Here is a 261,816-nt window from a genome sequence, read left to right on the forward strand (position 1 = left end):
CTGGTCTCAGGCAGGTTGACAATAGGAACAATACACTGGGCTCTGGGTTCCCATTCTTAATTACTTATTCAGTGACTCCTACTGAAAAGTGGAAATCTGTGGAGCTGAGAGTTCATTAAGTTTGAAAGTGATGTAGTTCAATCCGAAACTAGGGTCTTAAATCCAAACAAAGGAAACTATGAGACACAAGTTGGCTATGGTTGATTGGGGAACTACATTAAAAGGTATGATGGTAGACAGGCAATGGCTAGCATTTAAAGAATTATACATAATTTGCAACAAATATATATTTCTTTAAGGCACAAAAACCCAACAGGAAAAGTGGTCTAACTGTGACTAACAAGAGAAATTAAAGATAGTATTAAATCAAAGAGGCATATAAAGTTGCCAGAAAATGCAGTAAGCCTGAGGATTGGGAGCATTTTGGAATTCAGCAAAGGAGGACCAAGAAATTGATAAAGAAAGGGATAACAGAATATGAGAGTAAACTAGCGAGAAACATAAAAACGGACTGTAAAAGCTTCTATAGGTATGTAAAAAGGAAAAGACTGGCGAAGGCAAATGTGGATCCCTTACAGAGATGGGAGAATTTATAATGGGGAATAAGGAAATGGCAGAGAAATTAAACAAATACTTTGTGTCTGGCTTTACGGAAGAAGACACAAAAAACCTCCCAGAAATATTAGAGAACCAAGGGTCTGGCAAAAATGAGGAACTGAAGGAAATTAGTATTCATAAAAAAATAATACTAGAGAAATTAATGGGACTGAAAGTCGATAAATCTTAAGGGCCTTATAATCTGCATCCCAGGGTTTTGAAAGTGGTGGCTATGGAGATAGTGGATGCATTGGTTGTTATCTTCCAAAATTCTACAGATTCTGGAACGGTTCCTGCAGATTGGAAGGTAGCAAATGTAACCCCACTATCTAAGAAAGGAGGGAGAGAGAAAACAGGGAACGCAGACCTGTTAGCCTGACATCGGTAGTAGGGAAAATGCTAGAATCTATTATAAAGGATCTGATAACAGGACACTTAGAAAATAATAATAGGATTTGGCAGAGTCAACATGGATTTATGAAAGGAAAATCATGTTTGACAAACCTATTGAAGTTCTTTGAGGATGTAACTAGTAGAATAGATATGGGGGAGCCAGTGAATGTGGTGTATTTAGATTTTCAGAAGGCTTTCGATAAGGTCCCACACAGGTTGGTTACCAAAGTTAGAGCACTTGGAATTGGGAATAATATACTGGCATGGAATGAGAATTGGTTAACAGACAGAAAACAGAGAGTAGGAATAAACAGGTCTTTTTCAGGTTGGCAGACTGACTAGTGGGGTACCATGGGGATCGGTGTTTGGGCCCCAGTTATTCACAATGTATATCAATGATTTGGATGAGGGGACTAAATGTAATATTTCCAAGTTTGCTGATGACACAAAACTAGGTGGGAATGTGAGTTGTGAGGAGGATGCAAAGAGGCTTCAAGGGTATATAGACAGGCTAAGTGAGTGGGCAAGAACATGGCAGATAGAATATAATGTGGAAAAATGTGAAGTTATCCACTTTGGTGGGAAAAACAGAAATGCAGAGTTTTTTTAAATGGTAAGAGAATGGGAAATGTTGATGTTCAAAGGGACCTGGGTGTCCTTGTACATGAGTCATTGAAAGTTAACATGCAGGTGCAGCAAGCAGTTAGGAAGGCAAATGGTATGTTGGCTTTATTACAAGAGGATTTGAGTACAGGAGTAAAGATGTCTTACTGCAATTATATAGGGCCTTGGTGAGACGTCACCTGGAGCATTGTATACAATTTTGGCCTCCTTACCTAAGAAAGGATAAATTTGCCATAGAGGGAGTGCAATGAAGGTCCACCAGACTGATTCCTGGAATGGCGGGATTATCGTATGAGGAAAGATTGAGTAGACTAGGCCTGTATTCTCTAGAGTTTAGAAGAATGAGACATACAAAATTCTTACAGGCCTTGACAGGGTAGATGCAAGGAGGATGTTTCCCCTGGCTGAGGAATCTAGAACCAGGGGTCACAGTCTCAGAACAAAGGATAGGCCATTCAGGACTGAGATGAGGAGAAATTTCTTCACTCAGAGGGTGGTGAATCTTTGGAATTCTCTACCCCAGAGGGCGGTGGAAGCTCAGTCATTGAGTACATTCAAAGCAGAGATCGATAGATTTCTAGATAGTAAAGGCATCAAGGGATATGGAGATGGTGCAGGAAAATGGCGTTGAGGGAGAAGATCAGCCATGATCTTGTTGAATGGCGGAGTAGGCTTGAAGGGCCGGATAGCCTACTCCTGCTCCTATTTCTTATGTGCTTATTGCCTGCGATTGCCTCGCAGTTAAACAACCTGCTGACACTCAATGTCTAGGCTCCCACGTTAAAAATGACACACAAAAAAGATTTCAGAGGACTTCCTGCCTTGTGTGGAACAATGTCTCGGCAAGAGCTGGCACCTTCAGGAGAGGAGGCAGAAGTTTGTTTTAAAAAAACATACCCTTTCAGTACCAATGCTGGATTCCCTCCTCCAAAACAAGACATGGGCGAGTAAAACCTGCAGAGGGCGCTGGTAGCGACACCACCGATCCAACCCTGTCATTCATCGTTTCCTCCCCTTTCCTCCTGGGGAGTCATCCGGAGGAATTCTCAGCTATCCCGGCAATCCGCACGAGGGGGCGGTTGGGTCGGGAACGAGGCTGGGAAAAGGGTGAAAGGTCAGTGGTGTTGAGCTCTGGCTGGAAACAAGGTTTAAAGAGGAAAATTGAAAGTAACGGAGGCGGCCGGAAGGGAAGTGAATACAGTAAACAGCCCGGTAAAGGTCGGTTTATAATCCTTCTCCGCACCGGGGAAATAAATCATTTTAGAAGAGTTTTAAAAGACAAACACTGGGGGAGTGTGCGGCACTTGGGCTGTTAGCCTCAGACATCGCGTCTCCCCGGGAGTAGAAGCGGAGGCTGTGGTCGGGCGGGGGAGGAATATCAGCCTCAGCGCTAACTTCGTAAATAACTTCTATTATTTTGTTCCAATTTACTTTCTAGCTTAATAGTGAAACTTAACAACAGATTAAGTTTAATTTCTAATGGACTAATACTCTGCATGTTACATATTTTAGACGCATTCGTGATTCCATCTTCCTATTGAAGTCTTACAAAAAGTGCTAGTCTTATGCGTTACATTTTTTTGTTTCATATGCTTTTCCTCCCCATTAATGTTGCTGCTTCCCCCTCTTACAATAAAACGTAGAAAGGATCACTTGTGTCTGGGTCTAATACTCATTACATCCGATCTGGATTGCTATGGGTTAGTTTTCGTTTGTTGATAATTTAATCTAATTTTATCCTTCATTAATTTCTTCATTTGGGGAAGTATAGTTCCAGTTTCTTTCTCAAAAGGGAGGAAAAATTTGGTTGTGTTAGGCTTTAACTATAAACTACAAATGGATATCTAATTGTTCACCTGGATTATTGTTTTCAATAGTACGTTCTGTTATGGTTTTGTTTACTGTTTGTGTTTGGTGTCATTTGACAGTACAGGATATGAACTGTGTGCTTATCTTGATTGTGACTTCTGCACAGGGACCTGCAAATTTAATTGCAGAATCAAAATGGTGGTGTTTATCTTCAAATGATTGAACTTGAGTAAACAACAGTATCATTTTAGAAACCGTTTTTGATTGCCCAGTATACAATGTTTTAGTGAACATCCACAATTTACAATTTAGAAGGAGAATTGTCTGCTTATTCCAGTAGATATTTGGTACGTTCAGTAATCTGATGTTTAGACATATATGGTATGGTGTAATTCGTCAGTCCATTGTGTTGTATTAGGTCTCAGTACCAGTGTTGTAAGAATACTTTAAAAGCACATATGTATTCAAAATTACGAAACTAATTTACATTCAGATTAAATACTTTTATTTTTAATCATCCACACACTAAAAGAACATTAATGAAAAATTAAAGAGGGAATTCTGGGAATGCCATTTTCAGGTCAGTCAGTAGTTGCCTGAACCTGTAGATAACTTGTCTTTGACCTTTGGTTTTGTATTTTTCTGACCAAAAACATTTTAACTCTAGCTATTTTGGAACTGAATGAAATAAATTTATGACCTGCTTATTTTGTTAGTTCACTCCAACCTGTCATCAGTGCTAGCTGTTTAAGCAAAATGTGGCAAAAGCAGCAGGAATAAAGATAATCAAAGGGATTATGAAGTTGATATTTTTCATTAAGGGGTAGGAGGTATGATGTTGTCTTTTAAGGTCATCCTGGAACATAAGAATATGAATAGGAGCAGGAGAAGACATACGGCCCCTTGAGCCTGCTCTGCCATTCAATAAGATCATGGCTGATCTACCTCAACTCCACTTTCTCGCCATATCCCCATATCCCTTGATTCCCTTAGAATCCAGATATCCATCGATCTCAGTCTTGAATATACTCGATGACTGAACATTCACAGCCCTCTGGGGTAGAGAATTCCAAAGATTCACAACCCTCTGAAGGAAGAAATTTTTCCTCATCTGTCATAAATGGCCGATTCCTTATCTTGAGACTATGACTCCCTAGTTCTAGCCTCTCCAATGGGGGTAAACAGCCTCTCAGCAGCTAGCCTGTCAAGCCCTCAAGAATTTTATATGTTTCAATGCGATCACCTCCCATTCTTCTAAACTCCAGAGAATATAGGCCCATTCTACTCAATCTCTTCTTATTGGACAACTTTTTTATCCCAAGAATCAATCTAGTGACCCTTCGTTGCACCCCTTCTAAGGCAAGTATATCATTCCTTGCGTAAGGAGACTAAAACTGCACACAGTACTCCAGGTGTGGTCTCACCAGAGCCTATATAATTGCAGCAAGACCTCCTTATTCTTACAATCCAACCCCCTTGCAATAAAGGCTAACATACCATTTGCCTTCCTCATTGCTTGCTGTATCTGCACATTAACTTTCAGCGATTCGTGTACAAGGAAACCCAAATCCCTTTGACTACCAACATTTCTTAGTCTCACCTTTTTAAAAAATATTCTACTTTTCTATTTTTCCTACCAAAGTGGATAATTTCCTCACATTATACTCCATCTGCCACCTTCTCGCCCACTCACTTAACCTGTCTATATCCCTTTGCAGCCTCTTTGCGTCCTCCTCACAGCTTACTTTCCCACCTAGCTTTGTATCGTCAGCAAAGTTGGATACATTACACTTTGTCCCTTCATCTAAGTCATTGATATATATTGTAAACAGCTGAGGCCCAAGCACTGATCCTTGTGGCACCCCACTAGTTACAACCTGCCAACCAGAAACTGACCCATTTATTCCTCCTCTGTTTTCTGTCCATTAACCAATCCTCAATCCATGCTAATATATTACCCCCAATCTTGTGTAACAACCTCTTATGTGGCATCTTATCGAATGCCTTTTGAAAATCCAAATATACTACATCCACTGGTTTCCCCCTTTTCTACCCTGTTAGTTACACCCTCAAAAAATTCTAATAGATTTGTCAAACACAATTTCCCATTCATAAAACCATGTTGACTCTGCCTAATCATTTAATGATTTTCTAAATGCCCTGTTACTACATCCTTAATAATAGATTCTAGCATTTTCCCTACTACTTATGTCAGGCTAACTGGCCTATAGTTCCCTCTTTTCTCTCTCCTCCTTTCTTGAATACTGGGGTTACATTTGCTACCTTCCAATCCACAGGGACCATTCTAGAATCTATGGAATTCTGGAAGATCAAAACCAATGCATCCACTATCTCTGCAGCCACCTCTTTTAAAACCCTAGGATGTAAGCCATCAAGATCGGGGGATTTGTCGGCTTTTAGTCCCATTAATTTCTCCAGTACTTTTTCTTTACTAATCTGAATTACTTTAAGTTCCTCCCTTTAATTAGACCCTTGGTTTCCACTATTTCCAGTATGTTTTATGTCTTCTACTGTGAAGATAGTTATAAAATATTTGTTTAACGTCTCTACCATTTCCTGATTCCCCATTATAATTTCTCCTGTCTCTGCCTCTAGGGGACTCATGTTTACTTTTGCTAATCTCTTCCTTTTTATATGCTTGCAGAAGCTCTTACAATCTGTTTTTATATTTCTTGCTAGTTTACTCTCATACTTCATTTTCTCCCTCTTTAACAATATCTTGGTCATCTTTTGCTGATTTCTAAAACACTCCCAATCCTCAAGCATACTACTCTTTTTGGCATAATTGTAAGCATTTTCTTTTAATTGAATACTATCCTTAACTTCTCTACTTAGCCATGGTTGGATCACTTTTCCTATGGAGCTTTTATTCCTCAAGGGAATGTATAGTCATTGAGAATTATGAATTTATTCTTTAAATGCTCGCCATTGCTTATCTACCGTCATATCTTTTAATCTAATTTCCCAATCTACCTTATCCAACTCGCCCCTCAAACCTACGTAATTGGCTTTATTTAAATTAAAATGCAAGGATGGTGCTGTAATGTGAGTCATGACAGACGTTGTAATAATATTTATTAAAATTAACAAGTTGGTTGCAAAATTACATTTGAAAATGCCTTTGGGTTGGGTGTTGCCTGCATGCATGCATGATGTCTCACACTCCTGGCTTCCAACCTTTCCTCTTAGCATAAGAACAGTGGAATCCCCTCAGGGAAATCCATTATTTCACTATACTGAGCTCCTTTTTAAATTATCTACAAGATTCAGCAATTACCATTTAAATCATCAGATACTGCAGCTTTTTAAGTGTTGGATGTGACTTCCAGCGAAAACAGTTACAGTATTGCTACCCTGTGAAATCTTTGACTTTCTCAATATTTTCTGTCTCTTGGGTACCATACTGGCCAGTATCACCACCATTCTTGCGGCAGTGATTTGTAGGTGGTAAGTGGGCAAAAATGTAGGGAAATTCCAGGGAGGACTGAGCAATGCTCCCTTCATCTACATGTGTTGAGGTAGGCTTCTGGTGGTGCCTCAGGTAATTGCTTAGTCACCGGAGAGAAATTGTAGCGCTCAGTTTTTGGGTGCAGTTTCAGTAGAAAGCCTCTCTGCCCTTTTTACTTTTCAGACCACCTATGTTGTCTAAAAAGAGGCAATTTTTGCCAGGAAAATCCGGTCTCAGTAGTGTAGTTGAAAATGCTTTTAACTTAATAGTTATAAATTAAGGTTTATGAATGATATTCCAAACTTGCAGAAGTAACTGCTGCAACATACTTGTTCTAGCCATGAACCTCGATCTTTGAAAACAGCCGTCACCAAACGTGTCCTTTCAGTGCCATGGGCCCTAATGTAAACAGCACTCATCGATCAAACCTTGTACCAACATGCTGCTTGCTCTGTCCTGTTGTTGGAGAACCCATTATATACATTGGCACATTGAAATGCCGGTCCGAGCCTTTGTTGTCCCTGCTCTCTTTCCCCTTGTTACAAGTTTAGGATTCTGCTGTAGATATTTGTTTGGGTATAGTGGTACTAGCCATTCCTGTAAGTGGCCTGAACATCTTTTGTTCAGGGGTGTGCCCAGACTGCCAAATATTTAACTAAATCATAGCGTAACGTGGGGTACAACAATAGTATCTCCTTGTGATCTCTTTGAAGTGTCATGAACAGGTGCAGAAAATAATCAATAAGGCTAATGGAATGCTGGCCTTTATATCGAGAGGACTAGAGTACAAGGGGGCAGAAGTTATGCTGCAGCTATACAAAACCCTGTTTAGACCGCACCTGGAGTACTGTGAGCAGTTCTGGGCACCGCACCTTCGGAAGGACATATTGGCCTTGGAGGGAGTGCAGCGTAGGTTTACTGGAATGGTACCCGGACTTCAAGGGTTAAGTTACGAGGAGAGATTACACAAATTGGGGTTGTAGTCTCCAGAGTTTAGAAGGTTAAGGGATGATCTGATCGAAGTTTATAAGATATTAAGGGGAAGAGATAGGGTGAGTATAGAGAAACTATGTCCGCTGATTGGGGATTCTAGGAGTGGGGGGCACGGTCTAAAAATTAGAGCCAGATCTTTCAGGAGTGAGATTAGAAAACATTTCTACACACAAGGGTGGTCGAAGTTTGGAACTCTCTTCCGCAAACGGCAATTGATACTAGCTCAATTGCTAAATTTAAATCTGAGATGGATAGCTTTTTGGCAATCAAAGGTAGTAAGGGATATGGGCCAAAGGCAGGTATATGGAGTTATATCACAGATCAGCCATGATCTTATCAAATGGTGGAGCAGGCTTGAGGGGCTGAATGGCCTACTCCTGTTCCTATGTTCCTATGATCTGAACTGGATATTCGCGCCTTTCGCACATGGCCCCATTTGTCCTCCATAACGTTTACGAAGGTGGCCAGAGAAAGCACTTGATCAGACAAGGCCATATATGAATTGTTACGCTGCTTTATTTCACAACAAGTGAATATACAGATCAACAATTATAATCGGACTTGCTTAGTTCAATAAGTACTTGTCTTTATGTAAAAATATAAAATAATAAACGCGGCATGCTTCCCCACATCAGGTCATCTTGATTGACTTACACAAAATAAATTATAAGTAGCATCCTAACCAGGAGCTTGTGAAAGCATGCTCTTGCAGCCTTCTGTTTTAAAGACTTGGCTGAGCATGTGCATCTCAGATTTTTTTTATAAGAAAGACAGTGTTCACACCCCTTGGGGAGGGCCTATGCCAGACAATGCCTGCTGAGCACCTGGGACTAGAGACCTTTCAACACAGTTGGGGGTCAGGTGTTTGTCAATTACTGAGCCAGGCTAACAAATTGCTTATTGTTTACAGTCTTTGGGGAAATAACTTTAAAACCTAGCTCATTAACACTTTAACCACCTTTCTTTCGTCATAGTCTGTTGCTGAAACCCTCATCCATGCTTTTGTTACCTCCAGACTCGACTATTCCAATACTCTGCTGGCCGGCCTCATTCTTCCACCCTCCGTAAAATTGACCCCATCCGAAACTCTGTTGCCTGCACCACGTACTGCTCGCCCATCACCCTGTGCTGGCCAATGTACGTTGGCTCTTGGTCCACCAAGGCCTCAAATTTAAAATTCTCATCTTTTTGTTCAAATCCCTTTGTGGCCACTTTGAGGTACTTTAACCCCAAAAATAACCCACTTGTCTTGGGGGATAGTCAGTAGTTAGTAATTAACAAACTGAAAAACAGGTTCGTGGCCTCGCCCCTCCCTATCACTGTAACCTTCTGACACTAACTCTGTGTTCCTCCAACTCTGGCCTTTTGCACATTTTGACTCGCTGTTCCTTTTTCTATAGGTCTCCTTTCTGCTGTCTCTTCTATATGTGTCTCAGCTTCAGGGAAAGAGTGCTCTGGCCTACACTTGCTCAGAACCCTGGAAGGGAGCTCAGCCTCAAAGTGGGCACATCACTTTTTACGTAAACTGCTCACGGGACCTGCATTAAACAGTTGATGAGCATGTCTCTTACATGGCATTAGACTGAGATACCTAGAACTTATTGCAAGCTGTCCTGAATAAGTCCCTCCCGTAAGGAAACTGGGACTTCAGATGACAGCTGCTGGAGGATTGTGCTACCTGCAAGCTGGGTATGAAAGCATATGCAAGTATAATCAAAATTTGATGCTTACCATGATTGAGTTTGAGAGAGGCAAGCTGCTGAAGTTCTGTACCGCCACCTAATGGAATCATCATTTGATGGAGTATTATGATATGTGCCTATGCTGAGATTAGGAGGTTAACGGAAGTGCAGTCACACATTTTATAGTGAGTTATGCTGCTAAATGTGCCATTAGTGAGTATTTCATGGTACTTGCTGTATGCACCTGAGGGCTCAAACCTGTGTTTTTCAATTTGTTAATTACTAACTACTGACTATCCTCCAAGGTAAGTGGGTTATTTTTGGGGTTGAAAGGCTCCAAGATGGCACTTGATAATGGAAGATTGGAACTACGTCAGCGCTCTGTGGCAGATTTAGTAATATGATGATGAAATAATGATTGACTAGCCAGTGTGGTTCATTAATCGGACCTGGAGAAGTATACCTGTTACTGGGAACTGGGGTTCTTCTTATTCGGCTCCAGATTATCCTGTATGCCAATGCAGTAATTGGTAGGGGCGGTCCTAGTTGGGCAAGCAGGGGAAGCTTACTACTAGTTCCCTATGCTGATGAGCTATGTTGTTTTAGCTGGTTAAATTCCAGCAGTACCCCTGTGCATACTTAAGGTGGGTGGGTGGGGTGCTCTTGACAACCTGCACTTAAACCCTGTATTTAAGTAAACGTGGTGTGTCCTGAAGGAAATAGTGTATGTGCTCTGTATTGGGCAAACAGAAACTACCCATCTGGATTTCTTAGTAGCTCCTTTGGAGACTCTTGAGCATGATGATTGATTTCTGTGTCTGTTGGACACCCAGGGTTGATCAAAAAAATGAATCCTACTCCTTGTGTATGCCTCTCTCGTATGCATCTTTACTGAATTACTCAATTTGAATCTTTTTTTAAAAAAAAAGTCCATGATATGCAGCAAGATGGGGAGTGGGCTGGTGTGCATCTCCACCCTGAGCTGAATGCCCTTGTCATTGTTATGGTGGATGCGGAGATGCGGCCCTCGTTGGTACTGGCAAGTCCGAGAGCTGCTGCAACACGTGAGGATGCGAGAAATTGGGGCAAGGGAAGGGAGAGGGGATTACCAAACAAGTGTAGAGTTGTAAACAATTTTACAACACCAAGTTATAGTCCAGCAATTTTATTTTAAATTCACAAGCTTTCGGAGATTTCCTCCTTCCTCAGGTAAATGAGGAAGGAGGAAATCTCCGAAAGCTTGTGAATTTAAAATAAAATTGCTGGACTATAACTTGGTGTTGTAAAATTGTTTATAATTGTCAACCCCAGTCCATCACCGGCATCTCCACATCAAGTGTAGAGTTGGTAGAGAAACAGGATTGTTACTGTAATTTGAAGTGATCCTCCTTTATTTAAAAAAAATAAAATTGATAATAGTAATTCCCGCAGTGAGCTGTGGGATGAGGCCACAACCAATTCCCCTCTTGCTACTGTGGTTAGGAAAGTTGATGGGGGTGGGGGGGAGATTTTGTCTTCAGACTGTTGCGTTAATTTTAATGATTGAATTAAATTGTTTAATTTTTACTTTTTTTTGAAGAAAAATTAATTTTTAAAACTTTTTTCCACTGCGTTCAAAGCTAGGAGGCACCTTTGGGCTAAGTAAGGCTGTAGAATTGAGGGAGCAGAGCACGGTGGACACGATGAGGCACTAGGGCAGGCCTTGGTAGCTCCCGCTGTACTGCACAGCCAGGGGTGCCTGATGTGTTGGATGTTACATCGGATTGTTTTCTGCTAACTGAGAGGGACTGATGAGAGGAGGCAATCACATGGCTCCTACAATCCGGTTTGGCAGTGCCTCAATTTTAAAATTCTCATCCTTGTATTCAAATTACTCCATGGCCTTGCCCCTTCCTATCTCTGTAACCTCCTCCAGGCCTACAAGCCTTCGGGTGCTCCTCCAATTCTGCCTTCTTGCGCATTCCTGATTTCCTTCGCCCCACCTTTGGCGGCTCTGCCTTCAGCTGTCCAGGGCCTAAGCTCTGGAATTTCCTCTCTAGATATCTTTCTCTAATTTCTCTCCCATCTCCCCTCATGCCTTCTCTGAGCTTATCTTGACCGTGAGACCGACCCCCTGCTCCCTCGACCCTATTCCCACCAAACTGCTGACCACCCAACTTCCCTTCCTGGCCTCCATGTTAGCTGGTATAGTTAACTGTTCCTTCTCCTCAGGTACTGTCCACCTCCCCTTCAAATCTGCCGTCATCACCCCCCCGACCCCCCCCCCCCCCCCAAAAAAAAAACCACCCTTGAACCCTCTTTCCTTGCCAACTACAGCCCCAGCTCAAACCTCCCTTTCCTCGCCAAAGTCTTTGAACGTGTTGTCACCTCCCAAATCCATGCCCATCTTTCCCGCAACTCCATGTTTGAATCCCTCCAATCAGGTTTCCGCCCCGTCACAGTACTGAAACAGCCCTTATCCAAGTCACAATTGACATCCAATGTGATTGTAACTATGGTAAACTATCCCTTCTCATCCTTCTCTACTTCTCTGCAGCCTTTAATATAGTTGACCATACCATCTTCCTCCAAAACCTCTCCTTTGTCGTCCAGCTGGGTGGGACTGCACTCGCCTGGTTCCATTTTTATCCATCCATTCATAGCCAGAGAATCACCCGCAATGGCTTCTCTTCCTGCTCCTGCACCATTACTTCTGGAGTCCCCCAAGGATCTATCCTTGGCCCACTCCCATTTCTCATCTACACGCTGCCCCTCGGCGACATCATCCAAAAACATAACGTCCGGTTCCACACGTACGCTGATGACACCCGGCCCTACGTCACCACCACCTCTCTTGACCCTCCACTGTCTTTTATTTGTCACACTGCTTGTCCGAGTACTGGATGAGCAAAAATTTCCTCCAAATCGAAGACAAAGCCATTGTCTTCGATTCCCCGCTGCAAACTCCGTTCCCTAGCTCCATCTCTCTCCCTGGCCACTGTCTGAGGCTGATCAAGACTGTTTGCAACCTTGGTGTCCTATTTGACCCTGAGCTGAGCTTCTGACCTCGTTTCCGCTCCCATCACCAAGACCGCCTATTTCCACCTCTAACATCGCCCATCTTCGTCTCTGCCTTAGCTCATCTGCTGATGAAACCCTCATCTGTGCCTTTGTTACCTTTAGAATTAACTATTCCAATGCTCTCCTGTCCGGCCTCCCACCTTCCACCATCCATAAACTTGAGATCATCCAAAACTCTGCTGCCCATATCCTAACTCGCACCAAGGCCCATTCACCCATTGACCTACATTGGCTCATGGTCCGGCAACGCCTCGATTTTAAAAAAATTCTCATCCTTGTTTTCAAATCCCTCCATGGCCTCGCCCCTCCCTATCTCTGTAACCTCCTCCAGCCCAACAACCCTCCAAGATCTCTGCACTCTTCCAATTCTTGCCCCTTGCCCATCTACGATTTTCATCGCTTCACCATTGGCAGCCGTACCTTCGGCTGCCTAGAACCTAGGTTCTGGAATTCCCTCCCTAAACCTCACCGCTTCTTCACCTCTCCTACTTTAAGTCACTCCTTAAAACCTGCCTCTTTGACCAAGCCGTTAGTCACCTGTCCTAATATCTCCTTCTGTGGCGTGGTGTCAAATTTTGTCTGATTACACTCCTGTGAAGCACCTTGGGACTTTTTTTTATTCGTTCATGGGATGTGAGCATTGCTGGCAAGGCCAGCATTTATTGCCCATCCCTAATTGCCCTTGAGAAGGTGGTGATGAGCTGCCTTCTTGAACCGCTGCAATCCGTGTGGTGAAGGTTCTCCCTCGGTGCTGTTAGGTAGGGAGTTCCAGGGTTTTGACCCAGCGACGATGAAGGAACGGCGATATATTTCCAAGTCGGAATGGCGCGTGACTTGGAGGGGAACGTGCAGGTGGGGGTTCTCATGTGCCTGCTGCCCTTGTCCTTCTAGGTGGTAGAGGTCGCGGGTTTGGGAGGTGCTGTCGAAGAAGCCTTGGCGCGTTGCTGCATTGCATCCTGTGGATGGTACACACTGCAGCCACGGTGCGCCAGTGGTAATGGGAGTGAATGTTTAGGGTGGTGGATGGGGTGCCAATCAAGCAGGCTGCTTTGTTCTGGATGGTGTTGAGCTTCTCGAGTGGTGTTGGAGCTGCACTCATCCAGGCAGGTGGAGAGTATTCCATCACACTTCTGACTTGTGCCTTGTTGGTGGAAAGGCTTTAGGGAGTCAGTTGGTGAGTCACTCGCTGCAGAATACCCAGCCTCTGACCTGCTCTTGTAGCCACAGTGTTTATATGGCTGGTCCGGTTTAGTTTCTGGTCAATAGTGACCGCCAGGATGTTGATGGTGGGTTTGGTGATTGTAATGCCGTTGAATGTCAAGGGGAGGTGGTTAGACTCTCTCCTTATTGGAGATGGTCATTCTTGGCACTTGTCTGGCGCAAATGTTACTTGCCACTTATCAGCCCAAGCCTGGATATTGTCCAGGTCTTGCTGCATGCAGGCATGGACTGCTTCATTATTTGAGGGGTTGCGAATGGAACTGAACACTGTGCAATCATCAGCAAACATCCCCATTTCTGACCTCATGATGGAGGGAAGGTCATTGATGAAGCAGCTGAAGATGGCTGGGCCAAGGATACTGCCCTGAGGAACTCCTGCAGCAATGTCCTGGGGCTGAGATGATTGTCCTCCAACAACCACTACCATCTTCCTTTGTACTAGGTATGACTCCAGCCACTAGAGAGTTTTCCCCCTGATTCCCATTGACTTCAATTTTACTAGGGCTCTTTGGTGCCACACTCGGTCAGATGTTGCCTTTGATGTCAAGGGCAGTCACTCTCACCTCGTTAAGGGCGCTATATAATGCAGGCTGTTGTTGAACCAATCACATCTCGAAGGATGAACAGTGACAGAGGATAGATTTTTTTAAATTCTATATAATTTAATCAAATTCTTAGCTTGTGTAGGTAGTGTATACCGTACGCTCCTGTATTTACTGACTTGGTTAAAATATGTTGCGAGACACTTTACCAGACAGCAGTGCTCTGTGCGTATGTGATGTGTTTGTGCCCAGAGAGAATCACTTAATAATTGTGTAATACAGATGATCTTGGGGTGATTGACAATGGACTGCTGAGTAGTATTGTGATGAATAGGGATTTCACCACAATTTAAATCATAAAGTCTATATTTTCTTTTAATTTCTATTTGATGGGGGGATGGTCACTTCAAATTTATCTTGCTGCAATTGCTAGTCTAGTTGGTTATACAAAACCACCAAGAAACTCACAACTGACTCTCACGAGATGGGATGCTTGGTATTTTGTGTTAATTACATCCTTGTTTACTTGTTTGTTCTGTGAATTATCAATTGAGTCTGAAGGCCTTAATATGTTAATACATTTTCATTGCAAAGCCTTCGTTGTTGACCAAAGCGTTCCTTGGTAACCTCCTGCTTAGCTAGCAGTCTATAGATAGGTTCTTCTGGAAATCTCTCCTTCAGAGTAGCTGTGGTCAAATGTGTGACATTTATCTATGAATCATCCTCTGGTCTGTTGTGATCAAAGGGTGCAGGCAGGGTTGGAATCGTAAACTGAGTCCTTGCTCACCAGTTCTTGTATCACTGTACTCCAGTTGTGAAGATGGTCTTGTGGAGCTCCATGGGCCATTATGAATCCTGATGTGCAAGAACTGTAGTATGGATACTAGTCTTGGTTCAGTAGTATAAGTAGTTAGTGAACTGTTGCATCTTTTTGTTACTTTTGTGACAAATTTTAAAAGTTTTCTAAAAAAAATAGCTTTTGCTGCTGTACTGTCTCATGCTATTGATTAACTCTTTTACTTTTAATAGACCTGTTCTGTAGTTTATAGCCTAAATTATGATCTGATGTTCTTCCACTATCAGAAGTCTAGGAGATTGAGAGTGGGCTTGTATCGTATCCAGTACCCCATCCACCACCCTAAACATTCACTCCCTTCACCACCGGCGCACTGTGGCTGCAGTGTGCACCATCCACAGGATGCACTGCAGCAACTCGCCAAGGCTTCTTCGACAGCACCTCCCAAACCCGCAACCTCTACCACCTAGAAGGACAAGAGCAGCAGGCGCATGGGAACAACACCACCTGCACGTTCCCCTCCAAGTCACACACCATCCCGACTTGGAAATATATCGCCGTTCCTTCATTGTCGCTGGGTCAAAATCCTGGAACTCCCTTCCTAACAGCACTGTGGGAGAACCGTCACCACACGGACTGCAGCGGTTCAAGAAGGCGGCTCACCACCACCTTCTCGAGGGCAACTAGGGATGGGCAATAAATGCTGGCCTCGCCAGCGACGCCCACATCCCGTGAACGAATAAAAAAAAAACTAAGTACAGTAACCATAGTTTTTGTTTGATCCCTGAACAACACTAAAGTACCAGGTATTGTGTGTGTTTGGTCACACTTCAGTTTGTAGGGAACGATGGCTCACTTACAGGAGTGGTTCTGGATGCTGAGCACGAGAAAAACACAGTGAGTACGAGAAAAATATATGGTAAAGCCTAAAAACACAACACCTTTGTACTACTGATAATGATCTTGGGGTGCTTGACAACTTGGGCATGAGCTAGTGTTTTAGTTAGTTTTCAATACTTGACCCATTTAGCGTGATTTCCTTTCTTTTCTAAACTACACTTGTAATGTAAACAATTTTACAACACCAAGTTATAGTCCAGCAATTTTATTTTAAATTCACAAGCTTTCGGAGGCTTCCTCCTTCGTCAGGTGAACGATGTGACCTGACGAAGGAGGAAGCCTCCGAAAGCTTGTGAATTTAAAATAAAATTGCTGGACTATAACTTGGTGTTGTAAAATTGTTTACAATTGTCAACCCCAGTCCATCACCGGCATCTCCACATCACACTTGTAATGCATTACGGTAATGTGAAATTGCTTCATTGTGTAGTACCAAGATGTTCTAACAAAACGTTTTAGCATATTTTGTCAGTCATTGTTTGTTTTGAGCTATTAGAGTGGAAGGTTCTCAATATACTGACCATAGTCTCTGAAATGTTGTATTTGGAAAATATATCCATGATTTGAGGAAAAGAATATTTATTTATGCAGTGTCAAGAACAGTATTCCAGATGTACCTTCCTTGAAATGCTTTAATTTCCATTATGATTACTGTCTGCTGTCCCAAGTTGAGAACTTGTATCTCATTTTGATTTGCATATCCTTGCTTATCACCTACCTTATTTTTGGCATGCATCTGCTGCCCCAAGGTGAGAAACAGTCAGTGTCGTTACAGTGGTTGCTTGCAGTATGTTAACATGGCAAAGTAGATCGAAACAACTCTTTTATAATTTATCTTGACCGTTTTTGTGATGAAGTGGGCTGATGAGGGTGATCAGCCATCCAGGATGTGTTGGAGAGCTTGCTTATGTTATAGTTCGAAAACTAGGGGCAACATTTTTAAAATTAGGAGTAAATTTTCCACCACAAAGGATCCTTTCTCCCAGTCGATAATGGGAATTGTTAAATAATAAGAGAATCCACAAATGCATGGTACAATAATATCCTAGTAGGTATTTTACAAACCTCAGAACTCTGTGTTGCTCCTCTTCTGCATCCCCCAATCCCTTCACCTCGTCGTTAGCAGCTGTACCATTACAACATAAAGCTGCAAATTATAGCTACCTGTCCCAGAGCACATTGCCCATTCCCACCCTCATTGTTCTGTGCTTACCTGGATGATTTTTTTGACTGTCGCATTTGATTTCCTGGCATGTTCTGTGATCAGGATTGTTCTGGTCTACTGGACTATGCTCTACTCTTCAACTGACTCTGCACTTCCATTTAATTCTCCAAGTTTAAGGTAACCTGCTCCTGCTCACCCTTTGTACTCTGGCAGTAGATCAATAATCACGACCCCCCTCCTCATCTCCCTCCAGAATGTCCGTTCGCTCGTGAACAAGGCCCTTGCCAGCCTCGACCATATTGTGGATGATTGCATTGCCAATATGGCCTTGACGGAAACTTGGCTCACGTGTGACGACACCTTCATCCTTACTGAAGCCTCCGGCCTGGCTATGCTTTCTACCACCTGCCTCACAGTTGTGGTGTGGCCCTTATCACCAAATCGCACCTTGATCTCCTCCTACTCCTCTAGCACCTTCTCCTTTGAACATCTCACCTTGTTTCACCCCTCTTATCTCTCCTTTTAAAATCCTTGTTCTCAGCCGCCCTGCCCCAAATTTCTCGGGGATTTCCTCATTCCTTTCCTCCAGCCTGTGTGCTGTGTGACTTCTCATCCTCTGTGATTTCAAATCTCCATCTCAACTTGCCTTACCCTCTCTTCTCTGAGTTCATTGTCCCCCTGTCCTCCCTTAACCCCTCAACCTTGCCATCTCACACCTTACAAGCCTCAGAAATCTGCATTGCTCCAACTCTGGCCTCTTCTCCCTTCACCCCGCCATTAGCAGCTGTGCCATCAGCGCCTAGGCCCTAAGCTCTGGAATTCTTCCCCGAAAGCCCTCTCTCTCTCTCTCCACCGCTCCTTTAAGATGCTCCTTAAAACCCATCTCTTTGACCAAGCTTTTTGTCACCTCTCCGAATATCCTTCTTTGGCTAGATGTCAATTTTTTTTTGACGCATTACACTTCTATGAAGCACCTTGGGACGTTTTCCTACGTTATAGGTGTTATATAAATGCAAGTTGTTGTTGACTACAGTGTGCGTCATACACCTTGTACTGTCTGGATGCCTCTCCTGAAATTCACTGCTCCCCTTTCTCTTGCACACAAGCTTTTTGTTGGCCAGGACACTGGGAGAGCACCCTTGCTGCTCTTCAAATAATGCCATGGGATCTTTTATGTCCACTTGAGAGGGCAGATGGGGCCTTGGTTTAATGACTCATCTGAAAGACTGCACTTCCAACAATACAGTGCACCTTCAGTACTGCACTAAAATGACAGCCTAGATTATGTAGACAAATTGATAGTGGAACTTGAACCTAGGACTTTCTGACTTGGAGGCAAGATTATGCTCGCTAAAAAAAACTGATGCTGTTTTTATGTAAAATTTTTTTAAAAATTGTATGTACTTTTATTCCCTCGCAAAGGCCTACTTAAATTAATTGTAAACAATTTTACAACACCAAGTTATAGTCCAGCAATTTTATTTTAAATTCACAAGCTTTCGGAGGCTACCTCCTTCCTCAGGTGAACGATGTGGAAATGAAGTCCTCGAAATGAAGTCGCATTTATAATTCACAGAACAATGCTGGTGATAACAGACAGTTTTTTCAACTGCCCGTTGCCAAGGCAATCAGTGTGCAGACAGACAGGTGTTACCTGCCAGGTCTCAGAATATACAAATCACCAAAAAAAACAACAAACAAAAAAAAAACAGAGATTAAGTTTACTGCTAACTTTTGAGAATACCTGAATGTAGGCTAGTAAATGATGTTACAATATCTGATTGTTCTATGCGGAAGGAGAAGTAAGGGAAATGGATATCATACTATTTCTATATGCTGGCTTTACGTAACAGCCTGCTTTATTCTATGTGCATGTGAGGTCTGGCTCAGCTCTACTGGAGATTTCAATTAAGACGACCATAAATGCTTTGGGGCGTGTGCTACTTGTTGATTCTGTTGCTAGTGGGCCTGAATTAGACTCAACATCTGGAAGCTGATAGCATTCATTTATCTTTGGGCAGCCAGTGTTGTGGAATCAAGAGTGGATTTGATTTGTAAAGGAAGCATGCTTTGGAAAACATATATTTGAATAAGAAGAGTGTGCTTCATGGGATCCAATACGCTGCATTTCCACAGTTATAACTGAGTACAATTTAAAGGGGTTTTGAACAGTTTCTAAAAGGATATTATCCAAGAGAGCTCACTGCAGGATGACATTGAGTACAGTGTATTTGTGTTGTACTGCATGCGTTTGTGCTAAACTTGCAAAGGAACTACAAACGCCAATATAGCAATTTCACAGGCTTCATCTTTTGTCTGTCTTTTGCTTCACTTTTTTATCAACTTTTTTTTCTTTTTTATCTCTCCTAAATAAGGGGTTTGTACAGTCCCTTTCCTTATTGTAGTATAGTGTTTATTTGTTCTATATTATACTTGTATACAGAAGATTGAATGCACTACAATGACAAACTGATTTCTCTGGATGTTAAATCCAAATATACCATGTAAAGTTATGACTTCCAATAAACTGTACTTCATACATAGCTTTTAAAAACAAAAATCATGAATTAAATTATTGTTTTTTAGATTGACTTGATTGCAGAAGGAATTTGGCCTTTGATCTCGAAACAAAGGTCTTGCTGTACAGTATGTACACTATGTCTTATCCAGCTGATTCTTATTGACGCTATTGCACACAATTCCGTTAGGGTGTCAGAAGCAAACTGACGCATGAGCTGACATTACCGATTTAATACTGACATTTGGATGAAACGGTTGGCTTCAAAAGTTTTTTTTAGTTGAAAGCGGTGAAAGGTCTGCTATTTTGAAATATATGAATTATTTGTTCACTTACAGAAGTATGTTGGATATTATTTGAAACTGCACTGACTTTTTGTCAGTTATTTGATTAAATAATATGTTTTTCAGTGTCTAATGCATCATTTGTAAATTTTAAACCTTTACAGTTGAGGGTTCTGGATTATTACTGCATTATGAGCAGATAAGTAATTGTTCAATGTAGGCACTGTAGATGCATGGATTGCCATAGTATAGATGCTACAAATACGGTGAAATCGTGTTCGAATTTATGCAGTCGGACAACATGGAGAAAAATTATCTCTGACTACACTTAAAAATACTGAAATTTAATAGAATTGGTTCACCTATGCTGTTTGCTGCTGATGATGAATTGGAACTTGAACATTTTGCTTATACCTGGAATACCCCATTATATTGGCATTCTTGTGTTTCATATTTTCATAAATATATTGGTTTGTTTTAGCCTGAAAAACTCCCAAGTCAGGTAGTTGGCTTGGATCAGGTGAACCCAGAAGATTACTTTAAGATCAGTTCGGCACTTAGAAAAAGAGGTTTTAAATTTTCTGAGGAGCAAAAAAAAATCTCGAGGGAAAGAACTTCTTCACTCAAAGCATGATAAATGTTTGGAATGAGCTGCCAGATAAGATAGTGGAATCAATGATATCAGGGTGTTCCATTATGGTGAGTGAGTTGAGATATTACATGGGCCAAATGGCCTTTTCGTGTCTGAGTGAGGCGGAGGAGAGAGAGGCTGATCCATTGAGCCTGTCCCCACAATCATGTTGCAAGCGACAATCCCCTCTTTTTTTCCTTCCCTCCCCCACCCCCCCCCCCCCCCCCCCCAACCAAGATTTCTCCTACCCACCAACAGCTATTCTCCTGGGAGAGCTGAGGGAAAAAAAATATTTTTTTAAAAACTGGACCAATTCAGTGAAAATGAATTCTGGGAAATTCCTCTCTGTCCCATGAAATCTCAGTTATGCAATCACATTGCACCACCTCAAGGACTCTGTCGTGGTAGCAATGTTGTCAGGCTACTAGCATGAGGAGTGTTTGGGCAACTTCACCCTATACTAGATCTTGAGGATGCTGAAGAGGCTGCTCTGGGACGATAGTTGCCAACCACCACAGCGTTCCAGCAACAGCTCATTAATTAGTCCTTCACATCCTGACCGTGCTAGCACTCTTGCATTAACAGTCCTGCCAACCATGCTCCCAGTCTCTGCTAAAATGTGCCCAAAAAATATCACAAGCAACACTTCACAAACAAACCATTCATCTCACCTCATATTCCAAATTATGATGCCATTTCAGAAGCATTGTCTGCACACAATGAAAATCAAGTGCCACCATATTTTATTCTTCCTTTTGCTTGTTTATTTGTCATCCCTGTGTTTACTCTTGGTGCTAACTGTAATGCTCTAGTACCTAATCTCCTGCTTCTATGACGTGCGCTCCCAGTGGCTGAAGCATGGGTGCTCCTGGGATACAGAAACAGGAGTAGGACATTCAGCCCCTGGAGCCTGTTCCGCCATTCAATTAAATCTTGGCTGATCTGAAATTTTATCTTTACCCACCTCTGTTCCCTATCCCTTGATACCCTTGCACAACAAAAACTATCGATCTGTGTCTAGGAAAATTTCAATTGACCCAGTATCCACAGCCTTTTGGAGGAGAAAGTTCCAGACTTCCACTACCCTTTGTGTGAAAGAAATGCTGCCTGATTTCACTCCTAAATGGCTTAGCTCTAATTGTAAGATTATGCCTCTTTTCTGGATTCCCCCACCAGAGGAACTAGTTTCTCTATCTACCCTATCGAATCCCTTTTATCATTTGAAGCACCTCAATTAGATCACCACTCAACCTTCTAAACTCAAGGGAATAAAAGACAATTTTATGCATCCTGTCCTCATAATTTAACCCTTTAAACCCTGGTAATATTCTGGTGAATCTGCACTGTACAACATCCAAGATCAATATATATCCTGAGGTTTGGTATCCAAAATTGAACACTACTCCAGATGGCTCTGTACAACTGAAGCATCACTTCCTCACTTAAATTCCAACCCCCTTGAGATAAAGACCAACATTCCATTAGGTTTTTTGATTACTTTTGTGCCTGTGCACAAGATTTTAGTGATTTGCGTACATGGACACCTAAATCCCTTTGCTCCTCCACAGCTCCTAGTCTCTCACGATGAAGAAAATATTCCTATTTATCTTTTAGTTCGAAAGTGGATGACCTCACACATCCCCACATTGAACTCCATCTGCCATAGTTTTGCCCACTCACTTAGTCTATCTATGTCCTGCCCTCATCTACACAACTTACTATGCCTCCTAACTTGGTGTCCTCTGCAAACTTGGATGTACAACTTTCTATTCCTTCATCCAAGTCAGTATGGTGAAAAGCTGAGGCCCCAGTACAGTTCCCTGGGGTAGTCCACTTGTCAGATCCTGACAATCAGAGAACGTTCCCTTTATTCCAATGCTGTCTCCTACCTCCAAACCATGTCATAAAGTTACTTGCAATTCATTTTTGCGAATCTATTGTGCGGAACGCCAGTCAAAGGATCCTGAGATGGTAGTGTTTGTCGACCTTGAGTATGAACCTGAGAGGGCCTGGTTGCGGGTTACTGCACTTCCGCAGCTGCCAGGATGGTTTGGGCCTTCATGCTCTCTGAATTGGTGGGGGAGGATACAAGGGTACAGAGATGTCCTCCAGAGAGACAGCAACCTCATCTATGCCCATTGCACATCTGCTCCTTCTATAAAGTTCTGCCTCAACATAACATTCACTGATCTGCAGGAGAACAGACTTGACAAGCCTTGAACTGATTGAAGCCCCCATTCATTCAATCTCTGAGACTGTCCATGGTGCAGGAGGTAATACAGCCTAGCGCCTGCATGGCTACACTGTAAGCATCTGAGTCCTGATGTTACTTGAGTTGCAGACTCTGACATGGGGGGTGTGGGAGGGGAAGTTCTGATGTAGATGGCCATAACCACATCCTCCATTGTAGACTGCAGACTTTTAATTTAATGTATCAGAATCATTCACTTGTGGACGATGGAATACTCCACAGTAGCTGCTATATGGTGAAAGCTCCTAGGCACAATGTCCAGTGCCTTCAGCAATGTATCATAGTCTGAAAGCATCCTTTTAAAAGCTGGGCAGCTGAGGTCCACATCCATATGCTGTTCAGCAGAGAAAGGAAATGAACTGGCTCTGTGGACAGCTAATTCATTTTCTTTTCCATAGCTGCTTGCTCCTGTTCATTGTGCCCTGTGCATCAGGCAGTACATTTTCCTTCATGTCACCTTTTAAATCATGTAAGTTACGTTATTTGTGAGCTGGTGCTTTGTAGGGTAAAAATGCATGACCTTGCATCTTCAGGAAGGCTATTCACATTCCTCTTCCTGAACCCCAAAAACATAGGGAAAGAAAGCAGACAAGCATTAAAATGTTACATGGATAGCATAGATGTGTCAGGACACTTTGCGCTATGTTCACTACTCCTAATAACTCCTTCTTTGGTTATTGTCTGATTACGTTTCTGTGAAGCACCTTGGGATGTAGGCATTAAAGCTGCTATATAAATGCAAGTTGTTGTTATGCGAGATAAGGTTTTGATCACTTTCTGATGTGGCTGTATTGGGTCAAGAAGTGGGGAATGATTTTTTTTAAATGTATGAAAGTTGGCTGCTCACTCTTATCTGGCACCAGCCCTCCAGCTTCCCCATGTCCTGCTTTCTTCATATTGTCCTGACCTATGGACTTCTTGCTCAGCTTCTTAAGTGAAACACTGAGATGTGGGTGGGGTTTTCTACTTTATCATACCTGGTAGGTCATTGAAATTCTTTCTGCACTACAGCCTTGTCCTGGGGTATATGCTGCTGGCAACTTGCCAAATATCTTTTCCAACTTTTCACAGGACGTAGCACCCCTCCAAGGAAAGCAGGGTGTCCTTTCTTTCCTGAAGTTGTTCCACCAAGATCTCCCCTGCTCCAAATGGAGAAATGACGCACCTTACCACACCTTCGCTACTCATTAACATCATGGTGAATCTGAAGAAAGTTGTTGCTGCCCCTATGCCAGGAACAGTGCAATGTCCCTTTTTTAGGGGGAGAAGTCACCGCCCTCAATGGGTGAGCTGCCAATCCTAGGCGCTATTTGCACCTGCAGCTCACCCACAATACGTAATTGAAGCAGAACCTGGAAACTCGGCGGTGATCAATGGTACGCTGGATGCTAATATCACTGTTCTAAACGGGCAGATTAAAATTGACTCTGATGACTGTTACATCATGTTCTCTCAACCTCATTGGTGGATACCTTGATTAGTTTCATGTTTATAACATAGAATAGGAAAAGTTTGTGCAGTAGTGTTCTGCATTATCAGTCCTATTTCGTGATATCCAGCAGGTTAAGGATCATTCCACCCATCCACATCTGCTTCCTAGGTCTCTCTCACTCAAATTTCAGTTGATAGCAATTTAACTGCAACCTGTGCCAGTGCCTTTTAGACGATTGGCTTTGACATGTGGTATAGTTACTATGCAGCGATTCACGCTCCTAAATTTGTACTCCTTTTTATGTGCTCCTACAGTGTATGGAGGATGCAGAATGAAGAAGAAAGATTATTTTCCTGGTAAGTTTTTTTTTGTTCTCCAATGATGTTCACTCTCCATGTACCACTATCACAGTCAACCACCCCTCCAGGGATGTTGTTTTGGCAGGGTTAGTGTTAAGTGGTTGGTTAGTCTCATTTTAGCTTCAATTCAAACAGAACTGGTGTAACCTGCAAAGAAAGAGAGAACTTGCATTTATATAGTGCATTTCACATCCCAAAGTGCTTTACAGCCAATGAAGTACTTTTGAAGTGTAGTCATTGTTGCAATGCAGGGACATGTGGCAGCCATTTTAGTGATGTTGATTGAGGAATAAATATGAGCCAGGGCACCTGGAGCAGTCCCTTGCCCTTTGAATAGTGCTATGGCTTTTTTATGTCCACCTGAGAGGGCAGACGGGGCCTCGGTTTAACAGCACATCTGATAATCTAGACTGACACTTCAGTGCTGCACTATGTGCTGAAGTGTCTGGAGTGAGACTTGAATCCACAACCTTCTGACTCGGGCGAGAGTGCTACCATTGAGTAGGAACTTCATACAGTGCGGGAGTAGGAGACCGTGTGGTTTGCCTATCTGCAACGTCAAATGGCATTTTCAAATGTGTGCTCACACTGTGGTTTCCCCAGAAGCTGACAAGTTGAGGTTGTGTGTAGTGGATGGGTATTTGAAGAATGGAGAACATTCTACCAGGTCGGTAATATAATTTAACTGAAACGTTATGGGATAAAAATTCGGTAAGGCCTATTATTGGGCACGGGTAGTGTGATCCGCTATTAACCCGCGCCCTGTGGCCCCTGCGCAGGCAGGACGAGACTTTCGTGAGGCCTGAGGACTTGTCAATGCTGATTTCCAACGCTGCTTGCAGGCATGAGGATTCAATGCAATTCGCACTTTCCACCAGCAGGGGGAGCCCCAATCTCTTAAAGGGAGGCTGTCTCAAAATCTCTTAAAGGTAGTTAGAACCTGTTATTTACTAAAAATAACAGTCTGCATGAAGTCTGAACGGAGATCAGACATCGCACATGTAAAACACAGATGCAGGTCTCGTCCCTATGTTTACACACTGATGAGCCTGTTCAATGAGATCGTGGTTGGTCTGTGACCTAACTCCGTAAACCCGCCTTAGCCCCATAGCTCTTAATACACTTGGTTCACAGAAATCTATCAATCTCAGATTTAGAATTCACAATTGAGCTAGCATCAGCTGCCATTTGCAGAAGAGCGTTCCAAGCTTCTCCCACCCTTTGTGTGTAGCAGCGTTTCCTAACTTCACTCTTGCATGTACTGGCTCTAAATGTTAGGCTATGTCCCCTAGTCCTAGTAGTCAAGTATAGGAGACCTCCAAAAACAGTTACAAATGTATCGACAGCCAGAAGCAATAATCCAGCCATTAACCTGTAAATCCTGCATGGTCCTTTTTAAATGGCGCTGGTGGGGGTCCTCTGGGCACTCTGAGACCACGTTCAGATGGCCGTGGTTAAGACTGTGCGTTGAGTTGAGCGTTAGACACCATTTTGGAACTTATCACTTCAAATCAGTGTTGCACACTGATTGTATCCACCTTGTCCTTACTTTACATGCAGTCGGCGCTCGGTATTTGCGCATGTGCTAGTACATAAGAACATAAGAAATAGGAGCAGGAGTAGGCCATACAGCCCCTTGAGCCTGCTCTGCCATTTATTCAGATCATGGCTGATCTTCGACCTCAGCTCCGCTTTCCCGCCCGATCCCCATATCACTTGATTCCTCGAGAGTCCAAAAATCTATCCATCTCAGCCTTGAATATATTCAATGACTCAGCATCCACAGCCTTCTGGGGTAGAGAATTCCAAAGATTCACAACCCCCTGCATGAAGAATTCCTCCTCATCTCTGTCTTGAGTGGCCGCCCCCTTATCCTGTGACTATGCCCCCTCCAGCCAGGGGAAACAATCTCTCAGCATCTACCGTGTCAAGCCCCCTCATAATCTTATTTGTTTCAATGAGATCACCTCTCATTCTACTCAATCTCTCTTCATAGGACAACCCTCTCATCCCAGGAATTAATCTAGTGAACCTTCGTTGCACTGCCTCCAAGGCAAGTATATCCTTCCTTAGATAAGGAGACCAAAACTGTACGCAGTACTCCAGGTGAGGTCTCACTAAAGCCCTGTACAACTGTAGTAAGACTTCCTTATTCTTTGCAATTAAGGCCAACATGCCATTTGCTTTCCTAATTGCCTGCTGTATCTGCATACTAACTTTTTGTGTTTTTTATATGAGGACACCCAAGCCTCTCTCAACACCAACATTTAAGTTTCTCACTATTTAAAATATATTCTGTTTTTCTATTCTTCCTACCAAAGTGAATACCCTCACGTTTCCCCATTATACTCCATCTGCCATCTCCTTGCCCACTCACTTAATCTGTCTGTATCCCTTTGCAGACTCTTTGTGTCCTCCTCACAGCTTACTTTCTCACCTAGCTTTGCATCATCAGCAAACTTGGATACATTACACTTGGTCCTTTCATTTAAGTCATTAATATAGATTGTAAATAGCTGAGGCCCAAGCACCGATCTTTGCGGCACCCCATTTGTTACAGCCGGCCAACCTGAAAATGACCCGTTTATCCATACTTTCTGTTTTCTGTCCTTTAACCAATCCTCTATCCATGTTAATATGTTACCCCCAACCCCATGAGCCCTTACCTTGTGTAACAACCTTTTATGTGGCACCTCATCGAACGTCTTTTGAAAATCCAAATATACTACATCCACTGGTTTTCCTTTATCTACTCTGCTAGTCACAGCCTCAAAAAAAACCAATAAATTTGTCAAACATGATTTCCCTTTCATAAAACCATGTTGACTCTGCCTAATCATATTATGATTTTCTAAGTGCCCTGTTACCACTTCCTTAATAATGGATTTCAGCAATTTCCCGATGACCGATGTCCGGCTAACTGGCCTGTAGTTCCCTGTTTTCTTTCTCCCTCCCTTCTTGAATAAGGGATAACATTTCCTACCTTCCAGTCCACTGGGACTGTTCCAGAATCTAGAGAATTTCGGAAGATTATAATCAATGCATCCACTACCTCTGCAGCTACCTCTTTTAGAACCGTAGGATGTAGGCCGTCAGGTCCAGGGGATTTGTCGGCTTTTAGTCCTATTAGTTTGTCCAGTACTTTTTCTCTAGTGATATTAATCATAGGTTACAGCATGGAAGGAGGCCATTCGGCCAATCGAGTCTGCGCCGGCTCTATGCAAGAGCAATCCAGCTAGTCCCACTCCCCTGCCCCATCTCCATAGCGCTGTAGATTTTTTTCTTTTCAAGTACTTATCCAGTTTCCTTTTGAAGGCCATGATTGAATCTGCCTCCATCACCCCCTCAGGCAATGCATTGTGTTGTGTGGCACTACCACCGTGCTAAATGGGATAGATTCAGAACAGATCGAGCAGCTCAAAACTGGGCATCCATGAGGCATTGTGGGCCATCAGCAGCAGCAGAATTGTATTCCACCACAATCTGTAACCTCATGGCCCGGCATATTCCTCACTCTACCATTACCAACAAGCCAGGAGATCAACCCTGGTTCAATGAGGAGTGTAGAAGAGCATTCCAGAAGCAGCACCAGGCGTACCTAAAAATGAGGTGCCAACCTGGTGAAGCTACAACTCAGGACTACATGCGTGCTAAACAGCGGAAGCAACGTGGAATCGCTTAGACAGAGCTAAGCGATTCCACAACCAACGGATCAGATCAAAGCTCCGCAGTCCTGCCACATCCAGTCGTGAATGGTGGTGGACAATTAAACAACTAACGGGAAGAGGAGGCTCTGCAAACATCCCCATCCTCAATGATGGCGGAGTCCAGCACGTGAGTGCAAAAGACAAGGCTGAAGCGTTTGCAACCATCTTCAGCCAGAAGTGCCGAGTGGATGATCCATCTCGGCCTCCTCCCGATATCCCCACCATCACAGAAGCCAGTCTTCAGCCAATTCGATTCACTCCACGTGATATCAAGAAACGGCTGAGTGCACTGGATACAGCAAAGGCTATGGGCCCCGACAGCATCCCAGCTGTAGTGCTGAAGACTTGTGCTCCAGAACTAGCTGTGCCTCCAGCCAAGCTATTCCAGTACAATGTGGAAAATTGCCCAGGTATGTCCTGTCCACAAAAAGCAGGACAAATCCAATCCGGCCTATTACCGCCCCATCAGTCTACTCTCAGTCATCAGCAAAGTGATGGAAGGTGTCGTCGACAGTGCTATCAAGCGGCACTTACTCACCAATAACCTGCTCACCGATGCTCAGTTTGGGTTCTGCCAGGACCACTCGGCTCCAGACCTCATTACAGCCTTGGTCCAAACATGGACAAAAGAGCTGAATTCCAGAGGTGAGGTGAGAATGACTGCCCTTGACATCAAGGCAGCATTTGACCGAGTGTGGCACCAAGGAGCCCTAGTAAAATTGAAATCAATGGGAATCGGGGGGAAAACTCTCCAGTGGCTGGAATCATACCTAGCACAAAGGAAGATGGTAGTGGTTGTTGCAGGCCAATCATCTCAGCCCCAAGACATTGCTGCAGGAGTTCCTCAAGGCAGTGTCCTAGGCCCAACCATCTTCAGCTGCTTCATCAATGACCTTCCCTCCATCATAAGGTCAGAAATGGGGATGTTCGCTGATGATTCCACAGTGTTCAGTTCCATTCGCAACCCCTCAAATAATGAAGCAGTCCAAGCCCGCATGCAGCAAGACCTGGACAACATCCAGGCTTGGGCTGATAAGTGGCAAGTAACATTCGCGCCAGATAAGTGCCAGACAATGACCATCTCCAACAAGAGAGAGTCTAACCACCTCGCCTTGACATTCAACGGCATTACCATCACCGAATCCCCCACCATCAACATCCTGGGGGTCACCATTGAACAGAAACTTAACTGGACCAGCCATATAAATACTGTGGCTACGAGAGCAGGTCAGAGGCTGGGTATTCTGCGGCGAGTGACTCACCTCCTGACTCCCCAGAGCCTTTCCACCATCTACAAGGCACAAGTCAGGAGTGTGAAGGAATAATCTCCACTTGCTTGGATGAGTGCAGCTCCAACAACACTCAAGAAGCTCGACACCATTCAAGATAAAGCAGCCTGCTTGATTGGCACCCCATCCACCACCCTAAACATTCACTCCCTTCACCACCAGCGCACAGTGGCTGCAGTGTGTACCATCCACAGGATGCACTGCATCAACTCGCCAAGGCTTCTTCAACAGCACCTCCCAAACCCGCGACCTCTACCACCTAGAAGGACAAGGGCAGCAGGCACATGGGAACAACACCACCTGCACGTTCCCCTCCAAGTCACACACCATCCCGACTTGGAAATATATCGCCGTTCCTTCATCGTCGCTGGGTCAAAATCCTGGAACTCCCTTCCTAACAGGACTGTGGGAGCACCTTCACCACACAGACTGCAGCGGTTCAAGAAGGCGGATCACCACCACCTTCTCAAGGGCAATTAGGGATGGGCAATAAATATTGGCCTCGCCAGCGACGCCCACATCCCATGAACGAATAAAAAAAAAAATTCCAGATCCTAACCACTTGCTGTGTAGAATGGTTTTTCCTCATGTCACCTTTTGGTTCTTTTGCCAATCACCTTAAATCTATGTCCTTTGGTTCTTGATCCTTCCTCCAATGGGAACAGTTTCTCTCTATCTACTCTGACTAGACCCTTCATGATTTTGAAAACCTCTATCAAATCTCCTCGCAACTGTGTCTGTTCCCAGGAGAACAACCCCTTCTTCTCCATTCTGTCCACGTAATTAAAGTCCCTCATCCCTGGAATCATTCTAGTGAATCTCTTTTGCACCCTCTCTAAGGCCTTCATCTTTCCTAAAGTGCGGTGCCCAGAACTGGACACAATACTCGAGTTGTGGCTGAACCAGTGTTTTATAAAGGTTCTTCATGACTTCCATACTTTTGTACTCTATGCCTCTATTTATAAAGCCCAGGATCCGGTATGCTTTTTTAACCACATTCTCAACCTGCCCTGCCCCCTTCAACGATTTGTGCACATGTACCCCCAGATCTCTCTGTTCCTGTACCCCTTTTAGAGTTGTGCCCTCTAGTTTATATTGCCTCTCCTCGATCTTCCTACTGAACGCATTTTTCTGCGTTAAATTTCATCTGCTATGTGTCCGTACGTCTGTCTATATCCTCTTGAAGTCTATCACCATCCTCCTCACTGTTTACTACCCTTCCAAGTATTGTCATTTGAAAATTTTGAAATTATGCCCTGTACACCCAAGTCATTAATATATATCAAGAAAAGCAGTGGTCCCAGCACCGACCCCTAGGGAACACCTCTGTATACCTCCCTCAAGCCCAAAAACAACCGTTCACCGCTACTCTCTGTTTGCTGTCTCTTAGCCAATTCTGTATCCATGTTGCTACTGCCCCCTTTATTTCATGGGCCACAATCTTGATGATAAGCCTACCATGCAGCACTTTATCAAACGCTGTTTGAAAGTCCATATCCACCACATCAACTGCATTGCCCTGTTATCTCATCAAAAAACTCTCGGGTTAGTTAAACACGATTTGCCTTCAACAAATCCGTGCTGGCTTTCCCTCATCAACCCACCCTCGTCCAAGTGACTGTTAATTTTGTTCCGGATTATTGTTTCTAAAAGTTTCCCCACCACTGAGGTTAAACTGACTGGCCTGTAGTTGCTGGGTTTATCCTTACACCTTTTTTTGATCAAGCGTGTAACATTTGCAATTTTCCAGTCCTTTGGCACCACCCCCATATCTATGGATGTTTGGAAGATTATGGCTAGTACCTCTGCAATTTCCACCCTTACTTCCCTCAGCAACCTAGGATGTATCCCATCCGGACCGGGTGACTTATCTACTTTAAGTACAGCTAGCCTTTCTAGTACCTCTTCTTCATCAATTTTTAGCCCATCCTGTATCTTAACTATATCTTCCTTTACTGAGACTGTGACAGCATCTTCTTCCTTGGTAAAGACAGATGGAAAGCACTCATTTATACCTCGGCCATGCCCTCTGCCTCCATGAGTAGATCTCCTTTTATGATCCCTAATCGGCCCCACACCTCCTCTTACTCCCCGTTTACTGTTTACAAGACTTTTGGATTCCCTTTTCTGTTGGCCGCCAGTCTGTTCTCATGCTCTCTCTTTGCCCCTCTTATTTCCTTTTTCACTTCACTTCTGAACTTTCTATGTTCTGCTTCGTTCTCACTTGTGTTATCAGCCTGACATCTGTCATATGTCCCTTTTTTCCATTTCATCTTACTCACTATCTCTTTTGTCATCCAGGGAGCTCTGGCTTTAGTTGCCCTACCTTTCTGTTTCGTGGGAATGTGCCTAGACTGTACCCGAACCATCTCTTCTTTAAAGGCTGCCCACTGTTCAATTACAGTTTTGAATCCATTTAACCCGGGCCAGATCTGTTCTCATCCCATTGAAATTGGCCTTCCTCCAATTGAGTATTTTATAATTGTTTTAAGTTGCTCACTCTCATTTACTCCTTGGTTCCCCACTATTTTTGGTATGCTTTTTGTGTCTTCTATTGTGAAGGCAGATACAAAATATTTGTTTAACGCATCTGCCGTTTCCTGATTTTCCCCATTATAATTTCTCCTGTCTCAGCCTCTAAGGGACCAATGTTTACTTTTGGTACTCTCTTCCTTTTTACACACTTGTAGAAGCTCGTACAATCCATTTTTATATTTCTTGCTAGTTTACTTTCATATTCTATTTTCTCCCTTTTTTATCAATTTTTTGGTCGCCCTTTGGTTTCTAAAACTCTCCCAATCCCCAGGCTTATTACTGTTCTTGGCAACGTTATAGGCCGCCTCTTTCAATCTAATGCTCTCCTTAACTTCTTTAGTTAGCCACGGGTGGATCACTTTTCCCATGGAGTTTTTATTTCTCAGTGGAATGTATATTTGTTGAGAATATTGAAATATTTCTTTAAATGTTTGCCATTGCTTTTCAACTGTCAAACCCTTTCATTTAATTTCGTAATCTACCTTTGACAACTCGCCCCTCATACCTATATAATTGGCTTTATTTAAGTTTAAGACTCTTGTTTCTGACTTAAGTGCGTTACTTTCAAACTCAATGTGAAATTCATCATATTATGATCACTCTTCCCCAGAGGTTCTTTTACTGTAAGATTACTAATTAACCCTATCTCATTACATAATACAAGAACTAAGGTAGCCTGTTCCCTGGTTGGTTCCATGACTTGTTGCACTAGGAAACCATCTCAAATGCATTTCATGAACTCGTCTTCCAAACTACCTTTGCCAATTTGATTTGTCCAGTCTACTTGTAGATTAAAGTCCCCCAAGGTGACTGCATTTCCCTTGTTACAAGCTCCCGTTATTTCATGATTAATACTCTGACCAACGGTATTGCTACTGCTAGGGGGCCTATAAACTACACCCACCAGTGTTTTCTGGGTCTTGTCTCTAAGTTCCACCCATATTGATTCTACCTCCTGATCTTCCGAGCCAAGATCCTTTCTCACCACTGTCCTTATGTCATCCTTTATTATTAGGGCTACACCCCCTCCATTTCCATTCTGCCTGCCTTTTCTAAACGTCATGTACCCTGGAATATTTAGTTCCTAACCTTGGTCATTTTGCAACCATGTCTCTGTAGTGGCTATTAGATCAAACCCATTTATCTCTATTTGTGCAATTAATTCAACTATCTTGTTGCGAATGCTCTGTGCATTCAGATAAAGAGACTTTAAATTTTGCCTTTTTACCATTTTTTTCCAGCTTTGACCTTAATTGTTGTTGCACTATTATTGGTAAACATGCTGTCCCTTCCTGCCACACTCTGCTTATCTTTACCCAAGTTACTACACTGTTTTATTGTCTTAACTTTTCTCATTAGATTTCTAAATTTCCCCTCCCCCCTCCCTCTTGTAGTTTAAAGCCCTATCTACAGCTCCAGTTATTCGATTCGCCAGGACACTGGTCTCAGCCCAGTTTAAGTGGAGCCCGCCCCAATGGAACAGCTCCCTCTTTCCACAGTACTGGTGCCAGTGCCCCATGAATCGAAACCCCTTCCTCCCACACCACTCTTTGAGCCACGCATTTAACTCTCTGATCTGTTTACCTGTACCGAGATGGTATCGGGCACACGTCACACTGGAAACATGCGTGCGCAGCTAAGATGCCATCTTGGATCTCTGGGAGGCCGCGTAGCGCCGAAACAACGGGCGCTAGATGGCTCAATTTAGTGCCTTATGGGTCAAATATTTGGCAGGTGCTCCAATTTAATATCTAAATCGCACAGGTTAAAGTGGATCAGAATTTTGCTGATCCTTCATTCTTAAAAAAAAATTTAGGATATTTTATATTTTGTCTTGTACTGAATCTGTGTCACTGCAATTCTACTAATAAAGGGAGCTGTGCTAATCCAGAGAACGGATTTCAACCTAGTTGCCTGATTCTTGATTGAAAAAACTTTTATCACTTACCAGGTTGGCACCGGTTTGGACCTAAATCTGTAACCAACACCACTGCTATAATGAGGTTTGAGATACAGGGCATTTTGAATATTGGACACAGACACAGTTTGAATATCGTTGAAATCTTTATTGAACTGTGAATTTTTAATGTTTAATTTTAAATATCAAGCTGGTTGTTTTTAATATTTCCCTGTAAATAGATGTTAAATTATGAATCAGCATTCTCAGTTTTCAGAAATTGTACTGTACTTGGAGTACATTATTGCACTCATTGCAGCTAATTATTTTTCTAGTTTTGTAATTTAACCATTGTTAAGATTCTGAAAATAGTTTGCAGATCGCTTTCACAGAATAGTTTAGGGTGTATCGGCCAAACTCCGTCTCCATTCCAGTCATTATTACAATGTCAGTAATCTTTTCAGTTCAGCAAGTTGAAGTAGAGGAAACAGTTCAAGCTTCAACTAATTTTGAAGTCACTGTGACTTTCATTGTCAAACTATTTCTATTTCTGATGAACAAGTTGTTTTGCATTCATTGAGATTTTTATCTTTTTAATCTATTAACCATTCAAGATTTATTTCCTTGGTTTATCACTTTCAGTGAAAAATTGAGGACACTGTAAGGTTGGGGGGGGGGTCATGCTTTAGTGTTCTCATGTCGTACTTGTTGTTTTTCCATTTTTTTTTATTTGGCACTTACAAGTAATTTACATGTTGGGTCAAGTTTACTGTAAATAACAATTTTTGTGTATTTTTGTGGGCCAATAAGTGATTTATTCTTTTTTGCCCAACTGAGCAAAAACATTTTTGTTTTGGTATAAATAAGTGTGTGTGTGTCAAACACTTCTTTAATTCTGGTGAGGATGCTGGAAGCTCGCATGTTCTACATGTAAATGTTACCTTAAACTAAACTTTGAAACTGTGTACCTAGGATCGAGAAGGCTCTGCTTATTCGCCCAAAGGAACTGGTACATTACTTAAAAATTGTAGAGGCAGCTTTTCAAAAAGGGTGTATTAATCCCTTGTGCAGTGATTACAGTTCTTTCATAAAAGGATAATGCTGTATAGTATTTTACCAATGTATATTTGATGTATATAGTTATATTTGTAAATAAATCTGGTACAGTAGCTTAGCCTGAAGTAGTTTAATGGTGCGATATTCTTAATTGTCCAGATTAATAGGAGTTATAGTGTACATCCTATACCAGTAAGCAATGCGCTATGACTTGGGTTAATCGTTCACCCTGGGCTACACTAACTAACTTAAATACAGTAGTGAATGAAGATTTCATTTCATGGGAGACCTCAGACTGGGTTTTTGGAAACTATTGTCCAGTCATTTATGCAAACACATGTGGGGGGAGGAAGCCTAAATGGTAGCAATCTATGCATTTTTTTATGATGACCTCAGTAATAGTTTTAACTCTACTTTTCTTGTAATTTACATTTTTTCAGACTTCTGAGGCACACTCATAGAATAGAAACAAGCTTTTAGTCAGTTCCCTTTAAGACTGCCTGCTGCAGGTGAGTGATTTTTATTTTACTTTTTCCCCTTTACATACTAACCATTACAAGTGGAATTATTTAAGTGTACGTAACTTAGCTCACATGCTGTACCTTCTGTGTTTTCTCATTAGATTCCAGGAGAATTTGTTGTTATTGGAGCTGCTTGATATAGATTTAGTTCAAAGGTGCATATCAGAAGACCTATCTGAATATAGTCCTATCTTTAACTCTGGCTCAACTCCAGTTAAAGTAGTAATAGAAGCACTGGTTCTAAGTTTAAAAAGCTCTTCTGGAATCTCTGCAACCATTCTGGCTTGCCAAAAATTTCCAAATTTAACCTTCCTGTTGAGATTTTGTGGTATGCTGCCTTGCAGTAAAATTGCATTGGATGGTAAGCTGTGTCTAAATTAAACCCTAGGAACATTCTGTGATCACTCTTGAGCTATTGGGTTGTCTTCACTGTGAATGAAGTGGAGTACCTTTCACTAATGAATCCACACTAAGGTATCTGCTGCAGAACATGCTGATAAGGGATTTGACTTATGGATGTTGTGATGTTGATTGCTCATCAAACTACACAATCTAGGCAGCTATTCTATTTTCAGTTGAAGAACTTTTCTGACCTTTTATCCAGTTGCTGTACAAGTGTGCTCTTTTGCATTGACCAAATTGGTCAGGCAGGCATGTGTCCTTGCATTTGCATGTATGGATTTTATAGCATTGATTTCAGTCGTTCAGCAGCACAACTGCAGAATTCATGATCTCGTGCCAAATCCAAATATTGGTTTTGTAAGGCAATTCTGTCTCCTGTAGATATGCGTAGATAACTGAACTTTTGATTTGACAGTCTTCCTTTGAAGTATCAAAAGTGATGTCTTGTTTATACTGAAATCTGGTGCTGCAGTCTGTGTTTAGTATATGAATTTACAAATGTGTATTTATACAGCTGTGTCTTCTGGCTGTCTTGTCTATACATGCATGGTGTACTTGTATGTGAGTATAATATCTGATATATGTGCAAGGGAATTACTTTTCTTGTGCTGCAAATAAAAACAGAAATCAGGTGGGGGATGACAATGTAATGGAGAATTTGAATTTGCTTTCAATTTTTTAATTGCTGGGCGTCTGAATTGAACAAACCGGCATTGATTCGGCATATATAATTTGGCCTTTTTTCATTGTGATGTAAGTCATTTTTGTTTGAGTTTCAAACCCATGCTTACTGTTAGATATCCTAAGACCAAGAAGCCCTGCATTTTATGGAACCGATCAATGTGACTAGTTCACTTGGTAAGATTTTAACGTTGGTCAATAAAGCTGATAAAATCCTAGTTTAGAACTTAAATGTATTTTATAAACATTTATTTTTAAAAAAATGCTATGCATACTGTAGCAGTACATCACTGATCACGGTCAGGAATGCATGTGCCTCATGCTAAAATCAAAGGTGTTCTTCAGAAAATATTTGTCATCTTAAAAATATTATCTACTGAACACTGCAGTCTTGTAAGGAAAGACCAGAATAGAGTTGCATTGTGTGCACTGATTGCTACCTCTCCCTGGTGGATAACTGTTGAATTACTCCTCTGTATAAAACATTTTTTTAACTGGGAACAGAAAATATACTGTAAAGCTTTGTGTTTATAATATGAAATACAGGACAGATTGATCCTTTGCTCGATTTCTTTCATTGGCTTCATTAAGGGCTAATAATAAAAAAAATTGCTTCCAGTGAAAATCCTTATGTAGGTAGAACTTTAGTCAAGAATTCTGGAGATGAGAAAATACTTTTCATTTCTCAGTAAGTTATTTCAATGTGTGCTTCTGGTAATCGGTTAGCATAATATCTATTCAATGCTCACTCTCTAAGGAAGTGCATCACCAGATAAATATCACTTTTCTCAACGGTAAGATGCACTTCACTGTCTTTGTGTAAACAAATGCTGAGCTCTCTTAATAGAAGATCTTGTTAAAGTGTTCAACCTCCCATAATGTGATACATAGCTATAAAAATAATATTCCATTGTAAAGTTACATATTGTATTTTAGTATTGCAAAAGTAATCTTCAAATTTGACCAGCTTGGAATATTTCTGCTCAGTCATACAAGATTAGGTCTGTTTAGCCATGCAAAACCTAACAATACCGTGATATATTCAGGTTAAAGAAATGCTGTAGGATAGTTCTCAAAAATCATGCTTGGGAGCTTTTCTCAAGTATCTGGTATGTCATTAAATTAAAAAGTTAAATTTATGTATGATTTGTATTATTTTTATTCCTCAACTGACTATCCCAGGTATAGTTTATTTCAAGTGAATGGAAACAAAAAACTGACTACGATAATTGCCAGATTTTGTGGAGTGTCTTGGGCAAAATCCCAAGCAGAAAAATATTGGAGCTCCCAGCATTATATAATCATGGAATTTTACAGCATAGAAGGAAGCCATTTTCCCATCGCACCTGTGCCAGCTGTTTGAGAACTATCAGCTTAGTCCTTTTTGCTATATTTTTCAAATATTTATCCACTCCTCTTTTAACAGCTGTTACGGAATCTGCTTCCACTACTGTTTCTGGTAGCTGATTCCAAGTCTTAACAATCCTTTGCATAAAAAATTCTCTGAACCTCTCCCTTCATTGTTTTGGAATGATCTAAATTTATGCCTTCTAGTTACTCACTGAGTAGTAGAAATAGTTTTTCCCTGTATACCTGATCAAAACTCTTAAGTTCAAACCCCTCTGATGGATCTCTTGTTAACCACTTATGTTCTAATGAAAAGAGCCCAAGTTTCTGTGTTAGGGACGCCAGTCATTGGGAGCTCACTATTTTGAGGGGTAGGATTTAAAGCCTTGCAGTAGCTTGAACAGGACTCTACATTAAAGAATGTTTTGCATACACACAATTTAAATAATGTTTTAGAGATCTGCAGGAAGGTACGGAGGACCCAGGTTCACTGATGAAAGTGTTAACGTGTTTCTGCATGAAGTCGGGCAGAGGAGGGAGGCACTGTTTGGCATGGAGCAATACAGGCTCGCAAGGAGAGCAGCACTGCATCAGTGGCAGGAAGTGGCCAAGATAGTCATTGACACTTCAATCACTCACACATAACAGCTCCATGCTGGAAAAAGTTCAATGACCTTACCAGGTTAGGCAAGGTAAGAGGAGCCAGCTGCACATTTTAATAATGCACTGTACTGAGCATGTTGGCCACTCACAGTAACTTCCTCCCTCACATTGTTTGACAACAAGCAATTCAAATATTTTAAATGCCCAGTAGGCAGCACCATGCCCTTTATATCCTCATCCTTCACCTGTTCCATCACTCACAGACGTACATGCAATTAACCGCACTAAAAGCCTCACGTGGAATCTTAATTGCTTGATGCATGCACCTGCAATTACACTCCTTACAAGACTGCTTAGTGAAAGCTAGATTTCACTATATTTCGTATTAACCAAAAGCAATTCTCACTTCTGCATTCTTTTATGCAGAAGACAGCCCATGATAGCAGAAAGAGAACAGCAACGTGGTGGACCCGAATTCTCTACCCTCTCATTCCCTAAGAGAAGGAAGCTGTACAAATCTTGGGGAGGGAGGCCAAATAGAATGTTGGTGATGGAGAAGTAGGAGGGCGGCTAGCGGTGCAGGTTTATGACATTCGCATCTCTCCTCATCCTACTGTACCCCGCGTTACCTGTCAGCTAACCATATCATGAAAGCCCATATCACTCCTACTGAAAATTACATTTGAACTCTGCTCCACAGAAACCCATTCTAAGCTCTCTTAATCCTGTGGATGTAGAAGAAGAACAACTTCACCCAACTGCATTTAGCACACACCACCACTCAATCTATCCCTCTCGAGCACCAGCTCAGAGACTTCTGTCCCACAGGAATTAGAAACTGAGCCAGAGGGCAGTGCACTGGGTGATGTACAGAGCATGAACGAACAGGAGCAACTGGGGTTGAAACATGAGTTGTTACTGCTTGGCTGAGACTCTGGGGAACCAGATCTCTTGGGTGTTGCTTTTAAAAGGAGGACATTTGTACAGCATTCAAATGTATGTCCAAGCACCAGAAAACGTGTCAGTCATTGTGCTGCAGATAACAAATCAAGTGGAGGGGTCCAGCATCTGTATGTGTGGTATCATGGTGGATAGATTCGCAGCATGCAACCCACCTTGGAGCATATGACGTTTTCAAAAGCTATCTGGAACAGAAGCCTCCATGACAGAGGACCTATGGCAGTCTATGCTTCCTTGGACGCTCAGACTGCTTCCATTGAGGCCTTGGGGGGCCACATTGGAGAGAATAATCTTTCAGCCTGCAAGTGATAGTTGCTGAGGTACGGTAAAGTATCTTTCAGGACTTCACTGATCTCTTACCAGGTCTGCTTTCCTGCAGAGAGGTGGCCAGATAGAAATGGGTGCACATATTGCTGTTGTGTCTCAGGGTTCCAGCACATGCATTTAATCCAAATTAAAGTAATTGTGTTTTCTTTAGTAAACTTGTTTCAAGTTCTGTTTGAATCAGAGTAGTTATCAACTAATATTTCTGTACACATTACCTCATTCAGTCAACAATATTTTGAAATTGAAACTGTTATGATCCAATTTCCCCACACAAACTCAAATGAAGATGTAAAAATTAGGGCGGTCAAGTGATGTTAAAATTTTTAATTGTGAGATTAATTTTTTTCCTCAGTTAATTTTAATCACATTTAATTGATACAATTACTGCATCTATCGCTTCCAAATTTATTAGACACATTTTTAAAAGTTTGAACAGAACCCCTTTAAATTTATGCAGTATTACTACAAACTGTTAATATATGAAGAAATGACTGGGGAAAAAAAAGTCTCCTTTTAATTAAAAATTAAAAACCTGCTAAATTCTAACACTGCCTCAGCCTGACACACTGAACTGAGCCACTGTGAAAAAGGCATCTTATCCCTTGCTGCTTGCTATAGGTTACATCACGTCAGCAAGTTTTTAAAATAAAATCATTTAATTAAACCTCAATCTTTACATTCAGAAGCTGTATAACCCATGCACCGTGGGCTTGAGTCATTCTGGGAATATGTTCGTTGCATAAACAATGTATTAAAGTCCTGCAAACTATACCTGTCCCGGGTCTAGGTTCCAATTTTATGCAACAAGCAATTTTCCTGTGCGGGCTTCCTACATATTGTCTTTTGTGCGTAATAAATAGCAAAGAATTGGACAGGTGGCGCCAAGATGGTTCGCTCCAAGCGAAGAAAAGAGCGTGTGTTTATTTGATAGTGTCACAAGCAGAAGAGGAAGTCACAGTTCAGCAAACTAAAGCTTTGGGCTGTTGGTAGACAAAAATGTATTCCTACCTAGGTACTCGCCATGTAACTTTTGCGATTAATGGGCATTAATTTTTTTTTTAAAGATTTTTGTTAACACTCATTAATTGCAGAAGTTAGCTGCAAATAATTGAGAGCCCAAGTGAATTTATTTTGTGGATTAGATGCCATTGATCATATAAAGTTCAAAAAGTATGTATAATTTGCAGTATGTATTCTGGGTCAAATTAGGCTTTGAAAGTTTTGCTAATATGCTTCAAATAGATGTCAATTATTCTGCTCCATTAACTTCAAATTAATGTCGCAAAAATCTGCATCATAATTGAAGGCTTCCATATAGCGTTGCACACATTAAAACTAATACAAGAAAAAATCATGTGCCATACCTTTCTCATTGGCTAAATAAGCACTTAAGCATACAGATTTGTTGAATATAGGTCAGAGCTGAATTCCAGAGGTGAGGTGAGAGTGACTGCCCTTGATATCAAGGCAGCATTTGACCAAGTGTGGCACCAAGGAGCCCTAATAAAATTGAAGTCAATGGGTATCAGGGGGAAAACTCTCCAGTGGCTGGAATCATACCTAGTACAAAGGAAAATTGTAGTGGTTGTTGGAGGACAATCATCTCAGTCCCAGGACATTGTTGCAGGAGTTCCTCAGGGCAGTGTCCCAGGTCCAACCATCTTCAGCTGCTTCATCAATGACCTTCCCTCCATCATAAGGTCAGAAATGGGGATGGTCGCTGATGATTGCACAGTTTTCAGTTCCATTCACAACCCCTCAGATAATGAAGCAGTTCGTGCCCGCATGCAGCAAGACCTGGACAACATCCAGGCTTGGGCTGATAAGTGGCAAGTAACATTCGCGCCAGACAATGACCATCTCCAAGAGTCTCACCACCTCCCTTGACATTCAACGGCATTACCATCGCCAAATCCCCCACCATCTACATCCTGGGGGTCACCATTGATCAGAAACTTAACTGGACCAGCCACATAAATACTGTGGCTACAAGAGCAGGTCAGAGGCTGGGTATTCTGCGGCGAGTGACTCACCTTCTGACTCCCCAAAGCCTTTCCACCATCTACAAGGCACAAGTCAGGAGTGTGATGGAATACTCTCCACTTGCCTGGATGAGTGCAGCTCCAACAGCACTCAAGAAGCTCGACACCATCCAGGACAAAGCAGCCCGCTTGATTGGCACCCCATCCACCACCCTAAACATTCACTCCCTCCACCACCGGTGCACTGTGGCTGCAGTGTGTACCATCCACAGGATGCACTGTAGCAACTCGCCACGGCTTCTTCAACAGCACCTTCCAAACCCGCGACCTCTGGAAGGACATGGGCAGCAGGCACATGGGAACAACACCACCTGCACGTTCCCCTCCAAGTCACACACCATTCTAACTTGGAAATATATTGCCGTTCCTTCATCGTCGCTGGGTCAAAATCCTGGAACTCCCTTCCTAACACCACTGTGGGAGAACCTTCACCACACGGACTGCAGTGGTTCAAGAAGGCGGCTCACCACCACCTTCTCAAGTGCAATTAGGGATGGGCAATAAATGCTGGCCTCGCCAGTGACGCCCACATCCCATGAACGAATAATAAAAAAAAAAGGTCTTCCAGAAATCACACAAAAGCAACCTTATGAAAGCCTACAGTTTCAACAATAACATCGCTACATTTATTCTTTTCAGTAGTTCAAGTTGCCATTTTTATTTCTCCCTTTCTTAGGTATATGGCTGTATGAAGAATATAAGTTAAATCCTTTTTTAAAAAAAAAATAGTATTCTGGGGGAAACAAATTACTGGACCCATAAAATTAGCCATTGTATGTTAGAAATTCCTCCAACACTATTTCTTTACACAGGGATACCCTGGTCTTTGGAGCTTGAGGCTTCAGTTCTGCTGCATTCCCTAGATCCCTGACAGAGGCTCAACCAAGCAGCAGACTCCCAGAATGTACCAATGTACACTCTGTGCACATCACACTCATGGAGTGCAACTCCCAGAATTCAGCTTAAGGCTGTCTCTTTCTTCTTCGTCTAATACAATCCTGGACAGGTGGGGAACCCACATACAAACAGGAAGTTATGCTTTGGTCTGTAAATGGCTAGTCTTGCTATTGATCATAAAGAAAAATGTATGTGCGTTAAAGATACTGATAGTTTTGATTGGACTACCAAACTTTTTTCCCACGCATGGCTGCCTGATTATAACCTGGTTATAAAGTCTACAGGAAGGATTGGGAAACTGGTAGAGGTGTAGGAGTAGCCTTAGTGATTAAAGATAAAATTACTTCAATGATGAGAGGTAAGCAGGCAGCGGAGTCTTTATGGGTAAAATTAAGAAATAGAAAAGATTTAAAACTAGTGGGAGTTGTGTATAGGCACCCTGGTAGCACTATGAAGCGGCAGAATGTATAAATGCAGAGATTAGACAAGCATGTAGCAAAGGCAGAGTGGTTTTAATGGGGGATTTTAACTTTCATGTAGATTGGGATAAGCAGATGAGCTCATGTCAGAAAGGTGTTGAATTACTTGAGTGTGTTCAGGACAGCTTTCTGCAACAATGTCCCAGAGCTAACAAGGGGGGCAGGCCATATTAGATTTAATAATGAGTAATGAGACAGATTTAGTTAACAGCCTAATGGTGCATGAACATTTATCTAATAGCAATCATAATATGTATTTGAAAGGGAGAAACCCGTATCAACTACTAAGGTTCTAAATTTAGGTAAGGCCAACTTCAACGGGATGAGACAGACACTATCCACTGTAAACTGGGCAAATCTGTTAATGGGTAAAATGACAGAAGATCAGTGGGAGGTGTTCAAAAAAGAATTTAACGTGATGCAGAAGCAGTTTATATCCCTACTTGCCAAAAAAAAAGCCATGGACGACAAAAGAGGTAAGGGACAACATAAAACAGAAAAGAAAAGGTATACAAAAATGCAAAAAAAAAGTGCAGGTCCTGGCGACTGGGAGAGATACAAAGAACAGCAAAGGGTGACAAAACAGATAGTAAGAGCTACAAAAAGGGAGTATGAAAAGAAACTTGCAAAGGATATCAAAATTAACACACACAATTTTTACAATTATATTAGGAAAAAGAGGGTGGTCAAGAGCAATGTGGGCCCCTTTGAAAACTGATAATGGTGATATAGTAAATGAAAATAAGGAAATGGCGGACATGCTAAGTAATTACTTTGCGTCAGTATTTACAGTAGAGGAAGTGGAAAACCAAGGAAACTAATTTTGAATCAGGGCGGGAACCCACCTTAATTAACACAAGCAAGTAAGCAGTAATGAAGAAAATAATGGCATTAAGGAGTGACAAGTCCCCAGGACCAGATGGTTTACATTCCAGGGTTTTAAAGGAAGTAGGTGAAAATATTGCAGATGCCCTAACTATAATCTTCCAAAGTTTTCTCGATTCAGGAACCATTCTTTAGATTGGAAAATTGCACACGTCACTCCACTATTTAAGAAAGGTGAGAGAGAGAAACCAGGGAATTATAGAACAGTTAGCCTAACATCTGTTGTCGGGGAAATTACTAGTCTATAATTAAGGATAGAGTGACTGAACACCTTAAATTTTCAGCTGATCAGAGAGAGTCAGTATGGATTTGTAAAGGGCAGGTCATGCCTGATTGATTTTTTTTCTGAAGAGGTGACTAAAGTAGTGGACAGGGGAATGTCTATAGATGTTATGTAATATGGACTTCCAGAAGGCATTCAGTAAAGTCCCCCACAAGAGACTGTTAGCTAAAGTTGAAGCTCATGGAATTGAGGGCAAATTACTGAACTGGTTGGGAAATTGGCTGAGCGGAAGGAGACGGAGAGAAGGGATAATGTGCAGGTACTCAAATTTGCAAGATGTGACTAGTGATGTCCCTCAGGGATCCGTGTTGGGGCCTCAACTATTCACTGTATTTATTAACTACTTAGATGACAGGATAGAGAGCCGCATATCTAATTTTGCCGATGACACAAATATAGGCAGCATTATAAGCAGTGTGGTTGGAAACATAAAATTAGAGATATTAATAGATTAAGTGAAATGGGCAAAACTGTGGCAAATGGATTTCAATGTAGGCAAGTGTGAGGTCATCCACTTTGGACCTAAAAAGGATAACTCAAAGTACTTTCTAAATGGTGAAAAGCTCGAAACAGTGGAGGTCCATGTTAATAGATCATTAAAATGTCAGGGACAGGTACAGAAAATAATCAAAAAGGCTAATGGAATGCTGGCCTTTATATCTAGAGGACTAGAATACAAGGGGGATAGAAGTTATGCTACAGCCATTAGACCACACCTGGAATACTGTGTTCAGTTCTGGGCACCGCACCTTAGGAAGGATATATTGGCCTTGGAGGGAGTGCAGCGTAGACTTACTAGATGTGGACTCCAAGGGTTAAATTACGAGGAGAGATTACACAAACTAGGGATGTATTCCCTGGAATTTAGAAGATTCTGGGGTGATTTGATCGAAGTTTTCAAGATATCAAGGGGAACTGATAGGGTAGGTAGAGAGAAACTCTTTCTACTGGTTGGGGTGTCTAGGACTAGGGGACATAGCCTAAAAATTAGAGCCACGACTTTCAGGAGTGAAGTTAGGAAACACTTCTACACACAAAGGGTGGTAGAAGTTTGGAGCTTTCTTCCTCAAACAGCAGTTGATGCTATCTCGATTGTTAATTTTAAATCTGAGATTGATAGATTTTTGGTAGCCCCATATCCCTTAATACCTTTGGTTAAGACTGGTCTATGGAGTTAGGACACAGATCAGCCATGATCTCATTGAATGGCGGAATGGGCTCGTGGGGCTAAATGGCCTACTCCTGTTCTAATGTTCCTATGTTCCAGTATAGCTCAACAGTATACCAAGGTCCCCCTTTAGCAGCATAGACAGAAATCCCAAAATGTAACAATAATGTTAATCTAATTTTGTGAAGTATTCCTTTCATAGTTAACTTCACAAAAAAAATTGCATATAAATGTCTTTTTTAAAAGTGTGTGTATGTATTATTTATTTATATGTATGTGTGTATGTATATTATATACACACACACTCAATTTAATGTGTAATAAGTTGTGCTCATCACATTGGTCATTCTGATCCTCTATTGTACTGCTGCCACTTGTGCCGATTATGTCCTGCACTCAGCAACTATTTTACATCAACACAACAATTTAAGCCTTTAATGTAGTAAAACGTCCCAAGGTGCTTCACGAGCGTTATCAAACAAAATTTGACATTGAGCCACAGAAAGGAGGTATTATGACAGGTGACCAAAAGTTTGGTCAAAGGGGTAGGTTTTAAGGAACGTCTTAAAGGAGGGGAGAGAGAGACGGAAAGGTTTAGGGAGGGAACTCCAGAACTTAGGGCCTAGGCAGCTGAAGGCACGGCCGCCAATGGTGGAGCGATTAAAATCGGGGATGCGCAAGAGGTAAGGATTGGAGGAGTGCAGAGATCTAGGAGGGTTGTAGGGCTGGAGGAGGTTACAGAGAGAGAGAGGGATGAGGCCATGAAGGGATGTGAAAACAAGGATGAGAATTTTAAAATTGAGGCGTTCCCAGACCGGGAGCCAATGTAGGTCAGCGAGCACAGGGATGATGGGCGAACGGGACTTGGTGCGAGTTAGGATACGTGCAGCTGAGTTTTGGATGAGCTCAAGTTAATGGAGGGTGGAAGATGGGAGGCCAGCCCAGACAGCATTGGAATAGTCGAATCTAAAGGTAACAAAGGTATGGCTGAGGGTTGAAGCAGCAGATGAGCTGAGAAAGGGGTGGAGACAGGCGATGTGGAGTTGGAAGTAGGCGGTCTTGGTGGATACGTAGTTCAAAGCTCATCTCGGTCAAATAGGATGCCAAGGCTGCGAACGGTCTGGTTCAGCCTCAGTCAGTGGCTAGGGAATGGAGTTTGTGGCGGGGACCAAAGACAATGTTTAGTTAGAGGAGATTTTTGCTCATCCAGTACTGGATGTCGGACAAGCAGTGTGACAAATGAGAGATAGTGGAGGGATTGAGAGGTGGTGGTGGGGTAGAGCTGGGTGTTGTCTGCGTACATGTGGAATGTGATGTGTTTTCGGATGATGTCGCTGAGGGGCAGCATGTAGATGAGAAATAGGAGGGGGCCAAGGATCCTTGGGGGACTCCAGAGGAGACTGAGCAGGAAGAGAAGCCATTGCAGGTGAATTTCTGGCTACGACTGGATAGATAAGAATAGAACCAGGCGAGCGCAGTACCACCCAGCCGGATGACACAGAGGCGTTGGAGGATGGTGTGGTCAACCGTGTCAAGGGCTGCAGACTGGTCGAGAAGGATGAGGAGGGATAGTTTACCTGGTCACAGTCACATAGGATGTCATTTGTGACTTTGATAAGGGCTGTTTCATTTCTCTGGCAGGGGCAGAAACCTGATTGGAGGGATTCAAACATGGAGTTGCGGGAAATGTGGGCATAGATTTGGGAGGCAACGATACATTCAAGGACTTCGGAGAGGAAAGAGAGGCTGGAGATGGGGTTGTATTTTGCAAGGATAGAGGGGTCAAAGTTGTTTTTTTTTTAGGAGGGGGTTTGATGACTACAGATTTGAGGGGGAGGGGGACAGTACCTGAGGAGAGGGAACCGTAAACAATATCAGCTAACGGGGGGGCCAGGAAAGGAATTTGGGTGATCAGCAGTTTGGTGGGATTAGGGTTGACGGGAGCAGGTGATGAGTCTCATGGTCAAGATGAGCTCGGAGAGGGCACGAGAGGAGAAGGGAGAGAAACTCGGGAAAGATGCGAGTTCAGGGCTAGGGCAGAGGAGAACCTTACGGGAAGTTTGACTTAGTAGGCTAGGGGAAGGGAGGGAAGCAGCAGAGGCAGCTGAATGGATTGTCTCAATCTTAGTGACAAAGAAGTCCATGAGCTCCTCGCACTTTACGATTGAAAAACTAAATTCTGATTCAAAATAAGATTACTCAGACTATGTGCTGCATTAAAGAAATATAGCAGTGGATGAAAATGCTTCTCAAGCAGTGAAACCCTGGTTGATGGGTGCAGTGACACTGTTTAGCCCACAGAGGTTGCACATTCTCTTATGACTTTACAGAAAATAGGAATTACATCATAATCATATGACCAAATGAAAAAGAAATCAAGAATCTGAGATGAATTTGCACCTTTTTTTGAGGGAAATTTCCTTTCTACAATTGTTATAGCCATATAAATGTTTGCTACTGCATTTCACACCTTCATTATGAAGTACTGCAGCTTGTAAATTATAATAAAAGGTGTTGGAATACAGTAGACTATTTTAATCAAGCTATTACCATCAGTTGCAATGTAATGTAAGACTAAGTGTTCATTGCTGCAATTCAATTATAATCTGTTGTTTTTTTGGAAAAGTATGTTACAGCAGTATTTTTTTCCTCAATCTGAGGGAGCTCAGTTGTATAAAATGTTTGTTTTTAATATTTGTAATTCGACAGGTTGTTTTCTCAACTTTCCCACAAGTAGGCAGGAAAGTCGCTGGCAACATCTTGAGCTGGAAGATTTCAATGAAATCTTTTTTAGTAGGAGTAGGCACTTTCTAAAAATTCATCTTTATTGGCTTAAAATAAAATCTTACATTCTAAAATGTGCAAAACTTATAGAAACATCCATTTGAAAACCCAGTGCATTGCATACACTCTTTAATAATCTTTAAACCATTCCGTTGTGGAATGGCACAAAAGAAATTTATGTGGAAGACTTGGGGGCAAAGCAAGTTTTTTCCACACTATTTTTGAGTGTCTTTTTTTTAATTTAAAAAGTGAAATTACTTTTAAACCATCTTTTACAACACAAAGGAGTTTGGTTTATGGTGAAGAGTTGTACAGTCTGGTGACCACTAGTCGGTGCTGCTACACTAGATTGTTTGCTTACTGGGCACACCAATGCTTGTGAATTTTAATCCTACACAGAAAACTGCAGTAGCATTTTCCACCTGAGTGCATTTCTAACACCAGACAATGGTGTAATTTCATATTTTTGTAGGTGATCATGGTCAAAATTGCTGAAGAGGTTCAAAGGTACACCATTTTAGCCTAGCTGATCTTTGTAATTTTGTCAGCTGCCCCCTCCCCCCCAAGTAAATGCTGAAAATTTAAATGTTAACATGAAGTCTGCATTCTAGATTTTTAATTTTCTTGTTTTTAAAAATAAGCTGGGAGAGGAGAGGGATGGAGAAGCTTTCAGGTTGAGGGCTAAAATTAAAGCAGGCAGGAATGACTGATCAACCAATCTGATCATGATCAATCAGCTGTTTGGAATTGGAAAAGAAAGCCGAGGCTGATGTGGGGTTGTGCTTAATATGTGTATGACATTATTGTGTCTGTTTATAGTCTGTGCACAGCACAATGAAAACTTTGTGACATTAAACTTAACATAATGTAATAACCAACAAATTTCATCCATGTTTGGGATGGGCTTCTTTGATCGATGGAAGCAATCTTCCAAGAAAGTGCCTGAGGAACTGTCATTAGCAAATTACAAGGCTAACAAGTTCCAGTATCTCTTGCTCTATAAAATGGTTCTGTAATTCCAGACATTTTCAGCACAGCTTCCAGCAACTGGCCAGGTGCCAGGACCTCAACACTGTCTGTCTTAGATTAAAATTAGTTGATTTTACAATGAGTGTGACCAGAAATGAGGTGGTGTAGAACTGCACCCAACCAACCTGTCATGTGCTTACCCCATTTGTATTCCTGTGGTCAGCTTTGCTTGTAACACTGTTGGCAAGCTTCAGGTGTGTAAAACACCAGTGATTGGAAGTTTGCTGTTGGTGGGCAGGAAATCACATGCTGTTGCAGGAAGGCAGCAAGCTTATAACCAAAAAGGTTATAAGGAGTGCAGGAGGTCCGATAGCACCCTGTTTCTCCAACGGCGTAGAAATTTTGCTTGAGGAAATGAGCTGGAGGGGGGGACATTTCTTCGACAGTGAGTGCTATAGGCCCCCAAGAGGAACAGCCCAGTTAGCCTATTCACTTGCTGGCAGCAAAGCATACTATGAAGCCCTCTGTAATGTCACTCTTTCTACTATAAGCTTTAGGTGAAAGCTTCTCTGAGGTCACCATTGTAACTGGTCTTCCTCTTCGTGTGCCATAGTAGATTTTACAGAAATGCCGTCATTCTATCCCTCTAAACAATCTGCTGAGATAAATCCAAGCCAGGGGATTTAGACACTGAGACAGAAAGGAGTGTACTGGATGACAAGTGAGCAAAAGCAACTGTGGTGGCAGATGAGGACTTCTGTCCGGAAGGCCAGCTTGTGTCCTGCCTTGACTGAGCTGATGATGCGAACCTGCTTTCTGAGTATGAAGACGTGATGTGGTCACTGGGTCCTGTGCTAAACAGTGTGCTGTAGAGGAGTCTACTAGCCATGTGTGCAGACTTGCATGAAGGTCTTGCAGCACCATAGTCCACCATGTGGCAACTCCAGGATTATCTGCAATGGAGCCCCAATGCCAGAACCCCAAGGGCAGTTGGAGCTTCTCACATGAATGCTCAAATTATTGCATTCATTGGCAGTCTAGAATCCCAAAATAGAACAGCCTATAGTCTTCCAGTTTTGATAGACTTTGAGATTAGTTGGAGAGAACCATGGGGTAGAGCTTCACTGATCCTATTGGTGCCATTAAGACTGCTGCCATTGCCCTTCAGTGGTCATGGTGAGGCAGAGCCCAGCAGCAGTGGCATGGCTGGAATGGGTCTGGATGGTGGTGTTCTCTCTCAGGATTCCAACACACTGGACCCCCTCACCAGTGCCCAGCGGTGCTTGCATATCTAGTGGAATGTATACAGGGCAAAGCTGCCCATACAATAGCAGAAGTAGTGCAGCCTGGAGCAAGTCCATCTCTGAACTCAGCTCCCACGAAGAAATGGTCCCCTTAATCCACACAGTAGCTAGCTATGTCATGTACTTCTGCCATTGAGGAAGAGAGATAAGGAAAGGGTTAGGTACATATCACATACTGTCACCAAGGGAAAGCACTGTGGAAGCAAACATTAGGCACTCACACAACGTGATTTGACATGAAAAAATTGGTTACACAGAAAATGTATGCAGTGAATGTTCTTGCAAAGATTTGCCAGCATGTTTCATCAGGTGCCATGAAGGTGATATTGTGAGTTGTTTGGAAGGTTTAAGACATTTTAGGTAAAGATATATTGGTGGAGAGAAATGGAATGGACAGAACTGTTAATGCCGTGTCGACCATTGCAAGTTAAGAGTTGTCCTCGGAGCTTGTCGAATGGTTCTCACAACCAGCATTGTATGCTCCTTTGCATCTTCAGGCTCCTCCTATTCCTCTTTGTGGCCCCTTTGATGCAAGTGGGGGCCTCCTCCACTGGGGCCTTGTAAGGTGAGGTTGTGCAGCATCCAGCACAACAATCCTTGAAACCTTCGCCAGGCTTTGTTGCAGGACATCCCCAGACCTGTTCAGTCACCTGAAGTGTTGCTTCAACATGTTCTCTCTAATTACACTGGTGGATGCCAGTACCTCATTACGTGTATGCTCACATGGTGGCCTGGGATACTACACGGGTGTTATGTGTCATGGCACCAGAGGATAACCTTGATCATCCAGGAACCACCCTGATACTTGCTTTTGTCTGTCAAATATTGGTGGGACAGTGGACTGCCTTATAATGAAAATACCTGGGAAGTGAGCATTGAAATGCATAATCTGGTGCTGACCATTGCAAACAAGCTGAACACTGAGAATTGGAATACATTGGTGAAATCTACATCTTCCAGGACTTTCAGGTATCCTGTTACATTATAAAATTGCACAGCCTTCTCATGTTGCTGCCGGTTGTCTTAGGGGAAGTAGATGAACGTACTTGCTCACGCCAACAGGGCTTTGTACTACAATGGACTGCCTTATGTTTCTAATGTTCACAGTGGAAGACTGCAGTGGTCCCGAAGCATATAAGTTAATGGTGGCAGTGACCTTGTTAGCCCTAGCAGTGGAGTTCGGCTACAGATCTGCTTGAACCATGCAGTGTAATTGCCATGGCATCCTTTGTAAATCAAAGTCTCTACACACTGCATCTCTGACAAATGGAGGTATATGCACCTCTGCCTGTAGATTCAAATGTGGAAGTACCTGTGAGTGGATGCGTAGTGGCTGTAATCTAGCCTGACCTGCATACCTCTGGTCCTCCTTTTCCTCCTAAAAGCAAATATATTGAAGGATGTCTTTGAGGAAACCTTTTGTTGGATTATTGAAGTTTTTGAGGGGTGGGGGGGAAACTGCACCACAACAACTGCTGCTGAAAAGCTACATCACAACAGCAAAATTTTTTAAAAAGTACAAGAAACAATGTACAGAAATGGCATGAAATGTATTCAAAAAACCTTAATATTGAGCTCTTTAAACACCCAAGTCACTAGCAACCCTAGATATCCATTTTATATGAGCAGCTAAATCACTCTTATTGCATTGGAAAATTTTGTGTCAGTCACTGGAATATCACTTGAACATTGAAATGAAACCACCATGAAGCATCCAGTAATTCCCCCACTGGAAATGCATAATATAGCGAATGAGTGGGAATCCAGCATGATGCACCTCAGCCCCCTTTTCCGATCAGCAATGCCCCTGTATACCTGAAGATCTTCCATTATTAATTGGAAAATATATATTAAGTTGTCCTGACACAATTACGTTGTTAGATGTCATGCAGAAGTTTGAGGTAAATTTCAATAGTTATATTCCTGAAGTACAAAGGATGCAAAACCCACTCTCTACTTGGATTTAACATTGATTTTAAAAATAATATTTTTATAACAATTTTAAATAACTTGCTTTCATACTATGCTTTCTGTGCAGGTGATTAATAGATTGACATCTTTAAATGTTAATAGTAATAAAATAAATTGTGATATCAAACTTTGTATCTTCAAAGTTAGACCATTATTATAATCTATTTATTATATATTAAAACAGCACATAGTCACAATATGTGAAATGTATTGCAATTGTGCTGTGAGCATAAAATTATTTGACAAAGTTCTGTAACAGTGCAGTCCAAAGCAAAAATAATGAACCCACCTTTTGGAGCCTCACAAAAAGAAAAGATATGTTTAAGAAAAAATTCTGTTTTTAAAAAAAAAATGCAGAACACCTTAAACAAAAAAACCAATCTGCAACCCTACAGAACCACCCCCCCTCCTTTCTACACCTTCACTGAGTAAAAAAAATTTGAACAACCCCCGCCCCCCCCCCCCCCCCCCAAACCGAGAGAGATAACTGCCTGCATCCGCATTTCTTCCCCTCCTGCAATGAACAAAAACATAGCGCCCTACAACTTCCACGCCCCTCCCCCCGCACTGAGCAAGATTTCAGTCACTATCTAATTGAATGATGGAACAGACTCAAGAAGTTGAATGGTCTGCTCCTTTTCCTATGTAAATCACCTTTCCACTCTTTCACCCCCCTCCCCCCAAAAAAAAGCAAGGTTTCAGTCCTGAACCACCACCCACAAATAAGATTGTGGCTCCCCCTTCTCTCTGACCCCTTCTTGCCCCCATGCCCTGCTGGCTGCATTTCCCCACCCCTCTTCCCTTTCCTATCTACTGCTCTTTCCTGCCCCGCCTTCTCCACTCCCCACTTTGGTTCCATTTTCCCCTTTAACCCTGCTTGACCTGAAAAATTTTAATTGGTCTTGACTTCCCATGTGCAAAGCCCTAGGAGATTGAATAGTAATTTTAAGTAAACAGTGCTGAAAATGTAGAGCAAGTCAACCAGCATCTGAAAGGGAACTATAGATTATTATTGCAGGTGGTTCCCTCCATCAGAGCTGGACACTTCTCATGAAGTGGGCCAATTGAAACATTAACCTATCCTTTGCTTTCATGTACATTTCTATCATTATTTTTATTTCAAATTTCCAGCACGTGATTTTCTTTTTTACCAGTATTATTTATGTTGCTTCAATTCTATCTTTTTTGCAGTATGTGCACTTTTTTGAAGTGTAGAATGTAGTATGGTGAAATGAAAGGGTAAACCACTTCTAAGTTGATCTAACGGACACTGTTGAAAGGTATATAAAATAGTTCATTTTACTGCAGTGGCACGTTCAAGATCCTACAGCGCTAACTTGCTGGGTTATCCTGATTTAAATTTTTTTTTAAAGAGGGTTGTTTTATTTCTAAAGAAGGTTTTGTGAAAATACCAGTAACATTAATTGTATACCTGGACAGTGACATGTTTTCATTCCATTACAATTAATTTTTGATGGGGCATTGCTGTTTACCAGAAGTGTGGAAATATATTAAGAAACCCATACCTCAGTAGCATCACAGCTGAAAGCATGGCCTTTGGTATGCTGCCTCAGGGTTTCACACATCTATTGGGCATAAAATTGTGCATTACCTCAAATCTGTTAAATTGCCAATCAAGTGTGAAATTGACTCAACAAATCAGAATGCACACAGAAAACCAAGCAGTCAATTTATGACAAAAAATGAAAGTAATCTCGAAACCTGCCCATGATTTAATTATTGAAATGCCTGCAAGAAGTTTCCCATACCTGTCCTGTTTGTAGCCTGAGCCTTAAATTGGAAATTCATCTGATTTTTAGCCACTGTGGATCAATTTCTTGTGTGTATATGAGCGAGCAAGATGCATCATGGGCATATTTCACCCTGCTGCCGTGGAACTACAATATCTAGATTGCACAGCAACCCTATATCACACGACATTAAAGACTGGAGTTATAACTTGATATATTCTGAATGTTTGTATGAGAGATGCATTATGGGAGTTGTAGTTCACAAGAGAAAAATGTAAACTGGACTACCCAGAGTGTACCCATATCAGGTAAAAATTTTACAAATATTTGGGGAGTGAGTGACCAAAAGAAAACATGAAAAATAAAAAAAATAATTATTTTCAATGTTCTATGCAGTATGTTATTTACCTAATAGTTCAACCATCCAGAAAAAGGTGTAGGTTCTGGAGAAGGGGAGAATTAATCAACTTCTTGTATCTTAAGTACTGCAAATCCATCATGGAAAGTGGAGCAAAAATAATCTTTATACGGTAAATGATTGGGAATAAAAGGTTTGGGGAAGGAAGAACAAAGTTACTTGCATCTTAAAGTTTTGTAAAGTGGTACAAAGAAGATTATTACAAATATATCTGTGAGGCCTGTATCTGCCAGTATCAGTAAGTGTGTAATATTTTTATCTGATGTCAATCCTGCGATGTGTTGCTCCAGTAAATCTGATGTCAATCCTGTGATGTATTGCTCCAGTTAAATATGCACATTACATCAATTGGCAAATTGCTGCCACATTCAGCATGCATGATGAACATCAGAAACTGCACTGCCGGACCTAGGCTACCTGTGACAATGCAACAGGAGGTTCACTAGCATAAAAAACAGCATATGCTGAAATCCTGAAATAAAGAAAATGTTGGAAATGCACAGCAGGGTCATTAGCACCTGAGGTTATTTCGGATGCAATCCTTCATTAAAAATTAGTAGGTATAGGTTTTCCAAGCTTCTTGTAGCGGTTTCTTTTTTGGGCATGTATCACTAATAGCTTTTTCAAACCATTGTATAAACTTTCAGATTTGGTTTTAAGGAAGTTAAAACTAAAATGGAGAAGTTTGAAATCTGTTTCCTTTAATGTCGGAAACTATGCTGATAGTTGCTGATCCAGCTAATTGGAACAACAAATCATTAACTATGGTGTGGTATGCATTTCCTGTAATAAATGTGATGGGAGGCTTGGGTGAGGTTGCTTATTTCATTGTCGGGAAAGGATGTATAAGTTTGCCAAGAGGAGGAAGTATTCATTTCTAGCAAGTTCCTTAAATCTACAACGCTGTTTGTTGGAGTATGTATCGTGTTCCAATGTTTAGTATTTTGCTAAAACGTGAGCATGTACAGGCACCAAGGAATCATGAATTCAGTTACTTGCTTAAGCTTTAAATTTCAATTGTATTTTAATATTTTTAATCAATTTTAAACTTGCTGCTATTGCGCATAATGTCTGCGGTGCTTGCAATAGCACAACTTGTCTGATTTATATTTGAAAATGTAGAATTAAAAAAAATTGTATTACAGCTCTGAATGTGAAATGTTTCTTGTACAAGAGTATTTATTTCTTTTAAAGTTTTTAAGTACGAGAACATTATTTTTCAGACAAAAAATGTTTTGAATGCATGATAAGGAACTGTTGAATGCAACTGCAGTTTTGCATTTGTTCTCCCCCCAAATCAATGCGTGCACATGCGTATATACACACAGGTACCTTTTCATCTGTGTAAAGATTCCTTCAGTTGGGCAAATGATAAAGTTGAAGATGTAAACTCTCTGAGCAACCATCAGTGCCACAAGTGAATAATTATTGTTGCATAAAGTTTGCGTGTAGGTTTTTCCCATCTCTGACAGTTTTTTCAAGGTGCATTGCTGACTATCTTTATGAAGATTAAGCATCACAGCCATGCCTCTGAGAATAGAGTTAGGCAGTCTTTGGGCTCAAAGCTATGACCCTACATTGCAACTGGATTGCTATTCCAGTTATATCCCTAGATTGTTTCTCTTTTTCTCCATTTTATTTCTTTCACTAGATGCTCAGCTTTGCCTAAAACATTTTTGCATAACTTCTACTTTTTGAAAACTTTAAAGCTTATGATTTATGTATGTAGTAGCTATTATGTACTTGAAAAGTTCTTACCTGATCCTGTAATGATGTAAAGCCAATTATAATAAGCCAAAGACCCACTATAGAGTTCCTCACACTCCTTTGCTGTTGCTCCAAACAAGTGCTCCTGCTAGCTGGTAGAATGAGACAATCTGAAGGAAGTGCTTTGCAGGACACATGGCATTGTTCTTGGTGTAAAAGTCTGGGATTTAAAAAAAATTTGGTAACCATTAGCCTGGAATTATGGTGGTGTGCTGTATTGTATTACTCCAGCTCTAAATTGAGTTTTTCTAGCTTAATAAATAAAACAGTTAACACAATATTGCCTCAGTTAATAACACAAATAATTTGTTTATCATAAAGTAAAAGTTTTATTTCATAATCTCTCATTTTGATGAATAAAGTTGATGAGATCCACATGTTACTATAGGTCATGGTTCATTCTGTGCAGATAATGTCATCTGACCAACCTGTCACTGCTTACAACATTTTGCTGCAGTGACTGTGAGATCTGGTACGTTTATGATCTTGTGTTTAGATGTCCAACCCAAATTTGTGTCTATTCAAATAAGATTACATTTATGGTGGACTCACTACTTTTTATAGCCATGAGAGCAATCCTGTCACCATAAATTTTTGCCGTGTGGAATTTCTTTACAGCTGTCTTACTGTAAACTATTACGAGCTATAGAATTCAGGAGCACAATACAAACTCACTGGACAGTGAAAAAGTTAATTGGTTTCTAAGAGAGCAAGTAATGTGTTGTAAATTCAAAACTTGACATTTCCACTGGCATATTGGCAGTTGTACAAAAATAGGTTAAATGTATTGCTAGTATAAAAACAGAAAATGCTGGAGAAACTCAGCAAGTCAGGCAGCATCTGTGGAGAAAGAAACAGAGTTAATGTTTCAGGTCGAAGACCTTTTTGTCAGAACTGGAAGATGTTAAGAGAGTTAAAGTTTTTGAGCAAATACAGAGCCAGGGAAAGGGGGGGATGGAAGGGAAGGGAAGGGAGGGGAGGAAAAAACAAAAGGGAAGGTCTGTGATCGGTTCATGCCCTCTACCCTATAACAGACCTTCCCTTTTGTCCTTACCTCCCCTCTCCTCCCTCCCCTACATTTAAGTCTAAATCATTCATATATACCGCAAAAAGCAAGGGACCCAGTACTGAGCCCTGCGGAACCCCACTGGAAACAGCCTTCCAGTCGCACAAATACCCGTCGACCATTACCCTTTGCTTTCTGCCACTGAGCCAATTTTGGATCCAACTTACCACTTTCCCTTGGATCCCATTGGCTTTTACTTTTCTGACCAGTCTGCCATGTGGGACCTTGTCAAAAGCCTTGCTAAAATCCATGTAAACTACAGCAAACGTGCTACCCTCATCGACCTTCCTTGTTATCTCCTCAAAAACTTCAATCAAGTTAATCAGACATGACCTTTCCTTAACAAATCCATGCTGACTGTCCTTGATCTGTGCCTTTCTAAATGATGATTAATACTGTACCTCAGAATTGTTTCCAGTAATTTGCCCACCACCGAGGTTAGGCTGACTGGCCTGTAATTATTCGGTCTATCCCTTTCTCCCTTTTTAAACAACAGTACAACGTTTTGAGTCCTCCAACCCTCCGGCATCATGCCTGTAGCCAGGGAGGATTGGAAAATGATGGTCGGAGCCTCTGCTATTTCCCCCCTTGCTTCTCTTATCAGCCTGGGATACATTTCATCCGGGCCTGACTATTTATCTACTTTCAAAGATGCTAAACCCTTTAATACTTCCTCTCTCACTATGTTTATCCCATCCAATATTTCACAGTCCGCCTCCTTAACTGCAATGTCTGCATCGTCCCCTTCTTTTGTGAAGATAGACCCAAAGTATTAATTTAGAACCGTACCCGCATCTTCCGCCTCCACACATAGGTTACCTCTATGGTTTCTAGTAGGCCCTACTCTTTAGTTATTCTCTTGCTCTTTGTGTATTTATAAAACACCTTTATGTTTTCCTTGATTTTATTTGCCAGTATTTTTTCATGCCCTCTCTCTTTGCTTTCCTAATTTCCTTTTTAATTTCACCCCTGCTCTTTCTGTACTCCTCTAGGCTTTTTGCAGTATTGAGCTCTCAGTATCTGACATAAGCTTCCCTTTTTTGCTGTATCCGACCATGTGTGCTCCTTGTCATCCGTGGGGCTCTTGATTTGGCAGTCCCATCCTTTTACTTTGTGGGGACGTGTTTGTTCTGAACCCTCACAATCTCTCCCTTGAATGCCTCCCACTGCTCTGACACTAATTTACCTTCAGGTAGCTGTTTCCAGTCCACTTCTGCTAAATCACTTCTCAGCTTGGTAAAATTGGCCTTTCCCAATTTGGAACTTTTACTCCTGTTCTATTTTTGTCCTTTTCCATAACAATGCTAAATCTAACTGAATTATGATCACTACCAGCAAAACGCTCTCCCACTGATACTCCTCCCACCTGTCCAGCTTCAATCCCTAAAACTAAGCCCAGAACTGCCCCTCTCGTTGGGCTTGCTACGCACTGGTGAAAAAAGTTCTCCTGAATGCAATTTAAGAATTCTGTACCCTCTATACCTTTTACACTGCTTGTATCCCAGTTAATATTAGGGTAGTTGAAATTCCCTACTATTACTGCCCTATTGTTGCTGCACTTCACAGAAATTTGCCTACATATTTGCTCTTCTATCTCCTTCTGACTGTTTGGGGGTCTGTAGTACACTCCCAGCAGTGTGAGTGCCCCTTTCTTGTTCTATAGCTCAACCCATATGGCCTCATTTGATGATCCTTCTAACATATCATCCCTCCTCACAGTTGTAATTGTTTCTTTAACAATATTGCCAATCTCCCCCTCCTTTTTATCCCCCTCTCTATCTCGTCTGAAAACCCCGTAACCAGGAATGTTGAGCTGCCATTCCTGCCCCTCTTTAAGCCATGTTTCAGTAATAGCTAAGATATCAAACTTCCACGTGTCTATCTGTGCTCTCAACTCATCTACCATATTCACTAGACTCCTTGCATTAAAGTATATACCATTAAGCACTGCCAAACTCTTTTGTCTATTTTCTAACCTTTGCTTCTTGTGAGGAGAGTTTGCGTAGAATGGGCCTGTACTCAGGATAAGGGGTTAGCCATTTAGGACTGAGATGAGAAGAAATTTCTTCGCTCAGAGGGTTGTGAATCTTTGGAATTCTCTACCCCAGAGGGCTGTGGATGCTCAGTCGTTGAGTATATTCAAAGCTGAGATCAATAGATTTTTGGACTCTAAGGGAATCAAGGGGTATGGGGATAGGGCGGGAAAGTGGAGTTGAGGTCGAATATCAGCCATGATCTTATTGAATGGCAGAGCAGGCTTGAGGGGCCATATGGCCTACTCCTGCTCCTATTTCTTATGTTCTTAAATCAACAATCAAATTTGTCAAGACTTATACATGCCTTTTAAATGCTTGTATTGACAACAAAATTTCCCTTTAAGAATAAAATACTGGTGTCTAGGGTGTTTAATAATTAATTTGGGATCTACAAAGGAAGATAAATATTTTTTTTAAAAGAGAAATGTCGATATTGTTTGGCTGTAGTACCATTAAAAAGGTCCTCTGGTTTAATGGAGAGTGGTGATTATCCACTGTACCTTGGTGTAAAAACAAGCAGCTTCAAATTTAGTGCTCTATTTATGTATTTTAGAGGATCGATAGATTATTCATCAGTAAGCTGATGCTCCTCCTTTGAACCATCACAGCTTTGCTGATTCCTGATTAAATGCTCAACCTGCACCATGTGCATTTTGTAGCCTCTAACTAAGAGCATTTTTACCTTCAAAGAGTGATGCCTATGGCACTTTCCACTGTGAAGCAGGTGAACTCTGCATTTGGTGCTTCGGACCTAATTTCCCAAAGCACAGATCGAAGGAACAGAAAAGTAGATCTTTATGTTAACCTTCTGATTGGCAACCAACAGCACAGAGTACAGTAAAGGAAGAGCAGCACTTAGAGGTCACAAGTCTCGCTGGAGGACTGCTCTCCATGAGCCTCAATAGCAATGTAAACAGTCGTGGCTCAGTTGGTAGCACTTTCGCCTCTAAGTCAGAAGGTTGTGGCTTCAAATCCAGAGACTTGAGCACAAAATCTATGCTGATACTCGAGTGCAGTACTGAGGGAGTGCTGCACTGTTGGACATGCTATCATTAAACCGAAGCTCCATCCGCCCTCAGGTGGGTGTAAAAGATCCTATGGCACTATTTCGAAGAAGAGATGGGGAATTCTCCCCAGTGTCCTGGCCAATATTTATCCCTCAACCAACAGCACTAAAACAGATTATCAGGTCCTTATTACATTGCTTTTTTGTGGAACCTTATTGTGCTCAAAATTGACTGTTGCGTTTCCTGCAACAGTGACTACGCTTCAGAAGTTCTTCATTGGCTATAAAGCGCTTTGAGGTCGTGAAAGACGCTATTTAAATGCTAGTGTTTCTTTCTTTGTGGCAAAAGTGCCTATATTCAGATAAAACTTTTCAGTGTAGGCCCTATATCTATAGTTGATGAGTTGAATTAGGCCATAGGGAGAATTCTTGAAGTCTGTATCATTGGTGCATTGAGATTTACCTAGGGTTGAATTATAAAAGAAGTAGCAATCTTGGCAACTGACTTAATCATCTAGCATGATTGATATGTGACGCCATGTAAAAGGAGACATCAAAGTGCTAAAAGCAGACAATAATACTGTATCGTGAGAAGTACAGTGGCTTTTATCTCCTACGCCTCAAAGTGCAGTGTTGACGCCTTTAGGCAGGGTTGATCCATGCGTCCCTCAGGAAAGACAGCCAAAACTGAAAAACATTGTCATGTACAAACTGGGTAAAAGTACTGGACAAAATGCTAAATGCACACATTAAAGCTTAATTCATGTTAAGGGACTAAATTTAAACTGTAGAGCTGGTTGATGAAAGAAATACCATTTTAATGGACTCTTTTAAGAATCCTAGTAGCAATTTTACCTGTCAAAATACAGCAATCGATTGTCTTAGGCTGCTTGAGTACACTGTGTGCGTGCGCGCGCGCGCGCGCGCACACACACACACACACACACACACACACACACACACACACACACACACACAAAACTAAAAGTGGTGTGTGTTACAGTTCAGGACTATAATTTAAGATGGGAAATTTGTATTAAACATTATTCAATTTCAATAGAGACTGATGAGCCGAAGGTACCTTTGCTTGCTGTGGGAGTGTTCAAGCCATTTGTCTTTGTTGTGCATCAATTAGTGTTCCCATTAATTTGTATACATGTCACGATGCAGATGCTAACAGATCCTGATTTAGGATATATCCACCAATGGGGAACAGTGTTAAGAACAGCCCTCTTCCAGAACTCCAGGCACATGAAATTCAGGACAGATGGGTGAGTAAGAAATAAAAGTGGAAATAGAACTAAATTGTCAGGGCTTGTGGGCCACATATGGCTCATGGACTCTAGTTTGAGTACCTCTTGTCTACTAACTTGTATGAAATCAGTTTGCATAATCTTGATACAGTTTTTAATGGACACTGGTCAACACCAGGAAACTAAATAGAATTAAATTGGCAGTTTCATTCAGGTAGGCCACAGGGTGGGTGGGTGGAAAATGGAAAAATCTCGCATTGGTGCAATAAAGATTGCTCTTCTCTGGTAGGAGTTATGGTTCCTAGTCCCAGAAGAGCACCGCAACAATGCAACATTTTTCCATTTCTCCGGTGTTGTCTCTGAGACTTCAAATTTAGTGCCAAATTCGGAGTAGTGACTAAAACCTGACTTACCAAGGCCACTCTGTTCAGTCATATATTCCATGATGTCCCCAGTCCAAACTGCTATGGAGATGGCGTGACTCATCTCCAGGTTCTATCTTGACCAGTTCCCTTACTCCTCTGTCGCTTTCCCCACAATTGAGCAGCTCACTCTACCACTCTTCCTTATTCTCCTTTAGGTTCCTTATTGTCTATCACTTTTCATCCCCCTCATGTTCTCTTTCTCCCCACCGCCCCCCCCCCTCCCAGCAATTTGCTCCTGATCACTATTCATCCCCCCCACAGCAATTTGCTCCTGATCACTATTCAGTGATTCCTGCAGAAATGTGTTTGTGGAGATCGGGATGAGAATAACATACATGGCAATCTAGAAAACCAGCAAAATCCCATGCAGCCACCCTCTAATGCAGATTACTCAAGAATGGCCTGGACATAATTACAGAAGCTTTGTAACTTAATTGGTAGATATACACAACATTCCTTGATTTGTATTGGAGGGGGAATGAAAGCCTAAAGGGAAAATCCAAATGTTCAAGGTACAAAATAGGTGTTTGGGAGCTTGCTCCCCTGCAAAATTTGGAATTTTTACATTAAAGGTAGTACAGTCTGGTTTATACTTCACAATTAACAGATTTTTAATCTTAAAAGAGAAATCAAAGTGGCATTTGGATTTTCAACGGACCAACTAGGTAATCACTTACCCAAATGTTACCTCAATAGTCATTATACCACATCCAACCCTCCCACTGCCTCAGTTTCTCCCCACCCTTTCATAGTGACACGCTTGTCTCCTCAACCTCTCCCAGTTTATACTGGCACTCTTCTCCCTCTTCAACCCAGTTAAATAGTACTCTTCTTCCACTCCTCCTATCAAGCTGGTACTCCTACATGTCTTTCTTTCACTCTACAGTTAATGCTGGCACACTCCTTCCTTCCCTACCCAAAGCACTGCTCCCAGATTCTGCCCCCCCTTTCTCCATTTCATTAACATCTATTTCCCCCTTTCACTGATATCCATTCTCCCATTCCCATCTCCCCTTCCCACTGCCATCCATTTGCCCTAACACTCCATCCTACCTGAGTCCAGTGGCTAATGTAACAGACAAGTCCCACTCCCATCTCAGCACTCTCCCAGAATTCATTGCTTTAGCATACTCGAGATCCCATCTGCTGTGTACAGAGACAGCAATCCCAGTCATTAATACTGGGCTGAGAGGAGAGCAAGGTCTGTCTAGTGCATTAGTCACCACATTCTGGAGTAGTGGAACTGGGGCAGGTGGGTCTGACTGCACTGGTTTTTGTCAGGAAATGGCTGCACATTGACCAGACCCTCAGAACACTAACTGTCAGCATTGACGTGTAAGGGATAGGATTGAAAATGGTGGTGAACCTTTCATAAGAAAATAGGTTGCCAACAGTAATTGTTTAAGCTTTTATATGAAAAATGACCACTGGATAAGGGATCAAGGATGCCCTTACCTTAGCATAAATTGGTGCCTTCTGCAGAGAAGGTGGGAGCAATTTCATGCGCAAAATGGCAGAAGGTGGTTTGGGGGTGGGGTTGGAATAATTTTCTTGCCCTTCAGATTGAGTTCCCGCTACCTGCTGGGCTACTCTGGTAGTGTCATCAACAAGAAGCATCCTTGAGTGGCAAGTAGGAAACAACACCAGCATGACTTTGGTGACGTCTGAGTGCTAATCAAGAGCTACACAAGTTTGGAAAACCACACCATTGACTGGGAAGGGTGTATTGGTTAGCTCTCTAGCCTTTTTGTCAGAGGTTATGGTTTCAAGCCCCACACTAGGAATTGAGTGCATGACCTATGCTTATACTCCATTGCATTACTGAGGAAATGTTTGCAATGGAAATAAAAGATTCTGCTGTTATTTCGTATCAGGAGCAACGGTTAAATGGGGGCTATTCTTTCTAATAACTAACTTTCAAAAGGAAAAACCGCTGATAAATAGTAGTGGGGCAATACCTTGTATTCAGAAATCACAGTCTCCCTATCTTCCACTCCCAGGTCCTCAGTCACAGTAGTGCTCAGTGCTTCATCCGGTGACAGCGCACCTGCCTCTGCTGGCCCTCACTTCCACTGCTAGAGGTTCATTTGAGAATCTGGGGGCCCTGGAAGCTACTTCCTATCTCTAACCTCCTCCTACAACCCTCGGAACTCTGTGTTCCTCCAACTCTATCCTCTTACGGAACCCCCCCCCCCTTCAGCCAGCTAGGCCCTAAGCTCTGGAATTCCCTCCCCAAACCTCTCCGCCTCCTTTACAGCACTGCTTAAAACCTACCTCTTTGACCCAGCATGTGATCACCTGTCTTAATGTCTCCTTTGGCTCGGTGTCAATTTTTGTCTGATTACCCTCCTGTGAATCACTTTGGGACGTTTTACTGTGTTAAAGGCGCTATATAAATGCAAATTGTTGCATAATAAATGAGGGTCCCAGGAGAAAACTGCATCTGATTAGCGGCAGATTCACATTGGCAGGTAATAGCTCCGTTCTGCCACGAACCAGCCAACGGGAGGAGAATTCAGCCCAGGATGCTCATTTCACAGTCAGAGGGCACAGATCCAAGCAGAATGGTTGTGTTGAATTTCTTCAATTTGTGTGAGGTGAGGAATTTCGAAGTAATACATTGTGCTTTGTGAGAGAGGACAAAATGAACACTTGTACTTTACCCTACAGTGGTTGTGGCTCCAGTCAGCTTGTGGGTCTGGAATGCATGCCGTTCCACTTTAATGAGCCTATTAGGGAGGTTGCAGCATGAAATGTAAGAGCAGGAGGGGGAGGATGGAATTGAAGAAATTGGTGACTAAAGCCCTGATTCGAAGTCGGGTGGGGTCTGAGGCAGGCGGCAAACCATCCTGACCTCGGCAGCACGAGGCCCAGGAGATTTTAACTCTCCCGCTCTTCCTGGCCCCTCCAAGGAAAGTCGATAAAGGTTTTTTTAAAAAACTTTCATTTTGTGCCTCTTCCGGCCCCCAACTCCTCTTCCCACTAGATTGGCCTGGTGGGAAAGTCACGACGGCTTCCTTGCCCCCCGCGCCCCCCCCCCCCCCCCGCCCCCTGGCCTACCAAGCAGGCCTCTGGTTAAAATAGCAGTCAGGCCCTGAATGACATCATCAGAGCCTGATCTGCACATTTAAAGAAGGACCCTGCTGGTTTCTAGCGGGGTTCTTCCCGCCAGCTCATAAGAGCAGGTTAAAGTCAAAACCTGCAGGAAGCGAGCGGGACTTCAGCAGGTATGCCCCATTGGCAATTTTAACTGTTCACCAACCCAGAGTTCGCTGGTTGGGCGGGGTTAAAATCAACCCTTAATCTTTTTAAAACCAAACACTAAAGATTTCAAAGCTTCGGTCATTTTGCTGGATCGCTTAAATTTTCTTTAATGTATAAAAGCTGAGTTGAAACTTTTTAATGAACCTTTTCTTCCCTGTATTTTCTGGTTTATTTCTTGCTTCTCTTTACCAGGTCTGTGCTCATCAAATCTTTCAGTGTTGTGCAAATGCTGCTATACCTGTAAAGAAAGGGGTCCCCTTGTATAATAGGTTTGATACTGGTTATTAAGTTGATACTAAGGAGGAATGCAACAAAATATAGAAAGACATTCATAAACTTGCAGAATGGGTGTTTAATTGGCAAATGAGTTTCAATATAGTTAAGTGTGAGGCGGTACATAAGAAATAGGAGCAGGAGTAGGCCATAAGGCCCCTCGAGCCTGCTGTGCCATTCAATAAGATCATGGCTGACCTCGACCTCAACTCCACTTTCCTGCCCGATCCCCATATCGCTTGATTCCCCTAGAGTCCAAAAATCTATCTGTCTCAGCCTTGAACACATTCAACGACTCAGCATCCACAGCCCTCTGGGGTAGAGAATTGCAAGGATTCACAATCCTCTGAGTGAAGAAATTCCTCCTCATCTCAGTCTCAAAATGGCCGACCCCTTATCTTTTATTTGGTACATTTTGGTAGGAAGAATTAGGAGGCCACATACGCCTTGGATAATAAGAGTCTAAATGGGATAGAGGAGCCGAGGGATCTGGGAGTACAGAAACACAAATCACAAAGTAGCGACGCAGGTTAATAAGGCCATTTTTTTTTTACAAAGGGTACAAAGTACTGGGGTTCATTTCTAGAGGGATAGAATTGAAAAGCAGGTAAGATATATTAAACTTGTATAGAACCTTGGTTAGCCCACACTTGGAGTACTGTGAACATTTCTGGCCTCCATATTATAAAAAGGATATAGAGGCATTGGAGAGTGTGCAAAACAGATTTACTAGGATGATCCCAGAACTGAGAGGTTATACCTATCAGGAAAGATTGAACAAGCTGGGGCTCTTTTCTCTAGAAAAGAGAAGACTGAGGGGTGACCTGATAGAGGCCTTTAAGATAATGAAAGGGTTTGATAGGATAGATGCAGAGAAGATGTTTCCACTTGTGGGGCAGACCAGAACTAGGGGTCATAAATATAAGGTAGTCACCAATGAATCCAGTAGGGAATTCAGGCGAAACATCTTTACACAGAAAGTGGTCAGAATGTGGAACTCACTACCACAAGGAGTAGTTGAGGTGACTAGTAGAGATGCATTTAAGAGGAAACTAGATAAACACATGAGGGAGAAAGAAATAGAAGGATATGTTGATGGCGTTAGATGAAGGAGGGTGGGAAGAGGCTCACGTGGAACATAAATACCGGCATGGACCTGTTGGGCCAAATGGCCTGTTTCTGTGCTGTACATTCTATGTGAGCAGCTGGTGCAAAGCACTTACGTGAGCAAATGCTCCACCTTATGTAATCATAGTGGCTGTCGCCCAATGCTCTCTCATGCAATGTCCTGGTCTGGTAAATAAGGAAAGGAACAAAAAACAAAATTAAGACTTTTTTGCCCATGTTGTAATATCTTCAACAACTATTTTTAAAAATGAAGATATTTTAAAATTGGGAAAGAAAATACTGAAATTCTTGTAAACATATTTCCAAGAACCCTAAGTCATGGGCACCTGCTGTAATAAAATGACATGTTTCAACATGATCTTAAAAAGGGACTTTTGCTGCAAGTGACCTTTTTATTGTCCCTAAAATTTCTCCCCTCCCCATCTCCTCCGAAAACATTGACTCGTGCAGTTACATTTCCACAGATGGTGACCATCCTCTGTTACCTAGCCTAAGTGACCATTGTTTGTGTGAGTATAGATAATGAGTATTACCAGGCTATTTTACTGTGGGAGCATCTCAATGCCATCATCCCCTGAAGTCCATATCCATGCATTTTGCAGCACAGATCACTGGATGATAATCGGAGAAGGAACCCTGCTTTTTTTTCTCTCACTAACCCAGCGATGCTGAAGCCAGCTATAGCGTCTCTACAGCCATGCTGGCTGAGATTTGCTAACTGCTTAGATTGAAATTGGGACCACCTTAGTCTGTGTGGTTCCGTTCCTAATACTGTTCTAGGCACATCATTTCCGACTGAGTCAACAAGGAAGCTCATCATTGCCCTTTTTAAAACTCAAGACTTGCAACGAATTTCGATTGATGTAACTTAAGCATCCTGTTTCAGTTGGTGTATTGAATATTTTTGTCTCAACAGTGAGGGCTGACTGATTATATCGGAATTACTGGACCTGGCCAGTCCCAGACAACTGAATTAATGGACACAATTTAAATGGCATGATTGCTGAAGCAAGCCAGGGTTAGTAATTATATAACATTAATTCAACATTATTACATTATTGTATACAGAAGTTGCTGCCAACTTGTTCTCTTGGTGCATTCAATTATACAAAAATATTCAAACAATTCAAATATTGCACAGGATAATCATTCATAATTCTTTGTGACTTTAACTTTTATAAAGGAGATACTGATGATGAGATTCCTTATCTATAAAATGTCTGATATTTGAGGTACATGTTATGGGTCAGTTGTACAAAATATATAGGTTTCAACCATAACTTACTTTTATTTGTCAATTTTTTCTTCCAAGTGGATGGGTGTAATTTATTTCAAATAATTAATTTCCAAATATCTATTGAGATTTGCAATTAATATTGTGAGTAGTTTGCTTTAGTCTGAAATTTCTCTCATTCCTGCATTCATGATACATTTGTACACATGCATAACTATTGCTTGCTATTCAAGGTGAAATATACCATTAAAAGAAGAGAGAATATCTGTGTTAAAAAGCTGCTTTCTGGAGAAGACATTGAACGTCAAATACTGTATCTCACTATACTGAAATTAAACCCATAGGTAAACGTGTATATTTCTGGTAAGGCATTGGTACATTTCAGCAGTTTTTTAGGCCATTACCAAACCATTTATAAACCTCCATGCCGTTGTGCATTTTCTCTTCCCCATGCTGAGATTCCAGTCATATTACAAATGACTAATCTCATAGTTGGAAAGGTGCCATAGTTCCAACACAAGTTTGTTTTGAGTATAGTACTTAGCAATATTCTTGGAAGCCTTTTGGTTGTGGGTGGAGTGGGGGTGGTGGAATCCATGCATAATTTTTAACATTGTCTAATGCACACGTAGATATATATTTTAATAAAAGGAGAAAGAAAAGACTTGGGTTGGTTATAATAGTGTGGGATTGTATGCTATCTGAAGGTGTTTTAACCCTTCGACTGCTGCAAAGGCCAGAGTAGTTTTATTACTATAATTCTTATGACAAGAAACACGTATAAATACAATTTTTAGTTTAAGAAATGAAACCGTTTATCCCATTCTTTTACTTCCCATTTATATTCAACTTAAATTTTACTTTTTTTGTACCTAGTCTTTTTTTTTCTATACCTTATGAATGCTAACTTTAATACCTTTTTACTTGTTTTCATCTACTGGTTCCACTGTCCAATTTTGGAGATAGGATCAACAACTTTTTAAAGAGTTTTCATTGGCTGAAAAATTTAAGTCAGGTTTTTTTAAGCCAATTGAAGGTCCAGAATGTAAATACTGACACAACTGCATTATAGAGGTAGAAAAATGTCAAACATCAAAGAGACTCACCCAAACAAGTAAACTTTGTGGTAGCTTTTGGAGGCCCACAGCCCCAGATGAATAAACTAATACTGGAATGATTAATATAGGATAACTACATCTTGAATTCTGTGCATCAACTTTTATATGTCTTCATTGCAGTGAAAGATGTCTAGGAAGTATGCAAAACTAGACAGAAACTTCACAACAATAGGTGTATTTATTTATTCAACATAAGAGCATAAGAAATAGGAGCAGGAGTAGGCCATACGGCCTCTCGAGCCTGCTCCGCCATTCAGTAAGATCATGGCTGATCTTCGACCTCAATTCCACTTTCCAGCCCAATCCCCATAACCCTTGATTTCCCCTAGAGTCCAAAAATCAATCTATCTATCTATCTATCTTCAAAATGCTTTAACATTGAGATCTCATGAGTCATTGCTCACAGGTAGTTTTGGAAATGTTCCATATGATTGCAAACCTGCCAACCGAGAAAACTCTCAAAAGCTTATGCAACCCTCAAAAAGCTGACGACTCCAGAAAAATAACCTACAAATCCTAATCAACCCTAAATATAGGCTTAGGGCCAAGGCCATTGTTTTAAGGTGACAACTCCTCTTTTGAATTCCTCTTTTGTGATGTGATGAGAATTTTTCACCCATGTTTTAGGAGTCACATTCTGTAATTTGATGTGCTTGTATGTGCAAACTGAAACTCATTGGCTTTATCTATGACATCTGATAGCAAGTAGTTACCTTGAGAGTGCAGTGCAGCATTGTGCCCACGGGGGATAAAAGAACCAATTTTAGGGTGCAACATCCTGTGCCTGATCAGTGTCTACGTTACAAGCACCGCCATGTTGATATAGGCGGCATTGTAGGTGTTCTAAATGGCTGCCTAGAACAGGTATTAGTCCTCTAATTTATATATGCAAGGGGCCTAATGCTGGTTGAAGGATTGCTTTGTAAAATCAGTTAACAAAGAGCAGATGCCGGGCCTTCCCCTCTCAGAATTTTTTAGTGGCTCCTGCAGCCGCTAAAGTAAACCGAAAGGTACGTTTTTTTATTTTAAAAAAGTAAACTTTTAAATTAATGTCAGCTCCAAACCCGCTTTTCGGATTTACATTCGGGCCGTTGATAGTGGGGCAAGCGGCCTGACATTCAACATTTGCAATGCATGAGTTGCCTGCAAAATTGCAACAGGTGATCAGGAGAGAGAGGATCAGGTGGGAGGGTAGCAGCGATTGGGATTCGGGACGAGGGGGTAGAGGCCAGGATTGGGAGGGTAGTGGTGCCGATCGGAGGGGGGAGGGGAGGCGGGGGCAGGTATTGGTGGCCATTACCTGCTCCTCCCGGCTCCACATTATGATAAGTATATTTTAAAAACATGCTGGTTGCAGCCTGTAGCAGTCCCTTTTAATAGCTTTTTAAAATTACTAGCTGATCCTCTGACTTACTGTGAGCTGTACCATGGATGATGTGCTGTTTTCTAAGGACTGAAACATTATACCCTGTAATGCACAATGTATTATTCTGCTGCTAAAGTATAGGTGTATGTCGTTGAAGACTACAAGTGGTAATTGCTCTACATTCTTGAAATCAGTGGTTGGGTCAGCTATATGTCACTGACCTTTTTTCAAAGGGTCTCTTAAGGCCATAAAGTCTAATTGTCAAATAAACAGAGGCTGAGGTGAATCCGAAATTAATTGTTTGGTCAGGGAATTTTGCACATTGGAAAGAACTTGTCAGTGTCAGTTGCAGGTTAGAAGCGTGCAGTGGTAAGTCCTGTACTTTTTTTTCCTCCCTTTTTAAGATTGTTTTGCATCAGTAATGTCTGAGCACTGATATATTTTGTAATATGAAAAAAGATATTCAGAAGAAAAATAACTGTAGCATACATGTTTATTCTCCTATTCTAGAGAAGCATGATATATAATAGTGGTTCTGCGTTCTGATTATTGTAAAATTCACTATATTAATGAAAACACTTCCTCTGCATCAAGTGTAAACATTTCACCTGCAACTTTGATGCTGGACAGTTATATAGAAGGGTGTAAGAGATGTTTACTTACCCTATCCTCGAGGTTCACAGCTCATTAAAAACTTGCATGAAGGTGCTGTTTGTACAGTGAAATTCACTGTACATGATGGAAGTCGCACAAGAAGAGCATCCAGCCATAGATGGTTATTTGAGGTTTTATTGCAGTTAGAATGCAAAATGAAAGGCTGGTATCTCATTGCCAGCATGCAGTTGTAAATGAGAGCGAGTTCAGAGGGGTGCTTTTCAGCTATAGACGGGAAGTGAATTGTACTTTCTCACTGAGTCCATTCTGTAACTTATTCAAAATTCTTTAAACTCCATGGGGTCAATTTTAGGATGGCCGAGTGGGTGCGTTCGTGGCGGGAGGGTTCCTAAAATTGGGGAATCCCGGAGTGGGTCCGGAGCCTGGCTGCAACCCGCCCACTTCCGGGTTCCCCAATGATGCGAATCGGTGCGCGCGCCGCCCCTGCATGCGGGACTCCCACCGGCAATTAAAGCCAGCGAGATGACAGTTTAGATAGTTAGGGGAGTACTTGAGATCATTGACAGATCTCATTGGGAAGAGATTTTAGCAGGGATGTGATTTTGGACTCTCCTCGGCGTGTTTCCCGTGCTGTGGGAAACACTCCCTGTTGTTGCAGACGTGTTTCAGTCAGCAGCCATTGGGAGATGCAGAGGATTTCTTGACAGTTGGGTGGAATACCTCATTCATTGCAGCAGGGCACTCTGTCACCTCAGACAAAGTTTTGCCTGCCGCACCGTTGTCTCCACTCTGTTATTACATCATACCCTAAACTCTGCTGTCCAAACACATTTACCTACTTTGCAGACCTCCTCCCACTCACACCGTCAGGATGGTGTGGTTGGGGGTGGGGGGTCCCATAGCTACATTCATCACTCTATTGGAGGACGAGCAACATCACCAGCCTCGCCAGGCATGCCGTCCACCTCCGCCACGTGGAGCAACACAATACAACACAATGCTGCGCAACAGGCACCTGCACAAAGTAGTCGTGCAACTACACATACACCCGCTGTAGGGTGACCCTATGGGTGGCATCAAGGGTGTTCATGGAGAACATGATGAAAGGGCCTTATTGCACAAGCCTGTCAAGAATGGCCAAGACGTGGCAGTAGTGGTGACAATATAATATGTAATGTGAGTTGATCAGAAATCAAGTACAAGTAAAAACCATGACAAACCCTCAAACACCCTTGTGCATCCTTTCATGCTCACGACATGTTTGCCTTACGCGTACTGCTACACATACGTGATGCATGCCCTGTGGCTGCAGCACAGGTAGTGGCAGGTTGGGTGAGGCTGACTGTGAAAGAGATGCATGAGAGGGTGAGTATGAGACAGAGCCATGAGATTGTATGAGGATTGAGTTGAGTGGTAGTGGTGGGATGAGTACTGGGGCGGTGAGGAAGTGCAGGTAAGATGAGGATGAGGGTTCAGTGGGTGTGAGGAGTGATGTGATAGAGTAGTGTTGGCAGTGCAGAAGGAGATGTGGGGTCGGGGCGGTGATGTGGCAGACGGAGTGTAGGGGAATGAGTTACTCACTTCGGCTGACCTGGTTAAGTCATTGAAGTGCCTCCTGTACTGCATGCAGGTGCTTGATATGTTGGTGGTGCTGGTGATCTCCTTTTCCACCTCGAGCCAGGCCTTCGTGGTGGCAGAGGCAGGCCCACTTCCTCCCATCCGCCGGGTGGAAGATCCTCCTCCTCCTCTTGCTCTTGCTCTTGCTCTTCCTCCTCCTACTCCTCCTCACCCCATCCAGTAAGACCTGGAGTGAGGCATCATTAAACCTGGGAGCAGCCTTCCCCCTGGGCTGCTCCATGCTGCAATTTTGCCTATTTTCTGTAGCATCAGTCAGTGGAGGACTTCCCCTTTAAATAGGGCTCCTCCAGCTGACAGCCTATGATGCGGGTGTGCAGTCCGCCCACTGCGCAGCTTTCCAGCGCGAAACCTGGAAGCCAAGTAAGTGGCTTCAATTTACTTACGATTGCGTGCCAAACCCACCGATTTCACTGGGCGCATTACTCACGGCCCAGTCGACGCGCCTCCCTCCTAATATCAGGCCCCATGGGCTCGATATTACCAGGGCTGCGGGTTCGCTGCGGGGGTGGGGGGGGGTGCGATTGGGCGCGTGGGTAACGCGCCCGGTGAAATCAGTCTGCCCCGCGCGCGATCGCAGCCTAATTGGAACCACTTATCTGGTCTTCCGGGTTCCCCGCTGCTGAGCTGCGCGTCGGGTGGACCGCGCATGCACAGTAAGGTCTGTCAGCTGGAGGAGCTCTATTTCAAGGGGCAGTCCTCCACTGACTGACGCTGCAAGAAATAGGAAAATTACAGCATGGAGCAGCCCAGGGGGAAGGCTGCTCCCAGGTTTATTGATGCCTTACTCCAGGTCCTACTGGATGGGGTGAGGAGGAGGGGGATGACAGAGATCCCCCCCCCCCCCGGTGGGCAGGAGGAAGCGGCCTGCCTCTGCCACCAAGAAGGCCTGGCTCAAGGTGGCAGAGGAGGTCACCTGCACCACCAACATATCGCACACCTGCATACAGTGCAGGAGGCGCTTCAATGACCTAAGTAGGTCAGCCAAAGTGAGTAGACTTACTCATTCCCCTACACTCCGTCTGCCACATCACCGCCCCCACCCCACACCTCCTTCTGCACTACCAACACTGTCACATCATCCCTCACACCCACTCAAAGCTCATCCTCATCTTACCTGCACTTACTCACCTCGCCAGTACTCATCCCGCCACTACCACTCAACCCAATCCTCATACAATCTCATGGCTCTATCACATGCTCACCCTCTCGTGCATCTCTTTCACGGTCAGCCTCACTCAACCTGCCACTACCTGTGCTGCAGCCACAGGGCATGCATCACATGTGCAGTAGGCAGCGTAAGGCAAACATCATGTGAGCATGAAGGGGATGCACAAGGGTGTTTGAGGGTTTGTCATGGTTTGTACTTATATTTAATTTCTGAGCAACTCACATCACATATTATATTGGCACCACTACTGCCACATCTGTGCGAATCTTGTCTGGTTCGTGCAATAACGCCCTTTCCTGAGGATCACAATTAAGACCCACACCTGATGCCACCCATTGTGTCACTGCAGAGTGGGTGTAGGTGTATTTGCAGGGCTCTTTTGTGCAGACGACTGAGAGACGTCGGCGATGTCCCCGGTAGCATCCTGGAAGGATGCGGAGGAGAAGTTGTTGAGGGCAGTGGTTACTTTGACAGCGACAGGTAAGAAGATGGTGCTCGGGCCAGCCGGGAGCAGCTCGGCATGAAGGAGGCTGCAGATGTCCATGACTACATGTCGAGTGACTCTGAGCCTCCATGTGCACTGCTACTCAGAGAGGTCCAGGAAGCTGAGCCTCGGTCTGTGGACCCTGTGGCGAGGGTCATGCCCTCTGCGACGCATCTCTCTCTGCCTTTGCCCTCCCTCTTGCTGTGCAGGTGGATGTGTCACAACACTGTGTTGTGGAGCTCCACTTGTCAGAGGTGGCTGGCGAGGCTGGTGATGCTGTTCGCCGAGGAGGTCATGACTGCAGCTACGGCGGCCCCCATCCGGAAGATGTACATCTGAGGGGGTCCACAAGGTAGGTACGTGTGTCTGGACCGCGGGGTAAGTGTGCAAGTTGGTGAATTTGATTGTCAGGAGGAGGGTGGTGGAGGCCAAACTTTGTCCCAAGTGACAGAGTGGCCTCCTGCAATGAGTGAGGGTCTCCCCGCACCCCCCGCCCCCCCCACCTCACCTGTCAAATGAACTTTTGCAGCTGCCGCAGGCTGATGGCTGCAACACGTCCATTTGAACTGGGAGTGTTCCCCCAGTACGGGAAACAGTCCCAGTTGTTTGTAAAATCCCACCCCTCCTAATATTACAGGTCAATCAGGTCTGTAAACGACCTGAAATAGCAAGATAAATACTGTTAAGTGGCACCCCGCCGGCTTTAATTGCCTGCGGGAGTCCCACATGTGGGGGCTGCGCGTGCACGTCGGCGCGTCTGTGGGGAACCCGGATGTGGGTGGGTTGGAGCCGGGCTCCCAACCCGCTCCGGGATTCCCCGATTTTCGGAGCCTCCCCCGCGAGGAACGCACCCGATAGCGGCTGCTAATATCGGGCCCCATGTGTCTGAACTTGAAATGCAAGTTCAGACATCTTGCGTTTATCAACCTTAGTAATACTGAGTTAAAGTTAGAAATGTTGCCATTTTAAATTAGAAGTGCGAGATGTGCAGTCGATTTGTACACGATAGAATGTCTGACTGTAGGATTCTTCTGTACCTAACATGAATTAATTGGATACAGTTTCCTAAACTGCTGTGCAGATGTTAATATTGCATACTAGTTAAATCTCACATATTACATTTATAAATAAGCTTTAATTGCCCTTTGTTTCTGAAGAGAAATTCAAAATTTAATTGGAGGCTGCTTAAATCTTTCCGAGAAAAAGATATCTCAGAGGAGGCTGGTTATACATTTTTGTCTGTTACCTGAGCTGACATATAGGGTAAATTTTGTGAGGCCTTATTTTAATATTTAAATGTCATTTTAAATTTTGGGACCTTGGATTTTCAAAAGTTGGTGTACCAGAGTCCATGGGTACCCTGGCTCCTCAAATAGACCTCTCAAAAGAAGAAGGTAATTTTTAATTCAATTTGTTTCATGTTTGATGGGGCCCGACAAGAAATATGTGCAAAAAGGAATAGAACGCTCATATTCACCTTGTTTCTGATAGTACATTTCTTCCTTATTTTCAGCTCAGTACAAGGGAAGTTGGGCAACTTCCTTCCATGCAGCTTGCACCAGTGCTTTTACTGGAATATGGTCTTCAACCCTAAATTGGGTACCCTCCTTTGACACGTCTCCTGCAGCAGTGTTGCCCATGTGTCTCCGCTGTATCTAATTTGAACAATTAGTCTTTTTTTGCCGCCAGCAGAACTTACCCTTTTATGGCGAGCTGCACCACACTAATTTCCCACTGATTTTTTCAGTTCCTCAAAAATCAAGTCATTTGGTTGGGCAGGATCTTCGCCTTCTGGAACATGTTAGCTGTTACAGAATTGTTCACGTACAGGTAGTCCTTAAGTTTGGGATTAGAAAAGAAGCATTTAACAAGTTTACAATTCTGACTGCCATTTGTAGGGTATTGTTATGACATTATAAATAGATATAAGGATTATAAATCATTTAGACTTACTGGTCTCAGACAAGTATCTATATTGCGATGAACAGGCATCACTGATTAGGATGTGCATAATGCAAGAATGGAAGTATAAATTGTGAGTCAAGCTGTCAATGCAAAAGATACCTTTGTTGAGTTTGATGCAAGATGCAACCGACAATATGACTCTGGTCAGTCAGCTATGCATCGCATTGTACAGGTACATGTCTGAGATTGGTATCTGTAGTACATCAGCATCCTAAATGACTAGTAACCCTTATCTATTTAAAGTGTCATAACAACATTGCCCTGCAAGTGGCAGCCAGAGCTATAAATCTGGATAAATACTTTTTTCTCAACTTCAAAAATATCACATTTTGTAAGGAAGAGAATTTCTATATAGTGAAATAATTGTAGCACCAATTAATTAGATGTATGAATCTTGAATGGGAACACTGCTAATGGCCAAGCATAGCAGAAAGTGTCACTAAGAGGGATCTGATGTATTTTCATTTGGTTAGTCTAAATCATAAAAACTTCGCTTTTCTTAAATAAAAAAAACACGATTCTGTTTTTTTTCGTTAAAGTGTGGTTTGACTATTATGTGCTCATCCAAATACAGGAAATGATAGAAGACTCCATACCACCAAACCAGTTATGTTTTTGTTTTGTAATTGGCTGATTAAATGGTTGGCTGGTTAAATGGTCATCATTGTATAATAATGACTTCCACATAATTGAAATAGTTCCAGAATGTTGTTCATTCTATAATTATTGTGCAAACATTGACTTTCTGTTCTTTTTGTGATGGGTGTGGTATATTGATACAACTATTATGGGAAGTACACTTGGCAGAAATACTCACCATGCTACAGTAGAAAATTGACAACCTACAGTTCAAGCATTTACCCAGTGTAATTTCACAACTGTATCTACGTTTAATTAGTGCATATGACTAAAGTGAAACTTGCAATGTAGTTAAAATATTAGGGTACTTGACTCCTTTTTAAACATTAATTTGTGGTATTTTTCCCGTGTATGAATAAAGCAGAGTGTGTGGTAGCTAAGGAGAGCTATATTGAACACAGTTGGTTTGTAAAAGGAATGGCATTCCTACACCTCTGCAGGTTTTGTGTGGCTTTTCTGATATTTTTGATTGTGAAAATTAGTATTGTTATTGACAGCTGAGATTTTATTTTATTATGTTGAACAGGAATGAAATCTGAAACGAGATGCTTTTTATAAACTTGATTGTTTACTTTTGCGCTAGTTTTGGCCCCTTCTGCTGGGAAGGCATTGATTGCTGTTGAGTTTCAGTTCTGCAGGTGGCAGTTAGCCTCTGGTACTTTGCTGAAGTAGCTAGTCTTCATATGTGCGCTCAGGCAGTGAGTGTCAGCAGATTATTTAATTGTGCGGGTGCATTACAGTTGAGTTTGAGCCTGGCCTCGTCTTTTGTCTACACATGCATGCTTTCCAGCGGTGTCACTGGATAGTGAGTAGATTCTGGTTGATAAGTGTCAGCTTGGCCCAGTGGTAATACTCTTCCCTGAGTCAGAAGGGTGCACGTTCCATTCCAGGAATTGAGCACGTAACATTAGACTGACACTCCAGTGTAGTAAAGAGGGATGCTGTTTTTCAGGTGAAATGTTAAACTGAACCAGTGGTTCAGGTGAATAAGGGAATCTGGGTGGTGCAGTGGAGTATTGGTATTATAATCAATAGGCAGTCAGTTTCTGCACAGCAGAGTGGCAAATCTATGTTGGTAGATTTCGCCACTTCACCGATACCAGGATTTTTTTTATTGTCCAGGCTGCCTGCTCTTTTAAGCTGCTGCAAGCATCTATTTCCTGCCTCCCAGCAGCAGGCTCCCAGTGAATATCCTGCTGGGGAGTCTGTTGAAATTTTTTTTAGTAAGGTTAAGATTGGCCTGAGAAAGTTTGCCATGGTCAAGGTTGAGTCACTTGGGTTGGTCCCTGCCATTTCTCAGCTGACATCAAAGAAGCAAAACCCCAATCATTGGTTCAGCTATTGACTGTAATTACAGCAACTGCTTAATTGTTTATTTTATCTCTTGTTCATTGTAGCAGTGTGTTTGCTCAAGGAACATTAGTTTTCTAACGTGTAGATGAAGGGAACCCAGCTGTTAGTCTATATTTTTGTGTACAATGGAAATAGTTCCTCAAGAATCCTGAGCCATGGGGATTCTCATGAGATGAACAATTTTTATACCAGCGAAAATAAATATATTAGACAAGGGAGCTGGAGTAAGACATGTTGTGATAGACCAAGCATTGAAATCTTCGCATTATGTTGTTTTGATTGTCAAGACAAATGCTAGGTTGTAAAGGCCGATCCGTGTGACATAATGCATTAACCTTCTTCAGGATTCTCTTTTTTACTTACTTCCTAACCCCTTAGATTTACCACTGTGTTCTTACCATTTGCAATGTTTTTTTGACATGGCATAATGGTGGCATTGAAACTATAGGGAGCGTTTGATCTTTCAGTTTGTCAGCAGATGGCAGCTACCATAATAAAGTAAATAATGAGAGGCAATCTATTCAAGCTAATTTTGTGGTGCTGTTCAAGGATATGTTTATAAAAGAAAAGGATGATATAAACTGGAAACATTTAAATGCAGTAGAAAATTGCAGGAAAAGTGTGAAAACAGCAAGTATTGAAGAAAGCTAAGTGAAATGGAAAAATACGCATATATTTAAAAACAAACATAAGTAATAAAAGGAGACATTTTTCACAAGAACGTTGTTTAATTGTAGTAAAACAATTTTACATGGCTTAGAAAAGAGACCTTTTCTGAAGAAAAATTCAGGCACAGGTATGTTGAATTGTGGGATAATCTTGCTGCAGATTTTCTATCCTGAGATTTGTAAGACAATTTTCATTTGGTTAATTTTATGCTTCTCCTCATCATTTACATGCTTCATATACCTATTCCTGCTACAGTGGCTTGCAGGAGATAATTTTACATGGTGTGATGAACTGGCAGAAAGTGGGTAGAAATGAGTTTTGAAAGGATGGAAGAACTTTTAAGTCACCAGAAGATAAGTGGAAGTTAGATGTTCGTATGCTGTGTTGCTTCTTCTCTCCATTATCTTCAAGACTTTAGTAATAGTGACCTATGAATGAATCAGTTAAAGTTATTTTCTAAGAACATGTTTATCACATCCTAATGGATTATTTTAGCACTGATGTCTTTAAATGGATCTTTTATCATTTTTTGAATTGAGTTTTTTAAATTCAAAACTCATCACCTGCAGGAGATAATTCAATAAATACTGTGAAAATGTTTTCATTCTGGAATGATTGCAGGCATCTCTAATCTGTCTATTCTGTCAGTTTTGATGATCCATGTATTGCTAAAGCAGGTAGAATGGATATGATGTGATTTTGTTGTTACACCTTTTAAACACTCCATGCCAGTAAGCTGAAACTCTGATTACACAAGGGTTTAATTGTACCTAAGTGCTGCATTGTATGTCCAACTCCAAATTGCTCTTTGTTGGTTGATGATCTCAGATTTTCAAAATGCAGCCCATTAGTGAGATAAACTGTGTCTTTAAAGCCCATTTATGTTGTTAATCAAATAGAAACTGTTCAATGTCCTCTCTTGGCCACCCCTTTACTATGCTGTAGCGATGCACAGCTTCTTTAATGTTCAGGGTAAAATGTGTCATCTATACACATGACAGGGAATTGTTTTTCTGTCATGGGAATATTACCATTTTAAGAAAGCTAGTGCTAGGATTGAGAAAAGAAAAATGCCCTTTTTTGTAGGGGAGAATCGATAGTTCTACTGACATGCCACGTGATATCCTTTTTCATATTTTCGTTTAATCTACTCCCAGCAGAGAAAAGTACATTGAAAATTGATGTTATCATTGGCTCAATAGAAAGCCACCTCTTAAAACAACTGTAGGAAAGTTCTTTGCAGCCGTCGGAAACAACGTAAAAGAACTTTGCTGACAGGGTGCTAAACATGTATTCGTGCTGTTCTCTTCCCTTGATGAACTCATTGCACAACTTCAATGGTGAGCTTACCGAACCACAAAGCCCTCCCTGTTGAGCAGAAATTCAAATTCCAATAAGGGGCAAGCCTTGTCCCAGAGCTCCCCCCTTCACCCCCACTGGCCACAATTTCATTCCTGGGGAGGGTAGGATAGTATCACCCCCTCCCCTTCCAGCTAGGGGTAACCCATCTCAGTTAAACCCCATTCTCCACAGAGTATTTTTGGGGCCTTTAGATATAGGGAGCTGAAATTCATTCCACCCCCCCAACTCTCCAGATGAAAATCTAGTCTAGTCTGCTTCCTCCTGCTGAGATAATTTCCCTGCCTTTGTTCCCTCCCTTCCCCTCTCTCCTCCCTTCCCTTATGCTTTGTTTCCTCTCACCTCCTTCCCTCCTGTTTCGTTCTCAGTCCTTTTCTTCTCCTCCTTCATTTCATGCTATCCTTGTCTCTCCTTTCCTTCTGTTTCTCTCACCACCTTCCCCCTCTCATCTTCCCTTCTGTCTTACTCTCAGTCCCTCTCTTTCAGTTCCTTCCCTTTTTCTTCTTTGCCTCCCTACTTCTTGTCTCTCCACCTTCTCTTCTGTATGTCTTTCTTCTGTATTTTGTGTGTTGCCTCTAACTTCTATATCTGATTCTTCCCTTTCTCTTTCTTGATTCACTTTTTTAGTTGTTTCTATCTTTCTGGTTTATTTCTCTCCTTTTTGGTTTCTCTCTCTCCCTCCTTTTTCTGGTTTCTCTTTTTTTCTCAGTTTCCCTCTGTTGTTCCTTTCTCCTTTTCTTGCTCACTTCTGCATACTAGCTTTGCTCCTCTCTCCCTTTTGCTCTGATTTCCCCCATCTCTGCTTCTTTCTCATTGTCTGTCTCTCATTCTGTTTCAGTCTTTCTTTCGACTTCTTGCCTTCTCCTGTATTCTTTGCCATTTTCTGACTTCCCTTTTTCTTATCTGTCTCTTGCTTCCTTTCCTGTTTCGCTTTGTGCGGGAAGACTGGAATGGGGAGAAAGCGGAAAGAGCCCCTTCAGCGCCCGTTACAGCTGATGGACCAGCAAGTGTTGCTGACCAAGGGGACTGGAGTGTGGGTTGGTGCTACTGAGTTTAAAAAAAATAATTGTAGCAAATATTTTGAGTGGCATCTCAATGAACACTAAGCTTTTCAAAGTGAATTGACTTGTGTGCTAGCTTGCTCTAGATTGTCGTATGTGGTGACAAATAGTACAGAATGTGGAAACATCAGTTTAGCCAAGGAGGATTAATGAGCAATGTTTCTTGGTTTTGAGATGCAAAAGTCTAATAACTTAGTGAACTTTATTGGAACTTTTTAATTAATTTAAGTCGTATAAACGAGATCCATGATGCAAGTATTCCATGGCTATATCGTTTTTTATAAATGTTATAAGTTGAGTGGCCACCTTCTGTGCCATAAACTTTTGTGATTTAATGGAGAGAGAGCAGGGCAGTGGGATTAGTCATGGATTGCTCTGGCAAAGAGCCAGCTTGCGCCCAATAGGTTGAATGGCCTCCTTCTGTGTTGTAAACGTCTATGGGTCCAAACTAATTGAATTGTCAGATTTTCATTTTCTGCCTATAAATATGAGCTGCCTTTAACCTAGCTTTAAAAAACAGGCATTGTGTTGTGACGTGGTGGTACCACCCTCAATCTGAATCTGCAAAATTGGATTGTATTTGTTATGCTGTATCTTCGTTATGGATTTTTAGATTTTTTTTCTTTAATGACGAACTCAACATTAAAACCATGAGCCCCAATTTTAAGGACCTGTGTCAAATGGAATTGGGGCAGTAGTGCCCTGAAAATTATGATGAAACGTTTACTATCCTGTTCCCGCTCCAGTTCCGCCGGCTAGCACTTTCGCTTGCGCCTCTGCATGGCGGCCCAGGTACCAACTTATAATGTGCTAATCGAGGTCCTATGACACACAAGTTTGAGGTACCAGTGGGTGGTGTGTGCAGCACGCATGCTCCACCCATTGGTATCAAGCAGCCCAACCAGCTATCCTTAACAGGATATTCCAAATCTAAGTGAGTTTCTAGACCCTGAAAGGCTATTGTGGGGCCAAGAGGAGCATGAATGCTCCTCGTCCTAGAAAAATCTTCCCACTTGCTGCCAGCCTGGATGCACCCTTCCTACTCCCCACCCCCAAGTTAAAACTTCCATTTCAGCTCTACTTTAGAGCTGCCTGAATTCTGACCTCCACCACCTGCCTGACTGACCGAACTGTCTTTGAGCGCTGGATCTACTCTTGCAGCTCGCCATCAGTAAACAAATGAGGCCCAACCCTCAAAATATCTCGGGCCTCGCAGCAAGGCCTTTGTGTCAGTAGCATGAGTGCTCCATCCACTGCCCAAAATGTAAATTGTCCCCATGGTCTCTTGTTTTTTCTATTTCTGAATCTTTACAGGACAAATTCAGCACATCAGTTGGGAATCAGTTTATTAAAAACTTCAAAGGAAGTTTTCTTCCAGTCAGGAAAGTTTGACTGATTTTCTTTTGGACAAATTACTTTCAGAGTAGGACACATAAATTAGTTTCTCTTTCCTGCTTACCTTTTCCATTTTGAGGTCACGCAAGGTTTAATTCTATTGCAGGATAAATTTTTGTAATCAGTTTGGGTTTCAGCATGTTCTTTCAGACTTGTAAAAATGATCCTGGTAGAGAAGTAAAGATGTTTCGCAATATATCATTACAGAACTTTAAGAAAATCTGTTTTCTCTGTTTATTTTTATGCCACAAGCTCCAGAATGGCTAAAAACGATGATTGCTACTTTGATGGGCAATGTTGTACATAAACAGAAGTGTGCAAGAATGTGGTCCCCAATCAGATCTGTGCTAAAGATAAAGTTTGATAAAGTGTTCTCAATTAAAACAGCCATGCAAAAATTGCACTGCAGGGGTAAAGGGTGCCCGATATACATCTAGAGAGAGGAAAGAAAAGGGAGAGGAAAATAGCAAAAAATAATTACATGAAAGAAAACTCCATCATATTGGCCACTGGGAAAATTTGCCCTGCAGCAGATGTCTCATTTACTGCAGAGTAAATTTTCCCAGTGACCAGTATGGTGGATTTTTTTTAAAACTTTTATTTTTTTCCATTCTCTCCTAAAACCACCGACTTTTACTACAGCACAGTTCCACAAGTGTCTGTAGCTCTCTGGAACCTTGCCAAGTGATCACCTTCGTACGTGAGTTAATAAGAACTTGCATTTATTTAGCACCTTTCACATACTCAGGATGTCCAAAGCATTTCACAGCAATCAAATACTTTTGAAGTGTAGTACTGTTGTTATGTAGGCAAATACAGTAGCTAATTTGCATACATCAAATGAGCTAATTGACCAATTATTTGATTTTTGATAGTGTTGGTTGAGTGAGGAATGCTGACCAGGGCACAGGGAGAACTCCCTTTTCTTCTTTGAATCGTGCCATAAGATTTTTTATGTCCACCTGGGAGAGCAGGCAGAGTCTCGGTTTAACGTTTCATCCAAAAGACATCACCTCTGACAATGCAGCACTCCCTCAGTACAGCACTGGAGTGTCAGCCTAGACTACATGCTCGTCAAGTATGGACTGAGGCTGGAGTCCACAACTTTCTGATTTAGGTGAGCCAAGCTGACACTTAGCAGGCTTGTCAGCTATGGAGGCTCACTTTCAGCAGGACTTGCTGGTTAGAGATCTTGGGATGTTACAGCACAGAAAGGAGCAAGAACTCTGACTCTTTTTCCCTTCTTGGCCTGGGGTGTTGAGACTGTTTAAAGCGCCCCTACTGCGTCTGGCCAACTTGGCATAAACTGAGCTCCCAACCTGGGACATTCCTGATCTATCTGGATCAGCTTCTCACTGCCTTGACCAGTTAGGCTATTGCAGCATCCTGAGGCTCTTGGTTCCTTCTAACAGTAGATAAGCTAGTTTACTTTCATCCCTGTGTGCCTATAAACACTGATTTTTTTTAAAACTCTCTAACACCCAATAAATCTGTTTTTTTTGATGGATATAGTGAAAATTATTTGTCAGCCTTCCCATGTAATTCTTAACCTAGTCATTTTTAACTGTGTCCCCAGTATTTGAACTCTTCACCTCAGTGAACAATTGCCTGGATTAACTTTGTCAGTTCCTTTCACAATCTTGAAAACATTAATATGTTCAGTAGCAATTTCAAATGACTTTAAGGCATCATTGGATTTTAACCAAGTTTATGATTTTCTCTTTTTAAACATTGGATTAATTTTTTAAAAATCAGTACAATGGTCATTTTCCACCTGTATGTGTCTAATTAGCACAGAGAGAGCTTTTGATCTGTACCTGGCTGAACACTAATTAGCAAGAAGTAACTTTCCAATTGTATCTGCTTGATCTAAACACACTGCAGACATTGGAATAGACTAGAGTGTGGAGAAAAATGTACCAATGCATATTTAAAAATAGACCAAAGGCTAGAATGGCATAAAAGGTTTCTTTGCTAATTAAAAAGAAGTGCAATATGCTTTTATTTACATCTCTGATCCTCTGGCTTAAATCCCAAAGAAATTCATACTGGTTCAAGTGATTACTATGATGCTTAGTTTTCTTCACCCTCCACCCCCCCCCCCCCCCCCACATACACTTTTTCTCCATTCTCTCAAAATGTGTGAACCTTGATAGTGAAAATTGGAACGCTGTTCAACAATGGGGAAGGGGTTGACACAGCCAAGCCCAATCCAGCCCTCACCCAACTTTCCAGCAGAGGTCACTGGTTAGCAATCAGGAACAGGAACCCTGGATATTTGTTTTCCTCAACTCCTAGCCTAGGGTGACTATGGCCAATTTTAGCACTGCTGCTTCTATCTCAATTCAGATCAGCTAACAACAGAGCAGGGTTGAAACCTGTGATCTTTCTGATCAATATGGCTCTATCACCTGCAGGACATTGCTGCAGGAGTTCCTCAGGGCAGTGTCCTAGGCCCAACCATCTTCATCTGCTTCATCAATGACCTGCCCTCCATCATAGAAGTGGGGATGTTAGCTGCTGATTGCACAGTGTTCAGTTCCATTCGCAACCCCTCAGATAATGAAGCAGTCCGTGCCCGCATGCAGCAAGACCTGGACAATATCCAGGCTTGGATTGATAAATGGCAAGTAACATTCACACCAGACAAGTGCCAGGCAATGACCATCTCCAACAAGACAGAATCTAACCATCTCCCCTTGACATTCAATGGCATTACCACCGCCAAATCCCCCACCATCGACATCCATCCTGGGGGTCACCATTGACCAGAAACTTAACTGGACCAGCCATGTAAATACTGTAGCTACAAGAGCAGGTCAGAGGCTGGGTAGTTTGCGGCAAGTAACTCACCTCCTGATCTCCCCTAGCCTTTCCACCATCTACAGGTCACAAGTTAGGAGTGTGATGGAATGATCTCCACTTGCCTGGATGAGTGCAGCTCCAGTAACACTCAAGAAGCTCGACACCATCCAGGACCCACTTGATTGGCACTTCATCCGCCACCTTAAACATTCACTCTCTCCACTATCAGCGGCAGTGTGTACCATCTACAGGATTCATTGCAACAACGCGCCAAGGCTTCTTCGACAGCACCTCTACCACCTAGAAGGACAAGGGCAGCAGGCACATGGGAACACCACCTGCACGTTCTCCTCCAAGTCTCACACCATCCCGACTTGGAAATATATCGTTGTTCCTTCATCGTCGCTGGGTCAAAATCCTGGAAATCCCTACCTAACAACAGCACTGTAGGAGTACCTTCACCACACAGACTGCAACAGATCAAGAAGGCAGCTCACCACCACTTTCTCAAGGGCAATTAGGGATTGGCAATAAATGCTAGCCTTGCCAGTGATGCCCATATCCCATGAATGAAGTTTTAAAAAGTATTGCACCAGCCAGTAAATGGACATTATAAGCTATCAGATTACTGCCGTAATGCAGTACTGTTTCATGTTTTGTAATGATCACATCCATTCCATTAGCTTTGGTATATTCTGTTCCATGTTTTGTGACAAATGAAGTCAAGTTGGTGATTATGACAGGAAGGAGTTTAGAGAGGATGTGAATAACAGGCCCAGGGCTCAAGATAATCCAATTAATTGTAGTTGTTTTAAGAATATAAAGTGTGGAATTAGAAAAGACAATTTGGCTGATCATGCATGATTTGCTCTACCATGAACTCTAACCAACCTAATTTCTTAAAGGAGGCATTCAAGCAGATCCATGTCCTGCGTTTATTTGCTGCAAAAGCTTAAACTGAGTTGCACATACGTACTGGTGTGCAGTGATTTTTGTTTTGTTTCTCCGGTGGCTAATACACAGACAATCCCATTCCACAATAAGAACTCGTATTAATTATAATACATTTAATGTAGAAAAACATCCCAAAGCGCTTCACAGAAGCATAAGGGAAAAAATGGAACCGACTCAGAAGGAGCGATTAGGAGGGTGACCAAAAGCTTTTGTCAAAGAGGTGGGTTTTAAGGTCAGCCTTAAAAGAGGAGAGGGAAGTGGAGAGGCAGATTAGGGAGAGATTTCCAGAGCTGAAGGAGAAATCGGGGGTGAGGGGGTTGTAGGAATGTAGGATGTTAGAGTTAAGGGAGGGATATGGCTATGGTGCGATTTAAACACAGAGAATTTTAAATTTGAGCCGTTGGAGTCAATGTAGGTCAGTGAGGACAGAGGTGATGAGTGAGCAAGACTTGGTGTGGATTAAGAGATGGACAGCAGAATTTTGGATGAGTTGAAGTTTGCAGAGAGTGGAATATTGAAGGCCAGCCAGGAGTGCATTGGTGTCATTAGATAGATTTTCAGCTTGCTGCTTGGCTGTAAAGCTGGCATTGCAGTTTGGTCACCCATTGTTCTTCTCTGTAACCCAATCAAGGTAGGTATCAAATATTGGATCATATGAGCATATATTATTTCTTACTAAATTAGCCTATTAATAAAATGGACAAATATTTGTATGCAGTTTTTTTAAGAGTTTCTAAATTCTATTTCTAAGTTACTGTGATTATATTAATTCTAACAGGATTACCTATATTTACAATTTGTCACTATCATATTCTTGCATAATCTTCTCCATGTTTCACATAGCAAGAGATTACAAGACTGCGAGGGTTGGGGTGGGGGCGGATAGGAAGTGTCTAATCATGATGCACCAGGCTTCATGAGCATGGGACAGGCATGATGGACCAGCTGTTCTTTTCCTGCCTGTCTTTTTCATATGTATGTAACATCTTGGGTGTAAACTAGCACGATGAAGGGACAGCCCTGGAGAGGAGTTGTCCCGAGTTGCATCACAGGCTGATCTTCAGGACTGATGCTTGAAGCAGCTGCTCAACATGGAAAAATAACAAGTCAGAGCTGATAGACAGCAGAGGAGGCTAGGATATCTCAACAGTGACACACAACATGGGATGACGGTCTTTATTCAGGATCACCACCACCATTGGATCCACCTGATTCTTATCAAGTCACCCCTTGACCTTTACAGCTCTGGTGGAAATAAAGTCAATCATCTCAAGTCTCTCTTGAGTAACCGCTCATCCCTGGTAACATCATGGTAGCCCATTACATCCTTGTGTTGGGTCTGTCGATAGCTGTATAAAGGCAGCTGTATAAAGGAGAACCTTCAGCACACGGACTGCAGCGGTTCAAGAAGGTGGTTCACCACCGCCTCCTCAAGGGCATTTAGGGATGGGCAATAAATGCCAGCCTCGCCAGCAACTCCCACATCCCATGAACAAATTTTTTAAAAAGTGGCACGGGTATTGATACATTGGCTACATGGTCCTGTATACTTTTTCCACTCATTTGAGCAGGGCTGTTGGACGTCACAAATGTAGCGTCACCCTGAGAGACATCTCTATGATCCCTATTAGTACACTTGGTTGACTCATTTCAATATCCCTCATTGTAAACTTGGAGTGTGAGAGTGTGTGGCGATAGCTCAACCTGCATTACCATGGCTCCAGACTACCAAAAGCTGAATTGGACTTCCAATTTTAAGAGTTAAGATGGCTATCAGAAACACTCTATATTTGCTTCGCATTATTTTCCGGCTATTTAAATGTATGGTTGAAAAATGTAAGCAGTGCACGTCCGAATTTCCAATATGCACTTCTGGCAGGTAAGGCTACTCGTCAGGAATGCAAGGTTGTAAAATTATTTTATATCTACTTACTTCAATTTTAAAATATAGCGCTTTTAAAAATTCTACAGTTCGGATGGGTAGTCTGTTTCTGTGCCTCAGTTGGGGGGAGAATCCCATGAGTAGTCAATAATTCCTAATGTTACGAGTATCCATGATGCCTTGGGAATGAGAACTATCTGGGCACGTGTCCATACGTACAGCAGTGCCAGAACGATTCAACTCTGCTGTATGTTTTTTAAGAATAGCAGCACTTCATTGTCCAGTAAGGTGATATTCCTTTGGTTCCTGCTGGGAGAAATCACAGTCACTTACTGTTGTGGAAATTAGAATAATAATGGAGAGGAAGCTTGTGTTTGTACTATTCCCTGGGGTCAGACAGTGCTCGATTAGGTGTCTCATATTTCTCCCTAGGGCTGCTATCGTGACTGTAGTCTTAAGTCGTGACTTCCAGAAGTTTTTTTTCCCCTGCTTCATTTGTGTTTGACAATACTGGCTGCGGGGTTGGTTGAAATATGTGTTTTTTTCTTGTGGCTGGGATAAGCAGATCAGCTACAGAAATAGACTTTACTGCATTTGTAATTTTAGTAGTTCCCGTGTTGGGTGTTCTGTGAGGAAAAGTTAACGGTGTGATACACTGACTGTTACTGTGTAATCTGGAAACAACGTATGGCTGCTTTTTAAAAATAACACACACATAATTGTTCCTATTCCAGTTGAGGAAGGGTGTTTTTTCTATTTTTGTTGAAAGGGTGGAGTGTGCTGTTCATACAAAAGGAACAGTTATTGACTGTACAGTTTCTGAATTGCAGTGACCAAGTCTCAATGCTACATTATTGATCTCTTTGAAAAAGTAAGTCTTCAACCTAAAAATGCCTGGGTCAGAAAATGCCCAGTCCAAAGTGAGATTACAAAAGTTGAGTAACATCTTCCCCCCCTGCCCATGGCTCAGTTGGTAAATATAAATAAGATGTGAAAATGTGTCCATATGAAAGATTCCAGGTGTAATTGTGCAGAGTTAGCTGATTTCAGCCAGTCTGAGGATCAGGCACCCTTGAGTTATGAACTAGAACATAAGAACAACATAGGAAATAGGAGCAGGAGTAGGCTATGCAGCCCCTCGAGCCTGCTTCGTCAATCAGATCATGGCTGATCTTCAACCTCAACTCCACTTTCATGCCCGATCCCCATATCCCTTGATTTCCCTAGAGACCAAAAATTTATCTATCTCAGCCTTGAATGTACTCAACAACTCAGCAGCCACAGCCCTCTAGGGTAGAGAATTCCAAAGGTTCACAACCCTCTGAGTGAAGAAATGCCTCCTCATTTTAGTCTTAAATGGTCGATCCCTTATCCTGCGACCCCTTAGCCAGGGTCCCCCACTCCTAATTGCTGTGCTAGAAAACGTGCATGTGTGGATGCCTGGTGATGCATCTATGGTCAAATAACCCATCAATGTCCATGGTCAAAACTCACATTTAAAAATGGCCACTTGGGTGAGGTGTCAAAGGACATTTGGCTTCCATAGAGTTATGCAAGAGCGTGAATTAATAAATCTCAGCAGTGGAGCAGCGAAGTTGGAGGGGGAGAAACATACTACTTCCATACTTTTTTGAGGTATAGAAATATACATTTAAAAAGGAAACACACTCAAATCCATGTTTGAGAGAAATTTGAAGGAGGAAAAATGCTGCGTTATTAGTTGCTGAGCTTTGTTCCTAGTTGCATAGATTTGTGAAGACTCCTGCATCGTATTAAGTCTTGTTTATAAATGGGGGTAAAATGACTGGAATTTGGCAGCCGCTGTACTCTCAAAGAATAGTTGGTGCCTAATATCTGCAGTCACGTGGGCTGTACCTCAGAGCCCAAGTAACGAACTGGTATGTCGATGCTCCTTTCTCCTTTTTGGCCAACTTTCAGTAAAACTTTGTAGCCAAGAGCAGTAAACATGCTATTTTCTTGTTTTTCTGTAGATTGCTTAAGTTTTTTTTTATTAACCCTTGTTCTAGCTTAAAAAGCACATTCAAATATTGTGTGAGCTAACTGTGAGACTACTTTGAAGAATTTCTTGTTCCTTATTGGAGCTTCTTAAATACAACCCGATGCAGATCCAAAACACGTGCTGTCTGCTCTGCTAAAATGTGATGTGCATTTGATAAGGACTATATATGCATAGTGGTTTACCAAAAATATAAATACAAAATGAGGCTGAAGTCCGTGACCTGTCATTTGGAATAATTAATTAATTATACTTATTCATTATACTTGGATTTCATTTATTTTTTGATGTCAACTTGCAAGTACAGTTCTACCCCTGATGATTCAAAGTCGTTTTTAAGCACAAAAAAACCATTATTCAATAATTCAAATTACACAACACAAATTACATGGCAGAGCATGAACTTAGTGCTCAAAATATTTGAATTATCAGATCATTCAAATTAAGTGGCTTCAAATTAAGATGAATAAACAGATTACTACAGGTTTAGTGTGGTTGGAGAAAAAAAAAAGTTGTATTTTTTTCCACACTGGTGGTGAAACTTGTGACTTCAAGTCATGCAACATGACAGAAATGACCCAAGTACAAAATAAGTAAAAACAAGTTAACTGTTTGCATCATGAACCATTTGTAATGTTAACATCAAAATGTTTTGCTGGAATTGACATTATGGGCTGAATTTTTCGGGGTCCCACCCGGTGGCAGCAGGGACCCAAAAATTGCAGGTAAAGAATTACCGTTATGTTGACTGCGCTTCCGGCGCCATTTTTCCAGGGCCCTTGGGTTAGGCTGCCTGAATGTGACAGTGGCCTTATTTTTAATTGGGGTCCTATGGCACGATTAGGACCCCAGCGCAATTTGTGACAGGCAAAATGGAAGTAGTGCTGAGGGTGAGCCAATGAAGCAATCCTTGGCAGTGAAGGCTGGAATGGGCATTGAGTGGTTTTGAAAGGGACAAGCCACAGCACATAAAACTGATCAGTACTTTTGCAAATACTGTATTGAGATTTCAGTGCTGTAGATTGATTTGGAACCTAAGTAGTGACTACCACAGTGAAGTTTTTTTTGGCAAATCCTGCCAGAATTCTGTGTTGTCTTCAGGGAGGGAGGGTGAGGAGAAGAGGATTGGATGTTATTTTAGCTACCCAATTGTGCGTGGAAGAGGAGGAGCAGGAACGAGAGGATCAGCAGCAGCAGCAACAACAAGGAGAGCATGCTGGAGCTGTAGCAGGTCCTGTCGGAGCACCACGTAGGAGTGGGATTGAACACAGGCGACCATACTCTACACATGGTGTCTATAGTCAGTAGCCCATAGATCATCGCTTCCAGAAATGAAAATTCAGAACCATCCCCTTCAAAACACCCCTGCATTAACAGTTTTCAACACCAATCCACTTATCCCCCAAACAGTGCAAGAAAACCCTCCCAGACTCTGATCACCATTTCAACAGATGTTGCCTGTATTGCTACCTCAGACAAACTTGCGCTGTTATAATTTTTAATGCCTTAACACAGTGACATCACAAAACAATTTCACCCTGTTACCCCATATTGCTGTTCTTAAGTGTTTTCTTACCTATTCTAGTGCTGCCCCAGTAGCTTCAGCAGGGGTGGTGGAAGTCTGCTGATGCTCAGATGAGAGTCCATGACATGCTCGTGGTCAGCGACCTCTAGCAGCTTGGGCCCTAGAGGGGATGTTTGGAGACTGCAACATCTCTGATGGTGCCGGAGCAGTCTGGCCCAGCTACCTTTTTTATGCACCATTTCCGGCACTGGTTCAGTGAATGGTAAGGGAGCAGACCTGCAGTTATCCTGAAAGGAGGCAGCATATGCCACTCCCATTGAGCCACTGCCAGTCCCATGAATGTGCAGGACCTCACTCCCAATACAGACTGCTCATGTCACTGGCCAGAATGCTGCACATACTGAAATAGAAGTGCTCAAACATGCTGCGGCAACTCCTAGGCAAGCTGTCCAATACCGCCAACAACTGCTGATGGATGTCAAGGAGTCTTCTTTTGTGGGCTGGGCCTCAGGTCTGCATCTCGATCTGTAAAGCAGAGCTAGGACCTGGGCTTGCCCTCCAGAAGGCCATGTCCCAGGCTTCCCTTTCTACTGTCTACTGCTTTCTGCTTCTGAGTGCGGTGTGAATCACCCTGTGCATCCGCTTCTACCTCACTCAATATCCCAACTGGGGTGCCTATCTCCAGGCTGGTGCCTGAAGAAGATTAAGTGAGTGACGGTGCTTTTTCAAGTGAGAGGAGAGAGAAATGTCATAGTAAAGACAGACACCCTGCTGGGGCTTGTATGACTTAAGGGGTGCATACTCTCCCACCCCACCTCTGGTTCGGGTTGTCTCCCCATTGTTGTGCACCATCTTCTTCTGCAGAAAGTCTTGCAGAACATTAGTATTTAATTGTTGTAACCTGCTGTTCAGCTGTGTGAGGCTTCTTCATCTGGAGAGTATGCCGAGGGGGAGAAGCAGCAAGTTTGTGGAAGGATGGGGAGGTGCTCTTGTGTAAGAGAATGGCTGCAGTGAGAAAAGAGTGAAAGGCTTTCCAGTTGTGAGCAGGGGAACCCAGACTGCTGTTTGAGACTGTTGTGAGGGCATGAGCAGCAGGTGAGTGCCTGTTTGTAAGGAGAAGAGGAGCTGCTACAGTGGCCTGCTGTGATTGGAGATGAAGCATGCAGTGTCATGGGGTGGGGTTGGGGGGAAGGAGGAGTGAAAGGGGGGGGTGGCAAGAGTGAAGGGGTGGAGGAAAGGAAGGGTGGGGTGGCAGAAAATTGCTATGGCAAGGTGCGACTTGAATGGAGACAGGAATACCTGCATCTCACCCTTGCTGTCCTGACCAGGTCATCGACCCTCTTTCTGCACTGAAGTCATGTCCTCGGGGTAATACTGCACACGCTCGCACCTCAGCAACCTCCCTCCAGAACTGCAACTAGGTGTGTTTCCGGCATCCTGGTGCCATCCTTTGGGAAGAAGAAATACCTCCTCTCCTGCACCTGCTCCACCAGTACCCCCACCGCAATGTCACTGAAGCGTGAAGCTGTTGCCCTTGACGTTCTGTACATGCTGCAAGCAAATGGAGAAACAACAGAACTTACAGTCCTGAGGACCAGTGAAACCGTAAGAGTTGCTGTGAAATTGCTTCCAGTCAACCGGCAACATATTTCTGAAAATGAATGTACGCGTCTTTTTAAGAGTTGCATTCACCCTTTAAATACTGGAGGTCTGAGGCAGAAACCCCACCTCCCAATTGGGCGGACTGCCTGGCAGCCCATCAATGACATGCCAGTAAGTTCTGGTCATCAGAATCGGCTCGACCTACCGACCATTTGAGTGGGCGGCTAGAACTACCGCACGGCCCAGTGACCACCTCAACACCGCTCCGAGGGAAAACTGAATTCATTTCCAATTTGCTAGGTATCTGGTAAAGTGGAAATATAGTTCATTCAAGAATGCCTTTAATTCCTGCCTGTAGCAGAACAAAAAATTAATTTTTGTTTTGGATAATTTCTAAATACTAATCTACTGTGGTATGGTGTCTTGTTTTAAACTAAATATGGGGCTTGTACTGTCTCAAAAGCTAAAACGTTCTGACTCAAACGTGCGTGCTACAATAACTTACATTTACGTAGCACCTTCAATGTAGAAAAATGTCCCAAGGTGCTTCACAGGTGTAATCAGACGAAATGAGCAACGAGACAAAGAAGAAAATATTAGGAAATACAGGCTAACGCAACTCTTGCTACTTGCTGCAGGATGGTGCATCCCCCTCTGTGGTGAAATGCAGCCCTTCCCACAACAAGCATGTGGCTGAGTCACATGTGGGATATATGCCAATTAGAACAAATGATGTTCAGCTTCTACCTGGATCTGGAGAAATGCCATGTAGTTTGGGGTTCACTCCACCCAGTACGGCAACAGATCCACTGATTTGTGGATTTGTAGTAACGACCTGAGCCGACCTGACCACTTGTATGCAAAACCTCTTTCCAAATCCCAAACTTAACTAATCCTCAGAACCCAAGAACAATCTAGTTGTCTCAAACCCTGATCCGCCTTGCTCCAGCGGTGGCACAATTATACCGAGAAATCTGGGCGTATCAGTACATTCCTCTCACAAGCACATGCAATCAAAATGTACAATGTCTTCATAGAATACAGATGTGAATGTACATTTTTGAAAATGTAATAAAATGAAATTGTTGCTCGCATGCTGTAATTCAAGGGAGTATGTTATTGTACTTATTTATAATCTCATCAGTAATGCTTTGATAAAATGGCTCAAGTTTATATTGAAATATTTAACAAAACTAATAATGTAATCTTTATTGGTGTCAGGAGTGCCCTTTGCACCAGAGATGAAGGAATTTTGTTCCAAAAGATTGTTTTTGAATGAAGTTTTGCACAATAGCTAATCCAGTGCAGGAATTGCAGACAGCTGAGAGGTAAAAATATCAAGTTTTGTTTTCTGTTTAACGGTGAAGTATTACTTGCGTTACAGATTTTGGTTTGTTTGGTGGTCCTGGTTAATCCTGGATATGTAGTACCTAAGATACAGTGGTTAGACATTAAAATGGTGACCTCACAGGGGAAAGATGAAACACTGAGTGGCATTTTGGAGGCTGGTTGCATTGCTGGCACTACATTCAGTGCTTTTACTGTTCAGTTGACAGAACACAGTATTTTCTAGTGTATGTTGTATAACACCCCAGGGAGTTGTTTTCCACAAAGTTAAAGACAGGATAAAGATGGAAAACAACACTGTAAAGCACCAAAAATATGTTTTTAAAGGCATTATTGTGAAAATGAATGGTGATATTGTGAGAGATTTGAGGAATGATTTCTTATTTGCACAGGATGGATGTGATATAGATTTATGTAGTTGGTTACTAAAAAAAAATCTTTAGCATAAATCATATCTATCACAAGAAGTCTGATTTTGTCCAGTTGTGAGTTCTTGCTAGTTATTTTGAATTGACAGAGTAGGTTTGTGAGCTCCAGAAGCAGTTCTACAATATAGCCCAGTGCTGGTGAACACTCAGCCCAGCCCAAATCAGTCTAGCCAGAAAAAAATGGCTGCTTCTTCTGGCAGCACTTATATTTGCCAGCAGCAGAACCATCTCATTTATTTCACAGTACTGCCATTGAGGTCAGAGTGCCATCACAGTAATGTAAGAGGTCTTTAAATACTACCATTACTGTTTAGTTGGCTAGTGAAGTTCTGGTACATTGCAAATTTGCTCCATTCCTTCACATTCAACCATACTAATAGTAATCAAACCATTATCATTGCAGAAAGGTAACAGCTGACATTTTCAAGTACTCTGCTTCAAAGTCTGCTGTCTGCCACATCCGCATCGATTAGTCATTCTTTAGTCTCCATGTGACCAGGTTGTCCTCAGTTCTTGCCCCTGCTGACCCCACACGTTTGGTACATGGTACTGCTTCCATGCATGCCATTGTTTCCTTGGTAGGTCATGTCCAGGCTGCAACTTTGGATGGTTGGATTGCTGAGAGCCATGCCTTAGTACCGTAGCTGAGTGGCATATCATTTAATGGAGCTATAGTTTCAAAGCTAGGTCTTGAGCAAAAGGCATCTGATGGGCACCTGACTGGAAAGAGAATGCCAAAGATTTTCTTAATTAACCATTCATTTGCCATGGCAGGCCACTTTTCTGCAAATTGGTGACAGCAATGCCAACAAGTGCATAAAGATCAAGTACTGGGGTGGTCATGATCAGGCAGTAATGTGCCAACAGGTTTCTGCATCAAGCTTTCAAGCATGGGTGGATCAGCTCCAGGACAATTAGCAACATGATGTTGCTTAAGTTATTTTGAAACTTTAATTTACTAAGTCAAAACACAGTGCCCATTATATGCTATTTATAGGTGAAACATGAACAATAATTCTTCCGATGCAGCATAAACTGTAGGAAGTACAAACTAAAATGCTATGTAATATGAGAGATGAAACCACTTTGGAAAAAATAGTTTAGCAGGAAGTTAAAATTCTTGCTGTTCTTAAAAACAACAGCTTGCTGTAATACTGCTCTGCATTATGGAAAGCTGCTATTGCAAACTGTTGGGTTCAGTGGCGTCAGTCACTCCGAAAGCAGTCTGAGCATCTTTTATGGAAGTTGAACCACACTGCCTTATATCCCCTCGTACAATAGCGTAACCCAGGGCTGTAACAACCCTTGTGATCTGAACTGGATATTCGTGTCTTTCACACATTGTTTCTTCAATTTCTCTGAAGGCAGATCAAGCACACACTTGTTGAGGCAAGACTTGATATGAATCAATAAGCAGTTATGATCAGACTCCCTAATTCAATCACTGCAACTTATCTTCACATAATAAGATGAAATAAAGAACACGCCACGCTTCTCCGCTTTATTCAACTTAAACTAGGTGACTTCTAACTGTCCTCTGGAGTTTTTAATTTCTTAGTCTCTATGAAAGCCCTCGTAGCTGTCTCCTTAAAAAGCTGACTGCCTGTGTCTGTAATCCTGTGTTTTATCTCCTGTTTACAGATGGACAGGGATCAAAGACTTTCAAGTAAAATGAGTGTGAGGTGTTGCCAGATTATCAAGACAAGCTAACATTGCTTATTATTTACAGTCTTTGGGGAAAATAACTTCCATTGGAATATTTAAGCACCTTTTCATCTAGATGCCTTTTTTTAAACTTGAGAATACACTTTTAATGCTCGGGATTTAAAGCAAAGTAACTCTTTTCTGAATCTTTTCTGTAGAAAATTGTCAAAGTGCCAAAACATGACAGGTGCTTTATGCTATTCAGACATTTCAAAATGATGCAATAGAAAGTTATATTATTCAGCAGTTTCAGTGAAGTTTCTTATTTTGAAATAGTGCAATACATTGGGTTGTTATACCATGCAATGGGATGGTGGGATTAGAGTTTGCACCAATGATGCCTTCTCATGCACAGGCACAAGCTGAGCTCTTAAAATATTGAATAGAAACCGGCTATTTTCCCGCAGTGAGAGAAGAAGGAAGGGAAAATTCTATACTCCAGCATGCTCATATTTATCATCTACCTCTGTGTTTTTAAGAGAGGGATATGCAGTAACTTGAAAATAGGTTGGATCATGAACCGCATGTGGTGTATGGAAAATGGGAATAAAAGAACTGTGCCTTCCTTATCCCCCATTCTCTTCTTCCATTTTCTGAGGCATCAATACAAGACTTTCCTTTGTATGCTCAGTTTCACTAACAATAGGAGTATAAGGGGACTTGAAAGATTAATTATTCCCTTCTCTCTACCCCCATCCTACCCCATCAATATGACATTCATGCACGTCATAGTGTCAGCTTATCTCGGTGGTAGCACTGTCCTTCTGAGTCAGAAGGTTGCAGGTTCAAGCCCCACTACATGGACTTGAAACACACAGGGTCAGATTTTGCTATCAAAATAACAGTGAGGCTAATGGCGCTCGCTGATGTTTATGCGCAATTGGTACATCAACTTCGTGTGAGGGCAGATGCGCAGTTAAACTCAAAAATCCAAAAGTTGCTGTCTGAGTTGCACCGCTCCAGCGTTAGCTTCACAAAAAAGGCATCTCGCTGTCTGCCTCATCTTTGAAATGCATTGAATGGTGTGACGTTGCTGATTTTGCGCGTAGATATGAAGTAAACTTGCCACAGAAGGTAGTCATTTCAAGTCTAAGTACCCTTTTAATGACATGAAAAGTGTTAATTACTGCCAGTCAGCCTCTGCCACTGAAAATTAACTTGCGTGCAGAAACTCATTCCTTCAGGTTTTAATTGTTGGAGATTTTAAAAATGTAAAATTTTGAATTTTAAAATTTTTATTTTACTTTTCCTTTCTGTTTTTTTTTCTCTCTCTCAATCCCATCTTTCTTTCCCTCTCTTTATTTCTCTTTCTGTACCTGATTCAACATTGAATTCACCCATTCTAATTTACACTTCCGTCTCAGTCCTTGCATTGTTAATTTCACAATCCTTCAATTTGACTGGTTAAGGAGATACACAGTTGCTTGCCCGGTTTTGCTCGCTGCGGACGTTATCAGCTCGCACTTTCAGCAACTTGCATAAAAATTAAAAACCTAAACGTGTAAGAGCAAGTCTGACTAATGGCAGATGCTATTCAATGCCCTGCTACAGTAAAATCTAGGTCAATATCTAGGCAGACATTTCAGTAGAGTACTGAAGGAGTGCTGCATTGTCAGAGGTGTTATCTTTTGGATGAGACATTAAATCAAGGCCTGATTTATCTGTTCAGGTGGACGTAATAGATCCCATGATAATCAAACAACAGCATGGGAGTTCTAACAATGTCCCATCGAACATTTCTCCTTCAATCAACACAATCAAAAATAGTCATTTATCTCATTTGCTGTTTGTGGGACCTTGTTGAAAAATTGGCTGCTGCTTTTGCCTACATAACAGTGATTACACTTCAACGTTAATTTATTGTCCGTCAAATACTTTGGAAAATCTTGAGGACATGAAAGGTGGTATATAAGTGTAAGTTGGTTCTTTAATTGCTCACTTATATTGGGGAGTTTACTGGAGGTCTGAGTTGACACTGGAATTCAGAGTACTGGGGCAGAATTGAAACAACTGCATGTGAGATATTCATTTTTAAAATTCGTTCATGGGATGTGGGCGTCGCTGGCGAGGCTGGCATTTGTTGCCCATCCCTAATTGCCCTGGAAAAGTGGTGGTGAGCTGCCTTCTTGAACTGCTGCAGTCTGTGTGGTGAAGGTTCTCCCATACTGCTGTTAGGAAGGGAGTTCCAGGATTTTGATCCAGCGACGATGAAGGAACGGCAATATATTTCCAAGTCAGGATGGTGTGTGACTTGGAGGGGAACGTGCAGGTGGTGGTGTTCCCATGTACCTGCTGCTCTTGTCCTTCTAGGTGGTAGAGGTTGCGGGTTTGGGAGGTGCTGTCGAAGAAGCCTTGGCGAGTTGCTGCAGTGCATCCTGTGGATAGTACACACTGTGCGCCGGTGGTGAAGGGAGTGAATGTTTAGGGTGGTGGATGGGGTGCCAGTCAAGCGGGCTGCTTTGTCCTGGATGGTGTCGAGCTTCTTGTGTTGTTGGAGCTGCACTCATCCAGGCAAGTGGAGAGTATTCCATCACACTCCTGACTTGTGCCTTGTCGATGGTGGAAAGGCTTTGTGGAGTCAGGAGGTGAGTCGCTCACCACAGAATACCCAGCCTCTGACCTGCTCTTGTAGCCACAGTATTTATGTGGCTGGTCCAGTTAAGTTTCTGGCCAATGGTGACCCCCAGGATGTTGATGGTAAGGGATTTGGCGATGGTAATGCCATTGAATGTCAAGGGGAGGTGGTTAGACTCATTGAGTCTATAGCACAGAAACAGGCCATTCAGCCCAACTGATCCATGTTGGCGTTTATGCTCCACATGAGCCTCCTCCCTCCCTACTTCATCTAACACTATCAGCATATGCTTCTATTTCTTTCTCCCTCATGTACTTATCTAGCTTTCCTTTAAATGCATCTATGCTTTTTGCCTCAACTACTCCTTGTGGTAGCACATTCCACGTTCTTTGGGTGAAGAAGTTTCTCCTGCACTGCCGGAAGTGCACTGCCAGCCATCTTGGTAAAGCCATAAAATGAGGCATACGGGGCCCGTGTCTGAAACAGGCTTAGTCCATTTACATATGGAAATAGAGGGCCTAATGCCTGTTTGAGGACCACTTTGTAAAAATTGGGCTGCCCTGAAGGAACAGCTGCAGGCCGCCACCAAATAGGTATGTTTTTAAAAAGTACTTACTTAAATATGGAGTAGTGCTGAAGACTATTCTCGGCCCCACCCCCCCTTCTCCCACTTGCCCTCCTCCCTCCTGATCGCTTGCAGCCCCCCACCCCCCAGGACTTACATAAGGGCCACTGACTGCAACACAGCGGCTCAAAATTGAAATAATCTCCACCAGCATGGTGCGCGGGGACTCCCAGCAGGCGTCTACAGCTGGCCAGCCTCATGTAAATGAGGCCTGAGGCCCAATATCGGTGGGCTTTGGGCCTAACCATTCTGCCACAAGGATTGTTCCCTGCACCCAGTTCGCACCAACCAATTTCTAGGCCAGTATGTTAACAATTGAGTTGGTCAACGTGGAATATTTTTCTGATGTAATGTGTAAACATGGGAGTGCAGCACACATGGGGCCCAGTACAGTATAAGGCACCTGAAACAAATTACTGGCCTATCTAAGCAGGCAGTAAGATCAGAGAAACCACTTCTTGACAGGCCAATTGATGGACTAGTGCCACTTTGTTTATGAACAGGGCTGCAGCCTTCAGTGTCAGTACTGTACTATCAGTGCAGCATTGCATTCTCTTTGTTTTGAGTAAAACACAAGTACCAGCACTAGCAACCTCCATGGCCTAATCATCTAGAAAGAGGTGTTCCTTCTCTCTATCCCCTCCCCCATCAAAGCAAACATGTGCAGACCACTTAGCTGTTCAGAACCTCCCACGGGATGTCTTATGAAAACATTACTGACCATGATTTAGGTTTAGTACCTGAGGAATATCATGGAAGGATTTCAGCGGTCTTGGCCCTTACTCCTACGGTTTACTCTCCATGCCAGCACTTCAGCTCAGTCAATAATATGTCATTTGTGTATGCCCTGTATCTTTGCTTTAATAAATATTGGTCAAAGTGTGCAGTAAGCAGTTTTTAGATTAGATTAGATGATTGCAGTTTAAAGTTCTTAGAATTTGAGAATTTTATTCTGGAAAGTATTTTGAGGTTTCCAAGTTATGTGTGCCAAGCAGGGTATTGCTGTGTACTCTATGTACACTTTAACTAATGTGCCAACTTCAAATATCAAATCTAAATATCGAAAAATCATTTCTAATTCTAAGTTTGTCAGTTAATAGAAAATTAATTTGGTATAACTACATTAGCTTATGGCATTACTGAAGCATTTGTAGATCAAAGCATTTCGCAAAGCAGGCACAAAGTATAGCAGAGTGTTAAATAAGCACTAGTATAGTCAGAATCCTGAAACATGTGTCTTGGAATTTATTAATACAATAGATTAGAAGTTTGTTACAATATCTATGAAAAGCAATCATTATATGCTGTCAAAAATATTAGAAGAAAAAAATACTATTTGTTAATAACATACACTTGGAATTTCCACGAGCATTCTCCCAATCTACTACCGTAACTTTGGCAGAAGATCGGTCAATCCCCCAGAGACACGACATAAACAGCTAGAACAGTTTTCACCAAAGTTATCGCGGCAGATGGAGAAAATACCACGGAAACCATTCCGCATAATTTTAAGGAACAGGAATAGGCCATTAGGATTAAACAGGTCCATTTCTTTTTTTTTCGTCCATTTCTTTCTCATATGGTATTGTGCCAACCGTCTCTATTTCTTGTGAGCAGTCAACGCTTTGAGGGCAATGTCATCATTTGCAGGTGGAAATCAGTGGTTCTCCCAGCTGCTGTTTCAGGGAATTGAATACTACTACGGGTTTTTAAAACTGGTCAACATTTGCTAGTTTTCTAAGTGTCCTAGGCCCAACCATCTTCAGCTGCTTCATCAATGACTTTCCCTCCATCATAAGGTCAGAAATGGGGATGTTCGCTGATGATTGCACAGTGTTCAGTTCCATTTGCAATCCCTCAAATAATGAAGCAGTCCGAGCCCGCATGCAGCAAGACCTGGACGACATCCAGGTTTGGGCTCATAAGTGGCAAGTAACATTCGTGCCAGATAAGTGCCAGGCAATGACCATCTCGAACAAGAGAGAGTCTAACCATTTCCCCATGACATTCAACGGCATCCTCCAAGTCACACACCATCCCGACTTGGAAATATGTCGCCGTTCCTTCATCGTCGCTGGATCAAAATCCTGGAACTCCCTCCCTAACAGCAGTGTGGGAGAACGGTCACCACGTGGACTGCAGCGATTCAAGAAGGCGGCTCACCACCACCTTCTCGAGGGCAATTAGGGATGGGCAATAAATGCTGGCCTCGCCACCGACGCCCACATCCCGTGAACGAATAAAAAAAAAAGTCGACATACAAGCTTTTATGACTTGTAACTGTTTGTCTGTTTTAAGTTTTAATAGGCATGGGGAAGGAACAATTCAAATTTGAATGTTCAAAATGAGAATTATAACATTGTGGAAATATGCCTCGACATGGCTTTCAATATATTCAATCACTTCACTCTTCAGCTTTCCAACATTGTTCACCTGCTTTGTACTATCCTTTAATGACTCCATTCCTACATGTCCCAATATAGATAGCACCATCTTCTGTGATGATTGTGCACACGGGAGGAGATGTCACCTCTGGCATACCCCAAAGCTCCATCTTTGGGTTCTCCCCCCCCCCCCCCCCCCCCCCCCCTCATTCCTCATCTACATGCTTTCTCTGTGATAGTATGCATTCAATTTCCATGTATATGCTGATAACAAACATGGACGCCTTAACTGCTGCTGTGCTGTCCATCTACCTGTCAAACAGCAAGTCGTGGATGAGTCAGAAGTTTGTCCAATTCAATGCTGGCAATGACGAAGCCATTCTGTTCAGCTCCCACCAGAGGCTTGGCACACTCAGCTGGTGTTATGAAAAATTGATCTGGGCTCCTAATATCTATCGATTTGATTCCACCAGGTATGCATACCAGATGAAAGTGGGCTCTGGTTGAATACCGATGGTCCCACAATCAAATTTTGCTTTGGCGTTCAAAGTCCTGGAGGCGCTAGCAACCTTCCACCTGTTAAATGTAAATCACTGCCTACAGTAAAGGGGTATAGGAAAGAAAATAAACTATTATAGACACTAACTGCCTAAAATATGTTGAATCTTACAACACCAGGTTATAGTCCAACTGTTTTATTTGAAAATCACAAGCTTTTGGAGGCTTTCTCCTTCGTCAGGTGAGTGTGGGATTCCATGGAAGGTTACCGCATTTATAGTCAGAGAACAATACCTGGTGATTACAGATAATCTTTCCAACTGTCCGTTGTCAAGGCAATCAAAGTGTTCAGACAGAGAGATGTTACCTACAGGACCACCAAATATACAAACGGCCAGAACAAAAGACAGACAGAGAGAGAGAGAAACATCCGAAAGGAAGAGAAAGAAGGAGAATGACCCGTTGTATTAAAAACAGATAACTTTTTTTCGCTGGTGGGGTTACATGTAGGGTGACATGAACCCAAGATTCCAGTTGAGGCCGTCCTTATGGGTGCGGAACTTGGCTATCAATTTCTGCTCGACGATTTTACGTTGTCGTGTGTCTCGAAGACCGCCTTGGAGAACGCTTACCCGAAGATCGGTGGCTGAATGTCCTTGACTGCTGAAGTGTTCCCCGACTGGGAGGGAACCCTCCTGTCTGGCGATTGTTGCGCGGTGTCCGTTCATCCGTTGTCGCAGTGTCTGAGGTAGACAACGTTGGCGTATGAACCATGTACCTGGTGGGTGGTGTCCTCTCGTGTGATGGTGGTATCTGTGTCGATGATCTGGCATGTCTTGCAGAGGTTGCCGTGGCAGGGTTGTGTGGTGTCGTGGACGCTGTTCTCCTGAAAGCTGGGTAATTTGCTGTGAACGATAGTCTGTTTGAGGTTGGGTGGCTGTTTGAAGGCGAGTAGTGGAGGTGTGGGGATGGCCTTAGCGAGGTGTTCGTCGTCATCGATGACATGTTGAAGGCTGCGGAGAACATGGCGTAGTTTCTCCGCTCCGGGGAACGTTGTCTACCTCATACGTTGCAGGAAAGGATGCCCTGGAGCATGGTACATTGGCGAGACCATGCAGACACTGCGACAACGGATGAACGGACACTGCGCAACAATCGCCAGACAGGAGGGTTCCCTCCCAGTCGGGGAACACTTCAGCAGTCAAGGACATTCAGCCACCGATCTTCGGGTAAGCGTTCTCCAAGGCGGCCTGCGAGACACACGACAACGCAAAATCGTCGAGCAGAAATTGGTAGCCAAGTTCCGCACCCATGAGGACGGCCTCAACCGGGATCTTGGGTTCATGTCACGCTACGCGTAACCCCACCAGCGAAAAAAAGTTATCTGTTTTTAATACAACGGGTCATTCTCTGTCTTTCTCTTCCTTTCGGATGTTTCTCTCTCTCTCTCTGTCTTTTGTTCTGGCTGTTTGTATATTCGGTGGTCCTGTAGCTAACATCTCTCTGTCTGAACACTTTGATTGCCTTGACAACGGGCAGTTGGAAAGATTATCTGTAATCACCAGGTATTGTTCTCTGACTATAAATGCGGTAACCTTCCATGGAATCCCACACTCACCTGACGAAGGAGAAAGCCTCCGAAAGCTTGTGATTTTCAAATAAAACAGTTGGACTATAATCTGGTGTTGTAAGATTCCTTACATTTGTGAACCCCAGTCCATCACCGGCATCTCCACATCATGGCTAAAATATATTGGTAGATTATTATGTGAATGGCAGAATAAATGCCTTACGCCAATAGCTTTAATGTAGTTTCCTTGGGTTAATACTCTGATTGCCTTTGGTGACATTGAATTTTTTTTCTGTTTGATTTACTCGGCTATCTCAGACATAACATTAACTTTTTTGTTTTGTATTTGACCAAATGTATTTTTTAGTTTTAGCTGCCCAACATTTTGAGGCAAAATAGTCAACATTAATGCTTGCTCTCTTGTCCCAAGGTGACAGTTGTACTTCAATTGGCAAAGTACCATAACAACTTTGTTTTATCTCTATGTATAAATTGCAGTCCGATTTAGTGATGTCATATTTTTATGTTTACATGGATATATGTGGCAATAGTACGTGTTCATTGAATGTACTTTATTGAATCTTTGCCCAGCTGATCAAATATTCTGAGAATATTTATTTAGGAGGCAGGCACTAGAAGAAAAACTAAACTTTAGAAAAAAGGGAGAAATAAATTGCCTACAGTGGATCTGTCCCCTCACCAACACCCCCCAACTGCAATTTATTCCTTTGCTGAAGGTGCTAACTTTTGCAGGGATCAAGTTCCGTGGCTGCTGGCAGGCATCTGGTAACTTGTCCAAGTGTTCATTCCTTACACATGAGCCTAGAGTGTAGGTGTCTGTGGGCTATTCTACGATGGGTATTACAGAAAGGCCTGACGTCCACACACATACACTTTCAAGCAGGGGTCAATAGATAGCACTCGGGCGAGAACCCCAGGAGGCAGAAATTAGCCTGGATCTGTTTTCCACATCGACTCCATTTCGAGTGAAGACTTCAATTTCGGGCCACCTGCTTCGCCAGCAACAGCCCTCAGGTCCTAAGAGCTACCGGGGTAGGGGTGGGGCGATGGCGATTCCGGCTCCACAGGAACGTTTTTTTTTTAAATACATTTTTTTCCCCAAAACTACCTTTTAGTTGGCAGCCGCCAAGGCCACTGAAGATTACTGAATGGGACAGGCCCCGATGCATGCCCCGCTCATCGGAGACAAATTTCTATAAGGGGTCCTCAACAGGCATTAAGCCCCTCATTTACATATTCTGGAGACAAGAGGGTTATGGGGAAAGAGCAGGGGAGTGGGACTAATTGCATTGCTCTTTTAAAGAGCCAGCACAGCCATGATGGATCAATTCTGTGCTGTATAATTCTATGACGTACGCCTATTTTAGGCATCCGCCCGGAACGCCTAAAAAACAGGCCCACGAATTTAGCAGAGCACCAACGCTTGTACAGATTGATAGTTTTTGAGCCCGTTTTGCACCTGAAAAATGGGGGCAATGTGTACCAATTTTTATCCCTGATGTCATCCCTCCCACCCAGCTATCCTGGCCTGAGGATACTGAGGTCAATTATGGTGCCCTAATTATTGCCCCAGTTAGGATCAGCTAACTGCGCACAGACCAGGAATCAAACCCCAGACTTTCTGGTCTGTAAGATGTAGTGCCTCACCACATGCTTGGGAAAAAATATATATTTGTACTTTTAAAACATTAATTCTGTCCCCCTGAATACTCTTTTTGTACTCTTGTATAAATTGTGACAATTGCAAATGGACATGTAGCGTTCTTGCTGTATTTTTTAGTGACGTATCCAGAGTTCTTTACTCAGACGGTCGGGCAGAACTGCTTGCAGCGTGAGCATCAGCACTTGAATACAAATTGCATTATGCATTGAATAACCACAAAATAGAATGAGTATTCTAGTCACAGTGTAGTGCTCCATGCATTACACCACAGCTCCATAAGTGAGATTGTTTGATTTGACAAGTGACCAAACAAAATGGTGTTGTCTGAAAATCCGTGGAAGCAAAAGAATGGAACTGCTGCAAAGTAGAGACCAAGCCAGGCAATGTTTTCTTTTCTTCCATATGTGTATTGGCTATAAGGCTCTCGTCTAGACACCATAAAAAGTAACAGGGTTCCTCACCCAGCTACCACCTGATAAGTGTGCAAGTATGGGTGAGGATAGGAACACGCTTTGCTGTGATGAGCTTCAAGTTAAAAAGCTTACTTGCACTCATTGCCTCGGTTCTCACACGAAGACTGGCTATTTAGTCCCAAAAGGACAACCATGCTTGTGGAACCATATGCTGACATAAACTGGCATCTTCAGGAAAAGAGGGAATAAAGTTGGATGGGAAAAAGCTCCTTTGATAAGTCATCAAATAACCTCTGTTCTCCTCTTCTATTCTAGATGTCTTCCTACATTGGAACAACAGTGAGAGACCATAGCTGTAGAAAAATGTCATGGGACAATGCATTGGGCCAGGAATAGTTACATAGAATGTACAGCATTGGGCCAGGAATAGTTACATAGAATGTCCCTGCTTGATTTTCCTCTATGTGCTCCACCCAGGTGACTATTTAATGCCACAGTACAAAAGAGCAAAACCTGCTAGTGTATCTCTCAAATCTTCACATACTGGCCTAGATTTCCCACTGAAATTATATTGGCTCCCTGGCATGCTGGTGCAGGAAATTCTTCAGAAGCTGCTCCAACGGCTTCTTACTTGTCCCCGCCACTTTTGGGATTTTCTGACAGAAGTGACTTCAGGCATAAAATACATCCATTTTAATATGGGCAGTCTTATTCTAATTACATGCAAATGTTTCCCGTCAGGTTGTTTCCCATGGCTGGAAAATCTAAAACTAGGGGGCATAGTCTCAGGATAAGGGGTCGGCCATTTAAGACTTAGATGAGGAGGAATTCCTTCACTCAGAGGGTTGTGAGTGTTTATGCTCCACACGAGCCTCCTCCCACCCTTCTTCATCTGACCCCATCAACATATCCTTGTATTCCTGTCTCCCTCATATGTTTATCTAGTTTCCCCTTAAATGCATCTCTGCTAGTCGCCTCAACTAGAAGATGGCATGCCAGTTCAAAAGGCTACAGCTCTTGGTAGAGGTGTCTTTGAAGTTTTACTTCTAAGGGTGCACAAGTCCCTCCAACTAAAAATACTGAAAGTCCAAAGCACTATAGCTGAGATTTTACACTTTGTAGAATCCCAGTGAATCTTGGGTGAGGCAGAAATTCTGCCCACTCCAGTGGTTCGCCCCTGACCCCAGCTGACTTTTCAGGGTTAGGCCAGTTTGCACATTTTAGACGGCAGAGAATGGCTCTGGCAGTCTTCAAGCACCTGATACAGTTTAGAACGGCACATGGCCTCCAAACTGATCTCACAGAAGTTTTATTTTTAAAAATTTAAATACCGATTTCCCCCCCCCCCCCCCCCACAGACTCCGGCCCTCGCAATTCTGGATGCCAGGAACATTGCTAGGATAATTAACATAAGAAATAGGAGCAGGAGTAGGCTATACGGCCCCTTGGGCCTGCTCCGCCATTCAGTAAGATCATGGCTGATCTTCGACCTCAACTCCACTTTCCCGCCCGATCCCCGTATCCCTTGATTCCACTAGAGTCCAAAAATCTATCTATCTCAGCCTTGAATATACTCAATGATTCAGCATCCACACCCCTCCGGGTAGAGAAGTCCAAAGATTCACAACCCTCTGAGTGAAGGAATTCCTCCTCATCTAAGTCTTAAATGGCCGACCCCTTATCCTGAGACTATGCCCCCTAGTTTTAGATTTTCCAGCCATGGGAAACAACCTGACGGGAAACATTTGCATGTAATTAGAATAAGACTGCCCATATTAAAATGGATGTATTTTATGCCTGAAGTCACTTCTGTCAGAAAATCCCAAAAGTGGCGGGGACAAGTAAGAAGCCGTTGGAGCAGCTTCTGAAGAATTTCCTGCACCAGCATGCCAGGGAGCCAATATAATTTCAGTGGGAAATCTAGGCCAGTATGTGAAGATTTGAGAGATACACTAGCAGGTTTTGCTCTTTTGTACTGTGGCATTAAATAGTCACCTGGGTGGAGCACATAGAGGAAAATCAAGCAGGGAAATTTCCCATCCATTAATTTTAGCACTCAAGTGCAAAAGACAAATCTATGCTCCATGATGTGTGACTTAAATCTATAAAGATTCAAGCACCTGAGATTGCCCAGATTTAGATTTTCAGGTATAAGAAGCATTTCCACAACTGATCCCTGCAGGGATAATGTTGATCTCTTGTCCTAGAACTCTCCTCTTCTTAGAGGACACCTTGTGTGAATCCTCTGCCTTGCCATGGGTCTCTCATAGCTCTTTGACTCAGAACATTACAGATCATGAGAGTTGTTTTTTTGTAAATTTGGAAATATTATGGTAGATACATGTTGCATGAATACGTGGGAAAACTTTGTGGGCCATATTTCAGCAGAGCAAACTTCACTTCTTAAGGAAGTTCTGTTAAGTTTCCAGACTTGCATGGTTTTCCCAATTTATTACTTCAACTTTGTGCGTATGTTTCAGTAATATGTAAAAAAAAAATTACAGCATTTCCTGGAATATAAAACCACAGTCATAAACTACTGCCAATTAGGAGTAATGCTTTAAACTAAATTGGCATTGATCTCATGGAGCTCTGACTGAGTGCAGAAGCATCAAAAAAGTTTATATGTATTACTGCTAACTTGTTGCATTGCAATTGAAAACTGACAGTCCACTTGCTGCTTTTAAAAATATGTACAGACAATGTTTTAAAAAGCTGTCATTTGGCAGGAAAATAAAATTAAACCATGGTATTACATTAAAACTGCTTCAGTTGCTTTTCCATAAATGCTGTGGAGGGAAAATACTTCTTTGAGACACCAGACAAAACCTGCAAACTGACAACACGTGAAAAATAGCAACAGTTCATCTCTTTATACATGTGAAAACTGTGTGTCTCAGAAAAGGGACTGGCATATCAGAGCACAGTGATCCAAATATTCTAAAATTTGCAGATTAGCCATGAATGGTCCTTCAGTCTTTCCTTTCTCCTAAAATCTACGGGCTTTCAAAATACAAACTTATCATTGTCTAATCACGGTTTCTTGATTTACCTTGTCTTTTCTGCTGCTCTTTTCTACCTTGGTAATGTCCCACAGATAGGACTTCACCCTTGACCACGGTTTCTCAAATTTAAAAAAAAAATTGTTTCTCTATTCAATTTGCCATTCATCCCAAACAGAAAAAGCGAATGAAAAACCAGTAATCTTAGTTCTTCAAAGTTCAGTGTTGCTCCATATTGTAAAAAAGATATGGAGGCATTAGCGAAGGTGCAAAAAAGATTTGCAAGGATAATATCAGAACAGAGAGGATATACTTATCAGGAAATTCTTTAGAAAAGAGAAGGCTGAGGGTGATGTGTTGGAGGCCTTTAAGATAACGAAAGGGTTTGATAGGGTAGAGAAAATGTTTCCACTTGTGGGGGGAGTCCAAAACTAGAGGTCATAAATATAAGATAGTCACTAATAAATCCAATAGGGAATTCAGGAGAAACTTCTTTACCCAAAGAGTGGTAAGAATGTGGAACTCATTACCACGAGAAGTAGTTGAGGCAAATAGCATAGATACATTTAAGGGGAAGCTAAATAAGTACATGAGGGAGAAAGGAATAGAAGGAAATGCTGATGAGGTTAGATGAAGAGGGGTGGGAGGAGGCTCGTGTGGAGCATAAACACCGGCATGGACCCAGTTGAGCCGAATGTCCTGTTTCTGTGCTTTAGACTCAGTGGTTCAATGAAGCGTGACATTGTCAAATTCATAGTTATGACACAACTCTTACTGGAGTAGAGATGAAAAGATTATCCCTATTTTTTCAGATATGTGATCATTCTAACTGCATACATGGAAATTCTTAAAGACTTTCAAATTGAAATAGTAAAGACCAATTAGAAAGGAATTGCTCTATTCCAACACCCTGAAAAGGAATTTACTGTTAAGAGGATTGGTTAACGGACAGAAAACAGAGAGTAGGGATAAACGGGTCATTTTCAGGTTGGCAGGCTGTAACTAGTGGGGTGCCGCAAGGATCAGTGCTTGGGCCTCAGCTATTTACGATCTGTATTAGTGACTTAGATGAAGGGACCGAGTATAATGTATCCAAGTTTGCTGATGATACAAAGCTAAGTGGGAAAGTAAGCTGTGAGGAGGACGCAAAAGAGTCTGCAAAGGACAAGAAGGTGGCAGATGGAGTATAATGTGAGGTTATTCCCTTTGGTAAGAAGAACAGAAAAACAGAATATTTTTTAAATGGTGAGGAACTATTAAATGTTGGTGTTCAGAGGGATTTGACTGTCCTTGAACACGAAACACAGAAAGTTAACATGCAGGTACAGCAAGCAATTAGGAAGGCAAATGGTATACTGATCTTTAATGCAAGGAGGTTAGAGTACAAGAGTAAGGAAGTCTTGCTGCAATTGTACAGGACTTTGGTAAGACCACACCTGGAATACTGTGTACAGTTTTGGTCTCCAACCTAAGGAAGGATATACTTGCCTTAGAGGCGATGCAATGAAGGTTCACTAGATTGATTCCTGGGATGAGAGGGTTGTCCTATGAGGAGAAATTGAGTAGAATTGGCCAATACTTGCTGGAGTTTAGAAGAATGAGAGGTGATCTCATTGAAACATACAAGATTCTGAGGGGGGTTGACAGGGTAGATGGGGTGAGGTTGTTTCCCCTGGCTGGAGAGTCTAGAACTAGGAACCATAGTCGCAGGATAAGGGGTCGGACATTTAATACTGAGATGAGGAGGAATTTCTTCACTGAGGGTTGTGAATCTTTGGAATTCTCGACCCCTGAGGGCTGAGGATGCTCAGTCATTGAGTATATTCAAGGCTGAGATAGATAGATTTTTGGACTCTTAGCGGCATCAGGCTCGAGGGGCTGTATGGACTACTCCTGCTCCTATTTCTTATGTTGTTATGTTCTTAACCAAGCTGGTTTAATTTTGATCCTCCACATTCACTGATGCTGAAATTGTTTACATTTTGCAGGATTTGTACTGCAACGTCACTGAAAAACAACAGTTGCTTCTCACAACCAAGCTAGGTATGTTTTACAAACATAATGTGCTTTCTGTTCTGTTTTTAAAATTAATTCCATTGTGCTTCTACTGTCTCACATTATACTACTACATGCCTTTTTGGTGCAGGTTTTAACTTTCAAAAATGGCTAGCACAAACAGCATAGCACAAGCAAGAAGGACAGTCAAACAGCTTAGAATAGAGGCCAATATTGAAAGGATAAAGGTAAGGAATTTGAACTTTGTAATAGCACGAGGCTTTGTTATCTTGCTGCAAATGGTGAAAATAAGACTGCTGCAGGGTTTTTTATTTTTTTAAAAAGCAGAAGACCAAGCAGTGAATGGGGAAACGTTCAAACAAATGAAACTGCTGGTGCTGAAGTGTTGCATTGCAATTGGTGAGTCAGTCAGGTTTTTGAGGACAGCTGAGAAAAGCCTTGTTTGCATTTTAACTGCAAATTCATACAGTAATTTTGCTGTTTTCACAAAATCATAAAGGAACTGGGCAATTGTTCATTGATTTAATAGTTCCATTATACTAAGCTTACAGGACTTCAGAAAGGAGAGTGGTGTAAGTGAGGAATGCTATGTTATCTTAGCTGCTCACACCACATCAAGAGGATGAACTAGAGTTTTACATTTGTGTGCATGCTCACCGAGCAAGTTACCCTAGCTGCTGTACTGTTTTTTTTTGGGCAAGTTTTACCCTTTTCACCCCTCCTGAAGGTGTTGACACTTCCTGGGATGTGGTTCTACTGGTGTCAACATTGCTCTGTTCCCTCGCCCAAGTGGCCATTCCTCATATTTGAGATTAGACTGTGAGTATCAGTAAGCTGTTCTATTTTGGCAGGCATCTCAGCTAAGCGCAATTCTGGCTGTTTGCTCCTCCCAGACCGAGAGGCACTGAAACCAGCTGCTGCCCCAGATACGATTAGCTAACTCAACACAAACTGGGAATCAAATCTGGTGCATTCTAGTGTTTATGACTTGTTCTGTTTTATTCTGATAGCCATGCAGGAGGCATTGTTAAGTGAATGCATTTGCTTTTTTCCAGCTGCAGCTTTGCTGTTGACAATTGAAAATGGTAATAAAAATCAGCCTGAGGTCACATCTTAAGTGTGCCTCATTTTATACAGTATTAAGGTCATTACAGTGTCCGGGGAATTATGTTAGCTTTGTGGCTGCAGTAATTAACAACTTTCAAGCAGCAATGGCACTGGCCCCAAACATGCAATGTATCAAGGTTATGGTGCTGCATAGGCAATAATTAGAATTATAGGCCTAGAATTTCCTCGTATTTTTCACCGGTAAACATGGCATACAAATGGTGTAGTGCTGATTGTTAGCAAGGAAATTCACATGTAAGTGATTTCTGCTGCTTTTGTGCTGAAAGATCATTAAATGCAAGTTCCGTTGCTCTTTTTGGCCACATCCCACCATCCACCCGTTGAAACCCTGTACCACACATTTCCATAGCTCTACCCCTCCCTAACCAATGGTGCAACTGATGTGAGTTTCCTGCTTTAATGCTACCAATGTACTGGCGTAGATTTACACCCGAATATGAGGCACAGCGGAGTCTCTGTCACCAGATTTCAATGTAGCTGAGGGGTTTGAGCACTGAAGAAGCCCTAAACTTTCTTGTTGAATTTTTGTAGTTTGCTTGTGAGTTTCCTAGTAACATCATCCACAGATATGAGATCAGCTTCCATATGTACACTGACGACACCCAGCTTTACCTCTCTTGACCCTTGCACAGCCTTTAGGATGTCAAATTGCTTGTCCAACATCCAGTCTTGGATGAGCTGCAATGTCCTCCAGCTAAACATTGGGAAGACCGAAGCCATCATCTTCAGCCCGCACCACAAACTACGAGAGACTCCATCCCCCTCCCTGGTCACTGTCTCAGACTGAACCAGCCTGTTCACAGCCGTGCCATCCTATTTGACCGCAAGCTGAGCTTCTGACCCCATATCCTCTCCATGGCAAAGACTGCCTACTTCCACCTCTGTAATATCACCTGCCTCTGCCCCTACCTTAACTCTTCTGCTGCTGAATTCCTTATTTTGTCACCTCCAGACTCAACTATTGTCTGGGTTTTCTGTGGCAAGTGGCTCACCTCCTGATGCTCCAAAACTTCTACAAGATGCAAGTCAGGAGCGTTGTGGAACACTGCATTTGCCTGGATGAGTGCAGCTGCAACAACACTCGAGAAGCTCCAGGACAAAGCAGTCCGCTTGATCGGTACCTCATCCGCTAGCTTAAACATCCACTCCATACACCACTGGTATACTGTGGCTGCAGTGTGTACTATCTACAGGATGCATTACAGCAAAGCTTCTTCAGCAGCAACGCCCAAATTCAGAACCTCCACTACCCAGGGCAAGGGCAGCAGATGCATGGGAACACCATCATCTCCAAATTCCATCCAACTCGTACCATCCAGACTTGGGCATACAAGGCCGTTTCTTCATTGTCACTGAGTCAAAACCCTGGACCTCTCTACCTTACAGTATTGTGAGAGCACCTTCACCACCTGGATTGCAGTGCTTCAAGAAGAAGACCCCATACCTAAGGGTGGGAAATAATTGCTGGCCGTGCCCACATCCCATGAATTAATTTTTAAAAATTGGGAGTTAAAGGGGTGGGCCTAGCTGCGATCTTTGCTCGGAGGTGGAAGAGGATTGCCGATGTGCGTTCTGCTCAGTTGGGTGGGGGGGGTGCTGTGGGTAGGAGTGACTGCGTACTCTGCTTAATGAGGGAGAGGGCGGAATCTATTAATCAAGCTTTGGCCCAATCCCTGTTAAGTGGTGGGGGAGGGGGTTGTGGTGTCTGGTATCTCTGCTCAGTGGCAGTGGCAATCACTGTTCAGCGGGCGGTGATGTGTTTCATTGCTGCTAGGACGGAGGTATTGTCCGCTCTGTTCCAGGTCACTGGTGCTGTCATTCCACATTTTCTATTGTTGTTGTCTCTACAATCTCTGACTTCTCAGTGTGGGTCAGGCTTACATCTTCTCCATGATTGAGGGCTTCATTGGAAATGTCATTAGCTATCTTTATCCCTACTACAGACTGTTCGTTTTTTTTGTGATCTTTGGCTGTCGCCAGTGGGGGAAAGCCACTATTTCTGCTCAGTGGGGAGGAGCTTCTGGGATCTCCTGCTCTACGTGGCTATTTTCCACATTCATTCAATGTTTCTCTGATAATTAGGGTGTACACTGCTCCACTGGACGGACTGGCACCTATTGATTTCTGCTCAAACGACAGTCTTATTCTTAATTACTGACAGCCATATGTCCATTTCATGTTCCCTCGATTTGGCTTCATACTCCCATTCCTTTACATGGACTAATTTGGAAACTACTTGGCCGTGCTTTCAGAGCCGTGCACTCATTTTCATTGACTTCTGACTTTTTTTATATTTCTGTTTATCGATTTAAGACGGCACAGATTGTTTTAAGGTTCTAGATTCTTAACTTTACAGTTCTTAAAAAGTGCAGAATTTCTGCATTACAAGAAAATAAAAACTGACGGCTAAGGTTCAGGTCAAGGATGTCACATCATTTTAGGTCATAAGCCTTTGTTCTTATTAGTCACATAACATTATGTTCACAGCGCTACCTTCAGACACAGTACTCTTGAAATTCTGAGACCATTTTTAATATATAATAGATGTATATATTTTTTAAAATCAGAATATAGGGGAATTTGGGGGGGAAACATGAATATTGAAAATCTGTTATTAAATCAGTATTTAAAAGAACAAAAACAAGTTAACATTTTGGATGCAACCCTCCTTCAGGACTTCGATTATCATTTTGGGTGAGACTCTTTTAGATGCAGATTGACTTGCTTTGCATTTCTAGCATTTTCTGTTTAACTGTTCAATATGCTAACTCTTGTTTATGTACATAAACTGTTAGTTTTGAAAGGCAGTTTAGTAGTGTTCAGCCTCATGGCTGAACATTGCTAAACTGCCTTTCAAAACTAACAGTTTATGTACCAAAAGTAACAGTTACATCCTATTGAATTGTGAAAATCCTCAAATGTAAACTTTTCGGCCTTTCTTTTTTACAGGTTTCAAAGGCTTCAGCAGACCTCATGCGGTACTGTGAGGAACATGCCAAAACTGACCCTCTGCTCATGGGCATACCAACCTCAGAAAACCCCTTTAAGGACAAGAAGCCTTGCATTATATTATAGTTATAGATCACCTTTGTGCTTTCTTTTTAAACAGACCAATATTAGATCAGATCTTGATGTGATCTTAATGCCCCCTAGTATCCACACGAAACACGGTTTAATTTTTTTTCCCATATTGTGTTTTTCACTTTTTTCTCCCCCCCCCCCCCCCCCCAAAATTAGAGTAGGGAATAACTTGTGAATTCAGACCAAAAAGATGTTTTTTGTGCCATAAAAGTATAATGAAGATCGAATGTAATAAATAGCACTTAATATGCCTTTATATCTACCATAGTTTCCTATGTTAGTGCAAAAGTGTGCAATTTTTAAATTTGCAGTTGTATTTGTATTATGTACCTTACTGAGACCAACGTCCTAATTGTTAATCTTGAAATAGGTCTTTGCCAGATCATTATTGTGCAGAACTCTGTCTAACTGCCTTATCATCTCACCACTTCTGATTCACATGCCTCCACTCACTCTGTCTTTGTAACCTATCCCGGCTTATGTCCCCTTCTGCACCCTTTGCCTTCTGACTCTAGTCTTAGAATATAAGACATAGGAGCAGGAGTAGGCCATAAGGCCCCTCAAGCCTGCTCTGCCATTCAATAAGACCATGGCTGATCTTCGACCTCAACTCCACTTTCCCACCCGATCCCCATATCCCTTGATTTCCCCTAGAGTCCAAAAATCTATCTATCTCAGCCTTGAATATACTCAGTGACTCAGCATCCACAACCCTCTGGGGTAGACAATTCCAAAGATTCACAACCCTCTGAGTGAAGAAATTTCTCCTCATCTCGGTCTTAAATGGCTAACCCCTTATCCTGAGACTATGCCCCCTAGTTCTAGACTCTTCAGCCAAGGGAAACAACCTCTCAGTATCTACATTGTCAAGCCCCCTCAGCATCTCATATGTTTTAATGAGATCACCTCCAGAGATAAACTCCAGAGAGTATAGGCCCATTCTACTCGATCTCTCCTCATAGCACAACCCTCTCATCCCAGGAATCAATCTAGTGAACCTTTGTTGCATCCTCTCTAAGACAAGTATATCCTTCCTTAGGTAAGGAGACGAAAACTGTACACAGTACTCCAGGTGTGGTCTCACCAAAGCCCTGTAGAATTGTAATAAGACTTCCCTACTCTTGTACTCTAACCCCCTTGCAATAAAGGCCAACATGCCATTTGCCTTCCTAATTGCTTGCTGTGCGTGCTTGCTAACTTTTAGTGTTTCTAGGACGAGGAAACCTAAATCTCTCTCAACACCAACATTTAATAGTTTCTCATCATTTAAAAAATGTTCTGTTTTTCTATTCTTCCTATCAACATGAATAACCTCTCATTTCCCCACATTATAATCCATCTGCCACCTTCTTGCCCACTCACTAACCTGTCTATGTCCCTTTGCAGATTCTGTGTCTGCACAGCTTACTTTCCCACCTAGCTTTGTATCGTCAGCAAACCTCTCGTGTAACCTCCTCCTTTCGCTTCACCATTGGTGGCAGAGCCTTCAGCTGCCTCAGCCCAACTCTTTGGAACTCCCTCCTTGAACCCTTTTTCTTCTCTTCCCTCCACCTTTAAAATCCTCCTTAAAATCCTGTTTTTGACCAAGCTTTCATTCATCTCTCTTAACTCTCCCATCATGGTTCAACACCCATCACTTTTTAGTTTCCTTCTGTAAAATACCTTGGGAAATTTTCGAGGTGAAAGATACCAATTAAATGCAAACTGCTGTTGAAAGTAGCTGGTATTGACAAGGTTACATGATTTGTCTGAGCATACTTTTGCCTATGGGAAATCTGTTAGTACCGAGTACAGGTTCTCCCAAATCAGCACAACCACTGGTTGAAACTTCCATAACCAACATTTTTGAAACAATAGAACATCTGAGAAAAGAGTGGACTTGTCCATTCCAAACGCAGTGTCCGCAGGACCTATGTTGTCACTCTGTGTTCAGTGGCTCAAGTGCAGATGCATTCAGTTTGGAGCCTGTCTGTGCACGGAAATGCAGGTCAGATCTCGTCCAGTCAATGAAAGAAAAGTAAAATACAGAAAAAGAAAAATGAGGAGAAAATGTTGTATTGCCAGCCTGTGTCTCCAATACAGTGAATAGGTTGTAAATTGTAATAGTTAAACATTGTGAAAAGCATTCGATAATTTATTAAACTCATTGGCTATGCAGTTTGAGATCGATAAGAATTAAGTTTTGTGAGGAGCATACGTATAGGCCATTTAGCCGCTCGAGCCTGTTCTGCCATTCAGTGAGATCATGGCTGATCTGTGACCTAACTCCATATACACGCCTGAGCCCCATATCTCTTAATACCTTTTGGTTAACAAAAATCTATAAATCTCAGATTTTAAATTTAACAATTGAGCCAGCATCAACTACCGTTTGCAGAAGAGAGTTCCAAACTTCTGCCGTCCTTTGCATGTTGAAGTGTTTCCTAACTTCACTTCTGAAAGTCCTGGCTCTAATTTTTAGGCTGTGTCCCCTAGTCCTAGACTCCCCAATCAGTTGAATTAGTTTCTCTCTATCCTTCCTAAGATGTGGTGCCCAGAACTGAACACAGTACTCCAGGTGTGGTCTAACCAGGACTTTGTATAGCTGTGGCATAACATCTACCCCCTTATATATTTTTTTATTCGTTCATGGGATGTGGATGTCGCTGGCAAGGACTGCATTTATTGCCCATTCCTAATTGCCCTTGAGAAGGTGGTGGTGAGCCGCCTTCTTGAACTGCTACAGTTCGTGTGGTGAAGGTTCTCCCACAGTGCTGTTAGGTAGGGAGTTCCAGGATTTTGACCCAGCGACAATGAAGGAACGGCGATATATTTCCAAGTCGGGATGGTGAGTGACTTGGATGGGAACGTGCAGGTGGTGTTGATCCCATGTGCCTGCTGCCCTTGTCCTTCTAGGTGATAGAGGTCACGGGCTTGAGAGGTGCTGTCGAAGAAGCCTTGAATTCTAGTCCTCTAGATATAAAGGCCAGCATTCCATGCCCTTTTTTGATTATTTTCTGTACCTGTCCCTGACATTTTAATGATCTATGTACATGGACCCCTAAGTCTCTTTGGACCTCCATAGTTTTGAGCATTTCACCATTTAGAAAGTGCCTCACACTTGCCTACATTGAAATTCATTTGCCACAGTTTTGCCCATTTGCTTAATCTATTAATAGCTCTCTCTAGTTTTATGTTTCCATCTACAGTGCTTACAATGCTGCCTGTCTTTGTGTCATCGGCAAACTTGAATATGTGGCTCTCTATCCGGTCATCTAAGTCGTTAATAAATACAGTGAATAGTTGAGGCCCCAACACAGATCCCTGTGGGACACCACTAGTCACATCCTGCCAATTTGAGTACCTACCCATTATTCCTACTCTCTGTCTCCTGCCACTCAGCCAATTTCTTAACCAGGTCAATAATTTGCCCTCAATTCCATGAATTTCAACTTTAGCTAACAGTCTCTTACGAGGGACTTTATCGAATGCCTTCTGGAAGTCCATATAAACAACATCCATAGACATTCCCCTGCCCACTACTTTAGTCACCTCTTCAAAAAATTCAGTCAGGTTCCTCAGGCTTGACCTACTCTTTACAGATCTCTGATCTCTGGCTTTCTCTGATTAGCTGAAAATTTTCAAAGTGTTCAATCACTCTATCCTTAATTATAGACTCTAGTAATTTCCCAACAACAGATGTTAGGCTAACTGGTCTATAATTCCCTGGTTTCCCCCTCTCACCTTTCTTAAATAGCGGAGTGACGTGCAATTTTCCAATCTAAAGGAATGGTTCCTGAATCAAGAGAACTTTGGAAGATTATAATTAAGGCATCTGCAATGTTCTCACCTACATCCTTTAAAACCCTGGGATGGAAACCATCTGGTCCTGGGGATTTGTCACTCTTTAGTGACATTATTTTCTTCATTACTGTGAATTTGCTTACGTTAATTATGGTGAGTCTCTGATCCTGATTCAAAATTTGTTTCCTTGGGGTTTCCAGCATGCCGGCAAGAGTATTTGCAAACCCATTAACCCTTGCTTTTATATTATTTGATTAATTTGGATCTTTGTTCTTCGGTGGTTGCACCTCATTGCTGTCTCATCCATGTTCCTTTCATTTTTTTTTTATATCTACATTGGGAAATTGGCAGCATGATTTTACTTTCTAACAGTGTTCAAAGAATTTTGTATCTGCAGTATTAACCATGGCATTGCCTTAGATCAACACAATAAAGACGAAATACTTTTTTTAAAACTTGCCAAAATGAAAATTGCAATACAAAGCTCATCTTTACCAGTTGAATTGTATTATATTAATATATGGTTTATGTAATATCTTAAGATGATTGGCTGATGAGCAGTCAGTCACTTAATCTTATTGGGACATCCTATGAATCCCACATGGGCTACGCAGAACCAAATACATTGACTTTGCCTGCAGACAATATAGAATGGCCATAATGATTATAACAAAACACTCCCGAGATGCTTTTGTATTCTTTTAATTTGAATTCCAGGAGCCAGCTCCAAGCATTTGTGCTATTAAATCCATTTCTGGTAGCCCTGCACAGACTTAGCCCTATTTTATTCTGAGTCTGCCACCACCTTTATAGAACAGTAGATTTTATCAGCATAAACACCTGGTACCAAGAAGAGCCACATTGAACATATGGCCTACGATATTCTACAATTGAAATTAACTTCTAATTCATTTGAATTTTTATCAGCACCTACAAAGGAATGAGCACGATTTCTATTCATTTATTTTAATCTTTGATCATTTACATGTTTTTCTATCAGTAAGCTGCTTCATTTTGCCTACTGTGACCACTATTTTCTTATATCTTGATTTCTTTCTAGTGATTTGCCCATGATGCAGTTTAGAATCCTCTTTAAGACCAAGATCTCCTTGTAATTTCTGCTCCTCTGTTTAAGTTTAGCTGGTCTGCTGATACTTTGCTTAGGACAATGGAGCTCTCTGTGGCTAAGTAGCGCCCCTGATTTTGTTACCTAAATTCCAAGTTAGAAAGCTCCTGGTGGAGTCTCAGATCTTCAGCGTACTCTGCCTCGATGATGGTGGATTTTTCATTAATACCAAAGTTGGATCACAGGAGCCCTCTTGAAATGCAGCCATGCCGCTGACCAGAAGCTAAGCTCAGTGAAGTATTGAAAATATTTACTACGGCACCACCAACAACTTCAGCCATTTCATCAAGCCCCTTTAATTAGCCTGTACCATTTCGATGGCTAAGCAACTGATTTAAGTTTTAATTTTATTTTCGATAAAAAGGGCCGGTTCAACTCTAAGAAAAACAGATACAAAGTGTCTGTTCATATCTTCTGCTGTGCTCTTGTTGTCATTTATAATTCTGCCCCAGTCACCCTGCAACTGTCCTATTTGTTCTCTAATGGGCCTCTGACTCCTAACATAAGCAAAAAGTGCTATCCTATTATTTTGGCTGCATTCAACTATTCTTTCTAGATACATTTTAGCTCGCTTAATATTTCTTTTTGTTAACACTAACCATTTTTTAATACCTCTCCTTGTCTGAAACACTTTTACTTATTTTGTAAGTCCCCATGACTCCATTGTGACTTTCTCTCATTATACACTCTTCTCATAGGGATATATGTATAAGACTTCACATCCTTTCAGGACTTTCTGAAAGTGTTCCATATTCTTTGCATGTTAAAATAATCGTCGCTAAATACCCTCTCCTGTTTAACTGTCTCTAGGTCTCTTCATTTCCATAAATTGAGCCACTGGAAAATGCAGAACCAGCATACTGTTATCCTAAACTTTCTACAGCCCCATGCTTTAAATTGTATGAAGAGTGGTCCAAATCAGCAAGATGTTCCCCCATCTCTGTGCCACCTATCAAATATGGTTCATTGTTAAGTCTACCCTTCAGTGCTTGCCCTCACACACTGACTTGATGCAATAAATGATTGCTTCTGAACAAACGTTTCTTGGGGACCTCCCATCTCTTGTGCCTGCCCCTTGTTTGTCCATCTTAAGTGGATAACTGAAATCTCCCATCATCACTACCTTAGTGAGTTGATTACAAAGCTGCAGATCCATTTCCCTTTTTTGGTTCAGCGTCTATAACACAGACCTAGAAGCACTTTGGTATATCTGACAAACTCCAGTTGGAGCCAGTGTGTTTCCCCATTATTTTCTCCACATGCAATATATCTTCTCACTCCACTACTTTTATTCCTGATGGCCACTCCACCCCCCCCCCCCCCCGCCATCCCCACATACCCCATCATTTCTAAACAATGTAATTTGAGGTAGGTGAAATTCAGACCCAACATAAAATCCCAGCCACATTCCTGTAAAGGTCATCAGCTCTGTAGAATTCACTTGCCACTCACGAGTTATGAGGCAAAGGTCACTCCTGAAATACTTCTAAACTGCATTGTGCAACATGTTTTAAACTTGGAAGGTTTTTGTTTCTTTTTTAAAAATTAGCTGAATTCTTTGGAAAATACATTAAATGGAAAAGTTTTAACTTAAAAATCCATTGACTTGCAATTATTTTTATTATACAATTTCATTCTCCCCTCTTTCAATTGAACTATTCCACAAGTCAGTTTTTGCTTCTGGATTGCAACAGTTGTTTAGTGTTGTTCTCAAATTAGAAATTTGTAAATAAATTTAAAGTTATTACCCCAGTGTGAAAGATAATCCTTTCTCAAGATTGCAGTCGAACATTCTTATTAGATCTTCACATAAAGAGATGAATTAGGAGGACTGGCTATCAACTGTGCAGGGAACATGTCTGGGCTTGTGTGCTTGTCGACCTTATATTGAACAGATATGTTCGCTCAATGGTTTAGCGGGGAGAGAAAAGGTGGTATATGCTGAATTTCATTTTAAATGGGAAAATTGTTTCAGATTTAACCATGTGCAGCGATAAGTCAAACTTTAAATGCCTTTGAATGAAGGAAAAGAAATATGAAGTATTAAGATTTTGTACACACTACTTTATTTCAAAGCTTTATATTTAGTTTAATTCTGTTCATGTTGAATGAAAAGCTTAATTATCACAATAGCACTGTTGCCTGTATCATAGTGGAGACTACACACTACTCAGCTCTCTGGTACTCAGACTTAATTTTTCTGTGGTTCAATAAACCAGCAAAAAGAATTGTTAGAAAATAGAAAAAGAACCTAAAAGTGAGTGCAGAGATTTACACATCTGTCCTTTCCCCTCTGGAATCTGGGTTTGAATCCAGCCCAGACTGATGTGATGTCTCTCTCTGCTGACTGTAAGGATTGTGTGAAATTATTTTGGAGTAATCTCAGTCTGGTTCAAAGTGGGCATACATCTACAGTTCAACACTAAGTTGCCAAACACATTCCAAGATTGTAAAGATGGCCATGGGAATTTTTAAAAATCATACTTGGTGGTTAAGACACATTGGGGCACAGTCTTTGCCATATCCAACCTTGGGCATACTTGATTGGAACACTGGGTTCCAATAAAATAGAATGCTCTTTCCCAGTACTGACGTTCCTCCCATTGATAGACCAAAAAAATTTAGAAAAGTCAAACGGTATACAAAATGCATGACTCTAGCACTTGAGTCTGATGACTTTTATACACGACGACTGCTTGCCACTCAGACCGTATAGCCATGACACGCCTTGCTGCACACTGGTGATGTTTATTTTATGCCTCAAATTAACATCCATATCCATATTTAAAGTTTAGAATAAATCTCAAGATAGTAGTAAGAAAAGACACATTGTGTTTTCTAAACACTGATTCTGTATCATTATGATATGAACTAGGAAGCCTGAGTCGTCATTGTATATTAATTTCATCTGTAGTTGTTTTTCTGCTTTATACCTATTTTCTTCCTTTTGATTAGTTTAATTCTTGCTATAAAATTGTGTTCCTCTTTGCACAGATATGTTGCTATTTACCTTTTGAAGAAAAAAAATCAATACTACAACTTAATGATTTTTCTATTAATACTATTTGCCAACACCAGAAATTATTAGACAGCAAATAATTTTGTATATTTTAATCTTTATTTCCCCAATTCTACTTTGATTGTGAAAAGGGAAATGCTGAAATTGTACTCAGTGCTGTGAATGTGTTCAATATCATGGATGCAATTACTCAAATCATTTTATTAATAAACTCATTGCATTTTATAACTTTTGTTTCTTGATTTTATTAAGCACTGATGAAATGTTTTTATGTACTTGTAGCAATGTAAGGATGGGTCCTTCTTGATTGCCTAAAGTGAAAATGAACCTGCCTAGCATGCTTTCTCTGATCCTCCTCCTCCTCCTCCTGCAGAACCTTAGAGAGGGATGTCCAGTGAGATACCCACAATTTCTATATAAGCAACACACAGTAACTGCTCCCTGAGGAAACAGGTACAGTTAGCAGAAGCTCTGAGTAAGTTCAGTTTGGAAATACAGTAAAGTGCATAGAAGGACTGAAATTGGTGGAAACAAACAGATTATCTACTGGCAACATGTAAAAAAAAACAATGAGTCCATTTCAAGAGAAAGGACTGAATATGGTGATTATGCTTCCCATATAATGCCTGTTTTAAATGATGTGGAGATGCCGGTGATGGACTGGGGTTGACAATTGTAAACAATTTTACAACACCAAGTTATAGTCCAACGATTTTATTTGAAATTTACAAGCTTTCGGAGGCTTCCTCCTTCCTCAGGTAAATGAGTGCTAATATCTGGAGCTGTCTGGATACTCTGACTTCATTATGGTGCTTTGGCTTAATTTGCATTTATGGGAGGCCAGTGCTCAGGGTTTCAATGCCACAGGTGATTCTGGATCACATTATAAAGTGCGATGTGCAATGGGTGCTCCCATATCACAGCAGCAGACTCACAGAACCTATGGAAAAACTGGGCAAGCGAAACTGCCAACAAGATAAGGGAGCCAAATTTAGCAGTGTGGATGCTGGGAGCCGGTCTTTTGGAATCTGACCCAAAAGATCACCACTATAAAAGTGGCTTTAGATTTAGAAAGGGTCGTCTGTTTCATTGAGTTCACTTACAGCAGGATGCAGTGCACATTTGTGAAGTATTAACTCTAAGAGTGCATTCTACAAAGAGCAATATAAGATTCAGTTTTCTGCTAATCTGATGCAAACAGTGGCTGTGGATAATACTGCCTAGTGTGAAACTGAGCCACATAGCAGGAAATTCCCAAGTTCAATCACTGATCTGTAGTTACTCAGCCGGGCTCACTGTGGGGATATTACACCTGAACTCGGGAATCCTGGGTTAGGGAGGATAACATTCAATCAGAGTTCTGGTTTGTGGTTGCTATCCAGTGACCTGTGCTGGTGAATGCATATGTGTGGACATCTAGGGAGGAAAAAGGTTCAGGTTCAGCTTTGTTGCTTTATGTCGTCAATAGGTCATTGCCTGCCATCACTTTCTGTCCAGACTCATGTTTGAAGAATGGCACTTGGATGTGTTAACTGAGGGTCCCCATGACACCATACCCCAGCATAAAAGTCAGCAACTTCAGGAGAGAAGGGTGAATATTGCTATTATTCTGGGACATTTTCCTTCATTTTTACACTTATTTGGCTCAGTGATCTCATCAGTACAGAAGAGATAGGTACAAAAGTGGGCATAGTTTCAGAGCTGAAAGAAAGCAGTCTTGGCCATGGACCTGCTTGGGGTCGAACTGAGATGACAAGGTTCAGTAACTGAATCCAAACAAATGCAAAAAGAAAATCCTCTTTTCTCATGAATTTTCTCCTTTCCTACCTCTCTAAGATTCTTGAGTGCGTATTCACCTCCTATATTAATCTCTTCCATAACTCCCAGGTGAAATCCCTTCATTCTGACTTCCATCAAACATCCCCACACACGTACCTCTAACAGGGGATGATCGATAGTGATTAACCAAAGTCAGTGTGGAGATGAATCATACGGACCAGAAAAGTCCTGGTTCTACCTCTGGCTTGTGCTAAATGAGCTGAAATTAGTTAGGGTGGTAATAGTGGCACTACAATTGACCTCAGCACCCTGGATAAGTGACTGGTTAATTACTATCGGAGAGGAGAGGAGAAAATTCATGAGAAAAGAGGATTTTCTTCTTGCGTTTGTTTGGATTCAGTTACTAAACCTTGTCATCTCAGTTCAATTCCAAGCCGATCTGTGACCCAGACTGTGTTCTTTCAGCTCTGAAACTTTGCCCACTTTTGTACCTCTCCTGTACTGCTAAAATCCTAAATCATAACATCACCATCTTGAGATGTGGGGTAGATTTTTATCTTTAACTGGTGGAGCAGATTGCCCACCCTTTACAAAACCTGCCTGATTTTCATTCAATTGATTTCAGTGGAGTGAAAATCAGGAGGGTTCTATAATGGGCAAGAGTTCTGCTTTGCCTGGTAGCAAGGACGAAAATCTACCTCTTGATTTCTTCAATGTCACCTCACCGGCCTCCATGAACTCCAGCTCATGTCCCTTCCCACAAAAAAATGCCATCACTCCCATCCTCACCAAGCCTTAAAAACCCTTCTGTTCAACCATGCTTTAACTCCCTAAGTGGCTATTTCCCTTTCTCTTCTGCTCGGTATACGCTTTACTTGTACCCTGTAGTGCTGTGGTGTTTTCTTTAGTAAAGAAATGTAAGTTGTTATATTCTCCTAACTGAATTAGGCTCCATGTAAATGGACTAATGAGTAGGTTTTTTTTTACAAGGCTTAAAACTCTAATGAGTGCTTTACAATGTGACTATGGCCTCAGGGATCAATACCAAAACTTTGAAACCTGGGTAAATCAGTCCGAGTAAAGGGCCCTCTTACTATTCTTAAACCTTATCTTTAAGGCACTTAAACATCTACAGAAATTACCACCCACCTCACGAGAAAAACCTCTAAGGAGTTCACAGTGGTATATAAGCGCACTGCTCAAACATGTCAAGATGTAATTTTCACTTGGCTTTACAGCATTATTGGTACATTTGCATAGAAAAGAAAACATTGCTTTGCCTAATTACATGTTGTTCTGTAGCAGAGCTTTACTTAATTAGACCTACATGTAGAGCATCAAACTACCAAACAGCCATTCAGGGATCCTGCAGTGTGTAAATCCATTAGCCCTAAAGCCACTCTGACTGGGCTTTGTATTGAGCCCTGTTCAAAGGTTTTCAGACTCTTTTAAAAAAAAATCTATTCTTATTGGCAAGTTTTGATTCTTTCAGCACCAATAATCCTTAATGTTAAAGGGTGTTGTAATTTAAAGAATTGACCATGAAATAAGTTATTGTTGGGCTCTGCTAGTTGTTCAGTGCTTAAGTTAAATGCTTGATATGGTGCTGTCATACAGACGAGAGGTGCTTTTAAATTCCAGCACCAGTTTTGGGAGAGCAGAGATATAGCAGGTGCTGCTGTCCCTCATTTACACATTGCACCGTTATCCATAAGACACCGTCTCCCGCCCACTCTAGCCCTGAACTCCCATCTCTTTGAAGCGTCTCTCTTTAATCCAGAACTAGCTGCGCCTCGAGCCAAGCTGTTCCAGTACAGCTACAACACTGGCATCTACCCGACAACGTGGAAAATTGCCCAGGTATGTCCTGTCCACAAAAAGCAGGACAAATCCAATCCGGCCAATTACCGCCCCATCAGTCTACTCTCAATCATCAGCAAAGTGATGGAAGGTGTCGTCGACAGTGCTATCAAGCAACACTTACCAATAACCTGCTCACCGATGCTCAGTTTGGGTTCCGCCAGGACCACACGGCTCCAGACCTCATTACAGCCTTGGTCCAAACATAGACAAAAGAGCTGAATTCCTGAGGTGAGGTGAGAATGACTGCCCTTGACATCAAGGCAACATTTGACTGAGTGTGGCACCAAGGAGCCCTAGTAAAATTGAAGTCAATGGGAATCAGGGGGAAAACTCTCCAGTGGCTAGAGTCATACCTAGCACAAAGGAAGATGGTAGTGGTTGTTGGAGGCCAATCATCCAGGACATTGCTGCAGGAGTTCCTCAGGGCAGTGTCCTAGGCCCAACCATCTTCAGCTGCTTCATCAATGACCTTCCCTCCACCATAAGGTCAGAAATGGGGATGTTTGCTGATGATTGCACAGTGTTCAGTTCCATTCGCAACCCCTCAAATAATGAAGCAGTCCGAGCCCGCATGCAGCAAGACCTGGATAACATCCAGGCTTGGGCTCATAAGTGGCAAGTAACATTCGCGCCAGATAAGTGCCAGGCAATGACCATCTCCAACAAGAGAGTGTCTAACCACCTCCCCTTGACATTCAACATCCTGGGGGTCACCATTGACCAGAAACTTAACTGGACCAGCCATATAAATATTGTGGCTATGAGAGCAGGTCAGAGGCTGGATATTCTGCGGCGAGTGACTCAACTCCTGACTCCCCAAAGCCTTTCCACCATCTACAAGGCACAAGTCAGGAGTGTGATGGAATACTCTCCACTTGCTTGGATGAGTGCAGCTCCAACAACACTTAAGAAGCTCGACACCATCCAAGATAAAGCAGCCTGCTTGATTGGCACCCCATCCATCACCCTAAACATTCACTCCCTTCACCACCGGCGCACCGTGGCTGCAGTGTGTACCATCCTCAGGATGCAGTGCAGCAACTCGCCAAGGCTTCTTCGATAGCACCTCCCAAACCCGCAACCTCTACCACCTTGAAGGACAAGAGCAGCAGGAGATTGGGAACAACACCACCTGCATGTCCCCCTCCAAGTCACACACCATCCCAACTTGGAAATATATCGCCGTTCCTTCATTGTCGCTGGATCAAAATCCTGGAACTCCCTTCCTAACAGCACTGTGGGAGAACCGTCACCACACGGACTGCAGCGGTTCAAGAAGGCGGCTCACCACCACCTTCTCAAGGGCAATTAGTGATGGGCAATAAATGCCAGCCTCGCCAGCGACGCCCACATCCCATGAACGAATAAAAAAAAATCTCCCCTGCCCTCTGTAACTGCATCTTGCCTGTGAGACCTGCTATCTTGATCCCCTTCCCTTCCAGGCCCCCACGCTAGCTGACATCATCAATGATGCTCTCTCCTCAGGTACTGCCCCTTTTCCCCTCAAAACCATGGTTATCAACCCATCCTCAAAAAACCCACCTTCAACTTTTCTGTCTTCACCAATTACCACCCCATTTCCAACCTCTCTTAGTTTGCTAAGGCCTTTGTACATGCCATCACTTCCCAGCTCCAAGACTGTCTCTCCTATCGCTCTATTGGAATCCCTCTTATAGCACCAAAATGACTGCAACCAAAGTCACAAACCTTTGACTGTGGTGCATTATCTCACCTCGATCTCTCTGCAATATTCAACTTGGTTAATTATGCCATCCTCCAACATGTCTCCTCTGCTGCCCAGCTTCTGGGACTGCCCTTGCACAGTTCCACTCTTATGTTGCTGAATGTAGCCAAATAATCTCCAGGAATGGCTTCTCTGTTACTGAATGCTACACTGTCACCTCCAAATATCTATCCTTGGCCTCCTCCTATTCCTCATCTACATGCTGCCTCTTGACTGTGGGAGGCATTACAACCAAGCCTAACCGTATTCTCACCTGCCATCAACACACATGCACTCTCCAGCAGGAATTGTTGGATAGCTTTCAGGAAATCAGGACAACTGTCTGATTTTCCCCACAATAACCAAGGAGAACTGAGGCCAATTATTACACCTCTACTGAGGCCAACTACCTCACCACAGACTAGGGATCAAACTTGGCACCTCCATTCCTGTATGACTCATTGCCTTAACCAGCTGAGATATTTTGGAAGTGAAGGTCATCAGAAATTCTTATATTAACTGACTTTAGTCTCTCGCATTGGCACAGCAACTAACTGCCCCACCTAGTTTAGTACTAAGCCATACAGATCAGATAGATTCCAGGTTATAGAGTCATAGAGTCATACAGCACGGATAGAGGCCCTTCGGCCCATCGTGTCCGCGCCGGCCATCAGCCCTGTCTACTCTAATCCCATATTCCAGCATTTGGTCCGTAGCCTTGTATGCTATGGCATTTCAAGTGCTCATCCAAATGCTTCTTGAATGTTGTGAGGGTTCCTGCCTCCACAACCCTCTCAGGCAGTGAGTTCCAGACTCCAACCACCCTCTGGGTGAAAAAGTTCTTTCTCAAATCCCCTCTAAACCTCCCGCCTTTTACCTTGAATCTATGTCCCCTTGTTATAGAACCCTCAACGAAGGGAAAAAGCTCCTTAGTATCCATCCTATCTGTGCCCCTCATAATTTTGTACACCTCAATCATGTCCCCCCTCAGCCTCCTCTGCTCCAAGGAAAACAAACCCAATCTTCCCAGTCTCTCTTCATAGCTGAAGCGCTCCAGCCCTGGTAACATCCTGGTGAATCTCCTCTGCACCCTCTCCAAAGCGATCACATCCTTCCTGTAGTGTGGCGACCAGAACTGCACACAGTACTCCAGCTGTGGCCTAACCAGTGTTTTATACAGCTCCATCATAACCTCCTTGCTCTTATATTCTATGCCTCGGCTAATAAAGGCAAGTATCCCATATGCCTTCTTTACCACCTTATCTACCTGTTCCGCCGCCTTCAGGGATCTGTGAACTTGCACACCAAGATCCCTCTGACCCTCTGTCTTGCCTAGGGTCCTCCCATTCATTGTGTATTCCCTTGCCTTGTTAGTCCCTCCAAAGTGCATCACCTCGCACTTTTCCGGGTTAAATTCCATTTGCCACTGTTCCGCCCATCTGACCAACCCATCTATATCGTCCTGCAGACTGAGGCTATCCTCCTCGCTATTTACCACCCTACCAATCTTTGTATCATCAGCGAACTTACTGATCATACCTTTTACATTCATATCCAAGTCGTTAATGTAGACTTAGATATGAATGTAAAAGGTATGATCAGTAAGGTTCAGTGTCTGATGTTAGTTCAGTTAGTTGATCGCAACTCTGGTTCTCATTCCTGATTGCTATTCTGTTACTCCTGCTGGAAGATCTGTGTGTGAATATCAAATGAGAACAAAATCAATTTTAAATGTGATACACTACTCGCTGAATAGCCCATAGATACTAACTGTCTAAACTCATACAAGAAGAATGGCTACCTGCACAAGTACTATCGGGCTGTGGAACTATACTATAGCCTGAGCCAGTGTCTTCAGAAAGGGAGGGAGGAATGTGAATTCAAAAACCGAATTTTCCAACCCCAATTTCACATTAAGGATGTGTAATAAATTCTATATACACCTTGTGCTCTACAGTCCTATTCATACAGTATGATTTGATGTATGAAACTCAATAAAATCAAAACAGTTAATTATTTTGGATTGCACATGTCTGATTGTAGGGAGCTCATACTGAATCAGAGGGTGTGTAACTCGCAGTACTTGTAATTTAGCTTGGAATGTTTAATTAAAGCTTTCAAAATGGACACTGGTGGCTCAGTATTACACAATGTGATTAAAATATCACATCATTTCCATATATAGCATGTGGCAAGTAACTTTGGTTCACAATGATTCCTAATTATGTTTTTCAACCACACCCAAGCATTCAATACTGACAACATTAAAAAGAAAAGTTGTAGTCTATGTTTCACACCATTCCATAGGAAGCACATTACTGTCCAGAGAAGGTACGTGCAGGCCGCCTAACACCTTGCCTGATCTCATAAATCTAAATTATGAGAAAAATGAAGGAAATTGATCTAAAGTTGGCCTGGACAAATTGTTTGTTCTGATGAAGGGTTCAAAAACAGGAGGACACCATTTTAGAATTAGAGATACTGGGGGTTCTCCCGCTCGTCCTCCAGGACTTTGGCAGAAGAGCTGTGAAAACCCAGGTAAAATGCCTAAAGGCCCTTTATGCCGTTTTTCCAAGGTCTCGATAGCTCTTCTGCCAAAGTTATGGCAGATGAGTGGGAGAATCCCCATGTAAATTCATCCCTACTGTTCAGTTGGGAAAGCACTGCCCAGTGTGGAAGTGAGCCATACAGACTAGGATGAAGGGTGCTCTTTCCTGAATGGCCACGAAGCACGATTGGCCGTAGCTGTGAGGCAGTGATGTTGCAGTATGTTTCTTTGAAATTCCTGTGTGTGTTATTTTAACAAAGGCACTAGCCAGTTTATTTGTGTTAATAGCTTAGTTAAAATAGCACAGAAATGTCAGCCTAAAGGTAAGTACAGCATTGGTCCTGGCTCTGATGGCCTTCTGTCACTCTTTGTCTCAGATCACACTTGAAGAAAGGCTGGTTAGGAGAGGTACCAGAAAGCTGGAAGCATCTGTGGAACTGTAGCTTAGTAGGAATCAGTGCCTTCAGGAGGAACAGAGAAAATTAGAAAGAAGAGAAAAGCTCAAATTTAGACTAAATTACAACTCCTGCATTACAACAGTGACAACACTTCAAAAGTCCTTTATTTGCTGTAAAGCACTTTGGGACGTCCTGGGGTCATGAAAGACACTATATAAATGCAAGACTTTTTTTCTTTAAATTTGTTAGGGTGATAGGAATTAAAATAATAAACTATAACATATTTAAGAACTATAGTGCAATATTTTTATTAATTTATATGTAATTGCATCAAAATAAAACTAGTATGCTTTCAATGTAATTCAAATGTATTTCTTCCAGTTTTTGTATATTTACAACCAGCCTGTATTCTATGTGGAATACAAGCTACTTGCACAATGCGGGATAGCCTTGTTGGGCAGTGATACGCATTTGTATTGCTCACCTAGTGTACACGAACAAACGTGGCTAAATGGAATGCAGGAATTCCTTGAGTTACCTACTACCGGCCTATCCCTTTCTGAGATCAATTACTGATAGCTGTGCTAAATTTATTGTGAATTTTAACCAGAGAGACATGACTCAGACAGAATACATTCCTCTGAAATGTGGCACTGCATTGCTATTCAGGTAAAAGGGCAAAGTTCTAACTGAGTTTACTGTCCAGTTTCCTGCCCCTGAATTCATTTCTTCTGTTAGACTTCGACCTAACAAACTAATTTGGATCTGACTTTTACAATCTGCTAATATATCTTTGTTACATCAATCTAGACATACTTATTTGGGCCCATTTCAAATTGCTCACATAGTGAAAGCTTTATAATACCATGAAAAATATTTTTAGCTTTTTCTCGTCAATGTTCTCCCCTCTTCTAAAGATATTAACTCTTGCTGGGGTATGGTTCCATGGGCACTGATTGCCCTCAAACTTTTATCAAATGGTCACTTTTACATGCGAGTATTGGTTGAAAATGTCAGAGGCTATTTAACCCAGCGGATTGAAGGGGAGGGGACGGCACGGTAAAGGATCACAGCTGAACATAAAAGGAAAGTACTGCAGATGCTGGAAATCTAAAATAAAAACCGGAAATGCTGGAAACACTCAGCAGGTCAGGCAGCTTCTGTGGAGAGATGAAGATAGGGTTAATGTTTCACATCGATGACCTTTTGTCAGGGTTCTGAAGGTAATCGATCTGAAATGTTAACAGTGCTTTCCTGTGTCCACAGATGCTGCTTGAACAGCTGAACATGCTCTTGTCACATGACATGCACACAAGCAGTTCCAACAGTGGTCACTGAATGATTGGGGTGTGGACCTAAGCTGATTTTTCCCTCCCTAATCCTGGGGTGCTGTAGCCAATTGTAGTATCTCTGCTTCCATCTAGGCTATCGGTTAACTCAACGCAGACTGAAGTTGAACATGCAACCTTCCTTATAGTTATTTGCTATCTTGACAGCTGCCCAAACTAGGAAGTCAGTCAGTTTATATTACAGCACCGTCTTCACAGGTGGCATGGCCTTTGGAGGCATCACTGTAATATTAATGAAGTGGTGTGTGTGCATCAGAATGAACAATATCATCTTGCAAAAGAAAATAATCACTAAAGGCAAACATAAATGATCACAGCTACATTTGTCCTGGTCATGGGCAGCCTGAGCTCTCAACCCACCTGTATAGAGCAGTGGTGTGGTTTTTACATTGCTCACCTGTTCAAACCTTCCCCTGACATAGGGGAAAGCGCATGGTCCAAAATGCAACTTAAGAAGAATTTGCCCCAACGAAAACAGCTGAATTTAATAATCCCACCATTTCCAATTAAAACAATCCAGTAATATACAAAATAAAATGACCTGTTACAGTGTAGAATGTGAACAATAAATAGCTGGTCAATGAAAGTGTAATAATCTTTATTAACAGGTTAAAAAAATTATAGTCAATCCCTTCAGTTAAACATAAATAATAAAAAGTCCACTTATATAAAATCACAAAATAACTTATTTAATTTCATACTAAGACAAAACAGCAAAAAATCGTATTTGCTGTTGAAATACAATAAATTCTTTAACACATTAAGTAAGCTCTTTGCTATTTTTAAACTTTCCCTCAGGTCCTTGACATCTTGTAATTATTGAACAATACTGCATTTCCACAACTCAATGAAATCAAACACTTCTGTTCTCCTTCGGTCCAGTTTTGTAAAAACAAGTTTAAGTTCTATTTCCCGAAATGGAAAGTTGTAATTCCCCCGCAATTCTTCCGGAAGTTCTGTTACTCTCTGCTATGGAACCAGCTCAACCATTGCTTCAGTTCCCGTCTGCTTACTCATCGTCACTGTTTCCAGGCACAAACTGAAGCTGAGTCATAGTCCAGCGTTCAGAGAAAATAATTACACAGAGCCGAAACTCCAGTCTAGCCCGCCCTCAGCAACAACAATCAATCTTAATTTTCCAGCGCCAAGTTTTCGGGCAGCTATTGAGAAAATCTCCCGAGCAATCCCTTAGAGGTGAATGCAACTCTTTAAATCCAGTTTTGCGATTAATCCATTTGAAAGGGATCACCGTTCGGGCAAATTGATGATTGGGACCCACTGATCCAGGTAACGGCTTTCTTTGCAAAAACAGGTGACTTCGCTCAACGCATCTTTCCATGGTGCAACTTGACTCTGAAATAAAGCAAAATAAGTCACACATACAGAACAAACAGCATTAACAATTTGCATCGTTTAATTCACCATCCCAATTGTGATCTATATTAGCTATTCACATACACATCACTCTAATAGAGGATCTATGACACGCCATCTATTGGTGAAAAACTTCAAAAAGAAACATCAGTTCATCTCCGAGTATCGTCTACATCTGACCGCAAAGATTAAAAACTAGTTGGGCGCCTTTGTAATAATTTGTTTTGTCTGCAACAAGCGTGGATCGCACTAGTTACTTTGCAATAACCTGGACTGATTTCAGTCAGTCTGTGAAAAGTGATGGGGAGGGGGTGGTGCCTGTTTCATCTCGTTCATAAATTGCATCATTTAAAACTTCGCTAAAGTAAGATCTCTGTCAGCATTTTTTAGCCTGATTAAAGTTCTATTCCTCCGTGTTTGTTTTATTACTGTGATTAGAGTAATACTTACTGTAACCAATATGCAATGGAGATCTTTGGGTTCGCCTGCCCCGTCCATCCCGCCCAGGATCTCAGCCAGACGGTGCATGTTGTTCACCCTCATGATGTTAATGTCGTTTTCGCAGCAAAAAGCTTGGATCAAAGTAAAATGAATTTGCAAAGCCACGTCCAGATCGTCCCCTTCGTCCGTGGCAAGCAAACATAAAACGACGTTATCAGGATCCCTGTTGAAAGGGAGGAATAAAATCAAAACGTTTCCAAATGAAAAACAATATTTAAAAATCGAAGATGCGAAAAAAAAAACGTGTGGAAAGTTTGATTCTTGATGGACACTTACGCGTTTAGGAGTTTTGCTGCCTCATACACTCCAACTGTGATGCAGCCTTGCGCTAACGCGGAGCTCAAAACTTCTTCCAGAGCTTTTCCCACCACATCCATCCTGTCACAAAAGTCAGAAATAAGGAATCAAAATCACCATTAGCGCCCTCGTCAAAAACATGAAAAGGATCTAGCTCCAGAAACTAACAATGCTGTGTTACAGTCACCTCAAGCAAGTGCAAACTTACGAGCTTCATCTAATAAAAAATGATTCAAATATGAGGAGAAAATTAAACTTTTTAAGCGTCGCTCAATGCAAAATAAGAATCAGCATCGCGCACGGACTATTCATATTGGTCAGACATTGTTCCACTATTTTTCAATGATCTGATTAGTTTAAAATGCAATCGATTGAGAGTTTTCATTTTATTTTTACCTGTCTGTTTTCTGATCGCCTGTGAGCTCTTCAAAAGTCATTATGTTTGTAGGTTTGGATGAGTGTCACAGGTTGCTATAGGTTCCCTTTCTTTGCTTGCAAATCACTGCGGCTGCTGTTGTGCCCCTAGCCCTGTGACTCCTGTCGCTTCTCCCGGCTCTTCCACAAACCCCAGCCCTCGGGGGGAGGGGCCACAACCAGGGGCAGGATGTAACAAGCCCAGCCCGCCAATCAACTGCTCGCCTCTCACCATGCATTTGCATGCTCGGTTCGCCATTGGCTGTTTTGCTTTATGCTAATAAGCCCCCGGCTCACTCCCTGACCCGCTGGGGACAAAGGGTCAGCCCGGTGCGGAGGCGGGGCCTCGTCGCCTCACTCGGGCATTTCATTGGATAACTTTATTTGTCAACCAGCGTGTATTGCACTGTGATTGTCCGTGTTTGTAATTTGCAGGTTTGCCCTGTGAAGTTGTACATGGAAATAAATACCTTTATGTTTTGCTCCAAAAAGAAATAATTTTTAAAATGCGTGTGCAATTTGTAGACACAATAAACAAGCTACGACGTCCCCTGCAACCTCCATCACCAAGGCCAAGGGCAGCAATGTTAAGGGGGAGCACCATCACCTCCAAGTTCATCTTCAGATCACATACTACCTGGACTTGCACATATATGGCCATTTCCTTACACGTTGCTGGGTCAATATCCTGGAATTTCCTATGACAAGAGGCTACACTTCAAAAGTGCTTCATTGGCTGTAAAGCACTTTGGGACGCCCTGAGGTCGTGAAAGGCGCAATATAAATGCAAGTCTTTCTCAACTTTCTTTTCAGTTTAACATCTCATCCGAAGGACAGCATCTCTGACAGTGCAGCGATCTATCAGTGCTGCACTGAAGTGTCCGCCTGGACAATGATTACATAAACATAATCCCTTTTTGTGATCCGTCCAAAACATTTGTAGATCAGAGAATTCAACTAAGTTGCATTCTTTTCCATACTGTCATATAATGGTGTTAGTATAATATTGTAACAGTCCAACAGAAATAATAAGTCATCTATTTTTTAATCAAGCAATGTTCCAGCAGTTTTTAATATTGTGTATGATATCCCCATACCACACAGTTCCTTAGCTGGGAATATAGTTGAGGGTATCTGTGGGTATACATAGTATATTCACTTTTGAAGTTTAGAGGCATGGGCATGAATACCAGCATATGCTTGCTTAGCAGGTGGTGTAATCAGCAAAAGCACTAGAGCCTCTAAAATAGTCAAGTACACCGCAATATGACATCCAGTACCCAAGGTGCACTGCAAACACATTAAGTGAGCGTGTAATTGCTGTTCACTGCTGTCAATCAGACCTGAGCCAAGATAATAGGTTGTGTTTGTGGGAGAGAGTGCACTTGCTTAGATGGTCAGTATCAGATGGCAGCAGTTGGCAATGGAGCTGGATTTTGTGGATTGATGCTATAGGGTTAATTTGTAATTTTACAGCCTTTACAAATAAATACCTGAGAACAGACAGAGGAGGCAGTCCACTACACCATCTCAACCGTAGACAGAGAACTGGGGATGAGGGAGCAGTAGGGGTGCAGCAACTGCCCAGAGAGTGAGGCAGCACTGAGTACTGGACATCCTGATCTGACTTTGGGAGAGGGGGTAGAATGGTTAAATATAGAGCTTCCTAACATTGGGGACTGAATAGTTGCTCAGAAACAGCTTAGCCTGGGGGTGGGGGGAGGGGGTTGCTGTTCATGGTACTAAACACCCACTTCTAAAACTGAACTGTGCCAAGTGGAAGCTGTGATACTTCCAGCAGGTGCAAGATAAAAATTGGATAGGCTGGTGGCAATTTGCTCCTCCTAGTGGTTGGCCAAAGTAGTATGACTGGTAGCCTGGGAACAGACCACAAACCCACTGCCCTCTTAATAGCAAAGGTGCATTGTTCAGACAGACTGAAAAAAAGGGTAATTTACTTTGGAAATAAAAAGTGTCCATTTTTCATTTTCTTTCAGATGCCAATTGACCTGCTCTGCATTTTCTGTTTTTATTTCAGATTTTCAGCGCTCGTTTTTTTTATGTCTGCTTAAAAAAAAATGTAGTTTTCCTAATATTTTCCTCCTTATCAAGTTGAGGAATGTCAGTACTTGGAACAGAACATCCTTCCACTGTGTTAGCATCGAGCACTTATAGGTCATGGTACAGGGGACAGATGCAAAAATAACATTCCCTTTACTCTTACTGAGCAATCTGCCAGCCAGCTGAGATCACCATGCACACAGGTATAGCATGTTGACTCATTGCATTACATAGCTTGTTCCCCACACACAAATAGTTTATAAAAGATGATGAAAAGTTTTACCATGCACACCATGCACACATCCTCCCAATGTTTAAAGAAAAATTCTTGGGACATGGGCATCGCTTGCAAGGCCAGCTTTTATTGCCTATCCCTAATTGCCCTTGAACCCTTCTTGAACCGCTACAGTATGTGTGATGAAGATACTTCCATAGTGCTGTTAGGTAGGGAGTTCCAGGACTTTGACCCATAATGATTGTAACACGTACATTGTGCCATAAACAGAATGGTGTCTGTTGGGTTTCCTGTCACTAGCTGACTAACTGACTGCTGACGGCACTATGGACAAGGTGCGGCATGAAAGGTTTGATGCACTGTTTAATAAAAACAGTTCCCCTTTGTCCCCAACCTCAGGATCCCTTCCTGCACCACTGTAACATTTTCCATTTCCAGCACTGTAGTTGTAGACCTCTTTGAGTGATTTGGAATATTTTGGGCAGTTCGTGCTGTGGGTCCATACCAGCCAGGAACTGGATCAAGGATACTTGGACCCATTTCACATTGGACCCTTACAGCCGGCAGAGGACTGGATTCAAACTCAGAAGCTAGCAATGAAGGTATAGCATTACATAGCTTGTTCCCCACACACAAATAGTTTATAAAAGATGATGAAAAGTTTTACCAAAACATCCATTTTTGTTTTTGTATGGGGCATAGTTACTATGGGGCTGAAATTCCTGGTATAGGGAAAGGCACAACTTGGGTGGATCACTGGTGGGGGGAGCAGGAATCTGGGACAAAACTCAAATCCCCTGGGTTTCTGCTCTATTTAAAATGCAGCTGATAGCCTGATTGGGAGGAATGGGCAAGTTTTCCATCTGCACCCCCTCCCCCATGTTCGCAGCCAGTTTTGAGAGCATGGGGGTATATCTTTTTTTTAAGTTGATATGGGATGTGGCTGCATTTATTGCCTTTTCCTAGTTGCCCTGAGAAGGTGATGATAGGATTTCTCCTTGAACAGCTGCAATCCTTGTGGCGATGGTGCCTCAGAATGGTGTTTGGTAGGGAATTCCAGGATATTGACCCAGTGATGATGAAGGAACGGCGATGTATATCCAAGTGTATGACTGTGTGATCGTGAGGGGATCTTAGAGATGATGGTTTTCACATAAAATTGCTCTTGGCCTCCTCAGTGGTAGAAGTCACAGGGAGGGTGGTGCTGTTGAAGTAATTTTGGTGAGTTACTGCAGTGCATCCTGTAGATCGTATATACTGCAGCCACAGTGCGCTGGTGATGGAGGGAATAGATATTGATCCTGGTGAAGGGGGCATCAATCAGGTCAGAAATGGGGATGTTCGCTGATGATTGCGCAGTGTTCAGTTCCATTCGCAACCCCTCAAATAATGAAACAGTCCGTGCCCGCATGCAGCAAGGCCTGGACAACATCCAGGCTTGCGCTGATAAGCGGCAAGTAACATTCGCGCCAGACAAGTGCCAGGCAATGACCATCTCCAACAAGAGAGTGTCTAACCACCTCCCCTTGACATTCAACGGCATTACCATCGCCGAATCCCCCACCATCAACATCCTGGGGGTCACCATTGACCAGAAACTTAACTGGACCAGCCACATAAATACTGTGGCTACAAGAGCAGGTCAGAGGCTGGGTATTCTGCGGTGAGTGACTCACCTCTTGACTCCCCTCCATCTTCAAATACTTCATTAATGACCTTCCCTCCATCAGAAGGTTAGGCGTGGCCGTTCGCTGACAATTTCACTGTGTTCCAATTGCAAATCCTCCGATAATAAAGCCATCTACAAGGCACAAGTCAGGAGTGTGATGGAATACTCTCCACTTGCTTGGATGAGTGCAGCTCCAACAACACTCAAGAAGCTCGACACCATCCAAGATAAAGCAGCCCGCTTGATTGGCACCCCATCCACCACCCTAAACATCACTCCCTTCACCACCGGCGCACTGTGGCTGCAGTGTGTACCATCCTCAGGATGCGGTGCAGCAACTCGCCAAGGCTTCTTCGACAGCACCTCCCAAACCCGCAACCTCTACCACCTAGAAGGACAAGAGCAGCAGGCACATGGGAACAACACCACCTGCACGTTCCCCTCCAAGTCACACACCACCCTGACTTGGAAATATATCGCCGTTCCTTCATCGTCGCTGGGTCAAAATCCTGGAACTTCCTTCCTAACAGCACTGTGGGAGAACCTTCACCACACGGACTGCAGCGGTTCAAGAAGGCAGCTCACCACCACCTTCTCTATGGCAATTAGGGATGGGCAATAAATGCTGGCCTCGCCAGTGACGCCCACATCCCATGAACGAATAAAAAAAAAATCAAGTGAATGGTGTTGAACTTCTTGAGTGTCATTGTGGCTGCACTCATCCAGGTGAATAGTGAGTATTCCATCACACTCCTGACTTAAACCTTGTAGAGGCTGGAATGGCTTTGAGGGGTCAGGAGGTGAGCCACTTGTTGCCGAGTACCCAGCCTCTGCCTTGCTCTTCTGTTGGTATGGCTGGTACTGTTAAGCTTCTGGTCAGTGGTTACCCCCAAGATGTTGATGGTGGTGAACTCAACGATGGAGGTGCTGAGCTGAGCTTTCTTTTCTTCGAGATGGTCATTACCTAGTGAATGCTATCTCCCATTTGTCACCCCAAGCCTGGATCTTATTCAGGTCCTGCTGTAGGCGGCTTTATTATCGGAGGATTTGCAATTGGAACACAGTGAAATTGTCAGCGAACGGCCACGCCTAACCTTCTGATGGAGGGAAGGTCATTAATGAAGTATTTGAAGATGGATGGGCCAAGGATGTTTCCTCGAGGAACTCCTACAGTGATGTCCTGGGGCTACAATGACTGGCCTCTGCCAACCACAATCATCTTCCTTTGTGTCAGGTATGACTCCACCCACTGGAGGTTTTTCTCTTTGACCCCCATTGACCTCACTTCTGCTCAGGCTCCTTGGTGCCATACTCAGTCAAATGTTCCCTTAATGTCAAGGGAGTTACTCTAACCTCTCCTCTGGATCAAGGCTATGATGAGGTCTGGAGTTGAGTTTCCGAACTGAGTGTTGGTGGGCAAATTGTTGGTAAGTGTCGCTTGATCTCACTCCTTTCATCACTGATGATTGGGTGGAGGCTGATGGAGTGGTAATTTTTTTTTTCAGGAGGTGGGATGGAAGTAGGCTGGGTTAGATTGATCTGTTTTTGTGGACACACTTGAGCAATTGCACAGGTCTTCAGCACTGCAGCCAGGGCCCATAGCCTTTGCTGTATCCAGTGCAGTCAGACGCTTGTTATGTCGCGTGAACTGAATTGGCTGGATATTAGCATCAATGATGGTGGGAACTTGGGAGGAAGCTGAATATGATCATCCACTTGGCACTTTTGTCTAACTCAGGAATTCCTTAGGTCCAGCACAAGCCACTTCTGCTAATAGCAGGTGTGCGTCTGTACTTGGCTTTCCAAAGGCTGCAAACATCTTACAGAGCAGAAATAATCAACCCCAGAGGGGACAGATTACCTTAGAATGTTGGCTTTGGTTTTCGTGCGGAGAGATGATTCCACTTACCTTTAATCGTCGGCCTATTAAGGGTCCCCGCCCATGAAATCGGAGGTTGCCGCTTTGATTTCCCAGCATATCTTTTTGAGCCAAGTGTCTCTACAGGCCGCCCTCCCTGAATATTAAAATGACCCAGCATTTTCAGGTCCTATGGCTTTAAAAAGTCACAGTAACTACACCTAATACAATAACAAAAATAAGATCATAAGAAAAGTCGAACTAGAAATGACCATTCAACATATCAAAGTTCATTTCTCCAGGACCCTAACTCTGCCACTGAATCGTCCACCTGTATTCTTCATATCTTTAATATTCTACCTGAACTAACGATACTCCTGTCACTCAATAACATCTTGCATAACTACAGCTCCAGATACATTTAGACAACATATGAAATCTCGCGTGTGATACTGGCTGGCTTCTGCAGTAAGATAAGGTAAGGCTTCTACTTTTAGACTATTGTATTTTCTGTAGGTTGCTGGACGTCTTTTATATTTTGTTTGTTGACATCTGAAAACAAATACTGAGGCTGGTGAGTTCACAGGCGACTCACGTCTTATGTTTTCCTCGCTCCTTAGCAGCAAGAGAAACAAGAAGTAGAAACCTGGCGACATCAGGCGGTCAAACTTGTCTAAGACTCAAGTTTCGGTGCTGACTCGCCAATGAATACATTCCTATGCATTTCGTCATGCATTTTGGGGTTAACACATGTCTTAATGATCCGAGGGTGTATTCATGGTTACGTTATATGTTATGTGAATATGTTATGTGAATATAGAGGGGAAATTGGAAATAGTGTCGATAATTAAATAAATAATACTAAGTTAACTTATTTACAATTTGCTGATGACTTGACGAATCAGCAGAATGAATAATTGAATGGCCACAATGTATGTTCTTTGCAACACTCTCTCAAAATAAATCAGTATTAGTTACTTGAGTGTGAATATCAAGCTAAGTGTAATTTCTGACCATTGCTAGTTGCAGTATTTTAAAGTAACGTGCGCGCACGAACTATTTGGATGTAATTGTGATGTTCGGGCACCTTCTGCCTCTGGTCACATTTTACTGCAGTGATATCCAGGAGAGGAGGGTCTCTGGTGAGCAAGGCGAGCGCCGCTTTTCATTCCTCTCATTCACCCCGCTCATTAGATCGGTGTTAATGCTTCGAAAACATTTCGGAGGAAATCAGTGTTGTCCCGCGGTGACGTATCTTCGATGAGAGATTATTGTGTAACTGTTCTTGAGATAACGAGTTGTTGTCTCCTCCCTCTCTCCCAGTCCATGGTCATTTTCGTGAAAGGAGCTTGGTTAAATAATAATGAAGCTAGCCGGAATGTAATGCGTGAGGTTTGAATATTGATCACCAATTTGTCAGGAAATCATTGCAAGGACTAGAAAAAAAAGTACTAGAATGGTTTATGTGTTTGTAATACAACAACTTACGGTACCCCTCCTCACATTGAGGACACATCTCCGGCTGTTGGGAGATGTTAGGCACCTAGTAACAGAGAAGGGAGGGGAATCAAGGTTAGGGAGGGGAGGTGAAAGTATGGTCAAAGAGTTTGAAAGCAGGAAGGGAGGTGACAAGGCAAAGGGATTTTGGGATGGTTCCAGAGGACAGAGGTCTATTGACTGAAGGAACAACTGTCAGTAGTGGAGTAAAGGGAAGCTGGTATGTGAGAAATGTGGAGGTTGCCAGCTGGAGGCGATCACACAAGTTAGGTGGAATTATAACACTGGGGGTTTGAACAAAGAGTCATCGGATCTTATAATTGATCCACTGGGGAAACACTGGTCTTGACAAAGACAGAGTTGATTGGGGTGCAGAACTTTGTGTGAGAGAGGATGCGGGCCTTAGTATTCTGGACAACTTGTAGTTTTTGGAAGGTGGAAGCAGAAAGGCTGGTGAAAATCATTCAGAAGTGGTGAAGGCATTCAGTAGCAGTGGTGGAGCGGATATGGGATAAAAGCAGACAGTATTTTGGAAATGGAAGAAAGTGGTCTTGGCGATAGATCATGGGCATGATTTTGACCCTGAGCCGGGAAGGGGGCGGGTGGTGTCAAAATGCGGACAGGAAACCCGGAAGTACAGGTTTCCCGGAAGTCCTTACGATTTTGACGTAAGGACGTCTCTTATTTTTTTGTCAGTTTGCTGGCCGGCCTGATTGACAGGCTGGTCTCATTCCAACGGGAGACCAGCCAGGGAGAGGACGTGTTCAGGTAAGTCTTTGTATGGAAGGGGGGGAGGCATGGGTGGGCACAGGGTCACAGATTGGCACAGGGTTGTTAGTCATGGGGGGAGGGATTGGGGGTCAGTTGGGGGGGCGTCGTGGTCGGGGGTCTGTAATCATTTGGGGGAGGATCAGGGTCGGGGGTCCGCAATCGGCGATCGGGGTGGAGGGTCCGTGATCAGTGATCGGAGGGGTGATCCCCAATTGGTATGGGGGATCCGCGATTGTTGGGGGGGTTGCTGCAGGTAGGATTATTGGGCCTGGGGGAAACACTCCTGCTGCTCCCGGCCCACAAGCTGTGCCAGAAAGGCACCGACCTGTTAATCTCAGGCCTTCTCACCTCCTTTCACGAGGCGTAAGAGAGAAGGCCCGGTAATCCTGGCCCCCTGAGGTTGAAATTGAAAACTGTGGGGAAAATGGAGGTCCGAAGCCTCCTTGAAAGGTTTGAAGGCCCGACCCGCCTCTTGGGAGCAAGGTCGTCGCCCGCCCCTCATCCCGCCCCTCATCCCGCCCCGGTGAAAACCGGAAGTGGGCGGGTTGGAGGCGGGTCTGAAATGGTTGCAATTTTGAATGCCCCCCCCCCAACCCAAACTCACCTGTTTTTCACTGTTAAAATTGTGCCCCATATGTGGGGAAGGAAGCATGACTTAGGAGGAATGCTGAGGCTTTGCACCTCATGGCTAGGCTTGTGGAAATGAGGGCAGTGACCAGAGATGCTTCAGTGAGCCAAAGAGAATGGCTTCGGGTTTACTGACAACAAGCTGGAGGAAGTTGTATCACAGCCAGAACTGTCAGACAGCAGCTGGAGAAGGTGGAGTCAGAGCAGTAAAGCTAAGTGTTATGGGTATTCACGTGGAAGTTGATTCCGTGCTTTTGGATGATGATGTTGTCAAAATGATGTAAATGACAGGAAGAGGACAAAGAATGGAACCTTAGCAATATAGGAACAGGAATGGGCCATTCAGCTCCTCAAGCTTGTTCCGTCGTCGACAGTGCTATCAAGCGGCACTTACTCACCAATAACCTGCTCACCGATGCTCAGTTTGGGTTCTGCCAGGACCACTCGGCTCCAGACCTCATTACAGCCTTGGTCCAAACATGGACAAAAGAGCTGAATTCCAGAGGTGAGGTGAGGTGAGAGTGACTGCCCTTGACATCAAGGCAGCATTTGACCGACTGTGGCACCAAGGAGCCCTAGTAAAATTGAAGTCAATGGGAATCAGGGGGAAAACTCTCCAGTGGCTGGAGTCATACCTAGCACAAAGGAAGATGGTAGTGGTTGTTGGAGGCCAATCATCTCAGCCCCAGGGCATTGCTGCAGGAGTTCCTCAGGGCAGTGTCCTAGGCCCAACCATCTTCAGCTGCTTCATCAATGACCTTCCCTCCATCATAAGGTCAGAAATGGGGATGTTCGCTGATGACTGCACAGTGTTCAGTTCCATTTGCAACCCCTCAGATAATGAAGCAGTCTGAGCCTGCATGCAGCAAGACCTGGACAACATCCAGGCTTGGGCTCATAAGTGGCAAGTAACATTCGCGCCAGATAAGTGCCAGGCAATGACCATCTCCAACAAGAGAGAGTCTAACCACCTCCCCTTGACATTCAACGGCATTACCATCGCCGAATCCCCCACCATCAACATCCTGGGGGTCACCATTGACCAGAAACTAAACTGGACCAGCCATATAAATACTGTGGCTACAAGAGCAGGTCAGAGGCTGGGTATTCTGCGGCGAGTGACTCACCTCCTGACTCCCCAAAGCCTTTCCACCATCTACAAGGCACAAGTCAGGAGTGTGATGGAATACTCTCCACTTGCCTGGATGAGTGCAGCTCCAACAACACTCAAGAAGCTCGACACCATCCAAGATAAAGCAGCCTGCTTGATTGGCACCCCATCCACCACCCTAAACATTCACTCCCTTCACCACCGGCGCACTGTGGCTGCAGTGTGCACCATCCACAGGATGCACTGCAGCAACTCGCCAAGGCTTCTTCGACAGCACCTCCCAAACCCGCGACCTCTACCACCTAGAAGGACAAGAGCAGCAGGCGCATGGGAACAACACCACCTGCACGTTTCCCTCCAAGTCACACACCATCCCGACTTGGAAATATATCGCCGTTCCTTCATTGTCGCTGGATCAAAATCCTGGAACTCCCTTCCTAACAGCACTGTGGGAGAACCGTCACCACACGGACTGCAGCGGTTCAAGAAGGCGGCTCACCACCACCTTCTCGAGGGCAATTAGGGATGGGCAATAAATGCTGGCCTCGCCAGCGACGCCCACATCCCGTGAACGAATAAAAAAAAACTTAGATCATAGCTGATCTGTATGCTAACGCCATCTACCTGCCTTGGTTCCATATCCCTTAATACCCTTACCTGACAAAAGTCTATCAATCTCAGTTTTGAAATTTTCAATTTACCCGGCATCCACAGCCTTTTGGGGGAGGGAATTCCAGATTTCCACGATCCTTTGTGTGAAGAAGTGCTTCCTGACACCACCCCTGAATGGCCTAGCTCTAATTCTAAGGTTATGCCCCCTTGTTCTGGACTCTTCCACCAGAGGAAACAGTTTCTCTCTATCTACCCTATCAAATCCTTTAATCATCTTAAACATCTCAATTAGATCACCCGTTAGTCCTCTATACTTAGGGGAATACAAGCTTTGTCTATGCAACCTGTTCTCATGATTTAACCCTTTTTTGGTGTAAGCCAACCTATGGTTGTTCATTTTCTTTCCCCTATTTCCTCCCTTCCTCTGCTGATCTGACTGATGCTGGGTTATGAAAGTCATTAGCACTGACCACCTCTGGTACCTCGCCCAAGTGACAATTGTTATGAGTGTTGGCAGGTTGTTCGATTAAACGAGTGTCACGGCCAAGCCTAGTCCTGTCCTCCCCTCAAAGTCCACATGCATGCACTTTCCAGCAGAGGTCACTGGATGGTGATCTGCAAAAAGAACTATATCTTATTTCTGTCCTTACTCCAGCCTGTTCGCTCTCCTTTTATAAATGTTAACTCCTTAATATTGCAAGGACATAGGAAGAGAAAATATCTTCTTGTGCTGTGATAGAACAAACTTGAGAATCTGTGAATTTGGCAGAGATAATTTCCAAAAATTATTTCAGATGCAGCCGAAATAACGTTGTGCTGAAATACTATGAGCTAAGGGTAATTTGAATCTGATATCCCATGGTGCAGATAAATGGCTACACAAATTCCCTTCCTGTATTGCCTCCCAGCACCCATGAACACTTGCCACGAGGTTAAGTAGCAGCAGATTCGATCAAGTAACTCCAGAAGCCTGACCGAATCTCCTGCTTCACCACCCAGACCAACCCTTCCACCTTCGCCCGAACTGCGCTCTGATTGAAGGAATGACTTCATGTTTTTGATCCTGCTCATGCTACTTGTGCAACTGCAACAGATGGGAATTTGCCACTGAAGATTCCAGTTGGGCCTTTTCCTATTGCAATGAGCAATGAGAGATGCAGATACTGAGTTTTTTTCCATTGTTTCTCCCCTCCTTGTTTGAAGGCGCTGACTCATGTTGGGGTGAGGTACCTAGCCCAAATGTCCATTCTTCAGGCAGAAACCTAGGCAGAGAATCCTTGGCATGGAATGATTAACCTTTTGTAATGTCTTGTTTTTGTTTCTGGGATCAGGGAATCTCCACAGGGAAATGAAGCATAATTTGTTTTGACTGGAAGGATGATCTAGTCTTTCTGAAATATCCTGAAAAGGTAACATTGTTAATGCCGGAATTCGTTTTTAAAACAAGCAAACTACTGGAGACTGAAAGCTGAGGTCAGGGATGATCTAGCACATGATTTAAATAAAATCAGACAAATGCAGACAGACGTGTGTGGTGCCGAGTTCCAGCAAGTTCTGTGAAACCAGAAAATGAATTGAAAAAAGCTAGGATGAGCATTGGATGCAGGAAAAAGCCAATGAAGCAATGAGTCAGGCTTCCTCCTACCAACAAAAAAAACCAAATGTGAAGCTATTAAAGTGGTGGAGTGCTATATATCCAGTGTGGAGCCCTCATAGCTTTCCTTACTGAACCAAGAAACAGAGTATCACCTAATCCCTTCCTGTTATAAAGTTACATTAGCTGCATTAATGTATTACTTACAGGCTGCAGATGTTGTTTCATCAGTGCACATCGCTCATTCCAAGTACCTTTGAATTAATGATTAATTTTTCACCAGTTGTTCTTGGCCATTGTGAGAAGTGTTTGGTCTTCTAAGTCTGCTGCTGGTGTTTCTAGAATTTAAAGAAGGTATTCTGTGATCTGATAACATCAACTACATTTATCTGGCATCTTTAACATCCCAAGGCATTTAACAAAGGAAGAAAAACAGATGGTGAGCATTGTTAGGGGAACTGAATGGTCAAAGTTGGGTTTTGAGGGCACTTTTAAAAGGGGGGAGACAGCTTTGAAAGTGGGAACGGTTTAGGGAAAGAGTTCCAGATAGCTGAACTTTCTGCTACTGAAGGAGGAATAAGGGAAGCTGGAATTGGAAGAGTGGAATCTATGCACTGCCATATACAGTTGCAGGAAATTGTAAAGGCAGGGAGGGGTGAGGCTGTGGAGGGATTTGTAAATGAGGATGAGGATTTTGAATTCAGTGCATTGAGGGATGGGGACAGGGGTGATGGGTGAATGGGACTGAGTGCAGGACAGGATGCAGGTGGCAGAGCTATGGATGATTTTGAGTTGATGTGGGGTGGAGCTTGGCAGCCAATGAGAACACCATCCATTCTGAAATTCAGCCTCCAGACGATGAAGGTGGGTTGAGGGTTATAGCGGCAATGGTGGTGAAATAACAACAACAACTTGCATTCATATAGCGCCTTTAACGTAGTAATAACGTCCCAAGGTGCTTCACAGGAGCGTTATCAGACTAAACTTCACATAAAGAGATATTAGGACAGGTGACCGAAAGTCTGGTCAAAGAGCGACTTAAAGGAGGAGAGAGAGGTAGGGAGGTCGAGAAGTTTAGGGAGGAAATTCCAGAGTTTATGGCCTGGGCAGCTGAAGGCAGGCCGTCAATGGTTCATCGATGAAAACAGAGGATACGCATGTGGCAAGAATTTTGGAGTAAGAGTGGGGGAAGGCAATGCTACAGAGATGGAAATATGCAATCTTGATGATGGATATGATTATTGAGTTTGAAGCTTAGGTTGGGATCAGGTAGGATGTTGAGTGTGTGTACTGTTGGGTTCAGTCTGAGCAAGCAGCCGGGGAGGGGGATGGGATCAGGGAGCTAGGGTACAGAATTTTTGGTTTGAGCTGAACAGGATGGCTTCAGTCCTGCCAATGTTAGCTTAGAAAATCTCTGGCTCATTCAGGACTTGATGTCGGACAAATGATCAGAGGGCTTGGTGGTGACCATGGATTTATGAGTGATAGTGGAAAGGTAAATCTGGGTGTTGTCTGTATTCATATGAACGCCAACCCCATGCCTAAGGATAATATTGCCAATGGGGCAGCATGGAGATGAAGAGTAGGAGGGGGTCAAGGATGGAGCTTTGGGGCACTCCTGAAATAATTGCGAGGAGTGAGAGTGGAAGTCTTTGCAGGAGATATGTTAGCTACAGCGGGCACATAGCAGTGGAGTCAAGCAACGGCAGCGCTATAGAGATGGGCCATGGAGGAGAGCTGGTCAACCATTTTTAACACCACAGAGAGATTGCAAAGACAAGGAGGGATAATGTGCCATGGTTAAAATCACAGAGGATGTCGTTGATGACTTTGACTAGGGTGGTCTATGTGCTATAGGCAAGTTGGAAACTGGACTGAAGAGATTCAAACAGGGAGTGGAGGTTCAGATGCGTATTGAATTGGGTGCCAACAAAGCATTTGAGGACCTTAGATAGGATAGGAAGGGAAGGGAAGGGAAGTTAGAAATGGGGCAGTAATTGAATCATATGGAATGGTCGAGGTTGGGCTTTTTGAGGAGGGAGTGGTAGCAGTAGTTTTGAAGGACAGAGGAACAGTGCCTGAGGAAAGGGTGTCATTGACAATGTCTACAAGCATGAGGGTCACCTCAGGCCTCTAAAGCTCTAGGTGGACCATCCCACCCACCCACAGCCCAGCCTCATATCACTCAGGGAGCACCTCATAGAAATAGTAAACCAAGAGCTCGATCAAGTAAGACAGCTGGCAAAAAGGGTAGAACCAGTGTTAAGAAGTAATTGCAGACGGGATGAATCGATTGTCACCTTTGGGTGAATGTTGTCGTGCAAATAAAACACAGCTGGATGACATAGAGTTCTGAGTTCATTTCTGTGTATGCTTGAAACTTTTGGCATTTAGATGATGGCAAGGGAAATGGAGACTTCTGACTTAATGAGGAATAGGCAGACATGTTTGACAATGAGGCACTTTGTGAGGAAGGAAACAGGCAGGTGGAAAGTGAATTTATTTGGTGTCTCAACTTTTATTCAACTATCAGTTGAGTCCCACCTTTCTTTGACTGTCGGTTGTCCTATTCCATGTCCTTCCCTTGCTGTGCAGCCTCCTCATGCTGTGGAGATGGAGGCTTTTACCCCCACCGCCACCTTCATCATAATTCCCTTCTGCCTTTCTTCATTGCACTGTTATGTAGTACATAGCAAGCCACAATGATTTTAGCTCCCTGGCCTTATCTTCATGGACCCCGTCAGTCTCCCACCCAAACTCAGCAGAAAACACCAGCTGGCCTGCAGGCAGGAGCGGGATTTTGGGCGGCAGATGGTTTTCCTTTGTTCTCTTACCTCTTTTATTGACCATTTTGAGTTTTGTATGACTAGTCTCATTACTTTTTTATACATGTCTTTTAAAATAGATCTTCCTGACTTTCAGGTTATTTATTTTGCTGGACTGCGCTTGATTTTACCATGTTTCTTGCATGGATCAACATCTTTTCCATGTCCCTTAACGAGTTTGCTCTTCTAAAGTCTTGCTCATCTTGGTATCTTTGGCCTCAGCCTCAATTATATCAAATCTAACCAATGTTCCCACTGCAGAAGGACAGTCTTTATTGTACCAGTACAATATTTCCATTTTCTATATCAGCCATCCTTGTGACTCCTCTGAGTGAGACTGCAAATTTCTGATAACCATTCAGCACTTCTGTGCTGCAAGCCCACTCCCATTCATAATTGGCTAGAAACTCAACTGGACCAGCAACTTAAATACCGTGGCTACTAGAGCAGGTCAAAAGCTGGGTGTGCTGCAGCGAGTGGCTCACCTCCTGACTCTCCAAAGCCTCTCCACCACCTACAAAGCACATCAGGAGTCTGGTGGAATACTCTCCATTTACCTGGATGGGTGCAATTAGAATAACACTCAAGAAGCTCAAAACGGTCCGCTTGATCGGCACCCCATTGTCCAGCTTAAACATCCGCTCCCTCCACCACCGGCGCACCGTGACTGTAGTGTGTATTATCTACAGGATGCACTACAGCAAGTCACCAAGGCTTCTTGGGCAACACTTCCCAAACCCGCGACTTCCACCACCTAGCAGGACAAGGGCAGCAGGAGCATATGAACACCATCACCTCCAAAATCCCTCCAAGTCACACACCATCCCGACTTGGAGATTTATCACTATTCATTCATCGTCGCTGGATCAAAATCCTGGAACTCCCTTCCTAACAGTATTGTGGGAGTATCTTCACCACACGGACTGCAACAGTTCAAGAAGAAAGCCCACCACCACTTTCTGAAGGGCAACGAGGGATGGCCAATAAATGCCCAACTTTCCAGTGACATCCATAATCCAAGAATGAATTTTTAAAAATTCCGAACTGACTTGAGACTGCCCCAAAAGTCATTTCACATAAGGTTGCTTTTAAATTGAGCACCAATGCACTCTAAAGAGCTGGAGCAATGAGCCCAGTGATTTTCATGGGTCTTCTACTGCCAGAACAATCAACCCCACGGTTGTGCTGAGCCCCGTTCAATACGTTTTGTCCCTGATATAAAACTGTGCCATGTAGCAAGGACACGTGACACATTACGCTTATGTGATGCTGAGCCAGTTTAATCAGACAAAATCCAATACCAAGCCAGAGAAGAAGATATTAGGAGGAATGTCTAAAAGCTTGGTCAAAGAGGTGAATTTTAAGTAGAATCTTACAGAAGGAGGTGGAGAGGCTTAAGGAGGGAATTCCAGAGCTTAGGCAGCTGAAGGCATGGCTGCCACTGGTAGAGCGATTAAAATCAGGGATGCGCAAGAGGCCAGAATTGGAGGAGTGAAGAGATTGCGGAAGGTTGTAGGACTAGAGGAAGTTACAGAGATAGAGAGGGGCGAGGCCATGGAGGGATTTGAAAACAAAATTAAAAATGTAGTAAATTTCTGCCAAGTCTTCGGGGGTCCAGGCCATCATTCATGCACCTTAGGTGACATCAGCGTAGACCAGGATTCAAACCTAGGTCCTTCTTCTTCTATATGGTCCAATATCACACCACATGGTGCATTTATCTCCTGAGCCATCAGGACATCCCAAAAAGTAGATTATTAAATCGTTAATTCCATCTGAATTAGGAGTTACCATGGATGCTGCATTCTGCACCGTGCAGACAGAGCTGTGCTTAGTGTCACATAGGGTTCAGGGTAATGTCTGATGGTTTCTGTCGTGTAGGATTAAAAACCATTTATCCTGTCTTTTATGTAATATCCAAATAACAGGGTTTAGTCAGTGCTAGAGGTAAGGCAGACATAACACCGATGCTGTTACACTGGCCTACTGGTATCCATCGGATAAGAATACTTCCCAGGGTTAGGAAAACAACATCTTAAATAACCCTTTACGCTCTGAATTTTTTAATGGGTTTCAGAGAGTCAAGGGAAAACTCTTATCATTATTGAAAGTCATAAAGCTGTCATCTTTTGAAGAGTACAGTGTTATATTTAAATGGCAAAAACATTTTAATCCCTATTTTACTTTCCTCATTGCAAACTGCAGCTGTTGCAGCAAAACAGAGAGGAAGCTTTCATTCAGCGAATACCAGGAATTATTTAACAGGCTGGATGAGTGCCCACTCACTGAGACATCTGCCTGCCAAATTGATTCTTTTTTCCCCTGATATTCTCACTTTTGTACTCACTTTCACTCTCATGAATTAAAAGGTGATACTTATCTTTAAGAAGCCTATTCTTCTAGGCCAGGCGAACCAACATTGCGTCACCTGTTTCAGATAGACAAACAGTGCTATCAGGAGAAGGCAATGAGCGAGTCACTGAATCTGGCATGGATGAAAAATCACGGGCTGGGATTGCACAATTTCCCGCTATACATTCTCAGTGTGCGGTGGGAGCACTGAAGTGGAAAATCTCCACTTACATTGGTAATCTCACTCATGGCTGGTGAGAGAGGTGGAAAAGATTGCACTGATGCAATAGGGGGTGCTCTTCTACGACTGCATCAAACATACATTACCCCACCTGGGAGTGTTTGAAGCTGACACCGTGGAGCCAATTTTAACCCCCAAGAACGGGTGGGTTGGGGGTGGGTGGGTAGTTAAAATATTTGATTTTTGGAGCGCGACTGCAACCCGGCTCCAACGCGCCCACTTCCGGGTTTAACCCAGGCACTTTTGGATGTATGCGAGTAACCTACTCACCGCAGTCGAGACCTTAATTAGTTAAAGCACCCCTGATGTCCTGGACCCCCCCCCACCCCCGATCTCTGATCCCCCCCCAATGCCTGAGACCCCCTCCAATAGCCGATTTGGTTTGAAAAGGTGAGAAAATCCTGTCAATAATTCCATGCATATTGTAGTGAATAGAGGAAATTGGACTCACTTCTGTTCAAAATGGCTGGTATTGTGGTTAACCACATACTCCTAATTCACACACTGTCTATGTACATTCTTTCTACTCAATAGCCTACGTGTCAAAAAATTTAATGGATCTGTCAAAATATGAAATGGATGTGCGATATTACAATACTGATTCTGTCAGTGTCCCCATAAGATCTTAACCAGAGCAGCATCTTAAGAGCTGCTACTGCTTAAGCCAGACCTGTATGTTTATGCTATTACAGCTTGTCCCAACATTCTGCATCAATTCAAAAAGTCTGATCAAAATACAAGAAGTAAACCTTGCTGCTTGTGAAACTCTCTTCCAGGCAGGATCGACCCTTTCCTTGTCTGGTGAATTGGTTGATCTCAGCCAAGGCAGCAATTGAGGTGCTACAACTGTAGCAGGGAAAAGAAAGGAAAAATCTGTCAGGGTTTCTACTCCTGATAACCATCTTGTGACTCCTACAGGAAAATGTGCTTGTATAGACCCGGAAAAGGGGGCAGCATCGGGCCTGAACTCCATCGCTGAATAAGCTGCCAACACTCACTGTCTAGGGTCATATATGACAAATAGCACTCTCGGAGATACAGCAGGGCATTCAAGAGAGTAGAAAAATTGGAGGGAGGCGAAGAATAAGCACTCCAGGAAAAGGAAGTTCAGGTGAATAATTATGATCCTTCATATGTAAGTAGAAATAAAATCCTTCATATGTGAGTAGAGATAAAATTGAAGCACTGATTATGAAAGCTGACTATGTAATGATCAGAATTTGTCTGTTAGGATTTTCATGAGTGGCCTGAATGAAATATTACTATTCACCCCAAACAGTGGTGTGTTGGATTACTGATTTGTGAATGCATTGACGTACAGGTTGGTGGCATTGTGCTGGTTGGATTACGTTGCACATATTCTGATTTTCTATCATTTTGACAGAAGGTTTTGTGGGGACAGTACTAATTGAACAAAAGTTTATTTCTCAGCCGAGTTGCCAGCTGGAGCACTTTGTGATCCGTGTGTGTGGTGACCTGCAGCCCCGTGATCTGAATACCTCACATCCATGCACTTTATCATCTGTGCAATTAGATCCAGAATGGGTTGGTTTTTCATCCAGAATTTCCCCCTCCTCTCCTAAAGGCACTGTGAGCTAGTAAAATATGTTGAGAGCATTTTGTCTGCAAAGTGAACTCTAACACTGAACACTCACCTTCACAAAATATTCAATGAGTTCCACAAGCACAACCTATTAGAAAACTGGCTTTCAATTAATTACTTCATTACTCAGGGGTCTCGTGCCCATGAGATGGCCCCTCCTTCTGCCAACAGAATCTCCATAGTTTTCTTAATTCAAAATTTACTTTATTCATAAAATTTGTAAAGGTACATACAGTGCAATCCAAATTTTTTTTTATTCGTTCATGAGATGTGGGCGTCGCTGGTAAGGCCAACATTTATTGCCCATCCCTAATTGCCCTTGAGAAGGTGGTGGTGAGCCGCCTTCTTGAACCGCTGCAGTCCGTGTGGTGAAGGTTCTCCCACAGTGCTGTTAGGAAGGGAATTCCAGGATTTTGACCCAGCAACAATGAAGGAACGGCGATATATTTCCAAGTCAGGATGGTGTGTGACTTGGAGGGGATTGTGCAGGTGGTGGTGTTCCCATGTGCCTGCTGCCCTTGTCCTTCTAGGTGGTAGAGGTCTTGGGTTTGAGAGGTGCTGTCAAAGAAGCCTTGGCGAGTTGCTGCAGTGCATCCTGTGGATGGTGCACACTGCAGCCACGGTGCGCCAGTGGAGAAGGGAGTGAATGTTTAGGGTGGTGGATGGGGTGTCAATCAAGCGGGCTGCTTTGTCTTGGATGGTGTCGAGCTTCTTGAGTGTTGTTGGAGCTGCATTCATCCAGACAAGTGGAGAGTATTCCATCACACTCCTGATGTGCCTTGAAGATGGTGGAAAGGCTTTGGGGAGTCAGGAGGTGAGTCACTCGCCGCAGAATACCCAGCCTCCGACCTGCTTTTGTAGCCACAGTATTTATGTGGCTGGTCCAGTTAAGTTTCTGGTCAATGGTGACCCCCAGGATGTTGATGGTGGGGGATTCGGTGATGGTAATGCCGTTGAATGTCAAGGGGAGGTGGTTAGACTCTCTCTTGTGGGGAGATGGTCATTGCCCGGCACTTGTCTGGCTCGAATGTTACTTGCCACTTATCAGCCCAAGCCTGGATGTTGTCCAGATCTTGCTGCATGCGGGCACGGACTGCTTCATTATCTGAGGGGTTGCGAATGGACCTGAACACTGTGTAATTATCAACGAATATTCCCATTTCTGACCTTATGCTGGAAGGAAGGTCATTGATGAAGCAGCTGAAGATGGTTGGGCCTAGGACACTGCCCTGAGGAACTCCTGCAGCAATGTCCTGGGGCTGAGATGATTGGCCTCCAACAACCACCACCATCTTCCTTTGTGCTAGGTACGACTCCCGCCACTGGAGAGTTATCACAATTCAAAACAATACAATACAGGTCATACAATTTGTGAGGTAGATACAGTACAATCAATAATATCGCAATTCAAATAATACAATTACAGATCATACATGGTAAATACAGCCCATGACACTCTAGGATGCCTCATTGCACTTACAATCAATACAGATTACAGATTACAATGTCATTATATTCATTAGTCATTACACATTCAGCCCGAGGGTTTTTTTTGGGTTCCAGCCCCTCTGTATACAATAGCAGGATGGCCTTAAACTGTGGCCTTTCCCCATTGAGCCTTTGCGACGGCCGCACCAAGTTTCATTGTGTCCCTCAGCAGATAGTCCTGGACCTTGGAATGTGCCATTCTGCAGCACTCTGTTGAGGACACCTCCTTGCACTGGAAGATCAGCAAGTTTTGGGCAGACCAAAGGGCATCTCTCACTGAGTTGATGGTCTTCCAGCAGCAGTTGATGTCTGTCTTGGTGTGCGTACCTGGGAACGGTCCGTAGAGCACAGAGTCCTGTGTTACAGAGCTGCTCGAGACGAACCTGGACAAAAACTACAGTATCTCTCTCCAGACCTTCTTTACAAAGGCACATTTTAGAAGGAGATGGGTGACGGTCTCGTCCCCACTGCAGCCGCCCTGAGGACAGTGTGTGGTGGCGCTGAGACGTCAGGTGTGCATGAAGAATTTGATGGAAGGGCCCTTCCCACCATGAACCAAGCTACGCCTTGGTGCTTGTTTGAAAATTCTGATGATGCATCTGTAAACCTTGGCACCCTCAAACATCTCGCAGTGTCTGGAGCTGTTATATGCAAGGTCCTCGTTTAACTGGCTGCAGCCTTTTAAAGATTGCACCAGAACTATATTTCCCTCCCTCCCAGAGGTGGTAAACCAATGAAGGACAGTTTTCTGGCCCCCAAACCACCCTGATGACTAATAAGGATCCTGGAAGGAAATAGTGGCAGGTTGGCGACGGTTTCACGTTAGCGGGCGTTTGGACTATTCTGCTGCAAACCCACCAACGGGTGGAGAATCCAGGCCCCGGTCTTTGTGGTACAAAATTAACCCTTTGCTTACTGCTTCTTGCAGTTCTGTGTGATTTCCTACAGATACTTGAAAATGAGCACATAAAACTATCGACATGGCTGAGGGAGGAGAAGAAGGAACATAAGGCTTTCCTGATGAACTTTGCCTTTTTAAGAAGTGGATAAGATAGAGACACTCGTGGAGCAGAGAACACATGCTGGTAATTGGGATTGTGCAGAGATTCCATGGGCCATGGGGGGCTCCTCCTACAGTTCCCATGAAATCCATTTGACCTCAGATAGGGATTGTGTTGTTCTGCCAGTAAATGCTTCCATCCCTTGTGCTCAGTCCTTCCTCCCTTCAAATACAAGTTACTACTTTCCAGGGTTGTTTTTGGCTTCTTGAACTGTCATTAATGTTATGATTGGCCAAAAAGAGGTGAGTGGCCTCTGTCAGCTTGCCCTCCCAGTTGTGATATCTTGGCTCTGAGGCAGTGTATTATCCATTAGCTCAGCTCATAGTTTACAAAACTCTCCCAACTACAGAAAGACCAGACGTGACAGAATCCACCCAACTCAGACTTACGACTTTGACATGAGCTTGAGATAGTCAGACACAGTGGGGCCACTTTACCCTTCAGACATCTCTAAAGTAGACAAGTCAAGGGATGATCTGTGACAACATGACAAGAAACTCCTCCCTGTGAAATTTAGAGCTGTGTCCAGCAATTGGGACTCATGCCTAATTTTCAGTTCATTAAGAGGATGTATTGAGAATATAATATTTAACCCATACATCACAACAGGATAGCCCCGATTTTAATTCTCCCCATCCGACGGGAACAGTGCAGGGGGTGTTAAAATGGCGGCTGGGCAGAACTCACCACATTCCTGTAGTATTCCCACTCCGTGATTTTAGCTCCCGGGTTTTCGGGAACACGGAGTCGAGGGTCAGTGAGGGGGGGGGATTAATGAGATCCGGGAGTTAGGATCGGCCAGTCCTCATTCTCCGAGGGCCGGATGAATCGCCACCCATTTCGGCACCCACACCCCCAATTTCCGCCCCAGGTTAAAATCGGGGCGAATGCTTCTCTGTAATTTTCTTCACTCCACCCCTGAAGATGCTGATCTTGCTGGTGTACAATTCATGAATGCCAACAGCCCTTTGGAACCTCACTCAAGTGGGCATTCAATCCATCATGAGTGAAACACACACACCACAGACCCCGCACCCGCGCCCCATACACCCGCACCCACACCACAGACACCCACGCCCCATACACCCGCACCCACACCACAGACACCCACGCCCCATACACCCGCACCCACACCACAGACACCCACGCCCCATACACCCGCACCCACACCACAGACACCCACGCCCCATACACCCGCACCCACACCACAGACACCCACGCCCCATACACCCGCACCCACACCACAGACACCCACGCCCCATACACCCGCACCCACACCACAGACACCCACACCACAGACACCCACGCCCCATACACCCGCACCCACACCACAGACACCCACGCCCCATACACCCGCACCCACACCACAGACACCCACACCACAGACACCCACGCCCCATACACCCGCACCCACACCACAGACACCCACGCCCCATACACCTGCACCCACACCACAGACACCCACACCACAGACACCCACGCCCCATACACCCGCACCCACACCCACACCAGACACCCACGCCCCATACACCCGCACCCACGCACGCGCGCCCACACTACACCCGCACCCACGCACGCGCGCCCACACTACACCCGCACCCACGCACGCGCGCCCACACTACACCCGCACCCACGCACGTGCGCCCACACTACACCCACGCACCCGCACCCGCACCCACACCCACACCCACACCACAGACACCCACGCCCCATACACCCGCACGCGCGCCCACACTACACCCGCGCCCACGCACGCGCGCCCACACTACACCCGCGCCCACGCACGCGCGCCCACACTACACCCGCGCCCACGCACGCGCGCCCACACTACACCCGCGCCCACGCACGCGCGCCCACACTACACCCGCGCCCACGCACGCGCGCCCACACTACACCCGCGCCCACGCACGCGCGCCCACACTACACCCGCGCCCACGCACGCGCGCCCACACTACACCCGCGCCCACGCACGCGCGCCCACACTACACCCGCGCCCACGCACGCGCGCCCACACTACACCCGCGCCCACGCACGCGCGCCCACACTACACCCGCGCCCACGCACGCGCGCCCACACTACACCCGCGCCCACGCACGCGCGCTCACACTACACCCGCGCCCACGCACGCGCGCCCACACTACACCCGCGCCCACGCACGCGCGCCCACACTACACCCGCACACGCATACACACACACACCCACGCACGCGCGCACACACTACACCCGCACACGCATACACACACACCCACGCATGCGCGCACACACTCACTTTCAAGCAGATGCCCTTGGATAGCAATCAGGAGCATAAACCCTGGTTGATTTTTACTCAAGGGGATTGAGGTAAATTCTAGCAACCCTACTGATGCCCTAGGTCGGATCAAATAATTGAACAAAGACATGAAACCTAGCATCTTCATTATCTGTGTTGGTTACTGTCCCCTTCTGGAATTTTTTTAACCATTTTTTCAGATTAGAAGAAAAGAGTTACATTTAAGCGTTGTGTTTTAAAACAAAATGAATTTGCACAAGTTTCCAAAAAATGCACTGGGATGAAAGGCACTAAAGTGAAATGTTCATGAGGTAGGTTTTGAAGCTGCTTCACAAAGATTGCAAACAATAAGCAATTCATTAGCCTGTTGATATACATCTCACACCCATTGGTGCCAGGAGCTCTGTGGTCTTGGGCACTTGCCAGGGGTTGTCTAGTACACAGGGAAACGAGAAAACAGAGACAGGGACACATGGGGGGGGGGGGTAATTTTAACCCCCAAGAACGGGAGGGTTGGGGGCAGGTGGGAGGTTAAAATAACAGCTTTTTGGAGTGGGACCGCATCATAGCTCAAACGCGCCCACTTCCGGGTTTGAAGCAGCTGCATTAGGATGCGTGCACACAACAGACACCAGGAAGTCTCGCCCTCACTTAAAGCCGGTGGGTCAATATTTAAAAAGGCAGTGTCCCTCATTGAAATAGTTGAGGTACTTAATTCTTTGTGTATTATAAAAGTAAAATGAATTTAACCTTACCTGTTCGGGTTTCCCATCGCTTCTGATTCACGTCAGGTGAAAGCAGACGAGAAGGTCCGGATCCATGAGGTGAGTGCCTTTATTGCACTGCTTGTGGGCCTGGAGGCGCAGGAATGCTTCATCCAGGCCCAACAAGCTCACCTAGCGCGACATGACCCCGCAATCGGCCAACCCCCCCCCCCCCCCCCCCCGCCCCGCCGATGCTGGACGTCCCGATGCTGGCTGAACCTCCTGATTTAGTCCACATTCCCCCACCTACCCACCCCACCCTCCGATTTTTTTTCCAGGGCCTGTGATCTCTCTCCCTCCCTCCCCCCTCTCTGATTCGTGACTCCTATCCTTTCTAACAGGCTGCCAGCCAGTCAATCTGGCTGCCTGGCTCATGGGAATCCTGGAAGTACAAATACTCACCTTCAGTTGTAAACAATTTTACAACACCAAGTTATAGTCCAACAAATTTATTTTAAATTCCACAAGCTTTCGGAGGCTTCCTCCTTCGTCAGGTCCACACCGTTCACCTGACGAAGGAGGAAGCCTCCGAAAGCTTGTGGAATTTAAAATAAATTTGTTGGACTATAACTTGGTGTTGTAAAATTGTTTACAATTGTCAACCCCAGTCCATCACCGGCATCTCCACATCACCTTCAGTTGTGTTGCGATCGCAGATTGTGACACACTCATTTGGCTTCTGGGTTCCCCACGAGAATATCTAGGGACGGCCTGGGTTCCCGGCTCCAAGTTAAAATCAGACTTTTAAACAAAAAACTGTGAGGGCACGTTCTCACCAGGCTAATACAGGAGGATATTTAGCAGTTATTTTGGTTAAGTAAAGCAAGACGACACACTGATAGTCCGAGCATAACTGTTGCTCTGTATGTTCACTTGCTGTCTGTGAAATAAAGCAGCTTATTGATTAGATTATTGACCTGGCCTTAGATCACCAGGTGTTTTCTTGATCCACCTTCGAACAGATTGAAGAAGCACAACTGAGGGCACATGAAAAAGACACAATATCCACGCCCGGGAACCCAGGCCGTCCCCAGATATTCTCGTGGGGAACCCAGAAGTCAAATGAGTGTCTCACAATCTGCGATCGCAACTCAACTGAAGGTGAGTATTTGTACGGCAAGGGGGGAATTGCTTGTTACACCCCCTGGGTTACACTTTTGTATAAGTAGATAGTGGGCAGTTTGAGTCAAGTCTGGCATGTCAGGGGAATGGGATCTGCTCGCGGGAGTGACTGACATCACTAAACCCGAGAAGGTATCTATGGCAAACCCTGAATTTGTAACAATGAATGGCAGATACTTGTGATACTGAATTACACTGGTGACAAAGGTGATTTAAAATGGATCAAATTTAAAAGTGATCATAATAGAAACAGTAATAATATCTAAAAATGTCAACCAGACGCTCGAGGACAAGGGGGGTGAGCGAGGGGGCGGAGGAGAAGGGGCGTGATAGCGAGGGGGCGGAGGAGAAGGGGCGTGATAGCGAGGGGGCGGAGGAGAAGGGGCGTGAGCGCGAGGGACGGAGGAGAAGGGGCGTGAGCGCGAGGGACGGAGGAGAAGGGGCGTGAGCGCGAGGGACGGAGGAGAAGGGGCGTGAGCGCGAGGGGCGGAGGAGAAGGGGCGTGAGCGCGAGGGACGGAGGAGACGGGGCGTGAGCGCGAGGGGCGGAGGAGACGGGGCGTGAGCGCGAGGGGCGGAGGAGAAGGGGCGTGAGCGCGAGGGACGGAGGAGACGGGGCGCGAGGGACAGAGGAGAAGGGGCGCGAGGAACGGAGGAGACGGGGCGTGAGGGACGGAGGAGAAGGGGCGCGAGGGACGGAGGAGAAGGGGCGTGAGCGCGAGGGACGGAGGAGAAGGGGCGTGAGCGCGAGGGACGGAGGAGACGGGGCGTGAGCGCGGGACGGAGGAGAAGGGGCGTGAGCGCGAGGGACGGAGGAGACGGGGCGTGAGCGCGAGGGGGCGGAGGAGACGGGGCGTGAGCGCGAGGGGGCGGAGGAGAAGGGGCGTGAGCGAGGGGGCGGAGGAGACGGGGCGTGAGCGCGAGGGACGGAGGAGAAGGGGCGTGAGCGCGAGGGACGGAGGAGAAAGTCAAGGAAAGGGAATTGCAATTAGAAATGTTGAAATTGGAGGCTGAGAAAGAGCAACACAAACGGGAAGAAGAGTGACAATGAGAGCAATGCAGTTCTCAAGAAGAGAGGGAACAATGTGAATTCGAGGCCAAAGAAAGGGAGAAAGAGTTTGCCATGTCCTTAAAGTGGTCGAGAAACGTGTGTCAACAGCATGTCTGGTAAGTGTGGTTTGCAGAACTCGGGGCCCGCCATTTTATTAAATCAAATCTTATTCTAAAATTAACGAGGGGGATGATATTTACATCCGGGCACTTGAATTGTTAGCAGCTCACCACAAATGAGACAAAAATAAATGGGCCTACTGACTCATAGGGGCTAATTTCAACCTGCGAGATTGGGTGGGTGGGTAGTGAAGATCATTGGTTTTTGTAGTGCGAGTGCAACCCGGCTCCAACGCGCCCACTTCCAGGTTTAACGGGGGTGGATTTGAATGCGTGCGCGCAGCCGAAACCTGAAAGTCGTGTCCCCAATTACTGCTGGCGGGCGGGTACTTAGTGCGTCAATTAAGATCGTTGAGGTAGTTCAGGTAGGTTTTTTTAAAATTGATTCTTAAACAGAAACAAATTTAACTTCCGCTGCATGGGTTTCCCAAGTCTTCTGAATCTCACTACTGAAATGAAGGTGAGATTCAGCGGAAGTTGATTTGGATTTTTAAACCTGTGATTGACCCATCAATAAAAGCTCAGGCATTGCAGCTGGCCTCTCAGTTCTCTCAGGCAGACATTTGACTGAGATTTCTTGTGTTGAGATATCTTTAGCAAAACTTTAGAGCCTCTCAAACTGACAAGATCACGATGGGGGGAGCGCAATGGAGGTATTCAAGAGGACATCTGAGGAGGAGGAAAATGACCATCCACAGCAGCCATGTCGTGCTGTGTTGGGATCGGCAGGTGTATAAGAGAGATATGCACAACACAGATCTGGAGAACAGCAGAGAGAAGAGCAATGGAGGGCCGAGGTCGCAGGAGGCACCACCCACATGAGAGAGTGTCCACAGGCAGAGGCTGAGCTTCCTGGAACTCTCTGAGGAGCAGTGCCTACACAGGCTCAGATTGAGTCAGCAGGTGGTCGCAGACATCTGCAGCCTCCTACAAGAAGAGCTGCTCCCTGCTGGACCTGGCTGGATACGCATTGCCTGTCACAATAAAAGTAACCACAGCCCTCAATTTTTTTGCCTCTAGGTCCTTCCAGTGTGCTACCAGGGACATCTCCAGGGTCTCTCTGTTGTCTGCACATAAATGTATAAGGCAGGTAAAGGATGGGTTGTTTGTCAGGGCGTCCGATTACACAAACTTCCCCTCGACTGCATCAGCGAGAATGAGTGGCCAGTCAGTTTCGCCTCTCTGGCTGGCTTCCCACAGGTGCAGGGCACCATTGATTGCAGACACATGGCAATCCAAGGACTACCACATGAACCAGGAGTCTTTATAAACTGAAAGGGCTTTCACTCCATTAATGCACAGCTGGTGTGCAACCACAGGAAGAGATTTCTGCAGGCATGCGCCAGATTCACTGGGAGCTGTCATGATGTGTTCATTTTGTGCCAGTCCAACATTCCAGACCTCTTCCTACCAGGAGTCAGACTTAAGGGCTGGCTCATAGGGGACAAGGGATACCCCCTTCAAACTTGGCTCGTGATATCTGTGAGGAATCCCACCAATGAGGCGCAAGAGCGCTACAACGAGAGCCACATGACCACCAGGTCTGTCATCGAGCAAGCCATCGGCACGTTGAAGATGCAGTTCATGTACCTAGATAGGTCTGGAGGCGCCCTTCAGTACTCGCCAATGAGGGCGTCCAGAATCATAGTGGTTGCTGCATCCTGCACAGCATAGCGCAGCAGAGAGGTTTACAGGCGGAGGAGGACGAAGGCACTCGTCAATAATCTTCTGTTGGCAACAACATTGAAGGAGGAGGAGGAGGAGGAGGAGGAGGAAACTGATGATGGTGCACCTATCACTGGACCAGCCACACACATTGCTGCTCGTCTCTCACAGGTTCTCTAATCGCGGTAGCAAAAGAGAGACGTTGAGATACTCAGGCCGGATGGCACAACCATCACCACCAACCCCCTCCTCCGCTCCCCTCCCCCCAACGTTGCACAAAATAGTCCTTCTACCATGCAAACACCCACTGCACATCTGCCCAATGGGTACCGTCATGTATTGAAATTCATCATGAAGCAAATGAAAGGGCGACTTCACACTCAGGACGCAATAATGGCCAAGATGTGGAAGTAGTGCTAATCAATACATTTAATGTGCCAATATGAAAGAAAGAAAACTTAACAACATAACATTTCTTCAAACACCCCTGGTGAACTACAATTTCTTTAACTGACGCTTCTGGCGTTTCTGCATGGTGCATACCCTGTGGCTTCAGCAGAGGGAGAGACAGGCTGCTCAGATCTCTGCCCTAACTGCTGAGATGCTTTTGGCCTATGACCTCTGGGTTTTGGAGCCTGTGAAGGCCCCACCAAAGATTGCTCCACCTGCACCTGTGGGGCAATGGGAGAGACGTGTGAGTGCTTTGAGTGGAGATCCCACTTCCATGTCTCTTTTCACCATCATCCCTCTCCCGGGCCGGCGCCACCTCACTCCCACCACTCTGATGGAGAGCAGCTTATGCAGATCAGTGATGTGTTGTAAGCACACAGATAAGGTATCTGTCATTCTGTTCAAGGCTGCAGACATGCTGCCTTCCAAACTATGCACAGCCGTGGTCATGGCCTGCATAGGCTAATTTGTGAGCCGTGCTTGAAGCTCCATGGAGGCGGCCACTCTCCCCATGGCAGACATTCTCGCAATTACCCATGACATCATTTCACTACTGTTGGAGTTGGACTCCACCATCCTCTCCGCTGTTGGAGTTGGACTCCTCCATCCTCTCCGCTGTTGGAGTTGGACTCCTCCATCCTCTCCGCTGTTGGAGTTGGACTCCTCCATCCTCTCCGCTGTTGGAGTTGGACTCCTCCATCCTCTCCGCTGTTGGAGTTGGACTCCTCCATCCTCTCCGCTGTTGGAGTTGGACTCCTCCATCCTCTCCGCTGTTGGAGTTGGACTCCTCCATCCTCTCCGCTGTTGGAGTTGGACTCCTCCATCCTCTCCGCTGTTGGAGTTGGACTCCTCCATCCTCTCCGCTGTTGGAGTTGGACTCCTCCATCCTCTCCGCTGTTGGAGTTGGACTCCTCCATCCTCTCCGCTGTTGGAGTTGGACTCCTCCATCCTCTCCGCTGTTGGAGTTGGACTCCTCCATCCTCTCCGCTATTGTGGTGGACTCTTCCATCCTCTCCGCTATTGTGGTGGACTCTTCCATCCTCTTCGCTATTGTGGAGAGTGTGCTTGGTACATCTGCCAATACTTCGCAAAGTTGCAGCTGTACCTCTATCATTCTCATTCTCAACGATGACCCTCGGGGTTCAGCTTCTGTGTCCAGCTGAGCAGAGCTTGGAGAAGAGTGCGCCCTCTGATGTGGACTCTCTACAGCTGCCTCTGCCACCAGTATCTGTTCTTGCTCACTTGTGAGTTGTGAATCACCAGGTGGAAACCCAGCTAACTGTCTATCAGGTCCCACCGAAGTGTAAGTATCTGCACTGGTGTATGGCTGTACCTCCTGTAACGGTGCACCCTCAGAAGGAATGAGGAGCTCTGAGACGTCATGCATCTCTGCACGTTTTTCATGTATGCGTGAAGGTCCTAGAAGACAAAAGAAAGCGATATGAGTTAGTCATTGGCAAAGTAACAATCTCGACCATCACCATACTGAGGTCTGTCCCAGTTCAGTCATTGATGAAATAAAGTCATCATGTGTGTGAAAGATGTTTAAGTTCTGTCACCAGGCATCTGCGGGATCCCAGTCTCTCCATCTCTGATGGATAGGGATGGAAATGTGTCACTTATCTCCATGGCCTCCTTCTGGGCATCTGTTAGCTGCACTATTTGTGGAGGGCCTCCTCCAGTCCTCTCCCTTGCGTTTTGTGCTCTCTTCTCCTACAAGGGGCGAAAGAACAGAGCTGTGAGTGACTGATGGTCACGTATTCATCCGATGGATGCAGTGCATTGGGTGAGGTTGAGTATCAGACAGATGTACGCGTGAAGGTCCCGCATAAAGATTGGGGTGAGTGGCAGTGGTGGATGAATACACTGGGAGGTGAGCAAATGCATAGAAAGTGAAGATGGGTGTTGCTAAAACTTAAGTGGTATGAGGAGTGATGTAATGGAGTAGGCTTGCCAAGACAGAATGATAGGTGGGGTGTTGTATTCCACAGGATGTAGGTGAATCAGCAACTCTACTCACCTTTCCTGACCTGGTTAGGTCATTAAACCGCTTCCTGGACTGCAGCCAAGACCTGAGCACCATGCTACTGCTGCTCACCTCTTCTGCCACCTCCAGCCACGTCTTCTTGGTGGCACAACCAGGTTTCTTCCTCCCATCACTTGGGTAAATGACCTCCCTCCTGGTTCTCATTGCACCCAGCAGTACTTCAAGGGAAGCATCTGAGAACCTGGGTGCTGCCCTTGCTCTCTTGGAATCCAAGCTTTATTTCCTCCTTTTCTTCTCAAATCCATTTTTAAATTGGCCCTTTAAATAGTGCACTTTAGATTACGTTATCCAGGTGCGCAGTACGCCCGCTGCGCAGCTTGGAGACGCAAAACCTGGAAGCAAAAATAATTGCCTTCAATTGAGTTGCAATCGCAGATTCCAACGCGTTTAATTCACGTCCGGGTTTCCCACGCGAAATTCTATCCCCACCCTGTTCTCGTCCCAGCTCCAAGTAAAAATTACGCCCATAATGTCGCTCAATGGAAAAGTGCTTGCAGAATTGTAACAGGATCAGGAAATGGGTTTTTACTAGAAAGAACTTTATTCTTTCCTGTGTTACTCCACAATAAGTAAACAAACTGAAGTTTATGACCAAAAACAGGAAGCATGGAAACTCTCATCATATTTCTATTTTTTCCTCTCCTCTAATCCCCCCATCTCTCCTGAAGCTGCTGACTTGCTCAGCTATGACTTGATGTGTATCAGCAACCTTCCAACGTCTTGTCCAAGTGGCCATTGTCAATATGCGAGCCCAGTTGACAGGCTATTCGACCAACATAGCTGAGCCTGAAGCTGTTCTCAGCTACCACCCACGTGCATGGTTTTCCAGTGGAGGTTGCTGAGTAACGATCAGAAATGGGAACTCCGATTGATTTTTACCTCCCTAAGACAGTGGAACTGAGGGCAACTGGTATCTGGGGCATGATTTTAAAAGAAATCTGCGGGTGTGTTGGGGGCGGGGCAAAGAAAATCGGGTTTTTTTGGAGTGGGCAGGAATCCCGCACTGCTCCTGAACGTGGAAGTCAATTGCCGGTCAGATGATATTTAAACCACTAAATCAAGTACTTAAAGTACTTGAAATGTCCAGAAATCTAATTTTTAAAAAAAATTCATTCATGGGATGTGGGCGTCACTGGCGAGGCCAGCATTTATTGCCCATCCATAATTGCCCTTGAGAAGGTGGTGGTGAGCCGCCTTCTTGAACTGCTGCAGTCCGTGTGGTGAAGGTTCTCCCACAGTGCTGTTAAGTAGGGAGTTCCAGGATTTTGACCCAGCGACGATGAAGGAACGGCGATATATTTCCAAGTCAGGATGGTGTGTGACTTGGAGGGGAACGTGCAGGTGGTGTTGTTCCCATGTGCCTGCTGCTCTTGTCCTTCTAGGTGGTAGAGGTCTTGGGTTTGGGAGGTGCTGTTGAACAAGCCTTGGCGAGTTGCTGCAGTGCATCCTGAGGATGGTGCACACTGCAGCCACTGTCCGCCGGTGGTGAAGGAAGTGAATGTTTAGGGTGGTGGATGGGGTGCCAATCAAGTGGGCTGCTTTGTCCTGGATGGTGTCGAGCTTCTTGAGTGTTGTTGGAGCTGCACTCATCCAAGCAAGTGGAGAGTATTCCATCACACTCCTGACTTGTGCCTTGTAGATGGTGGAAAGGCTTTGGGGAGTCAGGAGGCGAGTCACTCGCCGCAGAATACCCAGCCTCTGACCTGCTCTTGCAGCCACAGTATTTATGTGGCTGGTCCAGTTAAGTTTCTGGTCAATAATGACCCCCAGGATGTTATTGGTGGGGGATTTGGCGATGGTAATGCCGTTGAATATCAAGGGGAGGTGGTTAGACTCTCTCTTGTTGGAGATGGTCATTGCCTGGCACTTGTCTGGCACGAATGTTACTTGCCACTTATGAGCCCAAGCCTGGATGTTGTCCAGGTCTTGCTGCATGCGGGCTCGGACTGCTTCATTATCTGAGGGGTTGCGAATGGAACTGAACACTGTGCAATCATCTGCGAACATCCTCATTTCTGACCTTATGATGGAGGGAAGGTCATTGATGAAGCAGCTGAAGATGGTTGGGCCTAGGACACTGCCCTGAGGAACTCCTGCAGCAATGTATTGGGGCTGAGATGATTGGCCTCCAACAAACGCTACCATCTTCCTTTGTGCTAGGTATGACTCCAGCCACTGGAGAGTTTTCCCCCTAATTCCCATTGACTTCAATTTTACTAGGGCTCCTTGGTGCCACAGTCGGTGAAATGCTGCCTTGATGTCAAGGGCAGTCACTCTCACCTCACCTCTGGAATTCAGCTCATTTGTCCATGTTTGGACCAAGGCTGTAATGAGATCTGGAGCCGAGCGGTCCTGGCGGAACCCAAACTGAGCATCGGTGAGCAGGTTATTGGTGAGTAAGTGCCGCTTAATAGCACTGTCGACGACACCTTCCATCACTTTGCTGATGATTGAGAGTAGACTGATGGGGCGGTAATTGGCCGGATTGGATTTGTCCTGCTTTTTGTGGACAGGACATACCTGGGCAATTTTCCACATTGTCGGGTAGATCCAGTGTTGTATCTGTACTGGAACAGCTTGGCTAGTTCTGGAACACAAGCCTTCAGCACTACAGCCGGGATGTTGTCAGGGCCCATAGCCTTTGCTGTGTCTAGCGCACTCAGCCATTTCTTGATATCACGTGGAGTGAATCGAATTGGCTGAAGTCAATATTGCCTTCAACAATAAAGGCAAGCGATTTTAACGCTGCCTCAACGTGTTTCCTGCACTGTGTGAAACACGGCATTGGGAAGTAGTCGGGTTTCAGCCGGCAGCCGTTTGGACCTTTAAATCCCTGTTTGACAAATGGGGATAAAAGGTGAGTTATTGCAGCAGGGCACTCATTTCTGTCAGACAAGCTTTTGGCTGGGAGATCTTTGTGTTTACACTGAAAATTCTTGGTTTCCACTCAGAATTGTTCTGTTTACACATTTTTACCAACTTTTCGGACCCCCTCAAACTCATACCATCAGGATTGGGGGGGCGGGGGGGGTGGTGGTGGCGCCATGGCTGCATTCACCAGTACATCCGAGGACGAGGAACATCGCCATCCTCACCAGGCACGGTGTGCACTTTCATCACTTGTAGCTCGACAATACGCGCCACGCCACAGTCACCTGCACAAGAGCACAGAGGGCAACAAAAGAGGGTGCGACGTCGCAGGAGGCACTACCCTCGTCAGAGGGTCTACAGACCGAGGCTCAACTTCCTGGACCTCTCTGAGGAGCAGTGCATATGGAGGCTCAGAGTGAGTCACCAGGTGGTCGCAGACATCTGCAGCCTCCTTCATGCCGAGCTGCTCCCGGCTGGGCCTGGTGGCATCTCATTACCCGTCGCTGTTAAAGTGACCATGTCTTCGCCTCCAGATCATTCCAGGGTGCCACCGGTGACATCGCCGGGGTCTCTCGGTCGTCTGCTCACAAGTGCATAAGGCAGGTCACCGACTGCTTGTTTTGCAGAGCCTCGCAATACATCAATTTCCCCATGGACGACCTCAGCCAGACGGGGAGGGCAGTGGGATTCCACTCTGTGTCCTGGCTTACCACATGTACACGGTGCAATCGATTGCATGCATTTGGCAATCTGAGCACCTCCACACGAGTCAGGACTGTTCATCAACAGAAAGGGTTATCACTCCATCAACACTCAGCTCGTTTGTGACCACTGCAAAAGAATTCTTCACGTGTGTGTGAGATTCCCTGGTAGTTGCCACGACCCATTCATTCTGAGGGAATGCAACATTCCGGACCTCATCCACGCACCAAACAGCCTTAAGGACTGGCTCCTCGGGGACAAGGGATACCCCCTGCACATGTGGCTGATGACACCTCTGAGGAACCCCATCAGCGAGCAACAGTGTCGATACAACGACAGCCACATCGCTACCAGGTCTGTAATTGAACATGCGATAGGACTGCTGAAGATGTGATTTCGGTGCCTCGATCGTTCTGGGGGAGCGCTTCAATGCGCACCAGCGAGAGTGGGTCACGTTATAGTAGTGTGTTGTGTCCTGCAGAACATGGTGCAACAGAGAGGGATACCGGTTGATGAGGCCCCATGTCCTCATCCAGCATCCACATCTACAATCAACATTGAGGAGAAGCAGGAGGGGGAGGAGGACGATCCCATTGGCAGAGCAGTGGCTCACCTGGCTGCTCGTGAGGCCAGGGAGTCACTCATATGTGAACGGTTCTCATAAGATCACAAAGTGAGAAGAGTCCAGTCTTCACCCCCCAACCCCCCCCCCCCCCCCCCCCTGCACAAAACAATCCTGCAACTACACATACACTCACTGTAAGGTCACCCACTGGGTGGCATCAAGTGTCGCCATTCATGATGAAGCACATGAAAGGGCGCTATCACAAAAGGCAGTCAAGAATGGGCATGATGTGGCAGTAGTGGTGAGAATGATATAATTTAATGTGACTTTAACAAAAAACGAATATAAATGAAAACATGACAGTCTGTCAAACACCCTTGTGCAAACCCTTTGTGATCACAAATCTTTAGCCTTTCTCTTCCTATTACTTCTACGTGGTGCATCCTTCGTTGGCCTTCATTGCAAGAGGATTTGAGTACAGGAGCAAGGATGTCTTACTGCAGTTATACAGGGCCTTGGTGAGACCATGCCTGGAGTATTGTGTGCAGTTTTGGTCTCCTTACCTAAGAAAGGATATACTTGCCATAGAGGGAGTGCAACGAAGGTTCACCAGGCTGATTCCTGGGATGGCAGGACTGTCGTATGAGGAGAGTTTGGGTCGACTCGGCCTGTATTCACTCGAGTTTAGAAAAATAAGAGGGGATCTCATTGAAACATATAAAATCCTGACAGCTAGACAGACTGGTACAGGGAGGATATTTCCCCTGGCTGGAGGGTCCAGAACGAAGGGTCACAGTCTCAGGATACAGGGTAGGACATTTAGAACTGAGAGGAGGAGAAATTTCTTCACTCAGAGGGTGGTGAACCTGTGAAATTCTCTACCACAGAAGGCTGTGGAGGCCAAGTCACTGAATATATTTAAGATGGAGCTGGATAGATTTCTAGACTCAAAAGGCATCAAGGGGTATGGGGAGAGAGCGGGAATATGTTATTGAGATAGAGGATCAGCCATGATCATATTGAATGGCGGAGCAGGCTCAAAGGGCCGAGTGGCCTACTCCTGCTCCTATTTTCTATTTTTCTATCCCCTGTGGCTGCAGCAGAGGTAGTGGCAGGTTGCTCATGTCCATGCCCGGACTGCTTAGATGCTTTCGGCCTGTGCCCTCTGGGTTTTGGAGTCCATGAGGACCCCGCCAAAGACTGCTCCACCTGAACCTGGAGGACATGACTGATGCCTTGGAAGCCCAGTTGTAAAGTTTCTGTCTGCCTGTTTAAGGCAGCAGAATGTTGTTCACCGTGAGTCCAGACGGCCGTTGTCGGGGCCTGAATGGATTTATATATGAGCTATGCTTGAAGCTTAACGGAGGCTGGCCTTCTTTCCATTGCAGACATTCCCGCAGTTACCTGCGACACTATCTCAGACATTCCCGCAGTTACCTGCGACACTATCTCAGACATTCCCGCAGTTACCTGCGACACTATCTCAGACATTCCCGCAGTTACCTGCGACACTATCTCAGACATTCCCGCAGTTACCTGCGACACTATCTCAGACATTCCCGCAGTTACCTGCGACACTATCTCAGACATTCCCGCAGTTACCTGCGACACTATCTCAGACATTCCCGCAGTTACCTGCGACACTATCTCAGACATTCCCGCAGTTACCTGCGACACTATCTCAGACATTCCCGCAGTTACCTGCGACACTATCTCAGAGATTCCCTCACGTACCTGTGCCACCATTCCACTAATGCAGGAGGTGGACTCCTCCATCCTCGCTGGTAATGCGGAGAGTGTGCGTGGCACCTGTTCCAGTACCTCGCAAATGTGCTGCTGTCCCTCGATCATTCTTCTTTTAAAGGATGGCCCCCGGGGTTCAGCATCTGCGTCCAGCTGAGCAGAGCCTGGAGAGGAGTGCTCCCACCGACGCGGACTCTCCACAGCTGCCCCTGCCACCAGTGTCTGCTTGTGCTCACTTGTGTGTGGTGACTCACCAGGTGCCAACCCAACTAACTGACTATTGGGACCCACCGAGGTGTGAGTATCTGCACTGGTGGATGGCTTGCTAAGATGTGACGGTGCGCCCTCAGAAGCCGGGAGCTCCTCTGAGGAATCGCCCTCTCCCGTCACTGCTGTTGTTGAAGTGCCTGTAAGAGAACAGAAGGCAATATTAAGCATCATCACAGATGTGTCATGTTGCAATGAGCATACTGAGCTGTTCAACATGCCAATCATTATTAACATCAACTCATGTTGTGTGTGATGAATGTTAAAGTTTTGTCACCAGGCATTTGTGGGGTGACAGTCTCGGTGTCCCCGACGGACAGGCACTCGAGGGTGCAGCTAATCTCCAGGGCCTCCTCCTCTGCCTCCGTGAGGACCTCTATTTGTTGTGGCCCCCCTCCAGTCCTCGCCCTCTCGCGTTCATTTTGTGCTCTCTTCTAGAAGGGGAGAAAGTAGAGACGTGAGAGTGAGTGATGGTGAAATGGTCAGCCGATGAATGCATTGCTTTGGGTGAGGCTGACCTTAAAAGAGGTGCATCAGAGGGTGAGTATCAGACAGAGACATCACATTGGATCAGGATTGGGGTGAGTGGTAGTGGTGGGGTCACAAATGGGGAGGTCAGGAAGTGCTCAGGAAGTGAAGGTAAGTTGAGGATGAGCCTTAAGTGGGTGTGAGGAGTGATGTGATGGAGTAGTCTTGGCAGTGCAGAATGGGGTGGGGGGGTGATGTGTGACCCCTGTCATCCTTCCACCTTATTGAAATCATGCCCCTGATATCAGCTAACTCAACACTGATCAGGGACAAATCTGGGTCTATATGGCTCAGCTACTCAATGGGTTAACTCACTGAACCAGTGGGAGAGAACTCCTTATCTCCCTTGACCCTTGTTTTAGTCTCTCTCTGCCACATACTTTCTAAGGCTGAGAGGTGCACCTGTTTCCAGATTTCATTAACTCCATTCTGACGTCCACTTCCAGGAGGTGTCAAAGTACATCCCATGGAAGACTTTTCTTTTGATTTTTCTCTCCTTTCATCCTGTAGGAAAGTGCTTGGTATATCCCAGAAGCTGAAATTGGTTCTCCACGACAGTGGCAGGTAACCTGCTGTCAGCGGGATGCTGCTTCAGGCACTCTTGCAGAAAAGCAATGCTCCCCTTTAACTGGTTGCAGCCATGGTAAACCTATCAGGAGTGGTATTACTGTTCCAACTCTGCCCTGTAGAACAAACAAGGGCCTGGCAGGATATTGCAGCTGGTTAGGGGTGGATTCACTTGGGAGGTCAAATTCCCACTCTGCCACTAACCTGCAAAGGGGAGAAGTTTTCCAAACAAGTCTGCGTAAAACATTGGACTGAGCTCACATGGAGTAATGTGCACAATATTAGTCACTGGTGTTAATTGAGACCTTGGATTATCCACTTCAGATATGAAGAAAGACTATGGAAATTGAGACTGTTTTACACTGGAGAAAAGAAGGCTAAGGGAGGCATTATTTAGGTATTCAAAGTTCTAAACAATAAAGACAAATTCAACCCTATTAATGTAATGCTATAGAGAACTGGATATATATGTAGCATAGAGAGGGAGTTAGGGGTATGAGAGATAGTGTATAGTATTTTTAAAACTCTTAGATTGGCCAGATGGACCACAGTGATCTCTTTCCCTATATGTGGGTCTTGGCAGTACCAGTGGGAAGAAGCTTTAACTGAAGACCAGGTGCTTCTGTGCAGAGAGGAATTGAAGAATCAGAGGACAAGCAGAGCCTTCCTGTTGTTGCGTAGCTCTGAGCAGCAAGTTCAGTAATGGCACTGACCTAAAGCGTGGGACTAGGTGGCCTGCTCAACTAGGGATTGTGCACACCACTGGGAAAGCAAGAAAAAACAAAGGAAGAAAATCCGCTCAATTTTTAATGCTATTATCAGGTTAATGTCAGAAACAGTAAATGTTGTGCTTGAGCGCCACCAGCTGGTTACAAATAATATTTCAATTACACTTTCCCTTATAGAAAAGGCTGTTCTCTCTACCAACTTAAGCCAAGAGAGTAAAGAATGTGTTGATGCAGACAAAAGGGACAGGGGATGGAGTGGGAGTGCAGATTGGGGAATAGTGACACAAGCATGACAGTACCTCAGCCAACTGTGTTTAACATTTCAGACCAAGGGTATCACAGTTGCAGCATTTGTCCAACAGATGACATTCAATGGCTGCATTGAGTTGCTGTAGGACAGGATAATTACAGTAAATAGAGTTTTCAATAGTTAGAAGACGGGAGAGGAATTCCCCCAGTTGGTAAATGTGCTACCCAGTGCAGAACTGAGCTTTACCAATTGGGCAGGTCCTAGATTTGATCCTGGTCTGAGTTAGCTGATCTCAGCCAGAGTTGGAGTAGAGTTACTACAGCTGATCTGAGCACCCTGGATAGGGATGGAGAATCAGCCAGGGTACTCCTACCCGAATCACTATCAAGTGACCCCTGCTGGAAGGTGCACATATGTGGTCTTTGGCTGAGGACAGGGCCAGGCTTGGTATATAGGCCTCTGAAGTTGGAATAACTTGCTGGGACTTGGGCGAGGTACTGGAGAGGGAATGGAACCATATCCCAGCAAACAGTCTGCACCATCAGAAGAGGGCAAAATGGAAAAGAATATTCAGGGATATTTATTATTTTTACTCTATTGGAAATACTCTTCCTGCTACACGTTCATATTTTGACACCGATAAATCATGTGACCCAGATAAACAACGTTAGTGACAGGTTTTGCATATGTCCTCTACAGGAAATAGCTGAGACCTGGCATTGAATTTGAAAATGACTAGAATAAAAAATTTTTAAGAAAGAAAACCAAATAGAAGGAGATCAATAAGTTGAGGAAAGTATTTCACCAAATGCACTACAGTGGCAACATTTGTGCCACAAAAACACCACTTGATAAAAATGAGTCCTGGTTCTTCTGTACCCCCCTCCCACAATCATCAACGCTCCTCTTTTAAAAAGCAATGACTTGATTGAGGTGACCTGATTTCTATAGTAATAGGGTCATTATCTGATATGTTCAATATATTAACCTATGACTTATTTCTGACTTTATAGCTTATTTATATTTTAATTAATGCTATTGCACTAATACTGATACCGTAGATCAACTTGAATCAAAAACAAATTTGATGCCTATTCTTTGGACTTTATTCTGATGTCTTATATTTCAAAATGTTTTGTAAACTTCCATCAGCAACATGAAAAGGAAGATATAACTCCTATAAACTCTGCTTAGTGTTTGTGTCATATTTCAGATAGGAAAATAGGTTAAATCATTTTTGCCAGATTTTTACTTTGTTTTCCAATTGCTTTTTTGAAAAACTGAAGACTTCCAAAACACACATAAAAGGCATGTACATGATAAGAGTTTAACTTGAAATAGAAAAACTTCAAAACCTGTCACATGAACAAGATATGAACTGAACAATGGTATTTCTTACCAAAAAAAAAACCCAAAGGGAATTCGATAGCTTACGGCACTGATTTCTTTTTATTATTGGGAAACCTAGGTGATAGGCCAAGGCCTCTAGTACAGGGCAGCAGTAAGTTGAAAAGAGTAGGGGAAAAAAACAAGATAAATCAAGAAGTAGTGGTTCGGTAATGACAGGGTTGAGTTATTGTAGATTATAGGAGAAAGTGAAGACTGAGGGAGGTGAGGGGTTGCATGGTTTCGAAGTCCTGCGATCTTCTTCTCAGCGGTCAAACTTAATGTTCCAGAGTCAGAAAACATGACACCTAAAAGTTAACCAGCAGCCTGAAATGACAAACCAGCAACTAACCTGTAAGTAAACGCCTGATCCCTTTCACTAACTCTGGTGAAGGATCCTTCCTGCCTGTTAGTGCCATGAGTTGCTGGGCGAGTTATTGAGGTGGGGGAGTTCGTTTGTGGGGGAGAGGGAGAATTCAGGGAGGGTTCCTTCTTCTGACTGCTATCCAGTGACCAACGCTGGAAAGTGTGTCTATGTATGGATGTTGGGTGAGTACAGGATTGAACTCCGATGTGATGCCTCCACAGTCAAAATCCTGCCAAGACTCACTGTCAAGGTTCACACCTGAAAAATGGCCACTTGGATGAGGTATCTGGAGAGCTGCTGGCACCCATGGGATTGTGCCCCAACAGGAGTCATCACCTTCAGGAGAGGACAGGAGGAGAGGGGAAAATGCTGAAAATTTGATGATGTATGGAAGAGGTAAGGAGGCCATATTCTCTGAGCTGGAGCTTGGATATAATCCTAGCATAGTTGCTATTTTTTTAAGACTCCATCAAGCGATGATTTTCAGAAAAATAACAAAATGTCGTATCATCTGTCAAAACCCCCTCAAACAGTTACCAAAACTAAACTTTTCTCCAGACAACTTGAATAAATGCATGACCTAGTCATTAACTTGGTGATAAAGAAATAGTTTTAATTTTGTTTGGCACACAAACCTATTTGTTTTAGGAGCAAAAGTTTAACTTGGTTCTATTTAGTTTGTAACCATGTGGGATCCTCCAGATGACTTTTCAACCACTCTTAGGGAGATTTAAACTGAATGCTCAAGACCTGTAGGGAGGGATTAGAAAAGGGAAGTCGGTGGTGTGGAGGCACAGCTTGGGCACTGACGTGATGTGATGTGATGGGATGTGGGTTTGCCTTTATGGTCCCCTCCATATGCCAACTTCTTAATCTCAGTCACACCATTGTGCTAAGATGCCAAGAGAAGAACATAACAACATAAGAAATAGGAGCAGGAGTAGGCCATACTGCCCCTCGAGCCTGCTCCGCTCTTCAATAAGATCATGGCTGATCTTTGACCTCAACTCCACTTTCCTGTCCGATCCCCAAAGAAGGTCAGTTAGTTCCCCAGAAAGAGAGAGGGGAAATCAGTGGGTTACCACAACTTACTCAGCACTGCCTCCTAGTGGCTGGCTTCAAAGTGTCATTTAGAGCAGTCTGCTCACTGATGGTCCTTGTTATGGGGACAGAGTAACTGAGAAAGGAGTCTTCCCTTTAGCAAAAAAAATGCAAGCACTCTCTTTATTTTTATATATCATTTTCGATGCTGAATTTACAGCTGTTTCTTTCCTTAACCCCTTCCCGTCCTTTTATTTCCTTTAAATTTTCTTGCCATTCTATTATATTATGGGAATTCCTCTTTGCTGAGTGTTAAGACACCGTGCCAGCCAGATAAGAATCTGTGCCTATTGGATCAAACCTGTCCTACAATGTTAGGAGCTAATTCCATCTCTGGAGGTTTTATTTCTATCAATTTTCTCCCATTCTGGGTATAGTTCCATGGGCAATAACTGTTCTTCATGTATAATCTTTGACACTGAGTGTTGACAAGCTGTTTAAAAGTAGGACTAGCACAGCTAATCCTGTCCTTTAAGAAACCTTTCCATCTGGATAGCTGTGTTGAAATGTATACATTAGTTAGAATCATAGAATCGTTACAGCACAGAAGGAGGCCATTTGGCCCATTGAACCTGTGCCGGCTCTTTGTAAGAGCAATCCAGTTAGTCCCATACCCCTGCTCGTTCCCCGTAGCCCTGCAATTTTTTTTCCTTCAAATATTTATCCAATTCCTTTTTGAAAGCCACGATTGAATCTGCTTCCACCATCCTTTCAGGCAGCGCATTCAAGATCGTAACTACTCGCTGCGTAAATAAGTTTTTCCTCCTGTCGCCTGTGGTTCTTTTGCCAATCTGTGTCCTCTGGTTCTCAATCCTTCGGCCAATTTCTCTTCACTTACTTTATCTAATCCCGTCTACGATCTGATAACCCGTCTAGTTATCTGTGAATCGCTCTCTAGTTATTTGGAACGGTAGGTTATCACTAGGGTTATAATCCCAAAGTGGGTGCCTGCTCACCAGTTCTATTGTATCATTGTATGTGGGAATGGCCCATTACAAATTCCCACATACAGGTTATGGTGCGAACAATAGTCCAAGTGTAATATTATCAATAGAATTTATGGAGTGTTGTGTCTTTTATTATATTTGCACCTGAGGAGGGAGCGTGAGTTAAAAGTTCTGTAAAAATAGAGCAAGTTGCTATATTGTGTCTTGCTCTACAAATAAAAAGAAAGAAAACTGCAAATGTTGGAAATTTGAAACAAAACCAGAAAATGCTGGAAATACACAGCAGGTCAATCAGAATGGTTCTGGTGAAGGATTGCTGACTGTCCTGTGTGCATATCCAGCATTTTCTGTTTTTATTTCAGATTTCCGGAATTTGCAGTGTTTGTTTCTCTTTTTTTATTTGTACTGTTAGATTTGCTGCCTTCCTCTTCCAGGAATGACAGTCTTGAAGAAGTTCTGTCCCTTCCTATGTTCATCTGCCCTCTAGCTCCGGGAGGAATGTCATTTTCTCCCAACTGTCTGCTTCCGAACCTCCCAACCATTTCTCTACCCTGCCACAAGGCTATTTCCAATCCTGTGTGGCCCTGATTTTAAAGTGCGGGGGGAGGGGGCGGATACGGTGAGCCCGAGTCCCGAAGTGGGCGGTGCTCCCAGGGACGCGGAAGCCCGACTGATCTGAACTTCCATCGGAGTCCTGCCCGAACCCGGCCAGATGCTCTACCTGGCCAGTGGGCAGGAGCAGAAGATCGCAGCCAGGGTCCGGCAGGATCAGGTAAGTGGTAAGGGTGGGTGGGGGGAGCTGTGTATTACTCCAGATCCTGTCTAATCAGCATTATCAATGGGATATAAAATTAAAGAGGAATGATATCTATTGCCCTATAATCCTAAATATTGTAGGAGATATGTGAACACTTCTTCATTAACTCTTCTTGCCCCATTTTATGTTTAGAACTGCGAGGCAGACAGCTTGGGAACAAAATGTTTGTGTAGAATTTTGGTGAATGGGCAATTCTACCCACAATGTTAACTACTAATTCCTAGATAGTGATTGTGAAATTAGTCTGAGTATTACCTAGAAACAATTTCCAAGTTCGTTTAATTAACTGCCAGTAATCATTTCCAGGTCTCAGTACCAGCAAGTAGCAATTGCTGAATGAGTTTGATTGTTAACTCGCAGCAAACAATGATTTGGGACCAAGTATTGTCGAGCTTATGAGAAATATTTTTTTTATTTACATCTATTAGTTACAAGGCCAGTGTCCACAATTTACCTGATAAGCCAGCAGCAGACAAGTCTAGGAGTGAGTTTCAGACGGGAGGAACTTGGAAATACTTTTGTGTGCTGTCTCTACTCAGATAGGAGAGAGACTGTGGGAGTAGTTAGTCTGTGTGATGTTATCACTATCCAGTAAATATAGTTAAAAGTTACATTAAATTAATCTTACCACTACAATTATCTGTCCTAATACTCCTGGCTCCTAGTACATGAACATTTTCTGCAATCCAATTTTTACCTTTTATTAACCAAAAATGAAATCAAGCTGCTGTACAGATCTGTTTCTGTATCTTCACAAGCTTTTTGCAGCACAGGTTAATACTGCCACTATATGGGGCTGTGCTATCTCTAATAAGCTGTTCTGGTAATTCAGTGTCCTTGCTATAGACTGATTTTTGTTGTAACTGAATTATTTCAAGGATAGCAGAAAATCACTTTTTTCAATCCTAGTTCCCCCTTCTCCCTCAAAGGTTTTGATTCTAAATGGGGTAAAGCTCCATAGTGCTGGTTTTCACTTGGGAAAATAGGCATTAACGAGGAATTAAGGGCCACAAAATGTTGTAGTAGTCTTACCGCCATGTTAATCCCGACACTCAACTGATTCTGGGATGAGGGGGTTATCTTATGAGGAAAGGTTGGACAAGTTGGGCCTGTATACACTGGAGTTTAGAAGAATGAGAGGTGATCTTATTGAAACAGATGAGATCCTGAGGGAACTAGAAGGGGTAGATGCTGAGAGGATGTTTCCCCCTGTGGGAGAGACTAGAACTAGGGGCCACAGTTTAAAAATAAGGGGTCTCCCATTTAAGACGGAGATGAGAAGAAATTTTTTCTCTGAAGGTTGTGAGTCTGTGGAACTCCCTTCCCCAGAGAGCGGTGGAGGCAGGGTCATTGAATATTTATAAGGCTGAGTTAGATAGATTCCTGATGAACGAGGGAGTCAAAGGTTATAGTAGGTAGATGGGAAAGTAGGGTTGAGGTCACAATCAGATCAGCCATGATCTTATCAAATGCCAGACCGGGCTCGAGGGGCCGAATGGCCTACTCCTGCTCTTAATTCATATGTTCGTACTCCAGCTGCCGCCATTTTGAAAGGGTCCTACCCCTGGAGTGGCCGAAAAACCTGCCTGATACAGGCCTCTTTCCTATGCAAATTGGGGTCCTAATGATGTAGTTAGGACCCCAATTGCAGTTTTAAGGGACACATGGGCAGAGTTTGAGATGCGCACGCTCTGCCCATGTGTATGGCGTTCCGATCAGGAAACGGCCGGAAAAATTTTTGGAATTAATCTTTTGTGGAACTGGACGGAGCAGAAGTGCTCCTCCTGACTCCACAAAATTACCTCGCCCTGTTTTGGCGTCGCTTCCCCCCTCCCCACCCCACCGAGGACCTACCTGCGGGCATGTGCCGGTAGCCCAGCCGGTCAACAGTCCTGAGGCCGAAGACAGTCGAGTCCGTTCAGCATCGGCCACTCACCTGCCAAATTCAAATGAGGCCTGGGTCTCAAAATCGCTGCGGCCTCTTCATTGCTGGAATGACCGGCCAGCGTGCTCCCCCGGTCAGCCACCCAAAAGTCAGAATCGACCTTCATATGTATGTTGGCAGGCTGTTTTCCAGTGGGAGGATATCACAGCTGTGCCCAATCTTGTGTTTACTCAACAGCTACACATTTCACATTTCATTAGGTATGATTTAGACAATAATCGGAAGCAGGAGTTCCGGCTGATTTTTTTTCCCTAGCCCAGGGGTATCGGGATCAATTATAGCACTGCTGGGGATTGAACCTAGGACTGTACAATGTGCTGTATTTACCAACTAAACCATCTGAGAAACTCAGGAAAAATTACTTCTTGCCATAAATTGGTCTGAAGTTCCCTGCTGCTTTAGTAATTAACGGCTAATAAATTAAAATCATTTCCATGAGTGGAATTTGTATGTAATACATTGATGGCTGTCAAGTTGGCTACAAATTCACCAGGACTAAGCACACACTACTGATAGTCTTTTGTAAAGATACTAGTATATCTCCTATGGTGTTGCTCATGGTATATCCAATACAGTGGTATAGGATACAGTGGAGTTACAATGCCATCTCGTGCTGCAGCCCATAATTACAATGTCACAAGGACCTGTTTACATAGGGAATGTTAAATGTTGACATAAAAAGTTGGACCAAAAATAGAGACAGCCAGAAGTGAGGCTTGTGGACAGGAAATGTATCCATACACGATATTTTTAATATTATAATAGACGTGGAGATAGACCTTCTCGTATCAGATGGTCAGTGCCACAGGCAGTTTTTTAAAATCAGTAAGTCTAGGTGAAGGGCCAAGGCCCATGTACAGGTCAACAGCAAGATTGGGAAGAAGAGAAAACAAGAAGTAATGGCTGGATGAAACCAAGGTTGTGTTTTAAAAGTCCTAGATTGTAGGAGAAAGAGAAGGTGGAGGGAGGTAAAGAATTTGAAATATTATTGAGTATTTGAGACAGGGCTGTTTCACTTCAGAGTGTTGGAGGAGGATGACGTTTAATCTTATAATATTTTCTTTCCTAGCTGTGTCGTCTTATGAAGGAATGAGAAATGAAAAAAGATGTTCCATAGGAAAACATCTCTGTCTACCTCGCCCTGCAGCAAGAATGCCTCTTATTGGAAGATGACAGAGGATTCTGGAAATGAGTTCATGATTGAAGTCTGCTGCTACCTGGTCGGACTTATTCAATGAATGAAGAGATCAGGAGGTGGAATGTAAGAAAATTGCAGAAAATATGAGTAAGATGCCACAATGCACCTATTTAAAGAAAATGCATATTCCTCCCTATCCCAAACTATGGAAGAATATGTATGAGATACAAAGTACAGTACATACTGGATTTATGAACGATCATTGGTCAAACTATATTACATTCTGTTCACTGTGATAAAAGACTTTTAATACCTATTTGTAACAAATGAAGTATTTAAAAACATTCAAAAAGGATGTCTGGTTTGGTAACTGTGATAACGGGCATGATTTTAACATTGAAAAATGGGTGGGTTGGGAGTGTGGGGGCATTCAAAATCGCAACCATTTCAGACCCGCCCCCAACCCGCCCATTTCCGGTTTTCACTGGGGCGGGACGAGGGGCAGGCGACTAACCCGCACCCAGGAAGCGGGTTGGTGACTAAAACCTTTCAAGGAGGCTGCAGGCCTCCCTTTTTGCAGAATTTGCAATTTGAACCTCTGGGGACCAGGATTCCCAGGCCTTCTCCTTCACGCCACGTGAAAGGAGGCGAGAAGGCCCGAAACTGCAGGTAGGTGGCACAGCTTGTGGGCCGGGAGAAGCAGGAGTGCTTCCACCAGGCCCAACAAGCCTACCTGCAAGGACCCTCCAACGATCGTGGACCCCCACGATGACCCTGACCTCCCCAATGATCGCGCACCGCCACGCTGACCCCCAATATGTATGAATTGAGGCATTAAGAGCAGGAACATTCCACGTTCTCTGCTCAATTAACTGATCTTGGTGGGATGGTAGTAGGGGTGTTACTATTGTAACAGTATTACTGCAATGCCTCCAGATTAGGGAAGGAAAAAATCAGACAGAGTTCCCGTCCCTGATCACTATCTAGTGACCTATGCCGGAATGTCTGTCTATCCGTGGATGTTGGATGAGATGAGAAACGGCTAGGTCTTCGCTGATATGCCTCACACAGTCAAAACCCTGCCAAGACTCACATATGAAAAATGTCCACTCGGATGAAGTTATTTTAATTTTGGGCAAGCTGTGCATTTGAAATTTGAGCACTGAGCTCCATTGGCTGGAGTAGTTTCTGTAACTGTGCTGGAGCAAACCACCACAGACTACTAAACAAATAATAGACCAGCAATTGGAAACCAGATTTCTCTGAGTTTTGAAATCCAAGTGATGATGCTGCTGACTAAAACCATGAGTCCTGCTCAAAGTACCTTTCAATGCAAGGCAGGGGGATCACATTGCTGAAAATGCTCTTTGCATTTAAGCGGTAACATCCTCTGCCTTCTCTTGTTGAGAATTACAATATGAATCAATGGACTTTGAAAATTATCTTCCATACATAAAATGTTGCATTGCTGTAGGAGATTTCAAAAGTTTGGTCGGAGGTTGGAGCATCTCACATGCAGAGGCTGCATATGTACAGAATTTTAAGTCACTTGGAACAGGCTACAGAGACTGCTGTTGTAGACAATTTTTAGGAAAATTCTAGAGAAACTGGATTCAGTGAAACTGACTGGTTTACACCAAACCTTCCTGCTCTCTGCATCCTTACTGTGTTGAAATCAAATTTCTCCTGCTCTCTAATTTATCCTTTCGCAGGATCTCTACACAGTGGAATTCTTGACCTCCCTCAAACTTGCCTTGCTTCGACAATCAACGTGCTTTTAAAAGCCAAGCTTGGTATTCCATCATCACAATGTCATTTAATCTCATCTTCCACTCAATTTAGCTACTCTCCTATTGTTTCCAGTCTTAATGTTGGCCTGCAGTATGGGCTGTGGTTCAGGTTTCTCAATAAAAATCATCCAGGCAGTTGAGTTAATATTTGTTGAGACATTGCACAGATGCTGTAGTGTCACCAGGTTCTTTGAAGAAGTAACAGAAAGGATAGACAAGGGTAATACAGTAGATGTATTATATTTGGATTTTCAGAAGGCCTTCGATAAGGTACTGGATAGTAGGCTCATGACTAAGGCCTTGCCCCAGCTCCAGTTCTTGTGCCCAATGAGTCACTATGTGCAGATCCCTCCTCTAACCTAGCCTCTAAAGTCTGCGTGGTGTTAACATCTGAGCTGATGCTTGTGAGAGTCAGATCAAGTGACAGTACATCTTCAGGAAGGCTGCACTCCTCTTCCTCCACTGGCTGAGGGGCAATGACATTCTTAGCAGCAGAAATGAAAGAAAGGGATAAGGGTTAGCTTTTGGTCTGAGGGAGAGCAGAGAGAAAGAAATGGGTTTTGAAAGCATCTGCAGCTTGTCATGCAGAGTGTGTGGGGTGAGGGAGAAGTTAGAAGAGATGATGATGATTAGGTATAAAGAAACCCTGCGTAACATCTCCTCCAGCGTCACCAGTGGCCACGGCCTCCGCTCAGCCCCTTCCCATAATGGCCAACACATTCTGGGGGCTCTTTCTCCTCCGGTGGCAGCCTGTTGCCTTGTATTGTGTGTGACCTTCTACAGAAAAGAGGAAAATGTGTTAGAGCCTTGTGAGGTGTTTGGAGAATATGGCTATAATGGTGGAATAGCTGACAGTCTGTGTGTAAGTTGTGAGTAAGTGAGGATTGTAATAATAGTGAGTGTGTGAGCATGAGGAGAAGAAAATTTAATGAAGTGTGATGCAGTGATTGCCGGACAATGTAGGGTAGTGGGAGGGCAGTTTTGTGAGTGTTATAATTAATGCGGCTATGAATAGTGCAGAGTTATCAGAAAGTATTTTAGCAGTCTTCTTACCTTAACAACTCTAGTTAGATCATTAATTTTTTTTCGGCATTGCAGCCATGTTCTTGGTGCAGTGCTTCTGGCATTGATGTCCTCAGTAAGCTCTTCCCGCTGCCACTTGAGTAGATGCTTGGAGGGCTTCCTGCCCCCTGGGGGGAAAAAATGTCCCTCCTCCTCTCCACTGCCTGCACCAAGGGCTCCAGTTCAGCATTAGAGAACCTTGATGCCCACTGGCTCCCTCCTACAGTCATTTACTCAGCAACTTGTTCTTGTCTCCCTGTAGCTAGAATGCACCTCCTCTTTAAGAGGTGCTGGCTCCCTTTAAGTATAGTCCTGGACTCGCAATATCAGTCCATTCCGATAGGCGTGCAGCTAATGAATAGTGCAAGTAGCACTGGCTGCATGCATGAATGTTTGTAATTAGCAGGCAGCACGGATACCTGCATTCCTACATTGATAGTAACTGACGCTGTCAGTCCCACCCCACCCAACGGGCGCGATCCAATTTCTATGCCTTTGTCTTTTTGAACTACAAACACTGGGATGATGAATAAAGAAAGCAAAAGTTACTGTGGATAAATTTGGGAAACCACCAGCTTAATGCTTGGCTGCAGCTCAAGTGTGCTCTATTAATGTGTACTGCATGGGACTGAATGATCCGGTCTCTTGTTGCGTATGCGCCCCGATATGACTGCTGCTGATCCCCCACATTCCCCCCCACCACACCCCACCCCCCCCACCACTAGTATCCATTCACATTTCCCATCACGATGGCTGGCTACAGTATACTGTAGACTTATCAGTGTATGGGGAGGTGGGGCTCTGAGTTGAGCAATGACTCAAATTACAGGAATGTTGTGTGGATTGGAGTCAACAGAGTACATTGAAATAAAGTAATGTTGTTAGGTTCATTTTGCTCGTTCAAGTCCAACTACAAAATGTGATTTCTGTTTTCCAATTTCATGTTTTGTGTTCTATGATGATATATGTCCAAGTTTTAGCAAGAGTTGCTACTGTCCCTGTATCGGCCAGCCCGTCTCTTTCCCACTGACCGTGCTCCTGGTTTTAAAAATCAGGCCGCAGCTGCTGCCTGTTCTCAGCAGTGAAATGTCAGAAGTGGTATCTGTCATCCTGTGCACAAGCCTCTTATGGTCACAGTGCATAATCCTTCCAAAAACATAGCTGAGGCCTGCTATAGGCCAGATTCTGTAATGTCACTTAAAATACTTAAAAATAGCACAGGGCAACAATTTAAAGGCTGAGGTGATGTTTCCTTATTTTCTCCATTTCCAACAGTGCAAACAACCTGGCCTTGCTGATTCATTTGAACAAACCTCTGTTAAAGGCTTTTCATTTCCCTTTCTTATGATCTGGAGAAAATATTTCCTATTTGCTATTTAATTGATAGCACCAGGTTTACAGATTAAAATTGCAGCAACAATTAACATTTGCATAGCAGCCCTCACTTAACAAACATCTAAGTGTTTAACAAGAAGGAAAAATGGATGCTCAGCATGAAAGAAGGAAGGAATTTTCGGTGAGGTGGGGGAAGACTAAAGGCACAAGAAGAGAACAGTTTTTGAAGATTTCTGAGGGGATGGAGGTGACCAGGTTAAATGGTTTTGGTAGAGAATTTCAGAGAGTAGGGAAATAATGGCTGAAAGCATGGCCTGTGATTTTGGAATGGAGGGCCCAGCGAACAGGTACTATTCCGTATTCAGAGGTGCAGAGAGGGACGTAGGCTAGAAGAGACCATTCAAATAGAATGGAGCAAGGCCGTGGAGGAATTTAAAGACGAGGTCAAGGAGTTTGAAATTAATTTATTGGGGCATAGGAAGCCAGTAAAGCATGACGGCGATGGAGGTACGGGACAGCATATGACTTAAGGAGTTTCAGATAAGCTAGAGTTTGTGAAGGGTGGAAGTAGAGAAACCAGAAAGGAGACCATTGGAGAAATCAAGCCTCGAATTGAAGGCTTGGCAATGGGTGGAAGTGGAAGTTGCTTTCTTATGGTGGTAGTGGTGATGTTACAATTGGCCTCAGTGTTATTCGGCGAGGGAAGAGAAAAAAAGTAAGTTCCTATCACTCTCCGATGATGGTTATTGAAAGTGGATCCCAGGTGAGGATAGGATCAGGTTAATCTGTGATGACGTACCCCATCCCTCTATTGCTAAGAAGCCTATCTGTGGTACAAAGAGCTTTATTGTGTCAAGCGTACTTGCTCCTCATGGCCATGTTGTCATTTAGTTTCATCTATATTCAAAAACATTGACCAAATGGCCATAGGTAACTACAGACATTGATAAGTCTTAATACAGTCCCATGTAGAATAATGTAATTGATTATCAGCTCTGAACTTGAAGCTTATCTGTACAATAATAACTTAATTAACGGTAGTCAACTTAGATATAAAGGGGAAGACCAATCTCCTTGATCTCTTTGAGGAAGTGACATCCCAAGTGCACTGTGGAAAGCTTATGGTCTGCTGTACCTAGATTTCCAAAAGCTCAAACCTGTAGGAATTCAAGGTAATCTTAGAAATGTAAAAAGAATTGGTTGAAGATAAAAAAAATAGTGGGTACTTGTTAGTGGAGTTATGTCCAGATGGGAAACGTACTGATTGGGATGCTCCAGGAATTGGTGTTGAGACCACTACTGTTTCTAATTTACATCAGTGACTTGCAAATTGGTCAAATGTTCAGATGATAGCAAACTAGGAGGTGCCGTGGAATCGGAGAAAGTGGCTCAGAAATTACAGAAGGAGGTAAACAAAATATGTAATATGAAATTTAATGCAGACAAGATAAAATACTTCCCTTGAGAGGAAAGAAAAATGGGTGACACGTGTACTCCTTGAAAGTTGTTGAAATAGCTACAGTTGAAGGTGAAAGGCCTAGGAGTAGACTTGATGCTCAGTGTCCTGCCAATGCAGAACATCAACTGACAAAGCCAATGGAATGTTGAACAATATAACCAAAACAGTAGGTTAGAAGTCAGAGGAAGTCATGATGAAACTTTACTGCGCTCTTGTCAGACCACATCTTGAAAGATGTATCCAGTTCTGGCCACTGAGACACAAGGCAGGCATTCAAGCAGTGGAGGCAGGTGAGAGAAGAGCCAGGATGCTGTTCCCAAGTGCATGATTTTTACATGGAGCCGGGAAGAGAACTGGAGGGAAGGTAATCGGACAGGAAACCCAAAGTAAAGTTGGTGGGTTGCAATCTGTAATCGCGACCTAGATGAAGACAATGAATTTTGCTTCCAGGTTTTGCGCCCGGCAGCCAGCCTGATAGTCTGATTGACAAGCTGTCAGGCGGGAAGGCAATGGATCAGGGATCAGAGAGGAGGGAGGGAGGGAGAGATCGTGGGCTGTGGAGGAAATTGGGGGGGAAGAGAGGACCCTGTGTTACTGTTTGCAGAACTTACCTTCAAGGGCCTCAGGCTATGTATGGTGACTTCCAAATGTGTTTACAACCCAACAGAAAAATCGACCCAGAAATTATTTTAAAGAGTTGCTTAAAGTGAGAACTTGGGATGCAATCCTAAAAGCTACCAAAGGATATCCTTTGGCTGAAAACTGGTTTTAAGCCCAGCTTTGCAGTTTGTAAAAAAGCTTTGAATATGAAGATCAGTGTTGTCAAAGCAAAGCTGAAACCGGGTCGTGAATGTGAAAAATCACCAAGAAGCACACGTGAATTGGTAAACTCGTCAGCTGTAAGTATCAGAAAAGTAAACAGCAGATTCATCGTCTGTACCGTGGAGAAGATCGGAGGTCAGCAGAAGATCGGAGGTCGGGAGGAATTGAAGGTAGGTCGGGATGTCTGACGTGGGGGGAGGAGTTCTACCATCAGTGGGGTCTACCATCGGGGGGTTGGGGGAGTCGGCTTCACGAGGGTCCAATCTCACCAGGTAAGCTTGTTGGGCCTGGATGAAGCACGCCTGCTTCTCATGGCCCACAACAGTGCAATAAGGGCACTCATGGATCCGGCCCTTCTCACCTCCTTTCACCTGACGGGATTCAGAAGCCATGGGAAACCCGTGCAGATGAGGTTAAATTAGTTTCAGACTTAGATTCAACAAAAAATTAAGTGCAACTATTTCAATGAGGTAAATTGCCCCTTTAACAATCTGCCCGCCGGCATTAATGGGGAACGGGACTTCCAGGTTATTTGTTTCCATTAAGAGTCTCTCTAATTGCATGTAAGTATTCTTGATCAAGGCACATTTTGTTACTTTTGAATATTAATTTATAGTAAGTCCACTTAACAACCATGGCTAAAAATTACAATTGTATTCTTTGCCAGATTTTAACAAAATATTTATGAAAATCACCAGACCCTTGAATATATATATAGGGGGGTGAAATAGCTGTATTAATTAGAGATAAGATAATGGCAATAGAAAAAGCGACATAATTAACAGAAGGCTAGTAACAGAATCCATATGGATTAAAATAAAAGATAAGGGAATCAATTTTGAAATGTTGCCGGTTTGGTAGCGGGGAGTTGAAGGTGCTCGTGGCAAACCTGAATTTAAAAAATGTACCTTTTCCGACGCGATCACGATGTAATTGATGGTGATTAAAGTTGTTTCAGGGTTTCGCGCCCGGCAGCCAGCCTGATTGACAGCATCCTGGCTGCCAACAGGAGCTGCAACACCGATGGGGAGGGGTGGAGAGAAAGACAGAGAGGAAGACGTCATCTGGCGCTGGAACAGAGAGTGGAGGGCGCTGAAGATCGGCGGGGGAGAGGGGAAGATCAGGGGGGGAGATCGGAGGGTTGGGGGGGGAGAGGGGGAGGATGGAGAGGGCGAGATCGGAGAGGGAGACATCGGGGGCTGAGAGGGACATCGGAGAGGGAGACATCGGAGAGGGAGACATCGGTCATTGGAGCAGGGTGGAAAGGTAGGTTTATTTTGTTTTTTAACTTTGTTCAATGGTTTTCTATTTAGTTTATTTTTGCCTGATCTGGCCCTTCACATCTGGTTTCACCAGGCATGAATCGGAAGCCGTGGGAAAGCTACCCAGGTAAGTTTAAAATCGTATTAACTGTCTACTGTGTCAGAAATAAAGTACCTTCAGTACCTCAATGAGGTACATTTGGTTCTTTAACTATCATCCTGCCAGCTTTAATTGCTGGCGGGACTTCCGCGTTCGTGAGGCGCGCGCGTGCACACAGACACGTCTGTGGGGAACCCGGAAGTCAGCGGGTTGGAGCCGGCTTCCTCACCCGCTCGGGATTTCACTGATTTTTGCAGCCCCCCGCCCCCAAAATTTCCTTTGAAAATTGGGACCAAGGGATCGATCACGTTAATGGGGTATACTAATAGTGGAAAGGAGGTGGAGGAACAAATATGTAAGCAAATATGTGAAATGAGTAAAGGACATAGAATAATAATCATGGGAGATTTTAACTACCCCCAAATAAACTGATAAGAGGAGGTAGTAAAGGGGTACAGGGAATGGAGTTTTTACAGTGTGTGCAGGATTCCTTTCTTACCCAGTATATAAAAAGCCCAACAAGAGAAGAAGCACTGCTGGATCTAGTACTGGGAAATGAACCAGAACAGATAAGGGACTCTAAGGGAATCAAGGGATATGGGGATCGGGCGGGAAAGTGGTGTTGAGGTTGAAGATCAACCATGATCTTATAGAATGGTGGAGCAGGCTTGAGGGGCCGTATGGCCTACTCCTGCTCCTATTTCTTATGTTCTTATAGGAGAAATAAGCATGGGGGAACATATAGGCAATAGCGATCACAACATAATAAGGATTAAGGTAAAGATTGAGAAGGACATAAGTAAGACAAAGACCAAAGTAATACATTGGAAAAAAGCTGATTTTAAGGGATGATAATTGAACTAGGGAAAATAAACTGGAAAATTTACTGAGAAACAAAGAAAAAGAAAAAGAACAGCAGTGGGAAACATTTAAACCGGCAATCAATAGAATCCAGGAAAAATATATCCCACTAAAAAGCAAGAACAAACTAGGGAAGAAATAGCAGAGGCACTAATATATATAAAGATTCATTAGAAAAGGGAATAGTGCCAGAGGACTGGCAGGCAGCTAATGTGATTCCTATATTTAAAAAGGGAGATAGAACCAGTCCAGGGAACTATAGACCAATTTAGCTAAACGTTGGTAGTAGGAAAGATAATGGAATCCTTACTCAAGGATGTAATAGAAAAACATCTAGAAACCAAAAATATAGTAAAGAATAGTCAGCACGGATTTTAAAAGGGAAGGTCATGCTTGACCAACCTTATTGAATTCTTTGAAGAAGTAACAGAAAGGATAGATGAGTAATGCAGTAGATGTAATATATTTGGATTTTCAAAAGGCCTTCAATAAGGTACCGCATTGTAGACTTATGACCAAGATCAGAGCATGTGGAGTCAGGGGACAAGAAGCTGAATGGATAGCAAGCTGGCTACAAAACAGAAAAGAGAGAGTAGGGGTTAAAGGTAGTTACTCAGACTGGCAAAAGGTGTGAAGTGGTGTTCCACAAGGATCGGTGTGGGACCACTGTTGTTCACCATTTACGTAAACAATTTGGACTCGAGAATTGGATGTACAATTTCAAATTTGCGGATGACTCCAAATTGGGGGGTATAGTTAATACTAAGGAGGATTGCGACAAAATACAGGACGACATTAATAAACTTGCAGAATGGCCGTGTAATTGGCAAATGAATTTCAATATAGATAATTCTGAGGTGGTGCATTTGGTAGGAAGAATAAGGAGGCCACTTACTGCTTGGATAATAAAAGTCTAAATGGGGTAGAGGAACAGAGTATAGATTCACAAATCACTAAAAGTAGCAACGCAGGTTAATAAGGCCATAAAAATGACAAACCAAGCACTGGGGTTCATTTCTAGAGGGGTAGATTTGAAAAGCTAAACTTGCATAGAACCTTGGTTAGACCACACTTGGAGTACTGTGAACAGTTCTGGTCTCCATATTATAAAAAGGATGCAGACGCATTGGAGAAGGTGCAAAGCAGATTTACTAGGATGATACCAGAACTGAGAGGTTATACCAATCAGGGAAGATTGAACAGACTGGGGCCCTTTTCTCTATAAAAGAGAAGGCTGAGGGGTGAACTGATAGAGGTCTTTAAGATTATGAAAGGATTTGATAGGGTAGACATCGAGAAGATGTTTCCACTTGTGGGGGAGACCAGAACTAGGGGCCATAAATATAAGGTAGTCACTAATAAATCAAGTGGGGAATTCAGAAGAAGCTTCTTTATCCAGAGAGTGGTAAGAATGTGAAACTCGCTACCATAAGGGGTAGTTGAGGTGACTAGCATAGATGCATTTAAGAGGAAGCTAGATAAATACATGAGGGAGAAAGAAATAGAAGGATATATTGATAAGGTTAGATGAAGAAGGTTAGGAGGAGGCTCGTGTGGAGCATAAACACCGGCATGGTCCTGTTGGGCCATATGGCCTGTTTCTGTGCTGTAGACTCAATGTAACTCGATGTTGAGGTGCCAACCGCTGTGACCATGTTGTTGCATCTTATTGTGGTGTTTTTGGTGTGTTGTATTTTACTTCCAATGGTTCCTTCACCTCAGGCACTTTCCCTTTCCCCTTCAAATTCATTGTTGTCACCTTCGACTGAAAAACCTACTCTTAACCTTTCTGTCCTCACCAATTACTGGCCCATCTTCAACCTCTGTTTCCTCTCTAAGGTCCTTGAATGTATCTTTGCCTCCCATTTCTGTGTCTATCTTTCACTTGATGGATTTGAATAGGGAATTAAGTCTGGCTTCCACCCTTCTCACAGCACTGAACAAGCCCTGAAGTCATGAATGACATTTCCTATGACTGACATGGTATTTTTGCCTTCTTCATCCTCCTCAAATTCTCCACAGCATTCAACACAGTCAATCACGCTGTCCTCTGCCAATGCCTTTCCTCTGTTTACCAGCTCCATGGAACTGCCTTTGCTTGGTTTCACTATTACCTATCCAAGCATAATCAGAGCATCTCCCGCAATGGCTACTCTTCCTCCCCCTACTCTCTTCCCCCTGAGCCTTCAAGGATCTATCCTTGACTGGCTTCTGTTCCTCATAAACATGCTACCCCTCAGCAACATCATCCACCGATATGGGGCCAGCTTCCATATCTATGACAATGGCAGTTCTATCTCTCTACCTCCTCTCTTGACCCCTCCACTGCCTCTGTGCTGCCAGACTACTTGTCTGATCTCCAACCTTGAATGAACTGCAATTTCCTCCAGCTCGACATTGGAGAGACCAAAGCCATCATTTTTGCTCCCTCCTGGTCTTCTCTCTTGCCACTGATTCCCATTCTCCTCCTGACCACTCTCTCAGACAGAATCAGACCATTTGTAACCTTGGTGTCCTGTTCAACTCTGAGCTGTGTTTTTAATCTCACATTTGTCTCTGTCACAAAGACCATTTACTTTCACCTCAGTGGTATCGCCCACCTCAGCCTTTCTGCCACTGAAACCTTTGTACATGCCTTTATCACCTCCAGTCTCAACTACTACAATGCTGTCCTTTCCAGTCTCCCATCCTCCATAAAATCCAGCTCATTCAACACTCTGTTGCCCATTTACTATCTCACACCAAGTTCTGCTCACCCATAAATGCTTTCCTTGCTGATCTATTCTTGGACCCCTAATGTTATTTTTTTATATAAAAAAACAGCTAATGCCTCAAATGTAAAATAATTTCAATGTCTTTAAATCCATCTATGGCTTTACCTCTCCCCCATCTCTATAGTCCAGACCTACAACCCCACCCCAAACTCTCCGTTACCATGATTCCAGCCTCTTGTGCATCACCCCCTCCCTCCACCATACCTTTGGTGGCCATACCTTCAGTCACCTAGATCTTACACTCTAGAATGCTTTTAATCTCTGTCTCGCCTCCTTTGACCAAGCATTGGTCACCTTTTCTGTTCTCTCTTTCTTTGGCTCGGCATTAGTTTTCCTTATGCCTGTGAAGCACCTTGGGATGTTTTTTCTATGTTAAAGTCACGATAAAAAGGCAAATTGTTGTTGAAAAGGATGGGATTTACAGAGTAGTCAGGCAATATAGGAAATGTTGAAATCAGATTCATGATCAAAAAGACAGATTGCTGAAGAGTTAAAAAGAATCAGATTAAGGTAAATAAAAATGAGCGCCAGCACAATTAGTGATATTTAATAAGTCACTTGACAGTGGTGAATGTGTGTACATGAGCCAGTGAATGCCTTGTGTTTACAGTTTGCACATATAAAAACATAAATAAAATTTTAAAATTATACCTGTTGATTCTCTGTCCACCCAATATGTTTGATGATATGTCTGCAGTCATCTCTGAGCAACTGCAATCAAATAGATGCTCCTTTATGAAACAAAATATAATTTAAGTTTTCTAGAGAGCAAAAGTTCAAAAACAGACATAAAAATATTAGAAATAAAAACAAAACATGCTGGAAACAATCAGACAGCATCTGTGGCGAGAGAAACAGAGTTGACATTTCAGGTTGATGGATTGGTATCACTGGTTTACAATGACTGAATACATTGAATTTAGTTTTTATTACATTATGGGATTCTGGGATTTGTACTATGTTTTAGAAAGCACTTTCTGGGATTCTGTCCATTTGCTGTGAAATCTAAAAACCGAAAATCAGTGACCTGGCATATTAATATAGGCGAGAAGCTATTCTTTAAAATTTGGGCCATTGGTTTACAGTCACTGAATAAATTAAATTTCATAAACAAAGTGCAAAAATCGGTAGATGCTGGATATCTGAAATAAAAATTGAGTGAGGTACCCCAGGACTCATTATTGGGACCGTTATTGTTTTTCATTTACATAAATGACCTAGACTCAGAATGCAAAGTGGTCAAATTTGCTTAAGATACCAAACTGGGAAGGGTAGTTGAATTAGAGAGAGCAGTTCAAAAATTACAGAGCGAGTTACACAAAGTATGTGGGCAGATGAATGGCAGATGAAATTTAATGCAGACAAGTGCAAAGTACTGTACATAAGATGGAAAAATAAGCAACATATGTACTCCATGAATGGTGTTGAAATAGCTAAGGATAAAAAGGAAAGTGACTAAGGAATCTTAGTAGACTGTACCTTAAACATGTCCAACTAATGCAAAGCTGCAATCAGAGGATGTCATGATCAAACTGTATAATTATTAGTGGTGCCTCCTCAGACCACGGTTATGTGCTGATTTTTAAAATGGAAAACAAATGCTTGTACTGTGTCCAGTTCTAGTCGTCGAGATCAAAGGAGACATTCAAGCACTGGAGCAGTGCAGAAAAGAGCCACAAGGCTGATCCTTGGTATCTAGGTCCAAAATATGTGGAAAGACTGGAGAGACTTGGGCTTTACACCTGGAAAGGAGACATCTGAATGCTGATCTTATAGAAGTATACAGATAGTAAACAGTAAAGATAAATTCCTGGAATATTATTTTCAGTTAAATTGTCGGAGTAAGACAAAGGGACATAGGCGCAAACTAGTAAGAGGATTTATATCAGTAAGTTCTTCATGCACGGAGAGATCAACACTTGGAATGGACTTCCGGGCAGTATGGTGGAAGTGAAAACTCTGGATGCATTTAACAAACGATTAAATACAGTAATGGTGGGACTATAGGTGCTACTGATCGATGAACTAATATGGGCTAAACAGGCCTTCCTCATCTGTAATTAACTTGTAATCTAATGGAAAACAGAAAATGCTGGAAACACTGCGTTAGTACAGACAAGTTAACCATACAGATAAAAGTCAGAACCATAATTCCATTGTTAGTGCAGGACTTTTACTATTGTTTTAGTGGTCGCCTGTGCCGCAAAAGAAACACAATTCGCAGTGTGCACTGAGTTGTCTTTTTATTGCAAACTCATAGTGATATATATTCCAATCAAGGCCACTGCAAAACAAGTGGACCCAGGCAGCTTGCAACTTCTGCTCCACCTGTTTTGCCTATTTTAAATAAGCCAATAGGGGTGACGCTGGGTTGCTGAAAGGCAACTGCACAAATAGCTCCTCAAACTGAGGAGGCACCACTAATAATAAACTCCCAATTTAAACCACATTATTAGCGGTGTTAGTGAGGCACTCTATGCCTTGCGGTGCCCACCGGTCGCGGAATGCCCCAAGCGAACCGGTGGACACCACATGTTCCCTCTCCAGGGCTACTCGGGCCACGGACTATACCCCAAAAGAGAGGCGTGCAACCAGAGCGATCCTCCCTGTGGTCCGCTTTCATCCCGGACCTGTGAATGGCTGACTTTAGCAGGCCCATGAAAAGGTCCTCCGACTCCCATTCTCCCCCCTCCTCTGTGAACAAGGGTGGCCAAAGATCAGAAGTGTTGGGCTGAACTGTAGCCAGAAATTGAGGAGCAGCCCCCATTAAATAATGGAATAGGGGCTGCAAACTCTCGCACTCCATATAGAATTAAGTTGCAAGCTGCCTGGGTTTATTTGGTTTTTGCAGTGGCCTTGATCAGAATGAATATATATCACTATGGATTTGCAACAAAAAAAGACAGCGCAGTGCACGCTGGGAATTGTAGTGTTTCTTTTGCTGGCACGAGGCGCGCGCTAAAGGTAAAGACCACATTTCCCAGAAGGCGCTATGCGGGCTGCGCATGCGGGGTGATGTGCCTGAAACTCTCCCGGATGGGCCCCATCATGCAGCGCGAGCAAGAAGACCGTCTCTAACCGGCCATTTTGAGGCTAATCGGAGCGGTTTCTGCAGCCTCGTAGCATCCGAGGAGAATCCACGCTCAAGGGGGCCCATCATGCCCGGGAATTTACAGGAAGGCTTCGGTTGTGTCGTGACCAATCGGTTCGACCAACTATTTGACGATGAATCCGACCCGTTCGAGATTTTAAAAGAGGCCGAATCCAAGAAAGACAAGAAGGAGAAAGACAACAAGACGGCTGCGTCTAAACAGCAGCCCAAGAAGGAGTCTCAGAAGGACAGGAAGGTGCCCGTAACAACCAGCGATATTAAACCAGAGTCCCAGGCTCCTGTGACCTTGAGAAAAGAAGGTATTAGCACCTCTGCGGAGCTGGTCTTACTAAATTATTAATTGAAGGGAGGCGTTTCGCGGTTGTTTTAATTTTATAGGCCCCAGGTTGGGCGCCGCTCACGGCAAATGTCAGCCAACCTCGTGTTAAGGAAGCGTGGGGAACTGCCCCCTTCCTCCAAGAGTCATGGGCACTTGCTCCACACATGGAGTCAGGCTTCTCTCCTCGGGTGGGCCGTTGAATGTGAGTGTGGGTGGCGGGGGGACTGTCCCTGGAAATCCGCGTGCTTTGGGTTCACCCTGAAATTGTTGCTGTGCTGCACGATACAGAGGGTAAGAGGCAGGTTTGCAGCTTAACACCTACAGCACCATCACCTACTGTGATATGTTGCACAAGGACTTCATTTTAAAAAAATAACTTGGTTAAAGCATTGCAAATGATCAGTGGTGTGTTTGCAGTTTCCTTCGTCACTCTCATCGCACAGCAACAGGCTTGGAAGGTGGTATAAAGGAGTAATCACTAGATGATCCCTCTTCTCACACCTTCCAACTTGACGGCGCTTCTGTGTTTCAAAAGTAAACGTGTTTCCCTCGCAGTAGTTAGTGACCGGACCATTTACTTGCCGTGTGTATAGGAGTTTTTTTTTAAAGCCAGGAGTAATGATTTGTTGGAGCAAATATAACTCTTAATGGGGTAATTTGGGTATAGTTGGTGCAGGTGAAGTTTGAATGACTATAGATTTAAATAAAAACATGCAAACAAAAGTAAAGCTATAGATGTAACTTTACACGCTAGTTTGCAATGAAACCAGAAAGAACACGTGGGTGGGGTGTGGAAGTTTGAACAGTTCAATTTAGGCAAAACGAACAGTTGGGTGTCGCCTTAAATCTTGCATGTGCTGATGTACTGTAGTTTGGTTCAAAATATGATAAAACTTTTCCTTTTACAGAGACTTCAATGTAATGGCCACCATCTTGTGTCTTGGGAACCATGTTTTCTACTCCAGCTTTTAGTGTACTGTGCTTTTATTTTGGTGCTTGCTGCAACGTACTTTAGTTTGTACTTTGTTTCAACTTTGCTGTATCAGAATGATGTACACTCTTGTAGTTTCAACTCGTCCCATGACAATTCAGGTTTTATTATACTTTTAATGTGATTGAAAAACTGACAATTATTGTATAAAATCTATTTCCAGCATGATGCATAGTGCAGTCTCAACACTCATGCTGCTAAATGTGTGTATTAGATTGTAGAGAGCTCACTTTTTAATATGTTGTATGTAAGTTGTAACTAAACATACATTTTGATTAACATGCATTATGCTGAGAACAGGTGCAAAGGATTATGGAGCCCCAGTTGAATGGTTTTATAGATAAATTGATTCTGTGCTTTCAGATTTCCTCCTTCAATCTGAAATAATGGCTAGAAAATAATATAATCATGAAATTTGAGCAGTACTTTTAAACTTTTCTGTGAGGATCTGTTATCTTAAATTCTGAAAGACCATGGCTACCTAAATGAAATCCGTACTGTCTTGCAGAAAATGTTTGTGTATAGCAACAGAAATAATGTGCTAGTCAGTTGTCAAATACAAAAAGAACAGAAATCTGGTGAATTCACAGCCCCCCGCCCCCCACCCCGGCCTCCCTTCACCTAGAGTCTAAGGGTCTTGGTTTGATAATCTATGATCCAGAGGAGTTCTTAATACTGTACACTTGCTTCAAATTATTGTTTTTCTGCTTGGTACAGTTTTGTTATGTATGAGTTAGCTTTTTACACTTCAATTTTGGTTTGGACTTTTAGTGCTTAAATATGGATTTTGGAAGTATTTCTAGCAGTGAGCAGAATTCAACACCAAATATGTAGGGATGTTCATTGAATTTTATCCTTTCCTGTGTTCTGTGCAGATACACTAAACTATTGTGTGCAGATTTAAATTAATATTTTTTGGTAGACCTGTATGTTGCTATTATATTTGATTGCTTCAGCCTCTATACATCTCATGACATTTGGTGCCTTTGTGAGAAGACTATAGAGGAAATGATAGCAACTATTGTGTAAAATGCAGACTGTGGGCCACATACAGTTGGCCCTTGAAGACCAGGCACCTCAGTCTGAAGTTAGATTTCTTACTTGCTGGTTTGTTCCATTTGAATTTGATGGGCCTGTAGGTTTTGAAAAGGTGGTTCTTAGAATTGTTGCCTCATTGATGACTAAGTCCTGTACCAGATCTGAAACTTGAGATAAATGCAGATTCATGGGAGCATTGATTAAAAATTTAAATGTGTACCCCAAAGATCCATAGTACACATCTTGTGATCCAAGAAGACTTGGACACCTCCGTAAGTAGATATGGAAAATGCAATGGACAGACCTCTTAATTCAATGCTCCTCGAGTTCGTTGAGTTTCCAGTTCAGTTTGTACCCTCAGTTTTTCTATCCAAGGGTTTCCTCTAAAGAACTTGCATTTTTAGAGACTTTTACATCCTTGGGTTGGCCTAAAGTGCTTTCCAGCCATTGAATTATTTTTGAAGTGTAGTAACTGTTTCGTAGGCAAATGTGGCAGTCAGTTTGTGCACAAGGTCCCCCCATCAGCATTGAGATAAATGACCAAATAGCCTGTTTTGATTATATTGGCTGAGGAATAAATCCTCTTCTCTTTGAATAGCACTGTGGGATCTTTTACATCCACTCGAACAGGTAAGATAGCTTTATCATCTCCTGTGAAAGATAATGCAACAGTCCCTCAGTACGGCACTGAAGTGTCAGTCTAAATTATGTGGTTATACCCTGGAGTGGGGAATGAATTGATTCTGACTCGGGCAAGAGTGCCACCACTGAGCCAAGTTGATAAAGGTGTCATTACTTGAAAAGCAAAAATGGTTTCTTGAGATCGTACAGTTTAATTTCAAGACAGTTGCCAATAAAAGTTGGAAGTTAGTCACGTCAATAATTTGGAACTCTTCTGCAGAAAGGGGCACGAAGCCATCTAGATAGTGTGTAACTAAAGATTATTGGCAAATGGGGTCTTGTGATCTCTGGCCAGTAGCAAATCCTGCAGTTTTGCTCAAATCACCAGGAATCCCTGTGACTGCAAATAAATTTGTCCCAAAGCTTGAGAGCAGGTGGTTCAGCCCATTCAGACACACTGGGCATCTCTTAAATTTAACCGTGTCCGCTTGTGTGGACTACCTCTCTGCAACTCAACCATTGTACTGCAGCTGACGACAGATAAGCATGTAGAGCCTACCTTGTAGGTGATTCAGCAAATTAAAAATTTGAATCCATACAATCTATTGGCTGTTGTTGAAACCTTTATCCATGCCTTTGTTACCTCTAGACTTGACTCTTCCAATGCTCTCCTGGCCAGCTTCCCATCTTCCACCCTCCATAAACTTGAGCTCATCCAAAACTCTGCTGCCTGTATCCTAACTCGCACCAAGACCTGCATTGCCTCCCCGTCCAGCAACGCCTCGATTTTCAAATTCTCATCCTTGTTTTCAAATCCCTCCATAGCCTCACCTCTCCCTATTTCTGTAACCTCCTCCAGCCCTACAACCCTCTGAGATCTCTGCCTTCAACTGCCTAGGCCCTAAGCTCTGGAATTCCCTCTCTTAACTCCTCCACCTTTCTACCTCTCTAAGATGCTGCTTAAAACCTACCTGTTTGACCAATCTTTTGGTCACCTGTCCAAATATCATCTTATGTGGGTCGTTGTCAGATTTTGTTCGATGACCTGCCTTGGGATGCTTTACTATGTTAAAGACACTCTATAAATGCAAATTGTTATATACTTTTATATTGTTGTAACTAACAGTACTTGCAAACATTACAATCTGAGCAAACATAACTTATAGTCGAGGAGACTGAAGTATCTTTTTTCCAGGAAAAAGGCATGCCCATGGATTGTGGATAAATCTTAATTACAGCTTATTATATTTGGGAACCAATTCCTGAAGCGTTGGTGGATGAGGCAGTGCCTCTTGGGGGTGTAGCTGAAAACTCGTACTTTGATGCCTGTTTTTGTTTACGCTGCAACTTTGCCACTGATTTTGGAAGTGTAAAAAAGGAACCTGTAAATGGTCAATTAAATTTGTTGGTGCTCATCATTGAACAGTGATACCCGTTATTTTGCTGTTTGACTGCAAATGGCTATGGAAATGAAAGATTGTACAGTTCGGATAGTGGAGTAGATCTTCCACTGCACCTATGCTTTTGTCTGAGGGGTTAGAGCCTTAAGGAATTAGCCTTAGAGGCTAGTTCAATCACTGGTGGGATACTACATAAAACCAATTAAATAGAGTAATAGTGTAGTTAGTGTAAATAGTATTGTACTTATTGACATCTACTCACAACTTGTAGTTTGGGAAAACCAATTTCAAATATTCTTGATGTCAGTTTACGGTGTTCTATTTTGGACATACATTCCTGTGGCACAAGACATTTGAATGTGTGGCCTGATGGCAATCATTTCTTGTAGATTTGAGATGAACAAACAAGGGAATGTTGCTGGCGATTCCCAGAAGATGCAACTTATTCCGATTTGTTTCTTTCAAAATGTATAATTTTGCTGATACATGGGTTTTAATGTTTAAAAATTGGGGAAGTGCACCTGTTCACTTAGTTTGCACAGTAAAGTGGTTACTTCAGAATCCCTTGAATGTTTAACCTTGTGTGGGCTAGAATTGAGTTCACCTGAATATTAATTGCGACAAAAATTACGGCTCACACTTTCAATAGTTGCCAAGAGATAATTGTCAAAATAGATTTTAATTTGCTTCTTAGTCTGATTGGACTGTACATTCCTGAAGGCTTATTTCTAACAAGTGGCAAGTTTTATTTGTGCTGTGCTTGTGGCAGTGATCCTCCCTAGTCAGAATATTGTGGGTTCAAGCCCTATACCAGGACTACAGCACAAGGCTACGGCTTCGGTGTATTACTGAGGCGTGCTGTGTTTTTGGAGCCGTTTTTATCGATACGTTAACCAGAAAAGCAGGAAATTGTCTTAACCAACAATGCCAAATCAGATTACTTGATCACTTATCTCATTTGCTATTTGTTAGACCATGCTGTTAGCATATTGGCTGCCATGTTTGCCTACGTAATAAAGTAATCCTTGAAGGCGTTTGGGGTATCGCAAGGGTGTGAAAGGCACAATATAATTGCAAGTTCATTACTTCAGTATTCATTCACAGATAAGTTAAGCTTTTCTGTTTAACTTTATGCAGTGCAATTCCAAGTAGATAACTGAAGAAAGGGAAAATTGATAGGGAAAGAGGTCAAAGGTGGAAAATGTGCAATCCTTTATTTTAAAACCACAATTTAAAATTGTCAGAAGATGTTCAAGTGGTTGCTTCTGTCCTGAAATCTGGGTGTGATTTTTTTTCCCTTGGGAATGATAGCAAAAGTGATTTATACCATCTGATGACAAGCTATGACCTGATGTTGAAACACATGCCTCTTACCATTTGTAAACTTGTATTTTAGGTGTCCGGAGGATTGGCAGAAAGCCTGAGCAGCAGCAGCAGCAGCAACCTCAAGGTGAAGGGAAACCTGGTGAGAGGAGGCCAGACAGAAGACCACCACCTCGTGAACGACGCTTTGATAGACCTGTGGAAGAAAAAGCTGAAGGGGGCGAATTCTCATCTGAAAAGTATGTGCTCAAAAGTATCCATAAATGTCCAATGTAGTTTGTAGAAGGAAATCTAGTACTGCAGGTTGAACCTTCCCCTAGAGCGCTGTCAAGCCAAATTACCTGGATATGCTTTTGCATGCCATGGATGGTTGCTAAGGTTCACCTATTATACACATCAATATACATGAATCATAGAAAGTTACATACTTCACCCAACTGAGTGAAAATGTAGTATTCTGAAGTTGTAAACACTAACAATTGTTCAGCTTTTCTACTTGTGTTTTAAAAAGTACTTTGAAAAAATGTTTGCCAAATCTATATCTAGTTAATTGTTGATGGGAGAAGTTAGTTACTGTGCTATTCTTTTGGTTACGTTTGCTCCCCTAAAGCTGCTAGAGACATAGAGCAATCGTTGTAAATTGTAATGCGTTGGATCTTCCACACTTTCAAAAAAAAGTTGACCAATGGTATACAGCCAGTTTATAAGAATAGATGTGAACATAATGTAACATATGAGGGTGTGTACAGTACTGCAATTTGGAGAGAAGGGAGGTAGAGTTCAATTCGGAAGTCCTAGCTTAACTCCTTTTTGTTAGTGGTTAGATTTCAATAATACCAAAATTATCCTTTTGAGGTTTGTAGTGCTAATCTTTCTTTTAAAAAAGACCACATGATTGACACACTTGCAACGTTTGAAAGTGTTTAAATTCGTCCTTAAACAGGAGTGCTACGTTTAAGTTGCAACCAGGTTCTCTGTAAATCTGGATCACTGGGCATTGCCTCTTGTACTGCTACAGACTTTCTATCGCTGGTTTGTTTTAAGATGATTGCTAGCTCTTGATAGCTTTTAGAAACTGGAAATCTAAGAAGAACATTGTCCAATTGCTATAATTAGAAGATAAATGTACTCTGTCGCATGTGAAGTGGGAACGAGCAAATACTATGTTTAATTTGAGAACCCTGTATGCAATAAATTAAGTGATTCATTTCTCCTGAAGGCACTGATTAATGTATGGGTACGGTTCAGTGGTTGTTAACTGTTCTGTATTACCTCACCAAGTGACCAGTCTTATGCGATCCTAGGTAGAATTTAAACAACCTTTCAATATAGGAAAATTATAGCTGCTATCCTCACCTAATGTCTATGCATCTACACTTCCAGCAAAAGGGAGAGCTATGTTATTAATCTTCCATGCCGCACTCTCTTCCCCCCCCCCCCCCCCCCCCCCCGGGCTTCTTGGTTGAGCTTAGTAACACTTAGATTGCCATCGCTGGCTTGTATTTCTTTCTTTCACATTAGCCTGCGTGTTTACCAATGGAACCATTTTTGTGGCTCATAACAGTGCTTTCAGTCAAATATGCTACTAGTTTAATAAATCTGCTGTAGCATTTTTTCCTGAGGTAATAAGATAGACGTGACTAGCTACTGCTTTCAGTATAGGACAGTCCTTATTTTAGTGCTCTACGTTGGACTCCTGAGAGAACTTTCATACTTGTTTAGAACCCCGGTGATGGACTTTCTTGTGGTGCTTAGTCCAGTCTCATTACAGTTTTGTGAATACTAGGAAAGTAGTCTTCTGATGGGTTGTTTTTGGGCATTTGCAAACTGTTTTATTCAATTTTTAATTCTTCCAAGAGACCAAAGCACAGCTTTGAAATAAAAACAGAAAATGCTGGAGAAGCTCAGCAAGTGAGGCAGCATCTGTGGAGAAAGAAACAGTTAACGTTTCAGGTCGAACACCTTTCATGCTTTCATCAGAACTGGTGGAAGATGTTGAGGAAATGCCTATTGGTCAGTTGCACTGCACAGTTTGTTTTGATGCAAGGTGGTTTTGTTTCACTGCAAACTGCAGTGTTATTGTAGTGATATATTGTCCAATTCATATTTGGCCAAGATATGCCAGACCTTGAATTTCACATCTCTTCGGCTTAATCAGTTGTGGTACAGTGCACGCCGTGTATAGTTATGTGGTTTAATTAGGACCCCTTAAATATTGCAGGTTAGAGGTCTCATTCCAACATCACCCCCTCCTGCATTCTAGGCCCTAGGCGCTAGTCGATGTTTCTGTGAACTTAATGAAGGTTGGAACCTGATTGCACACGGGGCGGTGTCAAAGCAACCAAACATGCTCAAACTTGCAACAAATTCTGAGTCACTGCTCACTTATATCCTACAGACATTGTCATGATTCTCTGCAGGTACAGTACCGTATTATGTGGAAAATGAATTATGAGGTGGAATGTCTGGACAAACCAAAGAGAGTAAGGTTAGTTTCATGCATTGGGTTTGGATGGTTGCTGCTTCTCCAGGAAAACTATATTCATTATAAGTGGAAGACTTGTACAAGTGTGACTAGTGTAAAGTGCAATTTTTAAAAATTCCACAGGTCCATTAGATAACAGGGGATTCTTCAACCTCATTTTTAATGTTGGAGAGCTGTAGACATTAAAATTTAATGAGCACTTGAATGGTGGTGAACGAAACTCTGCATATGCTTGCAAATGTGAAGATCAGCTTTCCTAGAGCAGAGAAATAGTTAGCTGCCTGTATAGCAATTTGGCTCTCCAGTCCTGTTTTACTTTTACCAGTCTTGTCTTACCAAGACCCTGCTTTAAGATATAGGCCTGCTATAATGTTGTCCTAATGTCCAAGCATTTTATTGACAGCTGACAAGTATGAGGATAATGACTCCAAAAATACTTGACTTGAACTTCTCTTACTTGTTTTGAGCTTACCTGATTTGAGCAAAGCACCAGGCAAGATGAGGACATGCTTATTTTCATAACACTGCACTTTCAACGAGTTGAGAACCTGCTTTATGGCTAAGTGGCATTCCTCATAAATTGTAACCCATGTGGATGTAACAATTTTTGGTCTTATTTTGCAGGGGTAAAAGGGTAGAAGATTAGTCATGATATGGATTGGCAGCAGGCTCGAGGGGCCGTATGCCCACTCCTCCTATTTCTTGTTATTTTCTTAACAATGACTCTACATTGCAAATTTCCAGATTTACAATACATTGGGTGCTCCTTTTTTAAAAAAGAAATTGGCAGACATTAAAACACGCTTTTCTACTTCAGATTATTTAATTCTCGCTATTCTTTCTCTGACTTGTAGTTTGCATTTTTGGATGTATTTCATTTTGCCTAGCCTTTAGTATCTTTTGTGGTAAGAATTTTTTATGCAGCAATCTGTCTTAAAACCTGCTTCACAGAGAAGAATATTGCAAAAAGAATATAGACGCACTGGAGAAAGATTTACAGGGATGATACCAGAACTGAGAGGGAACAACTATCAAGAAAGACTGAACAGGCTGGGGCTCTTTTCTCTAGAAAAGAATGAGAGGTGACCTGATAGAGGTTTTCTAAAATTATGAAGGGATTTGATAGGGTAGACGTAGAGATGATGTTTCCACTTATAGGGAAATCCAAAACTAGGAACCATAAATATGATAGTCATCAATAAATCCAATAAGGAATTCAGGAGAAACTTCTTTACTCTAGTGAGAATGTATTCTGGGTATTCTGCGGCGAGTGACTCGCTACCTGACTCCCCAAAGCCTATCTACCATCTACAAGGCAGGAGTGTGATGGAATACTCTCCATTTGCCTGGATGAGTGCAGCTCCAACAACACTCAAGAAGCTCGACACCATCCAGGACAAAGCAGCCTGCTTGATTGGCACCCCATCCACCACCCTAAACATTCACTCCCTTCACCACCGGCGCACTGTGGCTGCATTGTGTACCATCCACAGCATGCACTGCAGCAACTCGCCAAGACTTCTTCGACAGCACCTCCCAAACCCGTGACCTCTACCACCTAGAAGGGCAACAGGCACATGGCAACAACACCACCTGCACATTCCCCTCCAAGTCACACACCATCCCGACTTGGAAATATATCGCCGTTCCTTGTACATGCAATCAGGAATTACTTCTTCAATTTTACCTTTGGCTGAGTGTTACTGGTTAGTGGAGAATAGTTTACACAATCTTCAGTGGTAGGTTGTGAGTGCCATTCACCAGGAGCTCCACGTGATGTGAATAGAAAAAGAAAGTTATGGGTAGAGCTCTTTATTTTTTAAACTAAGACACTATGACTTGTTTATGCACTTTCGATTAAAGTATTTCTCATCCATTACCTTCTACGTGAAGCAGGGGTGTAGCCACTGGTGGGCCTGAGGGGGTCATGACCCCCCCCCCCCCCAATTAGCACCTAGGCCTACCCAAATCATGCCCACGCTCAGGCGAACTGCAGCAGCAGAGGAGGGTGGCGTAGATTTCCCCAACCTAGCAGTCTTGGACAGCACCTCCCAAACCCGTGACCTCTATCACCTAGAAGGACAAGGGCAGCAGGCACATGGGAACAACACCACCTGCACATTCCTTTCCAAGTCTCTCACCATCCCGACTTGGAAATATATCGCCGTTCCTTCATCGTCGCTGTGTCAGAATCCTGGAACTACCTTCCTAACTCTACCTGTGGAACTCTATCACATGGAATGGTTGAGACAAATGGCATAGATGCATTTAAGGGGAAGCTAGATAAGTACTTGAGGGAGAAAGAAATAGGAGGATATGTTGATAGGGTTAAATGAAATAAGGTGGGAGGGGGCTTGTGTGCAGCATAAAAACCGGCATAATGGTTAAATGGCTTGTTTCTCTGCTGCAGAATTCTGTGTAATAACCCTTTTGTCCAAACTCTCTGCTTTCCCATTTACAGATGCTAACTTCAAAGATCACTGCAGGAGAAGTACTTAAATCTCAGTATCTCCGCTGGAGTGCACTGTACACACTTGTGTATAAGACTAAAAATTTGGGTTAGTTTGAGGGTTGAAAGTACGGATGTTTTATATGCAAATTATCCAGCAGGGTACACTCCTGTGGCTGGCCTGGTTATGCTCTTCTATCCACTGTCTCAAGCCACTAGCTTACCGCTCCCTGTCTGTTGCACAGTGGTGGCATCACATTGAAATAAAATCTATTGTTCTCTGGGGCGCCACAGTGATTTTTAGTCAGTGTTTTGCTCGTATCATGGATTTTTTTGTCCTAGGTCTTTTTTGGGCTGAATGTAGGGAGCAGGGTCACCTTGTGTATGGATTGCCTTTTACTCAATTATGTACAGCAAGTTCAACAAAGCAAATTGAGTTTACATCCTGGAAATCTGAAACAGAAACAAAATGTTGGAAATAGACAGTAGGTCAGTCAGCATCTGTGGAAAGAAGAGTTAACATTTTGGGCCTGGCCCTTAAGAACAAATGATGCAAGCCCCTTTGCTAAAGCCCTTCATGAGGATGTGGATTTAAGCAGCTGGTAATTAAGCCTGAGATGTTGCATTGGAATTGGATGTCAAGAACATCGATGTGGCTGGTACAACAGCTACCCTGCAGGTCTTTTCATGATGTTGTAGGCAGATATCCATCAATTAAAAACAGGTGCAAAGTACTCATTTAATACCTCGGCCATGCCCTCTGCCTCCAGGTGTAGATCTCCGTTTTGGTCCCTGAAATGTGTTAAACAAGGTTGGAGAGATGTGGGCGCAATTAGTCACATGGTAGTATGATGTGGCGATAACAGCGACCTGGCTCAAAAAAGGGCAGGATTGGATACTAAATATTCCTGTATACAAGCTGTTCAGGGAAGAAAGGAGGGTGGCGGTATTGATTAAGGAGAATATTATAGTGCAGGAGAGAGAGGATGCCCTGGAGGGTTCAAGGACAGAATCTATTTGGTTAGAGTTAAGATATACTAGAGTTACCATTACACTAAATGTATTCTATAGGCCACCAACTAGTGGGAAGGAGATAGAGGAGCAGATTTGCAGGGAAATTAGAGGGGTGCAAAAGCCATAGAGTTAACGGGGGACTTGAAATATCCTAATATAGATTGGGATAGTAATTTAAGGGGCAAAGAGGGGGAGGCATTTTTGAAGTGTTTTCAGGAGAACTTTCTTGACCACTACGTTTCCAGCCCAATGAGGAAGGAGGCATTATTGGATTTGATTCTAGGGAACGAGGTGGAGCAAGTGTCAGTGGGGCAACATTTAGGGAACAGCAATCATAGTATCATAAAGTTTAGAATAGCCATGGAAAAGGACATGGACCACTCTAGTAAAAATACTCAATTGGAGGAAAGCCAATTTCAGTGGGATGAGAACAGATCTGGCCCAGGTAAATTGGAATCTAAGATTGGCAGGTAGTGGGCGGCATTTAAGGAAGAGATGGTTCAGGTACAGTCTAGGTACATTCCAACGAGGGAGAAAGATAGGGCAACTAAAGCCAGAGCCCCCTGGATGACAAAAGATTAAGATGAAGCAGAAAAATGGAGCATGTGACAGATGTCAGGTTGATAACACAAGTTAGAACCAGGCTGAATATAGAAAGTTCAGAGGGGAAGTGAAAAAGGAAATAAGAGGGGCAAAGAGAGAGTATGAGAATAGTCTGGCGGCAAACATAAAAGGGAATCCAAAAGTCTTCCACAGGCATGTAAACAGTAAATGGGTAGTAAGAGAAGAGGTGGGGCCGATCAGGGACCAAAAAGGAGATCTACTCAAGGAGACAGAGGGGATGGCTGAGGTACATTTTTCATAACCAAGAAAGAAGGTGCTGCCAGAGTCTCAGTAAAGGAAGATATAGTTGAGATACTGGATGGGCTAAAAATTGATAGAGGAGGTATTAGAAAGGCTAGCAGTACTTAAAGTAGATAAGTCTCCCAGTCCAGATGGGATGCATCCTAGATTGCTGAAGGAAGTAAGGGTGGAAATTGCAGAGGTACTAGCCATAATCTTCCAAAAATCCTTAGATACAGGGGTGGTTCCAGAGGACTGGAAAATTGCAGATGTTACACCTTTGTTCAAAAAAGGGTGCAAGGATAAACCCAGCAACTACAGGCCAGTCAGTTTAACCTCGGTGGGGAAGCTTTTAGAAATGATAATCCAGGACAGAATTAGCAGTCACTTGGACAAGTGTGGATTGATTAGGGAAAGTCAGCACGGATTTGTTAAAGGCAAATCATGTTTAACTAAATCAAAAGCAAAATACTGTGGATGCTGGAAATCTGAAATAAATGGGTGATCGCTTTGCTGAACACCTCTGCTCTGTCCACAAGCGTGACCCCGACCTGCCGATCGCTTGCCATTTTAATATCCGCTCCCACTCCTACTCTGTCCCCTCGGCCTCTTACACTGTTCCAATGAAGCTCAACCCAAGCTCGAGGAACAGCAATTCATCTTTCGATTAGGCACTTTACAACCTTCCGGACTCAACATTGATTTCAGTAACTTCAGATCATAACCACTGCTCCCATTTTTTCGGTCAGCTAGTGCTGGTAATGGTTCTGCTGCTGCCATTTACAACTACTCCTGATCAATCTTTTGTTTCTTAATCTGTTCCATTACCACCTTCCTTGCCTTGCACCGTCATCCCTTTTTTTGTCATTTAATCGCTCCTGCCCTCGACCCTATCTCAGACCTTCTCTTGTGTTCTTTCCTCCTCTCGCCTCCCTCCTCCACCCCCCCCCCCCTTTCCCTGGCCCTGTACTTGCTCAAAAACTTAACTTCTTTCGCATCTTCCAGCTCTGACATAAGGTCTTAGACCTGAAACGTTAACTCTGTTTCTTTCTCCACAGATGCTGCCTGACTTGCTGCGCTCTGGCATTTTCTGTCTTATTTTGTGTTTAACTAACCTGATTGAGTTTTTTGATGAGACAAGAGAGGGTCGATTAGGGCAATGCGGTTGATGTGTATATGGATTTTCAAAAGACGTTTGATAAAGTGCTGCATAATAGGCTTGTCATCAGGATTGAAGCCCATAGAATAAAGGGGGCAGTAGCAGCATGGACACAAAGTTGGCTAAGTAACAGGAAGCAGAGAGTAGTGGTGAACAGTTTTTTAAACTGGAGGGAAATGAACCGTGGTGTTCCCCAGGGGTCAGTACTAGGACCACTGCTTTTCTTGATATATACTAATGACTTGGACTTGGGTATACAGGGCACAATTTCCAAATTTGCAGATGACACAAAACTTGGAAGTATAGTGATAGACTTCTAGAGGATATTGGATAGAATCATAGAAAATTTACCACGCAGAAGGAGGCCATTCAGCCCATCGTGTCCACGCCGAAAGTGAGCCACCCGGCCTAATCCCACTTTCCGCCACTTGGTCTGTAGCCTTGTAGGTTATGGCACTTCAAGTGCATATCCAGGTACTTTTTAAATGTGATGAGGGTTTCTGCCTCTACCATCCTTTCAGGCAGTGAGTTCCAGACCCCCAACACCCTCTGGGTGAAAAAATTTCTCCTCAGCTCCCCTCTAATCCTTCCAGCAATAACTTAAAATCTATGCCCCCTGGTTATTGACCTCTCTGTTAAGGGAAATAGTTCCTTCCAGAACTAGCTGCGCCTCTAGCCAAACTGTTTCAGTACAGCTACAACACTAGCATCTACCCGACAATGCGGAAAATTGCCCAGGTATGTCCTGTCCGCAAAAAGCAGGACAAATCCAATCCGGCCAATTACCGCCCCATCAGTCTAGTCTTAGAGATCAGCAAAGTGATGGAAGGTGTCGTCGACAGTGCTATCAAGCGGTACTTACTCACCAGCAACCTGCTCACCGATGCTCAGTTTAGGTTCCGCCAGGACCACTCTGCTCCAGACCTCGTTACAGCCTTGATCCAAACATGGACAAAACAGCTGAATTCCTGAGGTGAGAGTGACTGCCCTTGACATCAAGGCAGCATTTGACAGAGTGTGGCACCAAGGAGCCATAGTAAAATTGAAGTCAATGGGAATCGCGGGGGGAAAACTCTCCAGTGGCTGGAGTCATACCTAGCACAAAGGAAGATGGTAGTGGTTGTTGGAGGCCAATCATCTCAGCCCCAGGACATTGCTGCAGGAGTTGCTCAGGGCAGTGTCCTTGGCCCAACCATCTTCAGCTGCTTCATCAATGACCTTCCCTCCATCATAAGGTCAGAAATGGGGATGTTCGCTGACTATTGCAGCGTTCAGTTCCATTCGCAACCCCTCGGCTAATGAAGCAGCCCGTGCCTGCCTGCAGAGAGACCTTGACAACATCCAGGCTTGGTCTGATAAGTGGCAAGTAACATTTATGCCAGGCAATGACCATCTCCAACAAGAGAGTAACCATCTCCCCTTGACATTCAGTGACAGTGACATTACCATCATACCATCACCGAATCCCCCAACATCAACATCCTGGGTGTCACCATTGACCAGAAACTTAACTGGACCAGCCACACACATACTGTGGCTACAAGAGCAGGTCAGAGGCTGGGTATTCTGCAGCGAGTGACTCCTCTCCTGACTCCCCAAAGCCTTTCCACCATCCAAAAGGTACAAGTCAGGAGTGTGATGGAATACTCTTCACTTGCCTGGATGAGTGCAGCTCCAACAACACTCAAGAAGCTCGACACCATCCAGGACAAAGCAGCCCGCTTGATTGGCACCACATCCACCACCCTTAACATTCACTCCCTTCACCACCGGCGCTGCAGTGTGTATCTGGATGCACTGTAGTAACTCGCCAAGGCTTCTTTGACAGCACCTCCCAAACCTGCGTGCTCTTCCACCTAGAAGGACAAGGGCAGCAGGCATATGGGAACAACAACAACACCACCTGCACGTTCCCCTCGAAGTCACACACCATTCCGATTTGGAAATATATCGCTATTCCTTCATCGTCGCTGGGTCAAAATCCTGGAACTCCTTACCTAACAGCACTGTGGGAGAACCTTCACCACAAGGACTGCAGCAGTTCAGGAAGGTGGCTCACCACCACCTTCTCCAGGGCAATTAGGAATGGGCAATAAATGCTGGCCTTGCCAGTAGCGCCCACATCCCATGAACGAATTTTAAAAAAACACACTATCTAGGCCCCTCATAATTTTGTACACCTCAATTAAATCACCCCTCAGCTTCCTCTGTTCCAAAGAGAACAACCCTAGCCTGTACAATCTTTCCTCATAGCTAAAATTCTCCAGTCCTGACAACATCCTTGTAAATCTCTTCTGTACCCTCTCTAGTGCAATTACATCCTTCCTGTAATGTGACCAGAATGGTACACTGTACTCAAGCTGTGGCCGAACCTTTTTTTTATACAGTTCTAGCATGACTTCCCTGCTCTTCTATGCCTCGGTTAATAAAGGAAAGTATTCCATATGCCGCCTTAACCACCTTATCTACCTGTCCTGCAACCTTCTGGGATCTGTGGACATGCACTCCAAGGACCCTCACTTCCGCTATACCTTTCAGTGTCCTCCCATTTATTGTGTCTTCTCTTGCCTTGTTTGTCTTCCCAAATGCATTACCTCACACTTCTCCGGATTGAATTCCATTTTGTACTTTTCTGCTCACCTGACCAGCCCATTGATATCTTCCTGCAGTCTACAGCTTTCCTCCTCACTAACAACCACACGGCCAATTTTTGTATCACCTGCATACTTCTTAATCATGCCCCCTACATTTAAGTCCAAATCATTAATATATATCACAAAAAGCAAGGGACGTGGTACTGAGCCCTGTGGAACCCCACTGGAAACAGCCTTCCAGTTACAAAAAAACCCGTTGACCATTACTCTTTGCTTCCTGCTACTGAGCCAATTTTGGATCCAACTTGCCACTCTCCCTTGGATCCCAAGGGCTTGTACTTTTTTTGTCCAGTCTGTCATGTGGGACCTTGTCAAAAGCCTTGCTAAAATCCATGTAGACTACATCAAATGCACTACCCTCATCGACCCTCCTTGTTAACTCCTCAAAAAATTCAATCAAGTTAGTCAGATACTACCTTCCCTTAACAAATCCATGCTGTCTGTCCTCGATTACTCCGTGCCTTTCTAGGTGATGTTTATCCTGTCCCTCAGAATTGATTCCAATAATTTGTCCACCATCGAGGTTAGACTGACTGGCCTGTAATTACACGGTCTATTCCTCGCTCCCTTTTTAAACAACGGTACAACGTTAACACTCCTCCCGCACCATGCCTATATCAGTGAGGATTGGAAAATGATGGTCAGAGTCTCCGCTATTTCCTCCCTTGCTTGTTTTAACAGCCTGGGATAAGTTTCATCCGGGCCTGGTGATTTATCTACTTTCAAAGACTATGGGGATTAGCATACTTCCTCTCACTAGGTTTATCCCATCCAATATTTCACACTCCTCCTTAACTACAATGTCGTCTTCATCCCTCTCTTTTGTGAAGACAGAAGCAAAGATATAGACAGGCTGGTGAAATGGGCGGACAAGTGGCAGATGAAATTTAATGCAGAAAAATGCGAAGTGATACATTTCGGTAGGAAGAACGAGGAAAGGCAATATAAACTACAGGGCACAATTCTAAAAGGGATACAAGAACAGAGAATTGGGGTATATGCACAAATCGTTGATGGTGGCAGGGCAGGTTGAGAAAGCGGTTTAAAAAAGCATATAGGATCCTGGGCTCTTTAAATAGAGGATAGGGTACAGAAGCAAGGAAGTCCTGATAAATCTTTATAAAACACTGGTTTGGCCACAACTGAGTATTGTGTCCAGTTCTGGGCATTGCAGTTTAGGAAAGATGTGAAGGCCTTAGAGAGGATGCAGAAAAGATTTACTAGATTGATTCTGGGGATGAGAGACTTTCGTTACATGGATAGACTAGAGAAGCTGGGGTTGTTTTCCTTGGAACAGAAAAGGTTGAGAGGAGATTTGATAGAGGTATTTAAAATCATGAAGGGTCTAGACAGAGTAGATAGAGAGAAACTGTTCCCATTAGCGGAAGGGTCAAGAACCTGAGGACATAGATTTAATGTGATTGGCAAAGAACCAAAGGTGACATGAGGAAAAGCTTTTTTTACGCAGTGAGTGGTTAGGATCTGGAATGCATTGCCAGAGTGGGTGGTGGAGGCAGATTCAGTTGTGGCTTTCAAAAGGGAACTGGATAACTACTTGAAAGGAAAAAATTTGCAGGGCTATGGGGATAGGGCGGGGGAGTGGGTCTAGTTGGATTGTTCTTGTATGGAGCTGGCACGGACGCGATGGGCTGAATTGCCGCCTTCTGTGCTGTAACCTTTATGATTCTATTCTGTGATCGAGCTGATGATGAAACTCTTGAGACTGAGACCACAAATGCTTGAAGGCGTTACCTGGAGGAGCTCATGTATCCTGGTCTTGGTGCCTGCCTGTTTATATATGGAAATGGGATGTGGAGCCTCTTCAAAGTAGTATCTCACAGTGGCAGGAATTAAAGACTTAAATTTGGTAATAGACCTGTTCTATTTTAGACTTTGACCTGCAGTGAATTTCAACACCACCAGTCTACAGTGGGATTGTACCGTATAGTAGCAAATTACTTTGTTTACACGACTTCAGCTGCAGTCAGCAGACTGCTCTAGTAACAGTAACCTGTGGTATAAAATTAGCTCTGATCATGTGAACTTTACCATGTAAATATTGTGCTCGAGTGTTTAGAAACATTTGGTTGCTGCTAAGTACAATGTATCCTCTGGTCTTTGTGGATCAGGTTTAAATTTGAAACTGCCCTCTGGTGTGTCATTGTAGTCAACAATGTTGGTTGTATGCTTTTGAAAGTGTAGAGTATAGCAAGAAGTTTATCTAAATTATGATGCAAGTAGGAATGCTTTTATTAGAATGGGTGTCAACAATTGAAGTCAATCTCAAAAAAAAATGGAGTCGTATAAACAGTCCTCCATATATTAAATTATGTGATGGGAAATCCAGTGGAATTTCTGGGCTGTTGTACAATTGGTATGGTGAGTACTCAACCAAAATTCAGAAAATAGTTTGCATAGTTCTTGGAAATAAGACTTTGTCTTCACACCATCTTCCCATCATGTCGTGTGGCACTATCGCTGTGTGCATGTGCAGTTTTATGAAAGCGATGTGTGACTAGGTTTTTTTATTTGTTATTAGGATATGGGCACAGCCACACTTATTGCCTATTGCTAGTTGCCCTGAGCCTATGGTGGGACTTGAACCACTGCAGTCCTGATGGTGATGTGGTCCCACAATTGTTAGGTAAGGAGTTTCATGATATTAACCAGTGACTATGAAGGACTGCGATATATGTCCAAGTCAGGATGGTTTGTGACATAGAGGCGATGGTGCTCCCAAGACATTGCTGCTTTTGTCCTCTGTGACAGCAGTGTCTGGGAAGGGAGGTGCTGTTGAAGTACCATGGGCAGTAGTCAGCAAAGGCTAGCATATTGAGAGGTTGTGGCTTACTGTGTCCTGTGTGTGCTGCATGTATTTTTGCATCTGTTCTTGGTCATTAGATGTTCCATTCTTTCTCTTTTGAGTATGCCAGCTGCCATCCCAGTAACTCAGGATTATTAATAACTTTTTTAATCAGTTATTCTGACTCAACTATTCCTAGTTTTACGAACCTGATCTGAGTGAAAGGGAACACAGTGCACATGGGTCAGTTAGCTTCTGAAAGAATAGTTAGCATTCTCTTGACTGGCATGATAGCTTACTGGTTATAATTTTGGACTAGTGACTCAAAGGTCATGAGTTCAAATGGCAAGTTGTGAAACTGAATTCAACAAATCTGGTGAATTGTGGGCTTGCATCAGAAAACTAACCATGAAAGCTTCCAGATTGTTGTAAAAACCCGACTGGTTCACTAATGGTCTTCAGGAAAGGGAGCTTGCCACTCCTACCCAATCTGGCCTACTTGTGGCACCAATCCCACATTACATAATTGACTCTTAAGGCCCTTAGTAGCCTAGCAAGCCACCCAGTTGCAAACAATCATTGGTGTTCAATAAGATTGGCCAGGCCTATCTGCAACAATCCAGGCACCACATCCTTTCAGACTGAGACTATGGCAGTAAGTCCAGCAAATTCCATGTCAGCATCTGGGGCTGGTGCCCAAGTTGGAAGAGCTTTCTCCACACCCTGACATAGCTGTGTTCACAGAATCTGAGACTCTCCTTATCATCCCTGGATGTGTTCCACCGGCAGCATAGACCTACCAACGGTGCGGGCACGGTAACACTGCATCTACCTGATGTGGAAATTTGCCTGGATATGTACTATCCACAAAGGATAAATATCGCCCAATTACCATCCTATTGGCCTCCTCCCAATCGTCAGTAAAGTGATGGAATGAGTCATCAATGTTGACACCTCAACAATAACCTGCTTACCACCCCGTTTGGGCCTAGAGCTATTCGGCTCCAGACATGGATGCAAGAGCTAAACACCAGAGGAGCGGTGAGAGTAGCTGCCCGCAACATCAAGGCAGCATTCGACCAAGGCACCTTAGCAAAACCGAAGTTAATGGGGTTCAGAGGGAAAACCCTTCAGTGGTTGGAGTCATACATCAAGCAAAGGAAGACGATTGACATCCACCATCCACAGTTATCACAGCCCCAGGGCATCACTGCAGGAGCTCCTCAGAGAAGCGGACACATCATCTTCAGCTGCTTCATCAATTACCTTCCCTCTGTCAGGTGGTCTGGATTGGGGCTGTTTGATGATTCCACTATGTTCAGCTTCATTCACAACTCCTCCAATAATAAAGCAGCCCATATCAGCCTACAACAGATCCTGGATAATATCAGGTGAGATCTGTTACCAAACAGTAAAGGGATATGAATTGGATAAGGAAGTGAATTCAGAATCCTGCATGGAGGTTAAGTGAATAATAAAATGTTCTACTAAAGTGCAGTTCTATTAGCAGGATAATGAGTCGTCTTTATTCACTAGGGAATATGCTTAATGAGCAGTTTCTTTATATAGTTGCAATTCAGGATCCATTCTTGTACTTTGAGCGTCTGGAAATTAATAGCAATGGCTCCAGTTTAACCTTTTGAGCTTCTGTGCATTTTATGCTTCAGTTATTGTGCATATCTTAGTGTACTGCATCAGTGCAGGATTTGGTATCTCACGGCCAGGGAAATGGCATATTGCATAGCTAGCACTGCACTTCAGCTGAAGTATAGTTGCAGCGCACTCTGCCATTACTTAGTTTCCAGTGATTTGAAATTACCAGAGCTCCTTTCAATCATCAAAAGTTTCAGCAGCAGTTGGCTGTTTAATCACCATTCTGTGCTTACACTTCAGGATTTTAGGAGATACTTTGCAATGATCTATCTGGGTAGTGTAACTGGCTCCCTATTTCTATCACTGGAAACAAGAAAAAATACTTGTATGTGCATTTGTAATTGAGGCAATAGATTTAGTTGACACCATAGAACCAGAAAGAATTAATTCTGGTCTGAGTCTTAGAAATTTCAGCACAGATGGAGGCCATTTGACTACATCAGAGCTATCTACTCTCAATTCCATTTCCCTGAACGCTCAACATTTTTTCATCATGCTTTTCTAATTCCCTCTTGAATGTTGAATAATTTGCCTCCAGTAGGCACATATAATCCATACTCAAATAATCCTTTGCATGAAAACCCCTCCCTTAATGCTTCTAAGACTAGTACTGTTCATAGATTTAAAGCCCCTTACCATTCACTGATCGCCAAAAATAATCTTTCACCATTACTCTCTCAATGTTTGAAACTTTTGAATGGTTCCATTGAATCTCTTTCCCACCCCAGTTAATCTCTGCTGTAGTGAATACAACTGTAGTTTTCATGTCCTATACCTATATCTTCTCATCCCTAACATCTGTGAGTCTATGCTTCATCTTTTCCATGGCCATTATCCTTTCTGTAATGGGATGCTGAATGTCATACTGTACTGTCAAATGTGAAGCCTTCTACATTAGTCTTGTAGCTTTGCCTAACCAACCGTTTTTATTCAAAGCCCCTAAATGTAAAACCCAGCACACCATTTGCCCCTGGTGTGGATTTTACCTGCGGTCTTGCTTTTCAAGATTTGTGTATTTGCAGCCATGGATCTTTTCCTCCATTTCATTGAGAATTTTATTGTTTAGGAAAAGAACTTGCATTTATAAAGCACCTTATCATGTGTCTCATGATGGCCCACAATGTTTCATTTGCAACAAATTATTTTAAGTGCAGTCACATTTGCTATGTGGGTGAACACAAGCTGTTTTGTATACAGCAACATCCTACAAACCACAATGAGCTGACTGGCCTGATGTTTTTTAAGTAGTTGAAGGAGGAATGTTGGGCAGGGCACCAGGAGAACTAAAGTTTACCTGAAGCAGGTGAATTGGGTGTTGGTGTAATGTCTCATCCGAAGGAGAATCCCGCCAACAATTCAGCACTCCCTCAGTACTGAAGGGGCAGCTGAGATTTTGTTTGTGGTGCTTGAACACACAACCTTCTAACTCAGATGAGAATGGGGTATTTTATCTTCTGTTTTGCTAAAAAATATGCTACTTCCCTTTTATCTACATTGATCTGCATTTGTCACATGGCTGGCTGCTCCCTTAACTTGAATATCTTGTAGTTTCCTCCATTCTTCAAGTTTGTTGTGCCCCCTAATTTGACATTCCTATTTTATCATGTGTATCCTATTGCATCAATAAGTGAGGCAGGCTTTGTGTGAAAGCCTGGTGGTAGTTTGTGAAAACTGGCGTGTAAAAGGTGCTTGTCGTGTGGTGGAGGATTGGGCCAAGAAATGGTTTGCAGTGAAACTACCCTGCAGTCATTGGATGTCAATGAAAATAATTATTTAAAGTAGACATGTGGAACAGTACTTCTCAAACTGGATGTACCTCCCTGTCCCATGGGCACAGATATTAGAAAATGCCATTCCCACTGAAAGGGGTGGTTAGTAGGATGATGTTTGGTGGAGGGGCATTTATATTTGAGCTTTGTTTTCCAAGGCAAAACTAAAGTGTCATTTAGCAGCAATACCAGTGAGAATTTTAACAGCAGTGTTTTGCTGTTTTTAATTGTATGAAAATAAATCTTAATTTTCAATTTGAAATCTTATTAGAGGAGTTTTGGTTTGCGTTTTCCTCGTGAGCTCATGTTTAAAATTGACTTTTTCATCTATAATGGATATTTTAAATGAAGATGTATATCTCTTGAATATTGCATATGTGTCATACTTGCTTCCTTTAGCAAATTCTGTCACCCCTGTGTGTCATAAATAACTAGGGCTGTAGATAAGGCTTTAAACAAAAAAGGTGTTTGTGGGGGGGGGGGGGGGTCAGGTGAGGGGAAATTTAGAAATCTAATGAGAAGTCAAGGCAACAGAGCAGTGTAGTGATTTGGGTAAAGATAAGCAGTGTGGCAGGAAGGGACAGAGAGTTTACCAATAATAGAGCATCAATAAGTAAGGTCAAAGCAGGGAAAAATGGTAGAAAGTCAAAATTAAAGGTTCTTTATCTGAATGCACCAAGCATTTGTAACAAGATAGATGCATTAGTTGCACAAATAGAGATAAATGGATTTGATCTAATAGTAATTACAGAGACATGGTTGCAAAGTGACCAAGATTGGGAACTAAATATTCCAGGGTACATGACGTTTAGAAAAGACAGGCAGAATGCAAAAGGAGGGGGTGTAGCCCAAATAATAAAGGATGGTATAAGACAGTGGTGAGAAAGGATTGTGGTGAGAAAGGATCTTGGCTCAGAAGATCAGGAAGTAGAATCCGTATGGGTGAAAATAAGAAATAACAAGGGGCAGAAAACACGGAGTAGTTTATAGGCCTCCTAATAGTAGCAATACCGTTGGACAGTGTATTAATCATGAAATAATAGGAACTTGTAACAAAGGTAATGCAGTAATCATGGGGGACTTTAATCTTCATGTAGACTGGGCAAATCAAATTAGCAAAGGTAGTTTGGAGGACAAGTTCATAAGAATGCATTTTGAGACTGTTTCCCAGAGCAATATGTCATGGAACCAACTAGGGAACAGGTTATTTTAGATCTTGTATTGTGTAATGAGACAGGGTTAACTAGTAATATCACAGTCAAGGATTCTCTGGGGAAGAGTGATCATAATATGATCGAATTTCACATTGAGTTTGAGAGCGGTGTACTTAAGTCCGAAACTAGAGTCCTTAAATAAAGCCAATTGCAGAGGTATGAGGGGCGAGTTGGCTAAGGTAGATTGGGAAATTAAATTAAAGGGTATGACAGTTGAAAAACAATGGCAGACATTTAAAGAAATAATGATGACACAAAGCTAGGTGGGAAAGTAAGCAGTGAGTAGGACACAGACATTGCAAAGGGATCTAGACAGGTTAAGTGAGTGGGCAAGAAAGTGGCAGATGGAGTATAATGTGGGGAAATGTGAAGTTATTCACTTTGGTAGGAAGAATAGAAAAACAGAATATTTTTTAAATGGTGAGAAACTATTGAATGTTGGTGTTCAGAGAGACTTGGGTGTCCTTGTACAAGAAACACAAAAAGTTAGCATGCAGGTACAGGCAATTGGGAAAGCAAATGGCATGTTGGCCTTTATTGCAAGGGGGTTGGAGTACAAGAGTGAGGAAGTTGTACTATTGTACAGGGCTTTGAGACCACACGTGGAGTACTACATACAGTTTTGGTATCCTTATCTAAGGAAGGATATATTTGCAACGGAGGTTCACTAGATTAATTCCTGGATGAGAGGGTTGTCCTATGAGGCGAGGTTGAGTACAATGGGCCTATACTCTGGAGTTTAGAAGAATGAGAAGTGATCTCATTGAAACGTAAGATTCTGAGGAGGCTTGACAGAGTAGATGCTGGGAGATTGTTTCCCCTGGCTGGAGAGCCTCGAACTAGGGACCATAGTCGCAGGCTATGGGGTCGGACATTTAATACTGAGATGAGGAGGAATTTCTCCACTGAGGGTTGTGAATCTTTGGAATTCTCGACCCTAGAGGGCTGTGGATGTTCAGTGGTTGAGTATATTCAAGGCTGAGCTAGAAAGATTTTTGGACTCCAGGGGAATCAAGGGATACGGGGATCGGGCAGGAAAGTGGAGTTGCGATTGAAAATCAGCCATGATCTCATTGAATGGCGGAGCAGGTTCGAGGCGCCGTATTGCTCACTCCTATTTCTTATGTTTAAGCTAACCTATTTTATTTAACTCCGATTAGATTTCCAAGGTAGGTGGTGCTGTTGCCTAATATTATGTGTATCTAATGCGTCTCCCTCGACCCAACTTTGAATCCCAAGGTTCCCATGGACCAGATTGAAGTTTTTTGGCCTTTTCAGACCTTTTTAAAAAGCTAATTAATTTTTAAAACGTGGCATGCACTTAAAAACTGGTTCAAAGTAATGACTGGCAATGTGGCTCTTATCATAGGTGAGGGTGGGATTCTTAAAAAGGGTTTCCCCAGTAGTTAACCTTGGAAGCCTGTATTTAGAATAGATACTTCTGTGTATATGTATTTTAATATTATATAATTCCCCAGTTCAATGCTGGAGAAACCCTTTTGTCTTTCAACCCCACTCCTGCCCCAAGCACCTTATCTTGTCCCCTGCTTGCCACCTCTTGCCATTCCCATCCTTCCTACTGGTTCTCACTGCTTTTGATCGCCACTGCTACCGGTTCAAGAAAACCCCAATCGCTGCACTCGTCAGTAGCATCCTGAAACTTTCCCACCGTTGACACCTACCAGGATCTCCCTCCCAGTATTTCCAAACACAGCAATTATCCTTACGAATATACACGCGCAACTATCTCCATGCTACCACACCCCAAGTTCAGCATCCCAGCACCACCATACCATGCGCACTCACCCTACTGCTGCTATACCTTGACCTCTCCCACATCCTGGTACACTTTTTTTATTCTCTTCTTTCCCCTCAGCTCAGTGATAGCACTCTTTTTTTCTTCTGAGACGCAAGGTTATGGATTAAAGTTCCTGGCCAACAATTATCACTCGCCCAACATCACCAGAAACGTTGCCAATGAAGACAACTTTTGGAAATCCATGCTCAATTGGTCTTATCCAATCAACAACAACTTGCATTTATATAGTGCCTTTAACGTAGTAAAAACTTCCCATGATGCTTTTCTACTAAGGACTGACATCCCCTGCTTTACAACCAAACTTTGAGTTTGGTAGCTTAAACCATACTAGTACTAAATCAGGAGCTAACTGGAACATTTTAATGTTGGCAGCAGGAATTGTACAAATTTGTGTATTATGTGGATCTGAATGGATGCAAGATTAAGCTTTAGGCATCTGGTACTTCTGCATTTGTAGAAAGTCAACATCTGTTTTATTAAACCTGAGAAAGTTTTAAAATTCTTCTGTTACAAAAATCCCTGCCCCATCCTCCTCTTCCCCCTCCCCAATTTTTGCAGGGATGGAGGGGGGGGGGGGATCAGGGCATAGGTGAAGGAGAACAGAGACAGGCCAGCAAACTGTCATTGGGGCTTGGAAACTATCTATTGTAGTGGGGGGGAGGGGTGAAAATGCAGCTGGTGGTCGGAGGTGAAAAACTCACCTTCGAGGGCAGGGGTAAGTGTTTGAAGAGAGGGAGGGATTCCAGGTTGGAAAAGTCTGGGGGTGGGGGGAGAAAACAGCATGGAACAGGCTGAAAAATTCTTGTGGCAGTGCTGGTGGAATTTGAGCCTTTTAGTTGGGGGGGATTTGATGAGTGGGGCGATGGGTTTGGTTTGGAAAACTTCTACATCTTACAGGGAAGATTCCTCACCAGGAGGAGGAGGAAGAATCTGACCGGGGGGCAATCAGAAAAGTTAATGGGCCAGTTCTGTCAACCAGTGAGGGGGTAGAGAGATCACATATATGGCGTGGGGAACCCTTGCTTTGGGACTGGCAGGTTGCAGAAAGTGAACAAAGCATGGAGGGACCTGGGCAGCCTGTGAAGAAGGAGCTGGTAATGTGACGAAGTAGGGGTTTCCGTTTAACCAAGGCAGGCAAGGTTAAAGGAAAGAGGAAATCTGGGGAACTAGACTTCAGACACAAGAATGGTAGAGAGAGTTCGAGGGAACTGGACAGTGTAAACAAAGCCATCTGGTCAAAAAAATAAATTACTAAAATAATTTAGTCAATGAATGGATAATTACATGTATTCTTATAACATGGATTTTAAGCCTTAAATTGCTATGGAACCACCTGCTGTCCAGGGTGTGCAACTGCATGAACAGTGACCAGTAAAATGAATTCATTCTTGGTTTTTGCACCTAATGATTGATACTTGAGGGTTTCCAACATTAAATATCATTATGGTGCCACCTGCAGGTATAAGAGGTACTGCATGCAAATGTTGACTCTTAAGATGCATTCCCATAGAGCCTAGTATAGGAACAGGAGTAGGCCATTTCGCCCTTCGAGCCTGTTCTGCCATTCAGTGAGATTGTGGCGGATCTGTGACCTAACTCCATTTACCTGCCATAGCCCCATAATCCCTTAATACCTTTTGGTTAACAAAAAATCTATTTCTGATTTAAAATCAACAATTTTAGCATCAACTGCTGTTTGTGGAAAGGAGTCCCAAACTTCTACCACCCTTTGCGTGTAGATGTGTTTCCTAACTTCACTCCTGAAAGCCCTGGCTCTAATTTCTAGGCTATGTCCCCTAATCCTAGACTCCCCAACCAGCAGAAATAGTTTCTCTCTATCTACCCTATCAGTTCCCCTTAATATCTTGAAAACTTCGATGAAATCACCCCTTAATTTTCTAAATTCCAGGGATTACAACTCTAGTCTGTGTAATCTCTCCATATAATTTAACCCTTGGAGTCCAGGTATCATTCAAGGATATCTACGCTGCACTGCCTCAAAGGCCAATATATCTTTCCTAAGGTGCGGTGCCGAGAACTGAACACAGTATTCCAGGTGTGGTCTAACTAGGGCTTTGTATAGCTGTAGCATAACTTCTACCTAGTGAGTATAGAAATAGGAGGTTAGAGATGATGAATGCATGGCTGGAGAGATGGTGCAGGAGGGAGGGCTTTAGATTCCTGGGACATTGGGACTGGTTCTGGGAGAGGTGGGACCTGTACATGCTGGACGGGTTGTACCTCAACAGGGCCGGGACCAATATTCTTGTGGGAGGTTTGCTAGTGCTGTTGGCATGGGGATGGGAACCTGAGTGTAGATTCAGATGGGACAGAATCAGAACTGGAGTTAGAAGGCAGAAAATTAGTAAGTGACTTAAGAAGGCAGAAGAAACAAAGGTTAGAAAATAAACAGCAAGGGATTTTGGCAGTGCTTAAAGGTGTATATACCTTAATGCAAAGAGTATAGTGAATAAGGCAGATGAGCTGAGGGCACTGATAGACATGTGGCAGTACGATATCTTAGCTATTACAGAAACATGGCTTCAAGAGGGGCAGGAATGGCAGCTCAACCTTCCTGGTTACAGGGTTTTCAGACGAGATAGAGAAGGGGATTAAAAAGGAGGGGGGTGTGGCAGTTTTGGTTAAAGAAACAATTACAGCTGTGAGGAGGGATGATATGTTCAAAGGATTATCAAATGAGGCCATATGGGTTGAGCTGAGGAACAAAAGGGCAGTCACTCTGCTGGGAGTGTACTACAATGTCTGCAACCTCCCTCTCTTTTGTGAAGATGCAAAGCATTCATTAATAACCATACCAACATCTTCCAGCTCCACACATAGGTTACCATTTTGGTCTCTAATAGGCCCAACTCTTTCCTTAGTTATCCTCTTGCTCTTAATGTATTTATAAAACATCTTTGGGTTTTTCATGATTTTACTTGCCAATATTTTTTCATGCCCTCTTTGCTTTCCTAATTTCTTTTTTAATTTCACCCCTGCACTTTTTTTACTCCTCTAGGCTTTCTGTGGTATTGACTTCTCGGTGTCTGACATAAGCTTTCCTTTTCTGCCTTATCTTACCCTGTATGCTCCTTGGCAGGAAGCAAAGGGTGATGGTCGACAGGTGTTTTTTTGACTGCAAGGCTGTTTCCAGTGGGGTTCCACAGGGCTCAGTACTAGGTCCCTTGCTTTTTGTGACATGTTAATGATTTGGACTTAAATATAGGGGCATGATTAAGAAGTTTGCAGATGATACAAAAATTGGCCGTGTGGTTGATAGTGAGGAGGAAAGCTGTAGACGCCAGGAAGATATCAATGGACTAGTCAGTGGGCGGAAAAGTGGCAAATGGAATTCAATCCGGAGAAGTGTGAGATATTGCATTTAGGAACGGCAAACAAGGCAAGGGAATACACAATAAATGGGAGGATACTGAAAGGTGTAGAGGAAGTGAGGGTCCTTGGAGTGCATATCCACAGATCCCTGAAGGTAGCAGGAAAGGTAAATAAGGTGGTTAAGAAGACATGGAATACTTTCCTTTATTAGCTGAGGGCATAGAATATAAGAACAGGGAGGTTATGCTGGAACTGTATAAAACACTGGTTAGGCCACAGCTTGAGTACTGTGTACAGTCCTGGTCACCACATTACAGGAAGGATGTAATTGCACTAGAGAGGGTACAGAGGAGATTTATGAGGATGTTGCCAGGACTGGAGAATTTTAGCTATGAGGAAAGATTGGGTAGGCTGGGGTTGTTCTCTTTAGAACAGAGAAGGCTGAGGGGAGATTTAATTGAGGTGTATAAAATTATGTGGGGCCTAAATAGTGGTTAGGAAGGACCTATTTCCCTTAGCAGAGAGGTCAATAACCAGGGGGCATAGATTTAAAGTTATTGGTAGAAGGATTAGAGGGGAACTGAGGAAAATGTTTTCACCCAGAGGATGGTAGAGGTCTAGAACTCACTGCTTGAAAGGGTGGTAGAGGCAGAAACCCTTAACTCATTTTAAAAAGTACCTGGATGTGCACCAGAAATGCCGTGACCTACAAGGCTACGGACCAAGTGCTGGAAAATGGGATTAGGCTGGGTGGCTCATTTTTAGCCGAAGTAGACACGATGGGCCGAATGGCCTCCTTCTGTGCCGTAAATTTTCTATGATTCTACCTCCTTGTATTCTAGTCCTAGATTTAAAGGCCAGCATTCCGTTAGCCATTTTGATTATTTTCCGTACCTATGACATTTTAATCTATGTACATGGACCCCTAAGTCTCTTTGGACCTCCACTGTTTCGAGCTTCTCTCCATTTAGAAAGACACTGATCTATCCCTTTTATGTCCAAAGTGGATGACCTCACGCTTGCCCAGATTGAAATCCATTTGCCAGGAGTTTTCAGTGCACTTCAGAATGGAATGTTGTGACCTACTTGTCATTTTTTTTATTTACAGTATATCTCTATATATGCAAATTATTTGCTGCAAGCTTTTCATATCTGAGCTAAGCAGCTGTGATTCAGAGAAACTTCCAACACCAGGTTACCGTCTAATTGACGCCAGGATGTCCCGATTAAGACCACTTTCCCACAGATCTTAAAGCGACGGATTAGCATATTAACATCACAACTATGCAGACCCTAGACTACCCAAGAACCACAACATGGGAGATGAGATGGTATAGTCTAATTATAGCAAAAGTTGGCACCTTTTAATCTAGCAATTACTTTGTGGAAATTAATTTGTTCAGATGCTTCATTGTGGTTTTGGGGTCAGTTGGTGTGATGCATAGTGGTGACCATCATTGTGGGATGTAGAATGGGATAGTACATTCCAGTATTATGTCGTCTAATTTATTTATTTTTAAACATAGTAGGCCTCTTGATCGTGAGAGACCACTGCGTGGACGTGGAGGTGGAAGAGGCCGTGGCCGTGGTCGTGGTCTGGGAAGGAGTGATGGTTTTGACTCCCGTGGAAAACGTGAATTTGACAGGCATAGTGGCAGCGACCGATCGTAAGTTGATATAACAATTAACTATTGTGATATAAAATTCTTACACTTGTTGGCTTTGTTAACCAAAAATGGGAATAAAATCAGTTATAATCCCGACAGCAAGCAAAGTGGGTATTATTGATAAATGTAAAATCTCATACTGGCATTATCTTGCTAAATCAAGTAAATGTGAAATGTGTTTAACTTCTATATAAGTACTCGACATGAGTTTTGAGCTAACAGAATAAAGTATCTGATTAAGTTAGAATGTTAATTTAAGATAATTTAAAATGCAATTTAGAAGAAAATAAGCTTGTATCTAATGCCAGTGCAGTGAATGAATTGAAAGTACTAATGTATTACAGGGAGCCTATACTTGTAGAAATGCAATTAAGTTTGAGTATTTTTTAAAAATTGAGTGGTTATGCACATACAGCAGATATATAGAGAGAATAGTTTCTCTTCCAGTAGCCTGAAACCGGAGGACAAACGGGGTGGCAGTGGATCACATAACTGGGGAACCGTGAAGGATGAACTTGGGTTAGTACAAGAACACTCATGGTTTCCTTTTTGTTAAGCTACAAATGTAATTTCCTTTTTGGCTCTGAAGACTACCTGTGTAAACTATATTTTATTTTTCCTCTTCCAACCGTTATAGTGAACTTGATCAGTCAGCTGTTACTGAAGAGGCGCCTGAGGGAGATGAGCAACAAGTGGTTGACTCTGAGAACAAGTGAGTTTTTGTTTAGAACTGATACAACTATATCAATTTAAAAATCTTAATCTAGCAAACCTCTCACTTGCCAAAACTTGTTACAGTAATCTGGGATAAGTAGAAATCTCAATTGCCAAGACCTGGTAAAATGTCATCAGTAAAGTCCAGTGTATAGTCTGTACAGCTGAATACTAAGCTTTAGCCTTGTATGTGTATTGCACTAGTTCTATAATTCAACTTCTGTCTTGTAAATGGGATATGATAATTCAAACTGTTTGAGCTCAAGGCCAGAAAAATTTACTAAAATTAACGAGTTGATTTTACTGAAAATTACTTATCCAGAATAGTTCAATACTGAAATTGAGTCACTGTAGAAATTGCCCAGCCCCCCTGTAGGAAAGATGAGAGAAAAACAGATCAGATGGAGGAGGAAGGAAAATTGCACAACAGGAGGTTTGAGTTAATTTCATATAAATGCCCTAAGTATCATGAATAAAATTGGTGAAATAGGTGCACAAATTGCTATGACTAGGTATGATGTAATACAATTAATGGAGACGTGGCTTAGACTAGTGCCAGATTGGGAGCCGAACATTCCTTGTGTACATGTACTCAGAATGGTTAAGAGTAGAGGAAAGGGGAAGATAGGTGGCATTGTTATCCATTACAGCACGAGGACATAGGGATGATACAGGGAATGGTGCAAAGAGGAGGAGGGGTTTCTACAATGTGTTCAGGACTGCTTTTTTGGATGAACGTTTAGTCCAACAAGAAAAGATGCAGTGCTAGTTCTTGGGAATTAAGTGAGGCGAGTAGGCTGTGCAAGGACATCTAAGAAACGGTGACCATAACACAATTAGATCCAATATAAAAGTTAAACATGAGAAGGAATAACCAAAAGATAATGGTACTTAACTGGAAGTAAGCTAAGTTTCAATTAGATGAAAAGGGAACCAGATAAATTGTAATGGAAAATTGGCCAATAAAGTAGTGCAGGAACAATGGGAAATGTTCACAAGAAGTGATATGGGTATAGACTAGACATATTCCCGTAAGAAGTAAAAGTGGTGTAGTGAAATCTGCAATTCCTTGAATAAGTAGAGAAATTAAAATGAGACTTAAGAGGTAGGGCTGATTGAAGATGAAAAAGGAAATCTTAGAGGATGAGGAATGATGGAGATACTGAATGCATACTTTGCCTTAGTTTTCACCGAAGGGTGTAATAATGGAATTGAAAGGGTACAAAAAATGGGGAAATTTCATTGGATCACTATAAAGAATTACTGAAAAAAGTTGTTGGAACTCAACTGAAAATGCACCAGGTCCTGATATGCATCTTGGAATACAAAAGAAAGTCAGAACAGAAATAGAAGAAGCTTGCAACAATCAAACATCCTTATATGGAAATTGTGCTGGAGGGATGTGAATGTAACACCTCTGTTCAAAAAGGGAGAAAGAGATAAACGCAGTAATTGTGGATCAGTCAGCCTAACATTGGGAATGGGTAAGCTTCTAGAGACCTGGTAATACCAGTCTAAAAAGATGAGTTAATTAAGAATAGTAAGAACCAACAACAGTAGTGGTTAATGGATGTTCTTCAAAATGGAGGGATGTAAATAGTGGTGTCCTCCACGTCAGTGTTGGGTCCATTGTTTTTCTCTAAATGCATATGGGATTTAGATTTGGGTATCGGAGCATAGGATTTAAATTTGCAGATGACACAAATGGGGCGTGTTTTTAATTGTGGAAGAGGACTGTAAGTGGCTTCAGATAGATGTTGGATGAAATTTAGTATGGAAAATGTAGTATTACATTTTGGGAGGAAGAATGAGAAGGTTTATGCACTAAATGATAGAATTTTAAAAGGCGTAGAGAGACTTGTGGGTTTAGTTACACAAATCCCTAAAAGTGAGGGCAAGTTGATAATGCATTTTTCAAAAAAAGTATGTGATATCTTGGGCTTTATCAATAGAGTACAAAACTGAGGTAGTGCTAAACAAATACAAATCATTGCTTGGGCTGCAGTTAGAATATTGTGCGCAAGTTTCTTTCTTTAGAAAGGCTGTCAAGGCCATGGAGAGGGTGCAGAAGAGATTCACCATGATGAGAATGTGGAACTCGGTACCACATGGAGTGGTTGAGGCAAATGGCATGGATGAATTTAAGGGGAAGCTAGATAAGTACATGAGGGAGAAAGGAATATGTTGATAGGGTGAGATGAAGTAAGGTGGAAGGAGGCTCATGTGGAAACACTAGCATAGGCCTGGTGGGCCAAGTGGCCTGTTTCTGTGCTGTAAAATTCTATGTACCAGAAGTGAGAGCCTTCAGTTATGAGAAGAGGTTAGAGAAACTGGGGATTTTTTCATTAGAACAGTTGTTCAAAATAGAGGTTTTGATAAAGTAAATTGGGAAAAACTATTTCTACTGGTCAGTGAGTCAATAACTGGAGGGCATACATTTAACATTAGGAAAATGAAGGGAGACATTAGGAGAATTTTTACATAGAGGGTTGTTAGGACATGGAATGCGGTGGTGGAAACTGAATCCATAAACTTTTTAAAGGAAATATTTGAAAAAGACCATATGGGGAAAGAGCTGGGGAATGGGACTTAGTGGGGAACCAGCATAGGTGTGATGGGGCAAATGGGCTCCTCCTGTGCTATAAAATTGAGATCCTATAAGGGGCTAATGCAGTGTTTTTTTCCTCTAGCTCATTTAATGTACTTGTAGGATAAAATGAGTTAGTTATTGTAAATATGAAATTTCTCTATAAAATGAAATACTGAGACCGTGCTTGGTTGCTTAAAATGACTATCTTTGTAGAAATGCAAATATTTAAAGGATGAGACGCTACAGGCTAGCCATGGTTAAAGGAGTATATTTTCAAGAAGTTAGCACTCAAGAAAAGGTTGATGCAAGCTGGTCGCTGTTGAGAAAATTTACAGCTCTAATTCATGTTCAGTGGTTGCATCCTGTGACTAATATTTGCCTGTCTATCTGTCAGGGAAAACGAAGTAGAAGAGGTCAAAGAGGAAGGCCCAAAAGAAATGACCCTGGATGAGTGGAAAGCCATGCAAGATAAAGAACGGGCAAAAGCTGAGTTTAACATCCGCAAACCTAATGAGGGTTGTGACAGCAGTCAGTGGAAAAAGGGTTTTGTTTTGCGCAAGCCCAAAACTGAGGAGGTAGGTCTAGCACAGTTCTAATTGCAGAGCTAAATTATTAAGGCTTGTATTGAATAATCTTGAATGGTTAGTTGTTCTTGCAGTAAATTGTTTTATTTAAATTAAAAAATACAGGATAATTGTTCCATAGTTCTGTAATTGTAGCTAGACTGCTAACTTTTTAGGAATCATGAAAATGTCAGTTTGTAGAATTGGGCCAGAGTTGCACTGGTAGTTGTGAAAACCACAAAACTTGTAATGTTTCCTGTCTACTATGTATAAATCATATGATAAAGGCAGTCGTGCAGTATATCACTTCTGACTTTTCAGTAGCCCATGCGCATACACTTTTGTATCATTGAGTGCCAAAATTTTATATGAAATAATTTTTTGCATTTTAATTTGCTAGAAACGTTTTGAGAGTGAAGCAGATGTCCATAGCTTGGAATATACGGTAATACATTTTCTTATAACTTTAATTTTTGATTTGATTATTTTTCTCTCCCGTATTTAATGTTGCCATGCTTTGTCATAAACTCTTTATTTTGTGTCCCAAGGATGACTGTGATTTACAAGTCAGTCACTTGGCATATTTAATACTTTTTATTGTTTTTATGCAGTACATGAATTAAGGACAGTTAAAGGCCAATTGTGGCTGAGTGAATACTGCATGTTCTAAAATATGCCAGTGGAAGCTGTTGTTTTCAATTCTTCAGAGATGCGACCGTACAGAGAGAGCATGTTTTGGATCAGTGCTGGATATTGCTGTTGTAGTAAACCTTTAGGGTCAATATAGGGAGCATAATGAATGGTTGGAGACTTAACAAAAAGAAAACACTAGATATGGGTAGGCTTAGTGTTTGAAAGCACTTAAAACCCAGTAAAGCTGCCTGGATTTGTCAGTACCTATTGACACTAAAAATGCTTATTTAAAGAAATTTTGGGTTATCAGCATTACGGTTCAACGGGTCATCACTTTTTGAAGGTTATGCTTGGTAAGCTGAAGTCTAGCAGACCTATTTAAGCATGAATAGTATTAGGAGATGGCTTTTAATTGTACTTTGTTAAAATTGGGTCCCACTTAAGAATGTGTTGGAAGACGACTAAAGTGGTAGTTGATCAGTTAATACCATGGATTCCCCTCTTTCCTTCCCCTTTTTATCTCCTTTTGATAGGATGTGTTGCTTCAAGTTGGAGGTGTTATGAAATGTAATTGCAATCCTTTTAATCTCCATGCATCTTGAGTCAGATCCTACCGATACAACCTGTGGAGTAGTATCGGAGTTCCTCACCATTAGATGGATATCTGGAAAAGCAATTTTGTGGCTGTCAGTAAAGAATACAAAACTACAGCTCATCTCATCCCTTGATGTAATGCACTTTTAGGTTCACAAAGCATTAGTGTCAGGATTTCCTGAATTTCATTGACTTCAGCATTAGCTGATTTCTAATCTCTTCAGTTTTGTCTGTTCATTCAATCTGGGAAACCTTTTTATTTTAGGAGAAATATATTAATTTTAGAACTTTTGTAGACTTTTTTGTTGGAATACTGGTAGAGATATTGGCCACAGACCAAGGTTAGTTCATTTTAACCCTTTGCTGTCATAGTGCCTTCGCTTTAAATATATTACAGGTTTAAAAAAAACCTAGTGACACCTTTGGTAAACTCCCAAATATTTTCCTTTTTTCTAGACTGAAAAGATCTCAATATAGTTACATCGAGCCAGCGTTTATGCACCACATGAGCCTCCTCCCACCCTACTTCATCTAACCTTATCACCATATCCTTCTAGTCCTTTCTCCCTCGTGTGCTTATCTAGCTTCCCCTTAAATGCATCTACGCTATTTGCCTCATCATCTCCTTGTGGTAGTGTGTTCCACATTCTTACCACTTGGGAACAGGTATTTTAGATCTGGTATTGTGTAATAAGATAAGGTTAATTAGTAATCTTATAGTTAAGGATTTTCTGGGGCAGTGTGATCATACCATGATAGAATTTTATATTGTGTTTGAGTGATGTCGTTAAATCCGAAAGCAGGGTCTTAAATTTAAGTAAAGCCAATTACATAGGTATGAGGGGCAAGTTGGCTGAGGTAGATTGGGAAATTAGGTTAAAAGATATGACCGTAGATAAGCAATGGTGAACATTTAAAGAAATAATTCATAATTCTCAACGAATATTCATTCCCTTGAGAAATAAAAACACTGTGGGAAAAGTGATCCAACCGTGGCTAACTAGAGAAGTTAAGGATGGTATTAAATTAAGAGGCTTACAATGTTGCCACGGAGATTAGTAAGCCTGAGGGTTTTAGAAACCAGCAACCGATGATGAAGAAATTGATAGAGGGAGAAAATTGAGTGTAAACTACAAGAAATATAAAAACAGATTGTAAGAGCTTCTACACGTGTATATAAAAAGGAAGAGAGTAGCGAAAATAAACGTGGGTCCCTTAGAGGCAGCGATATGAGAAATTATAATAGGGAATAAAGAAATGAGACGTTCAACAAATATTTTGTATCTGCCTTCACAGTGGAAGACATAAAAAACCCTGGAAATAGTAGGGAACCAAGGCTCTGAGTGCGAGGAACTTAGTTATTAAGATTAGTAAAGAAAAAGTACTGGAGAAATAAATGGTACTAAAAGCTGACAAATCCCCTGGACCTGATGGCATACATCGTAGGGTTTTAAGAGCTGGCTGGAGAAATAGTGGATGCATTGGTTTTGATCTTCCAGAATTCCCTAGATTCTGGAACGGTCTCAGTGGATCGGAAGGTAGCAAATGTAACCCTGCTATTCAAGAAAAGAGGGAGAGAAAACAGGGAACTATAGGCCAGTTAGCCTGATGTCAGTAATAGGGAAAATGTTGGAATCTATTATGAATGATAGATTTAAGGATGGAGTTACAGGGCACTTAGAAAATCATAATATGATTAGGTTGAGTCAACACGGTTTTATGAAAGGGCAATCGTGTTTGATAAATCTGTTAAAATTTTTTGAGGGTGTAACTAGCTGGGTAGATAAGGGGGAACCAATGGATGTAGTATATTTGGATTTTCAAAAGGCATTTGATAAGATGTTACACAGAATTAGGGCTCATGGGATTGGTGGTAATATATTATCATGGATTGCAGATTGGTTAAGGGACAGAAAGCAGAGAGTAGGAATAAACGGGTCATTTTCAGGTTGGCAGGTTGTAACTGATTGGGTGCTGCAAGGATCGGTGCTTGGGCATCGGCTGTTTACAATATATGTCAATGACTTCGATGAGACAGAGTGTAATGTATCCAAGTTTGCTGCTGATACAAAGCTAGGTAAGAAAGTAAGCTGTGAGGCAGGTTAAGTGAGAAGGTGGCAGATGGAATATAATGTGGGGAAATGTGAAATTATCCACTTTGACAGGAAGAATAGAAAAGTGTATTTTTAAAAATATAATAATCACTACTAAATCCAATAGGGAATTCAGGAGCAACTTCTTTATCCAAAGAACATAAACATGGAGAGTAGGCCACCCTTAGTGTCCAAAAATCTATCAACCTCAGTCTTGAATATACTCTCGGAGGCTTTCTCCTTCGTCAGGTGAGTTCACCTAACGAAGGAGAAAGCCTCCGAAAGCTTATGATTTTCAAATAAAACAGTTGGACTATAACCTGGTGTTGTAAGATTCCTTACATTTGTCAACCCCAGTCCATCACCGGCATCTCCACATCCAAAAGTTGAGTGGCTAAGAAATGTTGGTGTTCAGAGGGATTTTGGTGTCCTTGTACGTGCTTCACAATGCAGGTACAGCAAGCAATTAGGAAGGCAAATGGTATGTTAGCCTTTATTGCAAGAGGGCTCCTGTTTCTTATATTCTCTGGAGTTTAGAAGAATGAGATTTCATTGAAACTTGTAAAATTCTTAGAGGGCTTGACAGGGTACATGCTGAGAGGCTGTTTACCCTTGCTGGAGACTCTAGAGCTAGAGGTTGTGGCCTCAAGGCAAGGGATTGGCCATTTACGACAGAGTTGAGGAAAACATTTTTCACTCATGGTTGTGAATCTTTGGAATTCTGTACCCCAGAGTGCTGTGGATGCTCAGTCATTGAGTATATTCAAGATGTGGAGATGCCGGTGATGGAATAATGGGGTTGACAAATGTAAGGAATCTTACAACACCAGGTTATAGTCCAACTGTTTTATTTGAAAATCACAAGCTTTCGGAGGCTTTCTCCTTCGTCAGGTGAGCTCACCTGACGAAGGAGAAAGCCTCAGAGTATATTCAAGACTGAGATTGATAGATTTTTGGACACTAAGGGAATCATGATCTTATTGAATGACAGAGCAGGTATGGTCTACTCTCCATGTTTATGTTCTTTGGATAAAGAAGTTGCTCCTGAATTCCCTATTGGATTTAGTAGTGATTATTATATTTATAACCTCCTAGTTTTGGACTCCCCCACAAGTGGAAGCATTTTCTCTACATTTACCCTTTCATTATCTTAAAGACCTCTAACAGGCCGCCCTTTAGCCTTCTCTTTCCTAGAGAAAAGACCCCCAGCCTGTTCAGGTTTTCCTGATAAGGATATCCTCTCAGTTCTGGTATCATCTATGCAAATATTTTTTGCACCTCCAGTGCCTCTATCCTTTTAATAATATGGAGACCAGAACTGTGCACAGTACTCCATGTGGTCTAACCAAGGTTCTCTACAAGTGTAACATAACTTCTCTACTTTTCAATTCAATCCCTCTAGAAATGATCCCCAGTGCTTGGTTTGCCTTTTTTTTATGGCCTTATTTACTTGCATCACTACTTTTAGTGATTTGTGTATTTGAACCTGAGGTCCCTTTGCTCCTCCACCCATTTAATCTCTTATTATCCAAGGAATATGTGGCCTCATTCTTCCTACCAAATGCACCACCTCACACTTGTCTATATTGAAATCCATTTGCCAATTACGCACCCATTCTGTAAGTTTATTAATGTCTTCTTGCATTTTGACGCATTCTTCCTTTGTAGTAACTACACCCCCCCCAGTTTGGTATCGTCTGCAAATTTTGAAATTGTACTTCCGATTCCCGAGTCCAAATTGTTACTGTCAATTGTGAACAACAGTGATCCCAGCACCGATCCCTGTGGAACACCACTTTCCACCTTTTGCTTGTCTGAGTAGCTACCCTTAACCCCTACTCTCTTTTCTGTTTTGCAGCCAGCTTGCTCTCCATTTTGCTACCTGTCTCCTGACTCCACATGCTCTTTTAACCATGCGGTGCCATATAGAGGGCCTTTTGAAAATCCAAATATGTTACAGCTTTAATATATATTCAGTAACACACATGCATGTCGACTGTCACGAAAATGTAGCATGGATTTAATTTCATGAGATTGAAGGCCTTCCTATTTTTTCCCCTAAGGTTTGACATGATGGTGCACAATTATCACTCAATTGCATTTTAAAGATTTTTCTTCTAGTAGTAAACAAGCCCTTATGATTGTCTGCTATGACCTGAGCGTCAAGATACTGAGGGAAATGGTCGTCCATTCAATTCAAAATTGATTTGTTTTCTGTTAAAAATGCATCTCCAATCAATTTAATCCTGTTGCGGCAATGATTCCATCAGCCGAGGGCAGTAGTCTGGGCAGCAGACTTGCCAGTTAGCATCTGCGATGCTTTCAGATATGTTGTCTTAAGACCTTTTTGGGAAATAGCATTGTTAACTATGCTATCTTAGTGTACTAAGGATATGCCAAATAACCTTTCTGTAATATGATTCCTTATAATTCATAACTTGTGTATTGTATGTCATTTTCGCAGGGCCCTACAATACTTGAGCTAAATTGGGTTTCATTACTGTCATTGAGTTGCCCTGCTTGAAATAAAATGTCTCCAGGAAGTGCAATTCTTTGGGCTTGCACTGGTCTTGTTGAGTTTTTCTTCCTCTTTCACTCGCCCCCCCCCCCCCCCCCCTTTCATGGTGTAGCGTTACATCCAATTACTTGACTGGGGATTGAGTTGTCTTTTCTAGTGCAATTTAAGTTAATTAAGACTCAAGCTACACGGTCTACCTGTAGAGGCAGTTGAATATTGACACGCTTGGCTCTTGAAATTCTAGTTGCAATATAATGGTAAATGCAGATTGGTTCTGACTTTTGAATGTGGGGGTATATTTTTCCTCAAGTTGCATCCAGCTTTACCTTGTAATTCCAAATGATTAAAATTGAACCAAATTGATAAATGCACTGAAGAAAATGCAAATTATTTTCTTTGGAAACTCTTGTTTCTATACTAAATCAAAATCTTAAGACTATCTTAAACTAACTTTGTATTTTGAATTGGCAATCAAATGGAATGTAGGAAAGTTGGTTTTTAGAAACTACAGTTTCATATTTTTGGTTCCCTTTACTTCAAACTTTAGAGGATCTTGTATCTTCTGAGCACTTTGAATATGCATGTATTTTGGGTGAACAGAGAAAGAAGTCTTCACATCTATAGTATGTTTCCATTTGAATGATTTATGAAATTAATGCATTGAGGTATAAAATTTGAAACAGAATTTCTTTTTGTTAGGTCTCCACTGATGAATCTGGCCTGGAGCATCACTTCCGCAAACCAGCAAATGATATAACCTCCCAGCTGGAAATCAATTTTGGTGATTTGGGACGCCCTGGCCGTGGTGGCAGAGGAGGCCGAGGTGGCCGTGGACGTGGTGGCGGCGGCAGGAGCATCCGTGGAATGAGACCTGACAAGGTATCAACGGTGCTTCTGTGTAGCATCAGATGTAATTGGATGGTAGTAGTTAAAGGCTGTAGAAATCAGAAGGTCCTAGGTTTGTTTCCGGTTCTTAGCTGAGTTCATTTGTCAAGAGAGCAGTTGGTGTGATCCAGTTGGCTTTTTTAGTGTGTAGGACAAGGGGAAAAGAAAATTCAGCCATGGTTTCTGCTGCTGATCACTATTCAGTGACTCCTGCTGGAAAGTGCGCGTATGTGGATATCTGATGAGACCTGGGCAGCAGTGGTGACTTCCGTGGTTAAATAATGTGTACGCACTCTCGTCTAGATTTGCATGTGCAGAATGACTTGTTGGATAAGGTACCATCAAGTGCTAGTGTCTGTGGAGCAGTACTCAAAACAAATTAGCACCTTCAGGGGGGAGAAGCAACTATATATGAGATTTAGGATTTCCCCAGACTGATTGGCTAGAACCAGGATTACCTGTAGTCTGACCCCATTAGAGATTTGTGTCACAAGATTGTGGGTGCAAGTCCCACTTCAGATGCTTGAGCACATAATCTGTGCTGACACGGAAGGAGTACTGAGCTATCTGGGTTACAGTCTTTCGGATGCGACATTAAACAGATGGGTGTAAAAGATTCCATGGCACTATTTGAAGAAGAGCAGGGGAGTTCTGCCAGGTGTCCTGCCTATAATCTGATCATTGTCTCATTGCGTGCAAATTGACTGCCGTCTTTCCCTACATTACAACAGTGTCTACACTTCAAAAGTACTTAATTGGCTGTAAACCGCTTTGGAACATCCTCAGGTCGCGAAAGGCTCTACACAAACACAAATTCATTTTTTCATATGGAGATTAGCAAGATTGTTGAAATCCAGCATATATCCTTTCAGGGACTGAGCACCTGTACTTAGTTGAAGCTTCTGCCACAGGCAGGGGAAAACGATTGTTAGGATTTCAATAAAGCTGGTTAATGCTCAATGTGAAGATTGTTGACTTTTTTACCCTTCTTGCTTTCTCTCTTCTATCTCCCTGTTGGCAGATTGAGAGTTTCTTAATGAAGGTGGAGCTTGCCCATTCTGTTCAACAAGAGTGCAACTGCTGTATAATCACTAGGCAGTTTTATTTAACGGAACTGGGTAGGCTGTGCCTCCATTATCCTAGAAAAGCTTGTCAAATACATGCATATCTATTTCAAAAGTCAGTAATTATTAGCCTATAACAGTTCTTTTTTAAAAACAATCCCTGCATGTAACAATCTGACGCATAGCCTGATCAAAGCCTCATATCATAGTTGTCACTGGGCTAGTTAAGCACAGTAAGCAAGGAGTATGTGCTGAAAAGCCCCACACAACATTCAGCTGTTACAGATGATCTCGAGCTTAAGAGTGCAGGCAGAGGGGGACAGGGTGACCGTCAGACAGACGAGGAGAACCAGGCAGGTAGTGCAGGAGTACCCTTAGTGCATCTCGCTCTCTAACCAGTATTCAGTCCTGAATACTGGTGAAGAGGATTTCTCTGGAGTGCAGCCAGAGCCAAGTCCACAGCATCATGAATGGCTCAGCTGTTCAGGGGGGGAGGAGAAAGGTCAGGAAAGCAATAGTGATAGGGGATTCTATAGTTAGGGGTGCAGACGGCGTTTCTGCGGCCGCAGACGTGATTCCAGGATGGTATGTTGCCTCCCTGGTGCCAGGGTCAAGGATGTCACTGAGTGGCTGCAGAACATTCTGGGGGGGAGGGGGGAGGGGGGGGGAGGGGGAGAGGGGGAGGGGAGGGGAGGAGAGTGGGTAAACAGCCAGAGGTCATGGTACACGTCGTTGCCAACGACAAAGGTAAAAAGAGGGATGAGGTCCTGCAGGCAGATTTTAGGGAGTTAGGAAAGAGATTAAAAAACAGGAGTTCAAAGGTAGTAATCTCCGGATTGCTCCCAATGCCACGTGCTAACAAGTATAGAAATAGGAGGATAGAGCAGATGAATGTGTGGCTGGAGAGATTTTGCAGGAGGGCGGGATTTAGATTCCTGGGGCATTGGGACCAGTTCTGGGGAAGGTGGGGCCTCAACGGAGCTGGGACCAATGATCTTGCGGGGAGGTTTGCTAGTGCTGTGGGGGTGGTGGGTTTAAACTAATTTGGCAGGGGGATGGGTACCAGGATGTAACATTGGAAAGGAGAAACAAGACACAAAGGATCAGGAGAGAAAGATAGCACTAGAGCAAGTAATAGTACGGTATTAGGTGGGATCAGACTAAGAGAGAGTACAAGAAAGTCTTAAGACTGGTTTGTAGTGCATGTGTATAAATGCACGGAGTGTGATAAACAAAGTTGGTAAACTGCAGGCGCAAATAGCCACATGGGACTATGATGTGGTGATAACATAGACCTGGTTCAAAAAAGGGCAGGATTGGGTACTAAATATTGCTGGATGCAAGGTGTTAAGGAAAGATAGGGAAGGAAAGAAAGGTGGGGGGTGCAGGATTGATTAAGGAGAATATTGCAGTACTGGATAGAGAGGATGTCCTGGAGGGGTCAAGGACAGAATCTATTTGGTTGGAGTTAAGAAATAAAAGAGGCGCCATTACACTAGGTGTAGTCTATAGGCTACCAACTAGGCAGGATATGGAGGAGCAAATTTGCAGGGAAATTAGAGAGGTGCAAAAGCTATAGAGTAGTGATAACTGGGGACTTCAATTGTCCTAATATAGACTAGGATAACAATAATATAAAGGGCAAAGAGGGGGATGAATTTTTGAAATATGTTCAGGATAACGTTCTTAACCCAGTATGTTTCTGGCCCAACGAGGAAGGAGGCATTGCTGGACTTGATTCTAGGGAATGAGGTGGGCCAAATGGAACAAGTGACAGTGGGGGAACATTTAGGGAGCAACGATCATACTATCATAAGGTTTAGAATAGCTATGGTAAAGGACACGGACCACTCTGAAGTAAAAATACTCAATTGGAGGGGGGCCAATTTCAATGGGATGAGAATAGATCTGGCCCAGGTAAATTGGAATCAAAGATTGGCAGGCAAAACCGTAATTGAACAGTGGGCGGCCTTTAAAGAGGAGATGGTTTCGGTAGTCTAGGCACATTCCCACGAGGCAGAAAGGTAGGGCAAGTAAAGCCAGAGCTCCCTGGATGACAAAAGAGATGGTGAATAAGATGAAATGGGAAAAAAGGGGCGTATGACAGATGTCAGGCTGATAACACAAGTGAGAACCAGGCAGAATATAGAAAGTTCAGAGGGGAAGTGAAAAACGAAATAAGGGGGACAAAGAGAGAGCATGAGAATAGATGGGTGGCCAACATAAAAGGGAATCCAAAGGTCATCTACAGTCATGTAAACAGTAAGCGGGTGGTAAGAGGAGGACTGGGGCCGATTATCGACCATAAAGGAGATCTACTCATGAAGGCAGAGGGGAGGGCCGAGGTACTAAATGAGTACTTTGCATCTGTCTTTACCAAGGAAGAAGATGCTGCCAGTGTCTCAGTAAAGGAAGATATAGCTGAGATACTGGATGGGCTAAAAATTGATAAAGAAGAGGTACTAGAAAGGCTAGCTGTACTTTAAGTAAGTCACCCAGTCCGGATGGGATGCATCCTAGGTTGTTGAGGGAAGTAAGGGTGGAAATTGCAGAGGTACTGGCCATAATCTTCCAAACATCCGTAGATACGGGGGTGGTGCCAGAGGACTGGAGAATTGCAAATGTTACATCCTTGTTCAAAAAAGGGTGTAAGAATAAACCCAGCAACTATAGCCCCATCAGTTTAACCTCAGTGGTGGGGAAACTTTCAGAAACAATAATCCGGAACAGAATTAGTCACTTGGATGAGTGTGGATTGATTAGGGAAAGCCAGCACAGATTTGTTGAAGGCAAATCGTATTTAACTAACCTGAGTTTTTTGATGAGGTAACATTGAGGGTAGATGAGGACAATGCAGTTGATGTGTAAATGGACTTTCAGAAGGTGTTTGATAAAGTGCCGCATGGTAGGCTTATCAAGATTGCGGCCCATGGAATAAAGAGGGCAGTAGCAACAAGGATACAGAATTGGCTAAGTGACAGGAAATAGAGAGTAGCGGTGAACGGTTGTTTTTTGGACTGGAGGGAGGTGTACAGTGGTGTTCCCCAAGGATCGGTGCTGGGACTACTGCTTTTCTTGGTATACATTAATGACTTGGACTTGGATGTACAGGGCACAATTTCAAAATTTGCAGAGGACACAAAACTTGGAAGGGTAGTAAATAGTGCAGAGGATAGGGATAGACATCAAGAGGATATAGATAGGCTGGTGGCATGGGTGGACACGTGGCAGATGAAATTTAATGCAAAAAATGCGAAGTGATAAATTTCGGTAGGAAGAATGAGGAGAGGCCATATAAACTAGAGGCACACCACTAAAAGGGGTACAGGAACAGATCTGAGGTTATATGTGCACAAATCGTTGAAGATGGCAGGGCAGGTTGAGAAAGCGGTTAAAAAAGCATACGGATCCTGGGCTTTATAAATAGAGGCATAGAGTACAAAAGTATGGAAGTTATGATGAAACTTCATAAACATTGGTTCGGCGACAACTGGAGTATTGTGTCCAGTTCTGGGCATCGCACTTTAAGAAAGATGTGAAGGGCTTAGAGAGGATGCAGAAGAGATTTACTAGAATGATTCCAGGGATGAGGGACTTTAGTTACGTGGATAGACTGGAGAAGCTGGGGTTGTTCTCCTTGGACCTGAGATGGTTGCGAGGAGATTTGATAGAAGTATTCAAAATCATGAAGGGTCTAGACAGAGTAGATAGAGAGAAACTGTTCCCATTGGCGGAAGGGTCAAGAACCAGAGGATATAGATTTACGGTGATTGGCCAAAGAACTAAAAGTGACATGAGGAGAAACTTTCTTACACAGCGAGTGGTTAGGATCTGGAATGCACTTCGAGGGGGTGGTGGAGGCAGATTCAGTGATGGCCTTCAAAAGGGAATTGGATAAGTACTTGAAAAGAAAAATTTTGCAGGGCAATGGGGATAGGGCGGGGGAGTGGACTAGCTGGCTATCTCTTGCATAGAGCTGGCGCTGACTTGATGGGCTGAATTGCCTCCGTTGATGCTGTAACCGTTCTATGATTCTATAAGTTTTCTGCTCGCATTTACAGCATTTAATCATTAAATATGCTCCAATAACCTTCAAATCTATCTTAACTTACAACTGTGAAAAATAGTTAACGTTTTAATTTTTTGTAAATTAAAGAAATAACTCAACCCGGTCCAAGGACTGAAGTGTGCAATATTTGATTTAACTGTTTCAACATGGAAACCACAACCTGTTAAATTCTAGACATGTGCAGTGTTTTTTTTAAAATGAAACCCCCAATGGGCCTTGAGCAAGGATGAGACCAGCCAAAAGACCACCCCCAATTAGGTTGTGCCCTTGAATTGCAGCATATCTGGCTGCTGACAGTTTGTGTTGAGTACAGTTACTATGTTTGGTTTTTGAGATTTTCGTAACCAAAATTTCAAAGTAAATTTGATAACTTCAAATGTGGAGTACATTTTTTTATTTTAAGTTAAAACTTCAGGATGATTTTACTGCATATGAGATGTGACCGGGTACTGAAACCATCTTGAGGCTTATGGGTTATGTACAAGAGAAACTTGTGAAAACTGCAAGTCCAGCCTGGAATCCTAAGTCTCTGAATTTTCAGTTTAAAAAAAACAGTATCATTAATAAGTAGCTGTATTTTTATCAAAGTGGTTCAGCAGCAAAATGTTGAACAGATTAAAAATACTCTTATGGGTGGGAATAGTTTTGCATGAATGTAATCAGATGATGGGCAGGTTGATCCCATTATTTATGGTACGGTTGATCCCATCATCTGTACTAGACCTGGAGGTGATGAGGTTTGTTTTATAAAGTTGTGTGAGGTATTTATCTCCTAAAAGTGTGCAGGCAGTCAGTGACGAGTTGAGCAGTCAGTGCACTTGATTATCATGTTTAAAGTGACTGTAATTTAAGAATAATAAAATTGCAAGTGGATCTCAATTTGTACTAGAAATATTTTGAACTAGTTAGCAATGGTACATGGCAGATAGAAAATATTGTAATAGGATTTAAAAACGTGAATGCACCCCTGCGTTTTGTTAACTGCCATAGTGGGGGCAAAAATACTGCTCCATGCTCATCTAAATAATATTTAAAAGATTGAGAAGTTGTACTTGGGCTGCTGCTTAAATATTATGGGTTAGTTGACTTAAAATGAGATATTTAAAGAATGCATGTATCTATCTTTTTATGTTAGAATGAGCAGTTGTGCTTAGTGTCAATTGGCAGGACTGTCATATTTTTGTGTTCATGTTGAAATCTAATGAAATCTTAAACCAATTAGATGGCTGTAATAAGTCAGTGGAATCACAGAAGTTTTTTTAAAAATTAAGATCGTACCTGCTAGCAATTTCTATTTGCAACCCATTGCCCTTGGAAAGCAGCAATTCATATAAACTATGCATCACGTCTGGGGCCTACTATCACATCACCTTTTTCCACTGAGCAGCAATGGGCCTGCAGATGAAATGTTCTTTCTAGCTGCTCAAAAATAGAAGCCAGCCCTTAAGCCATGGCTTGACAACGGTACGTTCATGCTTTGGGGACCCAAGTGTCGGGCAGTTGTAGCATTTTCTGTTATCTCTCATCTCATTGCCTAATGTGTGCTGCTGCTATAGTGATAGGTTTGTTTCAAAGCACATCGGGCTGCAACAGGAGACTTTAATTAAATAACTGGGAAATGATTAATGTTGAGCACTCCACTGTTTGGTCCAGCAAAAGTCAATCTTCAAGATGAAAATTGTTATGCTGTGCCTAAAGATACAAGTTATAACAACTTTTCCCTTGTAACACATAATGAAAGTTTAAAAAGCAATTGAGGCTGGTACAGTGGGTTAGCACAGTATCTTTTCACTTCAAGTAAACTGGCTTCAAATGCAATCCATGACAATCGAGTGCCAACTATATGAAATGACACTCAAATCTAATTCCTTATGAATGTCGGTGAGAAGTGCAGAACCCACAAATGGACAATAAATGTGCAATCGTGTTCAGAAGCTATAAAGATTGCTAGTATGGTCAAAGAATGTAAGGAACCCTCTTCTCAGGTTAGGTATTAAGGGGCATTGTTTGGCAGAGCAAGGTTTACTGTCCATCTGCTCAGTGTACCTGGTGTAGTAGTTTAGATGCTGACAGTTAATGCTAAAAGTGGGGCATTGCTTTATTTCTGGAACATTTATAATCCTTGAATTTTGAGCAGAATGTTTGAAACGTTCAGTACTTATACACTTTATACTATACATTCGGTAAGGTGCCACTTAATAGATTACTGCACAAGATAAGAGCTCATGGTGTTGGGGGTGATATACTGGCATGGATGGAGGATTGGCTAACTAACAGAAAACGGTCGGGATAAAAGAGTCATTTTCAAAATGGCAATCTGTAACTAGTGGGGTGCCGCAGGGATCAGTGCTGGGGCCTCAACTATTTACAATATATATCAATGACTTGGATGAAGGAACAGAGTGTCTTGTGGCCAAATTTGCTGCTGATACAATGATAGGTGGAAAAGCAAGTTGCAATGAGGACACAGTGTCTGCAGTGGGATATTGATAAGTTAAGCGAATGGGCAAAAATCTGGCAGATGGAAAATAACGTGGGAAAATGTGAAGTCATCCACTTTGGGAGGAAAAATAAAAAAAGCAAAATATTATTTGAATGGAGAAATACTACAAAATGCTGCGGTACAGAGGGATCTGGGTGTCCTCATACATGAAACACAGTCAACATACAGGTGCAGCAGGTAATCTGGAAGGCAAACGGAATATTGGCCTTTATTTCTAGGGGGGATGAAATATAAAAGCAGGGAAGTCATGCTACAACTGTACAGGGTGCTGGTGAGACCACACCTGGAGTACTGCGTACAGTTCTGGTGCCCTTATTTAAGGAAGGACATACTTGCATTGGAGGCAGTTCAGAGAAGGTTCACTAGGTTGATTCCGGGTATGGAAGGGTTGCCTTGAGGAAAGATTGAACAGAGAAGATCTTATTGAAACATACAAGATTCTGAGGGGACTCGATAGGGTAGATGTTGAGAAGATGTTACCGCTCATGGGGAAATCTAAAACTAGAGAGCATGGTCTCAGATTAAGGGGTCGCCCATTTAAGATGGAAATTAGGAGGAATTTCTTCCCCCAGAGGGTCGTGAATCTTTGGAATTCTTTACCCCAAATAGCTGTGGAGGCTGAGTTATTGAATACATTCAAGGCTGAGTTAGACACATTTTTGATCAGCATGGGAGTCAAAGAATATGGGGAAAGGGTGGGAAAGTGGAGTTGAGGTAAAAAATCAGATCAGCCATGATCTCATTAAATGGTGGAGGGGCCGAATGGCCCACTGTTGCTCCTATCTCTTGTGGTTACTAGGTTGCACAGTCTGAGCTTTGAGATTCCAGACTTGCTGGCTGGATGTAGCATCAGCTGTAAATTGCATTCCTGTACATGCTCCACAATGTATTATGATACTGGGAGAAAAAGGGAGGTAAAGCAGCCACATGTATTTAAAACAACTGACTGACTTTTTGTCCCATCAGTCTAAGCTGGATTTAAACCCAGGTCCCAGATGTGAAAGTCTCCTCGAGCTATAAAGGTTCTATGTGAAATGAGCTTCAATCCAGTTCCGAATGGCCTTAATTTGGTCCTAAAATTGTAATCTCATAAATTTAAAAAAGCCATAGGGCACCTTTTATTGGGGCTGAATAGAGGGATTGTTGATTAGTATCTAGCCTGTGCGCTTGATGCTGACACTGGATGCCTGCAATGAAGAGTTCCATTCGCTAGCACTAACATTCCTCAGTTGCATGAGCACTGAATTCATACAGGATGGGGAAAGGATTAAAGTAAAACATGAATGGTCAATTTGATCAGAGATATTAGCATGAGATTTTTTGATTTTAAAAGGCGTGTTGTGCTGCTTTTGAATATTGCTCCTAGCCCAATTTATTAATCTTGACATTTTAAACGCATGTCAAATTCTTAGCATCTGGTTGCTTGGAGTTTATTGCACAAGAAAGCTGTTAATCTCTGCATAAATTGACCAGTTTGCCTTCCTTTTCATATGCTTGAGGTGACACTTCAATCTGACGGTGTATATTTTCTCCGAGTACAGATATTTTGTTTTCATTTTTAAAACTTTCAGCAATTTGAGTTTTCTCAGCAGGGACATTATTCACCCGACATTATGGTTTTAATAGTTTTACTGCTTTCTTTAATTTATTGATAGTAAATCGGAATACCAAAACTCTTCAATGAAAATTTTTTAGGTTGATCAGATTTTTAAAAAATAAATGCTCGAGTAAAGAGCAAATCTTGCTTTCCATCTAGTGAGTGGACAGTATAATTTGTTTTCTCAAAAGGTGTCAACCAGTACCTGTGGCTTAACTCTCAAGTTGAACCTGCAGGCATTCAGGTCTAGGATCTTGCAGGAGTACTAACCTCAGTGGATTCTCTCACTTGTCTTTAATTTTAACATTTTCATTACCATAATCCACTCCAGAGTTGAACATTGCAGTACAACGGATAGTTTTATTTCATCTGATTATTGTAATTCAGACTCAGTCATTTATTGGCACTAAATTGTTGCGGAGATATTGATTATGTAAACTTTTACTTCCCTTAAATTTTTAAGTGTGGTACATTGCAGTGAAATGATCTGTTCAAATTTAAACTGGAGTCTTACTGAATAAAGCACTGGAAACCTGAATTACTCAAACGATGTATTTTATATTTCTTTTAATTCCTTCAATAGAGTGCTTCTGATTTGTTTTTCACAGCGCCAGTTTTATTTGTGTTGCACACCTATTACTATGATAAGCTGGGTTTTCTGATGAGCTCTTTTTTATTTTGCAGTCTAGCATCTCTGTTCCAAATGTTGATGACCCAGAAGCTTTCCCAGCTCTGGCCTAAATGGATGTCGTCAGCCTGGCCTGAAGTCCTCGGGGGCCCCCTCTATGAGGCTTGCATGCTTAAGGAACCCTTCTCAACTATATTAACAGAAAAAAGGAAAAAAAAGACTGTCATCCATGCCATTCACACCTATGAACTGTCCACAAGGAATTGTTGAAATGGACTTCTCTTGCTACACAGAAGCAACATTGGTAGCTGGTTTTATATCCACAAAAAAGTAAATGGTAGCAGAGGAAAAAAGCTGTTTTCATAATAAATTTTCAGAAATTATGCATTCTTCATGGATTGATACTTTTTTGTATTGCTGCTTGAAAATATGCATTTCCAAACTTGAAATATAGGTGTGAAGAGTGTGTATTAATGAGTCCAATGAGATGCTTTATTTCAGCGCGTATAGAATCCTTTTGCCTTCATCAGATGAATTTTCTCCTAGTGCAATTTAGTATGCTGCTGATCTATGACCCATCTGGTGCAGAGGGTTGGAGGAAATGCATCCCTGTGTAAGAATGGAAAAGGTACTACTTGTCTCAAAGATACTGTTTTTTTTTGGGAAGAAGTTGCCTGTTGTGGTTTGACATGCAAGGGCTAGGATTCCACTGCCCCCCTCCCCAATTGCAGATTCTGAACATTTGCTTGAAAGATGATCATTTTGAATATTTTGGCTAATGGAGCAGATGTCACTGAAATGGACACTGGTTAGTACCAATTGTTTTATTTTAAGTATTACTTCTCTTTTCTCCATCCTCCACATGCCCGTTCCAATCCACTCTGTGCATATACAGGCCTCACTGGACCATACGCCATCTGTATCTGAGAGGATGATGGGAATTGTGTTCCTGGGTCTCTACCAAATGGTGTTGTTTAGCTATCTGCTGGACCAGTGTGTCCAGGCAGCTCAGTTTTTGCATCTTCTATTTAATACCTCTCCTCCCCTCTTGGGAGGTGCTAGGGGACACTGGCCACTCTGTGCAACAACCTACATTATCTACTACTTTTTAAGGCACTGGATTTATACTCAATTTGCTGAACCACCTTGATGGTGTGGGTTCTTTAAGTTTTAGTGTTTATGGTGAGCCTGAAATACTGGAAACTAGGATTTCAAAATAAATGCTGTAATGTGGAAGTCTAGCTTTTTTCTGTTGCTGAAGTTCTAATAAAGGAGTACTTTTGAAATGTTACTAAAACAAGTGAGATACCATTAACAGGTGTCAATTAACTTGGTGAAGTGGTATTTCGTTTTTTTTGGAAATCTACAAATCCCAAGTATGAATATACACATTTTATGTATATTTATGTCTGGTTGTTTTAACATTGTCCCAGCAAGTTAAAATATCCATATAGTTGTTGCCAGATAGCAGATTGTTCTCTCTTAAACGCAGAAAGACTCTTGTTCGGACACTGGAACGATAATGGCTGTTTATTAGTGTACTGCTCCAAATATCCCCTGAAATTCACAAAATGGTAACCAATGAAAACTGTTGCATGAATTGTGTTACAGGTGTGCAACAGCGTAAAGATGTTCTGTGTGGCTTATTGGCTTTATTTAATGTAATTCATTTCTTATAGTTGAGTGATGTAATGGGTCAGACCGTGGCCTTTCCCTCTGGGATGATGGGATGAGCAGCTTCTCAATTTCACTTGGAGGGCATGAGCCCAAAGTATAAAATTGCCCTTAATTTAGTACAATAAGGAGTTGGAAATGTTAACAGCAGGAAGATTGATGGGGGAAATATAATTCAAACTGGGGGTATCTTCTGACTTGGGGTTAAGGCATATTGGCGCAAAGCCGAGAAAGCTTTGTTCTTATTGCTATACTTGGCCTTGGATTACTTGACGTGGACACAAGATGTTCAAGAAGGGAAAATGTTCCATCCCCAGCATTCCAAAAAAAATCTCATAAATTTCACCCAAAAATATTGACTAATTTCAGCATCTAACCAACTTCACTGTTTGTGAAAGACTTCAGCAAAAGGATGAGCAAGAGAACACTACAGTTACTTTTTGGGGAAAGATTTATTTCCGTTCACTGGTGAAATCCACTAAATTTTTAGCATGCAGCCTTTCTGGTATGTCCTGTTAAATCCTTGATTCCTTTTGTAGAGATAATATTAATAGTCATTAACGGTTCCACATTTTATTAATTGTTGGAGCAGCAGAAATTACTCTATCTTAGATGTTCTAGCGATGGATTTTCTATCCCTGTTGTATACATTTGGAATTGCTATTTGCAGATGGGATAGGCTGGAGTGGAGGAGAACTTCTCCCTCCTTTGATGAATGAGGAATACTGTCCATAATTGAGGATCTCCGTTCATAATGTCCTATTAAGGGAAGTTCACCAGCTTCTGGACTGACTGTAATTAAGGGCCTAGGGGGTGACTGAGATGCTAGTAAATGTATAGGTATTTACAACCCACTACTCGAGAAATTGAGCACAAGCTAGGCTGACACTAATGCAGTATGAAAGGAATCTTGCATTTTTCGAGGCGTAGACCTTTAGGTGAGTTGTTAAAGCATGCAGACAGAATCTCAAGTTGATAGTTTAGATGCAGATTAAAGATCACATAGGACTTGAAGACGAGTTAATCTGTTTTTTATGGTGGTTAAAGGAGGAATGTGCCCTGGCCAACATTCCTCCCTCAACCACTACCACCAAAAATAGATTAACTAATCATTCATCTCATTGTGGGAGTTTGCCGTGTGCAAAATGGCTGCTACATAAATTACTGCAATATAATTTTTTTTTTAATATATATTCGTTCACGGGATGTGGGCGTCGCTGGCAAGGCCGGCATTTATTGCCCATCCCTAATTGCCCTCGAGAAGGTGGTGGTGAGCCGCCTTCTTGAACCGCTGCAGTCCGTGTGGTGACGGTTCTCCCACAGTGCTGTTAGGAAGGGAGTTCCAGGATTTTGACCCAGCGACAATGAAGGAACGGCGATATATTTCCAAGTCGGGATGGTGTGTGACTTGGAGGGGATCGTGCAGGTGGTGGTGTTCCCATGCGCCTGCTGCCCTTGTCCTTCTAGGTGGTAGAGGTCGCGGGTTTGGGAGGTGCTGTTGAAGAAGCCTTGGCGAGTTGCTGCAGTGCATCCTGTGGATGGTGCACACTGCAGCCACAGTGCGCCGGTGGTGGATGGGGTGCCAATCAAGCGGACTGCTTTATCTTGGATGGTGTCGAGCTTCTTGAGTGTTGTTGGAGCTGCACTCATCCAGGCAAGTGGAGAGTATTCCATCACACTCCTGACTTGTGCCTTGTAGATGGTGGAAAGGCTTTGGGGAGTCAGGAGGTGAGTCACTCGCCGCAGAATACCCAGCCTCTGACCTGCTCTTGCAGCCACAGTATTTATATGGCTGGTCCAGTTAAGTTTCTGGTCAATGGTGACCCCCAGGATGTTGATGGGGGATTCGGCGATGGTAATGCCGTTGAATGTCAAGGGGAGGTGGTTAGACTCTCTCTTGTTGGAGATGGTCATTGCCTGGCACTTATCTGGCGCGAAAGTTACTTGCCACTTATCAGCCCAAGCCTGGATGTTGTCCAGGTCTTGCTGCATGCAGGCTCGGACTGCTTCATTATCTGAGGGGTTGCGAATGGAACTGAACACTGTGCAGTCATCAGCGAACATCCCCATTTCTGACCTTATGATGGAGGGAAGGTCATTGATGAAGCAGCTGAAGATGGTTGGGCCTAGGACACTGCCCTGAGGAACTCCTGCAGCAATGCCCTGGGGCTGAGATGATTGGTCTCCAACAACCACTACCATCTTCCTTTGTGCTAGGTATGACTCCAGCCACTGGAGAGTTTTCCCCCTGATTCCCATTGACTTCAATTTTACTACGGCTCCTTGGTGCCACACTCGGTCAAATGCTGCCTTGATGTCAAGGGTAGTCACTCTCACCTCACCTCTGGAATTCAGCTCTTTTGTCCATGTTTGGACCAAGGCTGTAATGAGGTCTGGAGCCGAGTGGTCCTGGCGGAACCAAACTGAGCATCGGTGAGCAGGTTATTGGTGAGTAAGTGCCGCTTGATAGCACTGTCGACGACACCTTCCATCACTTTGCTGATGATTGAGAGTAGACTGATGGGGCGGTAATTGGCCGGATTGGATTTGTCCTGCTTTTTGTGGACAGGACATACCTGGGCAATTTTCCACATTGTCGGGTGGATGCCAGTGTTGTAGCTGTACTGGAACAGCTTGGCTAGAGGCGCAGCTAGTTCTGGAGCACAAGTCTTCAGCACTACAGCTGGGATGTTGTCGGGGCCCATAGCCTTTGCTGTATCCAGTGCACTCAGCCGTTTCTTGATATCACGTGGAGTGAATCGAATTGGCCGAAGACTGGCTTCCGTGATGGTGGGGATATCGGGAGGAGGCTGAGATGGATCATCCACTCGGCACTTCTGGCTGAAGATGGTTGCAAACGCTTCAGCCTTGTCTTTTGCACTCACGTGCTGGACTCTGCCATCATTGAGAATGGGGATATTTACAGAGCCTCCTCCTCCCGTTAGTTGTTTAATTGTCCACCACCATTCACGAATGGATGTGGCAGGACTGCAGAGCTTTGATCTGATCCGTTGGTTGTGGAATCGCTTAGCTCTGTCTATAGCATGTTGCTTCCGCTGTTTAGCATGCATGTAGTCCTGAGTTGTAGCTTCACCAGGTTGGCACCTCATTTTTAGGTACGCCTGGTGCTGCTCCTGGCATGCTCTTCTACACTCCTCATTGAACCAGGGTTGATCCCCTGGCTTGTTGGTAATGGTAGAGTGAGGAATATGCCGGGCCATGAGGTTACAGATTGTGCTGGAATACAATTCTGCTGCTGCTGATGGCCCACAGCGCCTCATGGATGCCCAGTTTTGAGCTGCTAGATCTGTTCTGAATCTATCCCATTTAGCACGGTGGTAGTGCCACACAACACGTTGGATGGTGTCCTCAGTGCGAAGACGGGATTTCATCTCCACGAGGACTGTGCGGTGGTCACTCCTACCAATACTGTCATGGACAGATGCATTTGCGACAGGTAGATTGGTGAGGACGACGTCAAGTAAGTTTTTCCCTCGTGTTGGTTCGCTCACCACCTGCCGCAGGCCCAATCTAGCAGCTATGTCCTTCAGGACTCGGCCAGCTCGGTCAGTAGTGGTGCTACCGAGCCACTCTTGGTGATGGACATTGAAGTCCCCCACCCAGAGTACATTCTGTGCCCTTGCTACCTGCTTCCTCCAAGTGGTGTTCAACATGGAGGAGGACTGATTCATCAGCTGAGGGAGGACGGTAGGTGGTAATCAGCAGGAGGTTTCCTTGCCCATGTTTGACCTGATGCCATGAGATTTCATGGGGTCCAGAGTCAATGTTGAGGACTCCCAGGGCCACTCCCTCCTGACTGTATATCACTGTACCACCACCTCTGGTGGGTCTGTCCTGCCAGTGGGACAGGACATACCCAGGGATGGTGATGGAAGAGTCTGGGACGTTGGCTGAAAGATATGATTCTGTGAGTATGGCTATGTCAGGCTGTTGCTTGACCTGTCTGTGGGACAGCTCTCCCAATTTTGGCACAAGTCCCCAGATGTTAGTAAGGAGGACCTTGCAGGGTCGACTGGGCTTGGTGTTTTGCCGTTGTCGTGTCCGGTGCCTAGTGGTCCGATGCCGGGTGGTCCGTCCGGTTTTATTCTTATGACTTTTCGTAGCGAGATTTTACAACTGAGTGGCTTGCTAGGCCATTTCAGAGGGCAATTAAGAATCAACCACATTGCTGTGGGTCTGGAGTCACATATCGGCCAGACCGGGTAAGGGCGGCAGGCTTCCTTCCCTAAAGGACATTAGTGAACCAGATGGGTTTTTACGACAATCCGGTAGTTTCATGGCCATCATTACTGATACTAGCATTTTAATTCCAGATTTTTTTTTATTTAATTAATTGAATTTTTAATTAATTAATTGAATTTAAATTCGCCAGCTGCCGTGGCGGGATTTGAACTCATGACTCTGGATTTTAGTCCAGGCCTCTGGATTACTAGCCCAGTAACATAACCACTATGCTACCGTACCCTTCTATGCACATTGAAACATGTTCTTTTTTAAAACAAAATTCTCTTATGCTCTGCCTCTTCAAAAGAATCCATTCTTAACCTTGTGTTCTCACTAACCCAATCTCCAACTTCCCTTTTCTCTCCAAGCACCGTGAACGTGTTGCCTCCCAGATCTCTGCCCATCTACCCATAACTATTTGATATATTCCGATTAGGTTTTTGTTCCTCCCACAGCATTGACACAACCTAACAAAAGTCATAAATTACTTTCACTGATGCATTATCCCTCCTCAGCTTTTCTGCATTCTTCAATATGGTCGGATCATGCATCCTGCACCACCGCTTCTCTTGCAATATCCAGCTAAGTGGGACTAAGGTAACATTGCGACCAATCTGATTGTCGCCAGGCTATCTCTAGCAACGGCTTTTCTTCCCGCCCCTGCACTGTAAATTTAGGAGCCCCCCGTCCTCGGATCTGTCCTTGTCCCTTCCATATTAACATACTGCTCCTTGACAACATCATCTGTTGATATAGGGTCAGCTTCCACATGTATGCTGATGATGCTCAACTTTACCCTTCCAGCTCTTTAAGCCCTCTGCTATCAGACAACTTCTCCAAATTCCGTTTTGGATAAGCCCTAATTTCCTGCAGCTAAAAATTTGGGAAAGCTAAAGCCCCTGGCTCAAACTCCATATCCTTCATAGAATCTTGCAGTGCAGAAGGAGGCCATTTGGTTTGTCATGCCTGTGCCAGTTCTTTGAAAGAGCTGTCCAATTTAGTCCCACACCCCAGCTTTTTCCCCATAATGCTGCAAATTAGTCCTCTTCAAGTACATGTCCAATTGGCTTTTGAAAGTTCCTATGGAATCTGCTTCCACCACCCTTTCAGATAGAGTTCCAGATATTAACAACCCTCTGGAAAAACTTTCTTCTCATTTCCCCTCTAGGTCTTTTGTCAATTATTTTAAAGCTATGACCTCTGGTTACTGACCCACTTGCCAGAGGAAACAGTTTCTCCCTCCTTGTTCTATCAAAACCCCTTATAATTTTAAATACCTCTATTAGGTCTCCCCTTAACCTTCTTTGCTCTAAGGAGAACAATTCCAGATTCTCCATCTCTCCACATAACTGAAGTCCTTCATTCCAGATGTAACCCTAATAAACCGCATCTCTACCCTCTCCAAAACCTTGATGTCCTCCCTAAAGTGTGATGCCCATAATTGTATGCAATACTCCAGCTGAGGCCTAACCAGTGATTTGAAACGGTTTAGCATGACTTCCTTGTTTTTGTAATCAATGCCTCTATATTTACAAAGCGAAGTATCCCTTATGCTTTCTTAACTGCCTTATCAACTTGCTCAACCACCTTCAAAGCTTTGAATATGCGCCCCCAGATCCCTCTGCTCTTGCACCCCTGTCAAAATGGCATCATTTACATTATACCGTATCTCCATCATGTTCCTCCCAAAGTGCATCACTTTACACTTACCCGCTTTAAAATTGCATCTGCCATGTGTCTACCTGTTATGGTCCTAATACCGACCCTTGGGGACCCGACTGCATACTTCTGTCCAGTCAGAAAAATATCCATTCACCACTACTCTCTCTGCCTCCTATTTCTTAGCCAATTATGTGCCCAAGTTACCACTGTCCCTTTAATCCCATGTGCTTCTATTTTCTGAATAAGTCTGTTATGTGGTACTTTATCAAATGCCATTTGAAAGTCCATATATACATCTTTGCCACTGACTACATCCCCCTACATGGTCACTGTCCGTGGCTGAATCTCACTGTTCTCATTTTTGGTGTGCTGTTTAATCGTGCTGTTTCCAACTCCGTATCCTCTCCATTGCAAAGATCCCCTCTACAAAACCCACCTCTGTCCCTACCTCACCCCATCTTCTGGTGACACCCTCACTCATGCCTTTGTCACTTCCTGACACTCTTACTCCATTGATCAGGCCAACCTGATCATCAAACTCTACCTGTATTCTATCTTGTCTATCATCCTCTTCCTTGCTGACCCTATATTAGCTGCTGGCCCACAATGCCTCAAGTTTAAAATCCCCATCTTAGTGTTAAAATTGCTCCATTGCCTTGCCCATCACCATCCCTATCTAACTTCTTCCAGTCCTCCCCCCATTTTCTTCTTATGTCTGTCCCAGACTAATTATTGACCTCAGAATCTACCATAACAGCAGACTACATCATGGGTTTAACTGTACAATGCTCCTGATGTTTACAAACTGCAATACTTCTGACTTGCCGTTGGTAACCCTAAAAAATGCTATTTTACAAATTAAAATATTGCCAGCAAACTCACAATGGTTATACACCAGAGATACTCTTTTTAATGACTATTGGCACAGAATTCGGTTGTACATAACTTTTTTTCAGTTTGTTTAATTTATGGCTATTTGCAAACTGTAGAATCAATGTTTGCTTTATCTCCTGTCTATTCCTGGACTAGGTAGATAGGGACAGGAGTAGGCCATTCAGCCCTTCAAGCCTGTTCCACCATTCAATTTGATCATGGCTGATCTGTATCTTAACTCCATTTACCTGCCTTGGTTCCATAACCCTTAATACCCTTCCCTATCAAAAACCTATCAATCTCAATTTTGAAATTTTCAATTGACCTAGCCTCAACAGCTTTTTGGGGGAGGGTGTTTCAGATTTCTGCTACTTTGTGTGAAGAAGTGCTTCCTAACATCACCCCTGAATTGCCTAGCTCTAATTTTAAGGTTATGCCCCCTTGTTCCGGACCCTCCCACCAGAGGAAATAGATTCTCTCTATCCTGTTAACTCCTTTAATCATCTTGCACATCTCAATTAATCACCCCGTAATCTTCTATACCCAAGGGAATACAAGCCTAGTCTTTGCAACCTGTTCTCATTTACCTGTTATCATTCTGGTGAATGTGCGCTGCATCTCCTCCATGGCCAATATATCCTTCCTGAGGTGTGGTACCCAGAATGGAACACACTACTCCAGATGGGGTCTAACTAGAACTTTATACAACTGTAGCATAACTTCCACCCCTTCGTATTCCAGCCCCCTTGAGATAAAGGCTAACATTTCATTAGCCTTTTTAATTATCTTTTGTACCTGTCCACTAGCTTTGTGATTTCTGTACATGGACCCCTAAATCTCTGCTCCTCCACAGTTCCTAGCTTCTCACCATTTAAAAAAATACTTTGATCTATCTTTCTTGGGTCCAAAGTGGACACTCTTGCACTTCCCCACGTTAAGCTCTCATCTGCCACAGCTTTGTCCACTCACTCAATCTATCAATGTCCCTTTGCAACTTTCATTATATCGGAAGTGGTTGAAGCATGAGTCGTGCAGAAATCTGTTTGGATGTGTTGAATTACATAAGTTATATGCAATATGTTTGTGATGAACATGACCTTTTTAAAGTCAGGTTTGTCTATCTTTAAAAGAAGCTGTTTTGTTGTCAAAGTGAAATTGAATAGAATGTAATTTAAAGATTTGGGAAAATGTGTATATTCTATCTTTGCACATTGAAAGCTGAAGTCTTGCTGAATTGGTCAGTCCTTCGTGAAAAATGAATCTTGCTAAGGAAAAGACGTTTTTTTTAAACAGTGGTTGTTTAGGTTCAGTAGGATTTGATTTACCTATTATTTGATCCAACAATTGGTTTGCTAGTTGGTTGGGTTAATGTAAGATCTGAACTGATCTGTAGTTATTTACTTTTAAGCAGCTGTTAACTTTGATCTGAAGTAGGTTTATCATATTTATGTACAGATCAAGCATAAAATCAATTTAAGGTTTATTACAAAAAGTCTTGCTTCTTGCAATGCTGAATGATTGTATCAAGTGGCTTTCTATCCTAGTGTTTATCCCTCCCTATTCCACTTGGAAGTGAGAAGGACGGACTAAATCTGATGGTGTTCGCAATTCCTGGGAACAAATTGAGATTTGCCTAGGTAAGTTTTTTTTAAAATTATTCTTTGGATGGGTTTATGCTGGCAATCCAGTATTTATTTCCTATCCCTTGCTGCCCTTTAGGACATTGAGTCAACCAATTAATGTGGAACTGGAGTCGTGTGTCGGCAAGACCAGGTAGAGGTGGCAGGTTCCTTTTCCTAGATTCATAGACTTACAGCATAGAAGGAGGCTGTTTGGCCCATTGTGCCTGTGGTGGCTCTTTGAAAGAGCTGTCCAATTAGTCCCTGAAGGACATTAACAAACAAGTTGGGTTTTTACAACAATCCACAGCTTCAGTGGTCTTTTTCTGGTGCTAGTGCACAAATTGCCAAATTTATTGAATTCACTTTCACAACATAAATGGTAGGATTTAAACTCCTCACCTCTGGGTTGCTTGTCAAGTGCCATAACCACTAGGCTACCGTACCTTCAATGAGATTTTAGCATTTCAATATTTCTGGATATAGGAAAGAGGTAACTTGTATTTTTATCATCATTTTAAACCTAAACTTTAAAGTGATGAAAATCAAACTTCTCAGCAGGTAGGAGAGAAAATTGGAGGGGAGATTCACACTTAATATCACCAGCAGCAGGTTACAGGAGGTTTTAGTGGTACTGGAAGCAGGCTGTACGGCCACGTGAAGAAAAAGGGAGCAAAATACAGATGCATTCAGAAATGCCCTCTTTAAAAATCTGAAATTCACCCACATTTATGATAAACCTCAACCAACAAGAATATTCTATATCAGTTGAAACTGACTTGGGAGTTGCTATTCCCAATGGCATGATGAAACTGAATTAAAGAGCAGTAGATACTGTAAAGCAGGATGTAGAATTATTTTGCTCTGGAGTGACATGATCTTAATGTGACACTTTGATCTCCCACCAGTAAAAGTTCATACTCATGAGAAGTTAACTGGTCACACAAGTTAATCTCTAGTTTTGAAAATTGTATTTTTATTTCCAAATCTTGCAATTCCATTGTGTATTAAGTGATGTAATGCTTCATTAATCTGGAAATACTGCATTAAATACCTTCGCATTGTTGTTCACTTACGATCATTAAAGGAGTTCTAAATGAAAAGTGGCAAACTATGCCCAATGGCATGAAGAAAAGGGAGAAAAATTGAGTGTGCTTGTAATTATGTTGACATAATGTCATTGACTTATGTTTCCAGTGAAATGAAAAGGCTTGCCTTTTTTTGGGCATTGCCTTTAAAGCACACCAAGTGTCCTTTCAGTTACAGGTTAATTAAGCTCCCTCACATTGAGGGGCATAGCAAGCAAACAAACATGGAAGAGGTGGAAGGATAAGACGGTATTTATTAAGGGAAAATTGAATAAATATTGGAAACAGGAAGGTGCAGGGCAATGGGAATAGTTTTAGATTGCTGTAGCAAAAGAGCTGGCACAGGCATGATGGGCCAAATGCCCCCTGTGCTGTAAATGTGTAAAATATTATGGTTTATGATGGCGAACGGTCCTTTGCGGAGACCATGTGAATTTTATTTGGTTGATATGCAGTTACAGGATTAGTGTGCTTTTAATTGGAGGTGTTTTAGCCTAATATTTTTGAGTGTTTGTTGCAGGTGCAGGGGCGGAATCTATTTTAATGGGAAGGTTGTGTATTAGTTAGGATACTCAATTTGATGAACTTCAGACACATGTTTTCCCTGTAATGTTTAGCAGTTGAGTTTCATTTTCATTTTCAAAACTGCTTCTTACCTCCTGAGCATCCTGGCTTTAGTATCACCACCTCTATAGTTGAAAGCATGGAACCGTACAAAAAAAAAGTTTTTGATTTAAAAAAAATAGGATCACTTTCATGTTTCATTACTCAAGATCATATATATTTCATGGGAAAAGTTTGAGGAAATTCAGCTAAACGGCAATATCTGCCATGGCATAACCTTTCTGCCATTTTTGAGTTACCAGAGGGTGTAACTAATGTTAGTTTATATTGAATGGTATTTCCCTTCAATCCATAGCAACATGTTTTATTTAACTTCAGTAATCTCAGTTCATAAATGTGTCTCTGTTAATGTCATTCAGAGTGCACTGAGACTATGTAACACATCTGATGTCTATCCTGGAACAGTCAGTAAACATGTACAATTCTACATGCAGTATAGAAAATAAGGGGATAATCTTGTGAATTGTAACCTAATGGTAAGGCCTAGATTAATTTTTATAAATAGCTTCAGGTAGCTCTTGCAGTTGACAGCATCGTTCTGTTAGGTCGCAAGCTTTGAAAGTAATTTCCAGGTAATACCTTATTATGGAAGCCATGCTCTTTTTTTTCCCCTTCAATGTTACCTCCTCTTGAAGACGTTGGCTTGTGCTGGGATACCTGTCAGACCACCAAGTTACTCCTGCGTATCTTGTGCAAGTGTCTCTTCGTCTGAGTAGATAGCTGTTTTTTGCCATCATC

At 43.0% G+C, this 261,816-nt stretch overlaps 3 protein-coding genes and 1 long non-coding RNA gene across 13 annotated transcripts; 3 read left to right on the forward strand and 1 right to left on the reverse strand.

Moving 5' to 3' along the window:
- The first annotated feature begins 2,656 nt into the window (after positions 1–2,656).
- LOC137325356 (guanine nucleotide-binding protein G(I)/G(S)/G(O) subunit gamma-12) lies at positions 2,657–124,680 on the forward strand. 4 transcript variants are annotated; one of them, XM_067990351.1, is made up of 7 exons: positions 2,657–2,832; positions 24,682–24,723; positions 35,651–35,719; positions 68,137–68,238; positions 112,288–112,342; positions 112,446–112,542; positions 116,393–124,680. In XM_067990351.1, exons 6-7 carry the CDS (start codon positions 112,462–112,464, stop codon positions 116,516–116,518), a joined length of 207 nt encoding a protein of 68 aa, XP_067846452.1. In that variant the 5' UTR covers positions 2,657–2,832; positions 24,682–24,723; positions 35,651–35,719; positions 68,137–68,238; positions 112,288–112,342; positions 112,446–112,461; the 3' UTR covers positions 116,519–124,680. The 4 variants fall into 4 exon arrangements, with proteins under 4 accessions (XP_067846452.1, XP_067846451.1, XP_067846455.1 ...); XM_067990350.1 differs by lacking the exon at positions 68,137–68,238; XM_067990354.1 differs by lacking the exon at positions 24,682–24,723.
- Positions 124,681–124,827: 147 nt separating this feature from the next.
- LOC137325017 (uncharacterized) lies at positions 124,828–184,059 on the forward strand. 4 transcript variants are annotated; one of them, XR_010963775.1, is made up of 5 exons: positions 124,828–124,905; positions 158,171–158,327; positions 162,299–162,437; positions 177,985–178,159; positions 183,643–184,059. It is a non-coding gene; the product is annotated as an uncharacterized lncRNA (long non-coding RNA). The 4 variants fall into 4 exon arrangements; XR_010963774.1 differs by lacking the exon at positions 124,828–124,905 and adding an exon at positions 143,593–143,663; XR_010963776.1 differs by lacking the exon at positions 124,828–124,905 and adding an exon at positions 144,726–144,786.
- Positions 134,694–136,846, reverse strand: LOC137325016 (growth arrest and DNA damage-inducible protein GADD45 alpha-like). The gene is made up of 4 exons (XM_067989720.1): positions 136,681–136,846; positions 136,264–136,365; positions 135,937–136,150; positions 134,694–135,465 (listed from the first exon to the last, which is right to left on the reverse strand). The coding sequence occupies exons 1-4, from the start codon at positions 136,719–136,721 to the stop codon at positions 135,358–135,360; spliced, it is 465 nt and encodes a 154-aa protein (XP_067845821.1). The 5' UTR covers positions 136,722–136,846; the 3' UTR covers positions 134,694–135,357.
- A 14,168-nt stretch (positions 184,060–198,227) lies between the features above and the next one.
- LOC137325357 (SERPINE1 mRNA-binding protein 1-like) lies at positions 198,228–249,676 on the forward strand. 4 transcript variants are annotated; one of them, XM_067990356.1, is made up of 9 exons: positions 198,228–198,587; positions 204,054–204,219; positions 228,705–228,842; positions 229,278–229,361; positions 229,480–229,554; positions 232,541–232,721; positions 233,110–233,154; positions 239,247–239,426; positions 249,350–249,676. In XM_067990356.1, exons 1-9 carry the CDS (start codon positions 198,335–198,337, stop codon positions 249,404–249,406), a joined length of 1,179 nt encoding a protein of 392 aa, XP_067846457.1. In that variant the 5' UTR covers positions 198,228–198,334; the 3' UTR covers positions 249,407–249,676. The 4 variants fall into 4 exon arrangements, with proteins under 4 accessions (XP_067846457.1, XP_067846459.1, XP_067846456.1 ...); XM_067990358.1 differs by having other exon boundaries at positions 229,290–229,361; XM_067990355.1 differs by having other exon boundaries at positions 198,230–198,587; positions 228,702–228,842.
- The last annotated feature ends 12,140 nt before the right edge of the window (positions 249,677–261,816 follow it).

Source organism: Heptranchias perlo, chromosome 9 (genome assembly GCF_035084215.1).
Source record: "Heptranchias perlo isolate sHepPer1 chromosome 9, sHepPer1.hap1, whole genome shotgun sequence".
Classification (NCBI taxonomy): Eukaryota; Metazoa; Chordata; class Chondrichthyes; order Hexanchiformes; family Hexanchidae; genus Heptranchias; species Heptranchias perlo.

What these genes read in the sequence shown, in the direction of transcription:
- LOC137325357 (XM_067990355.1), top strand. Translation starts at nt 198,335, where the DNA reads ATGCCCGGGAATTTACAGGAAGGCTTCGGTTGTGTCGTGACCAATCGG. An exon ending in TGTGACCTTGAGAAAAGAAG is followed by an intron (nt 198,588 to 204,053) that starts GTATTAGCACCT and finishes CTTGTATTTTAG; the next exon opens with GTGTCCGGAGGATTGGCAGA. An exon ending in GTGGAATGAGACCTGACAAG is followed by an intron (nt 239,427 to 249,349) that starts GTATCAACGGTG and finishes TTTATTTTGCAG; the next exon opens with TCTAGCATCTCTGTTCCAAA.
- LOC137325356 (XM_067990351.1), top strand. Translation starts at nt 112,462, where the DNA reads ATGGCTAGCACAAACAGCATAGCACAAGCAAGAAGGACAGTCAAACAG. An exon ending in CCAATATTGAAAGGATAAAG is followed by an intron (nt 112,543 to 116,392) that starts GTAAGGAATTTG and finishes TCTTTTTTACAG; the next exon opens with GTTTCAAAGGCTTCAGCAGA.
- LOC137325016 (XM_067989720.1), bottom strand. Translation starts at nt 136,721, where the DNA reads ATGACTTTTGAAGAGCTCACAGGCGATCAGAAAACAGACAG. An exon ending in GGCGATCAGAAAACAGACAG is followed by an intron (nt 136,366 to 136,680) that starts GTAAAAATAAAA and finishes CTTTTGTGACAG; the next exon opens with GATGGATGTGGTGGGAAAAG. An exon ending in TCCATTGCATATTGGTTACA is followed by an intron (nt 135,466 to 135,936) that starts GTAAGTATTACT and finishes GCTTTATTTCAG; the next exon opens with AGTCAAGTTGCACCATGGAA.